This window comes from Monodelphis domestica, chromosome 4, assembly GCF_027887165.1.
Source record: "Monodelphis domestica isolate mMonDom1 chromosome 4, mMonDom1.pri, whole genome shotgun sequence".
In the NCBI taxonomy this organism is placed as follows: domain Eukaryota; kingdom Metazoa; phylum Chordata; class Mammalia; order Didelphimorphia; family Didelphidae; genus Monodelphis; species Monodelphis domestica.
In genome coordinates, this window is record NC_077230.1 from 435,606,985 (window position 1) to 435,866,869 (window position 259,885).

General features: G+C 42.4%; 4 protein-coding genes, 2 long non-coding RNA genes and 1 pseudogene across 9 annotated transcripts; 3 read left to right on the forward strand and 4 right to left on the reverse strand.

Moving 5' to 3' along the window:
* Positions 1–36,970: 36,970 nt before the first annotated feature.
* Positions 36,971–63,400, reverse strand: LOC100616778 (zinc finger protein 665-like). Its single transcript, XM_056825761.1, has 5 exons — positions 63,097–63,400; positions 61,833–61,963; positions 48,252–48,378; positions 47,063–47,155; positions 36,971–44,753 (listed from the first exon to the last, which is right to left on the reverse strand). Exons 1-5 carry the CDS (start codon positions 63,107–63,109, stop codon positions 42,514–42,516), a joined length of 2,604 nt encoding a protein of 867 aa, XP_056681739.1. The 5' UTR covers positions 63,110–63,400; the 3' UTR covers positions 36,971–42,513.
* A 5,955-nt stretch (positions 63,401–69,355) lies between these two features.
* LOC103100479 (uncharacterized) lies at positions 69,356–91,119 on the forward strand. Its single transcript, XR_466674.3, has 3 exons — positions 69,356–70,532; positions 87,289–87,522; positions 88,553–91,119. It is a non-coding gene; the product is annotated as an uncharacterized LOC103100479 (long non-coding RNA).
* Positions 70,964–96,318, reverse strand: LOC100616741 (zinc finger protein 883-like). 2 transcript variants are annotated; one of them, XM_056825762.1, is made up of 6 exons: positions 96,039–96,318; positions 95,131–95,256; positions 88,152–88,278; positions 87,339–87,431; positions 79,327–81,120; positions 70,964–72,117 (listed from the first exon to the last, which is right to left on the reverse strand). In XM_056825762.1, exons 2-6 carry the CDS (start codon positions 95,161–95,163, stop codon positions 72,041–72,043), a joined length of 2,124 nt encoding a protein of 707 aa, XP_056681740.1. In that variant the 5' UTR covers positions 95,164–95,256; positions 96,039–96,318; the 3' UTR covers positions 70,964–72,040. The 2 variants fall into 2 exon arrangements, with proteins under 2 accessions (XP_056681740.1, XP_007492386.2); XM_007492324.3 differs by having other exon boundaries at positions 70,964–81,120.
* Positions 96,319–108,528: 12,210 nt separating this feature from the next.
* Positions 108,529–128,147, reverse strand: LOC100616695 (zinc finger protein 345-like; annotated as a pseudogene).
* Positions 128,148–128,213: 66 nt separating this feature from the next.
* Positions 128,214–146,350, reverse strand: LOC103100253 (uncharacterized). Its single transcript, XR_008918212.1, has 3 exons — positions 145,977–146,350; positions 141,633–141,770; positions 128,214–129,706 (listed from the first exon to the last, which is right to left on the reverse strand). It is a non-coding gene; the product is annotated as an uncharacterized LOC103100253 (long non-coding RNA).
* An 8,657-nt stretch (positions 146,351–155,007) lies between these two features.
* LOC103098613 (zinc finger protein 470-like) lies at positions 155,008–229,200 on the forward strand. Its single transcript, XM_056826255.1, has 9 exons — positions 155,008–155,770; positions 171,768–171,863; positions 172,659–174,592; positions 191,783–191,887; positions 192,264–192,322; positions 198,882–198,918; positions 209,377–209,503; positions 223,512–223,607; positions 224,477–229,200. The coding sequence occupies exons 1-9, from the start codon at positions 155,215–155,217 to the stop codon at positions 225,562–225,564; spliced, it is 4,098 nt and encodes a 1,365-aa protein (XP_056682233.1). The 5' UTR covers positions 155,008–155,214; the 3' UTR covers positions 225,565–229,200.
* Positions 229,201–236,839: 7,639 nt separating this feature from the next.
* On the forward strand, positions 236,840–257,067 carry LOC103099706 (zinc finger protein 345-like). Of its 3 annotated transcripts, none has more exons than XM_016422386.2 (5): positions 236,840–236,938; positions 238,365–238,484; positions 240,697–240,823; positions 252,829–252,924; positions 253,784–257,067. In XM_016422386.2, exons 1-5 carry the CDS (start codon positions 236,867–236,869, stop codon positions 255,703–255,705), a joined length of 2,337 nt encoding a protein of 778 aa, XP_016277872.1. In that variant the 5' UTR covers positions 236,840–236,866; the 3' UTR covers positions 255,706–257,067. The 3 variants fall into 3 exon arrangements, with proteins under 3 accessions (XP_016277872.1, XP_056681744.1, XP_016277873.1); XM_056825766.1 differs by having other exon boundaries at positions 236,925–237,047; XM_016422387.2 differs by lacking the exon at positions 236,840–236,938 and adding an exon at positions 237,135–237,978.
* Positions 257,068–259,885: the final 2,818 nt, after the last annotated feature.

Sequence of the window (259,885 nt, forward strand, 5' to 3'; positions counted from 1 at the left end):
GGGCCTCGGGGTGCTGGGGCCACTGGCCCCAGGCTCTGGGCCTCTCCTGCCCTCAGGGCAGCCGGGAGAGTCAAGCTCCGAGATGAAGTTAGTCTGAATAGAAAGAGGACGTGGCGCCATCTGCCGCTCCTTCTCTTGGCCTCGGTGGCCTCCTCCAACCTCCTCCAGGGACTCGGGAGGCAGAAGAGGCTTGGGATCCAGCTAGGGGTGAGACCAGGTAGAGGCTCCGGGACTCCTGCCTCCTGTTTCCTTCTGACACTGGATGAGATAGGAAGGTCAGGCATTGGGGACACGGTGGTAGTGGTAAGGATGGCCCCCAGGAGCCAGTCGAGGGAGGCCTGCTCCCGGCAGGCACTCAGCAAGAGGCCAGATGAGGAAGATGAGGCCAAGGGACCGGGCAGCCAGGACAAGGGGGGAGGGCAGGGCCCTCCCTCCGACCTACACAGCGAGCGTCCAGAAGGGCCATCTCAGGTCCGAGCACGGGGAGGGTCTCCTGGTCCAGAGAGCCTCCCCCTGCCCAGGCCTTCCCAACACCTGCCCTATAAACGGGGACAGCCTAGGCCTCGAATGTGATTCTTCCCTTCTGGCGTCCTCCCAGTCTTGACCTGCTCATGTGTCCTTTCCAATGCTCCCCTCCCAAGAGTCCCTGACAAGGGCACAGGAAGGACGCAGAGGGACCTACCAATGGAGGCATGATCTGCAACAAGCCCAGGAAGAACAAGCAATAAGAAGATGACGACAGTGTGTATTTCACATAAGAATATTCCTCATTACCTGGCACACGCGCATCAAGGTAGGATGCTGCGTGACGGTGTGGTTTCCGACTTCCCGAATGGGCAGGCAGAAGTCCGTCCAGAAGATTATGTTGTTAGAAAGATCTGCTAATGTCTTTCTTTCTCTCTTTACAATGAAATAATTACAAATCTAACATAAGTCTGCAAGATTAATATTACGTATAACAACAATTATTATAACCTTCTTCCATCCCGTCTCTGGAGAACTGGAGGAAGAATCAGTGGCATGGACTCCTTAGCGGGAGAACTGGGTTTCTGAACTTAATTCGTTACCGTCCAGCTGTACATTTCTGTAACAAGTTCAGAGGCAAAGAAACATGGCTTGTGGAATTGTATGACACTCTGGAGGCAATACAGAATGGACAGTTACAAAATGGAATCAGAATTATTTGATTTTCTCCATTTCCCCATTTTGCTCTTACTTCTCGTTAGCTGAATTAGAGAGGAAAGGGAAAGGTTTCAGATAAAAAAGAAGCTAAGGAATGAGTGGACCTGTCACAATTTTCCCTCACTGGTTGATATAAGAGCAACAAGATGGATTCGTCATAGCAGAAGCCATATAAAGCAATGACTAAGTTAGAGGGGAAGTTTACATGATACCAAGCATTGGTAAGTCCCTGTTAAAGTGATTGTTCATTGCAATCAGAGAAGATATGGCTTCTTTTCAAATTGTTGACCTTTACCATATTGCTATTGTTGTCAGTTACTTCCTATAGTCTCCGTTAGTCCATAAAACTTTCCACAGGTTTCACTGAAATGGCCTGCGTTTTATGGGATATTTTTGTTCTATAACTTTTCATATATCGAAATTTGTTCAGTTGTTGTCCTGTTGTAGGATCGCATCTTACTTTCCGGGTCATTGTTGTGAACTTTAGATTACTCCCCTAGCTAACAAAATCAGGAATGTCTACACCCAGATTTGAGGATTAAGTATCTAAGAGGATGGCCTATGACAGAAGTGTGCTAGCAAATGACAAATCAGAAACAACTGACAGACCCCTGGGCTGTCCTAAGTCAAGCTTAAGCTACCATTGGTACATGTGAGATGCAAGAAAGTGATGTAAAACTGTCTATATATTTTGCATCACTTCCTCTCTCTGGCCTCTTTGGCGGCGGAGAGGTGGCTGGCAGCAGCTTGCTGAACCTTTCAGCATCTTGGCGTGGCAGCAGCTATTGTCCGGTTTAGCGGTAAGTTTTCCTTGATACCATACTGGAGGAAGCCTAGTAACCTAGTTCAGGTGAGGCGTCTTCTCTGAGCTCTCTTGGAGTTTAGGCTGATTTTTCCTCCTTTACCTTCCAAACACTATCCACTTAGAAGACTCTAATCTTCTTCAGAAACCTTGTGGCAGAGGACTTTGAACTTCCCCTGGCACAGGCCAGGCGGGAGAAATCCTATACCCTTTCCCTCTCTCTTCTCCTTGATTTCTTCCCTCTATATTGATTAAACCATCATAAATTTACAAACTGACTTGGGTATTTTATTTGGGATATTCCCTGTGACCAAAAATTAAATATAGATTAGGTCACAACCCCCAATTATCCTTACATTGTCATGGCTAAAGGAGCTGGAATCAATATGTTTATACCATTGAGTCTCTTTGCTTTCCTTTCTTTTAGGGGATATGCCCTCTAGTGGTATCAGTAAATCAAAGAATCTACCCAGTTTCCTGACTTGGATTTTGGGGTCTCAACAGCTTTATTAACAGTAAATTAATTAATGTGTCTTATTTTCCCACACCTCATCCAACAATTTTTTTCTTGTCATTTTTGCCAATTGCATGGGGGCAAGGTGAAGCTAGTGAGTTGTTTTAATTTGCATTGGTTTAATTATTGATTTGGAGTATTTTTGCTTAAGCTAGTTTAAAAATATATATTAATTTTCTCCCCCATTGATCTGCCCTCTTCCCAGTTAAAAAAGAAAAAAAAAACTTCTTGTGGCAAACACATAATTAATGAAAACAAATTCCCTACAATATTCGTGATGCTCATTCTTAATCATCTTTACCCAATCTGAAAATATTTCTAATTATTAGAGACTTAGATTAATGATTATTGATGGAGAGTATTTTTTCTATATATGATTGATAATATGCATTCTTCCTTTGAAAACTGTCTATGCACTAGTGTATCTGTTCTTTATATATTAATATAAAATTAGTACCTGTTGTAAAGCATGAATCAAACTTTCTTTGTCTATCAATCAGCATCTTTTAATTTAATCAACCAAAAACTGAAAAACACCCCTTCTTAACACTGTGTTAGCCATCAAGTAAGAGAATTTACAAGTCACTTACTTAAAGAATTCACACCCTCAGAAACCCAGTCAGTCAGGAACTTGTGAATCCTTTTGATAGGAGTTTACATCTTCAGAGGATGAGAAGTGTGAATCCCAGAGACACTGCCCCACTGGGCAGTGCTAGACAATTTGGAAGCTGTGACTGGCCCTTGTGAAGAGGGGAAGGGACAAAAAGGACTATAAAAGCCCTGAACTTCTTCATCCGGAGAGTCTTCTACAAGCAGTCTTCTGGAGATAGTCTTCAGTAACTGTCTTCAGCTTGAGTCTTTGAGTCTCCTTCCGCTTGAATCTTCAGCTTTGGCTGGGGACCTGCCTCTTGGAGTTGACTCTGAACTTGGACCTTGGCTTCAGCTTGGGACCTTGACTCTTGGACTGTTTCTTGGGTGAGTGAGTATCTGGCCTTCCTTTCCTGGCTTCTGGAGAGATTAGTTCTGGAGAGGCCTTCCCCTCTTGGAGGAGACCGTGTAGGTGGAACATCAGGTCCTTCAGTGGAGGGTTAACAAGCTCAAATAGGCTAGACATCTCTACCCTTTTTTAAAATTTCTCTACTTTCATTCTTTCCACCTTTTTGTAAATAAAGCTACTAAAAGTCATTTTGGCTTGAGCTATAATATTTTTAAATCAGTGACCACAATAATTTAGAATTCTCACATATTTAGTCAGACCCTTAATTTAATTCCTTACATTGTTATTTATAAATCTTGGATATGAGACCTATATAAAACAAACTTGCTACAAATTAATTACTTAATTACACTTAATTAACTACACTTAATTACTTCTCTTTCCATTTCAGATGAATTGTTTTGTGTGTGATGAAAATTGTCTATTTTATTTCCTGTGATCCTCTCTGTCCCTTATTTGAAGATGACTTTGTCAATTCTCCATATCTGTTTCTTCTTCATGACTTCTTTAATTTATTTGAGGAAACCTTTCATATCTCAGTCATGTGTTTATTAGGAGCTAGTCTTAGTCTACAGTGTGAGATGGTCATCCATATCTATTTTCCACCAGACTGCTTTGTACTATTTCTACCATTTTGCAATGGTTCCTAAATACTGGGTCCCGTAGTGGAGGACTTTGGATTGATTGAACAGAACGTCACTATTCTCATTTTCTTTTGTGTTTTACTTACCCAATCTCTTCAGTTTCTCGAGATCTTTGTTTGTAAGTTGTTATTAAAGGATGCTTAAGGGGAAGAAACAAGAGGTAAACATCCAAATATTTTGATTTTATTAATGGGAAATGGGATAGGAATGAGAGTAACAAAGGAGAAGGGAAACTTCTTAATCTTATCCCCAAAACTAATTCCCTTTAATGACTATTCTATTGGCTAACTTTCTAAGCTAAATAAGTTAAGTTCCCCCCAAACAAAACCTCACAAATAGGGTCCAGATATGGCCAAGATCCCAGAGGTAATGTCCAAATCAGTTCCCAGTAGATATCGATGGTTCTTTCTTTGATCTTCACTCTAGCTGCCAGCAGCCTGTTCAAGCAGTCTCTCTCCTCCAGCAGGTATCTCAATATCTGGAAAATATTCCAACCTAACTGATTCTGAGGCCGGCTTATGGGACCTTTGTCACAGCTATTGGCTTTCTATCTGATTCCTGCCTTGAATTGACAGCAGATGAGGGGACCATTTTTTCCTTGTTGACCTTTTCCACTATCCAGAACTGTTGTTCATGGTTCCTCTAATTAGTTTAAAGTGGCCTTTTATTTCTCAGACAATATTCATTAGGAGATGCTCTTGGTGTATAGTGTGAGCTGCTGGTCCATATCGATTTTCTGCCAGATTCCTTTCCAATGTTTCTACCATGTTGTAGTGGTAAGTAGAGGCCTGGTAGTAGAGTTCTTTGGATCGACTGAACCCAAGGTTACTCTTCATTTTCTTTTGTATATTCTGTGCCTGATCCCTTCAGTTTCTCAGAATCTTTATTTCTAAGTATTTGAAAGAGTGAGGGTGACAACTGCTTCTGGTGTGGTTTCAGATTTGGTTGTGTGCAGCCTCATTCCTGTAATACTGGAAGGTATTGTAGGAAAGAGACATATGAATGTGCTTTTGATGAGAACATATATTTAGAACTGCAAGTGATTGCAAAAGCCAGTGAGCCCAACCTGCTTATTTTAGACATGTGGAAATGTAATCTTTTTTGGCCCCCAAAGAGAACCTGTAAAGGAAGAAAGATTTAATCTGCAGATTTTAGTTACAGCTTTGCTTTCTCCCCCATCCTCCGGCTAAATAAGAATTCAGACAAAGGTTTTTTTAATCTGTAAAGATCCTGGGGTAAATGAAAGATAGTAAAGTAGGAAAAAGTGGCAGTGAGCACTCTGTAGCTATTCTAAAAGTCTCGTGAGTTCTGGCACCCTTTAGACCCTTGTGTCTGGCTTCTAGTGACTCCCTGCCATGGGGAAGATCCTTCTCTTGCCCAGAATGAGGTTGGAGGGGCCTTGGAATGGGGCATCAAGAAGAGCATAAACTGGAGGACCAGGAGGACGTGAGGGCTTTTTTCATGGGAATTCAGAGTAAATAGGTGTACTTTTCAGCCTGACTCTCAGAGAAGGCTGCTAAGGAAATGGCCAGCCACATGTAGCTGGTATCCTCTTTTTCTCTGGCTCAGTTTTATTTATTTATTTTTTTAAACCCTTACCTTCTGTGTATTAATTCCAAGGCACAAGAGTGTTAAGGGCTAGGCTAGGGTTAAGTGACTGCCCAGGGTCACACAAGTCAGTGTCTGAAACCAGATTTGAACCCAGGATCTCCCATCTCTGGGCCTGACTCTCGATCTGCTGAGCCACTTAGCTGCCCCACAACCCCAATTTTTATTATTTAGTAAGTAGTTATAAATTAAGATGCTGTCAGCTGAGCCTTTTAACCTCAACACACATATATGAACTAAAGCACAGGGAGGCTGTTCCTTATCCAGATGTACAGATATCAGGAGCATCTTGTAATAAAAACTTATTAGCCAAGACACCCAAAGGAAAAGCAAGTCTCCAAGCCAAAAAGAAATGGGTTTGTTGAGAGGGCTGGTCTCGCAATAAAGCCGGACCCTGGTGAGCCAGGGAAGACAACTAGCCTTGAGAGCAGCCCCCTCTCTCGCCAGCGACCCAGAGGTGACGTCAGTAGGATCATATCGTCTGACTCGAGGAACTTGGCCAGTGTGACTCAGTCTATCCCATGGCCAGGGTCCCTTAGACCATGCCAGCGCTGCAGTTGAGTGCTTTGGCCTCCCTCCACGGGCCATGGTCAGCTCGGATTCAGCCGAGGTCAGCATGAGGACGAGCGCTAACATGGGTATCTGGCTCAGGCCTGTGGGAGGAAAAGCCCAGAATCATAACAGAGCCCAATGAGAAGGATGCCCGGCTTCGTCTGCCTGGCAAAAATAAGGACAAAGGTTTAAGTTGGTTTTATTGGGGGGGGGGGGGGGCGCGCCAATATCAAGAGAAAAGTTATAAAATAATTCAGAATATTACAGAATAGGGGCAGACTAGGGGATTTCACATTCACAATCTAAATCAGAATTTGACCCCAAGAACCCTTTAGAAGAATGGAGGGGGCAGCTGGGTAGCTCAGTGGATGGAGAGTCAGGCCTAGAGACGGGAGGTCCTGGTTCAAATCTGGCCTCAGACACTTTCCAGCTGTGTGACCCTGGGCAAGTCACTTGACCCCCATTGCCTAGCCCTTACCACTCTTCTGCCTTGAAACCAACACACAGTATTGATTCCAAGATGGAAGGAAAGGGTTTAAAAAAAAAAAAGAATGGAGATGAAGTCACAACTTGTATAAAGAGCTCTTGGTCTGGAATCAGGAAAACTTAGGGGTTCAAAGGATAGACATAAAAGCAGTTCCTGCCCTCCAGGAGGCCAGTCTAATGGGGAGAAACTTAGTGAGCAGATGTGTCCGGAGAAGCCCTGGGCAGTGTGAACAGGAGCCCTCTGAGGGGGAAGGCTCTGATCATACAAAATGTACCAAAGTATCCATAGCTGCGCTCTTTGTGGTGGCCAAAAAATGGAAAATGAGGGGATGCCCTTCGATTGGGGAATGGCTGAACAAATTATGGTATCTGTTGGTGATGGAATACTATTGCGCTCAAAGGAATGATAAACTGGAGGGATCCCATGTGAACTGATGCAGTGAAGTCAGCAGAACCAGGAGAACATTATACACTGAGAGTGAAACATTAGGGGACGATCAAATGTAACTGACTTGGCTATAACAATGCAGTAACCCAGGACGTTCTCCACATCCAGAGAAAGAACTGTGGGAGCGGAAACGCAGAAGAATTTATCACTTGTTTACATGATGAGTACAGAATTGGGGGTTTTGGTTTTAAAAGATGACTCTATCACAAAAATGAATAATATGGAAATAGATTTCAAGTGATAACACATGTCTAACCCAGTGGAATTATTTGTCAGCTCCAGGAGGGGGAGGGAAAGAGCGGAGAAAGAGAACATGAATCATGGAATCCTGGAAAAATACTTAAAAATTAAAATTTTAAAAAAAGAGGGGGAAGACTGGCAGTGTCAGGGACCTGGAAAACCTTGTTTTAAGGTGAGATTTGAGCTGAGATTGGAAGGAAGCCAGAGGGAGGAGGGAGGATGTCATTGGAAAGGGGCAGAGGGAGGAAACGGAGGGTCTTGGTCAGGGATCAGCCAGGAGGAGGCTCAGGGGGTGGCTCATATCCTCAGTAGGAGATGGACACTTGGGTCCTTCAATTCTAGAGATTACTCGGTGTCTGTGTGTATGTTTTCTTTCTTCCTGAGCTCCAGGATCCAGAGAGAGTGCAGAGGAAATTCATAGTAACAGCAAGTATGGCCCTTAGGCTAGGGGAAAAAAAAACAATTTAAAAAATGAAAAGGATGTTCCAAGGCCTTGAGCATCTCAGTGCCTGCAGGACCCTGGACAAGTCACTTTACTGTTTGCCTCAGTTTCCTCCCCTGATCAATGAGCTACAGAAGGACAAGGACATGGCAAAGCCATCCAGCCTCTGCCCAGAAAGCCCTAAAGGAGGGGGGAGGGGTGTCAGACAGGCTTGAACAGCCTGAGCCCAGCAGCCCTGCAGACAGACTCACAGACACCCCCAGATTGTCCTCTGTCCATCTGGGCTCCAAGGCTGCTGCTGCCTTCTGTGGCCTCCTTGAGGGCAGGAGGGGTTTCTGGGCCTCCCCCAGGCCTTTGAAGGGTCTTTAGGCCTCTAGGCTGGGGCAGTGCTGAAGGAGACCCTCCTCAGCTGGTCCAGAGGCCCAGGAGACCCCGAAGAAGCAGCTCTGTTTCCCCCCCAGATCCTCTCTGGACCAGCTTCCCCACAACCCCAGCTCAGGCTCTCATTGTCTGGATCTCACAATGGGGGAAACTGAGGCAAAGACTGGGAAGGACCTTGGCCAGGTTCCCCTAGCAGGGCAGTGTCTGAGGCCACGTTTGAGCCCAGATCTTGGGGTTCCCGGCCCAGGAGGGCAGCCGCCGAGTCACCTGATTCCTCCACCTGGGGAGAGGTTGGGCCCCTCCTTGGGGGAGCCCCAGGGCCCCCCCAAAGCAGAAGGAGCAGCAGGACATTCAGAGAGATCCCGGCTGGCTGGGGCTGCAAATGCACCGGGACACGGGCTGCCATCGGGGAGCTTCCAGTCTAAAGTGGAAGAGGCTCAGGACCGGAAGGGGCAGTGGGGGGAGAGGGGGAAGGAAGGACTATTAGTTTACAGCCCCTTCCCCACCAGGGCGCTAACCCCAGGGGCGGGGCCGGAGGCCGATGGACTCCATTTCCCAGAATGCCTGCGTCATGAAACAACTCAGATCTCAGACTCTCCCTGTGGCAACCGCAGGGCATGCTGGGGTTCTCGGATACGGCTCAGTAGCTTGGGGTCGGAGCTCTTCTTGGGTTCTGGATCTGCAGTTGGGTGAATGGAGAAGAGTCTGTGCGCAGGCGCGGTTCCGCTGCCTGCTTCCCTGGGGTGGACCCAACCCCTCCCCCCCACTCTATTACTGAGTCCGGGCGTGCGCCTGTGCTCGTGTGCTAGAGCAGGAGGGGGGGAGGGGAGGGGGGGCGACTGTGAGTGATCACAAGTTTAACACGGAGGCGGGGCAGTCCCTGCACCAATTGGGGGTGGCTGCGCTTCTGGTCCAGACCAGCTGGAGAAGACTTCCGGGGAGGGGTCTGCTGGGAGGGCCAGGGGGGGGCGGAGCAGAGGGGTGTCGGGGAGGGGCCAGGGCGTCACCCCCCTCCTACCCTCCCCCTGCTTAGCCCCTGGCCCCAGGGGGCGGCTCACGGCCTTGGCTTCGAGTCCTTCCTGGCCCTGAGCCCATCCAGCCAGTCTTCTGGCCACTCCCGTCCCTGCTCTCCTCCGGCTTCCTTGGATTCTTCACCAGCCCCGTGCTGGTAGGTGCCCATTTTACAGAAGGGGAGAGTGAGGCAGACAGCTGGAGGGACTTGCCCAGGGTCACGGGGCTGACCAGTGTCAGGCCTCATTCGAACCCGGATCTTCCTGGCTCCGTCCTCGTCCCTCTCGCAGGGGTCCAGGATGAGGCCGTTGGGACTCGCAGGCCGGGAGGGCTACCCGGGAGAGGCCTCTGTCCTCCCCCGGGGAAATCCAGCGGTTTCTCTGGTCATTCTTTCAAATGCTCCAGAAGCAGCCCTGCCTGGGGAGGGCAGAAGGGAGTGCCTCGGACCCGGGCAGTGAATGATTCCCAGTACCAAGGACCTGGCGTCCACGTGGAAGCCAAAAGCAGTAAAGCCCCACCCCCACCCTGGGAGCTGCCATTCTAAAGTGTATCAGTCCGTGTGTCTGTCCGTCGCTAAAAGGGACCAACACGGAAGTGCCTGGTCAGGCCCGGGTGGCTCTGTGTGGACCAGGAGCGGGGAGGCAGCTGGGGGCGGGGGTGGGGAGGACTGGTTCAGGTCAGAAGTTGCCAAGGGGAGAAGCAGCCACTGTGACCCGAGGAGGGGCTGGGGTGGCTGATCCTGGGCACTGAGGAAATGCCAGCACGGGATCCCCCCACCCCCTTTCCCCAGGCATGTCTCCCGGCAGTCTCCCTCTGCCCTCTCCCTTCCCCAAAGAAGGCCCCCCCCAGGAGGCTGACATTCTGGGGCCTCATCCTCCACCCTTCCTCAAAGATACTCTCATGTCCCGCCCTGGACCTCGACCTCACACCCACAGGGGCTTGCCCGACGTTTCATCTGCAGCTTTGGTGACTAGTCACGTCTGACTGTGGCCCCATTTAAGGTTTTCCTGGCACAGTCCTAGGATGGTTTGCCATTTCCTTTTCCAGCAGAAAAGGTGTAGAGTGCCCAGGGAGGGGTAGCACCCTTGGTACGGAGGGCTTGTCGTGCCCTCCTAGGGCAGCTCTCCAGCCTCACCTGACACCCAGCTCTCCCTTGTGGCTCCCAGTAGCTACTAGCATGCGGCAGCGGCCACACCCCGGGTAACGGCTTTGACAGGCCGGCCAAACCTTGTGAGGGTAGCCATCGGGTCGTCGACCCCTGGTGAACCAGGGCTTTGCTCACCCAGCATGTGAAGACTGTTCGGCGGAATAGACGGAAGAAACCAACAAGAAGGTTCAACGGCTGAGAGGGCGACGCAGCAAAGCACTGTGGAGTGCTCAGGGCGTGTTGGAGCACAAAGGACAACACGGCCATCCAATGCAGCTGAGGAAGTCTCCAGGTGTAACTACTTTTCGTGCCACTGGACCCAGGCTTCCAACGCCGAGAGAGTGGGACTGTCCCTGTGCATCGACTTTTCCACTTCAATCTCCTTCACGCACAAGTGTCTTTGTGCACACTCATCTATGCACCATGGATGAAAACGCACAAAGATGGTCGTCATCCTCGGTTACCGAGAGACTACTACTATTTCCAGCAGATTTGATGGAGGAGGAAACTGAGGCACACAGGGTTAAGTGACTTGTCCACTAGTAAATGTCTGAGGCCGACTTCAAACTCAGGACCTCCTGACTGCGGTGGTGCTCTATCTATCCACTGGGCCGTCTGGCTGTCCAACATTTCTTTCTTTAATGATCATCTTTATGGTTCCTCCTTTCCTTCTCCCTTCAAATCTCAAACCATGTTCTTGCTCCTCAGTATGACTTCTAGAACCTGCTCTTCTCACTCATTCTGGCCATCCTGCCTATCAGTTGACCTTTTGACCAATCATTTCTACTTTATACCATCCTCTAAACTAATTAAACTCTAAATCCCTTGTTCATGTGGCCACCTTGGATTCCTTCACCACCTACCATCTTGACTCCTATTCCCCTGCAGCAGGTGGTGCTCGTCCCTGTCCCAGAAGTGTTCCGGCTGGTCGGTCACCTATGCTTTTAGGTGACCCAAACTCCCCTAGGCTGGCGAAGACAATTGTCTTTGCCTTATCCCACATCCCATAGCATCTGCTCTGGAAGTAGTCATTCCTCCTCAGAATTGCCCAGCATGTGTTCCTCACACTCTCAGTTAAGCAGTTTCTCTCTCCTCCAAACCCTGGAAACCATTGCCTGTAGACTCCCTCTTCTTCCTTCAGCCTCACACCCCATACCCAGAAGCTTTCTGCAAATATCTCTTCCTTCAGCCCCGCCTAATAGGAAAAAGTAGCACTTTGTGGAGTCCCCAACCCGCAGGGCCCACAAGAGAAGGGGTTCTCCTTTGTGGTAGGGACCCGAGGAGAGGCAGGGAATCTGAGAACCGGGGTGAAGAATGACAGACACAGACAAATCAGTGTTTAAATAGAGCAGGCAAACCCCTATGATATTCTCCTTAGAAGGAAAATATGACAGTCAATGGAACACGAGGTAGAGGAAGAGATTAAGGCAGAGAATGCAAGCCGAGACAGGCTAGAGCCTTGGGAGAGGAGAAGGTTTACTAGAGAGAGAGGGACAGAGAGATTCCTAGAGCAGAGCGAAGATCCAAGAGAAAATTCATGGGGCCGCCTTCTGTTTTTATTGCAGGCTGTAAGTGGGTAGCACTTGCAAGCACATAGCAGTCATGATACAAAGCATAGATAATTCAGATTGGATGGCGAGGTGAAGGTGACACCTTGATGGGCGTGTAGATTTCCACCTGCGCTTTCGACTCCGAGCCAAAATGTTCATGAGTTTGTCTTAGGCAACAGCCATGGGACCAGGTCAAGATTCCACTCACAAATATCAGAGTATTACCTTGTGTCTAAAGACACCGTAATCATACAATCATTTATATTTCATCGATGTGAATATGCTTGGAATGCTACATATTAAACTGTGTATTCCTTCCAATCATCTTAAGGAAGGTTCTACATTCCATCATTTTGTGGCCCTTCTTCTCACAGAAGTGGCAGGTTACTGATTTATTTGTGAATTCCCGCAAAGGGGCTAAGGTCTCTCCCTTATTTTTCAATTGTCTCTTTAACATTTCAATTTCTTTCTTTAAATCTTCCACTAACGTATTGCCTTCCTCAGGTCTTTTTACACGACCTTTATAAACATAGGTTGCTACTCTCCTCAACTCTTCAAGGTCCATAGAGTCCCAATTAGGACAGCTAGTTTTAAAGTAGTCTTTTACCACTGAACAACAATTGTCGACGAATTGCCTACGTATTTGTCTAATGTCTCTTTCTCCGGATAAATCAAGGTCCATATATGTATTCCCTACGTCAATAAGTCTGTCCATAAACTGGGAGGGTGTTTCATCAATATCTTGTCGGGTTCTTTCAAATTTTGACCATTTTTCAGGTCTATCCGAGCAAGCTCTCATGGCTGTCAGTAATGCTTCTCTGGCCTGGTTTAGTTTTGTGTGATCTAGTTCAACATTGGGGTTCCAATGTGGATCTTCAGTTGGCCAATAATGTCCTTTTTTACCTTGTTTTTGATTAGCCACAGAGAGATGGTATTTTTCTCTCTCTTTGTCAAAAATGCTTCTAATAAATTCTCAACATCCATCCAAGTGGGGTCAAAAGTTCTGAATATGTTCTCTAATTTTTTTATAATTAATATTGGTTCTTATTGGTAATATAATTAATATTGCTCAAATGATGGCATTTTATTTAAGTCCTCAGGGATAAAAGGTGTATGATGTCTTACAGATACCAAGTTTCCATTCTTATTAAAAGTGGGTACTTCCATTAAAGGAAATAACCTATGTGAATTATTTGGTTCTCCTGTTTCTAGGCTTCTACCTCCATTCTCAGTGGGGTAAGTAGGAGAAATAGAAGAGTTGGGCACATTGAGGGAGAGGATTTGTTGTTGTCCCATAGTGCCAGAAAGATCAGAGGTAGGAAGGATCTGAGAATTGAATTGGGCAGGGTGGGAAGGAGGAGCCAAGAGAGAAGTGTGAAAGGATACAGAGGTATTAGGATTGGAGGAATCAGTAAGGTGTGAAGTGGAGGCATTAGGATCAGAAGTATGGGTAGGGTATGAACTTAGAGTGGATTGTGTAGGGTCGGAAGCATGGGTGGGGTGTGTACTTAGAGTTGAGGGTGTGAGGTCAGAAGCATGAGCAGTGGGAGGAGTGAGTTGGTTAGAAGTAGGGTTTTCTGAGGTCGGTGGGGCAGGGGGTGGGGTGGGTTGGTCAAGAGCAGAGGGTTCTAAGGTAGAGTTAGCAGGAGGAGCAGTGGGTTGGCTAGGAGGGTTAATGTCCACAGCAAGTTGGGTCAGAGATTCTGATAATGTTCTTAACTCTCTTTTAATGTTTCTCATGAAAGCTACAATCTCTCCCTGACTTTCCTCTATAAGCTCAAGCCAAGTATTTAGTTCTGCATTTTGTTGAGTAGTAGAAGGAACATTCGGTTGGTTTGACTGAGAAGTGGGTTTTTTTAAGGAAAGACACTGTTACGGCTTTAACAATCAAAATCCCAAGGGGGAGTACTGTGTCGATTATATTTTGCCATAAGTCCCATGGTACGAGAAATTTCAGAGAGACAAAGAATGCGAATTTTACAAGCTTGGTCATGGAGGTGAATAGCCAGTTGTTAAGTATGTTGTGAACTGGCTGTAACCACATATTTCTAAAGTAAACACGTGGGAAGCAGGACAAGGCCAAAAGCTTTCCCAGGTTTTTCTGGTCCTAATTTAGGCAGTTGCTAGCCAGGACCTTAGGACCCTGTTGCTAAGATCTAAAACAGCTTAATTTAAGGAGAATCAAAAAGATTTTTAACTCACCCTTTTTTGCAGCTGTATTTTTGAAGCCAAGTTAAAAAAGAAAACAAAACCGACTTATAGAGCAAGTAATAAAGCAAAGAGATAAAGGAAAAAGATTTCACAGAAACTTTTTGAGGGTTTTCTCACCAACCTCGTGGTCAGCCATAAACTGTAATGATTAAAATAGTGGAAGACATAAATTGTTGTAGAGAGAAGAGTGGATGAGTAAATTGTGACCGCAGAAAATATGGTTTCAAGACAGTGTCTTGTTTTAAAATCAAATATATAGGTTTTAAAATCAAATATAAGGTGGTCGCCAGGGAAATATTCCCAATTATGAAATATAACCAAGTCAACTGGGTTTTATAGAGATTTTAATTCATACAATGAGGAATTAAAGAAAGAGAGAAAAAGGAAATAATGAGAAAAGGATAGGCCAGCCCAGGGCAGCCCTGGCCAACCCAGGCCTTAAGCCTTAAGAAAAGATCAGTCAGTCCTTAATCATTCACCACAAGATTTGTTCAAGCAAGGAATCTAGTGACACCAGGCCAGCTTCATCTCAGCTGACTTCACCAGCTCAATCCTGAATCTGAATGTCTCTGACCTCCTTTTAAAGGAAATTTTCTCCCATGTCACCTCCCCTAAGTTCTTCCATCTACCAATCACAGTAGACGTTTTTCAAAGGACAGAACATTCTTAGTTCATACCTAAGAAGGCTTAAATTTTTGATTAAGTTCACACCAGAAAACTTCTGAGTAAGTTCTCACCTCTTTGCTCCTTGTAAATTCACAAGTTGCCTGACCCTTATAGGTACTTAGCACCCTTTTGTATTATATCCAAAAATAGGCATAGCTTAAGAACTTTTTGTCTTACTATAAGTATGGGTTTAAGTACTTTTCATTGTTCAGCAAAGAGTTTACAACTTTATCTTCCCCTAAGGCCTGCTTAAGGATGGTGAAGTAGAGTTCTCACATTCCTGATCAAGTACCTTCACTGCCCAAATGGGGAATGGTCCCAATGGGGAATGGTCTTAACCCAACCTTATGAAGTAGGGTCTGGGAATTTTTTTAAGGTTTACAATCCTAACTTTATGAAGTAGGGTCTGAGAATTTTTAAGGTTCACACCCCTCTAGGGTAAGCCGAGGGTTCTGGGGCTCCAGATCCACTCTAACCCTCTCACTGTCCAGGACTAGTCAGGGAGAGTCAGGCCCAGAGCATGGAGATCATGCTGGGCCAAAGGCACCTCAGGGAGGGCAACAGCCTGTGGCCCAGCTCTCCAGAGTCCCTTTTTAGGGGGCCCTGGTGGCTCCTGGAGGTTCCCCTGAAAAGGCAAAGGGGGCCTGGGGAGGCTGCAACAGCCTCAAGCTACAGCCCTGCTCAAAGACCTCAGAGCTTTCCCCAGAGCCCCTGCCTAGAATGTGGGCTGCCTGTCCTTCCCTCTCCCCAACTGGCCTAGGGTCCCAGGATGCTCTGCGTGCCTTCCTCCTTGGCCCCTCAGGGCCCCGATCTCCTCTCTCACTTTCCCTGCAGAGCTAGCTGAGCAGCGGGCCTTGGGCTTTGGCTCTGAGCTCTGCAGGAAAGGCCCCGGGGCGTCTCCTGAGACAGGCCCAAACTTTCGAGTGGCCCCCCCGGCCTAGTTGTGGCCAGGGGCTCGAGAGGGCCTTCCTCCGGGGTGCTGCCCCCTTCTTCCTTGTCCTGCCTTGCATGGGACCTGGGGAATGCTGCCAGCCGGCCCCCCTGACCCTCCTGACCCATGCATGAGGTCACAATGGGGGCCTCCTGGCTGTGTTACGCCTGGGAGGCTGCCCCTTCTTAGCTCAGCTGTCCCAGAGAGCCAGAGCCAGTCTGCCCTCCCCACAGAGAGTATCCTGGCCCTCCTCCAGCAGCCCCCTCCACCCCCACCCCAGAGCCCTGATCCTCAGGCGCACCGAGACTCCCTGAGCCCAATGAAAACCCAGAAAACCTCCCCAGGTGAGGCCCCGGCCTGGGGGGCTGCAGGGCTGCAGGGGAGCCCGCAGGGGCCAGCCAGCCCCCAGCTCCGGCCTGCTTCCTCCCTGCTCCCAGTTGTCCCACCTGGAGAGTTCCACCTGCCGGAAGCAGAGCTTTCCTTCCCGCTGTGCTTCCCCAAGCCTGGCCCGCTGCAGAGAGCCGTGGTGGAGGGCAACTACCCGCCCCTCGGGCCGTTCACGGCCATGTTCGAGAGCAACTTTGTGCAGGTGACCCCAGGCAGGCCGGTGGGCCGGTCCTGGGAGAGGACCAGGAGATGAGACGGGAGGAGAGGGAGGGCTGGTCTGGGACACCCAGCAGGCCAGAGTCCCCTGGGTTGCTTTCCTAGATCAGAGCCCAGACTTTTCGGGAGGAGCACCCTGGGGAGCCTAGTAGAAGTGGAAGGTAAAGGACGCCCCCCCCAGCTGTTCCCCCACTCTCTGGCTCGAGGCTCTTCTAGAGGCCTAACCAGGTCCCGAATCCCCCCAGGGCAGCCGAGCATCACCATCTGGACCCTCTTCAGCATTATTTCCAGCACTCTAAACCGGTCCAAGTTACTAGGGAGGCTGGGACTGACTGTCAGGCCAGCTGGGCATGGCCTGGAGGCCTGCCATGACTCCTCCCCCCCTGCCCTTGCCAGGCTGCCTCACCATCGGGAACTTCAAGTTCAGGGCCCTCCAGGTCCCCGTCGTGCACGGCTCCAGTCCAGACCTTGTCCTCCTGGCTGGGCCTCCACCAGGATTCCAAGAGCTCCAACTTCGAATCTCAAGTGAGTAGTTCCATGCTCAGTGACCCATTAGAGCCCCAAGAGTGCCCCCAAGAGTACCCCCAAGATCGGAGGTATCCCCAAGAACAGCAGCATCCCCAAGAGGGCCCCCAAGAGCGGCGCCATTCCAAAAAGCCACAGTAGCCACATCCCCAAGAGCACCCCCAAGAGCAGCCACCCTCCCAAGAGCACCCCCAAGAGCTGTGCCATTCCAGAAAGCTGCAGCTTCCCCAAGAGCAGCCACAGCCCCAAGAGGGCCCCCAAGAGCGGCAACATTCCAAAGAGCGGCTACACTCCCAAGAGCATCCCCAAGAGCTGTGCCATTTCAAAAAGTCACAGCATCCTCAAGAGCAGCCACAGCCCCAAGAGGGCCCCCAAGAGTGGCGCCATTCCAAAGAGTGGCCACACTCCCAAGAGCACCCCCAAGAGCGGCGACATTCCAAAGAGTGGCGCCATTCCAAAGAGTGGCCACACTCCCAAGAGCATCCCCAAGAGCGGCGCCATTCCAAAAATCCACAGCAGCCACAGCCCCAAGAGCACCCCTAAGAGCAGCCACACTCCCAAGAGCTGTGCCATTCCAGAAAGCTGCAGCTTCCCCAAGAGCAGCCACAGCCCCAAGAGGGCCCCCAAGAGTGGCGCCATTCCAAAGAGTGGCCACACTCCCAAGAGCACCCCCAAGAGCGGCGACATTCCAAAGAGTGGCGCCATTCCAAAGAGTGGCCACACTCCCAAGAGCATCCCCAAGAGCGGCGACATTCCAAAAATCCACAGCAGCCACAGCCCCAAGAGCACCCCTAAGAGCAGCCACACTCCCAAGAGCTGTGCCATTCCAAAACATCGCAGCATCCCCAAGAGCAGCCACAGCCCCAAGAGGGCCCCCAAGAGCGGCACCATTCCAAAGAGCAGCCACACTCCCAAGAGCATCCCCAAGAGTGGCGCCATTCCAAAAAGTCACAGCATCCCCAAGAGCAGTCACAGCCCCAAGAGGGCCCGCAAGAGCAGCACCATTCCAAAGAGCGGCCACAGTCCCAAGAGCACCCCCAAGAGCGGCGACATTCCAAAGAGCCGAAGTGTCCTCAAGAGCAGCCACATTCCCAAGAGCACCCCCAAGAGCGGCGACATTCCAAAGAGCCGAAGTGTCCTCAAGAGCAGCCACATTCCCAAGAGCACCCCCAAGAGCGGCGCCATTCCAAAGAGCGGCCACACTCCCAAGAGCATCCCCAAGAGTTGTGTCATTCCAAAAAGCCAAAGTGTCCTCAAGAGCAGCTACATGCCCAAGAGCGCCCGCAAGAGTGGTGCCATTCCAGAAAGCTGCAGCTTCCCCAAGAGCAGCCACAGCCCCAAGAGGGCCCCCAAGAGCGGCAACATTCCAAAGAGCGACCACACTCCCAAGAGCATCCCCAAGAGCTGTGCCATTTCAAAAAGTCACAGCATCCTCAAGAGCAGCCACAGCCCCAAGAGGGGCCCCCAAGAGTGGCGCCATTCCAAAGAGTGGCCACACTCCCAAGAGCGGCGACATTCCAAAGAGTGGCGCCATTCCAAAGAGTGGCCACACTCCCAAGAGCATCCCCAAGAGCGGCGCCATTCCAAAAATCCACAGCAGCCACAGCCCCAAGAGCACCCCTAAGAGCAGCCACACTCCCAAGAGCTGTGCCATTCCAAAACATCGCAGCATCCCCAAGAGCAGCCACAGCCCCAAGAGGGCCCCCAAGAGCGGCACCATTCCAAAGAGCAGCCACACTCCCAAGAGCATCCCCAAGAGTGGCGCCATTCCAAAAAGTCACAGCATCCCCAAGAGCAGCCACAGCCCCAAGAGGACCCCCAAGAGCAGCACCATTCCAAAGAGCGGCCACACTGCCAAGAGCATCACCAAGAGCAGCACCATTCCAAAAATCGCAGCAGCCCCAAGAGGGCCCCCTAGAGCGGCGCCATTCCAAAGAGCGGCCACACTCCCAAGAGCATCCCTAAGAGCAGCGCCATTCCAAAAAGTCGCAGCATTCCCAAGAGCAGCCACAGCCCCAAGAGGGCCCCCAAGAGCAGCACCATTCCAAAGAGCGGCCACACTGCCAAGAGCATCACCAAGAGCAGCACCATTCCAAAAAAGTCACAGCATCCCCAAGAGCAGCCACAGCCCCAAGAGGGCCCCCAAGAGCAGTGCCATTCCAAAGAGTGGCCACACTCCCAAGAGCATCTCCAAGAGCGGCGCCATTCCAAAAAGTCACAGCATCCCCAAGAGCAGCCACAGCCCCAAGAGGACCCCCAAGAGCGGCGCCATTCCAAAGAGCAGCCACACTCCCAAGAGCACCCCCAAGAGTGGCGACATTCCAAAGAGCGGCCACACTCCCAAGAGCATCGCCATTCCAAAAAGTCACAGCATCCCCAAGAGCAGCCACAGCCCCAAGAGGGCCCCCAAGAGCGGCGCCATTCCAAAGAGCGACCACATTCCCAAGAGCACCCCCAAGAGCGGCGCCATTCCAAAGAGCGGCCACACTCCCAAGAGCATCCCTAAGAGCGGCGCCATTCCAAAAAGTCGCAGCATTCCCAAGAGCAGCCACAGCCCCAAGAGGGCCCCCAAGAGCAGCACCATTCCAAAGAGCGGCCACACTGCCAAGAGCATCACCAAGAGCAGCACCATTCCAAAAAAGTCGCAGCATCCCCAAGAGCAGCCACAGCCCCAAGAGGGCCCCCAAGAGCAGTGCCATTCCAAAGAGTGGCCACACTCCCAAGAGCATCCCCAAGAGCGGCGCCATTCCAAAAAGTCACAGCATCCCCAAGAGCAGCCACAGCCCCAAGAGGACCCCCAAGAGCGGCGCCATTCCAAAGAGCAGCCACACTCCCAAGAGCACCCCCAAGAGTGGCGACATTCCAAAGAGCGGCCACACTCCCAAGAGCATCGCCATTCCAAAAAGTCACAGCATCCCCAAGAGCAGCCACAGCCCCAAGAGGGCCCCCAAGAGCGGCGCCATTCCAAAGAGCGACCACATTCCCAAGAGCACCCCCAAGAGCGGCGCCATTCCAAAGAGCGGCCACACTCCCAAGAGCATCCCCAAGAGTTGTGTCATTCCAAAAAGCCAAAGTGTCCTCAAGAGCAGCTACATGCCCAAGAGCGCCCGCAAGCGTGGTGCCTTTCCAAAAAGCTGCAGCTTCCCCAAGAGCAGCTGTAGCCCCAAGAGCTCCCCCAAGAGCAGCCACACTCCCAATAGCGGCGCCATTCCAAAAAGCCGCTGCAGCCACAGCCCCAAGAGCACCCCCAAGAGCGGCACCTTTCCAAAGAGCCACCGCGTCCCCAGGAGCCGGTTCTTCCCCAAGAGTGGCCACAGCCCCAGGAGGGCCCCCAAGAGTGGAGCCGTTCCAAATAGCCACCACGTGCCCAAGAGCCATGGAAGAAGATCTTCAACAAGCCCATAAAGAAGGGATCTTCCAGGTAAGTAGTGATCTGTCCATGCCTACGGGTATCCCAGAGAGGATCCACTGGGCCCCAGGGTTCCTGAAACAGCAGGTGGGGGATGGAGAAGAGCCACTGAAGTAGTGGGCGAGCACTCTGTCCCTGGAGATATAGGAGGGCACTTGGGGCTTGGCAATCTCAAAGGTCCTTTTTGTTCTGAAGTTCTAGATTGGTTGGACAAGACTCCTTACGGGAGCCCCTAGAACAAGAGTCAAACAAAACCATTGGTAAAGGTATTCTAGATAGGTTGGAGGCTTGGGATTCCAGGTGTCACAGGTGGGTCCTCTTCCCGTCTCCGGAAGCAGCATCGGCCGGGTCCCGGGTTGCCACAGAACAGCCCAAGGACAAACCGAGGTACGGGCCGGAGCCCACCCAGGCCTCTCAGCCCTCCGCCCATGTGAAGGCTATGCCAAAGAAGGCCATCCAGAAGCCACTGTGCTGGCTCACCAAAGTGTATAGACAGTTCCACAAGTTGTTCTGCCCCTCTAGCAAGGGCTCCAAGAAACCCCCTGCCCAGACCACCTAGCCCACTGCTGGCTCACACACATAGCGTACTCCAGGCACAAACACCCCAAAAAGTCTTCCTCCCCCGTTCCTGCCAAGGTCTCCCCCGAGCAGCCTACTGGGAGCCCAAAGAGCTAGAGCTCCGCCTCACCCTTCTCCTTACTGCCCAGCAGTGCCTCCTCCCTTAAGTGGGGGAAGCCTCCTCCTTCCCTTCCACCAAGGCCGCACTCCACTCCGGCCTCATGAAGCCTGGCCAGCCTGGAGAGCTCTCTGCCCATTGGCTTTAGGCCTCCCCGAAGTACCGCCTCTAGGAGTGCCGGTAAGAGTCACGCCCAGGCATCCATCCCACCCCCACGGCATTTCAGCTTCCCCCTCTTCGGTTCTCACTTGTCTCTGACACCAAATACCTCTTCCCAAATCCCCAGCCCATCAAGGCTCCTCTCTGCCTCTCTCTCCCCAGTGCACCCTAGCTCAGACCCAGGACTCATAGTCACAGTGTCCATAGTAGGAACCGGAGTTAAGGCAACGAGTGATCATGGTCCCAGGACGCCAAGTCTCCATCCTTTTGTCCCCTCAGAGACTCAAAGGCCCCGTCTCCCCACCCCTTAACCCTTACCTTCTGTTTTAGTATTCATTCTAAGACAGAAGAGTAACAAGGGCTGGGCAATGGGGGTGAAGGGACTTGCCCAGAGTCACCCATCTAGGAAGTGTCTGAGACCATATTGGAATCCAGGTCCTCCCAAGTCCACTGTGCTACCTAGCCATCCTGACAGACACCCAGGCTTTAAACCTCATTAGGACCCAGGTATCCAGGTCCCCAGCCCTTTACTCCCTTCCAGTGTCCAGAGTCTTGGCCTTCCTGAAGGACTTGGGCATCCAGACCTGCTCCCTCTCCCTCTCCTTTCCATATAGGTTCCTTGGTGTTGGGAAATGCCTCCTCTCCCTGTCAGCTCACTGGAAGAAGAGAATCAGACACTCATTTGGAACTGCTGAGGGGCTCGTGGCCCCTGGATTCACCTATTAAAAGGCTGTGAATGAGAACAAAGGAGAGGCCCATGCGTGTGTCTCCTCCCACTTCCACCAGTGTGTGTGAGTGTGTGTGTGTGTGTGTGTGTGTGTGTGTGTGTGTGTGAGAGAGAGAGAGAGAGAGAGAGAGAGACAGAGAGAGAGAGAGAGAGACAGAGAGAGAGAGAGAGAGAAAGTCACATTTCCCAGAAGCACCAGAGGCAGCTCCACTGACCTGGGTCATTTGGAGCAGCAATAAGAACAGCAGTCCAGAGTCCACAGGTTGGAACTTGTGTAGGCATGACTTAGACAGAAAAGGGGACACGACACGCAGATTAGGGGAGCACAGAACAACCTGCCTCTTAGACCTAGAAAGGTCTCATTTCTCAAATAACGAGAGAATTTGCAAACTGTAAGGACTGAATAATATTTCTACCCAGATATTATATATTTTATAAGGTTTATTGGAAAGGGTAGACAGCCATTCCTCTAAGTAACCTGACCACGTGGGCCCTAGCCTGCAAGTCTCTTCCTCCTTCCCTTCACCTATTCCCAACTTCTTCCTTCCTCCTTCTCTTCTCAGTTCTCTCCCTCTCAAGCCCCAAAGCCTCGACTTTTCTTGACCTACTGCATGTAGAGGGACCAAACCTGGCACAACTGTATTATCTCAGCAATGTTTGATGGACAGGTCAAGTGACTCAGAAGGGGGAGGGAATGAACTTCCTTGACACAAAACGTACAAGAAGACAAGTCATTTCCCAATTGATAAATGGTCAAAGAATAAGGCCAGGGAGGTTTGGAAGAACTCCAAGTGATCTAGAATCATGGGAAAAACTGTTCCTCAATCACTGCTGATTAGAGAAATGCACATTAAAACAGCTCTGAGGTATCACCTCACACTTAACAGAAATGACAAACACTAGAGGGAGTTAAGGAAAAATAGGTAAACTAAGGAACAGCTGATGAAGGAGCCAATGGATCTAACCAATTTGGAGAACAGTTTGAAACCAGGCCCAAAGAGCCATCAAACAGCATATCCTTTGACTCAGTGATACCACTCCTGGGTCTGTATCCCAAAGACATCAGAGAGAATGGGAAAAAAAAACCCATGTGGACACAAATATTTCTAGCAGCTCTTTTTGTGGTGGCAAGAACTGGAAACTGAAGGGGTGTCCATCAACTCGGTAATGGCTGAACAAATTGTGGTAAATAATGGTGATGGAATCCTGTTGTGGGTTTAAGGGTTACCTTCTGCCTTAGAATAGATACTCCATATAGCATGTTTCTTTGCTTCTGTCCTTGCATTCATAAGATGGAGCTAGTGCATTTGGTCAGCTAACTGCTTCATCTACATATGTAGATCATCTACATATTTGATTAATTTGCTATTTCTAAATGTTATATTGTCTGTGTCTTGGCTCAAAATTTGCTCAAATAAACCCGGACTTTCCACATAACCCTGTGGCAGACGACTCCATGTATCATGTGAGCCCTTCCAGGTGAAAGCACAAATATGCCTGGAGTTCTCATGTATAGGTATGGAAAAGAAAACTGAGCACAAGTCTACTACTGTAAAGTATGTAGCTGTGCTAGGAATAGAGGAAATAATAGTATTTATGATGGAAACTACAGAGTGTCTCTTTATAACGTGATTATTCACTGCCCTCAGATTCTGTACGAATCTATAGAGGTACTTGTCATCAGACCCTCTTTTTGGTTTCTTAACTGGCAGGATGGGCGTGTTGTATTCTGATTTGCAAGGGATTATTATTCCCTGTTCTATTAATGAGTTAATAACTGGTGTAATACCCTTAATTGCCTCCTTTGAGAGGGGATACTGAGGAATGGAAGGAGGTGGACTAGATTTAGTTTTTATCTGCACAGGAACAGCAGATTTAAGTAAGCCTACATCGGAGGAAGATGTGGCCCAAAGAGACTCCGGTATATCCTTAGGTATTTCAAAAGTGGGAGGCTCTTTTGCCTTCTGGTTCTCCGAGAGAAGTACAGGGAGTAAATTTAAAGATTCCTCTGGTACTTCCAATGTTAAGGAACCATCTGGGGAGCATGTTATTTTGGCTCTAAGTTTGCATAGAAGGTCTCTCCCCAGCAAATTTAAAGGGGAGTCAGGCATCAAAATAAAGGAATGTTGTACCTCTAGGGGTCCTACAGACACCATTCTAGGGGCAAGTTTTTCAACTCTTTGGGGTATTCCTGATACTCCCACTACACTTTGTGAGTCAACAGAATAACAATTTAAATCTGGTACATTCTTCAATACAGACCTGGTAGCTCCAGTGTCTAAGAGGCAATCATAATAAGTGTTACCCACCTTTAAGGTAACATGGGGTTCATTAGTATGGGGAGGGCAGTGGATAGGGACAACAGGTAATAGGACATCAGGGTCCGGAAAATCAAAGGTTGTGTCCTCTGATTTCTGTGCCCCAGCCCCCCCCAGACACTTTCATTGTGTTTGGAATGTTCCTTGGGCACCCCCCTGAAGGGCACCTTGACTATTTTTTGGACGAGCTCCATTTCTTATATTTTGTTGTTGGGTATTATAATTTTCTTCATTTTGAGCATTGTCATCATTTTCCCAATTCCTATTTCCATAATTCTGGTTTCTAAAGTTCTTATTTCTATATTCATTATAGTTATTTCCATAATCATTATTATAATTTCTAAAATTCTGGTTTCTATGACCATTATCATCATTTCTATAGTTATTACTTCTAAAGTGTGGGGTTCCAGATCTGTAGGGCCCACAAGGGAAGGGGTTCTCCTTTGTGGTGGGAACGTGAGGAGAGGCAGGGAATGTGAGAATCAGGGTGAAGAATGACAGACACAGACAAATCAGTGTTTAAATAGGGCAGGCAAACCCCTATGATATTCTCCTTGGAAGGAAAATATGAGAGTCAATGGAACACGAGGTAGAGGAAGAGATTAAGGCAGAGAATGCAAGCCGAGACAGGCTAGAGCCTTGGGAGAGGAGAAGGTTTACTAGAGAGAGAGAGAGAGAGAGAGAGAGAAAGGTTCCTAGAGCAGAGTAAAGATCCAAGAGAAAATTCATGGGGCCACCTTCTGTTTTTATTCCCGTGTGATTAGGGAGGTGCTCTCAAGCATGTAGCAATCACGTTACAAAGCACAGACAATTAAGATTGGGTAGCAATTTGGGCATGTAGATTTCAACCCGCACTTTTCCTGCGGTATGCGACTCCTCACCAAATATTAATGAGTTTGCCTTAGGCAACGGGCTGCATGGCCAAGTTAAGATTTCATTCACAAATATCAGAGTATTACCTTGTATCTGAAGACACAGTAATCATACAATCATTTATATTTCATAGATGTGAATATGCTTGGAATGCTACATACTTTACCTTGCTCATGGCGGAACTCGATCCATAAATGGGCCCATTCTCTTCAGCCCCATCTCTTATCCCCTTGTTGTCATTAATCTTCTGACTGCCCCTATCTACTGGCTCCTTCCCAGCAGATAACTTGATTCTGCATACAAACATTTCAGGGGGATCAAGAGTCAAGGAGAAGGTGGAGGAGCCCGGGAAAATGGAGGGCCACAATGTGGATTTCCATGCATGAGGAACAACAAAATCAATGTCACTAGATCCTGAGAATGTGGCAGAGAGTAAGTTAAGAAGGAACATCTGTGAGAGTAATAGAGAAGAGCAAACAGAGGTTCTTTGATTTTCCCAGTGTCATGCACATAGACAGTATCTGAGTTTGGATTTGAACTCAAATCTTCCTAACTCCAGGCATTAATCTCTTATTTGTTGTACCACCTAGATACTTCTTGGTTGTACAAACCAATGTACAAATGGTGCAAAAAGAAGTATTTTGCACCATTATGGAAACTGCAAACAGGAGAAATAGCAGGATAAGGGACTCTTCTTTGTTTCTACCCATAAAAGAAATTTGAAGAGAATATATCTTGGAGGAAAGATAATTAATTCTAACCAAATGTTCATGGGAGGGGAGGGTAGCAGAATGCATTAGAAGGCAGCACCAAACCACATGTATATAAGAAAGAATCTTGACAGAAAAGTTCTCAAAATATTAGATGAAAGGGTGCTATATTCTGGAATACCTTTTGATAATCTGGAGATGTGAAGGAAGTAAATAAAATCAGTCTTGCCCTCAAGGAGGTCACAGTTTAATGGGAAGAAACCATGTGAGCATCTGTGTCCAGAGAAGCCCTGGACAGTATAGATGGGATCCCTCTGAGAAGAAAGGCTCTAGCGGTTTCAGAGAACAGGCAAACACTTCTTAAGAAGCAGAATTGGCCATATGTAAACAGAGGTACATAAATTCACTCAGGAAAAGAATTCTTTATGAAGTAGAATTGGCCAAATGGAAAAGAAGGTACAAAGTTCCCTGAAGAAAGTCATGTCTTAAAAATTAGAATTGGGCAAGTGGAATCTAATGACTCCATGAGATATTAAGAAACAATCAAAGTCAAAAGAATGAATATACCTTCTTTTCAGCAGCACATGGTATGTATACAAAGACCGACCATGTACTAGGGCATTAAAACACACCCCAAACAAATGTAGAAAAGCAGAAATAAGAAATGCATATTTTTCAGATCATAATGCAATAAACATTATAATTAGTAAGAGTTCATGGGGAGGCAATTTAAAAATTAAATGGAGGGGACAGCTGGGTAGCTCAGTGGATTGAGAGCCAGACCTAGAGACGGGAAGTCCTAGGTTCAAATCTGGTTTCAAATACTTCCCAGCTGTGTGACCCTGGGCAAGTCACTTAACCCCCATTGCCTAGCCCTTACCACTCTTTTGCCTTGGAGCCAATACACAGTATTGACTCTAAGATGGAAGTTAAGGATTTAAAAAAATTAAAAATTAAAATGGAAATTAAATAATCTAATTTTTCGAAACGGGTAGGTTAAAGAACAAATCATAGAAATACTGATTTCATGGAAGAGAATGACAATGAGGAGACAACATATCAAAATTTATGGGATACAGTCAAAGCAGCACTCGGGAAAATTTATATCCCTCAGTGCCTATATCAACAAAAAAGAAAAAGAGATCAATGAATTGTGCATGCAATTAAAAAAAACTAGAAAAAAAAAACAAATTAAAAATCTTCAGATAAAAACCAAATTGGTAATCCTAAAAATCAAAGGAGAAATTAATAAAATTGAAAGTAAAAAACTTTTGTAATAAATAAGACTAGGAGCTGGTATTTTGAAAACAAAAATAAATAAAATAATGTATTGGTTAATATAAATTAAAAAGAAGAAAGAAGAGAATCAAATTAATATCATGAAAGAAAAGGGCAATCTCACCTTTAATGAAGAGGAAATTAAGGCAATTATGAAGAACTATTTTGCCCAACTATATGACAAAAAATATGACAATCTAGGTGAAATGGATGAATATTTACAGAAATAGAAATTGTCTGTATTAAAAAAGAGGAAATAGAATACTGAAATAACCCCATTTCAGAAAAGGAATTTGAACAAACCATCAAGAAACTCCCTAAGAAAAAATCCCCAGGGCCAGATGAATTCAAAAGTGAATTCTATCAAACATTTAAAGAACAACTAATCACAATATTCTACAGAATACTTTACAAAATAAGCAAAGAAGGAATCTTACCAATTCTTTTTATGACAATAATATTGTACTGATTCCTAAGGCAGGAAGAACAAGAACAGAGAAAGAAAATTATAATCTCTTTAATGAACATAGATGCAAAAATGTTAAATAAAATACTAGCAAAAAAGGCAACAGCAAGTTATCCCAAGAATTATTCACTATGATCAGGTAGGATTTATACCAGGAATGCAAGGTCAGTTCAATATTAGGAAAACCATCCATATAATTAATTATATCAACAAGCAAACTAATAGAAATCATATAATTATCTCAGTAGATGCAAAAAAAATCTTTGACAAAATGCAACACCCATTCCTATTAAAAACATTAGAAAGTATAGGAATAAAAGGGACTTTCTTCAAAATAATAAATAGTATTTATTTAAAACCATCAGTAAATGACAATCCTACCCAAATTTATTTATTTACTTAGTGCCATTCCTTTCAAACTACCAAGAAACTTTTTATTTAATTAGAAAAAAATTATAACAAAGTTCATTTGGAAGAACAAAAGATCAAGAATATCAAGGAAAAAATGAAAAATGTGAAGGATGGGGACCTAGCAGTACCAGATCTTAAACCGTACTATAAAGCAGTGGTCATCAAAGCAATATGGTACTAGCTAAGAGACAGATGGGTGGATCAATGGAATAGACTTGGAGTAAATGTCCTCAGCAAGATAGTATATGATAAACTCAAAGATCTCAGCTTTTGGGACAAGAACCCACTATTTGACAAAAACTGCTGGGAAAATTAGAAAATGGCATGGGAGAGATTAAGTCTAAATCAACATCTCACACCCTATACCAAGATAAATTCAGAATGGGTGAATGACTTGGATATAAAGAAAGAAACTATAAGTAAATTAGGTGAACATAAAATACTATATTTTTCAGATTTATGGGAAAGAAAAGAATTTAAGACCAAGCTAGAAATAGAGAATATCACAAAATGTAAAATGAATAGTTTTGATTACGTTAAATTAAAAGGGTTTTGCACAAACAAAACCAATGTAATCAAAATTAGAAGGGAAGCAACAAATTGAGAAAAAATATAACAAAAACCTCTGACAAAGGTCTAATTTCTCAAATATATAAGGAACTAAATCAATTGTACAAAAAATCAAGCCATTCCTTAATTGATAAATGGGCAAGGGAAATGAATAGGCAGTTTTCAGATAAAGAAATTAAAACTATTAAGCACATGAAAAAGTATTCTAAATCTCTTTTAATTAGAGAAATGTAAATCAAAAGAACTCTGAGGTACTACCTCACACCTTACACCTAGCAGATTGGCCAATATGACAGCAAAGGAAAGTAATAAATGTTGGAGAAGATGTAACAAAATTGGGACACTAATGCATTGCTGGTGTAGTTGTGAATTGATCCAACCATTCTAGAAGGCAATTTGGAATTATGTGCAAAGGGCTTTAAAAGAATGCATGTCCTTTGATTTAGCAATACTACTATGAGATTTGTACCCCGAGAGATAATGAAAAAGGGCTGTACAAAAATACTTATAGCTGTGCTCTTTGTGGTGGCAAAAAGAAATGGAAAATGAGGGGATGTCCCTTGACTGGGGAATGGCTGATGGTATATGATGGGTATGGAATACTATTGTACTCTAAGTAATAATGAATTGGAGGAATTCCATTTGAACTGGAATGATCTCCAGGAACTGATACAGAGTGAAAGTAGCAGAACCAGGAGAACATTGTACACGGGGACTGAAACATTGTGGGGCAATCAAATGTAATACACTTTGCTACTAGTAGTAATGCAATGATCCAGAACAGTTCTGAGAGTCTTATAAGAAAGAATGTTAACCACATCAAGAGACAGAACTGTGAGAGTAGACGCATGCAGAAGAAGAGCATATAATTTATCACTTGGTTATGTAAGAATTGAATAATATTTCTCCTCAGATATATATTTTATAAAGTTTATTAGGGATGGTACACAATCATTCCTAAGTAACCTGACCATGGGGTCCCTAGCCTTCATGTCTCTTCTCCCCCCTACCCCCTGTTCTCGGTTCTCTGGATTCTCTATTCCAAAGCCTTGACTTTTATTGACATATAGTACATAGAGGGACACAAAACTGGAGCAACTGTGTTATCTCAGGAATGTTTGATAGACAGGTAAAGCTCCTCAGGAGGGGGAGGGGATAAAACTTCCTTGACACAATTATATGGGGATGTGATTTGGGGTTTTGGTTTTTAAAAGAGTAGTCTATTATAAAAATGAAGAATAAGGAAATAGGTTTTGAGTGATAATACATGTATAACTCAGTGGAATTGCTTGTCAGCTCTGGGAGGGGGGAGTAAAGAGGGGAGGGAAAGAACATGAATCATGTAACCAGGGAAAAATATTTAAAAATAAATAAATAAATATTTTAAAGAAATGGTGGTAGTATTTTAAAAGCTCTCTTGTTAAGAGAAGGAAACTTTTTTTTAGCCCCTAAAATGAACATTTAGTTACTCTATAAAAGATGGATTTTTCTATTGCCTAATGACAAAGTAGCGTGTTAAATAGTGAAGGTACTTGAAATTCAATTGCACACATGGCTTTTTAAAAAACCATTTCTAATGTACAAAAATATTCATAGCTGCACTCTTTGTGGTGACAAAAAAATGGAAAATGAGGGGATGCCTTTCAATTGGGGAATGGCTGAACAAATCATGATATCTGTTGGTGATAGAATACTATTGTGCTCAAAGGAATAATCAAGTGGAGGAATTCCGTGGGGACTGGAACAACCTCCAGGAAGTGATGCAGAGTGAGAGGAGCAGAACCAGGAAAACATTGTACACAGAGACTGATACACTGTGGTACAATCGAATGTAATGGACTTCTCCATTAGTGGCAATGAAGCGATCTTGAGCAACTTGGAGGAATCTACGCGAAAAACTACTATCCACATTTAGAGGAAATACTGTGGGAGTAAAAACACTGAAGAAAAACAAAATACATGGGTCGAAGGTATATGGTTGGGAATGTAGACTCTAAATGAACATCCTAGTGCAACATCAACAACATGGAAATAGGTTCTGATCAAGTTCATGAGTAATATCCAATGAAATTGTGTGTCGGCTGCAGGAAAGGTGGGTGGAGGGGAGGGAGGGAAATAATGTGATTATTGTAACAAAGGAATAATGTTCTAAATTGATTAAATAAACTAATTCAAATGGAGAAGAATGGAGAAGCAATCTATTATGGAGTTATCTGAATTTGTGCAACCTGCCTCCTGACAGAGAGGTGATGGATTCTAGAGTTAGAATAAAAGACCATTTCTGGAAATGGATAGTGTGACAATTTGTTTTCCTTGACTGATAATTTTATTACAATTTATTTGATGTATATGTATGTAATATCATATATACATATACAATATATTATAATTATAGATTTATTACAAATATTTTATTTGTTTATATTTCTTCAGTTTTGTTTATGCCAAGATAAAATTGTGAGGGGGTCTAGGAATAGGATTATTTCTCCCACTCCTCCATAATAATATAAAAGGAAATGAATGGATAGTAGACCAGGGCAATTAATTATGGAATGGTTACCCTTTGGGTCTCAAATCATGACTGATTTTCCCAAGTTCAAATCTAGCCTCAAACACCTTTTAGTTGTGTGACTTTTGTATAATTGAAAGTCTGTTACCCTAAAAACTACATTTCCTGGGAGCCCACTGACTTCTGTCATTATGTACTTCCTGTAGACAGAGGATAAATTCAGTGGGTGTTCCTAGTCATCCCTCTTTGGCTTCCTGTTGTGAGCATAATGGTGGTAAGCATGGGGGTTTTGAACAGATTGATTAGCCATGGGCATGCAGTTTTATTTTGTATCCCTTTTATTCCTTTACTTCTAAGGATCATTAATAAATCTCTTAAAATATATTTTTATTAAATTTTAATTTTTACACTTTTGGCAAGTTACCTAACCCTGTGTGCCTCATTTTCTCATCTGTGCAATGAGCTGGAGAAGGAAATGGTAAACCACTCCAGAAAATCCCAAGTGGGGTCAGAAAGAATTGGACACTACTGAAATAACTGAATAATGGTGATACATACAACAGAACAGGAAGAACGAGAACAGCTTTGAAGGTGCCATGTTGGATGCTTTATTACTTACTCAAAAGGAAGTCAAACTATATATATTGACTTCCTTCTTCTAATGGATGATCAACAGATCATCCTAGCTGCCCCTTCAGCACTTCTTTTTCTGGAGCCAGATAGCATTTTTCTTTGCTAGTCCTTTCAGATGGTCTTGGATCATCATATTGCTGAGAATAGCTGTCTTTCCTAGTTGTTCATCATACAATATTGCTATCATTGTGTACAGTGTTCTCCTGGTTCTGCTTACTTCACTCTGCATCAGTTCACGTGCCATTCTGTGTTTTTCAGAAATCCTCTCATTTATCATTGCTTATAGCACAATAGTTAGTATTCCATTACAATCAAATACCACACCTTATTCAGCCACTTCTTTGCCACCACAAGAGTTGCTATAAATATTTTTGTACAAATAGATCCTTTTACATTTTTTTCTTTTATTTATTTTTTTTTGCCTTCGGTTATATAGAAGTAGTAGTGGTATTGCTGGATCAAAGAGAATGCATAATTTTGAGTATAATTCCAATTTTGAGTTTCAGAATGGTTGGATCAGTTCACAACACCAACAGTGCATTGGTGTCCCCTCCCCCCCAATTTGCTTATGGCACCACCCTATATGTCTAAATCATGTACCCATTTTGACCTTATCTTGGTATATATTGTGAAATGTTGGTGTATACCTAGTTTCTATGACATTATATATTTCAATTTTTCTAGCATTTTTTTCAAGGAGTGGTTTCTTGTCCCCCAAACTTAAATCTTTCAGTTTATCAAAAACTAGATTACTATGGTCATTTTCTATGGTGTATTGTATGTGTAATCTATTCCCTTGACCCTGTTCTCTGTTTCTTAGTCTGTTCAGGTGTGTTTTGATGATTACCCCTCTCTAGTTTGAGATCTGTTGTGGCCACTCCATCTTCCTTCAATTTTTTTCATTAATTCCCTTAATATTCTTGATCTTGTCTTCTGTTAAGATTAAAATTCTCTGGAGATTGCATATTAATTTATAATTATTTATTAAAAATGAAAGCGGGGAACTGATCCAACCATTCTGGAGAGCAATTTGGAACTATGCCCAAAGGGCGACAAAAGAATATCTACCCTTTGATCCAGCCATAGCACTGCTGGGTCTGTACCCCAAAGAGATAATGGACAAAAAGACTTGTACAAAAATATTCATAGCTGCGCTCTTTGTGGTGGCCAAAAACTGGAAAACGAGGGGATGTCCATCAATTGGGGAATGGCTGAGCAAACTGTGGTATATGTTGGTGATGGAATTCTATTGTGCTAAAAGGAATAATAAAGTGGAGGAGTTCCATGGAGACTGGAACAACCTCCAGGAATTGGTGCAGAGCGAGAGGAGCAGAACCAGGAGAACATTATACACAGAGACTGATACACTGTAGTACAATCGAACATAATGGACGTCTCCATTAGTGGCGGTGTAATGTCCCTGAACAATTTGCAGGGATCCAGGAGAAAAAAACACTATTCATAAGCAAAGGATAAACTATGGGAGTGGAAACACCGAGGAAAAGCAACTGCCTGAATACAGCGTTTGAGGGGACATGACAGAGGAGAGACTCTAAATGAACACTCTAATGCAAATACTATCAACATAGCAATGGGTTCAAATCAAGAAAACATGTAATGCCCAGTGGATTTACGCGTCATCTATGGGGGGTGGGGGGGGGAGGAAAAGAAAATGATCTATGTCTTTAATGAATAATGCTTGGAAATGATCAAATAAAATATAATTTTAAAAAAAATGAAAGCAGGTTGGAGAGAGAAAAGGCCAGTTGCCTAGCTAGCCTGAGTTTGCAGTTTTTCTTGAGGATTTGTTTTATGTGAGTTAACATTAGTATGTACCCTAAAAATCCTATAAACGATAGCATATTTTCAGTCATTTCAGACATTTTGTATCACGAAACTTTTATTGAAATTGCAAATGCATTTATGTGATATATGATCTTTCCTAAAAGATTGTGAGTCTGGCAAGAAATAGTACAATAGAACTGAAAGTTATTCAGAATCACTGATGAGCAAGAACTATGTTTTAACATAGCAAGAATCTTTTTAATGAAGAAGAAAAAAAATTTTTTTTAAGGTAAGCATACATTCAGGACAATAGCACCAAGAAAGATGCTATTCTCTTTTCTTTTCTTTTTTTATGACTGTACTTTTATTTATTAAGATTATTTTCCCATGCTTACATGAGTCATGATTTTTCCTACCCCTTTTCCCTCCCCACCTCCCAGAGTTGACAAGCAATTCCACTGGGTTATACATTGGTCATTGTTCAAAATCTCTTTTCATAGAGTGATCATTTAACATAAAAACCCCAATTATATTCCCATCAAACCACATGATTGATCCTATGTTTTTCTTTTACGTTTCCGCTCCCACAGTTCTTTCTCAGGATGTGGATGGCTTCTTTCTCCTAGGTCCCTCAGAATGTCCTGGGTCATTGCATTGTTGCTAGTAGAAAAGTCAGTTACATTCAATTCTGCTACAGTGTTTCTGTCTCTGTGTACAATGTTCTCCTGGTTCTGCTCCTTTCATTTTGCATCACTTCCTGGAGGTCTTTCCAGTTCACATGGAATCCCTCCAGTTTATTATTCCTTTCAGCCCAATAGTATTCCATCCCCATTAGATACCATAATTTGTCCAGCCATCAAGGGACACCCCCTTGTTTTCCAATTTTTTGCTGCCACAAAGAATGTGCCTATAAATATTTTTGTATGAGTCTTTTTCTTTATTATGGAAAAGAAAATCTTGATAATTAGACCACTAGTTGTGAAAGTGGAATTAATAACTGTAAGATGCCTCTCTGGGGAGCAGAACCAAGACCAGGAGTTCCTCAGGTAAGGGTGAGGGAAAATGAGAGACCAGAGTTGGAAGGACCTCATCTACTGATGGTAGAATGAATGTACTTTAATTCAAGATGGTAACATCTTTAAAAGGCAAGAACCACAGACAGTAAAACAATCCTTGGAGAAACATCAATCAGAAGGTATAACAGATAAGGCTCTAAGGCAGGGGTCCTCAAACCACAGCCCTCAGGCCACATGCAGCCCCATGAGGCCATGTATCTGGCCCCCACTGCACTTCTGGAAGGGGCACCTCTTTCATTGGTGGTAAGAGGAGCATTCTATGTGGCAGCGCTGCAAAGCATGGCATCTCTCACGTACAGTACTACTTCTGGTGACATAATTCTTTGTGTGGCACCTTAAAATGAGGCGCCACACAAAGGATTATGTGACTGCACAATGGAAGACATCAGCATGGTGAGCAGTGATCTGGGAGAGGGGATTCCACACTGTGTATACTGCTGCCTGGTTAGGGTTAGGTTTTTATAGTCTGGCCCTCCAGCGCTCTGAGGGACAGTGAACTGGCCCCCTGTGTAAAAAGTTTGGGGACCCCTACTCTAAGGTCACCCAGGATCATGGAATAGTCTAATCATCAATAACATGTTTTATTATGCTAAGAATAAAGAACGTGAAGGAGAGGGCACTTGAACCTTATCTAGACAGACTCTGAGTAATCTAGCTCTGAGAGGGGACTTAAATCTTAATCCTGGACAGGCTCTGAGATCTCTACATCTGACAATTAATTAATTCTTAGATTATAAAAAGTGACAGAATTTTATATCATCTTACCAGAAACAAGTTCTTTAGTATTAGTATGGTACTTCTTGACTGTTCTTCATAGGGTATTTTATTAAGAAACCCAAGTGACAAAGCAGGGTTCTTCTGCTTTTGCAGGAATTATTGGATGGGGTGTCTAGACTTGTAAGAGATACTGTTTTAAATTAAATGGATGATCTTTCTTTGATCACCATATTTTATCTCTTTATTTGGTTTGTCGGGAGTTGGAAAACAGTATTTCCTATGCGATACTTTTATAATGTACTAATGGCATCACTTCCCAAGCAGGAGTGGTTTTAGTAGTGCTCATTGTGTAAACTGAACATCTATTCAGAGAGTGTGATGATGTACTTCAGAAAAAGCATTCCAGGTTTTCAGTAAATTGTCAGCTCCCCCCCTCCCATATATATTTTTCCTTGGTTACAAATTTCTTGTCTTTTGGAAGTAATGATGCAATTCATAGTTTAGCAGAAAAAGAGCTAAGTTTGGACCTTAAGGCTGACAAGAGAAACAAAATATAATTTTATTTCAGCATTTTGCTTATTTTTTAAAAGTATCACATTTTAACTTTGTCAAGTGTTCTACGTGACCAGATAAAATGCATTTCCAATTGGTCCTCATAGCTCATTGAGTTTTTCTTCTTCTGTCTATTTAATAAAAACCACCACAAGGTATTTTTGTTTTATGTAGTTTATGTTAATGTATTCCTACATTAAACTACTAAATTAAAATGCAGTTACTTCTCATTTAGTTTGTGGATTATCAAACTCTTCCAGATTTCTTTTATCTCCCCAACTCTCCTGAGTCCCTATTCATAGTGAATCCATTCACCCAATATCATGTAAGAGTACATACTTTCTTCATGTATCATGTCATATACTACTACATTTCCTAGCAATATTTTCAACAGTAAATTCTTTTGTCTTATGTTTCCATTATATGGAAAATGATTACTGTTTAAAATAATTTAGTTAAGTGGATCCTACGTGTTAAAGATATGAAAATGGCACTTAAATAGATGGATAAAACAATGTGAGTATTTAGCTGAGTTGAGTTCATCTTGGCATTACCCTCCTCTTATATCCTCAATAAAAGGGTTGGCAGCTTAATTCTTAACACGTGAAAGTGAAATCAAGTTTTGGATTCTATGTTTAGAGTTTCTGGATTTATTTGGGGAGGGATTTTCACTTGGGTACTGATGGGATATGTAACCTCTGGTTACTCCTTAGTACTGTTATGGGTTGACTTCCAAATGCACTAAAATAGACATTAATATAATGGATTTTTAAATCATTTTGGAGAACTTCTTTCAAGTACTATAGTCATTCCAATAGCAAGGAGATGTTTCGTTGTTGGACTTCTTTGGAGGCTCTCTTGGCGTTAAAGCATACTGGAGACTAATTATACGTGGGAGCCACATGAGCACAGAATAGCCTATAGAATGTGGTCTCACTACTACAGCCAACTGAAAGCTAAATGGCCTTGAATACGGTTCCCTTTCTTCTCTAGAGTTCTCGAAAGAGTTTGGGGGATTCTGAGGAGCACAATTGAAAACCTGATTCCTCTTCGTCAATGGGTAGCTTGAGAAAGATGCTGAATTAGGTTAGATTTTCCTAATTTCGTTAAACCTCAGTGCACGAGTCTCAGTACAGCTTGTTTAAAATCAACTATAAGTGATTCAAATTAGGATCTTTTATTACAAAATATTTTTAACCAATTACATGTAATAACAAATTTCTACACAAGTTTTTCCAAGTTATAGGATCCAAACTGTCTCCCTTCCCCCCTTCCCTTTCCTGTCCCAGAGCTGGCAGGGACATGAGACAACTGTCTTCCTGGGAACCAGCCAGCCTAGAGGCTTTGGTGTCCTCTCAGGGTCTGAATGCTTGCCCAATCAAAGGGTACAGTGGAGACCAAAATGGATTTTCAAAACTGTCCTTCAAAGAAAGAGGGGTACAAATTCGTATTAAATTCACATAAGAGATGACTCTTAAAGCACACAAAAGAAAGAATACATTTGGGAACTGTTGTTTCAAGGTGCAAGAAATGACTCTGCTCTTCTGGGATGGTCACAGAGTCTGTGATTATTTCCAACCCCCTAATCATTCCTCAGATCCACACAAAACTAAACGAATGGTGATGGAATAAATCCTTAAGCCCACCAAAGTCCTGGCAGTAACATATTCCTAACTGTGTCCTTTCTCGAATTCGAGCAAAGGAAAGGACTTTAGGTGAATTTTCTTTACCTTTGCACCTGTCTAAGTGTATCAGGCACAGGAAATAAAAGTCCAGCCAAGGGAAATGAAGGCTCAAATCAACAGAAGACCTACAGAGACAAAGAAAAAAAAGCTCAGAAGAGGACGATACTTGGATGAGGTGGGATCCAGGCTTCAGGAGTCCTTCGAGAGAAAGACCCCACAGTGGAGCTCCTGGAAATGTCTCCTGGAAGGACCAATGGATCCTGGAGTCTGAATCCTCAATCTCTTGGGGAGCCAGTTTGTAAAAGAATTGTGAATGTGCCCATCAGAGTGAGGGTCTCTGGACAGACCCAGCATGGGCTGAAATCACAAGCTCTTCAACCGACAGAGATTTATACACCAAAGAGCTAAACTGCCCCAGTTCACCCCAGAAGGGGGCCAGTCCATCTTCCGTTCCCTGGAGGTCTTCCCCTACCTTCTCCTTATGGGGCTGCATCTGTAGCCATATATGGAGATGGAGGGACAGCCAAAGTCATTCTGTGGCCACGTGAGGGATCACAAACGCCTCAGGAACATCCGGACACACTTCAGGATGCTGAAGGCAGGCACAGACGTCCCTTGGCACCGAGATGATGGAAGACGCTCCATCGGAGAAAAACTCTTACTCACACTCTGGTTGTGCATTATTTATTGTCACTCACAGTTAGTTAGTCAGTCAATCCCTGGGATCATGACTTCTACCTTATCACTAAAATGCCAACCATCGAATGGGGTGACATTTAGGGAACAGAAAGAGGCATGAAGCAAGGAATACCAGCTGACTGAAGCTGCTTCCTTACAGCCTGCTGCTTTGCTAACGTTGTCTTTGGAGCTGGTGTCTTAGTTGTGTCTACAGAGTTCCACAAGTTCGCCATCCTGGCACCTGCCCAAAGCCCTCCTTTGCTGTCCTCATCGCCCAGGCCTGCGCCTTCCATTTCTTTTGTGTCATTGGCACATCTAGTGTTTCCAGTACGAGATTCCAGGCTAATGGCAATGCTGGCCTTCCTTGTGTCACCCTTGGTGTTATGGGGAAGCTTCTAGTTTATGGCTGTTACCAAGAATGCTTTGTTCATTGTAGATACATTCTGCTTTCATTTTAAGAAAACCTCCAGCTATTCTTAAACTTTATATGACTTTTAACAGAAATGGGTTCTGTTTGGTCAATTTTTTCTACATTTGTTAATGTAGAAAATTAGGAAAATTTGTAATTTAGGAAAAAATTTGTAATGTAGGAAAATTAGTCTCTATTTTTCTTGTACTTTTCAAAACCATAATCGAGGCATTGAAGGAATTTAGTAGGACTTCTTCTTTACCTAGTTTTCCAAACAAGCAGATTTGTTCTTTAAATGTTTGATAGAATTTGCTGGTAAATCCATCTGAGGCCAAACTTGAACCTAGGACCTCCCAACTCCACACGTAGTGCTCCATCTGCTGTGCTACCTAGCTTCCTGCCAATTAATTTTTAATTTAGGCTTACAAGGCCTTTTAGTGAATGTAATTTTTATTGCATTGTGGGGAAAAGGTTGCCTTTTCTAGTTTTGCTTGTTTTCATTTGTTGTGAGATGGTCGGTTGTAAAGGTTTTGTGGACAGCTGAGAAATAGGTATACTCCATTCTATTTTCAGTCTAATTTTTCCAGGAGTCTCACATCTACCTTTTCTAAAATTCTATTCCTTTTTTTTTATTCTAATTTATTTTTGGTTAGCTTCATCCAGGTCTTAGAGGAGTACGTGGTGGACCTCACTAATACGGTTTTCTTGCCTCTTTCCTCGTATAACTTATTTGACTTTTCCCTTAAGAATTTGGAAACTGCTTTTTGGTGCATCTGTGTTCCATATTGACATTAATGCCTTGTCAATCGTAGCTTTTAGCAAAATGTACTTTCCTTGATTATCTCTTCTTCTTAGGGCTATTTCTAACGTTGCTTTGTCTGAGATCACTTTTGCTACACTTGCCATTTTAACTGTAGCTGATGTGAATTCGATTCTGCTCCAGACCCCTACTTTAACTCTCTGAGTGTCTTCATGTTTGAACAACAAACATATTGCCAGGTTCTGTTTTATTTTTTTTTAATTAAACCCTCACCTTCCATCTTGGAATCAATACTGTATATTGGTTCCAAGGCAGTGAGGGTCAAGTGACTTGCCCAGGGTCACACAGCTGAGACCAAATTTGAACCCAGGACCTCCCATCTTTAGGGCTGGCTCTCAATCTACTGAGCCACCTAGCTGCCCCCTGTGTTGTATTTTCTAATCCATCCTGCTATCCTCTTTCATTTTATAAATGAGTCCATTACTTTCATAATGATAATCGCTTACTGTGCATTTTCTTCCCCCTTATTCTCTTCTATTTATCTTTAGTAGATTGGCCCTTTCTCAAAAATGTTTTGCTTTCTGATCATTAACACTAACCTCCTTGACTCTGTACTCTCATAGAACCCTCCTCCTACTTCTCCAGCTGTGTTTCTGTACATACTCATATACATGCACAAACACATACACACAAAATATAAACTTACACAAAATTTTCCCTCTAATTTAAAAACTTTTCCTTGAACACCTGTTTAATATGGGATATTTTTCTTCATTCTTTCTTCCTTTTCTCCTCTTTTAGTGCATCCCTTTTTCTCACTATTCCTTTCTTCTTTGGGGATCATCTCAACACAATAGACACATACCCATGCCCTCTAAGTAGTCTCCTCACTACCCTAATGATCATAAAGTTCTTAGGGGATGTGTGTATCATCTTCCCATTTAGGATTGTAAAGAGTGGAGTCATTTCAAGTGCCTCATGATTTCTCACTCAATTTTACCCTTTTTTGTTTGAATGTCAAATTTACCTTTCAGCTCTACTGTTAGCATTGCTGAAATGTCCTCTATTTCATTAAACAACCATTTCCCCCCTGATAGTGATGATACTGAGGATTTTCTGAGTAGGTTCATTTTAATTATTACCCTACATTTTTGCCTTCCAGAATATCATATTCCAAACTATCTAGCCTTTAAGAGTTATAAATGCTAAATATTATGTAATTCTGATTATGGCATCATGGTATTTCCATCCTTATTTCCTAGCAGTTTGAGGTACTTTCTCCCTAACCTAAGATGTGTGGATTGTGCTTATAATATTCCTAGGAATTTTCATTTTGGGATTTCTTTGAGGGGATGACCAGTAGGCTCTTTGAATTTTTTACTTCTGCCCTCTAGTTATATCTAAGTAGAATTCTGTTACAATTTCTTATAGATGAGGTCTAAACTCTTTTGTTAGCATGGCTTTTAGGGACTTCAATAATTCTAAATATTGATTCCAAAACAGAAGAGCAGTAAGGTCTAGGCAAATGGGGTTAAGTGACTGGTCACACATCCAGGAAGTGTCGAAGGCCACATTTGAACCCAGATCCTCTAAACTCCACATCTGGTGCTCTATTCTCTGCATTACCTAGCTGCCCCTAGTTCAATCATTTTTTAGTGTTTCTCCTTCATCCCCTTTCCAAGTCAGTTATTTTGCCTGTGAATAGGTTCCTATTTTGATTTTTTTTTTGCTTTTTAACTCTTACTGTTTCTTGATATCCCACCAATGTATTACATTACACCTAACCAATTCTAATTTTGAAGGAGTTATTTTCTTCAGTGACATGTTGTGCCTATTTTACCATTTAACCAATGATGATTAAATAATTTTTTCATCTTTTGCATGCCTTTTACTAAGCTTTTCATTCTCTTGCCATGATTTTTTAAAATTATTTTTTCTTTTCCCAAATTTTCCTCTACCATTCTTATTTGCTTTTTAAAATTTCGTTCTAGAGCTCCTACAAGAATCTTTGCTGAGTTTGTGTTCATTTTGCATTTTTCTTTGAGGCTTTGTTTGTACCCGATGAGGCCAACCTTCCTAATTTACAGAGAACTGAGGCATAGAAAAGCTATTCCTTGCCCAGTTACATAGATAGAGAGCATATGAGGATGGATTTGGACCCAAGGCTTGCTGACTCTAAACTCAATGCCCTATCATTATACATGCTGCTTGCCTCAACACTGTTTTGAGTATCAATTACAATTATAAGAAAAGTGACTAAATTGTCCATACCTTTTACCCATTGGCTCTACCATAAGACTTATGACCCAAGGAATAGTATTAATAGTGAGTATTTACATAACGTGATTTAATGTTTGCAAAGTACTTTAAAGGTAATATCTCATTTGATCCTTACATCTACCCTAAGAGGTGGGTGTTTTTTTAATATACATTCTACAGATAGGGAAAAGTGAGGGAGTGATGCATTAAAAGGCTTGCCCAGATTCACATAGCTAATAACAGAAATTGAATGTGAATTAAAGTATTCTGGTGCCAGTAGCAACACTTTACACTGTGCTACCTACCATCCTAAAGACATAATGTCCAACATTAACCACACTATTTTTACTAGAACTTTTTTTGTGCCATTGAAGAACAAGGAACAAGGTAGTATATTAATCAATTGGGGAATAGCTCATGAAGTCATGGTATAAGAATTCTATGGAATGTTACTGGGGAGTACTGAGAAATAATAGAAATAATTTTCAGAAGAAAATCCATTACCTTTATAGGACTTTGTGCGCAATATGAAATTTAGATTATCTAATTAAATCTGTGCTGATGCTGGAAGGCTTTGCTTGCTAATTAGATCCCTAAATGTTATTTTGAGTAGAACTTCTCCAACACTGTCAAATTTAAAGCTATGTTAAGACTTTTCTACAATCTTGATTCTATAAGCCATTCTTTCAGGGTGAATATTCTGGTGTCTAGACACCTCCCACTTCCAGCAAAAGGCAGGTTCCCGATGAGCACACTCCTAAGGTTTCCCTCCACTATGAATCCTCAAATATCAAGTAAGAGATGATCTCTGACTGAAGGATTTCCCACATTGGGTCCATATTCAGCTTATACTCAGAATGACTAATAAGTTCTGTACTCCATTTGACTGCTTCTTCTGCCTGAGGTAAGATTTCTATCTAGTATGAATTCTCCGATGGGAAATGAGGGATGACTGTTTCCTGAAGGTTTTGCCACATTGATTACATTCATAAGGTTTCTCTCCAGTGTGGATGGTCTGATGAACAACAAGAGATGAGCGGTCCCTAAAAGTTTTGCCACAGTCATCACATTCATAGGGTTTCTCTCCAGTGTGGATTCTCTGATGTAGGACAAGTTTGGAGTTGAATCTGAAAGCCTTTCCACATTGATTACATTCATAAGGTTTCTCTCCAGTGTGAATTCTCTTATGTTCAGCAAGATTGGAGCTCTGTCTAAAACTCTTTCCACACTGTTTACATTCATAAGGTTTCTCTCCAGTGTGGATTCTCTGATGTTTAGCAAGACCAGAATTGCACCTGAAAGTCTTTCCACATTGATTACACTCATAAGGTTTCTCTCCAGTGTGGATTCTTTGATGTAGAGCAAGACCGGAATTGCATCTGAATGTCTTTCCACATTGATTACATTCATAAGGTTTCTCTCCTGTGTGGACTCTTTGATGTAGAGCAAGTTTCGATGTGTTTGGGAAAGTCTTTCCACACTGATTACATTCATAAAGTTTCTCTCCAGTGTGGATTTTCTGATGTAGAGCAAGGTTTGAACTCTGTGTGAAAGCCTTTCCACATTGATTACATACATAAGGTTTTTCTCCAGTATGAATTCTCTGATGGTTAGCAAGACTAGAGCTGTGTCTGAAAGTCTTTCCACATTGATTACACTTATAAGGTTTTTCTCCAGTGTGGATTCTCTGATGTTCAGTAAAACTGGAGCTCTGTCTGAAACACTTTCCACATTGATTACACTTATAAGGTTTTTCTCCAGTGTGGATTCTCTGATGTTCTGTAAGACTAGAGCTCTGCCTAAAACTCTTTCCACATTGATTGCATTCATAAGGTTTCTCTCCAGTATGGATTCTCTGGTGTTCAGCTAGATTGGATGTGTTTGTGAAAGTCTTTCCACACTGTTTACAATCATAAGGTTTCCCTCCAATGTGGATTCTCTGATGTAGAGCAAGACTGGAGCTCTGTGTGAAAGTCTTTCCACATTGTTTACATTCATAAGGTTTCTCTCCAGTGTGGATTCTCCGATGTTCAGCAAGACTGGAGCTCTGCCTAAAATTCTTTCCACACTGATTACATTCATAAGGTTTCTCTCCAGTGTGAATTCTCTGATGTAGGGCAAGTTTGGAGTTGCATCTGAACGACTTTCCACAAAGATTACATTCATAAGGTTTTTCTGCACTGTGGATTCTCTTATGTTGAGCAAGACTAGACCTGCATCTGAAAGTCTTTTCACATTGATTACATTCATAGGGTTTCTCTCCAGTGTGGATTCCCTGATGTGCAACAAGACTGGACTTCTGTCTGAAACTCTTTCCACATTCATTACACTGATAAGGTTTCTCTCCAGTATGGATTCTCTGATGTTGAGCAAGTTTAGAGTTGAATCTGAAAGTCTTTCCACACTGTTTACATTCATAAGGTTTCTCTCCAGTATGACTTCTTTGACATTCCATAAGGGATGAGTTTTTACTGAAAGTTTTAATATGTTCAGGATACTCATAAGATGTCTCCCTTGTATGAATCTCCTGATGGGCAGTAAGGAATGACTGTCTCCTGAAGGCTTTCCCACATTGCATACATTTATGCAGCTTTGGGCTAGTATGAAATTTTTGATGGTGATGAAGTGATAACCGTTTCTTAAAGGTTTTACCACAGTCATTACATTCATAATGTTTCTTTCCATTTTGAATTTTCTGGTGGTTAGTGAGCTCTGAATTATGACTCAAGGCCTCTTCAACTGCATTATGTGTATAAAGCGTTTCTCTAGCATGACCTTTCTGATGTATAATTAGTTCTGATTTTAAGTTGAAAGTCATCTCACAATCATGACATTTATAGGTTTGTAATACCGGAGTCTTCTTCTGAGACTCAAAGAACTCTATTTGTTCCACAAAGGATTCCCTATATTTACTTTCCTGAGAATAATTATTGTCTGAGATCATTTCCTTGCACTGAATTATGATGGAATATTGCCTCTTTCCATTTTTATCAAATTCATGGTGAACCTTTTGGGGTTTTTCTATCTTGAAATCAGAGACCCAGATTTCTGTCAGGCTGAAGTCACAATGATCATCATTCATGAATCTTTGCTGTTGTGATTCTTCCCTGAGCTTTTCAGTAGTCTCTCTCATTTCAAGCCTCCTCTCTCCATCTGAAAGAAAAAAATGCATATATGAGGACAGGTACACATAAAATATACCCAAATATATAAGCTTCTCTTCACTGACAAAGTAAACTTATTTATAGTTTATTTCCCTGGCAAAGAAAAGATGCTTCAAAATTAAATGGGCAGAATCAATCATTAGAAAGTTCTATTACCTCATATCCCCCAGGTTGACTTAATTTACAGAGAGGTTCATGTACAGTAACACTGGAGCTTCATACAAACGTGCAACACCAAGCAGGATCAGCATTCTGATTACGTTCCCACTTTGGGCCAGGAGCTCAGAATGTCAGAATAAGATGACCAACATCCCTGCAGCTGAGACCAAAACTTAAACCCCATGAAGGGCAAGATCTATTCACAGTATTATATGCTCTCTCTACATGAAACTTTCTTTTTATTTTCAAAAGAAAAATGATTTTGTTATTGCATGCTTACTTGCTTATATTTCTTTTTCACCCCAACCTTTACCTTCTGTCAATATCATTTCAAATATGTAACAACAGCAAGGGCTGGCAATCAGGATTAGGTCATTTGCCCAGTATCACACAAATAGGAAGTGTCTTAGGCCAGATTTGAACCAAGATCCTCCTGACCCCAGGCTTGGCCCTCCATCCACTGTACTACCTAGTTTCCCCTCACATGTTTATAGGTCTAATTGTATGTGCAGATCATTATGTAAGTAATGGTTTAAAAAAGTCAAATAGCATGTATGCAGTATCATTTTAGAGGTATTGTTGCACAAGTCTGAGTTAATGTCAAATAAATACTAAAAGAAATGTACTGTAAGAAAGCAAGGGAGATCCAAAAAAGCATCTACTTCTGCTTCATTGACTAACTAAAGCCTTTGACAACAGAATGTGGCACGTCTTCAGAGAGATGGGAGTATTGAATCATCATATTTCTCTCCTGAGGAGCCTGAAGGTGGGTCAAGAAGAGAGAACTGAACATGGAACAATGGGCTGACTTAATATTGGAAAAAGAGCCTTGTCCAGGGGGCTATTTGCTTTGTGTCACTGCACTGGAGGATTTCCCTCATTCCCAGGATATCTTGTTAGCAAGTTGGGGGTATATGTGGGGCACCATGTAATGGCTGTCTACTCTTAGGATTATTGTGACTGTTTTCTCCTCACTTCTTTGCTCTTTCTTGACCTGCCATTCTCTTCTCTCCTTGTGTACTTCTGTTCTTGTTGAACTCAATGTAGTTCCATACCAAAATCCTCTCTTTTCCCTCTATAAGCTAAGATTGAGTTTCATGGTCTGTGGCTCCCTCTCAAACCTGGACCCACTGTACATCGACCCTGACACAGGGATGGCATTTTGGTCCTCTTCAATTAGGAAGGATGACAAACAAACAAACTCCTTCTCAGGATCCCACTGCATTCTTATTTCCTTTTTTTAAACCCTTCCCTTCCATCTTAGAATTAATACTATGTATTGGTTCTAAGGCAGAAGAGCAGAAAAGGCTGGGCGATAAGGGTCCAGTGACTTGCCCAGGAACACATAGCTAGGAAGTGTTTGGGGCTAGACATGAACCCAGGACCTCCCATCTCCCAGTCTGACTCTATCCATTGAGGTACCAGGCTGCCCCTCCACTTCACTTTCAATCCTCTCTTCTAGTGTTAAATGTTTACATTTTTTATTAGCTTGTGGTCCTTCCTGTTTCTCTTTATTGATCTGTTTGATGCCCATCTCTGTGGGGTTTCCTTGGCTTCCCCTCATCCCTAGAATGCTCATCCTGCCTTCTCTGAAGCCCCAGTGAAGCCCACCACCCACAACAAGCCTTTTGCAATCCTCCTTGACCAAACTGCCTTCTCCTTCTAGATCTACTGCAAAATTATTCATCCATGGAGTGTGTTTTACATCCTTGTGTCCAGGTTGTTTTCCCAACAGGCTGGGGAGTTCTTGAGGGGCAAGAAGATGTCATCTGCTTTTCTATGAATCTCCAGCACTTCCCACAAGGCCTGACTTGAAAAAGATCTTGGGAAGAGCTTGTATTAGACAGCTGAAGCCCTTTTGGGATGCTTTCAGCACAGTTCCATGACCCAAGGTTCCAAACAATAGATCCTATAGGATCCAGTTTGATTCCTGGAAAATAACCAAAAGGTCATGGAGCCAAATCCCCTTATTTCACAAATGGGGAAACTGAAGTTCAGTGGCTTTACCAAGATCACACTATTAAAAAGTGTCTGAAAACAAATTGTAAACCAAGTCTTCCCATTCCTAAATCTATTATTTCCTTCACAGTGGCAAGTGAAGCATAACAGAATTCGTAAACCTGATGTCACTTCACTCACCCAGACAGGAGTTGCTTGAGCCTTCTTCCTCCAGCATCCATGGAGCTTCCACTTGCTTAAAATGGTAGACCAAATCTCTGGGAACTGGAAGACCTGGGCATTTGGAATAAGGAAGGGATGAGGATGGAAAGTCTCTTGTCATTTCTTCTCTTTAGGGAAAGGGGGCATGAAAGACAGGTCATAGGATGGTTCCCAGGACTCCTCAAGGATCATTTCCATGGTATTAATCACTGGGAGCTTTGGTGGAGGATGGGAAGGAGATAACTGAGAATCATAAAATGCTCTTTTTTCTACTTTCATCACAGAAAGATGAGTTAATTCCATATATTCTATTATCTAGAAACTCATAGTGTAGTTGAGAGTGCCTTGGACATGGATTCAGAAAGCTGTGAGTTCAAATCTACTCTCATATACCTACTAGCTAAGTATCTCAGGCAAGTCACTTAACCTCTGTTTGCCTCTTATTTCCTCCAGTGTAAAATGAGGATAAATATCATCTAACTCACAGAATTGTTGTGAGAATTAAATCAGATAATATTTTAAAAGAAATATTTTTAGCATGGTGTCTGGCATATAGAAATGCTTATGCCCTTCCCTCCCTTTCCCACCATTTGTACTGGAATTTGGGGGAGGTATGAAGGAAGAACAAAGACACACTTGCTATACTCGGCTTCTGAGAGTGAGACTAGGAGCAGCGAGCTACAATTTTGTGCTTCTTAACAATAAAGAACACTCCAAAGACTACATCTAATCCAAAGAGGAAGGGGCTCTTTGGGGAGGCAGGGAGTTCCCTTCACTGCCCATCTTTTCAAGGAAAAACTGCATGAGCAGGTTTCAGAAATCTGCAGACATAATTCATGCTCAGGTAGAAATCAGACTAGCCATAATCCTTGACATTACTTTGTAAGGCTGAGATGCTTCAGCAGTGATTTGATTATTTGACCTGAAGATCCCAAGACCAGTAAGAGACAGCTTCAGGAACAGTAAAGGAAACCCCAGCTCATAACAACATTTCAAAGACCTTTTACAAGAAAACCAGAAAGCAGGACAATCCTGTCCAAGGGCATAAGAGATCAGCGTTTTGGCCTTACAAATGATTGATTGGTGCTAGAAACTATGCACACTGGGAAGGGAATGAAGACAGTCCCTTGAGGGTAGATTCAGAATTACCAGGGAACATCGTCCTTACCCAGGGAGAGCATGTTCTCAGCATTCTCCAGCATCACCTCCTTGTACAGCTCCTTCTGACCAGGGTCCAAGAGGCGCCACTCCTCCTGGGTGAAGTCCACAGCCACATCCTGGAACGTCACCAAGACCTAAACCACCAAAGGCCAAAGGCACAGAGCTGAAGGAGACCTCAGAAGTCATCTAATCCTGCAGTCATTAATTTTTTAGAAGGAAACTAAAGCACAAAAAAGATTCCCTCAAAGGCCACACAGAGATAATAGGATGGAGGGAAATATATAATAATCATAACTGTAAATTTGAGGCTAATTTATGTATAAAATGGAAGCTGATGGCAGCCTGAATTAAAAAACAGAATCCTAAAAGACATTGCTTATAATAACACATTTGAAGCAGAAACACACACACAGAGTAAAGGTGAGGCAATGGAGCACAATCCGTCATGCTTTAGTAGAAGTAAAAAAAAGCAGAGATAGCAATCTTGGTCTCAGACAAACCAAAACCAGATGTAATTGAAAGACATAAGTAGTAGGAATTTAATGGTGTTCCAAATCATTTTCTATCATTTATGTTATAGTAATGTGCTTCACTTTTTTAGAGTTTTTGAAAGGTTTTTTAGCATTTAGATTGTTTTGGAGCAATTCTCTTGTCATGCAGGTAAAATTTTTTTTTTATCATTTTCATTTCTTTTTTTAAAACAAAAGATAAGAAATAAAGGATCTAAGCCCCTGTAACTCTAGAACTTAAAGAGAATAAGAATCTAGAGAACAAAAGGTAGCATACTGATGAGCAACATACAGAAGAGTATGACCTGATCTGAAAATATGTTGATTCTTGGAATTATTTCTCCAACCTGCTAAATGTATATAACATGTGTTTGGCCAATGTGTTAGGAATTTGAAGGACTTCCATCTCATTTTGTTCTATTTCCAGTACAGTGATATGACATTGTTTTAGAGTTTCTATTACTTTTGAGCAATTCTCTATCACATGGACAAAATTCTTTTTCCATTTTGATTTCTTCGTTAGAACAAGAGACTCGTGTTCTATTTGCAAACCATTTTCACCTTCAACTTCCATTATTTCTATTACTTATTTTCTGAACAATTAAGGAATTGATTGGCCTCCCATTTTTTGAGATTCCTAAAAAGTTGCATACCTTTCCTTTTTAAAGGCTCTTGAGCCATTTCTCTTCATTTCATGGAATTTGTTGGGAGGGTGTCCTCTCACTCTTAGTAAAGTAAAGTAAGGTAGCCCTTTTGTTGGTTTACAATTGATTACCTGGCTCACTCCCAACCCAAACTTCTAAATTTATTTCCCTCCTATTCCAAACTTATTTTCATCCTCCCACAAACATCCTCCAGCACTGTGGGATGGGGCCATGAACTCCAAACATCTAGTTAAAGAAAAGAGCCCAGCTCACACATCTCATTCCTCACATGGCTATACTCTTTTGGACTTCTGATTGACGTCTTTACCATGCTTCAGCCTCCATTACCTTCTTCCATCCCTTCCATTTTTAAGCTTCCTTTTGTATATTGATTCCCCCCCCAAATTATAAGCTCCTAGTTGGCAGGAGATACCTTTTTTCATTTTCATACAAGCTAGAATGGGCCCCTTTCTCTTTATTATATCAGTATTCCCTCAGTCTGCCATCCTATAAATGGCATAATCAGGGAAGGATAGATCTACCTCCTTACACTGTCCTTTGAGATCCAGCCACATGGGCCTTCTCTTGGTTTCCACCTTCCATTTCTCCTTCGATGTACCTCAAATTTACTCCCTCTTTCTCGCCCCCATGAAGTCCTCTTTCACCTCTCCAGCATCATCTTCTGCAGAAAGCCTGCTGTCTCCAACACTAGGTACCTTTTTTCCTAAACTCTTATTCATTTGGCCCTTTTGTATTTCTTTCAATTTATTCACTCATATTTTGTCCATGTCTATACTGATGTGTACTTGTCATCTCCATTTGAGTGGGGATCACTTCGTTCTTGGTAGCATTCTCCCTCCCACCTAGTATAGTACCTAGCATGTAGAAGGGACTTGAAATAATTATTCATTGACTGGGTCTTTTTCCGGACCTTTTCTTCCTTTGTCACTCTTTATCCTTCTGACGAGTTGAGTTTCTTGGGCTCTGGCTCAAGATCTCTAACCAGCTGTTGCCTCGTAAACTCCAATGCCGTTTCCTCTCCCCCTCTTTAGTTAGAAGATACCAGTAACCGACTTCCACTTGTTCTCTCCACTAGCTTCCATTTTGTCTTATCCAGGCTGCAGTAGCTGTCCAAATGCTCTCGCATGATGGGGAAAGGAGTTTACTGGAATCCTTAGAGCATAGAAACCTAAGGGAGATACATCTAGAACAGGGAGGGACAAGGCAGTATGGTGCTGTTTTTATAGTGTAACAGCCAAGTATTTGGAAACAAATATTTTTAGGTTTAAGGTAAATTTTAGGTTTTAGGTAAAACAAACAGTTTTAGATTCATCATGAACATCACTATCTTATATCCAGAAAATCAACCATAATTGTAGCTTTTGCTGATTTCTTAGGCCTAAATGCTCACACGAAAAAATATTTAGCATTCAGCTTTGCCTACCAGTTCGTGTTGGTTCTAACACATGCACGGAGTGCTGAAAGTCAATTTCTGGAAGAAACTGACTGCATTTTGCTCCGATTTTACCATTTTGCTTTATACGATCCCTACATGAAACAGAGGACCAGCTGCAAAGGCTGGTTCCCTTCAGTGTCTTCTTTCCTCTTCTAATTGGTATAAAAAGATCTATTTGCACGAAAGATAGACTTTAACAGTCTCTGGAACACCTCTCACCCATATCTAGCCTGACAAATAGTTCCCTTGGATTTAGGGCAGCTGAGCTGCACTACTGAAGATCCCTGTTTGTCTGTCTCCTGTAATGATGAGGCGCACTCTTTCTCCCTGCCAAGCACACCGCATTAACAGCCATAACATAATGAAGAGCCCCCCACCCCAGTTTTCTTCTTCTCGTCTAATGTATAAAGAATACTAGCTGAATTGTGGACAGTACACCGTGCCTCCAGGAGTTGGGTTGGGTGCCACACTCTGTTTCTCTGATTCCTGCTGGCTTATTGCCATTAGCTCGTGGAATGGATGAAAGATTCATGCAACAGAGCCAGATCCAACTCCTTTCAGGTCTTTCAGGAAAAGGGACATCAAGGTTGGCACAGATATGGCAGCAGATAATAGTGATGGGAAACTCTATTATGTAAACATTGACTAGAACTACCTCTCTCTCCCTCTGTCGCTCTCTCTCTCTCTCAGAAAGCAGACAATTATGACTTGACTCATTTTCCAAGAAAATATCATCCTTCCAAACATACGAGAGATGAAATGGGAAAACTCTATTTTGAAGTTGATTGTGAATAATAAGAAGAAACTGAATGCTGGAATAGAAATTTTGGAGGAAATTACAAGCAAGTGACCAGTCCCTCCTAGATTAAAGGATGGAGAAGAAATCTGGGGATGGGCTGATGTGACCCCTAGACTTGAAGGAGGAAAATTTCAAAAGGCTCACCCAGAGAAAGGATAGGGATGGTCCCAGGAGCCTGAGATGCTAGAGGGGAAGTCAACTTAAAAACAACGAATGAGGCTCAGTTGATTAATTCTGAAGACACAAGAAAAGTAATCTGAATAAGAAGAAAAATCTGTGATCCCAAGAAGCCACTATCAATTGAAAGACAATTCAGCAACCACTGAAATCTTGAGAAGAAAATGGCTCAGTGGATTGAGAGCCAGGCCTGGAGATGGGAGGTCCTGCCTTCAAATCTTGCCACTTCCTAGCTGGGTGACCCTGGGCACCTCACTTGCCCCCATTGCCTAGTCCTTATACTTTTCTGCCTTGGAACTAATGTACAGTATTGATTCAAAGGTAGAAGGTAAGGGTGTTCAAAACAAAACAAATGTGTAGAAAAGGTTATAAGAAGAAATTTAGCTCAGTAGCTTTTAATCACTTATAAGGATTCTTCTCTAAAAGTTTTAAAAGATGTAACTGTGTGGTTTAAATAAGATAGAATGAAGATAGTATTAAAAGCCTCTGCAATGATAGAAATGCCTGTATCCTTTCCCTTATCTTGCCACCTGAATAAGAGGAGAAAGGTAAGGGGAAAGACAGGGGCACCCCATTCATCACCCAGTTCAGAACCTGAACACCTTGCACTGTGCATCCCTCTTCTTGTGTGTAAAGTGTTGAGTCACTGCTATGCTTATAAAATCTATAAGAACTCTAAGGCTTGGGGTCTCAGATCCTACTGGGAGTCTGTAGACCGCAGCTTTGACAACCTGCAGCTCATACAATAAAGCCAGTTTTGCTCTGACCTTTGCCCAATTCTCTTCTTTTTTACACTTGGCATCAGGAGATGGGACTGAAGACTGGACTTAGTCTCCAGGAATCCCTCCAGCAGAATTTTCCTGGAACTCCAGGGTGGGACCTTCCTTTCAAGGGACCCCTGAAGTCTGGCCTTCCCCTCAGCCAAGCACCCACCCCCGAAGCTAGGTAAAACTAGGCTTTTAGATTTTTTTCTTTTCCTTTTTTGGGGCCTTTCTGTTTTATGTTCTGCATGTTTTCAGTTGGTTTAAGCCTTTATTTCCTTTGACTTCACATTTTATTTCTTGTGATTTTAATACAGTTAGCTACATGCATTCATTTTTTTCTCTGAGAGATACAGGGCTTTTTCAGTGCTTTTGAAATGATAACCATATTTCCCCCTCGTGGTTAGACATTTGCATGGGTAGAGAAGCTTTGTTCCAGGTTCTCTTTGCTTATCTCAAAGAAAGAACACTTAGTGATATGAGCTATTTGGGCCAAAAATGACTTTCTCCTTTTCCTAGTTGTTCAATTTTTCTGTCCTCAGTGGAGGGTTTAGAGCTTATTGCTACAATTGTTCCAACAGGAGCTTTTTTTTTTAATAACAGACAGGAATAATGCTGCTTCAGTATGTCTGTCTGTCTCAGTGTCTGTCTGTGTCAGATATATGTGTGTGTGTGTGTATATATATATATATATATATATATATATATATATGATATATTATATATATATGGTTAACCTCAAAAGAAATCTGTAAAATTTCACAATGTTTTTAAGTGAACTAACTCATCAGTTAGAGAATTGAGTAGAGCCAAACAATAGAATCTGTAGGAATTGCACTGAAGAATTTTGCACCCAGCCATTATTAAAATCTTCCAATGGATTAGCTTTACTTAGGGAAAAAGTCAGAGTTTGGGATTTAATTTCTGATACTATAGGATTTGAATTCAAGATTGATAACAACAAACTGCATATCAGGCAAAGAAAAAGCCTCTGAATTTAAAAAATGGAAAGGTTAACCTTCTGATTCAGTACAGTTGTAAATGAATTCCATATAAACCTATCAGTGTCTCCTAGAGTAGGAGGGAAGTGGTAAAGAAACCCAGGCTACTGTGCTGAGAGGCTTGCAATAACATCAGGGGAAGGAAACAGCCAAGATTTTACTACAGCAACCATGGCAGAAAGGAGAGAAGGAAAGACCCTCTTGGGCAGAACTATCTAAAACATTTTGCCACATGCAGGCTTCAGGCATCCCAGCTCCACTCTTTTATTCATCCTCTTCTATATGCCAAATGACAAAATCCATGTTCACATTGGGGCTAGTTCATAAGTCTGAGGCAGAGAAGCATAAGCCTCAAATGGCCCCTGCTGAAGAAAGAAGTCTCTGATTTGCCACTATTGTGGAAAGAAAGAACATATAGCAGGAAAATGTCATCATAAAAGAAAAGATCAGGGCACAGCTAGGTGGCTGAGTGGAGTGAGAGTGAGGCCTAGAGACAGGAGGTTCTGGATTCAATCCTGACCTCAGACACTTTCTAGCTGTGTGACCCTGAGCAAGTCACTTGACCTCTGTTGCCTAGCCCTTACTGCTCTTCTGCTTTGGAACCAATACACAGTATTGATTCTAAGATGGAATGTAGGGGTTTAAAAAAGAAAAGAAAAGATCAAAAAGGAAAGAATGCTGCTTCTTTAGCCCAAGGCAAGTTGGATGGCCCTGGGCTCCTACTGCCCACTAAAAAGAATGAGGAAAATCCAGGGAAATTAGCAATAACAGAAGAATATAAGAATGAAAGAGATGGGAACAACATAGTAATTTAGGGAATGAACTAAAAATAAGGGAGTCAAAACTGATGGAGATCCGGCAGCTCAGTGTTTTCATCCAAAAGGACCCACTTCTGCCAAAATCTGCTACTTCTGTTCAGTGTATGCCATTAAGATGGACCTAGAGAAAGTAATGACAGAAGAGTCTGAAAACAGCAATGGAAGTGGTGGCTTCAAAACTGAAAGGAAATGAAGGGCTGCTCTATTCTAACCTCTTATTTGTTCCCTGGTACCAACTTGCTTTGTTTATTACTGTTTTATTCATTAGTCCTAACTTATGCCTTGGCCTAACCAACCAAGAAGGAAAAAAAACTGATAAAGACTTTTAAAAATGTTTAATAATAATGATCATAATATCTGTTTATTCTTACATCTGTCCTTCTTTTTAGTGCTGGTGACATTAAAAAGGATGAGAGACAAAGGACAGATGTTAAATTAATGGGAAATTAATAATATGAGAAAGAAATACTTTGATTTAAGTTGGATTTTCTAAGTTGTGTTTGGTTCAAGGAAAAAATTAGTATGTTTAACTTTTGAAAGCAACAAATCTTAATTCCAAGTTGTGATCTTAGTAGTTAGAATTTGAAATTTATTTATTTATTTTTTTAAACCCTTACCTTCTGTCTTGGAGTCAATACTGTGTATTGGCTCCAAGGCAGAAGAGTGGTAAGGGCTAGGCAATGGGGGTCAAGTGACTTGCCCAGGGTCACACAGCTGGGAAGTGTCTGAGGCCAGATTTGAACCCAGGACCTCCTGTCTCTAGGCCTGGTTCTCAATCCACTGAGCTACCCAGCTGCCCCCTGAATTTGAAATTTAGAAACCTTCCACGTTCTGAATCTGGAAATCATTTCAGTATCTGCAAAATGTCTATAAGACTTTATAGGATTACAGATACCCTTGTGCATTGTTGCTCATTTCATATTCTTTAATGATCTTTGATTTAGTATTAAGTAAATAATTATAATTATGAAATTATTCTTTTATTTAAAGAGACCACTTCTAAATTATATTGTACTGACTTGAGAAATTGTTCTAAAAGTATTTTGCAAAAGTATTTCACTATTTTGGCCTCAGACATTCCCTAGCTATATGACTCTGGGCAAGTCACTTAACCCCCATAAGGGAGCCCCTACCACTGCATTGGAACCAAGAAATAGTATTAATTCCAAGATGAAGGGTGAGGGTTTTTTTTAAGCACTTCTCTATAGCCCTGATCATGACTTCATAACTCAGATGTTATTTGGTGCTACGTGACTTGATAATAGTCAAAATAGTCAAAAATAAGTGTTTTATTCTCTAGCCTGCTCCTCTAAGGGAATTGTAATAATTCAGTGTCTTTATTTATTCTGAGTGTTTGAGCAAATCAGGCTAAGTTAGTGAATGATGAAAGGTTAATTAGAATGTAAAATTTATTAGCATAATACTAACGGCAACACTTTTTGATTTTGATAACCAAATCATTAATGCTTTGTATTCTGGAGAAAGCAAATTAAATATTTGAGAGTTTTCCAAATAAGGCTCAAAATGATCCCCTTCAAATCTTCTCAGAATTACATTTCAAAAATTTACTTGGGAATTTCGACAGAAATCACTCTTGCGTTTCAAGTTACTTTCTAAAAACGAAGTCTTTTGACAGAAACTTTGCTCTAGAAACTCTTCATGATTGTGTTGTTATCTTTTAATTGAGAAAATAATAATTGTACACTTAACTATTGTCTGTGAAGAAGCTCCTTAGAACTTCCTTAAAATGCTAAATTGCCAGCTCCTGCTTGAAAAGTTAGGAAATTCAGAGGTCTTCCAGTTTGAGGAACTCAAGCCTTTCCCCATCACACTAGAAGATTTTGGGATTTAATATTCAATTTTCATTTGTGGAATTAGATTTTGCCTCCTCAGAGGTTCTGGAGGGTCCTCGAAGAATTACCCCCCAACATAGCCTCTTACTTCCCTCTAACTTCCTCTTATCAATATCATCCTCTCCTTAAGGGTGAGAGTTCTTTGATTCAATTTCGGGTCTCTGATCATCTTTTGGGGTTCTCACTGTATCCAAATGTCTGTTCAGACTCTCTTTTATTTTACTTTTAAGGTGCTGTCTGATGCAATTTAAAAGTAGGGTGTTTTGTTCATTCTCTTGGGACTTGAGGGACTTCTTTGGAATTATATTGCATACTGCACTGTCATAAAGTCAGTCATTGTGAATTATTTCTCTATAAGCTTGACCATAATTCCATCATGTTCCTAGTTAATCTCCCTTTTCTTTAAATTTTAAATTTCTTTAAATTCATACTTTGCCATTCTAAACAAGGAAATTGTAAATAAAATGTATTGGAGTCTGATCACATGAAGAGAATGAAATGAAATGTCAATAGTCTCGTCATGTGGTCGCACTTGTATGTATAAATGGAGATTTTGAGCCTTTGGACTTCATCCCCCAGAAGTCCCTTAGAATTTCCCAAAATTCCCTTTTCCTGTGTCCCTGCATTTTACAATTGTATTTAAGTGACTGTAACTCCTCCCTCTTCTCTCTCTTAGACCTGTGACTGGGCCAAAGGCTGGCAGTTCTTTTGTTTTAGTGATTAATAATAAAACTTTATAAAATATGATATTTAGTTATTGATTATTAATTTAAAACCCCAAACACTCTTCTGCCTTAGAACCAACACCCAGTATTGATTCCAAGATGGAAGGTAAGGGTTTTAGGGGAAAAAAAAGTGAACAAATGGTCAAAACGTTCATTGAAAGGTAGAGCCTACACCAACATGGTGCCCGCTAGAACATCGAAAAGGTTTTCTGATTGTTCATCATAAATCTCTCATCCTGCTATAATAAAACGAGACTCAGCCTGAGTTTTCTTACTTGGTAAAGTGGTCTGTGATGTGAATCCTGCTCAGTAAGTCACCAGGCTGCCCACCAGAGACTGGGCTGACACCAGAGCGCTATAAGACGACATCCTGACAGTAAGAGCCTGCCAGGGTCACCTGATTTCTTCCATGAGACGCTCCTAATTCTTGACTTACTTTTCTCTCTGGGGGACTCTTTGGAACTTCCTCAAAAGGCTGGAGTGACTTCTGACAGCCTGAAATGCTGAAGTGACTCATGTGGAGTCATGTTAGTGACTGCCGGCCTCACATGATCGTTCTCTGCTTAAATCTTAGATTTCCATTGAGACCATTTTGGGTCCCCATCATAGGAAACTCTTTTATTTCACTTTTGTCTTATCTACTGGCTACTAATATGTCTCAAGTCCCCTTTTCTTGTACTTCCTGTCTTTTATCTCAACCACCCTCACATATACTTTTGGCTGGACTCGAGGGCTCTTACTAAGATTTGAAGCCCTCACACAAAAGGAGAACGAAATCTGTGGGGTGGGAACATATTTTCCTCCCTACATTATTGTCGGTGTTGACATTTACCAACAAGACTTGATTTTTCAAGACTGAATACTGAGGATGTATTCTGAAACACTTCTTAGATCTCCCTTTCAGGGCTGACTGTCAAATCCCTTCTGAAGAGTCAAAAGGCCCATCAGGATGGATGACCTCCCAATAGCCAGCTCCTGGCACTAGTGCTGTCCCTGGTAGCAGTGGGGAAGGCCAAGGAAAACCCTCTTGACTCAGTTTCTCTTGCAAGGCCATCTAAGGCCATCTGAAGGAGACCGCCTCTCTCTGCCTCCATCTTGGCCTGAGACTGAACAGGAACCTTCCCAAGAGCAAATTCAGTTTCTCTGGCTGCTCCCCATCCCTGCTCCTCACTTTGACCCTCATGGCACACTGCACACTGCTGGATTGCTCTTTCCCATAAGGGCTTCTTTCCCTCCCAAGACATCTCCAGGCTTCTAGCCACATCTCTTCCCTTGTTCCTGTTTCACCATCTCCTTCTCTGGGTGAGGAGCAGATACTTCCCGTCTCTTCTCCTGCCACGGGGGAATCTGCTTTCTGAGCTGACCTGAATGTTGCTGCTGCTTTTGTCCTGCTCACATGTCTGCCTTCAGTCTGGTTCTTTCCTTGTATCTTCCTCCTCTGGGGACTCTTCAACAAAAGGGCCCTCCCTGAGCAGTTGCACCCATTTCCCTTGTTCAAGCTTTCTGTCTTTCAAGACAATGGATTGTTAAGGGTAAAATTAGGGGTTATTTACTGAATATATTATACTAGTGGTCGCCAGGGATTAATTCAATCCCAATAAATTATTCAAGTCAGTTTGAGATTTTTATGGTGGTTTTAATTATAATAGAAGGAAGAAATTAAGAAGAGAGAGAGGAAAGGGAAATTAGACTACTCTGGCAAGCCAGATAGGAGTTGGGGGTCAAGGAAGGAGGAAAGGAGGAATCAGTCACCTCACCGGCAAGCTGCAAACGCCAAACCACCAAGATGCCAAGGACACTGCCATGAGCTCCCAACATGGAAAAAAGACCAACATCTCTGAGCCACATGAACGAGAGTGCCCCAGCAAGAGGAAATGATGTAAAATATATAGACCGTTCTTTATATCACTTCCTGCATCTCACATGTAACAATGGTAGCTTAAGCTTGACTTGGGACAGCTTAGGGGGTCTGTCAGTTGTTTCTTATTTGTCACTTGCTAGCACATGTCGGTTATAGGCCATCCTCCTCAACACTTAATCCTTAAGTAAGGGTGTATACATACCTGGTTGCTAGAATTCTAAGACTAAGCAAAATGGAGAAAATCTAAAATTCACAGGATGTTCCTGCCTCTGTCTATCATGGCCTGGGTGACTTGTCAATGGGAAACTCTGGAAATTTTCAAGTTCTGAATTGAGTTCTTCATGAGGTCTGCTGGTGCCCTTCTTGCTGGCCTCAGCTATAACTTCGCTCAGAAACCAAACTCCCTTCCCTGAACCCTCAGGTTGTTGTTAAAGTCATAGCAAAAGAAACAGCCATCTTTAAACTCCTCTGCTAATCTGTTCTTATTTATACCTGATGTCCCCTTACCTTAATGATTGTAGATGGAAAAATGGAAACTTTTCTTGAATTTGAATTTTTTCCTGCAAGTTCTTCCCTGGCAAGGTGAGTGGGGATTGACTCATGTCTTTCCCTTTTACTACATTTTCAGAAAAAATCTTTGTTCCCTTCACTTGGCCTCCCAGATAGCTACGAGCCACCCCATCTAAGGATAGGCAGAAGGGCAGTACAGCCCTGCAAGCATACTTCCCAACAGAGAAGTGAGAGATCTAGTTCTGTAAAGGTAACCTCTAGAGATGAGACTGTTAAGAGCCCTCTCTGTTGGCTATCTCGTGACTCCAAAGTTTTCAATGAACCACCACCATGTTTTATCAAGAGCCACACACTGAGGACCAGACACTGTGCTTAGAGAACACTGCAGAGGAATTCCTCTCATGGCCATCCCTGCTGCTCCAGACCACTAAAAGCAACAGCCTCTGCTTCCTCCAACTCAGTTCCAGCTGCCTCTGATACCTCACAGCTACTGCTGCCTATTCCCAGGAAGTCTAAGGTTGTGCCCTAGAAGGGGGGGGTCTACCAGTGTCACATTGGCATATGTGTTCATCCATCTGATGCTCCTCCTTTTACAATGTGGTGGAAGTGCAGAGCAGACACCCAATAAGCAGCCCCAAGCCCCTTCCTCCTCTCCTCTGACCAGGGACACTGGCCTCCTGGCTGGGCCCTGACCAGGACCCTCCAGCCCCTGACTCTGGGCATCTCCAATGGCTTCCTTCAGGCTAGAATGTTCTCCCTCCTGCCTGGGCCTCCTGGCTTCCTTCTTCCAAGCTCAGCTCACACCTGACCTTCAGAACAGAGCTTCTGGCCCCAGCACTGCCACAACCTCCCTCTGAGAGTACCTCCTGTCCATACTGCAGGGCCAGTGTAGACATGGCTACTGACACTTGTCCCCCCACTAGACTGGGAGCTCCTGGGGGGCAGGGCCTGGTTCCTCCTTCCTTGGGTGCTCCAGCAAATCCGCACAGAGCTCCTTCCCTTCCTCAGTGCTTCTTGACTTGAGCTGAGATATGGCAAAGGGGAGGCAGTCAGAGAGCCCTGGGGAGGGCAAAGTCTGCTCTGAGGAGGACCCTGAGAAGGACAAGAGCTGGGAAGCCTTCAGGGCTCTGCTCTAGGCCTGCCCACACAGGACCCAAGTGGGAAGGGTTTTCCCTGAGGTCCAGTTGGCAGAAGGCAGAGCCTGGCCAAAAGAAACAGTTGGGTGAGCAACTGTGTGTGTACACATGTGTGCTAGTGTGACAAGGAAATCACTTTAAAAAGACTGATATATATTAATTTAAGGTCGCCAAGGAATTCAGCTATGTAATTCCTAAATGAAAACTCAAGTCAGCAGTCAATCTTTTATGGAGTTTAATTACAACAGGAGGAAGAAAGGAATTAGAGATAGAGAGAGAGAAAAGGAAGAGAAGAGAATAGGGCTTAAATACCCCTTCTGTTTAGGCTGGGCCAAAAGGCCCAAGCCCTTAGATAGCTTGGGCAAAGAAAGGAGATCAGTCCCTATTACTCACATGACCAAAAATGGAGAAACAGTCTCCGGGGCCCCCACCTTCAGCTTCCTTCAGAGCAAGCTTCTCAGAGCACACTCCAACCACTCAGACAAACTCCTCAACCCCCCACCCTGAGTCTTCAGACAGCTCTATCTTCCAGGAAACCATCCAAGTTCCCTCCCCTCAGTTCTCACATCTACCAATCACTGTCCATCATTTTCCCTGTGCCAATGGAGGCTCTAGCTTAACCCAGGACCGCCCAGAGGTCTCTGGCTTTGCACATGTCTGTTGAAGGTCATATTTTCAAATAATTAAATCTTTGATCCTTTGCTGCAGCCCTTCCTCAATCCTGTTAGGACTGAGTAGGGTGGAGATTGATTCCAAGTATCTCCATTGTATCAATTCTAAAATCAATCATGATTCAAAGAAATTCCTGTTCTATGCTTAAGCATAGGTCAAAGTCCTTTCCATTGTTCAGCAAAAGGTTTCTGTCCTAAAGTAGTCTTAAGTAGGGAGGAGGAGGAAACTCTCATGCCAATGGGGCTCACATTCCAATAGCCAAGACCCACTATCAATAGGAAATTTTTCAAGTATGAAATTTCCCAATGGTGAAATTTCCAACATTTATAAGTCTAAGAAATTTTGAGGTTTACACTAGTTATGCACAGAGCACACATGGAGTATAAGGAATAGACTAAAGAGGGAAGAGGCTGTCCTTGTCAATGAGCCTTAAGGGAGAACTGAGGAGGCAAAGAGGGGAGGGCAGCAATGGGGGCCCTGAGGGGGCCCAGGAAGGGCCAGAGTGCCAGGAGTGACCCTGAAAAGCAGCTGCAGAGAGCAGGGCACTGGTGCCCCCACCCCATCCCACTGCCTGCCTATTTGTGGGCAGAAACCATCCCGGTTACCACACACTGGCAGCTGCCTACCCAGGCCTCTGGGGCTCAGCCCTGGGCACACTGCACTCACCTGGGCTGGGGGGCCGGGGCTCCCAGGGGCCATCCCTCTGGCTCCTATCCTCGGTCCTCTGCAAGCTCTTTGTCTCCTCTTCCTGGGCAGGAGGCTGGCTGAAGACATTGAGGCAGGCTGAGGTCCAGAGCCTTCAAGGTCCAGGGGGAGGACAAGAAAGGAAGTGAGGCAGAGATAGGAAGGTGGTCTGAGCAGGAAGACTCCCCCCTCCCTCTCTTACTCCTCATCTGCTCATTCTCCTACAAAGACCAGGAGGCAGAAGGGGCTTTGGGATCCCAGATGGGAGGGGGGCAGTGAGAGGCTCCAGGACCCCCCAGTCAGAGCTCCCCCTCTGCCCTCCCTGCAGCCCCTTTGCCCAACTCTCACCCAAACAGAATCCAGACAACAGAACAACTGCCTGGTCTAGGCGGGAGGGAGCTGGGGAAGGCTGAGGACCAGGAGGGCTCTGGGACGGGGCTGCCAGGAATGACCAGGGAAGCCCGAGACTGGGAGACACAAGCCTGGCTGGGATTCTCTTGCCTGGCAGGCTCACTGAGGGCTCTGAGAAGGGAGGCAGGAAGCAGGAGGCCTGGGCAAGGAAGGGGCTGGGAGGCAGAGGAGGACCCTGTAACTGAGCTGAGAGAGGAGGAGGGGACATCCCAATGCCAGAAGAGTTCCAGGAGGGCAACTGAGCCTGGGAAAGCAGGAAGATGGTCCCAGGCTCTAACCAGGAGCTGGGGAGGACTCCTCAGTCCCTCTTTTGGAGCTTAGTTTGGAGGTTGGTTCTCTGGAGGGAAACTGGAGACAGGAATCTCAATGCCTGGGATCTGAAAGGGAGGCTGCAGGAGAGCCATAGGTCCAATTAAGGCACCTTCCTTAAAAGCTTTGGTTCCTGGGTCCTAGGGAGGTCCTGATGGGAAAGAAGCAGGACTCCTGGGTCCCTGCAGAGAGCCAGGGTTGTGGGTGGGGCAAGCAATCTGGACAGGAGCTGGGGGCAGGGAAACAGGGTCCTGGTGGGGAGGTTAGAGGCAGTGCGTCAGGGTCTGCATGGGAGAAGTCTGAAATGTGACCCAATGGTCACCCTGAGGGCAGTGTCCCTGGACAGTTGGGATGTGGTGGGGATCCTGGACAAGAAACAGCAAAGGAGAGCTGGCCAGAGAGCCACTTGTGGGAGGTCCAAGGGCTCCCATCAGCCCCAGTAAACACCATGAGGTCAGACGCGGAGGATGAGACTGAAAGGAAAAGGCAGCCTGCAGAACCACATGGTTTCCTAGCTCAGACCTACCTAGGACCTGCATGCACAGGACTGACTCCCAGAAGGCAGAGAGATGGCGGCGGCGGCAGGGGAAGTAAGACTAATCCCTGTAGATGTAGAGAAAGAAGGCAGCTTGATCTCAGCTCCAATGGTTCAGGTTTCCAGTCAACCCACTCTGGGCGGGTCTTCACAGTCCCAAGCTCCTGCCCCTGCCCAGAGTAGCTAAGATCCAGGATGTTCCCTTTCCTCCAGTTGCTCCTGTTGCCAACAGCTCAGACCCTGACTGCCTCTCCTCCCCAAGCCCTTCCCCCAATCACGAGGAATGTCTGGACCACTGGAATCCCTCTTTCTACTCTCGACTCCTCCCAGGCCTGCAAACTCCACCCCAGGGCTCAAATTCCACCTCTGCCATCACAAGTTCAGGCTGCCCATCTGGGAGGCTCCTCCTCCCTCAACCTCCCTCCCTCCCTCCCTCCCTCTCTCTCTCTGCTCTGAGTCTCACATCCTCCTTCTGAGCAGCATCTCCTGCCTTCTTCCAGCTATGCCCCTGCTACACTCAGCTTCTTCTGGAGGACATCCAGACCCTGCATCCCTCCTGATTCTTCCAATCGTATCCCTCTCCCACATCCCCCAAATCACTTGGCAGGCATCCCTGTCCTCCCTGCAGTCTGCTCCCTAGATTTACCCTAGTTTAACCCCCTCCTCCAACCTAGAAACATTTGCACCCTTTGAGGGTCTTAACCTTTATCTTGTTATCCTTGCCTAAGGGGCATTCTCTTAGTGGAACACGAGTGGATCCTCTGGGAAATCAGAGGCCAGGAAATCAGGACACCTGGGTCCCTGCCACATATTTCAAGTGCTTCTAATGTAAGCCCTTCTGTCTCCCTATTATCAGATTGAGATTACAGAGCAGGGGGAAAACATGATTTAGAAATTTAATCTCAATTTATTAAAGCAATTTTCTATAGAAAAGGCTTCATCTAATTAGAGATTTTAAAGACAAAAACAAAATCAAAGCCTGTATTTAAGTAAAAATCACACAAACCCTTTCTGTATATTCAGTGGACCTTAAGAGAGTTCAGTACTTTAGGTTAATTGTTAGTTTTCTGCTTTATTATCTTCAAGAGCAAAGAAGCACAGATCAGTCAGGAACACTGTGTTTACTTCACCTTTTGTCACTCTTCTCAAGAGCAACACTGAGAAGCTCACATTCTAGATTTGAGTTCTCAGGAACAAGAGCCCAACCACGTTGTTTTTCTCTAAGTGAGCTTGGCTACTCCATTAAGATCTGAACCTAAAATCCTTCTCTAAAATTTAAAACAATGTTTTCAACTTTGACATATTTATCATATCACATCTTTTTCCTGTTTCCCCATCCCCACTGAGGGATCTCTCTCTCTCTCTCTCTCTCTCTCTCTCTCTCTCTCTCTCTCTCTCTCTCTCTCTCTCTCTCTCTCTCTCTCTCTCCTCTCTCTCTGTCTCTCTCTCTCTCTCTCTCTCTCTCTCTCTCTCTCTCTCTCTCTCTCTCTCTCCTCTCTCTCTGTCTCTCTCTTTCTATCTCTCTATTCATCTATCCATCAAACTATCTCTCCATTCATCACTCTGTCTATTTGTCCACCTATCTACCTATCTGTCTATCTATTGATATATAACTCATAAAATTATCAAGAAAAGAGGTAGCATGGGGCAACCACTTGGCTCAGTGGATTGAGAGCCAGACTAGAGACAGGAGGTCCTGGGTTCAAATGTAACCTCAGAAACTTCCTAACTGTCTGCCTCTGGGCAAATCACTTAACTCCCATTGCCCAGTCCTTACCTCTCTTCTCCCTTGGAACCCATAGATATTTAATATGGAGTCTAAGACAGAAGGGAAGGTTTTTAAAAGAAAAAGAAAGAAAGAAAAGAGGCAGCCCTGTTCAGATCTGATGTTATCCATGAATGCATAACTCTGAATAGGGGGACAGATGGCAAACATACGAATCCATTTTCCTAGTTACTTAGGTTACAAAATTTAAAGAAACAGTGACCCTGAACACAGCTTCAGAACAGTAAAAATAAAAACAAGGATCACATTGCAGTAAGTTAGTTTCTCCTTTAAAAATCTGGATGCTGCTGCTGGGTCTGTACCCCAAAGAGATAATGGACAAAAAGACTTGTACAAAAATATTCATAGCTGCGCTCTTTGTGGTGGCCAAAAACTGGAAAACGAGGGGATGCCCTTCAATTGGGGAATGGCTGAACAAACTGTGGTATATGTTGGTGATGGAATACTATTGTGCAAAAAGGAATAATAAAGTGGAGAAGTTCCATGGAGACTGGAACGACCTACAGGAAGTGATGCAGAGCGAAAGGAGCAGAACCAGGAGAACATTGTACACAGAGACTAATACACTGTGGTATAATCGAACGTAATGGACTTCTCCATTAATGGCGGTATAATGTCCCTGAACAATTTGCAGGGATCTAGGAGAAAAAAACACTATTCATAAGCAAAGGATAAACTATGGGAGTGGAAACACGGAGGAAAAGCAACTGCCTGAACACAGCGGTTGAGGGGACATGACAGAGGAGAGACTCTAAATGAACACTCTAATGCAAATATTATCAACATAGCAATGGGTTCAAATCAAGAAAACATGTAATGCCCAGTGGACTTATGTGTCGGCTATGGGGGGTGGGGGGAGGAAAAGAAAATGATCTTTGTCTTTAACGAATAATGCTTGGAAATGATCAAATAAAATATAAAAAAAATCTGGATGCTGTATCATTTGTTGCATATATGTTTAGTACTGATATAACTTCATTGTTTATAGTACCTTTTAGCAAGATGTTATTTCCTTCCTTCTCTTTTTTAATCAGATCAATTTTTGCTTTTGCTTTGTCTGAGATCAAGATGGCTACTCATGCTTTTTTTACTCTGGATAATGCATAATCAATTCTGCTCTAGCCTTTTACCTTTATTCTGTGTGTGTCTACCTGCCTTAAATGTGTTTCTTGTAAACAACATATAGTTGGATTCTGATTTTTAATCCACTTCTGTTTTATGGGGGAGTTCATCCCATTCACATTCACGGCTATAATTACTAAGTGTATATTGCCCTCCAGCTTATTTTCCCCTTTTGATCCCACATTTCAGTAATTTTGAGATATTTAGGCATTACAACAATAAGACACTTAAAAAAACAACTTTAATATTCACCTGCCCTGGTTATAGAAATTTGCTATGATTAGAAAGAGGGACATGACTGTAAAAATATTAAAACTTTTCCTTCATGGGCACAGATGGACCTGAAGAGCATAACATTTCCTTAGCTCTGTTCAGTTTCAGGTAAAAGTCATAATTAACTTTTTGGAACAGTCAATCATATAGAAAAGTTCTACATTATTCACAGGGAACCATAGCTGGACTCAGGATTAACCGGGCAGGAAATATTTCTTTGGGGAAAAGAAATACCACAGTAGGAAAACTGGGTCAAAAGGGTCTTGTCATTACCTTAGTAAGGCTGTCCTAACCTTCCAAGCTACAAAATGCAACCTGTAAGAGTTCTTGGATCATACTTACTTTAAGAAGCTCATAGCATTTCTCTTATAAAGTAGTTTACTCACTTAATGATAATTCAGACAATTATACCTGAATTCAGAATGCAGAGCAATACTAAATTATAGATGACAAAAAAATGAAAAATGTTGGAAGCTCTTTGGGGAAACAGGCACATTAGTTAACTGTTGGTGAAGCTCTGAAACCCAAAGTCACTAAATTGTATGTCCAGTTTGTCTCAGTTATACCAATAATGGACATATTCACCTAAAGACATCCAAGAAAGAGGAAAAGGTTCCAATTATATAAAAATTTTAATGATAGCTCCTTTTGTTATGGTAAAATACTGGAAACTAAGCCCCGATGTCCTTCCATAGTGGGAGTGGGTGAATTAAAATTTGATATATGAGTGAAATGGAACACTTATGTCATAAACAATAGGCAATTTCAATGAAATCTGAAAATATATGAATGGATGCATAGTGAAATGAGTAGAGCAAAGGGAATAAGTAATATCAGAAACAGTGAAGGACCCACAACTTTGAAAAATATCAGAACTCTGATTATTGTAATGACCAACTTTTATTCAAGAGGAATTATAAAGATTTGTGTTTCCTGCCTTCCAACCAAGAGGTAATGGATGGAAGATGAAGAAGTACTTTTTTTTAAACCAATATTTTATTTGATCATTTCCAAATATTATTCATTAGAGACAAAGATCATTTTCTCCTCCCCCCCAACCTCTCCCATAGCTGACGTGTGATTCCACTGGGTACCACATGTGTTCTTGATTCGAACCCATTTCCATGTTGTTTGTATTTGCATTAGAGTGTTCATTTAGAGTCTCTCCTCAGATATGCCCCCTCAACCCCTGTAGTCAAGCAGTTGCTTTTCCTCAGTGTTTTTACTCCCACAGTTTCTCATCTGCTTGTGGATAGTGTTTTTCTCCTTGATCCCTGCGGATTGTTCAGGGACATTGCATTGCCACTAATGGAGAAGTCCATTATGTTTGATTGTACCGCAGTGTCTCAGTCTCTGTGTACAATGTTCTCCTGGTTCTGCTCCTCTCACTCTGCATCACTTCTTGGAGGTTGTTCCAGTCTCCATGGAATTCCTCCACTTTATTATTCTAGTATTCCATCACCAATATATACCACAATTTGTTCAGTTATTCTTCAATTGAAGGGCATCCCCTCATTTTCCAATTTCTATGCCCAAAGGGCGATAAAAGACTGTCTGTCCTTTGATCCAGCCATAGCACTGCTGGGTTTGTACCCCAGAGAGATCATAAGGAAAAAGACTTGTACAAGAATATTCATAGCTTTGCTCTTTGTGGTGTCCAAAAATTGGAAGAAGTACTTTTGAGGACATGAACAATGTGGAATTTATTTTGCCTGACTGTGTTTCCATGATGAAGATCTTATTTTTTTTCCAGTTGTTTAGGAGGAAAATTGCAGCATAAGGGGAATAGGAATAAGAATATACCCTCCCACACAAATAAGAAAGGAAATAGATGAATTATATATATATATATATATATATATATATATATATATATATATATATCTTTAATAGAAGAGGGGGAAGGCCAGCTGACTCAGGACAGCTTTGAAAGTATTGCAATTTTTTTTGATTGCCTAAAAAACAAATCAAGCTATACATAATAAATACTGTTTCATGGGTGTGAAAGGGAATTTAAACTCCCTCCCCCCCTTTTAACGTTATCAATCAGGGACTTGGACTTCCCTTCTCTCTGTTTTAATTTAATTAATCAGGAATCTGAATGCCTTTTTACCATTGAGATGTGCAGAGATAGACCAGCCCATTATGAAAGGAAGTAGAAACCAGAGAGAAAGGAAGTGATGTAGGAAATGGGCTTATAAAAGGAGAGACCAGAGATCTAAAGGATTATTCTGTGTTGGGGATTCTGCACTGGGGTTGGGCTCTGGTGACTCCCTTGGGTTGAAGAGACTTTTGTGGACTTGCACCGGAGATTGGACTATGGAGGCTGGGACTCTCCTGCTCTTCTGGCCAGAGATTGGATCTTTGTCAGGGGAGCGAGGTGGATTTCTTCAGAGCAGACTTGGAGTGGGGGGCCAGACAATTCTCTATCTCCTTCCTACATTTCCCTCTTTACTATCTCTACTTTGCTGTAATAAAGCTACTATGGGACTCATGGTTTAACCTTTAATTATTATAAATGGCGACCACAACGGTTTAACCTATGCCGCGGGCCATGCTTTTTATTGCAATGGGTATATAAAGTGCTCTATTTATGGATTTCAACATTTCAAAAATCAAATCCTGATGGTTTAATTTTTGCCATTTTTGCGGATTTTGAAGGCAGGATGGAAAATGGCAAACTTGTTTGAAAGGGACCAGAGACAGCCCCGGGGGTTTATACCCTCTGGAGACCAGGCACAGCGAGCCCGCACACACAGGCTGCAGCCAGCAGCAGGCAGAGCTCAGCTCCTCGGAGGCAAAAGGAAAAGTCCCAGCCAAAGCCAGGCTTCCTGACAGAGGCTTCCAATACCAGGGAAGGAGCTACTGAGGCACAGGAGGGGACTCACTTTCCATTCTGCCCACCTGTCCCGCCCCCACTGGGGGCCCCAAACACTTCCGGGTCTGGAGTTCCGTCCCAAGCAGGTGGGCTGGGCCTCCACGCGGCTACACAGTCTCCGTGTAACCAATGGGAGAAGATCCCTGGGCCCGCTGCCCCTTCCTCCTACACCCCATGTTTCCAGGAGCCCAACCCCCTCCCGCCCCTCCCATCGGGCCCCAGCCTTGGTTCAGCCTCTTCTCGATGGCGGAGCCTTGCCCCATGCGAGGGCTTTTGGGGAGGCTCTAGGCCGTCTGGGCACTTCTGGGGCTCCTCTCGGGCCCAGGCCTGGCTGAGCCTGGTGGGTTGAGGATCTGTGGACTACATTTCCCAGAAGACCGCGCACCATGCTCCTCTTCCGCTTCCTCCCTGTTCCTGCCAGCCTGGAGTTCCGCTGTCAGATCCAGGTCGGCGGGGGCGGGGCGCAAGTTCAGTCGGCGCTCTAACGTCCCCGCTTTTGGGGGGTCTTCTGCTGTCTCCCCACTGGGCCCCGGGCGCCGCGCCCCCCGCCCTCCATTAGGAGCTCCCCCTTGCGTCCACCGCCCCCAACCCTTGGATCCACGCGCACAGCTCCCCCGAGGTCCTAACTATCGGGGTCTCTGTCTCCTGGAAATGTCCCGCCTCTTCCCCGCCCCCACCTCTCAGGCCTGCCCCTCCCGTCCTGGCGTGGGCACAATCTTGGAGGAGCCTGCGGTTCTCCCTCCTCTCCTCACCCAAAGGTCCTCCCCGCCCTGGGCTCTGCCCCCAGGACTCGGGAGTCACAGAAGCAAACTTTATATTAGATTAGATGCTGGGGAGGAAGCCTTCTTCCTGGTTTCTGTCTGGTGACAGGACTTCCCACACTGACCCAGGCGTCCTGGAGGTCTGGTTCTGACCTCCTAGGCAGCCTCCATTCCTGGGGGTGGGGGTGGGGGGGGCTGGGACGGATGGCCCTGCTGAGGAGAACACGGGAGTTCTCTTCTTTCTCATAGTCACTGGACGTGCTGTCCTTGAGGACCCGGGATCTTCTGTAGAAAAGGGCTCCAGTGGGCCAGATTTCTAAGGATCCCAGCACTGGGCGCCCCGTTTCCTTGCTTGGGGCCAGGGGCCCCGCCTCCCCGTTGTGAATGAGAAGCCTCCTCCCCCTTTTATGGTCCTACTAGTAGAAGAGTCTAGCACAGAGGAGAGGGTTAGCTTTCTACGAATGATGAGCATTAGCTGAGAAAACGACAGCTTCGTGTGGTATCCAGCCTTGCTGCCAGGCACTTGGACCGTAAGCCTGTCACCCAAATGTTCCTGCCAAGCCCAGCACAGCCTGCTGAGTAGGACATGAGACAGTCAGGGAGTGTGGTGAGTACTAGTCAGTCATTGGGCAGCTGACTCCTGACCCCTTATTGCTGAGGCCTTGGAAAGGTCCCTCATAATAAGACATTAGTTACCACCCATAGTGATGATTTCTGTACTTCCCAGCTTATTCCGCACTTGTGGCATTCAATAAGACCTGCCCATGTGAAAGATTTATTTTCCTCCTACTTTAATTTGGACTCTATTTTCTGCCTTTAATATCACACTGTCATCAGATTTCTGTGCACGAAAAAGGCTCAAGGTCTTTGGTCTTGGTCTAGACCAGAATCCGTCATAATGTGAGACTGGCCCTCTCTCCATAAACTTATTATTAGCTTGGAGACTTTTTTTTTTATGGTTAGACTGAACATATATTTTTTTAGTTTGTCACCAGGGATTTTAATCCTAAATCTCAATGAAATACTCAAGTCAGAATAGAAGTTTATGATGGTTTATTTACAATGGAAGGAAGAAATTAAGAATGAGAGAGGGGAAAAACGGAAGGATAACTGCCCCGGCCTAATGTGAACCAGGCAGGAGTTCTGAGGTCTCAGCAAAGGGGTCTCTTCAGAGGCTAGTGACTCCAGGAAGCCAACGGAAAGGGAGTCACAAGAGATGGGCCTTTCCAGAGACAGGTGCCTCCAGAAAAGCCAAGGAAAGGGCAGTCAGCCTTATCACTCACCATGTGATCATCTAAGGGAAGCAGTCTCAGGTCTTATGCTTGCTGGCTCTCACCTATGGCCTTTAGCTGGCTCTCACCTGAGGCCTGACTCCTCACCTCATTCTGCTCCCCCCTTAGTGAATGTTCAACTTTGCTCAGATGGTTTATGTGGGGGCTTGTGTCTTCCACAGGAATAGGAATTATTATTCACAGCGTCAACATTAATCCAGATTTCATTTGGAACTGAAACTAAGTCAGCCTGGGGTCTCATTTACACTGAAGTCTGTTTCCTACCATTGGAGCCTGCCCTCATTGCACCAACATGGCCTGGACTGGGAACCCTCTAGGAACCTTTTCTTAGAAGAGGAACATCCTCTCACAAGAGGGGCTCCAGAGATTGCCGGATTAGATAACTGAGAGCTTCCCCCCACCCCTGGGACCCCAAAAGTCTCTCCAAGGAGTTACTGTCAAAAACCTGCTGATCCACCTGTCCCTCAAGCAATAAGCTACAGAACTTTGAGAGCTTCCTCTTCCCAGTCAGAAACGAGGATGGAAATCTATCTGTGCTGACCAGTGATGGGATTAGGATTCTCTGAAGACTCTATATTAATTCATGATTCTTCATTAGAGAAGGTGGGCCCAAAAGAGAAGGGCCCATAATCCCATGACCAAGTGCCTAGCTAATCTGAGTTCTCTGCTCACCTCTCAGCCCAGTTCACTCCTACTGCTTTCTCTCAAGGAGACCACAACCTTCCTTGATCCATAATTTGTAACCCCGGTAGCATCACTTTTTTCTGGTTGGACAGCTTTGACCTCAGGCCAGGTCAGAATTCAATCTTCTGGACACCAAGAGTCACAGGGGACAAGAGACATGAGTCTTCCTGGACACCAGAGAGCCTTGTGATATCCTCCTCAAGTATGAATATGTACCTAATTAAAGGATAGAGACAATACCAAAATGGATTTTCAGAACTGTCCTTAAAAGAAAGAGGAGTACAAATTCATATCACATAAGAGATAGCTCTTGAAGCACACAAAAGAAAGAATAAATTTGGGAATTGTTATTTCAAGGTTCAGAAAATGAAAAGAAATGACTCTGCTCTCCTGGAATAGTCACAGAGTCTGTGATTATTTCCAAACCCCCTAATAATTCCTCAGATCCACACAAAACTAAATGAATGGCAACAGAATAAATCCTTAAACCCACCAAAGTCCTAGCAAAAACATATCCCAAACAGGGCCCTTTCTCTCATTCCAGCAAAGAAAAGGACATGTAATGAAGCTTCTTTACCTATCTATCTGTCAAGTGTATCAAAGTCACAGAAAATAAAAGTCCACAGTCAAGGGAAATAGAGTCTCAAATCAACAGAAAACATATAGAGACAACAAAAAAGTGCCCAAAAGGGAAAAAGAAAAGGTCAGAAGAGGAGGGTGCTTGGATGAGGTTGGCTCCAGGCTTCAGAAGTCCTTCAAGGAAAAGATCCCACAGTGGAGCTCCTGGAAATGTCTACTGGAAGGACCAATGAATCCTGGAGTCTGAATCCTCAGTGTCTTGGGGAGCCAATTTGTAAAAGAATTGTGAATGTGCCCATCAGAGTGAGGGTCTCTGGACAGACCCAGCATGGGCTGAAATCACAAGCTCTTCCACTGACAGAGATTTATACACCAAAGAGCCAAACTGCCCCAGTTCACCCCAGAAGGGGACCAGTCCATCTTCCGGTCCCTGGAGGTCTTCCCCTACCTTCTCCTTATGGGGCTATATCTGTATCCATACATAGAGAGACGGCCAAGGTCATTCTGTGGCCACGTGAGGGATCACAACGCCTCAGGAGCATCCGGACACACTTCAGGATGCTGAAGGCAGGCACACACGTCCCTTGGCACCGAGATGATGGAAGACGCTCCATCGGAGAAAAACTCTTACTCACACTCTGGTTGTGCATTATTTATTGTCACTCACAGTTAGTCAGTCAATCCCTGGGATTATGACTTCTACCTTATCACTAAAATGCCAACCATCGAATGGGGCGACATTTAGGGAACAGAAAGAGGCATGAAGCAAGGAATACCAGCTGACTGAAGCTGCTTCCTTACAGCCTGCTGCTTTGCTAACGTTGTCTTTGGAGCTGGTGTCTTAGTTGTGTCTACAGAGTTCCACAAGTTCGCCATCCTGGCACCTGCCCAAAGCCCTCCTTTGCTGTCCTCATTGCCCAGGCCTGCGCCTTCCATTTCTTTTGTGTCATTGGCACATCTAGTGTTTCCAGTACGAGATTCTAGGCTAATGGCAATAATGGACTTTTCTTCACCCTTGATTTTACTGGGAAGGCTTCTAGGTTTTAATCTGATACAGAAAATACATTAGTTAGAGATACATTCTACTTCTTATTTTAAGAAAATCTTCAGCTATTCTTATCCTTTATACTATATTTAATAGGAATGGGTTTATTTATTATTTATTATATATATTATATTTAATAGGAATGGGTTCTGTTTGGTGAAAAACTTTTTCTGCATTTATTAATATAATCATTACTTCATTGGGCTTGTGTTGTTTTTCTGCATCTATTGATATAATAATTGAATTTTCTTGTTTTATTGATATGATCAATGATAGTTTTCTAATATTGGATGTGCCCTCCATTCCTGGTAAGAATTCAGTCACGCTGTATGATCTTTTTCATATATTGTTTTCATCACTTTGCTAATATTTGATTTAAATTTTTTCCATCAATATTAACTAGGAAAATTGGTCTAGTTTTCTTGCACTTATCAAAACTATAGTTGTATGCCATAGAAGGAATTTAGTAGCTCTTCTTTACCTATTTTTTCAAACAAATGGATTCATTCTTTAAATATTTGATAGAATTTGCTTGTGAATCCATATGATATTGTGGCTTTTCTCTAAGGGATCTTACTTGTGACATTTAATTTTCTTCCCTAAGGTAGGATTATTTAACTACATTATTTTCTTTTCTATTAATCTGTTATTTTCATATTTGTATCTGTATTTATATTCATTTCATTTAGACTCTGGGATAAATTGGCACATGGTTCAGCAAAACAGGTCCAATTTGTGCTTTAATTTCATCTTCATTGGTGGCACATATACCATTTTCATTTTTGATATGAGTAATTTAGTTTTCTTTTTCAAATCAAATTAGCCAATAACATACATTTTACAACTTTTATTTATTAGCACAATGCCTTTTACTTTCAATTTTATTCATCTCTCCTTTCATATTCAGGATTCTTAATTTGGTGTTTAATTGGAGATTTGAAATATGTTGTTCTTATAGGGTTTTTTGTAGTTGCATGTATCATCAATTCATTAATCTCTTCTTTCTTTCTTATTGGTGTTAGTGTTCAGAGACATTTTCCGTTAAGTATAGCTTTGACCAGATGATACAAACTTTGATATGTTGTCTCTCATCATTATCTTTCACTAAACTATTGTTTCTATGATTTATTCTTTGATCAACTTATTCTTTAGGATAATTTAGTTTCCAATTAATTTTGTTAAGCCCTTACCGTCTGTCTTTGTATCACTTCTAAGACAGAAGAACAGATAGACAATTGGGATTAAGTGACTTGCCCAGTGTTACACACCTAGGAAGTATCAGAGGCCAGATTTGAAACTAGGTCCTCCCAACGCCACACTTAGTGCTCTATCTACTGTGCTGCCAGCTTTCCTCCAATTAATTTTTAATTTATGCTTCTAAGGTTCTTTTGTGAATGTAATTTTTATTGCATTGCAGCAAAAAAAGTTGCCTTTTCTATTTTTGCTTGTTCTCGTTTGTTGTGAAATTTTTAAGCCCTAATACATGGTCAGTTTTTGTGAAGGTTTCATGTACAACTGAGAAATAGGTATACTCAGTTCTGTCCTCATTCTAATTTCTCCAGAAGTCTCTCATATCTATCTTTTCTAAAATTCAATTTATTTCTTGAATTGTTACTCATTTATTTTTTCTTAGGTTTAACCAGATCTGAGAAGAGTAAATTGAGGACCTCTCTAGTATAGTCTTCCTGCCTCTTTCCTTCTGTAACTCATTTGACTTTTTCCTCAAGAATCTGGATGCTGTGCTATATGGTGCTTTTGTGTTCAGTAATGATATTAAGACATTGTCAATAGTAGCTTTTAACAAAATGTATTCCTTGATTATCTCTTTTTACTAGGTTTATTTTAAATTTTGCTTTGTCTGAGATCACTTTTGCCATTTTTACTTTAGCTCATGTGAATTAGATTCTGCTCTAGCCCCCTACTTTAACTCTCTGAGTGTCTTCATGGTTCAACAACAGATTGCCGGATTCGGTTTTCTAAACCATCCTGCTATCCTTTTACATTTTATAGGTGAGTTCATTACATTCACAATTATAATTGCTCATTGTGCATTTCCTTCCCTCTTATTCTCTTCTATTTATCTTTTTTTGGATTATCCCCTCCCCAAAAATCTGTTTTGCTTCCAATCATTAACACTAACCTCCCTGAATTTACACTCTTAGCACCATCCTTTTTCTTTGTCGACTGCACTCCTTCCCCAGCTGTTTCTGTACATACTCATATATACATATAAAGCCATGTACACTTCTTACACAAACCTTTCCCTTCGCTTTAAATCTTTTCTTTGCATATCTCTTTAACGTGAGATAATTTCACCCATACTTTCTCTCCCTTCTCCCCTCTCCTAGTACATCCCTCTTTCTCACTATTCCATTCTTCTTTTGGAATTATCTCAGCACTATAGATGCATACCCATGCCCTCTAAGTAGGCTCCTCACTACTCTAATGATCATAAAGTTCTTAGGGGATACATGTATCCCATATAGGATTGTAAAGAGTGTAACATTTTCAAGTGCCCTGTGATTTCTCACTCAGGTTCACGTTTATATCTTTTTTTTGAGTTTTTTGTTTGAATGTCAAATTTCCTATTCAGCCCTAGACTCTTAGGGTTGCTGAAATGTCCTCTATTTCATTAAATAACCATTTTCCCCCTGATCATGATGATACTAAGATTTCCTCAGTAGGTTAATTTTAATTGTCCTCCTATCTCTTTTGCCTCCCAGAAGATCATATTCCAAATTCTCTAGTCCTTAATAGTAATAAATACTAAATATCAAGTAGTTCTAATCATGGCATCATGATATTTCTATTCTTTCTAATAGTTTGTAGTACTTTCTCCTTAACCTAAGATTTCTGGATTTTGCTTATAATATTCCTGGGAGTTTTCATTTTGGGATTTCTTTCAGGAGGTGACCAGTGAGCTCTTTATAGTTTTACTTTTGCACTCTAGTTATAAAATATCTAAGTAGTATTCCATTACACTTTCTTATACATGAGGTCTAGGCTCTTTTGTTATCATGGCTTCCAGGTAGTTCAATAATCTAAGTATTGATTCCCAAACAGAAGAGCAATAAGGTCTGGGTCATTGGGGTTAAATGACTTGCTCAGAGTCACACAGCTAGGAAGTGTCTAAGGCCACATTTGAACACAGGTCCACTAGATTCCACACTTTGTGCTCTAATCACTGCACTACCTACTCCTAGTTCAATAATTTTAAGTTTCTCCATCATCCCCTTTCCAAGTCATCTATTTTGTCTATGAAAAGGTTCCTATTTCCCTTTTTTGTTTTTTTGTTTTACTTTGATTATTTCTTGATGCTTCACAAATTTAATAGCTTTCACCTCAACAATTCTAATTTTGAAGGAGTTGTCTTCAGTGATATTTTGTGTCTATTGTACTATTTAGCCAATTATGATTTCTAAGGAATTTTTTCATCTTTTGCATGACTTTTACTAGGGTTTTTATTCTCCTACCATAATTTTCTCAAAATGTTTTTTATTTCTTTTCCCAACTTTTCCTCTACCATTCTTATTTGATTTTAAAAATCTCTTTCTAGAACTCTTCCAAGAACCTTTGCTGAGCTTGTGTTCATTCTGCATTTCTCTTTGAGGCATTGTTTGTACTCAAGAGGCCAACCTTCTTAATTTACAAAGGGGGTATTACTTGCCCAGTTACAAAGGTAGAGCGCATCCAAGGCTGAATTTGAACCCAAGTTTTCCTGACTCTAAACTCAGTGTCTATCACTATACATGCTGCCTGCCTCTAGGATAGGATTGATGAACCTTTTCCCAGTTTCAGTGCCCAGACAGCAAATTCAAACACTCTGTGAGACCTGGATTATGGGAGAAAGTGCTTTCTTTCAGTCACTAGACAAAGGGATGGGACATGCAAAAATTGCCCTCCAGCTCTGGGAAGAGGGGATACAGAGCAGCTTCCTGAATGCTGGCTGTGCTCACAAGCCACTGCTTCACCAACTAGGCTTGAGGCTATTTTGAGTATCAATTCAAATATAAGAAAAAGTGACTAAATTGTCTATACTTTTAGCTAGTGGCTCTACTATAAGACTCAAGACCCAAGGAATAGTAATAATAGTGAGCATTTATATAAAGTGATTTAATATTTGCAAAGTGCTTTACAGAGAGTATCTCATTTGATCCTCACATCAACCCTAAGAGGTAGATGTTCTTAGTATACACATTCTACAGATAGGGGAAATAGAGGCAGTAATATAGTAAATGTCTTGTGTGAACCTTAAAATTTCTTAGACTTGTGAATGTTGGAAATTTCACCATTGGAATGTGAACCCCATTGGCAAGGGAGGTTCCTCCTCCTCCCTTCTTAAGATTACTTTAGGACAGAAACCTTTTGCTGAACAATGGAAAGGGCTGCAGCATAGATCAAAATTTAATTATTCCAATCTCCACCCTACTCAGGGTAACAGGATTTAGGAAGGGCTGCAGCAAAGGATCAAGATTTAATTATTTGAGAATATGACCTTCAACATACATGTGCAAAGCCACAGACCTCTGGGCGGTCCTGGGTTAAGCTACAGCCACCATTGGCACAGGGAAGACATGGACAGTGATTGGTAGATGTGAGAACTGAGGGGAGGGAACTTGGATGTTTTCCTTAAAGATAGTAGGGTCTGAGGACTGGGGGGGTTGGAGAGGTTTTGCCCTGAGAAGCTTGCTCTGAAGGAAGCTGGAGGTGGAGGCCCCTGAGACTGTTTCTCCATTTTGGTCACGTGAGTGATAGGGACTGATCTCTTTTCTTTGCCTCAGCTATCTAAGGGATTGGGCCTTTTGGCCCAGCCTAAACAGAAGGGGTATTTAAGCCCTATTCCCTTCTCTCCCCTTTCTCTCTCCCTCTCTCTCTCTATCTCTAATACCTTTCTTCCTCCTGTTTGTAATTAAACTCCATAAAAGGTTGACTGCTGACTTGATTTTTCATTTAGGAATTACATAGCTGAATTCCTTGGCGACCTTAAATTAATATATATCAGTCTTTTAAAGTGATTTCCATGTCACACTTGCCCAGGTTCACACAGCTAGTGTCAGAGATTGAATGGGAATTCAAGTCTTCTGGCTCTAGTAGCAACACTATCCACTATGCCACCTACTAGCCTAAAGAAATAATGCTCAATATTAACCAAAAGATTTATACTAGAACTTTGTATCATCAAAAAACAAGGAACAAGGGAGTAAATTAATCAATTGGGGAATGGCTGATGAAGTTATCTTATAAGAATGCTATAGAACATTGCTGAGGAGTAGTGAGAAACAATAGCATTTCAGAAGAAAATTCAATATATTTATAGGACTTTGTGCACAATATGAAATTTAGATTATCTAATTTTAAGTCTTTGCTGATGCAAGACTTTGCTTTCTAATTAGATCCCAAATTTTTATTTTCCAATGTACAGTCAAGAATAAAACCATGTCAAGGCTTTCCTACAATCATGGTTTTCATAAACCTTACTTCCAGTGTGAATATTCTGATTTCTAGACACCTCTCACTTTCAACAAAAAGCATGTCCCCAGTGAGCACATTCCTAAGGTTTTTCCTCCACTCTGAATCCTCTGATGTCAAGTAAGAGATGATCTCTAACTGAAGGATTTCCCACATAGAGTCCATGTTCATCTTGTCCTCAGAATGACTAATAAGCTCTGTACTTCATTTGAATGCTTTTTCTCACTCATAACTGAGATAAGATTTCTATCTGGTATGAATTCTCTGATGGGAAATAAGGGATGACTTTTGCCTGAAAGTTTTACCACACTGATTACATTCATAAATTTTACCTCTGGTGTGGATGGTCTGATGAACAACAAGAGATGAGCAGTCCTTAAAAGTTTTGCCACAGTCATCACATTCATAGGGTTTCTCTCCAGAGTGGATTCTCTTATGTCCAGCAAGATGGGAGCTTCTTCTGAAAGCCTTTCCACATTGATTACATTCATAAGGTTTCTCTCCGCTGTGGATTCTCTGATGTTGGGCAAGTTTAGAGCTCTGTGTGAAAGTCTTTCCACATTGATTACATTCATAAGGTTTCTCTCCAGTGTGGATTCTTTTATGAACAACAAGAGATGAGCAGTTGCTAAAAGTTTTGCCACAGTCTTCACATTCATAGGGTTTCTCTCCAGTGTGGATTCTCTGATGTAAAGCAAGAGTGGAGCTCTGTGTGAAAGCCTTTCCACATTGTTTACATTCATAAGGTTTCTCTCCAGTGTGGATTCTCTGATGTAGAGCAAGAGTGGAGCTCTGTGTGAAAGTTTTTCCACATTGTTTACATTCATAAGGTTTCTCTCCAGTGTGGATTCTTTGATGAAGAGCAAGAGTGGAGCTCTGTGTGAAAGTCTTTCCACATTGTTTACATTCATAAGGTTTCTCTCCAGTGTGGATTCTTTGATGTTTAATGAGATCAGAATTGCATTTGAAAGTCTTTCCACATTGATTACATTCATGAGGTTTTTCTCCAGTGTGAATTTTGCGATGTGCATTAAGACTGGAACTCAGCCTAAAATTCTTTCCACATTGATGACATTTATAGGGCTTCTCTCCAGTATGAATTCTCTGATGCTCAGTAAGACTGGAGTTCTGTGTGAAAGTTTTATCACATTGTTTACATTCATAAGGTTTATGTCCAGTGTGGATTCTTTGATGTACACTAAGATGGCCCCTCTGTGTGAAAGTCTTATCACATTGTTTACATTCATAAGGTTTCTGTCCATTGTGGATTCCTTGATGTGCAGCAAGACTGGACTTTTGTCTGAAACTCTTTCCACATTCATTACACTCATAAAGCTTCTCTCCAGTGTGGATTCCCTGATGTTGAGCAAGAGTAGACTTCTGATTGAACTTCTTTCCATATTGATTACATTCATAAGGTTTCTCTCCAGTATGACTTCTTTGATATACAATAGGGGATGAGTCTTCACTCAAAGTTTTAATACATTCAAGGTACTTAAAAGATGTTTCTCTTGTATGAATCTTCTGATGGGAAATAAGGGATGACTGTCTGCTGAAGGCTTGCCCACATTGCATACATTTATGCTGCTTTGGGCTAGTATGAAGTTTTTGATGGTGATGAAGTGATAACTGTTTCTTAAAGGCTTTACCACAGTTATTACATTCATAATATTTCTTTCCATTATGAATTTTCTGGTGGTCAGTGAGCTCTGAATTGTGACTGATGGCCTTCTCAGTTGCATTATGTATATAAAGCATTTCTCCAGCATGACTTTTCTGATGTCCAATTAGTTCTGATTTTAAGTTGAAAGTCATCTCACAGTCATGACATTGATAGGTTTGTAATACAGGAGGTTTCTTATGAACACTAAAGCATTCCCTATATTTACTATCCTGAGAATAGTCATTGCCTGAGATCACTTTCTTACACTGAATTAAGATGGAATATTGCATGATACTCTTTCCGTTTTTATCAAATTCATGTTGTTTTTTTCCTATCTTGAAATCAGAGACACAGATTTTTCTCAGGCTGAAGTCACAATGACCGTCATTCATGACTCTTTGCTGTTGTGATTCTTCCCTGAACTTTGCAGTAGTCTGTCTCACTTCAAGCCTCCTCTCTCCATCTGAAGGAAACAAAGAAATGTGTATATGAGGATAGGTAACCATATACCCAAATAAATGAACTTCTCTCCACTGATAGAAAGTAAACTCATTTATAATTTATTTCCCTGGCAAAGAGAAGAAGCTTCAAAATCAAATGGGCAGAATTAATCATTTGAATTACTACATATATCCCAGGTTGACTTAATTTATAGAGAGCTTCATGAAAAGTAATGCTAGAGCTTCATACAAACCTGCAAAACTAAGCAGGATCAGCATTCTCATTACATTCCTACTTTGGGCCATGCACTCAGAATGTCAGAATTAGATGATGAACATCCCTGTAGCTGAGACCAAGAATCAAACCTAGTGAATGGGTATGGTCTCTTCACAGTACTAAAAGGACTTTCTATAATGAACTTTCTTTTTAAAAGAAAGGTAATTTTATTATTGCATTTTAACTTGCTTATATTTCTTTTTCTCCCCAAACTTTATCTTCTGTCTTAACATCAATTCAAAGACAGAACAACAGTAAGGGCCGGCAGTTGAGATTAAATGACTTGCTCAGTGTCACACAAGAAGGAAGTGTCTGAGGCCAGATTTTAACCCAAGTCCTCTTGTGTTGAGAATTGGCACTCTATTCACAGAGCTATTTCATTTCCCCTCACTTGTTTATATGTCTGAGTGTGTCTACAAACCATCAAGTAAGCAATAGTTAAAAAAAAGAAGTCAAATAGCACGTGTGTAGTATCATTTTAGTTACTATTGCACAAGTCGGAGTTAATGCCAAATGAATCCTAAGAGAATTGTTCTGTAAGAAAGCAAAGGAGATCCAGAAAACAATCTACTTCTGCTTCACTGACTACATTAAAGGCTTTCAGACCAGGATGTAGCAATTCTTCAGAGACAGGAGTACTGAATCTTATTTGTCTCCTGAGGAACCTGAAGGTGGGTCAAGAAGATAGAATTGAACAGGGAACAGTAGACTGGCTTAAGACTGAAAAAAGAGGATGGCCAGAGGACATCCTGTGAAATGCCAGACTGTACGAATCTAAAGCCAGGATTAAGGCCGCCAAGAGAAAGAGCAACCATCTCAGCTAGACAATCCTACTCTGGGGGCAGAAAGTGAAGAAGAACAAGAAGCCTCTTGATGAGGGTGAAAGAGGAGAGTATAAAAACTGGTTTAAAGATTAACATTAAAAAACTTAGACCTTGGCAGCTGGTCCCATCACTTCCTGGCAAACAGAGAGAAAAGAATGGAAGCAGGGTTTGATTTTATATTTTTGGGCCAAAGATCACTGCAGATGGTGAATGCAGCCATTCAATTCCTCCTCATTTTTGGGAAAGCTATGGCAAAACTGCATGGCTTACTGAAAAGCAAAGACATCACTTTGCTGACAAAACTCTAGATAGCCAAAGCTAGGGTTCTTTCATTAGTAATGTATGGCTTGAAGACCTGGAGTGAAAAGAATGCTGAGCATCACAGAATTGACACTTTCAAATTGTGGTGCTAGAAAAGATTTCTGAGAGTCCCTGGGACAGCAAGGAGAACAAATCAGTCCATACTTGGATAAATCAACTCAAGCAATTCACTGGAAGGTCAAATATTAAATGGAAGCGTAAGTATTTTGGCCATTTAGTGACAAAGTAAGACTTACTGGAAAAGAGCCTGATGTTGGGAAAGATTAAAGAAAAAAGGGATGGGGGTGATGAGATGGATAGTGTCATGGAAACAATGAACAGGAACTTGGAAAGGCTTCAAGAGTGTGAAGATTAAATTTACCTCTCCCCTGGTTGTGAAAATTAAATTAACTCCCCTGACCATTTTTAGATTTAATCACATCACCAAAGGTGTAAACACCCCATTCACACTTAAGTGTGGGAGGTCTGTGACCCACATGTGCAATCATGGCTAATGAATCAGAATTAAACTGACTGCCCCTGGGTAGTCCTAAAGCAAAGCTTCAACTGTGATTGGTAGGTGTAAAATTAGGAGAAGGCACAGGAAGTGACAGAAAAGAAAGTGTCTTTAAAAGGGAGTTATAACTTCCTGAGTGCAATTTTTCCTTGGAGTTCTACTTGGAGTTGAACTTCCTGTGAGAGGCAGTTATTCATTCTTTGGAGTTGAGGCTGGAGAACAATCTGCTGACTGGACCCGAGACCCTGTTCCTGGTGAGGCTGTTCTTAAATCTCTTCCTTTGGCCTGACATGTGATGAGTGAAAAGAGCAGACTCCTTTCCTGGATATTTTTCTGAAGAAACTAGTCTCAGTAGAGACCTATCCAGAGAGACATTCCCAGGTCCTCAGCAACAAGGGCCAAGGCCTCTCTGGTTAAGGACTAAACTTCCCTGCCTGGTTTTGAGCCAGGGGTCGGAGTAAATTACTTAGTGCTTAGGCTATATATATTACTCTATCCTCTCTCTGATTTTCTTACTTCACTCTTTCTATGTTTTGTAAATAAATTGTAAATAAATCTCTTTGGAATAAATTAAATTCCTGGCAACCCTATATTAAAATAATCCAGTCCAACCTTTTATAAATTAATCCCTTTTTCCCCCTTACAAAAGATAGTAGAGAATGAAAGGAACTGGCATGGTCCATGGGGTCATGAAAAATTGGAAAAGACAGAATAACTAAAATGACAAAAATTAATTTTTTGAGTTCAAACATTTTTGACATACAAATTTGATTGGATTTTTAAAAGCTATAATTCTTGTGACATTCAGTAGTTAAATTCACTGTGCTTAAGTAAGTACTACTTTGTGCTCAGCTACTTGAAAAATATTTTTTGGGGGAAAGTATCACTTAAGGTTCCATGATTTTAGGGAGTGGACTATCGTCATGCAATGGAATACAAGACAATTGTTGCTAAAATCCAGGAATTGGCAACAATCACTAAAACAATTAGTTCCTAGCCAGTCCTCTGGAGGTTATTTCCTTCTTAATGACTACTGTATATGTGTGTATATCATTGCTTTTCTGGGAATGTGTCAGCATATTTTGGGGGGCTTCCAGAGGTAAACATTATGGTAGTGTGCATTGACTGTAGATACCATGTTTTGGTTTAAAGATATCTTTGAACAGAAAAGCCTTAGATCTTTGCTTGAGTCTCAGAGAACGTACACACCCTGGATGTGCCAGCAGCAGAATTGGAATGCCCCTCTTCTTTTAGCCCCATCTACCCAGAGACAAACAGCCTAAAGTTGGGCTGTACAAACCAGTCCTGGGTGCAGCAGGGGTGCCTCCTTCTCTGCAGGATCCAGGTGGAGGGGGTCAGGAAACAATGACAGAGTGAGGTCTCTGAGACCCCTGTCCTCTCACATAGGTGGCTTCTTAGCTGCTGGTCTCCATGGCAGTACCCCCAGTCACCAAGGACCCTAGAACTCTGGAGACCTTACAGAGGCCAATAGTCCTCTGGGGACACAGCCACGCCCTAACCCCCAGCCCATCCCCTTCTCTCTCCCTACCCTATCCTGCAGGTTTATAGGATATTCAGGGAAAACTAGTACTTGACAGGACAAGGTCCTGCACCCTGAGCTCTTCTCCCAAGCTGATCTGAAGAGCATTCAGTCTACTGCAGAGAGCACAACTCCAAAGGGGTAGCTACCGTGTTTGCATGTCTGATGTGTGTTTGCCTTAAAGATTATTCTGTGGAGAACTCACACAAGACAAGAGCTCACATGGAGGTGAGAAGAAGTGGTGGGAGACATGGACACGGGCACTAGACCATCCAGGATGGTTTTCCCACATGAAAGAAGGCTCTGTGAGCACAGCAGAATTTCAGTTCAAAAGAAATGTGACATGTGGAACTTGAGACCCGTCTCCATCTCAGCTGTCCACAAAGCCTAGTTGTGCCTTGTCAGAGGTTGATAACTTGGAGCCCATATAGATAAAGATCTGAGTGCCCTCTGTCAAGAGGTCAAAACTCAAAGTCTGAGAGCGAGCCCAAGTGCCTTCTACCTCACCTTCTTTAGGCCTCTCAGAATAATACATGTCTATTGCTAGCAAAAACATGCTGTTGCTGACCATTCCATGAACCTTGAATGGTGCTTGAATCTATCTTAGCCCAAATGCCCAACTACATTTCTTGAAAATATTCTCTCTCCCAAATTCCAGGAATCCTTATCCTGCACCAGGTGTCATGTCTACCATCCTTGTTGCACTTTCCCAGGGACTGTCTCAGCTCTTTCCCAAGGACCCGTCTCAATGGAATGCTTTCATTCTTTGTGATCTGTACCTTTAAAAGTTGTTAGCTGCCTGCAATAAACTGTATCTGCCATCAGTGGGCAAAACCTTTCCAACTCCACACTGTGTCTGTTATATTTTGATTCTTATCTTTTCCCTTGTCCTTACCTACAGACAAGATCCCCATAATTTCCACCTTTTTTATTCCTCTATTCTTTTCCTTCATCCTTACCTGGGGAACTCTGGTCCCAGTACTGCCCCCCCAGGGGGGCTTTAACAGTGCCTGACCTGTGGCAAAGCCTTCCAACCTTGTCCTGGACTGATCAGCCACAGCTGGACCCACTGTACATAAACCCTGACACAGGGATGACATTTTGGACCTCTTCAATTAGGAAGGACGACAGTCAAACTCCTTCTCAGGATCCCATTGCATTCTTATTTCCTTTTTTAAAAACCCTTCCCTCTGTGAAGATTGAATTTAGCTATCTCCTGACAATGAAGGTACCTAGCTTTTCCTTTAGAGTGAAGCTAAAATTGTAAGCTACAATCTGTTTTTAGATTTTAACTACAAAAAGGTGTTAAGTAACTACAAAAGGTGAACTTACCAAAAGAGGTATTAAATAATCCAAAAAGATATAATCTAACCAGAGAAGGTGAGAACTAAAGAGTGGGCAGTCCTGGAGAAAAGTGTCTACTATGATTGGTAGATGTGAAATTTAGGGGAAGTGATACAAGAGAAAAATATCTTTAAAAAGAAGACCAAAAGGCAGAAGGAGAGCATTCATTCGGGCACTGACTCAGAAGAGCTATTGGAAAACAGACCCTTGAGAAATGGCCAGAATACAGACACCCAGGCTTCTTTTAGACTGTCACCACTGGTGAGTGAAAAGCTGACTTAGTGACCCGGCCTTTCTGGAGGTGTGAAGCCTCTAGGAAAGGCGCATCATCTTGAGATGGGCTGGGGCTTAGAAATTCTAAGTGATATCAGAAGAAGCCAGAGTTTTTCTCGCTCTCTCTCACTTTCCTTGATTTCCTTCTATTGTAAATATTGTAAATAAACTACCATAAATTCCATTTACTTTAGTAATTCATTTTGGGATTTAGAAATTAAATCCCTGTTGACCACCTAATAATATATTTCAGTCTCAAACACAATTAATTTTAACACCTCCCATCTTAGAATTAATACTATGTATTAGTTCTAAGGCAGAAGGGCAGAAAAGGCTGGGCGATAAGGATCCAGTGACTTGCCCAGGAACACATAGCTAGGAAATGTTTGAGGCCAGACATGAACCCAGGACCTCCCATCTCCCAGTCTGACTCTATCCATTGAGGTACCAGGCTGCCCCTCCACTTCACTTTCAATCCTCTCTTCTTGTGTTAAATGTTTACATTTTTTATTAGCTTGCAGTCCTTCCTGTTTCTCTTTATTGGTCTGTTTGATGCCCATCTCTGTGGGGCTTCCTTGGCTGCCCGTCATCCCTAGAATGCTCATCCTGCCTTCTCTGAAGCCCCAGTAAAGCCCACCACCCACAACAAGCCTTTTGCAATCTTCGTTGACCAAACTGCCTTCTCCTTCTAGATCTACTGCAAAATTATTCATCCATGGAGTGTGTTTTACATCCTTGTGTCCAGGTTGTTTTCCCAACAGGCTGGGGAGTTCTTGAGGGGCAAGAAGATGTCACCTGCTTTTCTATGAATCTCCAGCACTTCCCACAAGGCCTGGCTTGAAAAAGATCTAGGAAAGAGCTTGTATTAGATAGCTGAAGCCCTTTTGGGATGCTTTCAGCACAGTTCCATGACCCAAGGTTCCAAACAATAGATCCTATAGGATCCAAGTTTGATTCCTGGAAAATAATCAAAAGGTCATAGAGCCAAATCCCCTTATTTCACAAATGGGGAAACTGAAGTTCAGTGGCTTTACCAAGATCACACTATTAAAAAGTGTCTGAAAACAAATTGTAAATCAAGTCTTCCCATTCCTAAATCTATTATTTCCTTCACAGAGGCAAGTGAAGCATAACAGAATTCATAAACCTGATGTCACTTCACTCACCCAGACAGGAGTTGCTTGAGCCTTCTTCCTCCAGCATCCATGGAGCTTCCACTTGCTTAAAATGGGAGACCAAATCTCTGGGAACTGGAAGACCTGGGCATTTGGAATAAGGAAGGAATGAGGATGGAAAGTCTCTTGTCATTTCTTCCCAGGTTCCCAGGACTCCTCAAGGATCATTTCCATGGTATTAATCACTGGGAGCTTTGGTGGAGGATGGAAAGGAGATAATTGGGAATCATAAAATCCTTTTTTCCACTTTCTTCACAGAAAGATGAGTTGATTCCATAGATTCTATTATCTACAAATTGAGACAACACATAGTGCAGTGGAGAGTGCCTTGGAGATAGATTCAGAAAGCCCTGAGTTCAAATGGATTCCCAAATAATCCATTCTCAAATACCTACTGCCCAAGTTTCTCATAAAGTCACCTCTGTTTAAGTTAACCTCTGTTTGCCTCTATTTCCTCAAGTGTAAAATGAGGATGAATAGCATCTAACTAGAAGGGTTGTTACAAGAAAGTTTTTAGCATGGTATCTGGCATATAGTCAGCATACAGAAATGCTTATTCCCTTCCCTTCTTTTCCCATGATTAGTACTGAAATTTGGCTTATGTATGAAGGAAACCCCTAGCTTAGTATCAATTGCAAAGACCTTTTACAGGAACCCAGAAAGGTCCTGTCCTACACCATATAAGCAATTGGTATTTTGGCCTTACTCATGACTGATAAGTGCTAGAAACCTCACAGACTAGGGAGGGAATGAAGACAGTCCCTTGATGGTAGATTCAGAATTAACAGGGGAAATGGTCCTCACCCATGGAAAGCATGTTCCAGGCATTCTCCAGTGTGACCTCCTTATACAACTCCTTCTGATGAGGGTCCAAGAGGCGCCACTCCTCCTGGGTGAAGTCCACAGCCACATCCTTGAATGTCACCAACACCTAACCATCAAAAAGTCATAGGCACAGAGCTTAAGGAGACTTCAGAAGTCATCTCATTAAGAGGTCATTAAGTTTTAGGAGGAAACTGAAGCACAAAAAAGATTCCCTCAAAGGCCATCCCCTTTAGGAGTGTCCAAGCCAGCCCTTCGACCCTTAGTCATGAGAAGTCCAACAGAATACTGAAAATTTTTTTATATAGTCAGTTGGAAGGAAGTTGAGAAATGTGTTTCTATGAATAGTTTCTACTTATGGTATGTCTTATGTCTGTTTTCAGTGACATATGAGGATCTCTGGAGGAAAAAAAAGATGATGTGAAATTTCTTCTCCACAAGCCAGCTAGGAGTCTATCAGCCTTGGTGCATGCCAGCAGTAGCCCCATCCATGCAAGCCGGCACTGAATCAGCAGTGACTTCCAGAATTCCATCCCACAGGCTAGAAGGGGCCAGGCAACTGGTCAGAAAGAGATTACAGAAGCCCCTTTGTTGGCACTGGGTGTAGGACTCTGTTGTATTACCCCTCTGAGGATCTGGGTCCCAAGCCTCATTTACAGTCTCAGGATGAACAGGAGCCCTAGCACACCAGAGCCTGTCACTTCAGTGGTGCAGGAATCCTGGTCATAGATCCAGGGTACAAAATAGTGCTTGTGGTTGTTTATAGACTAAGACAGCAGTGACTATGCCTCTTATTAGATCCTATCACTTGGAAGAACTGAAACCTTACAGGATCCCAGAACTAGCTCTGGTATGAAAAACTTGAAACTTGAGACAGTGTCCCCTTCACCCCAAAAACATAAAGTTAAAAGTCATGAAATAATCTTGGGAAAAGAGAAAAAAAGAAGAATCTAACCACAGACGTTTACTAGGGTGACCAGTAAAAGCAAAACAAAACTCAGAAGGGGAAAATTATGTCAAAATAGCTCCAGGGAAAGCCTCAAACAACAATGCCAATTAGTCTTAGGTCCAAAAAGAATTTCTTAAAGAACTCAAATGATATTGTTCATATACAATGAGAGAATTATAGGAAAATTGGGAAAAGAAAGGAGAGTAATGCAAGAAAATAATGAAGTCAGTACCTTCCTAAAGGAACCCCACAAAATGGGAAAATATTTACAAAATTTCACAAAAGAAAATATTCTTTGAAAAGCAGAATTGGCCATATGAGAAAAGGATGAATGAATTTTTATTCATTGAAGAAATTCAATTTTAAAATGTAGAATTAATCAAATGGGAAAAAAAACCACAAAAGTTTATGAAAAAAAATTCCTTAAAATTTAGAAATAGGCAAATGGAAGGGAATGACTCTGAGACATCAAGAAACAATTTTAAAAGTGAAAAGAATTTTTAAGAATGGGGATATATGTGAAAAAATCAATTGGAAAAATTACTGACCTAAAAATAGGTCAAAGAGAAATAATTTAAGGATCACCAGACTATCTGAATATCATGATTTCAAAAAAAGAGACTAGACTCCTATTTCAAGAAATTATTTAGGAATATTTCCCTGATGACCTAGAAACAGAGGGTAGAATAGATATGGAAGAAATTTGTTGATCACCTCCTGAAAGAGATCCCAAAATGAAAACTTCTAGGAATATTGTAGACAAATTCTAAAGCTCTGCAAAAACTACTGTAAGCAGCCAGAAAGATAGATTTGAAATATCAGGGAGCCACAACTAGGATAACATAAGATTGAACAGCTTCTACATTAAAGGCTTGGAATATTATATTCTAGAGGGCAAAGGATCTAGAAATACAACCAAGAATCACCTACCCAGAAAAACAAATACATATTTTTAGGGGAAAAATAATTAATGAAATCGAAGACTTCTGAGCATTTCTATGAAATAACCAGAGCTAAACAGAAAATCTGATTTTCAAATACAAGACTCAAGAGACATAAAAAGGTAAACAGGAAAGAAAGAAAAAACAAAGGATTCAATAAGGCTAGACTCTTTACATTCCTATAGGTGAAGATAATACTTGTTACTCTTAAGAAATTTAGCATAATTAGGGCAGTTAGTAAGAATTTTCATAGAGGGCATGGGTGTGAGTTGACTATGATGGTATGATAGCCGAAGGGGAAGAAAATTAGGGGAAAGAAAGATACACTGGGAGAAAGGGGAAAGAGAGGTAAAATGGAGTAAATTATCTCATATAAAGGAAGTGGGAAAGAGATTTTACAGTGGAGGGGAAGATGGGGGCAGTGGGCAATGTTTGAACCTTACTCTCCTCAGAATTGACTCAAGGAGGGAATAACACTCAATGCGGTATAGAAATCTATTTTACCCTATAGGAAAGTAGGAGAGAAGAATAAGATGAGGGGAAGGGAACTGATAGAAAGAATGGATGATTGAAGGAAGCAGCGGTGACAGGAAAGAAATATAAACAGGGATAATAGGGTGGAGGGACATATATTGTAATCATAACTGTGAATGACCAATTTTCCTATAAAAATGGAAGCAGATAGCCAAGTGGATTAAAAAACAGAATGTGAAAAGATGTTGTTTATAAGAAACACATTTGATGCAGAAAGACACACAGAGAGTAAGGCACTGGAGCACAATCTATCATGCTTCAGAAGCAAAAGAAGCAGGAATAGGAATCATGATCTCAGACAAAAAAAAATCTCATTAAAAGACATAAATACTAGGAATTTAATGATCTTCCATCTCATTTTCTTTCATCTCTGTTAATAATTATCCAACTCATCTTTTTAAGAGTTTTTTAGAGTTGATTGTTTTGGAGCAATTCTCTATCAGACAGGTAAAACCACTTTTATTTATTGTTTTCATTTCTTCTGTAAAACAAAGGATGAAAAATAAAAACTCTAAACATACCCCTGTAACTCTAGAACTAGAATATCCTCTGTTAATCTGTTCTTATTTATACCTGATATCTCCTTACCTTTATGGTTTTAAATGGGACCATGGAAATTTTTCTTAAATTTGGCATTTTTCGTGGAAGTTCTTCACTGGCAAGGTTGGACATTCAACTCATGTCTTCCTCTTTTGCTACATTTTCAACGTGGCCTCCCAGATAGCTGCAAGCCACCCCATCTAAGGACCTAGGAGGAAGGGCTCTGCAGATCTTGCAATCACACTTCCCAACAACAAAGTGAGGGATCTGGTTCTGTAAAGGAAACCTCAAGAGATGAGACTGTTGAGGCCCCTCTCTGTTGGACATCTCCTGACTCCAAGGTATTCAATGAACCACTGCCATGTTTTATCTAGAGCCACACAAAGACCAGACACTGCTTAGAGAACACTAGAGATGTATTTCCTCTCCTGGCCATCCCTGTTGCTACAGTCCTCCAACAGCAACAACCCCTGCTTCTTCCAACTCAGGTCCAGTTGCCTCTGGCACCTCATAGTAGCTGCTCCCTATTCCACTGAAGTCTAAGGTTGTGCCCACTGCCTACGCCCTAGAAGGGAACTTGCCAGTGACCCTTTGGCATATGTGTGCATCCATCTTATGCTCCTTATTCAATGTAAACTGAGACCTTCCAAATGCCAACCACGAGAGGGAAATCATTCTCCAAGGTCTAGAAATCTTTTGAACTGTGCTCTTCTAACCCCCCTGTGCTTTTTAAAGCTGTCCCACTTTCTGCTTCATTTGGAATTTATGTTCCAAAGGGGGAAGTAAATCTTTGCCTGATCTCGCTGTTTTTTGCATTTGACTATTAGATGTTTGCCTTTCCTCTCTTTTTCCCCTCGATTGTCATCTGTGTCCTCTCTGGACCATGCATTACCCATAGAGGAATGCCCTCTATGCATTTAGTATTGGCACATCAAGAAACAGGTCCAACTTTTGGCCAGAGAGAGGATTGGAAGAAGAAATTCAGTTAAATAATTTTTTATCACTTATGAGGATTCCCCTATTCATTGTGTGATAAGTAGTAAATGTGGGATTTAAGTAAGATATAATCAAAATAGGATTTAATGCCTAAGAAGTGATGTGTGAATCTTAAAACTGCTCAGACTGTACTTCAGAAGATTTGATTAAGATATTCCCCATTTTCTACAATGGAGGTACTTGGTTAGGAATGCATTGAGAACATTAAAATTACTCCACTCTGCTCAGACAGTGCCTATGGGGAATATAAAGTTGCAAATTCCTGATTGAACAATGAAAAGTCCCCAACTCATACTTATAGTGAAGCAAAAACCCTAAGCTAGGTCTATTTTTAGATCTAATACAAAAGGGTGCTAAGTACCTATAAAGGTTAAATTAATAACTAAAAGGTCAAGCAACTTACAAAAGGCAAGCTTAACAAAAGAGGTGTGAAGTTTTAGACTACCCAGAGAAGGTGAGAACTAAAGAGTGGTAAAAACTAAGAACGGGCAGTCCTGGGAAAAAGCATCTACTGTGATTGGTAGATGTGAAAATTTAGGGGAGGTGACACAAGAGAAAATTTCTTTAAAAGGAAGGGGAGTTCGAAATTGAGTTTAGTTCAGTTTGGAAGCTGAATTGGAGGGTCTCTCTGAACACTAGAGCTTGCTTGGAACGATCTTGTGGTGAATGATAAAGACTGACTAGTCTCCTTTAAGGCTCAGGCCTAGGCCCTTTCTACTATTTTCTCTTTCTCTTTCTTTCCTTCCCTTAATTCCTTCACTTATATTAATCTCCATAAAACCCAGCTGACTTGGGTATTTTCATATTTGGGAATTTTCCCATGGCGACCACTTATTTTTAATATAAATCAAGACACTAAAAATTATCTTTACAGTTTGGCCGAAACCAGTTTTGGCAATTCACAGTCTTGGAAACCCACATTTTTGCGATTACAGATGCAAGTGCCTGATCTCTTCCCATACCGTTGGCACAGCCTCCAGAGGTTGGGTCACAGGAAAACTGAGCCGCTCGTCCCCAGATTTCATAACTGAGAAAGGAGTAAAGGGAGGAGGAGAGCCCAGCCCATCACCCCTGTTCAGAACCTGAACACCTGGCCCAGTCCATAATGCCTGTTGTTCTGTATGAAAACTGTTGAGTCACCACCTCTATCTACTGTAAGAACTGAGACTCAGGGTATGCTGGGAGTGTGCAGACCCTGGTTTCTGGAGCCTTGAGCTCCTACAGGAAAGCCAGTTTTGTTCAGACCTTGCCCAGTTCTTTTCTATTTCACAAAAGAAAGCTGGAACAGGAGTCGGAGGGTAAAATGATTAGCATGGTGCTAGAGTTCTCACTGGTCTAAGGGTGGTGAGAGCATGGGAGGCAGTAAAAGGGCTGGTGTTGGGGTTCTCACAATTCTACTAGATGAACAGAGTACAGGGAACATGGGCTCAAGTATTCAAGGGGCAATCCCCAAAAGGAAGACATCCACCTGATTCAGTTGGTCCCCAAAGAACTAAATCAGGAATGAAATGTGAACCTTACAGAGGAGGCAACCCTGGGGCCACCCTGCCGTGTGTGTAATTAGAATTTTGCTCCCCAGGGACTCTCAGCACCCCATTTAAGTATCTATGTTAATGTACTAACATAGGGAAGATATGTTTTATGTAGTTCCTCCCTTGCTCTCTTCTTCCGGGGACGTCGCTGTTCTCATTGGTTAAGTGCCAGGCAGTAGAATTTTCCTCATGTGGCTTTACTCAGGTTTTTACTTTTGTTCTTTTTATTTCTTCTACCTCAAGTGATTATTAATAAACTTAAAAAAATATAATACTTGGAGTTATTGGATATTAATTTAAATTGTACGCGTATTTCCAGAGAAACAAGACGGCAGTGGTCAGCCCTAGTCCTGTCTTGTTTTATTCCACCAATGAAAATATCCTGTTTGAGTTTTACTGGTCCAGAAATGGCTCCACTAATAGATTGTTGTCTGAACTGAAAGACTGTAAATGTTGGACCTTGGAAAAGGTGGGCCAGGAGGAACACCTGAAATGACAGAGGCAAATCCCTGGAGATGAAGTGGATGCCCAGCCATCGGGGAATGGCTAGACACGCTGGCACCATGCCAGGAAGATGAAGTTCAAGCCAAAGCACTCATGCTGGTACACATGTCTAGCTGGGTCCTGGGCAGTCCCATTCAGCCTCTTGCCACCAGGGAGCCTGAGCGTTCTAGGACAGGATCAGAGGAGACCAAAGGGGGAGGCTGCAGGCACAGAGCAGACACCCATTAAGCAGCCCCAAGCCCCTTCTCCTTTCCTCTGACCAGGGACACTGGCCTCCTGGCTGAGCCTGACCAGGACCCTCCAGACCCTGACTCTGGGCATCTCCAATGGCTTCCCTCAGGCTGGAATGTTCTCCCTCCTGCCTGGGCCTCCTGGCTTCCTTCTTCCAAGCTCAGCTCACATCTGACCCTCTGAAAAGAGCTCCTGGCCCCTAGCACTGCCACAACCTCCCTCTGAGAGTCCCTCCCATCCATACTGCAGGGCCAGTGTAGACACAGCTGCTGACACCTGTCCCCCCACTAGACTGGGAGCTCCTAGGGGGCAGGGCCTGGTTCCTCCTTCCTGGGATAGCTCCAGCAGCTCTCTGTGTGTGTATGTGTGTATGTGTGTGTACACATGTGTGCTAGGCATGCACAGAGCAGACATGGAGTCTAAGGAACAGACTAAAGAGGGAAGAGGTCGTCCTTGTCAGGGAGCCTTAAGGAGGGAACACTGAGGAGGCAAAGACAGGAGGGCCGCCATGGGGGGGTCTATGGGGGCCCAGTAAGGGCCAGAGTGCCAGGAGTGACCCTAAAAAGCAGCAGCAGAGAGTAGGGCACTGGTTCCCACCCCATCCCATTGCCTGCCTATTTCTGGGCAGAAACCATCCCGGGTACCACACACTGGCAGCTGCCTACCCAGGCCTCTGGGGCTCTGCCAATGGCCCCAGGGCTGCTGGGGCTCAGCTCTGGGCACACTACACTCACCTGGGCTGGGGGGCCAGGGCTCCCAGGGGCCATCCCTCTGGGTCCTCTGCAAGCTCTTTGTCTCCTCTTCCTGGGCAGGAGGCTGGCTGCAGGGATTGAGGCAGGCTGAGGTCCAGCAAGGAGAGCCTTCAGGGTATAGGGGGAGGGCAAGAAAGAAAGTGAGGCAGGGACAGGAAGGTGATCTGACCAGGAATACTCCCCCCTCCCTCTCTTACTCCTTCTCTTCTGCCCATCCATCTACAAAGACCAGGAGGCAGAAGGGGCTTTTGGGTCCCTGATTGAAGGGGGCACTCAGATGCAGGATGATGGTCCCAGGCTCTAACCAGGAGCTGGGGAGGACTCTTGGGACCCTCTTCTGGAGCTTAGCTTGGAGGCTGGTTCTCTGGGGCCCTGGAGGGAAACTGGAGACAGGAAGCTCAATGCCTGGGATCTGAAAGGGAGGCTGCAGGAGAGCCATAGATCCAGTTAAGGCACCTTCCTTAAAGCTTTGGTGCCTGGGTCCTACGGAGGTCCTGAAGGAAAAGAAGTAGGACTCCTGGGTCCCTGCAGAGAGGCAAGGTTGTTGCTGGGACAAAGCAATCTGGACAGGATCTGGGGGGAAGGAAACAGGCCACCTGGGTCCTGGTGGGGAGGTTAGAAGCAGTGCTCCTGGGTCTGCATAGGAGAACTCTGAAGTGTGACCCAATTGTCATCCTGAGGGCAGTGTACTAGGACATGAAGGATGTGGTGGGGAACCTGGACAAGAAACAGCAAAGGAGAGCTGGCCAGAGAGCCGCTTGGGGGAGGTCCAAGGGCTCCTGTCAGCCCCAGTGAACACTCACTATGAGGTTAGATAAGGAGGATGAGACTGAAAGGAAAAGGCAGTCTGCAGAACCTGAGTGCCACATGGCTTCCCTGCTCAGACCTACCTAGGACCTGCATGCACAGGACTGACTCCCAGAAGGCAGAGAGATGGCGGCGGCAGGGGAAGTAAGACTAATCCCTGTAGATGTAGAGAAAGAAGGCAGCTTGATCTCAGCTCCAATGGTTCAGGTTTCCAGTCAACCCACTCTGGGCGGGTCTTCACAGTCCCAAGCTCCTGCCCAGAGCAGCTAAGATCCAGGATGTTCCCTTTCCTCCAGTGGCTCCTGTGGCCAACAGCTCAGACCCTGACTGCCTCTCCTCCCCAAGCCCTTCCCCCAATCACGAGGAATATCTGGACCACTGGAATCCCTCTTTCTACTCTTGACTCCTCCCAGGCCTGCAAACTCCACCCCAGGGCTCAAATTCCACCTCTGCCATCACAAGTTCAGGCTGCCCATCTGGGAGGCTCCTCCTCCCTCAACCTCCCTCCCTCCCTCTCTCTCTCTGCTCTGAGTCTCACATCCTCCTTCTGAGCAGCATCTCCTGCCTTCTTCCAGCTCTGCCCCTGCTACACTCAGCTTCTTCTGGAGGACATCCAGACCCTGCATCCCTCCTGATTCTTCCAATCGTATCCCTCTCCCACATTCCCCAAATCACTCGGTAGGCATCCCTGTCCTCCCTGCAGTCTGCACCCTAGATTTACCCTAATTTAACTCCCTCCTCCAACCTAGAAACATTTGCACCCTTTGGGAGTCTTAACCTTTATCTTGTTATCCTTGCCTAAGGGGCATTCTCTTAGTGGAACACAAGTGGATCCTCTGGGAAATCAGAGGCCAGGAAATCAGGACACCTGGGTCCCAGCCACATATTTCAGGTGCTTCTAAAACAGTGGTTCTCAACCTTTCTAATGCCATGACCCTGAAATACAGTTCCTCATGTTGTGGTGACCCCAAACCAAAAAATTATTTTGGTGGTTACTTCAAAATTGTAATTTTGCTACAGTTATGATTCAAAATGTAAATACCTGATATGCATTATGTATTCTCATTGCTACAAATCAAACATAATTTAAACATAGTGATTAATCACAAAAACAATATTTAATTATATGTTGAGAAATATTAATCCAGCAGGAGGCAGTCTGAGTGCTGGGGCGGAAGGTAAGTCCTGCCTGGGGAGGGGATCCACAGATGCTGCCTTCTTCTTCCTATCATCTCCCTCAAGCTCGAGCTAAGGCTTCACTTTGCTGGGGTTACTCGACTCCGTTGTTATCCAATCCAGGACTCATTCTTAACCCATCTGGAGCTAGCACCCCAGTGTTCTCTTTGGGTCTCTGTTTGAGTCCAGTCTCCAGGCAACAGGGTAAATCCATCACCCCTCATAGGGGGAGGGCTACTGATAGGTAACTAATATTAGTACAATGTGCGGGCAGCAGGGTCCCCATTCTTTCCAAGATCTTTCTGTAAAGTAGCGTGATTTCTCAGCGGCTAAAGCCATCAGAAATCTGTATTTTCCAATGGCTTTGGTGACCCCTGTGTTTTGGTTCTTCTACCTCCGCTGGGGTTGCGACCTATAGGTTGAGAACCGCTGTTCTAAAAGAAGCCTTTCTCAATTTAGAACTATGTCCAAAGGGCGCTAAAAGTCTGTCTGCCCTTTGATCCAGCCATAACACTGCTGGATTTGTACCCCAAAGAAATAATAAGGAAAAAGACTTGTACAAGAACATTCATAACTGTGCTCTTTGTGATGGCCAAAAATTGGAAAATGAAGGGATGCCCTTCAATTGGGGAATGGCTGAACAAATTGTGGTATATGTTGGTGATAGAATACTATTGTGCTCAAAGGAATCATGAACTGCAGGGATTCCATGTGAACTGGAAAGACCTCCAGGAAGTGATGCAGAGCAAAAGGAGCAGAACCAGGAGAACACTGTATACAGAGACTGATACACTGTGGTACAATAGAATGTAATGGACTTCTCCATTAGTGGCAATGCAATGATCCAGAACAACTCTGAGGGATTTACAAGAAAGAACACTATCCACATTCAGAGGAAAAACTGTAGAAGTAGAACACAGAAGAAAAACAACTGCTTGATTACATGGGTTGAGGGGATATGGTTGGGGATGAAGACCCTAAATGAACATCCTAGTGCAAACATCAACAGCATGGAAATAGGTTCTGATCAAGGACACATGTAAAACCCAGTGGAATTGCAACTCAGCTACAGGAAGTGGTTGGGGGAGGGGAGAGAAGGAACATGATTCTTGTAACCAAGGAATAATGTTCTAAATTGACTAAATAAAATTTTCAAAAAATAAAAACTAAAATAAGCCCTTCTGTTTCTTCCCATTACCAGATTGAGATTACAGAGCAAGGGAAAAACATGACTTAGAAGTTTAATCTCAATTTATTAAATCAATTTTTTATGGAAAAGTCTTCATCTAATTTGAGATTTTATAGATAGTAAAACAAAATCAAAGCTTGTATTTGGTAAGCAAAAATCACACAAACCATTTCTGTATATTGTAAAGAATGGATTTGGCTCTTCCCTGATTGTAATAATGAAGGTACTTAGCTCTTCCTTGATTGTGAAGATTAAATTGTAATCCCCTGTCTATTTTTAGGTTTTAATCCCCAAAGTGTAAATACAGTACTTTAAGTTGAGTATGTAGATCTACACATTTTGGATTTTAACCACAAAAGTTATTGAAGAAACATACTGTTACCACAGGAAAATTACCCTCCAGACAATACCCTAGTGGGGCCCCTTGTCCTAAGAACTAAAACTAACATGTCCTTATTTAGGTACTGCCTTAAGGATATGTTATCTTAAGACTTCAGGTTTCACTGACCTGACCTAGGTCACTGGCCAGACCATATGTTAAAAGGAAACATCTAGGTACCAGGGACTAAGATTGATGTCTCTTACGACCCCCACACCTAGCCCCTCTTTATAAGCCAGACCTAGGTAATGCTCGAGGTCTTCCACTTCTTGTGGAGGCCCAAGCTATAGCTTGAATAAAGTACCTCTTGTGTATTGCATTATTGTGTGTGTCTTCTCCTTGGAATCTAAACCAGAACCAGACAGAACATTATGAACACCCATTTCATACATTGAGTAGCAGGTCTGTGACCACATGTGAAAGAGTAGGCAGTCCTGGTGTTGAATGTCAGCTGTGATTAGTAGACATAAAATTTTGGGGAAGAGAAAAAGGTCTTTAAAAGTGGAAACAGAGACATACAGAGGACAGACACTGGAAGGGAGACACTTGGAGTGAAGAGGGTCACTTGGAGTGAAGAGGGACACTTGGAGTTTGGAAGAAACACACTCGATGTGGAGCCTACTGGAGTTGATGGCTGATAAAGAATCTGCTGATTGATCTGACAACATGGTGAGTATAAAGGCTCACTTCCTTCCTTGGCCTTCTGGAAGTGTTAACCTCCAGGAAAGGCCCATCATCTTGAGACTCTTTTCCCTTGGCTAGGGCCTTAGAATTGCTACCTGGCTCAGAGGAAGCTGGAGTTCTCCCTCCCTCCCTCTCTCTCTCTCTCTCTCTCTCTCTCTCTCTCTCTCTCTCTCTCTCTCTCTCTCTCTCTCTCTCTCTCTCTCTCTCTCTCCTTTTCTCTCTTCCTTAATATCTTCCCTCTGTTGTAAAAATAAACTACCATAAATTCCGTTTTACTTTAGTAATTCATTTTTGGGATTTAGAAATTAAATCCCTGGTGACCAATTAACAGATTGAGATTACAGAGCAGGGGGAAAACATGATTTAGAAATTTAATCTCAATTTATTAAAGCAATTTTCTATGGAAAAGTCTTCATCTAATTAGAGATTTTAAAGACAAAAACAAAATCAAAGCCTGTATTTAAGTAAAAATCACACAAACCCTTTCTGTATATTCAGTGGACCTTAAGAGAGTTCAGTACTTTAGGTTAATTGTTAGTTTACTGCTTTGTTATCTTCAAGAGCAAAGAAGCACAGATCAGTCAGGAACACTGTGTTTACTTCCCCTTTTGTCACTCTTCTCAAGAGCAACATTGGGAAGCTCACATTCTAGATATGAGTTCTCAGGGACAAGAGGCTGATCGTTATTGTTCTCAAAGTGAGGTTGACTAGTCCATTAAGATTTGAAACTGAAATCTTTCTCTAAAATTTAAAACAATCTTTTCAACATTTAACTTTGACATATTTATCATATCACATCTTTTTCCTGTTCTCCCACCCCCACTGAAAGGAGATCTCTCGCTCTTTCTCTCTCTCTCTCAATCTCTCTCTCTTTCTATCTACCTATCTACTCCTCTGTCTATCTATCTATCTATTAATATATATCTCATCAGATTATCAAGAAAAGAGGTAGCATGGGGCAGCCACTTGGACCAATGGATTGAGAGCCAGCCTAGAAACAGGAGGTCCTGGGTTCAAATGTGACCTCAGAAACTGCCTAACTTTCTGACTCTGGGCAAATCACTTAACCTAATTCTCATTGCCCAGTCCTTACCTCTCTTCTCCCTTGGAACCCATAGATATTTAATATGGAGTCTAAGACAGAGGAGAAGGTTTTTAAAAGAAAAAGGAAGAAAAGAGGCATCCCTATTCAGCCCTGATGTAACCCATGAATGCATAATTCTGAATTGGGGGACAGATGGCAAGCATATGAATTCATTTTCTTAGTTACTTATGTGTGGAGTGGAATTTGGGGGGGAGCTTGTACCCCTAGAAATCACTCCAATGAGCAGCTGGATAAGACTCTGACAGAGAAAAAGTGAATTTATTTGGAGAAAACAGTGGGTAGCTGGGAAAGGTAGGGAAAGAAGGAGTGGAGGGGAAGGAAAAGTGTTTCTGCCCATACAAGCTGCTTGTTGGGGCAAAAATGTCCTCTCTTTCCTGACACAAGATTCTCCTTTTTTCCCTCTGTCCAATCCCACAGAGGTGGGTTGTGGGGAGGCTGTTTCATTTCATCTCTGAAGTACTCCTAAAGACCAACATGATAAAAAAAATAACCAAGACTATGAAGGGATTTTCAGCCTGGGGCATTAAAGATATTTTTGAAACTTGTTTCTTCTTATCTTGCTCCTTCCTAGAGTTGGAATGTTTCCCAGGCTACAGATGAACTCTTCTCAAGGTTTTTTGAATATGTGTCAAGAAAACTAAAAATTTTATGGACTGGGGGGGGGGGGCAGTTTTAGTCTAAGAAATAGTAATACTCAGGGGGCTTGAAACTGCGGTTACAAGCCAAATCATACTCTGAAAAGTACACACTGAATCTCATTCCACACACTTAGGTTAGGAAAGTGAAAGAAACCGTGACTGTGGCCACAGCTTCAGAACAGTAAAAATAAAAACAATGAAGTCTTTCATAGTTTCTCCTTTAAAAATCTTGATGCTCTACCATTTGTATCATTTGCTGCATGTATGTTTTCAGTACTGATATGACTTTATTGTTTATAGTCGTGTGGTATCCAGCCTTGCTGCCAGGCACTTGGACCGTAAGCCTGTCACCCAAATGTTCCTGCCAAGCCCAGCACAGCCTGCTGAGTAGGACATGAGACAGTCAGTCAGGGGGTGTGGTGAGTCTCCCTCCAATCTATGGATTTCTCATGAAATTTTCTTCTTGTCTTCCTGTTTCCTTTCCTACACTCTGTCTTAAACCCCAAAACCCCATCTAGCTTCCCGACTCATTGGCCCTCCAAATGTTGATGATGGACAAGTTCCTAGATCATCAGGAATTGAAAGGGTGAGGTAAATGATGGAGTCACCCTAGTGGGCCTGAGCTATGGCCTCACAGACAGGCCAAAAGTCTCTTGTTGGCTTCTTCTTGTCTAGGATGAAATCCATTATGACACTGGAATACAGGAACTCAGTTGATAGAAACAGTTGAAATCAGAGTGGACAGCATCTCTCTCAAAGAGAGATGGTTGGGTGGATGTTTCACAGGAATAGGGCATATAGCTTCCAAAGTAAATTGAGTCATCAAAAGCAGGAAGTGCTCTCTCCCAAACTCTTGGAGAGAGAGGAACACTTTTTCAACTGGCTCTGGGAGTCTCCTTTTATATGTTCCTCACACTCTGTGGAATCTCTCCTGTTTAGTTCCATGCATGAGCCAGCCCTTCTTCTGCAAAGCCATGCATCAGACTTCTGCAAAAGATACAGCCTGTCTTCTTTCCCTCTTACAGTATTGATTCCAAAACAAGAACAGTAATGTCTGGGCCATTGGAATTAAATGACTTGCCCAGGGTCACACAGGTAGGAAGACTCTAAGGTCAAATTTGAACCCAGATCCTCTAAACTCCACATCTATTCTCTGCATTACCTACCTGCCCCTAGTTCAACAATTTTTAAAGTGTTTCTCCTTCATCCCCTTTCCAAGGCATCTATTTCGCCTATAAGAAGTTTCCTATTTTACATCTTTTTTTTTAGTTTTTTGACTTTGTTGAAGGAGTTATTTTCTTGAGTGAAATTTTCTGCCTATTTTACCATTTAGCCAAGTATGATTTTAAGGAATTTTTTCAACTTTTGCATAATTTTTACTAAGGTTTTTATTCTCCTACCATAATTTTCTTAAATTGCTTTTTATTTCTTTTCCCAACTTTTCCTCTACCATTTCTATTTGATTTTTAAAATCTCTTGTTTGAGCTCATCCAAGAACCTTTGCTGAGCTTGTGTTCATTCTGCATTTCTCTTTGAGGCATCGTTTGTACTCAATGAGGCCAACCTTCTTAATTTACAGAGGGGCTATTCCTTGCCCAGTTACATAGGTAGAGAGTAATTGAGGAAGGATTTGAACTCACTCAAGTTTTCCTGACTCTAAACTCAGTGCCCTATCAGTATACATGCTGCCTGCTGTGGGGTTTTCCTTAATGGACTTCCCTGACCAGCAGGGTCCCACAAGGGAAGGGGCTCCCCTTTGTGATGGGACCCGAGGAGAGGTAGGAACCGAGAACTAGGGTGGAAATGAAAGACACGGACAAGTCAGTGGTTGGATAGGGCAGGCAGTCCCTATGATACTCCCTTTGATAGGGGAGTATGAGTACAAAGGAACACGAGGTGGAGGAGGAGATTAAGATAGGAAATGCAGGCCGAGATGGTTACAGCCTCAGGGAAGGAGAAGGTCAAGAGGAGAGAGAGACAGAGTCATTGAGGAGCCCAGTGGAGCTCCATGGAAGGGAGAAAGGCCAAGAGGAAGTTCATGGGATTGCCTCTGAATTTATTCCTGTCCTGCTTGGGCGGTACTCCCAAGCACGTAGTAGCCACATCACAAAGTATAGACAATTAAGATTGGGTGGCAAGGTAGAGGGAACACCTTTGGGCGTGTAGATTGCAAACCGCGCTTTCCCGGGGAATTGACTCCGAGCATGCTAATGAGTTTGTCTTAGCCAAGGGCCGCATGGCCAGTTCAAGGTTACATTCACAAGCCTCATTGGTATAACCTTATGCTTGGAGACACAGTAATCATACAGTCATTTATATTTCATAGATGTGAATATGCTTGGGATGCTACACCTGCTTCTAGGCTGTTTTGAGTATCAATTCAGTTATTAAAAGTGACTAAATTGTCCATACCTTTTAGTCAGTGGCTCTACTATGAGACTTCTGACCAAAGGAAAAGTAATAATAGTTAACATTTACATAAAGTGATTTAATGTTTGCAAAGGGCTTTACAGATAGTGTCTCATTTGATCTTCACATCAACCTTAAGAGGTAAGTGTTCTTAGTGTACACATTCTACAGATAAGGAAACCAGAAGCAGTAATATATGAAATGTTTTGCCCAGGTTCACACAGCTGGTGTCTGATGGAATGTGAATTTAAGTCTTCTGACTCCAGTAGCAATACTATCCACTGTGCTGTGTCATGTAGTAATAAACTGTAGGAAGTGGAATCAAGTATACAAAAATATAAATTTCAAGAATAATAATGACTTTAGGAATAATAATATAGAAATAATAATCCAAATGAGGCAAATGAAGACCCACAAATAAACACCCAAAATGGTGTTCATCCACATAGTTCTCAGGGTGGGAATCCCCCTTAGAACAGGGGACTCCATAGGCGTGACCAAAGGAATCTAGAAAAATGATGGTACTCAGGAGGGGAAAGAACCTCAAAGAGTGTAGAGGTGAACTTTAAGCCTTTTCAGATTCCATTGCCTTATTGATGTTAACTGTTTCAGTCTGTTCCCTTCTCCTATAGTAAAGAAGTCTATGTAACACAATTTTCAATAAAGGCCTATTTCATGTACTGTTAACCACTCCAACAGCTCTCAAAATTGGAGAAAAAGACTCTTGGATTCATGGCTTACATATAAAAAGGGTACCTTCCTCCAAAACTGATTGAGTGTGTCCTATCACATGCAATTATTTTTTAATTTGTACTCTTCCTATGACTGGATTAGAGACAATACAATTATAAAAGTCCACAGACAAGTTGGACACTGTTTTGCATGACACATTGTCATGGAATATGAACTATGAATTTTTGATTTCAAAATTTATTGTTTTTCTTTTTATTTGTAATGAGTTATTTGATTTTATTAGCCCTAATACCTATGCATACCCCAAAGCTTTAGACTATAGAAAACTGCCATTGATTATTAAGTATTATGTGACCTTGACTAATAATTGTATCTGATTGCAGAAGAAGGGATCAAAAGAGCCACTGTACAGTGCCAAGAAGCACAAGGTCAAAGAGACCACCAATCCCTATGAAATTGATGAGAATTTGCAGCAAGACAGAGGACTTATTTAAAGTTCCTGGAAGAGGCTGTTTGACAATGTCAGATACTGGACACCCCTGTGCCACATTCCAACAAGTACCTTAGTTTGGCTGCCATTTTGGCTCCCCTATCCCTGAGATTGAAGATAAAATCAGACCAGGGAATTACATATTTTCCCTTTTACTTCAAAATATAGTCCCTTTTCTCTTCTATAATATGGCAATTTTCTGTAGTCCTGGCTGCTGTTGGGTAAAGTGCTATATTACCGCAATCATCCTGCACACTTGTAGGATGTAAATCACTTTAATTGGGCCCTGATTCAAGGACCTGTTATGAGCTTATTCTTGCTTAGTCAGAATTTTACATATACATAGATTTTGATTTTTTCCCCCAAATTTATTTTTTCTTCTATTTGCTTTTTTAAAAAATGTTTTTGGTTTTTCTTTTGAGAATTGATTCATATATCCCATAACTCAGGCATGTATCCTGGATTGATCTGGATATTGATCAATACCCTCCTCAGGGGGATTGTATAATTTTTGTAAAATCCAAGATTTAAATTTTTTTTTTCCTGAGAGAAATTTCAGGAAAAGAAGCTCACTAACTCCCCAAATCAAGAAACTGAACTTTTAAAGAAGGTGTCATAAAGAAGCCTGCAGAAACTCTACACCGCATCAGAAGATCCAGAATGAACTTTGGGATGTATTGAATCACACTGAGGGGAGTTGAACACATTTGTTTTGAATGTAAACTCATGCCAAAGGAGATTGCCCCCTAATTGGCTTTTGTCAATGCACCTACCGATCATTGGTTTTGCTCTCTTCCTCTATTATTTCCCTCTTATCTCCAACTATTGTAACTTCCTCTTAGAAAGTACAATATTGTGTGCACCATTAGCTAGAAGATCTTTAGAGGTATAAGCTAGATATTTGAAATGATTCACTGGGGAGACTAGGCATGTAAATCTGGGAGATTTCAACATGTCTTCCAATAGAATCACAGTGGGGATTATGAAAGGGAATTTTAAGAATCTAAACTTAATCAAGTACTTGGAGTGTTTCACCCTTTTAACTTAGTCAGGAACTCGTGAATCCTTTTGATAAGAGTTCACACCCTCAGAGGACAGGAGATGGATCCCACAGACACTGACCTTGGACAGTGCTAGGCAAATTGAGACTTTGATTGGTTCCTGAGATGTGATAGACCAGCCCACAGAGAAAGGAAAGAGGAACCAGAGAGACAAGAAGTGATGTGGAGAAAACTGCTTATAAAAGTCATCTGAGAGCATTCTGGGACTCTACTTCTGCTCCTGCTGAGCTGGTGGCTCTTGCTGAGGGAGGACTACTTCTGCTTCTGCTATACTGGTGGCCTGTTTGGGGGGCAATTGAGGGGGGGCGGATTCACTCCAAGTACTTAATTAAGATTTTAAAAATTCCCTTTCATAGTGCCACCTACTAGCCTAAAGAAATAATGCTCAATATTAGCCAAACTACTTATACTAGAACTTTGTGTCATCAAAGAACAAGAAACAAGGGAGTATATTAATCAATTGAGGAAGGGCTGATTAAGTTATGGTATAAGTATACCATGGGATGTTACTGAGGACTACAGAAAAACAATAGCATTTCAGAAGAAAATTCATTACATTTATATGACTTTGTACACGATATGAAATTTAGATTATCTAATTAAGTTTTTGCTGATACAAGTCTTTGCTTGCTAATTAGATCCCTAAGTTTTATTCTCATTAAACAACTTGACGTCCCTCCTTCAATAAAGGAAGTCCAAAAAGCCATTAAACAAATGAGTACAGGCAAGGCACATGGTAAAGACGGGGATCCCAACCGGTAAAGATGGGATCCCAACTGAGGTGTACAAGGCCTTAAAGGGAAAGGCGCTTCAGGCATTCCACATAGTGTTGACCAGCATATGGGAAGAGGAAGACATGCCCCTAGAACTCAGAGATGCCTCCATCGCAGCCCAATACAAGAACAAAGGCGCATGATCAGCCTGTGACAACTACAGAGGCATCTCACTACTCTCCACTGCTGGAAAGATCCTCGCCCGGGTCATACTCAACAGACTCCTGTCATCTGTTTCAGAGCAGAACCTGCCTGAATCACAATGTTGCTTCCAACCAGATCGCAACACCATCGACATGGTCTTCACGGTGAGGCAAATGCAGGAAAAATGCCTTGAGCAGAACTTGAGTCTCTACACTGTCTTCATAGACTTGACGAAGGCGTTCGACACAGTGAACAGGAACGCATTGTGGGTGATCCTTAGCAAGCTCAGCTGCCTAGCAAAATTCGTCAAACTGATCCAGCTCTTTCATGTCGACATGACAGGGGAAGACCTATCTAGTGGAGAGACTTCCGATTGCTTCAACATCTCCAATGGCATGAAACAAGGCTGTGTCCTCACTCCAGTACTATTCAACCTATCCTTCACCCAAGTATTACGACATGCTGTGGTGGATCTAAATCTGGGCGTCTACATCAAATACCGACTGGATGGCTCACTATTCAACCTTCGCCGCCTGACTGCAAAAACAAAGACAACAGAGAGACTCATCCTGGAAGCTCTCTTTGCAGATGACTGTGCTCTCATGGCCCACCAAGAAAATCATCTTCAAACCGTTGTGGACAGGTTCTCGACTGCAACAAAACTGTTTGGCCTGACTATCAGCCTCAGCAAAACAGAGGTACTGTTCCAACCCGCACCAGGGAGGCCAACTAAACAGCTGTGCATTACAATCAACAGCACGCAGCTTTCCAATGTCAACACTTTCAAGTACCTGGGCAGCACCATCGCCAATGATGGGTCCCTAGACCATGAGATCAATGCCAGGATCCAAAAGGCCAGCCAGGCACTCGGGCAACTGCACTCCAAAGTACTCCAACACAGCAGTGTAAGCACTGCAACGAAACTCAAAGTATATAACGCAGTGGTCCTCAGCTCGCTCCTGTATGGTTGTGAGACATGGACACTGTACCGAAAGCACATGAAACAGCTGGAGCAATTCCACCAACGCTCCCTCCGGTCAATCATGAGGATCCGATGGCAGGACCGAATCACCAACCAGGAAGTCCTTGACAGAACCAACTCCACCAGCATCGAAGTAATGGTCCTCAAAACCCAGCTATGATGGTCTGGACACGTCATCCGCATGGACCCACAGCGAATACCAAGACAGGTATTCTATGGTGAACTGTCAGCTGGACTCAGGAAACAAGGCCGACCAAAGAAAAGATACAAGGATAGCTAAAGTCAAACCTGAAGTGGGCTGGCATTACCCCAAAGCAACTAGAACTCGCTACCTCTGACAGAAGCAGCTGGCGAACCCACATTAACCATGCCGCCGCCACCACCTTTGAAGATGAACAACGTCGACATCTTGCCACAGCCCGTGAACGCCGACACCAGGCCACAACCGCACCTTCCGTAACAACTTGTGTTCCATGCCCCATGTGCCACAAATTTTGCGTCTCAGTCTTTGGACTCCAAAGCCATATGAGGGTACACCGTAGATGAATATGCACAAAGACAATGTCATTCTCTGACACCGAGAGACTACTACACATTTATAATCCAATGTACAGTCAAGAATAAATCCATGTCAAGGTTTTCCTACAATCATGGTTTTTATAACCCTTCTTTGAGTGTGAATATTCTGATGTCTAGATACCTCTCACTTCCAGCAAAAGGCATGTCCCCAGTAAGCACATTCCTAAGGTTTTCCTCCACTATGAATCCTCTGATGTCAAGTAAGAGATAATTAAGACTTCCCACATTGAGTTCATATTCATCTTATCTTGAGAATAACTAATGAGCTCTATACTCTGTACTTCATTTGAATGTTTTTTTCTAGCTCATAACTGAGAGAAGATTTCTATCTGGTATAAAGTCTCTCATGGGAAATAAGGGATGACTGTTGCCTGAAAATTTTACCACACTGATTATATTCATAAGTTTTACCTCTGGCATGGATGTTCTGATGAACAAGAGATGAGCACTCCTTAAAAGTTTTGCCACAGTCATCACATTCATAGGGTGTCTACCCAGTGTGGATTCTCTTATGTTTACTAAGACCAGAGCTACATGTGAAAGCCTTTCCACACTGATTACATTCATAAGGTTTCTCTCCAGTGTGGATTCTCTGATGCTTAACAAGACCAGAATTGTATCTAAAAGTCTTTCCACAATGTTTACATTCATAAGGTTTCTCTCCAGTGTGGATTCTCTGATGAACAACAAGAGATGACCGGTGGCTAAAAGTTTTGTCACACTGTTCACATTCATAGGGTTTCTCTCCACTGTGGATTCTCTGATGTTGGGCAAGTTTAGAGCTCTGTCTGAAAGTCTTTCCACAGTGATTACATTCAAAAGGTTTCTCTCCAGTGTGGATTCTCTGATGAACAACAAGAGGTGAGCGATGGCTAAACATTTTGCCACACTCTTCACATTCATAAGGTTTCTCTCCAGTGTGGATTCTCTGATGTAGGGCAAGCATGAAGTTGAATCTGAAAGCCTTTCCACACTGTTTACATTCATATGGTTTCTCTCCAGTGTGGATCCTTTGATGTAGGGCAAGAGAGAATCTCTTTGTGAAAGTTTTTCCACATTGTTTACATTCAAAAGGTTTTTCTCCAGTGTGGATTCTCTGATGTTGAACAAGAGTAGAACTGCATCCGAATGTCTTTCCACATTAATTACATTCATAAGGTTTCTCTCCAGTGTGGATCCTTTGATGTAGAGCAAGATAGGAGTTCTGTGTGAAAGTCTTTCTACATTGTTTACATTCAAAAGGTTTTTCTCCACTATGGATTCTCTGATGCCTAGCAAGTCTGTATGAATTTGAGAAAGTTTTTCCACATTGATAACATTCATAAGGTTTCTCTCCAGTGTGGATTCTCTGGTGTTGAGCAAGTCCAGAATTGCACCTGAAAGTCTTTTCACATTGATTACATGCAAAAGGTTTTTCTCCTGTGTGGATTCTCTGATGTTCAGTAAGACTAGACCTCAGCCTAAAACTCCTTCCACATTGATGACATTCATAAGGCTTCTCTCCAGTGTGGATTCTCTGATGTAGAACAAGACTGTCCCTCCGTGTGAAAGTCTTTCCACATTCATTACACTTGTAAGGTTTCTCTCCAGTGTGGATTATCTGATGTCGAGCGAGTCTGGAGTGGATCCTAAAAGTCTTTCCACATTGATTACATTCATAAGGTTTCTCCCCTGTATGACTTCTTTGTCCTACAATAAGGGATGAGTTTTCATTGAAATTTTTAATACATTCACGATACTCATAAGATGTCTCACTAGTATGAATCTTCTGATGGGAAATAAGGGATGACTGTCTCCTGAAGGCTTTCCCACATTGCATACATTTATGCAGCTTTGGGCTAGTATGAAATTTTTGAAGGTGATGAAGCAGTAACTGTTTCTTAAAGGCTTTACCCCAGTCATTACATTCATAACATTTCTTTCCATTATGAATTTTTTGGTGGTCAGTGTGCTTTGAATTATGTTTGAGGGCCTCAATTGCATTATGTGTATAAAACATTTCTCCAGCATGACTTTTCTGATGTCCAATTCGTTCTGATTTTAAGTTGAAAGTCATCTCACACTCATGATATTTATAGGGTTTTAATAGAGGAGGCTTCTCATGAGACTCAACAAACTCCATTTGTTCAGTAAAACATTCCCTATATTTACTATCCTGAGAATAGTCATTGCCTGAGATCATTTCCTTGCACTGAATAAAGATGGAATATTGCCTGATACTCTTTCCATTTTTATCAAATTCATGGTGAACCTTTTGGGGTTTTTCTATGTTGAAATCAGAGTCACAGATTTCTCTCAGACTGAAGTCACAATGATTGTCATTCATGAATCTTTGCTGTTGTGATTCTACCCTGAGTTTTGCAGTAGTCTCTCTCATTTCAAGTCTCCTCTCTCCATCTGAAGGAAATAAAGAAATGTGTACATGAGGACAGGTAAGCATATACCCAAATAGGTAAGCTTCTCTCCACTGACAGAACGTAAACTTATTCATAATTTATTTCCATGGCAAAGAAAAGATACTTCAAAATCAAATGGGTGGAATCAATCATTCGAAAGTTCTATTACCTCACATCCCCCAGGTTAACTTAAGGATCACCAGCATTCTCATTACATTTCCACATTGGGTCATTGAGATCAAAACGTCAGACTAAGATGACCAACATCCTTAAGTTGAGGCCAAAACTCAACATTGAACTTTCTTTTTCTTTTTAAATGAAAAATTGTTTTATTATTGCATGTTCACTTCCTTATATTTTTCTCTCCAACTTTTATATTCTGCTTTAATAATAATTCAAAGACAGAACAAGAGCATAAGCAATTGGGATTAAGTGACTTGCTCAGTGTCACACAAGAAGGAAGTGTCTGAGGCCAGATTTGAACCAAGGTTATCCTGAGTTGAGACTTGGCACTCTATTCACTGAGCTACCTAGTTTTCCCTCACATGTTTATGTATCTGAGTGTGTGTACACACCATTATGTAAGTAGTAGTTTAAAAATGTCAAATAGCATGTGTGTAGCATCATTTTAGAGTTACTATTGCACAAGTTTGAGTTAATGCTGTGTAATTAATCCTAAGAGAATTGTTCTGTTAGAAAGTAAAGGAGATCCAGAAAACAATCTACTTCTGCTTCACTGACTACATTAAAGGCTTTCAGAACAGGATGCAGCAATTCTTCAGAGACAGGAGTACTGAATCATCAAATTTATCTCCTGAAGAACCTGAAAGTGGATCAGAAGATAGAACTGAACATGGAACAGTAGACTGGTTTAAGACTGAAAAAAGAGGATGGCCAGAGGACATCCTGTGAAATGCCAGACTGGATGAATCCAAAGCCAGGATTAAGGCCACCAAGAGAAAGAGCAACCATCTCAGCTAGACAATCCTACTCTGGGGACAGAAAGTGAAGAAGAACAAGAAGTCTCTTGATGAGGGTGAAAGAGAGTTTAAAAACTGGTTTAAAGATTAACATTAAAAAACTAAGACCTTGGCAACTGGTCCCATAACTTCCTGGCCGAGTGAAAAAAATAGAAGCATGGATTGATTTTATGTTTGGGGGCCAAAGATAACTGCAGATGGTGAGTGCAACCATTAAAATTCTTCCTCGTTTTGGGAAAAGCTATGGAAAATCTGCATGGCCTACTAAAAAGCAAAGACATCACTTTGCTGACGAAAATCCAGATAGCCAAAGCTAAGGTTCTATCATTAGCAATGTATGGCTTGAAGACCTGGAGTGTAAAGAATGCTGAGCATCACAGAATTGATACTTTCAAATTGTGGTGCTAGAAAAGATTTTTGAGAGTCCCTGGGACAGCAAGGAGAACAAATCAGTCCATACTTGGATAAATCAATTCAAGCAATTCACTGGACGGTCAAGTATTTTGGTGATTTAATGACAAAGTATGATTCACTGGAAAAGACCCTGACGTTGGGAAAGATTAAAGTGTATAAATGGAGATTTTGAGCCTTTGGCCTTCATCCTCCAGAAGTCACTTAGTAGTTCCCAAAATTCCATTTTCTTGCATCCCCACAGTTTGCGAGATTGTATTTAAGGGGCTGTAACTCCTCCATCTTCCTCTCTTGGACCTGGGTCCAGGCTGAAGTCAGGCAGTTCTTTTGCTTTAGTTATTATTAATACAATTTTTATAAAATATAATATTTAGTTATTGATTACTAATTTTAAAACCCACATTTTGGCTTACCACGATGCGATTACAAATTCTCAAAAATTTTTGAGCAGATAGCCTTAGAGTAAAGATAGTAAGTTTGCCCAATCGCTGCCCACCACGAGGTCCAGTGCCAGGGTATGCCTGCGATCCTGCCCGCCCTGCCTCCAGCTCCTGCCTGCCGTTTCTCCTGTCCATCTGGTTGGTCAGCATTCCTCACCATTCTCCACCCACCTTGGAGCCTCCTCTTGCTGAAACCAAATCCCCCACAAAAGCCTGCCAATCCCAGCCATTTTATTTCCACAGAAGGTGACGTATAATAATCTTTCCACCCCAATCCCTTACCACATTCCATGTGTGTGTTTCTAGTCTGCCATAGCTGTTTTTCAGTGTGGAGAAAAGAACCCTACACCGTATAATTTTCAAGCAGATTTTTTAAAAGCTGATCCTGGACTCCTGGTTTAGAAGGCTGCTACTAAAGGTTTCTCACAGGGAGGGCAGTTAGTTCCAAATCACTAGATTTAAAGTCAGTTTTGGGGAATAAGCCTGATTTTTTTCCTTCTTTGTCTTGACCCAAAACACCAAAGAGAAGTATTTTTTCTCATATGCAAATATGCTATTGTTTACCTCAAAATTTTGCTTCTTTATGTTTACTCTTTAAACAAACCCCATTCAGCATCTTTCAGGAAAAATGCTATTGCAAAGCATGCTTGAAACTCTGAAACAACAGTTTGAGTTGGTAGAGATCAAAAGTGCAGTTTGGATTTGCTTAATTCTTATCCTGAGACTTTTAATTTTCATTGGAGATTTCACACCTTATTTCCTTCTCCTCAAGAATATGCCACAAGTTAGGCTGCTTATGCTACAAACCAACTTGAAATATTTTGACAAAGTTCTAAAAGTCTTAAATGCTCTCAACATGCAGAGAAGAGATTCTGCCCTGTGTTTCTATGAGGAAATTCAGACCTCTGACAAATGAAATCTAAATGGATAATAAATATAGGGGGAGGGGAAAGAAATGTTAAAAGAAATCTGGAAGCTTATTGTTAACTATTTTGAGTTTATTCTCCTCCTAGAATAGTGAACAAGTCTATTGGGATTGGTGAAAAGGATTTTCACTGCACTGCCTGTCTGTACCTTCTCACTGGTTTATATTATTGTATTTACTGATTGCTTTAAGGTTTAATTTTTTTTTATCTGTTTTAATCTAGTCAATACCTTCTTGTAATATGGAATCATTTTAGCTACTGTTTTGCACATATTGATCTTTAATTTGTACTTTTACCTTTGCTGAAGAACAAAATATTTCTGTATAACCCCATGAACATCTTGCCAAAACCCTTGTCACTGCATCCATCAAAGATCACATGTTGCTTTTGTTAATTTCACATAGATGATGATGGATGTATTTCAACAAAACTGGTTAAATTGTGTGCAACCTTTAGAGAATTTAATAAGCTAAAAATTGAAATGGTAATTCTAAGGGGTCTTCAGAAATAATTTTAGTAACTAGTAGTTTCAGAATGATTAAATATATATATATATATATATATATATATATATATATATATATTATAAAGAATGTTGTATTAAAGGTAGGGAAATAAAGAAATGTTCCCACCAAGGTGTTTCATCAGAAAGCCAAAAAAAGACCCCCTGCAAAACTCTTAATTTTAATTTACTTCCTGCAAAACAATCTAGATCTTTTTTTTTTTTAATCCTCACCTTCCGTCTTAGAATGAATACTGTGTATTGGTTCCAAGGCAGAAAAGTGTTAAGGGCTAGGCAATGGGGGTTAAGTGACTTGCCCAGGGTCACACAGCTGGGAAGTGTCCGAGGTCAGATTTGAACCTAGGACCTCTTATCCCTAGGCCTGGCTCTCAATCCACTGAGCTACCCAGCTGCCCCCAAAACAATCTAGATTTCTTGATGATGTTCTAGACCCAAATAAGTTTTACTTTGTTAAAAATGTGTTTGCCAAGGTTTAAAAATTTGCCACATCTTTAAAAATTGTGACAAATATCCATCAGTTCATGGGGGGGGGGAGGGTTATGTCATACAACAACTTATGTGAAATATGATAGTGGGTTTGTTTGCTATTATAATTAACTAGGCTATTGTGAATCAGGGGGACTTTGGCACTTCTTTGAATGTGCATTATCTACTGTGTTACTGTTTTATTCTGAAAATCATTTTCTATTCGCACTTGGATGACACAGTGTGTCATTGATTTTAAGCTATATATTTTGATTTTTAAAACTTTTTTTTAAACTTTGATTTTTTTCCCTGTATGTGCAATATAGTATCTGTTTATTTTTCTGTCCTTTTTATATTTGAAGCACATGAAAGCAGTATTAAGATTTTTCTTTAATTTTTTTAATTTTGCAGTAATATAAATATTAAATACATTTGTTCTAATATTAATGCATACCTAAAAAGCTTTTAGACTATAAAAATGATGCCATTGATTGTTTAAAAAAATTTATGGGACTTTGCTTAATGATTCTGTCTGAGTCCAGGATAAGAGAATACCAAAAGAGTCACTGCACAGTGCCAAAGAAGCACAAAGCTAAACTGCATAGTGCCACACGGTCAAAGAGACCAACCAATCCTGATGGGATTGATGAAAATTTTGAGCCAAGACAAGAGGATTTCAAGTTGTTTAGGGTTCAAGGTTGAGGCTGTTTAACATGTGTTAAAGGCAAGCCTTCCTTGTCCCACATTCTACCAAGTATCTCAAATTTGGTTCCTACCTGGCTCCTATAATCTAATTCCTTTTCTATCTTTCATAATGTGGCAACTTTCTGTAGTCCTAACTACTGATTGGGTAGAGCATAATTTCTTAAATCGTTTTAACTGGGCCCTGATTCAAGGACCAGTTATAGTTTTGTTTTTCCTTTACTTAAGTTTTTTTAGACATAAAACTTTTATATTTCGTATTATATCCACAAGTTTTTTTTCTCTTTTATTTGGATTTTTTCATGCTACTGATTTTCTTTTCCAAATTGATTCATATACCTCATAACTCAGCCATGCATCCCTGAGTGATCATTGTGTTTATTATTATTATTTTCCTGGGGGGGGGGGGGAACAGACTATGTTATTGTTGTGAACTTTGACTTGAATTTGAGCCAAATTTAGAACAAGAGACTACCCTCCAGAATCTAGAAGGCACCGTGAAGATGCCTGCAGATACCACACGCTGTATCAGACATGAACCCAGGACCTCCCATCTCCCAGTCTGACTCTATCCATTGAGGTACCAGGCTGCCCCTCCACTTCACGTTCAATCCTCTCTTCTCATGTTAAATGTTGAAATTTTTTATTAGCTTGTGGTCTTTCCTGTTTCTCTTTATTGGTCTGTTTGATGCCCATCTCTGTGGGTTTTCCTTGGCTTCCCCTCATCCTTAGAATGTTCATCCTGCCTTTACCTGGGGGTAAAGCCCACCACCCACAACAAGCCTTTTGCAATCCTCCTTGACCAAACTGCCTTCTCCTTCTAGATCTACTGCAAAATTATTCATCCATGGAGTGTGTTTTACATCCTTGTGTCCAGGTTGTTTTCCCAACAGGCCGGGGAGTTCTTGAGGGGCAAGAAGATGTCACCTGCTTTTCTATAAATCTCCAGCACTTCCCACAAGGCTTGGCTTGAAAAAGATCTCAGAAAGAGCTTGTATTAGACAGCTGAAGCCCTTTTGGGATGCTTTCAGCACAGTTCCATGACCCAAGGTTCCAAACAATAGATCCTATAGGATCCAAGTTTGATTCTTAGAAAATAAACAAAAGGCCGTGGAATCCAGTCCCGTCATTTCACAAATGGGGAAAGTGCCATCCAGTGACCAGGATCACACTGTTAAAAAGCGTCTGAAAGCAAATTACAAACCAAATGTTCCCACCCCTAAATCTAGTATTTCCTTCATAGTGGCATGTAGTTACCTCTTGTGGTAAAAGAACTCATAAACCTGATGTCACTTCACTCACCCAGACAGGAGTTGCTTGAGCCTTCTTCCTCCAGCATCCATGGAGCTTCCACTTGCTTAAAATGGGAGACCAAATCTCTGGGAACTGGAAGACCTGGGCATTTGGAATAAGGAAGGGATGAGGATGGAAAGTCTCTTGTCATTTCTTCTCGTTAGGGAAAGGGGGCATGAAAGACAGGCCATAGGATGGTTCCCAGGACTCCTCAAGGATCATTTCCATGGTGGAAATCACTGGGAGCTTTGGTGGAGGATGGGAAGGAGATAACTGAGAATCATAAAAATGCTTTTTCTACTTTCATCACAGAAAGATGAGTTAATTCCATAGATTCTATTATCTACAAATTGAGACAACACATAGTGCAGTGGAGAGTGCCCTGGAGATAGATTCAGAAAGCTCTGAGTTCAAATGGATTCCCAAATAATCCATTCTCAAATATCTACTGCCCAAGTTTCTCAGAAAGTCACTTAACCTCTGTTTGCCTCTGTTTCCTCAAGTATAAAACGAGGATGAATAGCATCTAACTAGAAGGGTTGTTACGAGAATTAAATTAGATAACATTTTAAAAGAAAAAATTTAGCATGCTGTCTGGCACGTAGTCAGCATATAGAAATGCTTATTCTCTTCCATTCCTTTCCCACCATTTGCACTGGAATTTGTGTGAGATATAAAGGAAGAACAAAGATATACTTGGTTCTCAGAGTAAGACTAAGAGTAGTGAGCTAAAATTTTGAACTTATTAACAATAAAGAAAACTCCAAAGACTACATCAAACCCAAAGAGGAAGGGGCTCTTTTGGGAGGTAGGGAGTACCCTTCATTGCCCATCTTTTCAAGGAAAAACTGCATGAGCAGGTTTCAGAAATCTGCAGACATAATTTATCCTCAGGTAGAAGTCAGACTAGCTAGAACCCCTCAGATTAGTTTTTAAGGCTTAGATTATTCAACTGATTTGATTTTTTGACCTGAAGGTCCCCAGAATCAGTAAGACAGCTTTAGGAGCAGTAAGGAAACCCCCAGGTCAGTATAACTGTAAAGACCTTTTACGGGAAAACCAAAAAACAGGATGATCCTATTCTACCCCACTTGAGAGAATAGTATTCTAGTCTTACTAATACCTGGGGATGAAATGGTAGATTGAGAATTACCAGGGGAAATTGGTCCTTACCCACTTACCCAGGGAGAGCACGTTCTGGGCATTCTCCAGCATGACCTCCTTGTACAACTCCTTCTGACCAGGGTCCAAGAGGTGCCACTCCTCCTGGGTGAAGTCCACAGCCACATCCTGGAATGTCACCAACACCTAAACCACCAAAAGCCAAAGGCACAGAGCTGAAGGAGACCTCAGAAGTCATCTAATGCAGCAGTCATTAAGTTTTAGAAGGAAACTGAAGCACAAAAAAAGATTCCATCAAAGGCCATCCCCTTTATGAGTGTCCAAGCCAGCCCTTCGACCCTTAGTCATTAGAAGTCCAACAGAATACTGAGAAATTTTTATATAGTCAGTTGGAAGGAAGTTGAGAAATGTGTTTCTATGAATAGTCTCTACTCATGTGATCCAATGAATTATGTGTCCTATCAGTGACATATGAGGATCTCTGGAGGAGAAAAAAGATGATGTGAAACTTCTTCCCCACAAGCCAGCCAGGAGTCTATCAGACTTGGTGTATGCCAGCAGTAGCCCCATCCATGCAAGGCAGCACAAGCCTTGGAGGCAGCTGAATCACCAGTGACTTCCAAAATCTCATCCCCCAGGCTAAAAGGGACCAGGCAACTGGTCAGAAGATTACAGAGGCCCCTTTGCTGGCACTGGGTATAGAACTCTGTTGTATGACTCCTCTGGGGATCTGGGTCCTAGGCCTCATTCACAGAGTCAGGATGAGCAGGAGCTCTAGCACACCAGAGCCTGTGACTGCAGTGGTACAGGAATCCTGGTCATAGTTCCAGGGTACAAAATAGTGCTTGTGGTTATTTATAGACTAAGACCGCAGTGACTATACCTCTTATTAGATCCTATCACTTGAAAGAATTGAAACCTTGCAGAATCCCAGAATTAGCTCTGATATGAAAACCTCAACTTGAGATAGTGTCCCCTTCACGCCAAAAACATAAAGTTAAGTCATTAAATAATATCAGGAAAAGAGAAAAAAAAAAACAGAATAACCTGACCACAGAAGTTTACTAGGGTGACCAGAAAAAGCAAAACAAAAACTCAGAAGTGGAAAATTATGTCAAAATAGCTCCAAGAAAAGCCTCAAAGAAAAATGTCAATTAGTCTCAGGTCCAAAAAAGAATTGCTTGAAGAACTCAAATTATATTGTTCAAATACAATGAGCGAATTATAGGAAAAAATTGGAAAAAGAAATGAGATTGATGCAAGAAAATTATGAAGAGTCAACAGCTTCATAAAGGAACCACATGAAATGGAAAAATGTTTACACAATTTCACTGAAGAAAATATTCCTAAAAAAGCAGAATGAGTCATATGAGAAAAGAATAAATTTTTATTCATTGAACAAAATAACTTCTTAAAATGAAGAATTAATCATATGAAAAAGGAGCCACAAAAGTTCATGAAAAAAAGAATTCCTTAAAAGTTAGAAGTGGCCAAATGGAAGGGAATGACTCTGAGACATCAAGAAACAATTTTAAAAGTAGGGGAATTTTTCAAAAATAGGGAAAATATGTGAAACAATCAATTGGCAAAATAACTGACCTGGAAAATAGATCAAAGAGAAATAATCTAAGAATCACTGGACTACCTGAAAATCATGGTTTTATGAATTTTAAAGTCTCCATCTTGCTTGGTCTAGCACCCAAAATTGTGCACACCCACACTACACGGGCATGTGCTAGTCAATGACAAATCAGAAATAACTAACTGCTCACCTGGGCTGTCCTAAGCTAAGCTGGGGCCACCATTGGCACTTGTGAGGCACAGGAAGTGACAGAGAAAGCAGCCTCTGGAATTCGCTGACTTCCTGTGGACAGGGCTAGAAGCTTGAGCAAGGTGGAGGCCCGCAGACAGCTTCCCTTAAGATCAGTCATGTGAGTCAAGGACTGTTTCCTTCTCTACCTTGGCCCTTTTGGGCCTAACTCCCTCTGGCTCCCTGCTAGAGGTTGAGTAAACCCTTTCCCTTTTCTCCTCTCTACTTCTCTCCCTCTCCCTTCTCTTACGCCCATTGTGATTAAACCACCATAAATTCCATTCTGACTTGAGTGTTTCATTTTAGGAATTTCATAAGTAAATTCCTTGGTGGCCACAGTTTTAATATTATAACAATCTTCAAAGGTGAAATTTTCACTACAGTTTCAAAAAAAGAACCTAGACTCATATTTCAAGAAATTATTTAGGAATATTGCCCTGATGACCTAGAAACAGAGGGTAGAATAGATATGGAAGAAATTTGTTGATCACCTCCTGAAAGAGATCCCAAAATGAAAACTTTTAGGAAAATTGTAGACAGATTCTAAAGCTCTGAAAAAACTACTGTAAGCAGCCAGAAGATAGAATTGAAATTTCAGGGAGCCACAACTAGGATAGCACAAGATTGAACAGCTTCTATAGTAAAGGATCAGAGGGCTTAGAATATGATATTCTAAAAGGCAGAGGATCTAGAAACCAAGAATCACCTATCCAGAAAAACAAATACATATATTTTAGGGGGAAAATAATTATTTAATGAAATAGAAGATGTCTGAACATTCCTATGAAAAGACCAGAGCTAAATAGAAAATCTGATTCTCAAATATAAGGCTCAAGAGACATAAAAAGGGAAACAGGAAAGAAAAAATAAAGGATTCAATAAGGTTGAATACTTTACATTCCTAAAGGTATAGAAGATACCTGTCACTTTTAATAACTTTAGCATAATTAGGGCAGTTAGTAAGAATTTACATAGACAGAAGGCATAGATGTGAGTTGACTATGATGGTATGACAGCCGAAAGAAAAAACAATTAAAGGGTAAGAGATAGATACACTGGGAGAAAGAGGAAGGAGAGGTAAAATGGAGTAAATTATCTCATATAAAGGAAGTGGGAAAGAGATTTTACAATGGAGGGGAAGATGGGGGCAGTGGGCAGTGTTTGAAACTGTACAGATAATTTTAGTGTTTTGACTTAATATCTAAATAAGTGGTTGCCATGGGAAATCCCAAATATGAAAATACCCAAGTCAGCTGGGATTTATGGAGATTTTAATTAATAAAGAAGAATGAATTAAGGGAAGGAGAGAGAGAGAGAGAGAGAGAGAGAGAGAGAGAGAGAGAGAGAGAGAGAGAGAGAGAGAGAGAATTAATTTAACTGCACTGGCTCAGGCTGAGTCAAGCCATAGAAAAAGGCCTAGGCCAAAATGGCTTAGGCCTGAGCCTAAGGGAGAGGGAGTCAGTCTTTATCACTTATCACTAGACCATCTCCAAGCAAGCTCCAGTCCTCCACTGAATCTCCTAGAATCCAATCAGCCTGAACTGACTTCTAATCCAAACTGAATTACCCCAACTGACTTTTTACCCCTTCCTTTTAAAGAAAATTTTCTTTTATGTCACCTCCCCTAAATTTTTACTTCTACCAATCACAGTAGACACTTTTTTCCAAGACTGCCCATTCTTAGTTTTCACCACTCTTTAGTTCACACCTTCTCTGGTAAGATTATATCTTCTGAGTACTTCACACCTCTTTGTTAAGCTTGCCTTTTGTAAGTTACTTGACTTTTTTGTGATTAATCTTTACAGGTACTTAACACCTTTTTGTATTAAATCTAAAAACAGACCTAGCTTAAGGTTCCAGCTTTACTATAAGGTATGAGTTAGGGACTTTTCATCGTTCAATCAGGAGTTCACAACTTTATCTTCCCCTAAGGCACTGTCTGAGTAGGGTGGAGTAATTTTAAAAGTTCCCAATATATTCCTGACTAAGTATCTCCATTGTTACAATAAGGGAATAGCTTAACCAAATCTTCTAAAGTAGAGTCTGAGTAGTTTTAAGATTCACAAACCTTACTCTCCTCAGAATTGACTCAAGGAGGGAATAACATACAATGTGGTATAGAGATCTATCTTACTCTATAGGAAAGAGAAGAAAAAGATGAGGGGAAGGGAACTGATAAAATGGATGATTGAGGGAGGCAGTGGTCAAAAGAAAAGCACTTGTGAGATGGAACAAGTTGAAAGAAAAGAGAGAGATAAACAGGGATAATAAGATGGAGGGAAATATATAGTAATGATAACTGTGAATGTGACTAATTTACCTTAAAAAAATGGAAGCAGATAGCCGAGTGGGTTAAAAAACAGAATGTCAAAAGATGTTGTTTATAAGAAACACATTTGATGGAGAAAGACACACAGAGAGTAAGGCACTGGAGCACAATCTATCATGCTTCAGAAGCAAAAGAAGCAGGAATAGGAATCATGATCTCAAAGAAAAAAATCTCATTAAAAGACATAAATACTAGGAATTTAATAATCTTCCATCTCATTTTCTTTCATCTCTGTTTACAGTTATCCAACTCATCTTTTTAAGAGTTGATTGTTTTGGAGCAATTCTCTATCAGACAGGTAAAACCATTTTTATTTATTGTTTTCATTTCTTCTGTAAAACAAAAGATGAAAAATAAAAACTCTAAACATACCCCTGTAACTCTAGAACTAGAACGTCCTCTGTTAATCTGTTCTTATTTATACCTGATGTCTCCTTATCTTGATGATTTTAAATGGGACCATGGAAATTTTTCTTGAATTGGAAAATTTTCCAGCAAGTTCTCCACTGGCAAGGTTGGGCATTCAACTCATGTCTTCCTCTTTTACTACATTTTCAGGAGAAACTTTTGCTCCCTCCACTTGGCCTCCTAAGAGCAAGCCACGCATCTAAGGATAGGCAGAAGGGTTCTGCGAATCTTGCAAGCACACTTCCCACTGCAGAAGTGAGGGATCTGGTTCTTTAAAGGTAACTTCAAGAGCCCTTTCTGTTGGACATCTCCTGACTCCAAGGGATTCAATGAACCACTGCCATGTTTTATCAAGAGCCACACACTGAAGACCAGACACTGTGCTTGGAGAACATTGCAGAGGAATTCCTCTCATGGCCATCCCTGCTGCTCCAGACCACTAAAAGCAACAGCCCCTGTTTCCTCCAACCCAGTTCCAGCTACCTATTCCCAAGAAATCTAAGGCTGTGCACTAGAAGGGAGCCTACCAGTGTCGTATTGGCACATGTGTGCATCCATCTGATGCTCCTCCTTCTACAATGCAAACTGAGACCTTCTGAATTCTAACTATGAGAAGATCATTCTCCAAGGTCTAGCAATCTTTTGGACTGTGCTCTTCTAATGCCCCGGGGCTTTTTAAAGTTCTCCCACTTTCTGCATTTGTGTTCTAAGGGGGGAAGTAGATCTTTGCCTGATCTCTCTGGTTTTTGCATTTGACAGTGAGGAGTTTGCCTTTTCCCTCTTCTTCCCCTTCGATTGTCATCTGGGTTCCCTCCAGACCATGCATTGCCCATAGAGGAATGCCCAATAGTACTGGCCCATCAAGAAGCAGGTCCAACTTTTGGCCAGAGAGAGGATTGGAAGAAGAAATTCAGTTAAATAGAGGAGAGCCCAGCCCATCAGCCCTGCTCATCCCTGTCTCCCCTCGATCCTCTCTCCATCCTCGTTGTTTCTAGCCATGAATGTATGAAGCTGACTGGTTGTGAGAACTGAGCAGTTCTGTTTTATCAGGAATTTTGTATCTCAAAAATATTCCTCTGAATGGTCTGTCTGGATTGTTTCCCCGTCTGCTACCGACATCCTCCACGTATTCGCTGGGCAATGACTTGTCCTAATAAAATAACTCAAGCTGGACCACCAGCACGAGCACAATTCGCATCCTTCCTTTGGCATCCTCCCTCCATCCCTCTTCCTGTAATTCCTACCACTTCGCTTCATGTCAGTTGCTCCTCCCTAGTCCAGAAACCCTACTTGGGCTTGCCTGAGCCATTAGTAATGGGAGACAACAATAGGGCTGGCAGGGGGTTCTCACAACTACTGCATGAGCAGCGTACGGGGAACGTGGGCTCAAGGACTTGGGGATCCCTGGGAGGAGGGTGTCCGGCTGGCTCAGCTGGTCCCCAGAGCTAACCCAGGAACGAAATGTGAAGTGACAGAGGAGGCACCCCGGGACCACCCGGCTGTGTTTCCAGAAACAAGATGGCAGCAGTCAGCCCTACTCCTGCCTCGTTTTAGTCCAGCAATGAAACGTCCTGTTTGAGCTTTACCGGTCCAGAAGTGGCTGCACCAATAGATGATTGTGTGAACTGAAAGACCGGAAATGTTGGAGCCTGGAACAGGAGGGCCAGCAGGAACGTCCGAGATGCTCCTTGTTGCGGTTGGCTCAGAGGCTTTATTTACAGGTTGGAGAATTTGGGGGTTCCGGGCTCTGCCTGCCTCAAGTCCCTCAGGACACTCTTGCCTTGATTCAGCCTCGAAAGTGATTTTCCTAAAGGGTCAGACGGATCACGGCACCCCTCTTCCCATGCCACAATCACCCGCCGGTCCCTCTTGTCTCCAGGATCCAGTGTAAAATGCTGTTAGGCATTCAAAGCCCATGGAACCAGCCTCCTTCTACTGGGCGCTCTTCGTACCCTTATTCTTCAACACGTACCCTCTGATCCAGGCGTGTGGGCCTCTTGGGTAGTCCAAGAACAAGACCCTCCATCTCTAGCCTCCCGGTGTGTTCTCTGGCTGTTCCCCTCGGCTGGCACACTCTCCTTCTCCCCCTCACATTATTGACCCACAGATAAACCCCCCCTTTCTACAAGAAGCCCCCCCTCTGTCTTCAGCCTACCACCTTCCCAGCGTTCCTTCTTCCCACATACCCTGTGAGAGCTCACTTTATGGAAGAGTTTTGCTGCGGTACCTTCTGAGCTCCTTGAGGGCAGAGACTCTCTTTTGCATGCCACAATCAACCCAGTGCCGGGCACCTAATAGGCCTCTAGTAAAGGTTTTTGATAGCTGCCTCAGGCCTGCAGCCACCTTGGGAGGGGGTCCTCGTATCATTCTCATTTTAACAACTAAGGAAACTGAGGCAGTCAGGGGCTAAGTTCTTTGCCCTGGGTGCCCTGGGGGTAAGTGTCCCAGGCAGCATCGGAACTCAGTGCTTCCTAATGAAGGACCCAACTCTGAGGCCTCTGGGTCCCCCCAACTCTGAGGCCTCTGGGCCCCCCCAACTCTGAGGCCTCTGGGCCCCCCCAACTCTGAGGCCTCTGGGCCCCCCCAACTCTGAGGCCTCTGGGCCCCCCCAACTCTGAGGCCTCTGGGCCCCCCCAACTCTGAGGCCTCTGGGCCCCCCCAACTCTGAGGCCTCTGGGTCCCCACCTCGCTGCCCACAGGACACCCAAGAGGACAGACGTCACTGTCCCAGGCGAAAGCTCCAGCCGCTTGGGGATCAGGAGGGCTTCCTGGGAAAGGCGTCTGGAAGGGGCTGAGAATTCCTGATGGTCTACAATACGCCCCCCCAGACCCCCCAAGAGAAAATATTGAGGACTGAGCAGAGCAGAAATTTTCCATCTCTGCCAGTTAAGCCTCTTTTGAAACGCAGATGACAAGCCGGCAAAGCCCTGGAGACAGAGGGGATGCCCAGCCATCAGGGAACGGCCCAAAGCCAGGAAGGAGGAGGTCAGAGCCGAGCACTGGCTGGGCTGCGCCTGTCCGGCTGGGTCCTGGGTGGCCCCATTCAGCCTCTGGCCACCAGGGAGCCTCATCATTCCAGGACAGGCTCAGAGGAGACCCCTCTGGGGGCTGCAGGCACCCCAGAACAGCCCCAAGCCCCTCCCTCCTCTCCTCTGACCAGGGACACTGGCCTCCTGGCTGAGCCTGACCAGGACCCTCCAGCCCCTGCCTCTGGGCATCTCTAATGGCTTCCCTCAGGCTGGAAGGTTCTCCCTCCTCCCTGGGCCTCCTGGCTTCCTTCTTCATAGCTCAGCTCACGTCTGACCCTCAGAACAGAGCTCCTGGCCCGCAGCACTGCCACAGCCTCCCTCCGAGAGTCCCTCCCATCCATACTGCAAGGCCAGTGTAGACACGGCCGCAGACACTTGCCCCTCCACTAGACTGGGAGCTCTTGGGGGGGAGGGCCTGGTTCCTCCTTCCTGGGCTGCTCCAGCAGCTCCCCACAGAGCCCCTTCCCTTCCTCAGTGCTTCTCCACTTGAGCTGAGCCATGGCAAAGGGGAGGCAGTCAGAGAGCCCTGGGGAGGGCAAAGTCTGCTCTGAGGAGGACCCTGAGAAGGACAAGAGCTGGGAAGCTTTCAGGGCTCTGTTCTAGGCCTGCCCACACAGGACCCAGGTGGGAAGGGCTTTCCCTGAGGTCCAGTTGCCAGAAGGCAGAGCCTGGTCCAAAGAACCAGGTGGGTGAGAAGCTCTGTGTGTGTGTGTGTGTGTGTGTGTGCGTGCACACGTGTGCTAGGCATGCCCAGAGCACACATGGAGTCTAAGGAACAGACTAAAGAGGGAAGAGGCTGTCCTTGTCGCTGAGCCTTAAGGAGGGAGAATTGAGGAGGGAAAGAGGGGAGGGCAGCCATGGGGGCCCTGAGGGGGCCCAGGAAGGGCCAGAGTGCCAGGAGTGACCCTGAAAAGCAGCAGCACAGAGCAGGGCACTGGTGCCCCCCATCTCATTGGCTGCCTATCTGTGGGCAGAAACCATCCCGGGCACCACACACTGGCAGCTGCCTACCCAGGCCTCTGGGGCTCAGCCCTGGGCACACTGCACTCACCTGGGCTGGGGGGCCGGGGCTCCCAGGGGCCACCCCTCTGGCTCCAGGCCTGGGTCCTCTGCAAGCTCTGTGTCTCCTCTTCCTGGGCAGGAGGCTGGCTGCAGGCATTGAGGCAGGCTGAGGTCCAGCAGGGAGAGCCTTCAGGGTCCAGGGGGAGGGCAAGAAAGGAGGTGAGGCAGGGACAGGAAGGTGCTCTGAGCAGGAAGACTCCCCCCTCCCCCTCTTACTCCTCTTCTGCCCATCCTCCTGCGGAGACCAGGAGGCAGAAGGGGCTTTGGGATCCCAGATGGGAGGGGGGCAGTCAGAGGCTCCAGGAGCCCCCAATCAGATTTCTGCCCTCCCTGAGGCCCTCCCTGCCCAACCCTCACCCTCCTGCCTGGTCTAGGAGGGAGGGAGCTGGGACAGGCTGAGGACCAGGAGGGCTCTGGGATGGGGCTGCCAGGAATGACCAGGGAAGCCCGAGGCTGGGAGACACAAGCCTGGCTGGGATTCTCTTGCCTGGCAGGCTGACTGAGGGCTCTGAGAAGGGAGGCAGGAAGCAGGAGGCCTGGGCAAGGAAGGGGCTGGGAGCAGAGGAGGACCCTGTAACTGAGCTGGGAGAGGAGGAGGGGACATCCCGATGCCAGAAGAGTTCCAGGAGGGCAGCTGAGCCTGGGAAAGCAGGAAGATGGTCCCAGGCTCTAACCAGGAGCTGGGGAGGACTCCTGGGACCCCCTTTTGGAGCTTAGCTTGGAGACTTTAGTTTGGTTCTCTGGAGGGAAACTGGAGACAGGAAGCTCAATGCCTGGGATCTGAAAGGGAGGCTGCAGGAGAGCCATAGGTCCAGTTAAGGCACCTTCCTTAAAAGCTTCGTTGCCTGGGTCCTAGGGAGGTCCTAGAGGAAAAGAAGCAGGACTCCTGGGTCCCTGCAGAGAACCAGGGTTGTTGCTGGGACGATGCAATCTGGACAGGAGCTGGGGGCAGGGAAACAGGCTACCTGGGTCCTGGTGGGGAGGTTAGAGGCAGTGCTTCAGGGTCTGCTTGGGAGAGCTCTGAAGTATGACCCAATTGTCATCCTGAGGGCAGTGTACTAGGACATGAAGGATGTGGTGGGGAACCTGGACAAGAAACAGCAAAGGAGAGCTGGCCAGAGAGCCAGATGGGGGAGGTCCAAGGGCTCCTGTCAGCCCCAGTGAACACTCACTATGAGGTCAGACAGGGAGGAGGAGCCCAAAAGGAAAAGGCAGCCTGCAGAACCCGAGTGCCACATGGCTTCCCTGCTCAGACCTACCTAGGACCTGCAAGCACAGGGCTGGCTCCCAGAAGGCAGAGGGATCTCAGTTGAAAGGGAAGAAGGCAGCAGGACTGCGTTTTCAAGAGAAGTAAGACTAAACCCAGCAGATCCAGAGAAAGAAGAAAGTTTGATCTCAGCTCCAGTGGTTCAGGTTTCTAGTCAACCCACTCTGGGCGGGTCTTCCCAGTCCAGGGGCCCCACCCTGGCCCCTCAAATGCCTGGACCATTGGAACCTCTTGCTTCTACTCTAGACTCCTCCCAGGCCTCCAAATCCCCCTCAGGGCTCAAATTCCACCTGCATCATCGCCACCTGGCTGGCAAACTTGGAGGCTCGAGAGGCTCCTCCCTCTCTCTGCTCTGGGTCTCACACCCTCCTCCTGAGCAGTCTCCTGCCTTCTGCTACACTCATCTTCCAAACTTAGCCATCCAGACCCTGCATCCCTCCTGCTTCTCCCAAATATATCCCTCTCCTACATCTGCACCCTAGATTTACCCTAGTTTAACCCCCTCCTCCAACCTAGAAACATTTGCACCCTTGGGAGGTCTTTCCCTCTATCTTGTTATCCTTGCGTAAGGGGCATTCTCTCAGTGGAACACAAGTGGATCCTCTGAGAAATCAGAGGCCAGGAAATCAGGACACCTGGGTCCCTGCCACGTATTTCAGGGCTTCTAATGTAAGCCCTTCTGTCTCCCTATTATCAGATTGAGATTACAGAGCAGGGGTAGTAGTTAGTCACTACTTATTAAAGCAATTTTCTATAGAAAAGGCTTCATCTAATTAGAGATTTTATAGACAGTAAAACAAAATCAAAGCCTGTATTTGTTAAGTAAAAATCACACAAACCCTTTCTGTATATTCAGTGGACCTTAAGAGAGTTCAGGACTTTAGGTTAATTGTTAGTTTTCTGCTTTATTATCTTCAAGAGCAAAGAAGCACAGATCAGTCAGGAACACTGTGTTTACTTCACCTTTTGTCACTCTTCTCAAGAGCAACACTGAGAAGCTCACATTCTAGATTTGAGTTCTCAGGAACAAGAGCCCAACCATGTTGTTTTTCTCTAAGTGAGCTTGGCTACTCCATTAAGATCTGAACCTAAAATCTAAAACAATCTTTTCAACATTAAACTTTTACAAAATTGGGACACTAATGCATTGCTGGTGGAGTTGTGAATGGATCCAACCATTCTGGAGGGCAATTTGGAACTAGGCCCAAAGGGCGCTAAAAGACTGGGTTTGTATCCCAAAGAGATAATAAGGAAAAATACATGTACAAGAATATTCATAGTTGTGCACTTTGTGGTGGCCAAAAATTGGAAAATATGGGGATGTCCTGTGTCAACATGGAATTTAGGAACCCCAAACTTGTGGCCTAGTGGGATCTGATGAACCCCAAGTTTTAAAACTAGCTTGTAGGTCGGAGACCCCAAAGCTTGTCTTTGTTCCCTGTTCCCTGGGAATCTACCCTGAAGGGAATCCCAAGTTAGCAGTTTCAGACTGAGTGGGGGACCCCCAGGGGATTGACAATCCTGATTGGGTGGGATAAGCATATGCTAAGTACCCTCTTTTCTCAGGTCATCTCCCCTATTGTATTAGAACCTTTCCCAGGAAGATCCACACCTGGGCAGGAACCATCCTTCAGTATCAGTAAGCAGCCCCTTCTCTTACACCCAGTCTCTAGCTATGATTCCTTTCCCAAGCTTGATTGAATCCTGTCAGTGTAGTTTGAACCCTCCCATTTTCCTTGTAGCTATAGTGATGTCCATCATCTTTCCCTGCCCCTGGACTCCCCAAATGGTATAGAGGTTCTCCAATGCTTTTGCTCCTCAGAGTCGTCAGATAGATAGCGTTGTGGCGCTCCCAGGGACAACATCCCAGAGTCCAGGGTTTGCATCCTGAAAAGGTTGTGGCGCCAGACTGAGTAAAGGGCCAAATTGGATTCATCCGTCTCCTGATTAAATACTTGGTTTTTCTGACTATTTAATAGTTCTGCGTTATTTCCAAGTTAACACCTTCAATTGGGGAATGGCTGAACCAACTGTGGTGTCTGTTGGTGATGGAATACTATTGTGCTCAAAGGAATGATGAACTGGAGGGATTCCACGTGAACTGGAAGGACCTCCAGGAAGTGATGCAGAGCGAGAGGAGCAGAACCAGGAAAACATGGTACACAGAGACTGAAACACTGTGGTACAATTGAATGTAATGGACTTCTCCATTAGTGGCAATGTAACATTCCTGAACAATCCGCAGGGATCTATGAGAAAGAACGCTATCCACATCCAGAGGAAGAACTGTGGGAGTAAAAACACAGAAGAAAAACTGCTTGATCACATGGTTTGATGGGAATATGATTGGGGATGGAGACTCTAAATGAACATCCTAGTACAAACATCAACAACATGGAAATAGGTTCTGACCAAGGACACACGTAATACCCAGTGGAATTGCACATCGGCTATGGGAAGGGGGAGGGGGGGCGGGGAAGGAGGAAAGAATATGATTCTTGTAACCAAGGAATGATGTTCTAAATTGAGTAAATAAAATTATAAAAAATTTTTTTAAACCCCAACATTAAACTTTGACATATTCCTCATCACATCTTTTTCCTGTTCCCCCAACCCCGTTGAGATCTCTCTCTCTCTCTCTCTCTCTCTCTCTCTTTCTCTCTCTCTCTCTCTCTCTCTCTCTCTCTCTCTCTCTCTCTCTCTCTCTCTCTCTCTCTCTCTCTCTCTGTCTCTCTCTCTCTGTCTCTCTCTCTCTCTGTCTCTCTCTCTCTCTCTCTCTTTCTCTCTCTCTCTCTCTCTCTCTCTCTCTCTCTCTCTCTCTCTCTCTCTCTCTCTGTCTTTCTGTCCATCTATCAATCTGTCAATCAATTTATCTGTCTATTGTCTGCATGTCATTCTTCTGTGTTCCTGGGGTAGAAAGTGTACTGCTCCAAGCTTACAGAGTACTCTTCTCTGGTACTTGGGGCAGGCCTCGCTGCCCTTGTTCCCAGTCTGTGGTTGAGGCCTTGTTGGCTCGCTCTGAAGAGGTTTGCAGTTGTTTTGTCCAGCTAAATCCAGCACCCCATGCAACCACTGGCGCCATTATTTCATGGATGGGGCATGTCCTGTGCTCTGGACTCAGCCTCCTCAGGCACTCTGTTGCCGGGAGGGACTGAGTAGAGTCCTGCAGTTCGGCCAGGAGCTTTAGGCCTCTGTTGCCACATGGGAGTGAGTAGGTTCCTGTGGTTTCAGCCCCCCACTCTCTGCTCCCTTGTAGCCTCAGAGCTCTGCTGCCATGTGAGAGTTGGTGGGTTTCCTGCCTTCTACATCCGAGTAAAGTGGCTTGGGTTGGTCTTATTCCTGTTCTGCAGCTTCATGGCCTCTGGTGGCATCACGGTATGTTGGGCTGCTCCAAGTTCTTCTGGCTCTTCTGGATGCCGTGCTGCCCAGGCCACTTTCTTCTCTTACTCCAGTGAGAGTGTTCCTCCAGCTTTCCTTTGTCTTGGGATTTCTTTCCTTCTTCAATGTTCGTGGATGGATTGGGGGTGTGGAGCACCTTTTATTCCACCTTCTCAGTTGCCATCATACAAGTCTACCTTCTCTCTTATTGTCAAAGGCAGCACTGTGCTCCCACCATTGTTCTTAACTCCCATCTCTCAGCTCTCCTATCCAATCTGTTGCCAAGGCCTCTTCATTTTACTTTGCCACATCTCAAATAAACTCCCTTTTCTCCTCTGACACTACAACCACCTTGGGGCAGGCTCTCATCATCTCCTCTTTGGACTCCTGCAATAGCATGCTGCTGGCTCGGCCTGTCTTATGACTCTCCCCGCTCCAATGTATCCCCCATTTGGTCCACAAAGTCATTTTCCTAGATTGCAGCTCTGATCCTGGGACTTTTCTAGTCAATAAAACTCCAGGGACTCCCTCCCACCTCCAGGACCAAACACCAATTCTCTGGCATCCAAAGCCCACCACGCCCTAGACGTCCCCCGAGCCATCTTCTACCTTATTTCCTGCCGTCTACTCCCTGATCCAACGACACTGGCCTTCTCCTTACTCCAGGAAGAAGACGGCTTCTCTCAGCATTTCCTCTGGCTGTTCTCCATTCTCTCTCCATCTCTGGCATGTAAAATCCCACTTTCTACAGGAAGCCTTTTGCAGCTGCTCTTAAGTCAGAGCTTTCTCTCTTTTGATTAAAGATACTTGTGTTCCCAAAGCTTAATGAGGATGTTGATAATTGCTCAATGACGCTCCCATTGGGCTCCATCATGTCAGCCAAATATCTGGGCACATGGGAAGCTCTTTTTGGCTGCAGAGCAGCCTCAGCTTTTAGGCCTTTGCCTAAACCAAGGCTGGAGGATAGCCTCAATACATTTTTAAGAGAAAACTATCCAACTTCTGGTGTTAGATATTAGGAGAGGTGCATCTACAGGGCAAAGTAGACAGAGCCAGCCTGGGTCTGGAGTTAGGAAGACTTGAGTTCAAATCCAGCCTCAGAAAATTACTAGCCATGTGACCCTAAGTAAATCACTTAACCTTTTTTGGCCTCAGCCTCCTTAATTGTAAAATGGGGGTAATAAAAGCATTTATTTCCCTGGGTTGTTGGGAGGATCTAAGGACATAATATTTGTAAAGCATTAATGAATGCCTTGTAAATGAAGGCTTGTTCTCTTCTCTTCCTTTCCTTCAACACCCTCCTCTTTGGTTGCCTTGACTCGTCTCTCACCAGTCCAGTCCAACCTCCCCACTCTTGCCAAGACCATTTCCCTTATGTACAGGTGTAACCCTGTGACCACCCTACCCAACCAATCCCAGTGGATCCCTCTTGCCTCTAGGATCAAACATCAGCCCTCTCCTAAGGTTCGAAAGCTCTACTCCAGCTGACCCCAGTGTCTCTTTCCGACTTTATTAGATGCTCCTTACCCTTCTGTCTGTACAGTGTATAATAGTTAAATTGGTGTTTTGACTAAATAAGAGAGTTGCAAAAAAGTGGTTACCGATTATTATCCCGTAAGTCAGGAAAACTATTAGCAGCTTTTAACAACTCCAATTGGAATATTAGTAAAAAAGAGGGGAAATATGGAAGGGAAAGAGGTAAGGAGATAACCTAGCCTACCCTAAATGCTGATCTGGTGACATGAAGCTCACTCCCCTACAGAGTTCCAATCTCCACGTGGGAATCCTAGTCACTCACCAGCAAGCTGGGCAGGATCTAGGCAAGGTCCCAATGCAGAAAAACCAGTCAAGAGGTAAGCTCACCGAGGCAGCAATGAACCCAACAAGAAAGTCCTCAACTCCAAGAAGCTCCAAAGCCAAAAGTCTAAGTCCCAAAGCCAAAAACTCCAGTTGAAAGGCCCAAAGCTCCAAGTCAAAGTCAAAGTCCAAAATCCCCAAGGAGCCATTCTCCAAAGAAGTCCAAGGAGAAGAGACTCCAAAGGAGAAGTTTCAAGGAAAAGTCCCTTGGTCAGGAAGTTCAGAACTTTTTATAGCCCTTTTTCCACATCACTTCCTGTCACTTCCTCACCTTACAGGAACTAATCAGAGTCTTTCAATTTCACTGCTGGGGGTGGGGGATGGAGGGGGAGGGAAGGCAGTGGCCTCTGGAGTTGTCATCCACTCTAGCAAGTGACTTGTGAACTCTCATACATAGTGACTGATAAGGTACTAAGTAGGGGTACCTAAGTTTTTGATTGATTAACTTAAAAGTCTCTGATTGATAGGCAAAGAGAGTTTGATTCACTCTTCACAAATGGAAACCTATGGCTCCACAGAGATTGTAAACAACCTTGTAAACAACAAAAGAAGTTCCAACTAGGCCTTGGGAGAATTTGCACATGACCCTAGTCTGTCTCTGGCACTGACCTTCATTGTTTCAAATAATATCTGACCTGGCCTAAAGTTGAGATGGGATCCACTGTGTTACTTTGTCCTCCTGCCACTGAGGACTGATGTATTATAAGTAAATTTTCCCTAATTAACCCAATCAACTCTAATACACCTAAACCAATTAATAACCAAACTAGCATGGGCCCTTTTCTCTTTGGTATCTCAGTATTCCCTCAGTCTGCCACTATACAAATGGCATAATCAGGAAAGGATAGATCTACACTCTTACATTGTCCTTTGAGATCCAGCCACATGGACCTTCTCTTGGATTCTCACATAAAGCTTTCCCCCTTCCATTTTTCCTACGTCCCCTTCCCTTTTCCTCAAATTTACTCCCCTTATCACCCCTCAAGCCTTATCTTCTGTATAAAGCCAGCTGTCTCCAACACTTGGTACCTTTCTTCCTCAATCCTGATCCATGTAGCCCCTTTGTACTTCTTTGAATGTATTCACCCATATTGAGGCCATATCGATTCTGATGTGCACGTGTCATCTCCTCCATTAGAATATAAGCTCATCTGAGTGGGATCATTTCATTCTTCACATCCAGTACAGCTGACTGACTGGATCTTTTTCTAGACCTTTTCTTCCTTTTTAATCTTTATCATTTTGACAAGTTGAGTTTTTTGGGCTCTGACTCAAGATCTCTTGAGGGATACGACAGTATGGTGTTATTTTAAAAATGTTTAACAAACAAGTTCTGGAAACAAATACACACGACACATTTTAGTTTTATGTTGATCATGAACATAATTTTTGTATACGTGGGATTCTTGAATCCTTTGGACTTCATCTCCCAGAATTCTTCCCTCATCCCAAGATTCCTTTCCCCTTTCTGTTTACAGGGGTCTTCACATTTGTATATAAGTTTTCGTGGCTCCTCCCTCACGCTCTCTTTTTCACATATGAGGCTGGTGAGCTTTCTCTGTTTCTCTAGCATTTTATTTTTCCTTTGCTTCAAGTTTGATTATTAATAAATCTTATAAATATGATACTTGGAATGTTGGATTTGGATATTAATTTTTAAAATGTACATTTTCTTATGTCCAGAAAATCAACAAAAATTGAAGCTTTTGCTGATTTCCTAGGCATAAATGCTCACATGAAACATTTAACAATCAGCTTTGCCTCTCAGTTTATAGTGACTCCAATACATGCATGGACTGTTTAAAGTCAATTTCTGGAAGTAAATAATTAACTCCATTTTGTTCTGAATTTGCCACTTTGCTATATATGATCCCTATGTGAAACAGGGGGCCAGCTACAAAGGCTGGGTCTCTTCAGTGGTTTTCTTTTCCTCTTCTAAATGGTATAAACAGATCTATTTGCACAAAAGAGAGGCCTTAACAGTCTCTGGAATACTTCTCACCCTTATCTAGGCTGACCGGTAGTTCCCTTGGATTTGACGTTAGCTAAGTTGTACTACTGAAGTCCACTGCTTGTCTGTCTCCTGTAGTGATGAGGCGCTCGCTCTCTCTCCTTACCAAGCACACCGAATTTCCAACTGCAACATAATGAAGGGCCCCCCGGTTCTCTTCTTCTAATCTAAGGTGTAAAGAATACCAGCGGGCTTGTGAGCGAAACACCCTGTCTCCAAGATCTGGCCTGGGTGGCACACTCTAGAGTGTAAGAAAACCTGTTTCTCTGTTTCCTGCTGGCTTACTGCCATTAGCTCATGGAAGGCTTAAGAGATTCATGCAACAGGAGCCAGATCTACCTTCCAAGAAGGAAGCGCTCCCTTTCAGATCTTTCAGGAAAAGGGACATCAAGGTTGGCACAGACGTGGCAGCAGACAATAGTGATGGAGAACCTCTACTATATAAACATTGGCTGGAACTAAGTCTCTCTCTCTCCCTCTCTCTCTCTTTTCTCTGTCTGTCTCTTTCTGTGTCTCTGCCTCTCTCTCTCTGTCTCTCTCTCTCTTTTCTGTCTGTCTCTTTCTGTCTCTGCCTCTCTCTCTCTTTCTCTCCCCTCTGTCACTCTCTCTCTCTCCCTTTCTCTCTCTCTCTCTCCCTCTCCCTCTCTCTCTCTCTTTCTCTCCTCTATCTTTCTCTCTCCCTTTTCTCTGTCTGTCTCTTTCTGTGTCTCTGCCTCTCTCTCTTTCTCTCTCTCTCTTTTCTGTCTCTTTCTGTCTCTGCCTCTCTCTTTCTCTCTCTCTCTGTCTCTCTCTCTTCTGTCTCTTTCTGTCTCTGCCTCTCTCTCTCTCTCTGTCTCTCTCTCTCCTCTGTCTCTCTCTCTTTTCTCTGTGTTTCTTTCTGTGTCTCTGCCTCTCTCTGTCTCTCTCTCTCCCTCCCTCTCTCTCTCTCTTTCTCTCTCTCTCTTTTCTCTGTCTATCTCTTTCTGTGTCTCTGCTCCTCCCCCCCCTCTCAAAAAGCAGCCAATAATGTCTTGATTAATCTTTAAGATAATGTCATCTTTCAAAACATACAAGAACTAAAAAGGAAAACTACTCTGAACTTGATTTTTAATACAAAGGAGAAACTGGCTGCTGGACTAGAAATCCTGGGGGAAATTTGGGGGCCAGTAATCATTCTCTCCTAGACTAAAGTTTGGAAGAGAAATCTGGGGATGGGCTGATGTGACCTCTAGACTTGGAAGAGGAAAGTTTTAAGAGGCTCACTCAGAGAAAGGATAGGGACGGTCCCAGGGGCCTGAGATCCTAGAGGGAAAGTAGACTTGAGAGCAATGAATGGCTCAGTTGGTTAATTCTGAAGACACAAGAAAAATAATCTGAATAAGAAGAAAAATCTGTGATCCCAAGAAGCCACTATCAATTGAAAGACAATTCAGCAACCACTGAAATCTTGAGAAGAAAATGTAGAGGGGGCAGCTATATGGCTCAGTGGATTGAGAGCCAGGCCTGGAGATGGGAGGTCCTGCCTTCAAATCTTGCCACTTCCTAGCTGGGTGACCCTGGGCACCTCACTTGACCCCATTGCCTAGTCCTTATACTTTTCTGCCTTGGAACCAATGTACAGTATTGATTCAAAGGTAGAAGGTGAGGGTGTTCAAAACAAAACAAAATGTGTAGAAAAGGTGTAAGAAGAAATTTAGTTCAGTAGCTTTTAATCACTTATAAGGATTCTTCTCTAAAAGTCTGATAAGGTGTAACTGTGTGGTTTAAATAAGATAGAATGAGGACAGTATTAGAAGCCTCTGCAATGATAGAAGTGTCTGTTCACTTCCCCTTATTTTGCCACACACAATGCAGGTTGTGGCATAGGGGAGGCAGGCCCCTCGCTTTCATACCGAGGCACCAGAGAAAGGTAAGGGGAAAGAGAGGGGCACCCCATTCATCACCCAGTTCAGAACCTGAACACCTAGCCCTGTCCATAGCCCTCTTCTTGTGTGTGAAGTGTTGAGTCACTGCTATGCTTATAAAATCTATAAGAACTCTAAGGCTTGGGGTCTCAGATCCTACTGGGAGTCTGTAGACCGCAGCTTTGGGGACCTGCAGCTCATACAATAAAGCCAGTTTTGCTCTGACCTTTGCCCAATTCTCTTCTTTTTTACACTTGGCATCAGGAGATGGGACTGAAGACTGGACTTAGTCTCCAGGGGCCCCTCCAACAGAATTTTCCTGGAACTCCAGGGTGGGACTTTCCAGGCGTCAGGCATCCCAGCTCCACTCTTTTATTCATCCTCTTCTATATGCCAAATGACAAAGCCCATGTTCACAGAGAGGCTAGTTCATAAGTCTGAGGCAGAGAAGCATAAGCCTCAAATGGCCCCTGCTGAAGAAAGGGAAGAAAGAAGTCTCTGATTTGCCACTATTGTGGAAAGAAAGAACATATAGCAGGAAAATGTCATCATAAAAGAAAAGATCAGGGCACAGCTAGGTGGCTGAGTGGAGTGAGAGTGAGGCCTAGAGACAGGAGGTTCTGGATTCAATCCTGACCTCAGACACTTTCTAGCTGTGTGACCCTGGGCAAGTCACTTGACCTCTGTTGCCTAGCCTTTACTGCTCTTCTGCCTTAGAACCAATTTGGTTCTAAGATGGAATGTAGGGCTAAAGAAAAGAAAAGAAAAGAAAAGAAAAGAAAAGAAAAGAAAAGAAAAGAAAAGAAAAGAAAAGAAAAGAAAAGAAAAGAAAAGATCAAAAAGTAAAGAATGCTGCCTCTTTAGCCCAAGGCAAGTTGGATGGCCCTGGGCTCCTACTGCCCACTAAAAAGAATGAGGAAAATCCAGGGAAATTAGCAATAACAGAAGAATATAAGAATGAAAGAGATGGGAACAACATAGTAATTTAGGGAATGAACTAAAAATAAGGGAGTCAAAACTGATGGAGATCCGGCAGCTCAGTGTTTTCATCCAAAAGGATCTGCTTCTGCCAAAATCTGCTACTTCTGTTCAGTGTATGCCATTAAGATGGACCTAGAGAAAGTAATGACAGAAGAGTCTGAAAAGAACAATGGAAGTGGTGGCTTCAAAACTGAAAGGAAATGAAGGGCTGCTCTATTCTAACCTATTATTTGTTCCCTGGTAACCAGCTTGCTTTATTTATCTCTATTTTATTAATTAGTCCTAGCTTATGCCTTGGCTTAATCAACCAAGAAGGAAAAAAAACTAATAAAGACTTTAAAATTTTTTCAGTATTAATAATGATCATAATATGTTTATTCTTACATCTGTCCTTCTTTTTAGTGCTGGTGACATTAAAAAGGATGAGAGACAAAGGACAGAGAAGCATCACAATGAATCAGGATGAATGACCTCCCAACAGTGTGAACTTGGAAGTTACTCCACCCATACTTAGACATACTTTAGGGGAAGATAAAGTTGTAAACTCCTGATTGAACAATGAAGGTACTTAATTCATACCTTATAGTAAAACTAGAACTTAAGCAAAGTCTATTTTTAGATCTAATACAAAAGGGTGTTAAGTACCTGTAAAGGTTAAATTAATCACAAAAAAAGTCAAGTAACTCACAAAAAGGCAAGCTTAACAAAGAAGTGTGAAGTACCTCAGAAGATATAATCTAACCAGAGAAGGTGTGAACTAAAGAGTAGTGAAAACTAAGAATGGGCAGTCCTGGAAAAAAGCATCTACTGTGATTGGCAGGCATGAAAATTTAGGGGAGGTGACATAAGAGAAAATTTCTTTAAAAGGAGGGGTAAAAAGCCAGTTTAGGCAATTCAGTTCAGCGATGGATGATTCTGAACTCAGTTCAGGAGATTGAGTTCAGTGGAGGACTGGAACCCAGCTTGGAGACAGTCTCATGGTGAGTGATAAGACTGACTCCCTTACTCTTAGGCTCAGGGAGGCCACTTTGGCCAAGGCCTTTAACTACTGCCTGGCTCCTCAGCCTGAGCCAGAGCAGTTTAAATTAACTCTCTCTCTCTCTCTCTCTCTCTCTCTCTCTCTCTCTCTCTCTTAATTCCTTCTCTCTATATTAATTTAAATCTCCATAATTCCCAGCTGACTTGGGTATTTTATTATTTGGGAATCATCCCTGGTGACCAATTATTTAGATTTTAAGTCAAAACACTAAAATTAGCTTACAACAGACTGCTCCTGTCACTACTTGCTGTCCCTGGGTAGCAGTGGGGAATGCCCAGGAAGGCCCTCTTGACTCAGTTTCTCATACAGGGCCATCTAAGGCAATCTGAAGGAGACCGCCTCTCTCTGCCTCCATCTTGGCCTGAGATTGAACAGGAGCATTCCAGAGAGCAAACTCAGTTTCTCTGGCTGGTCCCCATTCATGCTCTTTGTTCTGACCCTCAGGGACACACTGCACATTTTTTAATTGCACTTTTCCAAATGGGCTTCTTTCCCTCACCAAGACACCTCTGGGCTTCTAGCCATGTCTCTTCCCTTGTTTCTGTCCTGTTTCACCGTCTCCTTCTCTGGGTCAGGAGCAGATCCTTCCCATCTCTTCTCCTCCAATGAAGGAATCTGCTTTCTGAGATGACCTGAATGTTGACGATGCTTTTGTCCTGCTCACATCTCTGCCTTCAGTCTGCTCTTTCCTTGTACCTTCTCCTGCCTCCTCTGAGGACTCCTCACCAAAAGGGCCATCCCTGAGCAGCTGCACCCATTTCCCTCGTTCAAGTTTTCTGTCTCTCAAAACAAAGGATGTTCCTGCCTTTGGGTCTATCATGGCCTGGGTGACTTGTCAATGGGAAACTCTGGAAATTTTCAAGTTCTGAATTGAGTTCTTTTTTTTTTTAATTTTTTAAAAACTTTAATTAAAAAATCCGATACACATTGTGAAGTCCTAAATGAAGAAATAAAAGAAAACAACAAAATGAAGAAGAAACAGTACAGAGAGAGCCACAAGGGAGCTGTCGAACCAGCATCTTGAATCAAGCCCCGGGTTCAGATCTGACACCATCAGGAGCCCTCTTAAAAATAAATGACCAAAAAGTTGTTTGAAACAGAGATTAAATGTGATTCCTTCTCCGATACCTACAGAGCTCAGTGCAAACCAAAGATCAGTCTGTGAACTGGCTGCCTCGGGCGCATATCTGGGCATCGGTTCATGAATTTTCCGACCTTAGTCTGATTTTTTGGCACAGCCTTTACACATTTCACCCCAGTCATCCAGGATTTTCTTCACTCCCTTAAGTCTGAGTTTCTTCAGACCCACTGTGCTCAGGTCAATCTGTTTATCATATTTGAGCTCGCAAATTTGACTGTCTGTCTTCTTTAGTTTCTCACAGATCTTCTCAACAGGGATGTGATGGCTAAGAGGCTTTGACACTTCATTGATGCTCTTGGTAGCTGCATCACTGGTAGCCCCAGTGTAGCCCTCCGCAGTCGCCGGGCCCAGCAGCACAGTCAGGGCCACCGCCAGCCCGTGAGCGGCCAACATCTTCTAGCTCCCGCCGCCGCTCGGACACCTGAATTGAGTTCTTAAATAAGGTCTGCTGGTGCCCTTCTTGCTGGCCTCAGCTGTGACTCCCCTCAATACCGAACCCCCTTCCCTGAACCCACAGGATGCTGTTAAAGTGACAGCTAAGCCCTCTGTGAATCCACCGTGCGCAGAAGGCCGTGTGTCCGTCCACCTCCGAGGAAGAGCGGATCCGGGAGACGAGCCGCCATCACTGACTGGAGACCCGGATCTGCCCGGCTCGTGGGGGGTGGGGGTGGGGGTGGGGAGTGAACCGGCAATTTGGATGTAACAAACAAACCCATTTTGAGAAAAATCAAGTAAAAGCAGGCGACAAGCCCACCACGGTCCTCTCAAAGGGGTTTGGCTTGTCTGTGTGCCTTCCTCAAAGTTCTTCAGCCCCCTCTGGGAATTTCAGACTTCCCTCAATGACTCTCTTCTTCCTCCTTTAAGGAGGGCGATGGGGAAATGGGGGGGGGGGGGACGGTCCCTCGTTGGAGGAAGCTGCAGACTCAGGAGGGGGCACCCAGGGCCAGAAGCCAGGAAGGAGGTCAGAGCAGAGCACTGGCTGGGCTGCCCCTGTCTGGCTGGGTCCTGGGTGGCCCCATTCAGGCTCTGGCGACCAGGGAGCCTCACCATTCCAGGACAGGCTCAGAGGAGACCCTACTGGGGGCTGCAGATACCCCAGAACAGCCCCAAGCCCCTTCCTCCTCTCCTCTGACCAGGGACACTGGCCTCCTGGCTGAGCCTGACCAGGACCCTCCAGCCGCTGACTCTGGGCATCTCCAATGGCTTCCCTCAGGCTGGAAGGTTCTCCCTCCTGCCTGGGCCTCCTGGCTTCCTTCTTCCAAGCTCAGCTCCCGTCTGACCCTCAGAACAGAGCTCCTGGCCCCCAGCACTGCCACAGCCTCCCTCTGAGAGTCCCTCCCATCTATACTGCAAAGCCAGTGTAGACACAGCCAAGGACACTTGTCCCCCCACTAGCCTGTGGGGGGGGGGGCAGGGCCTGGTTCCTCCTTCCTGGGCTGCTCCAGCAGCCTACATCTTGCCGGCTAGGTAGAGAGCCGCGTGTCCCTAGAAGCAGAAGCCAAGAGCGAGCCGTGTGTACAGTCAGTTTTAAATACCCCTTTTGCTCTTGCCCTGGTGAGGACTCAGGGACATTAGAGGGAATTCTGGGAGCTAGCAAAAAGTTCCAAGGACTTCTGGAAATTGAAGTCCGGAGTTCAAATCTCCATTTTTACAGCTGTCCTTGTCGTGAGCCTTAAGGAGGGAGCACTGAGGAGGCAAAGAGGGGAGGGCAGCCATGGGGGGCCCAGGAAGGGCCAGAGTGCCAGGAGTGACCCTGAAAAGCAGCAGCACAGAGCAGGGCACTGGTGCTCCCACCCCATCCCACTGCCTGCCTATCTGTGGGCAGAAACCATCCCGGGCACCACACACTGGCAGCTGCCTACCCAGGCCTCTGGGGCTCTGCCAATGGCCCCAGGGCTGCTGGGGCTCAACACTGCACTCACCTGGGCTGGGGGGCCGGGGCTCCTAGGGGCCACCCCTCTGGCTCCCATCCTGGGTCCTCTGCAAGCTCGTTGTCTCCTCTTCCTGGGCAGGAGGCTGGCTGCAGGCATTGAGGCAGGCTGAGGTCCAGCAGGGAGAGCCTTCAGGGTCCAGGGGGAGGGCAAGAAAGGAGGTGAGGCAGGGACAGGAAGGTGCTCTGAGCAGGAAGACTCCCCCCTCCCTCTCTTACTCCTCTTCTGCCCATCCTCCTACAGAGACCAGGAGGCAGAAGGGGCTTTGGGATCCCAGATGGGAGGGGGGCAGTCAGAGCCTCCAGGACCCCCAGAGCTCCCCCTCTGCCCTCCCTGAGGCCCCCCTGCCCAACCCTCACCCAAACAGAATCCAGACAACAGAACAACTGCCTGGTCTAGGCGGGAGGGAGCTGGGGAAGGCTGAGGACCAGGAGGGCTCTGGGATGGGGCTGCCAGGAATGACCAGGGAAGCCCGAGGCTGGGAGACACAAGCCTGGCTGGGATTCTCTTCCCTGGCAGGCTCACTGAGGGCTCTGAGAAGGGAGGCAGGAAGCAGGAGGCCTGGGCAAGGAAGGGGCTGGGAGGCAGAGGAGGACCCTGTAACTGAGCTGGGAGAGGAGGAGGGGACATCCCAATGCCAGAAGAGTTCCAGGAGGGCAGCTGAGCCTGGGAAAGCAGGATGTTGGTCCCAGGCTCTAAACAGGAGCTGGGGAGGACTCCTGGGACCCTCTTTTGGAGCTTAGCTTGGAGTCTGGTTCTCTGGGTCTAGGGAGGAAAACTGGAGACAGGAAGCTCAATGCCTGGGATCTGAAAGGGAGGCTGCAGGAGCCATAGGTCCAGTGAAGGCACCTTCCTTAAAAGCTTTGGTGCCTGGGTCCTAGGGAGGTCCTGAAGGGAAAGAAGCAGGACTCCTGGGTCCCTGTATAGAGCTAGGGTTGTGGGTGGGATGATGGAATCTCTGAACAGGAGCTGGGGGCTGGGAAACAGGCCACTTGGGTCCTGGTGGGGAAGTTAGAGGTAGTGCTTCAGGGTCTGCTTGGGAGAAGTCTGAAGTGTGACCCAATGGTCACCCTGAGGGTGGTGTCCCTAGACAGTTGGGATGTGGTGGGGAACCTGGACAAGAAATAGCAAAGGAGAGCTGGCCAGAGAGGCAATTGGGGGGGTGGGGGTACAAGGGCTCCCATCAGCCCCAGTGGACACTCACTATGAGGTCAGACAGGGAGAGGACTGAAAGGAAAAGGCTTTTTGGCTTCCTGGCTCAGACCTACCTAGGACATGCATGCACAGGACTGGCTTCTAGATGACAGAGGGATGTCAACTGCAAGGAAAGAAGGCAGAAGGACCTTGTTTCCAAGGAAAGTAAAGCTAATTGCTGGGGCTTCAGAGAAAGAAGGCACCTTAATCTCAATTCCAATGGTTCAGGTTTCCAGTGAGCCCACTCTGGGTGGGGCCCACTCCCAGGAGGCCCCCCTGTCCATAATACCTGAGACCTCAAGATCTTCCCTTTCCTCCAATGGCTCCTGTTGCCAGGAGCTCACACCCTGACTGCCTCTCCTCCCCAAACCCCGTCCTCCATCAGGAGGAATGCTTGGGTCACTGGAATCCCTTTCTTCTACTCTAGACTACTCCCAGGCCTCCAAACTCCACCCAAGGGTTCAAATTCCACCTGGGCCATCACCACCAGGCTGGCCATCTAGGAGTCTCCTCTTCTCACAACCTTTTCCCCTCCTTCTCTCTGCTCTGGGCCTCTTACCCTCCTCCTTCAAAGCAGCATATCCTGCCTTCTTCAAGCTTTGCCCCTGCTATACTCATCTTCTTCCAAACTAGGACATCCAGACCCTGCATCCCTCCTGATTCTCTCCCCAAACCTATCTCTCTCCCACATTCCCCAAATCACTAGGTAGGCATCCCTGTCTTCCCTACAGTCCGGATCCAAGACTTACCACCCTCCCCTCCCAATTTAACCCTCTCCTTCAACTTTGAAATATTTGCACACTTTGGGGGTCTTTCCCTCTATATTGTTAATCTAGCTCAGTGATGGCAAACCTTTTAGAGACTGAGTGCCCAAACTGCAATCCCAAATCCACTTATTTATTGCAAAGTGCCAACATGGCAATTTAACCTGAATACTGAGGTTTAGAAAAACAAGTTCTACATTAACATCTTTTGTCTTAAAAGAAGAACACAATAACAGAACCTTCAGTGATACAAAGGCGTTTTTATTGAAAGGTGAAAGTTTGCATTTGGCATGCTTTTGACAGTTAATGTGATTTTTGCTGTTGTATGCATTCTGATAATTTGCCTAACCTTGCCTCATACTCTGTAAGTTTGAGAGCAACACATGCAGCACTCAGGTCCTCTGTTAGCCTGTTTCTGGTGTCAGTTTTCATATCATTCCAAGCTGAAAACAGCTGCTCACAAGCCCAAGTTGATTCAAACAAAGTAAGGAAAGCAATCCCAAGTGCTTTTATTGACTTAAAATGATTTGGCAGAGAATTCCTGGGCCAAGGAGCTGGTCCTCATCTGCGATGTCCTTTGTGCCTCATTAGACAGAGTAAAAGAAGTGGGACAGCCCCCTGAGTTTTCCTAAAGGTCCAGGAGGAGGGGAGGTGCTGCTGAGTTCACCTCGTACCTTTATATCATGATAACCACATGTGGCATCCAGGGCAGGCCCTAAGCTTCTCCCCACAGTCCCTGCTCACAGCCCTTCCCGCCTGGCCACAGGAGAGCCTCAGTGGTGGGTGCTGGGGAATGGGGGAGGGGGTAACAGACAGCATTGGGCTTCCCCAGCCCCAGGAGGAAAGAGTCTGGCAGGGATGGCACCAAGCTGGGCAGAGGGGTGCCAGGGGAGAGGGCTGAGCTGGCAGAGGAAAGCTGCCCCAGGGAGGAGAGCAGGCCGGGCCTGGCAGGAAGGTGCCATCAAAGGGCACTTCTTGTTCTTAGAAGTCAGTTAAGAGTACAAGACAGCCACCTAACGTGGGTGACCCCTGGCTCTACCCAGCCTGGTCCCTGCAACTCTGAAATGTTAGTCAGGGAAGGTCATAAGCTCGTGCTGCCAGACCAATCAGAGGCAGGGCAAGGTCCCTTTAAAAGCAAGAGGCCAGACGCACTTTTTTTCTCAGGAGGCTGGCGAAGGGACACATCTCTGCTAATGGGCATTTCATGTCCCCTTCAGTACACCCTGTTATCCTGGGAGAAATGCCTCGGCTGGTTCGCCATAAAAGGGCTCTAGAGATGGACAAAGTCCCAATCACTCCCTGCCCCTCTGATCAAGCAGACGGTAGGGTGGAGAAGAGGACAAGAAGTTCACTCGCTCCTACAACTCAAGCAAACACGGCAGCTTAAATAGATCTTTTCCATTTTCTCCTTTTAAACAGAGCCACTCAGAAGTCACTTCACCCCCACTGCCTCGCCGTGACCGCTCTTCTGCCTTGGAACCAGTGCCAAGTCTCGCTTCCAAGACGGACGGCGAGGGGTTAAAAATCAACCAATAATCAATCCACAAATAGAGCCCCTTAAACAGGAGGTTGGACACGTGCCTTATTAATAGCCAATAACCCCACTGAATTGTTCCACCATTTTAAGTAACTTCAGAATGAAAGGATGCTTCAGAACGAGATTCCTAACGGAAGTCACAATTAAAACTACAATTCAGAACACAATGCTTGAGAACACGGGATTGACGGGCTGATAAAATAACGCGATTTCCCCAAATTTTACACCGTAGTTCACAATCTCACAACATCCGGAGCTGCTTTTCTACAGTTTCTTTACATAGAATTTCCTTTGATCAGAAACAGTTTGGGTTTGAAGCATGAAACAAAAGTTACTATCAAACTTTCAAATTCCCTTACACAGAATTGCCTCTACTGATTCGCCTTGGCATTTTCCCGAGGCCTTTCAGATGAGCAGCTTCGCCCCCCCTCCCGGCCCCCCCTTCAGGAGCCCAAAGTTTCCCGCCGTAATATGACTCACGTTATTTCCGTGCAGCCTTTACCCCATAGAAGTTGTCCTCCTTCCCGTCCTGATCTGCCCCTTCCCTTCTCGGTCACATCTTTTTCTCCTCCAATTCTTTTTTAAAGTTTACTTTCCGTCTTGGAATTAAGGTAAGGGCACTTGGGCGTAAGTGACTGACCCAGGGTCACACAGCAAGGAGCTGCCTGAGGCCGGCTTGAACCCAAGACCTCCTGCCTCCATCCACGCCCCCCCCCCCACCTTATTTAAATTCCAAATAGCCAGGCCTGGAGGGGGGAAGTCCCGGGTCCTGGCTTCAAATGCGGCTCAGACACTTCCTAACTGTGGGACCCTGGGTAAGTCTTCTGCCTTGGAACTCACCTCGGTCAATCCTGAGACCGAGGGGAAGGCTTGGCCAGGTTCCGGGCCACCCCCTCCCCCGCCATCTCCAGGGATGCGGCGGTTTCTCCCTTTGGGATCTCAGCGCCTTAGTGCACGCCGATCCTCAGCCCAGAAGGAGCTGAACCGGCGGAGGGACGTCCCGAAACGATCTCGTTTCTCCCCTTACGGAGCTCAGTTTCTCCTCCCGTAAGCCCGGGCTGCGGCCGAAAGGTGCCACAGAGCCTGCCACTAACAGTCCAGACCCCAGAGACATGCTGGAAGGAATCGCCCCCGTTATTCCTCCGCAGAACGGCGCCTAGGAGTTCTCACAGGTTCAGCCCCTCCCCCTCCAGGGCGCTAAACCCAGGGGAGAGCGAGAGAACTGCATTTCCCAGAAAGCCTTGTCGTGACGTCACGCACACCTCGGCTCCCTCCTCCTTTGGCAGCCCTGGGGCATGCTGGGAATCTCAGGATCGAGCCTGGGTACGGTTCTTGCTCCGCCTCCGAGGTGTATGTCAGTGCGCAGGCGCAGCAGTGATGGTTGGGGGGGGGTTCCAGGACCATTAGTGACCGCGGAGCATCCGTGCCAGTGTGGGTCAATGAGTGTATGTGTGTCTGTCCATCACTTGGAAGGGAACAAACCAGGAAGTGCCCCTGTCAGACCGTGGTTGCGAATACGCCTCCCCGCCCCCCACCGGAGCCAGGAGGCTGGGCCGGGCCCTTCCCCAAAGGGGATGGTCTGACCCGAATTCACGGAGGGGAGAAGTAGCCAATATGAGCTTGGTCGGGGCACTGAAGAAACGCCAACGTGCCCTTCCCAACCCCCACCTGACGCCCATCCCCCCCTTCTCCTCCCTTCCGTGACCTCCTCCTCCTCTTCCTGCCCTTGGCCTTGCTATGACCCCCAAGTGCTCTACTCCAAAGGCCATGGATGGCCTGATGAACATTTCTTCTGCTGTATTCATTGGCCATGCATGCCTGTGACCTCCTTTAGAGAGAAGTGGGTTGCCATTTCCTTCTCCAGCTGATGTGACGGAGGAAGAAACCAAGACGAATAGCATTAAGTGACTTGGCCAGGCTCACACAGCTAGTAAGGCTAGATTTGAACTCAGGTCCTCATGACTTCAGGGCTGGGTGCTGTAGCCACTGTGCCACCTCGCTGCAGCATTTCTATAATTACAATCTTTTATCATTTCTCCTTCACCTCCCCCTTCAAACCCCAAACCATGTTCTTGCTCCTCCCCATGAACTCTGCCACATCCCCCCCCATTCCCTTCACCCTCTCTCTCCCCTCTTGTCTCCTATTCCCCTGCCCCAGATTTACTACTGGTGCAGTGACTGGGCCCCCTATTCATGCAGGTTACACAGTCTCACCTGGGCTGGCCCTGAAGGCAGGCAGGACTTGACGCTTCCTCTCTGCCACCCTCCACAGCATCTCCCCCAAACAGCCTCCCCCCTTAGACATGCCCGGCACAGGCTCCTCACACCTGCTCCGGAAGGACCTGCTCTCTCTCTCCTCACACCATGGAGACCTTTGACCAGGGACTCCCTCTTGTCTCTTCCTCCTCTTCCTGTCACATCCCTCAGAGCCTTCTGCAAACAGCTCCTCCTTCAGCCCTATCCCACAGCCTTCCTTCAGCCCTATCACACAGCCTTCGCCACCTTGCCCTGGCAGTGATCCCTAGACAAGCACCCATTCCTGCCTGTCTTCTCCAGCCCCATCTCTTGTCCTCTGCTTGTCCCCAATCTTCACTCTGTTGGCTCCCTTTCAGCACATACCTTGGTTCTGCTTCATACTAACAATTCCATGTAAAAAAAACGCTCCAGTGACCTGTGCGTGTCCTCACTAGCTGGCATCCTTTCATCCCTCCTCCCTTTTGTAGCCAAAGTCTCCAAGAAGGACATGTGGGACTCCCATTCCCTGCCTCTCACTCTCTTCTGAACTGTACAGGCTGCTTCCATCCTTATCGGTCACCTGAAACGACTTTCTCCAGACTTAGCAGTGATCCTGGAATCCCCCAACCGAATGGCCTTTGCTCAGGCCTCATCCCTCTGGAGGGCTCTGGAGCCTTTGATGCTGTCTGTCTCCTTCTTCCTCTTGTGTTCTCTTCTCTCCGGTCCTTTGTGGCCATGCTCTCTTGTGGTTCTCCTCCTGCCTCTCTGACCACTACTCCATCCCAGGCTCCTTTGCTAGATCTTCATTTTTGCCACCTGGTTAACTATGGCTTAGGCCAAAAGAATTTGTTCTACAGCTCTCCTAAAATCATCAAGAAGGACAACAGAAGAGGGCCTAGGACAGAGTCCCATAGGAGACCCATGGTTAGCAGAATGGATCTAAATGAAGATCCAACCATGTTAACAGTCAGATATAGAAGAGGAGAACAAAGAGAAAATGGCAAACTAGAAGGAAAACTAGAGAGAAGCGAGTGTTGAGGAAAAGAGAGGATCCAAGTCTGCAGAATGTTCCAGAAGGAAGACGCGTGAGCAAAGGCCATTGTATTTAGCAGATAAGGGATCATTGGTGTGATGAAAGAAACCACTCCCCAAGTTTGTCCTACCTGGCTCCCCATTTTTGCATGGGTAGGGAACAGGACAAGGGACATGGAAGATAAAAGCTCTTTCTCAAGTTTGGTGCTGGAGCAGTGTGGTGGGCTTGGGGTTTTGGCTTAGGTATTTTTTCTAGGTAGGTACAATTTCTGTCCCTTTCCTTCATTTCCAATTTTCATGTATCTCCATTTTTATTAAAATTACTTTGTTAAGCGTTACTAATGGACTCCAGACTTGAGAGTTGATTTCATAACGGTGACCACAATATTTTATTAATACTACATTTAATTTTATTTTCATTTATTACATTGGTATCTTTGGAGAGATCAGATAGGGGTCAAGAATGAGGTCAGAAGCCAGATTTTGGAGAGGTGAGAAGAGAGTAAGGGGAGAACACTCCCCATTCTAAAGAGAAAGTCTTTTGGATGGAAGGTGAAGAGATGAGTGAAGCAGGGAGCATGGCATGAAGGTGGCATCAAAGACCACTTCTTGTTCTTAGAAGGTTAGTCAGAGAGGCCATCTAACCTCTCTGACTCCCTGGCTCTGTCCTACCTAGGCCCTGTAATTCATAAATATTTGCTCCAGCCCTGGCTCAACCCAGGCAGGGCTAGTTAGTCCTTAGCCAGAGGGGTCTCAGCCTTGAGCTGAGGACCTGGGGATACAGGGAGCTTCTCTTAAGAGGTAGGTCTCTCCTGAGGCCAGTCCCTTCAGAAAATTCAGGAAAGGAGTCAGCCTTTCACTCACCACGTGTCAGTCCAAAGGGAAGCAGTCTGAGATCTCCAGGCTGAGCTCCTCCAAAGTCAGGTCTCAGAAAGAAGAGCAATCACAGGAACTGCTGGGCATTTTTAAAGACTGTTTCTTTTCACTTCCTGTGACTTCCTCCACTTTGACAGGTAACTAAGCTTTTGCTTAGGACTGCTCAGGGGGCCATCAGTCGATTCTGATTTGTCATCCACTATTGTACAGGGGGGTCACAGACCTGCTCCACTCAAGTGTGAGTGGGGTTTATAGGCTTCTGGTGATTAAATCTAAAAATGGCCCAGGATAGTTAATTTAATCTTCACAAGCAGGGGAGAATTAATTACATTTTCACAATCAGGGGAGAGTTAATTTAATATTCACAAGTTCTGGGTTCAAATGTGTCCTGGGACACTTCCCAGCTCTTCTGGGTCTTCTGGAGCCCAGACTCCGCCCTCACTCTGACCCAGAAGAGGAGGCTTAAACAAGAAGGGGAACATGGCAGGGGAGGCTGGGAGGAGGCAGGGCTTGTGCTGAGGAGGGAGAGGAACAGAGAGGAGGAGGGGAGGCAGGAAGCCCTTGCCTGGCCTGGGCTGGAATGGGGAGTCTGAAGGCCTTGAGAAGAGGCCTGAGGGGGAAAGGCCTTCCTTCTGGGGGAGGGCAGGAGCCAGTCTTCCGGGGGCCAGGCCTGGGGGTAACTGCAGGGAAGAGTTCCTTCTGGGCTCCTGGGGGCTGGTAGGCCTAGGAGGACCCCCCAGAGGGTGCTGGACCCTCCCTACTGCTTCACCTAAGGTCAGACCCAGGCACCTCCCTGGAGGCCTCCCCCTCTGGGCCTCCCTTTAGCTCCCTCCCAGCTCAGCCTGGACAGGCTCAAAGCCTGGAAGGAGAGTCTAGAATCCAGGGAAGGGCCTGAGTTCCCCCCATACCCTCATCTCAGGGGAGGGCAGGCGATGCCCAGCCCAGACCTATGTATTCTCTCCTCCTGAGCCCCCAGAGATAGCAGAGAGGAATTGAGAGCAGCAACATGGTCCTGAGGTCAGAAAAGGAAGAATTGTCCAGGGAGAGACACCTATAGGACCACCCTCAAACTTGGGGATAAGGTTGTCCCCTCCTCTGGGGAGCCTGCAGGGTCCCCCCCAAAGCAGAAGGAGCAGCAGGATGTTCAGAAAGATCCCTGGAGGAGGGGAACCTGTGGGAGGAAGCCATGTCCTATACCTCAGTTTCCTTCTCTGTCAGAAGTGGGGATCCTAGCACCACCTCCATAGCACATGGAGTGGATGGATCCATTCATTGATCAGCTAATCAATCAATCAATCAATCATTAAACACTTATTAGCCACCTTTCCTTTGCCAGGCTCTTGCCTGAGGCAGCTTCCAGTCTAAAGAAGAAGCAGCAGGGCAGGGCTGGATGGGAAATGGGGGGAGGGGGAAGAAGATTGCAGCCTCCCAAGCCTGGGATATTGTATATCCCTGTCCTCACCAGAGCTCTACACCCAGGGGCCCTGGCAGGATGCCTGTGTCATGACTTCATGCAAACCTTGGCCATCCTCTAGGGAAGGACTCCATTTCTTTGTGTGTGTGTGTGTGTGTGTGTGTGTGTGTGTGAGAAAATTTTATTTAATTAGTCAATTTAGAACATTTTTCCTTGGTTACAAGAATTATATCCTTTCCCATCCCCCCCTTCCCGTAGCCAGCGAACAATTCCACTGGGTATTGTTATGGGCATGGAAGGATACCTTTTGGGGTTCGGGAAGGATGCCTCTTGCAAGCATGCAATGACTCCAAAACTTAGCTTAAACACAAAAAGAGAAATTTATTAATTTAGAAAGTAATGTTGAGAGTGGCCAGGAGGACAGCAAGGTAGAACAGCAAGGTAGGGAGCAGTTCCCTGGGAGGATAGCATGAAAGGAAAAGCTGTTCCCCTCGATGACATCGGTTCTGGGGATTTTATACATTTTTCACAACAGTTAGTCACTCAGGCATGAGGTGGGGTGATCATACTGGGGTCTGCCTGGGGACATAAAGATTCCTTAGTTTTAGGGGACAAACAGATTAGGATCGAGGTGTGGTCTGAAGATGCATCTTTCTGACCATCTAGAGGGCAATCAAAGGAAGATAGTCATCTCAGGACCTTAGGTGGGGTCATTGGGTGTTTTTAGTCTCAGAGTCAGAAAAAAACAAGGGAGTTCCCTTGACAATAGTTTGCCTGGGTTTCTGGGGTACAGTGCCCATGTCAGATATTACATGTGTCCTTGATCAGAACCTATTTCCATGTTGTTGATGTTTGCACTAGGATGTTCATTTAGAGTCTATATCCCCAACCATATCCCCTGGACCCATATAATCAAGCAGTTGTTTTTCTTCTGTGTTTCTACTCCCACAGTTCTTCCTCCGGATGTGGATAGTGTTCTTTCTCCTAGATCCCTTTGAATTGTCCTGGATCATTGCATTGCTGCTAGTAGCAAAGTCAGTTACATTCAATTGTGCTACAATGTATCAGTCTGTGCACAATGTTCTCCTGGTTCTGCTCCTTTCACTCTGCATCAATTCCTGGAGGTCTTTCCAGTTCACATGGAATCTCTCCACTTTATTATTCCTTTGAGCTGTGAATCTTAAAAATTCTCAACCCCTACCTTGGAACATTATCTTAAGGTTAAGGTTAAGGTTATTCCACATTTAAACAATGGAGGTGCTTGATCAGGAATGTATTGAGAACTTTAAAATTACTCCACCCATATTTAGGCATACTTTAGGGGAAGATAAAGTTGTAAACTCCTTAGTGAACAATGAAGGTACTTAACTCATACTTAGAGTGAGGCAAAAGCCCTTAAGCTAAGTCTATTTTTAGATCTCATACAAAAGGGTGCTAAGTACCTATGAAGGTCAAATTAATCACTAAAAGGGCAAGCTTAGCAAAGAGGTGTGAAATACTCAGAAGTTTTAGTCTACCCAGAGAAGTTGATAACAAGATGTGAATTAAGAATGGTCTGTCCTTTGGAAAATGTCTACTGTTATTGGTAGATGTGAAAACTTAGGGGAGGTGACATAGGAGAAAATTCGCTTTAAAAGGGAGCTCAGAGGCCTCTGGACTTAGTTCAGCTTAGGAAGCTGAATTGGAGGGTCTCTCTGAACACTAGAGTTTTGCTTGGAAGGATCTTGTGGTGAGTAGATTAAAGACTGACTTAGTTTCTCTCTTAAGGAGAAAGGTCTAGGCCATTGGCCCCAGCCAACAGAAAAGAGTCTTAAGATGATGAGCCTCTCCAGAGGCTGGTGCCTCCAGAAAGACCAAGGGAAGGGGAGTCAGCCTTTACATGTCAGCTCAAAGGAACAGGGTCACCAGGAAAAACAAGTATAGTCAGCACTCTTCTGAATGAAGAATTATTCTCCACTTCAGTAGAAGTGCCAGTAGAAGTGGAAGTCCAAGTTGAACTTCCATAAGAACTGCCTTCAGGCCCTTGCCACTCTCTTTTAAAGTCCTCTTTTCTTGTGTCACTTCTTTTAATCTTTGTGTCTACCAAACACAGCCAATGCTCCGCTCTAGGACTGCCCAGAAGGCAGTCAGTCAATTCTGATTTGTCACCCATGCTTTCTCACATGGGTCACAGATCTCCCACTCAGTTTGTGAGAGGGGTGTTTGTAACTTTTTGATTAAATTCAAAATGGGCAGATTTCCATACTCAAACTTAAGTACCATGCTTACACTTTGGGGATTAAATCCAGAAATTGACAGATTATGATTTAATCTTCACAATCAAGGATGAGTTAAGTACTTTCATTGTTACAATCAGGGGAGAGTCAAATTCAATCTTCACAGGGTAAAAACCCAGCAGTGCTAGGGCTGGATCAATGGACAGATGGTCTTTTAGCACCATTTGGGCATAGTTCCAAATTGCCCTGCAGAATGGCTGGATCAATTCACAACTCCACCAGCAATGCATTAATGTCCCCACTTTGTCACATCCCCTCCAACATTCATTACTTTCCTTTGTTGTCATGTTAGCCAAACTGCTAGGAGTGAGGTGGTACCCCAGAGTTGTTTTGATGTGCATTTATTTGATTATAAGAGATTTAGAACACTTTTTCATGTGCTTATTAATAGTTTTGATTTCTTTATCTGAAAAATGCTATTCATGTCCTTTGTCCATTTATCAATTGGGGAATGGCTTGATTTTTTATTTAATTGCTTTAGCTCTTTATAAATTTGAGTTATTAGACCTTTGTCAGAGGTTTTTATTATGAAGATTTTTCCCCCAATTTGTTGCTTCCCTTTTAATTTTGGTTGCATTGGTTTTGTTTGAACAAAATCTTTTTAATTTAATATAATCAAGATTGTTGATTTTACATTTTATGATTTTTTTCTAGTTCTTGGTCTTAAAATCGTTCCTTTCCCAAAGGTGTGATATGTATACTATTCTGTGTTCACCTAATTTACTTATAGTCTCCTTCTTTATGTTCAAATCATTCACCCATTCTGAATTTATCTTGGTGTAGGGTGTGAGATCCAACCCTAATCTCTCCCACGCTGTCTTCCAATTTTCCCAGCAGTTTTTATCAAATAGTGGATTTTGGTCCCAAAAGTTGGGATCTTTGGGCTTATCATAGACTGTCTTGCTGAGGTCCTTTACCCCAAGTCTATTCCACTGATCCTCCCTTCTGTCTCTTAGCCAGTACCAAATAGTTTTGATAACTGTTATGGGCATGGAAGGATACCCTTTTGGGTTCGGGAAGGATACCTTTTGCAAGCATGCAATGACTCCAAACTTAGCTTAAAACAAAAAAGAAATTTATTAATTTAGAGAGTAATGTTGAGAGTGGCCAGGAGGATAGCAAGGTAGAACAGCAAGATGGGGAGCAGTTCCTTGGGAGGACAGCATGAAAGGAAAGGCTGTTCCTCCATGGGGACAGCATGGATGGAGAGGCTGTCCCCCAGAGGACATCAGTTCTGGGGTTTATATACACTTTAGATGCTATGTCCTGGTGTGGAGGAGACCAGAATGTTAGTTCCTCAGGCATTTGGTGGAGTGGGGTGGTCATCTGACTGGAGTCTGCCTGGAGGTATAAAGATTCATCTCTTTGTCCACCTTAAATCTAGAGGACAAAAGAGGGTAAACATCTCAGGACCCTGGGTGGGGTCATTGGGTGTTTCTAGGTTAAGAGTCACAAGGATGCAAGGGCAATGGAGTTTCCCTGATAATAGTTCGCCTGGGTTTCTGGGGTACAGTGCCCATGTCAATAACCACTGCTTTATAGTATAGTTTGAGATCTGGGACTGCAAGGCCACCTTCCTTCACATTTTTTTTCATTATTTCCCTGGATATCCTTGATCCTTTGTTCTTCCAAATGAACTTTGTTATGGTTTTTTTCTAATTCAGTAAAAAAGTTTTTTTGGTAGTTCAATGGGTATGGCACTAAATAAGTAAATAAGCTTTGGATCGGATTTTCATTTTTATGTTAGCTCATCCTACCCATGAGCAGTTAATGTTTTTCCAATTGTTTAGATCTAGTTTAAATTGTGTGGAGAGTGTTTTGTAGTTGTGTTCATAGAGTTCCTGTGTTTGTCTCGGGAGATAGATTCCTGGGTATTTAATATTGTCTAGGGTGCTTTTAAATGGACAGGCCTCTGTTTCCCCGATGTTGCAAGCCTTGGTCCCTTCCTCCATAGAGGATTCCATTTCCCAAAATGCCGTTTCCGGATTTCACCCTATTCTTGGCTCCTCCCCTTAAGACAGCCTCTAGGAACGCTGGGAATCTCTTGTGGGCAGGCGCACCTGTGTGGTTCTTGGACTTTTTCTGGGTGAGAGGGGGAGGGGATAGAGTCAAAGGGCAGGAGCGCCCCGGCCTCCCTGCTCTGGTAGTTGAGACTCTCTGTTCCCAAACTCCCGGGGAAAGCGATGACGGGGCGGACCAGACCGGTTCTAGTTCAGTGAAGCTCCGAGTGGGAAAGATTGCGCGCATGAGCAACAAGAGGGGGGGGCTGGTCCAGGCTTTTTACCCGGAGGGGGATGTTCCCTTCCAAACACACCCGGGGAGAAGCAGACTACCTGAGCCGGGTCAGGGGGCGGGGGTGGGGGGGTGCCCGTGCTCACGTGCTAGGGAAGGAGCCCCGATCTCGGGCACTGAAGTAATGCCAGCCCGCTCTCCCCGCCCCTATCTGATGCTCGGTCCCACCTCCAGCGCCCCCGCCATTTCCCGGCAACCCCTCCCCCCAGCAGTCTCCCCCAATTCTGCCTGTGTCGCTTCGGAATGGAAGGAAGCCAAAGATGACGTCAGGGGGCGGGGCTTCTTCCCGGCTAGTTCTCGGCCCTTTTCCAGCCTGAGGCTCCGGGTTCCACCTGAGGCCAGGGAAAGCCTGGGAGCCCCCCTGAACCCTCCCCCCTCTCTCCCCCCAGGCGCACACAGAGGACGTCTCCCCCCTCGGAGCTGCCACCCCCTGAAGCACCCCAAGGTGGCCCCGCAGAGAGCCCGCAGCCAGAGGAATGGACCCCGGGACCCCGAGGCCCCCCTCCCAGGTGAGTGCGGCCGGAGGAAAGGGCTGGAAGGGCTGCTGAAAAGGGGTCCAGCCAAGCCATGGGGTCAGCCGCCGCCGGGCCTTTGGGCCTTATTATAGTAAGAAGAAGTGGGGGAGGGGCCGGGGGCGGGGCGGGGCGGGCGCTGCTGAGCACTTCCAACATCTTGTTCTGGCCTCCCGGGGCGGGCCTTGAGCTTCTCCCCACAGTCCCCGCCCAGAGCCCCTCCCCCCTGGCCACAGGAGAGCCTCCCTGGTGGGGGATGGGGGATGGGGGGGTGACAGACAGCGTTGGGCTTCCCCAGCCCCAGGAGGAAGAGCCTGGCCGGGCTGGCACCGAGCTGGGCACAGGGCTGCCAGGGGAGGGGGCTGGGCTGGCCGAGGAGAGCTGCCCCAGGGAGGAGAGCAGGCCTGGGGGGGAGCCGGGGAGGCGGGGCCCGGCAGGAAGGTGCCCCCTGAGCTGGGTGAGCCCCAGCTGTGCCCGGCTTGGGGGTTCCTGCAGTTCCTCCGTGTTTGTTCCCTCCGTGGAGAACATTGCGAGGGTCAGAGAGGGCTCTGGGCCGCGGTCCTCGGGGAGCCCGAAGTTGGCCTAAATCTTCCCAGGCTCAAACAACCCCTGGCCGGGCCGAGCTTGTCTCCTGGACCTCCTCAGGCCTGCGAGTCCCGCCATTCCGGGGAGCCCGGCTCCTCCTGCAGGGCCTCCAGCTGGGGTTCCTCCCCCAGAAGCCTTTGATGTCTGACACCCCAAACTCGAATAGTGCTGTTGTGGACGGCTGCCGTGGCTTGTGCCCTCCCTGGGCTGGCTCGTCCCAACTGCAGTTACTTACCCAAAGGCTCCTCCTGTGTGATCACTGGGTTCTTGGTCAGTGACATGCAGGCGGTGCACAACCCCCCTATCAGCATGCTGTGAAGCCCTGCGGAGGGCGCCTCTTCCGTCTTTATGAAATACCTCCAGGCCGCCCTCGGGAGACCCAGACGCACCCCTGGTGCTTGGGAGCCAAGGCCGCCCCTCTGTCAATGTGGTGCTTCAGTTCATGACTGGATAGAATGACGGAGCTGCCTTTGCTCAAGTGTTTTGGAGATAGACTCAGGCTTCCCTTTACTTCTTATTCAAACTTGTTAAAGCACCGAAAATGGCTTCAGGGCCCCCCCCCTCATCCCCGAGTCCCACAGACTCCGGCCCCAAGGACCTGAACTCAACACATTTCTTTCTATTTCCCCTCTTTAAATTGCCTTTGGATGATTCTGTTCAGGTCTGGCCTTTTCTTTACAAATTCTTGGAATTCTTCTACAGCGTTGAATGTCCACACTTTCCCCTGTAACAATATGGTCAGCGTTGCTGGGTCCTTGATTCCTGGCCGGAGGCCTAGTTCCCTTCCTTTAAGGAATATCGTATGCCGTGCCCTTCGGTCCTTCAGTGTGGATGCAGCCAGATCCTGCGTTATCCTCACCGTGGTTCCTGGGTATCTGAAGGCTTCTTCTTGGCAGCTTCTAATCTCTTTTCCTTGGTCTGATAGTTCCTTCCTTCTTCCTCCCCCTTAAACCGGAGTGTTCTTGAATTCTGGCTTTTGGGGGCGCCCCTGTTAAGTCGAGTCCAGCAGGAGGGTCCTCGGCTCTGTCCTGTCGTTAGGCTTGGTTTTCAGTCCCCTGGGAGCATTTCGTTTGTAATTGGTAAGGAAGGGCTTTCAGAGGTCTGAACTTTCGCAGCCTCTACGCCGCCATCTTGACTCCACCTCCCAATACATTTCTTAAGACTAAAAGCTGGACCTTTCCTATTATTGGGAGTAAGATGGCTGTCCTCAAGGTTATTACACCTGAGTGCATATCGTTTTGTGGAATTCCTTTCTAAAAGAACATTCTGTCTGGTACACAAACAAATGCCCCTCCAATCCAAGTAGCAGGGAGCTCCCGACAGGTGACAATGCTCTGAGATAGGTGGATGATGAAGCATGACTTCAATACTAGAAAACTCAGATGCTCTATTGAGTGACAAGGAGGGAAGGTCTCTTCTGGATATGGTGAATGCCCGTGTTTGGGTGCCAGCTTTAGTCAGTCTGGCAGCTGGAACTGGATGAACTCAGGAAAGAGAATTCCTCTTTTGCCAATCAGAAAATGAGTAACAGGCTGAGGGTTATTCTGACAGTCTTAAGAAATCATACAAACTTCTGATAAAACTGGAAATCATTGGAAACACAATACTCTAGACTAAGACCCTTATGTGGACAGGAATCTAGTGGGTCAGCTGGGGTGTTCATAGTCATAGCAGACAGCTATCAGTGGCATCCCTAGTTACAGGAATCCTTATAAGGGAAGCTTTTTGGTGCCGTAGCAGACTTCAGGCAGCCATTACAACAGCTGGTTAGGTTGGACAGAAACCTGCCCCAACAGCAAACACTTCAAAACATGAGGTTCACCGAGAAAGATTAACCTACCGTGGCTAACAATTTGGAGATCGCAGTTTACAGTGTAGGATCCCAAATATCAGATAAATCCACCCGATTATCAGCTTCACATAAAGGAATTGAACCCTGGCCAGCTTTCTTCCAGGGCACAGACAGTGTGGATAGTGTTAGACTTCCTGTAATGGGTAGCAGCTGCTCTGAGACAACCAAAGCCACTTAGGCTGAGTTAAGGAGGGATGATGTTACTCGTCCAGAGTAGGCTGCAGTGTGTAAGAGGGAAAATGATGAGACTCGCCATAAATAAATGATTTTATTAAATCAGAAGGAGTAAGGGAAACGTATGAAGGCAAGCAATAGTGTGAATCTTAAAATTTCTCAGACTCTACTTCAGAAGATTTGATTAAGCTAAACCCATTTTAAACGATGAAGGTACTTGATCAGGAATGTGAGAAATCTAACATTACTCCACCCCTACTTAAGCATACTTTAGGGGAAGATAAAGTTGTAAAACTCCTTACTGAACAATGGAAAGGTACCCAGCCCATACTTAAAGTAAAGCTAAAACCCTTAAGCTGGGCCCATTTTTATATCTAATACAAAAGGGTGCCAAGTACCTATGAAGGTCAAATTAATCACTAAAAGGTCAGGCAAGCTTAGCAAGAGGTGTGAGGTTTTAGTCTACCCAGAGAAGGTGATAACAAGATGGGAATTAAGAATGGTCAGTTCTTTGGAAAACGTCTACTGTGATTGGTAGATGTGAAAACTTAGGGGAGGTGACATAGGAGAAAATTTCCTTTAAAAGGAGGTCAGAAAGGCCTCTGAAAGTTAATTCAGCTTTGGAGTTGAATTGGAGGTCAGGAGTCAGAGAAGGCTGCTAGGGCTTTGAACTGAGTGCAGCTACCTGAACTAAACTGGAGGGTCTCTCTGAACACTAGAGTTTTGCTTGGAAGGATCTTGTGGTGAGTCATTAAAGACTGACTTAGTTTTCTCTCTTAAGGAGAAAGGCCTAGGCCATTGGCCTAGTTCCTATTTCCTCTCTCTCTCTCTCTCCCTCCCTTTCCTTAATTCCTTAATTTGTATTAATTACAATCTCTATAAAACCCAGCTGACTTTGGTGTTTCATATTTTGGGAAATTGCCCATGGCGACCACTTTATTTTTAGTATAAAATCAAGATGCAAAAAATTATCTTTACAGTTTTGGCAATTCAGTCTTGAAACCATATTTTTGCGGTCACCGTTTAAGGCAACCATTCTTTTAACTGTACAATAGAGAACAATTACTTTCCTTGCTGCTTCATTTAGCCTGCTATTCTGTGGCCGCCATCTAGGCCCACTAGCCACGCTCGCACAAAAAGAAGTCCAGCCAGCACCAAATATGGAAGAGAACAGGCTGCATGCTTCCTGGCTCACCATCGATGAGCTCTCCTGGCTCTACCCTGAAGAAATAAATGTTGGTAAATTGGAGTTGAGAGGAGGAGGATATGACAAGATACTTTGGTGTACACAAAGTATCTTTTAACTCTCGTCTCAGAAGGAAAGCCAGGGATGACTTCCCTTCCCTAAGTCAGCATGGAAGGTTCCTGGAGACAATTTGTGTATATAAAAAAGTTATGTATTTCATGTTCAACAATATGAAATCAGGATTAATAACAGGGAAAACCTGAAACTAATAGGGAACTGTTTCCATCTGCCGGTTACGTTCAGCTCACAGTGGAGTCTTCTGTTCTTCTGGCTACATTAAAACTACACTAACATTTTCTAAAAAACCCCAAACGCTGTCTAACTCTAAATCGAGCTAAATCCTTATTCGCATAACTTAGTTTAATAAAGATGTCTCTACGATTCAGTCAGCCAAGATGGCAGCTGCTCACTGACAATCCGGTGGTCCAGAGACCAGACCAACAGCTTCAATCTTCCTCCCTCTCCAAAACTGTTACCCAGGAAAGCAGACCTATCAGCTTCTTCTGAAATATGACTTCTCTCAGTCAGGAAAGTAGAAACCCTCTTCAGATGGGTTAGAGGTCTCTTCCTTTTCACCAACCAAGAGAAAGATGTCTGTCTCCAGCAGCAGCCAGAGAGTGAGAGCAAGTTCACTAACTGAAGTCCAATGATTGAAAAAACTCAGTCAGAGATGGAGAGCAAGGCCAGTCAGTGAGTGTCCCAGTCAGGAGCTCACCAACTGCCAGAACTTTTTCCTGTGTTCTTCCTTCCAAGTTCTGGTCTCGTGCACTGCTCTCGGCCTGGCTTGTATTCTCAGAGATCTCTTTATCAAATATCATATCTTTTAACTGATATTTGAACTCGTATCCTAATTTCCTTACTGCAATTATGCTCCATACTGGCATGGCATACTGACAACAGAGATTGGGTGCCAGAGACATTTCAGATGATGCCAGACTCCTAGCCTATGTTGATGACAGCTATTAAGCTGTAGTCAAGGAATGCCAGGCTGTGGTGGATGCTGGGAAGGAGGGAGAACTATTTTTCCTTATGCAAGTGGTTCCTCAAACTCTCAATATAACATGAGATTGTGCTTATTCACTTAGCTAGAATCAGAGTCTGACCCCATATAATTCTATGGAATCCTCTTTATGCTTTCATCTAAATAAGAGTATTTCATAGCCTTTTAGGAAATTAAGTAGATAATTCCTTTTTCTTTATTTGCTCCTCATTAATCACTGTTAATATCCCCTTCCCCCCTAAATATGCAGTACTTGCTAACTTCTCAGAAATTCTTAAAAAAAAAAGTTCTTACCAGATCAATTATGACACCTGTGATAAGGAGGAATTTCAGATCACCCCTCTTTCTCCTCCACAGAATCTCCCTTCTCACTGAGAGAATACTTATCATCTCCCAGATTCCATAGGGAAAAGCATTTTCAGAGTAAGATACTTCTCCAGGTTTTGCTCTTCACAACATGATTCTTACTTATGTCACAAAATGCCTTTGTCAATATCCCATTGGGCTCTGAATTGTTAGATTTAAATTAGTTTTGAGCGCTAAATTGTTGTAGATAAGAGAGTGGGAGCCATAAACTGTGATAATTAAAATGTTTGGGAGCAAGGGAAATATATATATCAATTATGACCGCTGAAATATGTTTTCTACTGTGACTTGGTTTTATATAAATATAAGATGGTCGCCAGGGAATATATTCCCAATTTATGAATATGCCCAAGCCAACTGGATTTTATAGAGAAATTTAATTTATAATACACTGATTAATCAATAGAAAAAGAGAGAAAGTAAGAAAGGAATAAGAATGAAGGGCCTCAAGCCAATAAGGCCTAGACCTCAGTCCTAAGAGATAAATCAGTCAGTTGGTTTCATCACTCACCCAAGATCTCTCTAGGTAAGGCTTCTCATGCCAATCTCAGGCTCCACCTTCAAGAGAGCCTCCTTTCAAGAAATGTTTCCAGAGAATCCTCCTCCTGACTCCTCCTGAGTTCTCCTTCCACAGCCTCCTTCAAGACCTCTCCAGGAGTTCTCCCTCCAGGACCTCTCTCCTCTCAGACCTCCTTCAGAGCATTAATCTCCTTTTCTTCAGAGCATCCTCTCCTCAGTCCTCAGACCCCGCTATCTTTAAGCAAACAATCTAAGTTCCCTCCCCTCAGTTCTCACATCTACCAATCACTGTCAATGTCTCCTCTGTGCCAATGGTGGCTCTAGCTTAACCCAGGCCCACCCAGAGGTCTTCCCCCTTTGCACATGTCTGTTGAAGGTCATATTCTCAAATAATTAAATCTTGATCTTTGCTGCAGCCCTTCCTAAATCCTGTTACTCTGAGTAGGGTGGAGATTGTATTTTCTAAGACCTGGTTCTGTCATTCCAAGTATCTCTATTGTATCAATTCTAAAATCAATCATGACTCAAAGAACTTCCTGTTCTATGCTTAAGCATAGGTCACAGCCTTTTCCATTGTTTAGCAAAAGGTTTCTGTCCTAAAGTAGTCTTAAGTAGGGAGGAGAAGGATCCTCCCATGCCAAGGAGTTTCACATTCCAATAGAGTTCTTACTATCAGTAGGAAATTTTTTCAAGTATGAAATTTCCCAATGGGGAAATTTCCAACATTCATAAGTCTAAGAAATTTTAAGGTTTACAGAATGAGTGGTCTCCTGTGCTGGCTCTGACACTCTTCAGGATTAGGAGTTTGGGGAAAATCCCTTGTGTGCTGCAATGTCCCCCAGACAGCAAATGAGTGTTAATACTAGATGAATTCTGAAGGTTCAGTTTAAAATCTCATGACTTACTGTTTTAGGGGTCAGTAAAATTTAAGGATATTGCTGTGGACTTTACCAAGGAGGAGTGGGGACTATTGGACTATTCTCAGAAAGAACTATACAAGGAGGTCATGCTGGAGAATGTGCAGAATCTACTTTTTGCTGGTAAGGATCATTTCCCCTTTAAATCTGAATCTGCCATTAAGGGAATATGTTCATTCCATGCCAAATGTATGGGATTTTGAGCTTTTGTCAATGATATAAAAAGCAAAAGTGTTTATCTCTGCATAGGGCTCTCCTGATTAGTTTTAATTTTAAAAAGTCTTTGACTTATATAATGGGAAGCTGGTACTTTCCTTTATTGCTTCTGTAATTGTTTCTCCTCTGTTTTAGATAGTTTCAGGTAGAAACTTAAAACAGTGTTATACATTTATATTCCTGAAGCTAATCGCAGAAATCATCTAGTCCAGCCTCTAATTAGACCTGAATTTTACACACAAGATCTCTATACCTAGGCAGCTTTTCTTTAGGGAACCTTCTGCCTGCCAAGGCAACCCCTTCCCATGTGGAATGGGGCTTGTCTTTAGAAAAGATTTCTTTTTAATAAATATTAATGGGGAAGGCAAAATCAAGAAGGCATCAGCAAAAGCTAGGCTATGATGCTACCTAGGACAGTGATAGGGAACCTTTTTTAACTTTTTAGGGACCCCATGCCTTGCCTCACCCAACCCTCAAAATTTGTGTCAGTGCCTTCCCCCTGTCTACATGCAAGAGCATGGCACTGATGTTACATTAGGAACCAATATGTTTAATTAGAGGAATACATTGTGTAAGGATAATTTTAGTGTTTTGACTTAAAAATCTAAATAAGTGGTTGCCATGGGAAATTCCCAAATATGAAAAATACCCAAGTCAGTTGGGGATTTATGGAGATTTTAATTAATATAAATGAAGGAATTAAGGGAAGGAGAGAGAGAGAGAGAGAGAGAGAGAGAGAGAGAGAGAGAGAGAGAGAGAGAGAGAGAGAGAGAGAGAGAGAGAGAGAGAGAGAGAGAGAGAGAGAGAGAGAGAGAGAGAGAGAGAGAGAGAGAGAGAGAGAGAGAGAGAGAGAGAGAGAGAGAATATGAATGAGAGAATGAGAGAATTAATCTAAACCGCTTTGGCTTAGACTGAGCCAAGCAGTAGTTAAAGGCCTAAGGGAAAGAGAAGTCAGTTTTATCACTCACCACAAGACGATCTCCAAGCAAGCTCCAGTCCTCCACTGAATCTCCTGAACTGAGTTCAGAATCTAACTCAATTCAACTCTGAACTCCATTGCTCCGAATTCAATTGCCTCTTTCCTTTTAAAGAAATTTTCTCTTATGTTATCTCCCCTAAACTTTCACATCCACAAATCATAGTAGACGCTTTTTTCTAGGATTGCCCATTCTTAGTTTTCACCACTCTTTAGTTCACACCTTCTCTGGCTAGATTATATCTTCTGAGTACTTCACACCTCTTTGTTAAGCTTGCCTTTTATAAGTTACTTGACCTTTGTGCGATTAATTTAACCTTTACAGGTACTTAACACCTTTTTGTATTAGATCTAAAAATAGACCTAGGTTAAGGTTCTAGATTTACTATAAGGTATGAGTTAAGTACCTTCATTGTCAATCAGGAGTTTACAACCTTATCTTCCCCTCAGGCACTGTCTGAGTAGGGTGGAGTAATTTTAAAAGTTCCCAATACATTCCTGATTCTTGTTAGACCAAGTATCTCCATTGTTACAATAAGGGAATAACTAAACCAAATCTTCTAAAGTAGAGTCTGAGTAGTTTTTAAGATTCACAATTGTCATTCCCTTCCTGGAGTTGACAGGGTTCCCAGTGGGATTTCTACATAGTGCATGAGTTATTAAAAAGAAAAGGGTGAATGACCCAAACCTTATCAATACATTTAAACCAGAACGGGTCTTGATTATCACATTCACCCTGAATGAGCATCATCCTCATGTGCTGGGCCTGGGGATATTCAGTAAAAGTAAAAGACTACTACTCGAACCAATGTGAAAGAAGCCTCAGGCATTTGGTAGGCCTTTGAGGCACTGAGACCATGGACTAGGGACCAGGGATTTTCTTGCTTTGTGGGTATTTCTTGCATACCCAACAATCTGAGGGAGTTACTTTAGCTGCTGCTTCCCCTAATTGAATTAGAGAATTATCTGCCCAGGTAGCTGGGTATGCTTAGTTTAGAACCCAGGAGAAGATCCAGAATGTGAGGAGAGGGATAGTCATGGACTCAGGGAGTTAAGAGTTAAAGCAACACATATCAGTGGGAGTGATTAAGATAACAAAGAGAGAAGAGGAAGGGACAGATTATTCCAAAGTGTCCTGCAACTGTTTTTTTCTGCTTTGAAGGGGATATTTGAGATTTTTCTACCTGCTCACAGGAGTAGGTGTCCCCACCTCCTGTCCTACCACCTATTTCTGGGAGGATAAAGGTTTTATTGGGAGAGCCATGAGTCTTATGTATTCTGCCCTTCCAGTTTTACAGTAGTGGAGGTGGATAGGATGGCTTGATAGAGACCCTCCAATTCAGGTGTTAGCTGGTTCAATCCCTCCATTTGGGCTGGGTGTGTGATTTCCTCTTCATCCTTTGAAGGATTATGGAAGATCTGATTAGCATATTCCCACAGGGCTTGGTTAATGGGGCTCAGCCCTAGGTTTGTTTAGGGAGTTATTTTAATTAGGGTCAGTGTCACCAGGAGGGTCTGGACTTGTGGGGGTAGGGCTGAGGGGGCATGGCCATGCCAAGGGCTGAGCCTGTTTGTGCCCATGGAGAGGCCCCTATGTGCCATCTGGCATTCCTGCCACAGGTTCACCATAATGGACCTAGGAAGACATGGAACTTGTAGAAAACTAGAACTACAGCTGAGGGAATTAGCAAGGAAAAACTAATGTTTAAGAGAATTCCCCTTCTACCCTGAGAACAGAGCCAACTTTGAGATAGAAGTCAAAGTAGAAAAAAAAAGTCTGGGAAAATGAGCAAACAGCAAAAGAAACATTTAAACATAGAAAATGTCTAAGGAGATGAAGAGTAAGTCACAGATTCAGATGGGGACTGGAATACAAAAGCATCCACAAGCAGAACTTCAAATAATAATGGGAATGGTTCTCAGGTACTGGAAGAGTTCAAAGAGGAATTGAAAAATTAAATGAGAGAAGTAGAAGAAAAATGGGGAAAGCAAATGAAAGTAATACAAAAAGAAAATAAGTTTATGTCCAAATACAAAATTCAAGAGAAGCATGAAAAGATAAATAAAAAAAAATTTACAGGTCTCAGTGAGGTCTAATTATTTATATGCCTAGTGCAAAGGTGATATTTGTAATCTTTTAAATTGTTATTCTTATCATAGAAGTTAGAAGTATACAGAGACAGAGGTTTGGTACTAAACTAATTAGGTAATTATAAAAAGAAATCAAGGGATGAAAAAGGATAGAACTGAGAGAAAAAGGAAGAGAGAAGTAAAATGGGGGTAAATTATGTCAAATAAAGAGGCATGGGAAGAAAACTATTCCAGTGGAGGGAAGGGTGAGAGTGGAGATAGGCAGTCAGTAAAATTTATTTTCATTAGAATCTGCTCAGAAAGGGAATATCAGCCAGACTCCTCAGGGTATAGAATCTTATCATACTCTATAGAGAAATAAAAGGAGAATAAGAAAAGTGATAGAGGAAGTAGAATACTATAAAGGATGTGGAACAAGGGGAGTGATTAAAAGCCTTTATAGAAAAGTAGGAGAAGAATAAGAAGGGTGATGGCGGGAAGGGGAAATTTAAGGAAGGAGAAATGTGGGGAGCGATTAAAAGTGAGGGGGGAAAAGATAAATAAATTGGGAATGCATCTAAAAAATCTATCAAAAGAACAAATTTAAAATCTCTAAGTAAAGAGTAAATTTTAAATTTGAAAATTAAAAAAAAAACAAAGGAGAAATTAATGAAACTGAAAGAGAAGTATTGGACTAATAAGACAAGTCTAGAAGTTTGTTTCCTAAAAAAAAGATAGAACATTGTTTAATTTGATTTAAGAAAGGAAAGAAAAGAATCAAATCACTAGTATCAAAATTGAAATTGGTGAATTTACTTCCAATAAAGAGGAAATTAAAGCATTAGGAGCTGTTATATGACAATAAATCTATCAATCGACGTGAAGTGGGTAAATATTTACAAAAATATAAATTGTCCAGATTAACAAAAGAGAAAATAGAAAACTTAAATAAGATCATCTCAGAAAAAGGAATTGAAGAACTCTTCAAGAAAGTCCCTAAGAAAAATCCCCAGAGCCAAATGAATTCACAAGTCAATTCTATCTAACATTTAATGAACAATTAATTTCAGTACTATTTAAAGTATTTGGCAAAATAGGCAAAGGAGTCCTAATAAGTTCTTTCTATGAAGGATATATGATGATGATTGTTAAGCCAGAAGGAGCAAAAACAGAAAGAACACTACCAGCAAATTTCTTTACGAAATATTGATGGAAGCACTTTAAATAAAATCCTAGTAAAGAAACTAAGGCTATATCATAAGATTTATTCACTGTGACCAGGTGGGGTTTTTACCAAGGATGCAAGGCTGTTTTAATGTTAGGAAACCTATCAGCATATTTGACCATGTCAATAAGTAATCTAACAGAAACCATGTGATTATCTCAATAAATGGAGAAAAGACCTTTGACCATATACAATACCTATTCCTCTTAAAAAACACTAGAAAGCAAAGCAATAAAGGAGCCATTTCTTAACATAATGAGTAGCATCTAAAACCATCAGCAAATATCATCTGCAGTGGGGATCAGTTTAAAGTCTTCCCAGTAAGATCAGGATTGAAGGAAGGATGCACATTATCGACCATTATTATCTGATATGGTACTAGAAATGTTAGTTTTAGCAAGGAGAGAAGAAAAAGAAATTGAAGAATTTCAAGTAAACAGTGAGGAAACTAAACTATCACTCTTTGTGGATGATAGGATGGTATTCTTAGAGAAAAAAATTAGTTGAAATAACTACTAACTTCAGCGAAGTTACGGGAGGAAAAATAAGCTCTCATAAATCATCAGCATTTCTATATATTTCCAATAAAGATCAGTAGCAAGAGTTAGAAAGAGAAATGCCATTTAAAATAACTCAAGAAAATATAAAATACTTGGGAATCTATTTGGCAAGGCAACACAAGAATTATATGAACACATAATAAAACACTTTTCACACAAATTAACTCATCTAAAGAATTAGAAAAACATTAATTGCTCATGTGTATGGCAAGCTATGATAATAAAAATAATAATTCTTTGTAAATTATTTTACTTATTCAGTGCCATACCAATGAAACTACCAGAAAACTATTTTGTTGAACTAGAAAAAATAACAACAAAATTTCTCCAGGAGAAGAAAAGATCAAGAATATCAAGAGAATTAATGAAAAGGATGGTAGCCTAGCCTATCAGATCAAAAACTATGCTGTAAAAGAGTAATCAAAATGATCTGGTACTAGTTAAGCAAAAGAAGGGTGGATCAATGGAATAGATTAGGGGTAAATGATCTCAGCAATCTAGTGTTTGATAAACTCAAAGATCCCAGTTTTGGGTATATGATCTCACTGTTTGGCAAAAACTACTGTGAAAATTGGAAAGCGGCATGGCAAAAATTAGGTATAGACTAATAGCTCATATCCTATATCAAGATAGGTCAATATGGGCCCATAATTTAGATATAATATATAATATTATAAGTAAATTCAGGAAATGTAGGATTTGTAAGGAACTAAATTAAGGGGTTTGACTCAATATTTGAGAATTTTAAGATAATACTGTGGTTGCTGATCTTAAAATTAATACAGCCCAAGTCAGAATGACTTTTAGCAGCTTTTACTTACAGAAAAGAAGATGGAGAGAATGACAGTAGAGAAATGAAAGAGAGGGTAGAGTTAGAAGTCTAGCTTATCACCCTAAATGTTGCTTGGGTTTCTTGCTCAACCAAAGAAGGGCTGTTTAACCCTTCAGTTTGGTGTTGAATCAAGCAAGGGTTCAACCCATGTGGCCTCCTCCAAGAAGGGGAGGCCTCTCTGGAATGAATCTCTCCAGATGCCAGGAAAGGAAAGGCCAGCTACTCACTCAACCAAGAAACAGTCCAAGAGCTGAGGTCCAAGTCGAAGCCAAGGTCCAAGTCCAAAATCACCTTCTAGAGGCAGGTCACCAGCCGAAGCTCAAGCTGAAGACCACTCTCTAGTTGAAGAAGATCGGGACTTATAATCATTTTTGTCCCTTCCCCTTTTCACAGGGGCCAATCACAGCTTCTAAATTGTCTAGCACTACCCATGGAAGGCAATGTCTCTATGATTCACACCTCTCATCCTCTGAAGGTGTAAACTCTTATCAAAAGGATTCATAATTTTCTGACTAATTGAGTTTCTGAAGGTTTGAACTTTTAAGAAAGCGATTTGTGAATTCTTTTACTTGTTAGCTAACAAAGTGTTAAATAGAGGTGTTTTCAGTTTTTGGCTGATTAAATTAATAGTTGCCGATTGATAGACAAAAATGTTTGATTCATACTTCACAATCCCTCTATAATTCTTTGGGACATTATGAATCATTTAACATAAACAGCTTATACCTCTAAAGATCTAGCTAAAGGAAAACTACAATAGATAGAGAGAAGACAGAAATAAAAGAGAGAGAGAGCAAAACCAGTGTTTGCTAGGCACATTGACAAAAAGGCCAATTACGGATCAGTCCTCCTTGGCATAAGAGTTTACATTTAGAATAAATGTGTTCAAACCCCTTCAAAGTTCAATCAATTACATCCCAAAGTTCATTCTGGATGTTTAATGGAGTGGAGGTTTCTTTACAGCACTTTATCTAAACTGTTCATTTTCTTGATTCAGGGAATTATCAATCTTCTTTTTCTGAAATCTTTTCTCAAAAAAGTTTAAATCTTGGATTTTATGAGAATTATACAGATTCTTTACCTGTCAGATCTATTGTGAAGGGGAGGCTTTATGACCAAACAGGAGATAGAGAACATTACAAGATGTAAAATGAATAATTTTGACTACATTAAATGTAAACTTTTTTGTATAAATAGAACCAAAGTAACCAAGATTAGAAGAGAAACAACAAACTGGGAAAAATTGTTTTATAACAGATTTTTCTGATCTCATTTCTCAAATATATAAATCACTATGTCATATTTATAAGAATCCAATTCATTTCCCAGTTGACAACTGGTGAAAGGTTATAAATAAGCAGTTTTCAGATGAAGAAATCAAAGCTTTCAATAATCATATGAAAAATTGTTATAAATTCTTCTTGATTAGAGAGGGAAATTAAAAGGACTCTGAGATGCCACTTTACCCCTACCAGATTGGCCAATATGACAGTAAAGTGACAAAGGTTGGAGGGGATGAGGTAAAATTGGGAAACTTAATGCATTGCTGGTGGAGAGTGGAGAGAAATTTGGAATGACTTCTAAAGGGATATAAAGCAATGTACACCTTTTGATTCACCAATACCACCACTAGGTCTGTACCCCAAAGAGATCAGAAAAACAAGAGGAAAGAACCTACTTGTAGGAAAATATTTGTAACTGCTCTTTTGGTGTTAGCAAAGAATTGGACATTGAAGGGATGTCTATCAGTTGACAAATGACCAAACAAATTGTGGTATGTTATGGTGACAAAATACTATTATTCTGTAAGGAATGAGGAACAGGGTCATTTAGAAAGAGCTGGAAAGATCTACATGAACTGATTCAGAGTGAAAAAAAGAACAACTAGGAGAACATTGTGCAGAGTAACTGTAGAATGATTTAATGGTGATAGACTTGGCTATTCTCAGCAATACAATGATGCAGTATAATTCTGAGGGACTTATGACAAAGAATGCCAGAGAAAGAACTGTTGGAGATAGAATGTGGATGACAGCATACAACTTTTCAGGGATTTATTTGCTTTTTTTTTTTTAGGTTATGGTTTTATATGATTATTCATGTACAAAATAAATAAGTAATAAAAATTTTAAAATATATAAAATTGTAGCTCACAGCCTTATTTTCTTTTTTTTTTAATATTATTTTATTTGGTCGTTTTCATACATTATTCACTGGAAACAAAGATCGTTTTCTTTTCCTCCCCTCCAATTCCCCCCCCCCCCCCCTGCCTTTCCCTCTCCCATAGCCGATGCATGATTCCACTGGTTATCACATGTGTTCTTGACTCGAACCCATTTCCCTGTTGTTGGAGTTTGCATTATAGTGTTCATTTAGAGTCTCTCCTCAGTCTTATCTCCTCCAACCCTGTAGTCAAGCAGTTGCTTTTCATCGGTGTTTTTACTCCCACAGTTTATCCTCTGCTTGTGGGTAGTATTTTTTTTTTAGATCCCTGCAGATTGTTCAGGGAAATTGCATTGATACTAATGGAGAAGTCCATCACCTTCGATTGTACCACAATGTATCAGTCTCTGTGTATAATGTTTTCCTGGTTCTGCTCCTTTCGCTCTGCATCACTTCCTGGAGGTTGTTCCAGTCTCCATGGAATTCCTCCACTTTATTATTCCTTTTAGCACAATAGTATTCCATCACCAACATATACCACAATTTGTTCAGCCATTCCCCAATTGAAGGGCATCCCCTCATTTTCCAATTTTTGGCCATCACAAAGAGCGCAGCTATGAATATTTTTGTACAAGTCTTTTTTGTCCATTATCTCTTTGGGGTACAAGCCCAGCAGTGCTATGGCTGGATCAAAGGGCAGACAGTCTTCACAGCCTTATTTTCTACGTAGTCTAGAAAGATTATCTTTATGCTTCCTTCATTCTTCCCTCAAATTACAGGCCAGATGAAAAGAATGGAAAGGAAGGGAATAAGCATTTCAAAATACCTGCTGTATGTCCTCTTCTCGGTAAAGGAGGTCATAATTATCATTAATTTTATGACATCCCTATGAGTTTAATAGTCTCACTGTCCTCAATTTATAGTTGAGGAAACTGAGGCAAATAGAGGTTCAATAGCTGCCCTGGGGCACCCAATTTCTCATCTCTCTGAGGCTTTAATCAGTTTATTTTTCTGACTCCCAAGTTCTGATCTCTTACCCCATCACTATCAGGTGCCTTTAATTTCTAGATAATAGAGGTAGAGGAATGTACCTACCCTTCTATTAGAAGAGTTAAATAAAGATGGAATTTTCTGTTTGAAAATGGTTTCTATGATCTCTGCCTCCTGCAAATGTCCCAACAGTGAATACAACAGAAATCATCCTGTAGGCCTTACTTCCATGCCCGCTTTCTGTTAAGAGGATTGTATTTTTTATTTTTCTCTCTTGATTCTTTCCTTCTTTCTTATTCCCAGGGCTTCCAGTTCCTAGAGAAAATTTTATCTTTTGTTTTCTGCAAAGGAAATCACCATGCCTGCTAGAGCAAAAAAGCCCTAGGAGCTTCTGTCCAGGTGAGTGAAATAAAAGCAGATATATAAGGACTGTTATCCCAAAAGACTTTTATCTGTTGTAGTGAAGGGAGAGATGAATGATGGACTCAGTATAGAGTATGATATATACAGTAGATCATAAAATAAGATGAGTATTTAGTATATCTGCATTAAATGGCATAATATCTTTGCTTCTGTGGAGAAAAGAAGAACATTTATATTCCATTTTGAAAATTACTGAATGAGAGTTAAAGAGTGAAGTAGTCTCTCTGCTTAGCATAAAAAATTTATCAAGAATGACCATGTGATAGTGCATTCAAAATGATGAGAACAGAATATCTGGAAGTTAACATTACCTGAGATTCACACAATCATAAGAGTAATTGACAAGTGACTTTTTATTAAAGATAGAAAGGGCAATGGAGAAAGACTGTCCAATCCTGTGGACAAAGCATGCTCAGGTACAGGGTTTGAACTGTAGTCTAGCTGTAGAGAGGTTGGTCAGGTCATTCCTCCATTCTAAAGTCATGACCTGAGTTGTGAAGTGTGATGAGAATCTTGTGTCTGCCTGAGTCACAGGTCTGTTGGGAGGTTTCATTGGTATTGTTTGTGAAAGTATTTTTTAAATCGTCCATTTTGCAGATATGATCAAATGGTGTATCCAAAGACTGCTTATTTATGTTTGAAAACTCCTTTTTGCCTGGGAAAATAGAATAAAAATCAGTTTCCTTTCTCCCATCAGAGGAACTAACTTACATTTCTTCTGTATGTGTGTGTCCTTCCTTCTGTGTTTATATCATTTTTTATTTTGTTCAGAGGCAGAGAATAAGTTTGAAGTGAAGGAGATGTCTACAAACCTGAGCGTTTTGGTGGAAGGATCTGACCCACAAAGATGCATGAATGAGAGTCTCTCTGACTTTATTTTGAGAGAAATCTGTGACTGTAATATCAAGGGAAATAAAAATTCAAAAAGTAACGGTGAATTTGATGAAACTGCAAAGAAATTTGGCCAGTATTCAATCCTAAATCAGTATATGAAATTCAGCTCAGGAAATGACCTTTGTCAGGATAGTGAGTATAGCAAATGCTTTCCTGCAGAACTAGAACTTATTCAGTCGGCTCCAAAACCTCCTGAACTGTCCTTGTGTCAAGGTAACTTAGGGGGAATGACCTTTCGTTGGAGTTTAGACCTCATTAGACATCCAAATATTAAATGTGTAGAGGTGGTTTCTGTGAGTAATAAAGGAGGGAGACCTTGCAGTCAGAACTCTGAGCTTGCTGAACATCAAATAATCCACTATGGAGAGAAACCTTATGAATGTAAACATTGTAGGAAGGCTTTTGCAAAGAGGGACCATCTTGATGCACATCAGAAAATCCACACAGGAGAGAAACCTTATGAATGTAAACAGTGTGGAAAGGCTTTCACTCAGAGGGACGGTCTTACTGTACATCAGAGAATCCATACTGGAGAGAAACCTTATGAATGTATACAGTGTGGAAAGAATTTTACACAGAGGGGAAATCTTGCTGCACATCAAAGAATCCATACTGGAGAAAAACCTTATGAATGCAAACAGTGTGGAAAGGCTTTCACAGAGAGGGGCCATCTTGCTAAACATCAAATAGTCCACACAGGCGAGAAGGCTTATGAATGTAAACAATGTGGAAAAGCTTTCACAGTGAGGGGCTCTCTTGCTGCACATCAGAGAATCCATACTGGAGAAAAACCTTATGAATGCAAACAGTGTGGAAAGGCTTTCACAGAGAGAGGCCATCTTGCTGTACATCAGAGAATCCACACTGGAGAGAAACCTTATGAATGTAAACACTGTGGAAAGGCATTCACACTGAGGGGCTCCCTTGCCAGACATCAGAGAATCCACACAGGAGAGAAACCTTATGAATGTAAGCAATGCGGAAAGGCTTTCTCACAGAGGGGTTCTCTTGCTGCTCATCAGAGAATCCACACTGGAGAGAAACCTCATGAATGCAATCAATGTGGAAAGGCTTTCACCCAGAGGGACCATCTTGTTGCACACGAGAGAATCCACACTGGAGAGAAACCTTATGAATGTAAGCAATGTGGAAAGCCTTTTACGGAGAGGGGTTCTCTTGCTGCACATCAGAGAATCCACACTGGAGAGAAACCTTATGAGTGTAAACAATGTGGAAAGGCTTTCACAGGGAGGGGCTCTCTTGCTGCACATCAGATAATCCACACTGGAGAGAAACCTTTTGAATGTAAACAGTGTGGAAAGGCATTCACAGGGAGGAGCAATCTTGTTGCACATCAGAGAGTCCACACTAGAGAGAAACCTTATGAATGTAAACAATGTGGAAAGACTTTTACGGTAAGGGGTTCTCTTTCTGTACATCAGATAATCCACACTGGAGAAAAACGTTATGAATGCAAACAGTGTGGAAAGGCTTTTACACAGATGGGCTCTCTAACTGCACATCAGATAATCCACACTGGAGAGAAACCGTATGTATGTAAACACTGTGGGAAGGCTTTTACACAGAAGTGCAACCTTGCTGCACATCAGAGAATCCACACTGGAGAGAGACCTTATGAATGTAAAGAATGTAGAAAGACTTTTAGATGCAGCTCCAATCTTAGGAAACATCAGAGAATCCACACTGGAGAGAAACCTTATGAATGTAAACAATGTGGAAAGCCTTTCAGATGGAGGGACAGTCTTGCTGCCCACCAGAGAATACACACTGGAGAGAAATCTTATCAATGTAAATAATGTGGAAGGAGTTTCACACAGAGCTCTCATCTTGCTGCACATCAGATAGTCCACATTTGAGAGTAACTATGAATGTAAACCATGGGAATGCTTTCACACTGAATGGTCATCTTGCTAAATATCGGTGTTGTAAAAATGGAGACTTGAACCCAGGACTCCATTTCTCAGAAGTCCTTGCTCACTTCCCAAAATGCCTTGTAACCTCACCTGGGCTGAGAGCGATATGGGGTATTTAACCTGGCTGTAAAGGCTACTGGCTTTTTTTCCTGTTTCTGCTTCCAAGCAGACGCGTCTCTTTCATGATGTAGGTGAGGTTAAATGGGCCTCTTGGTCCACCTAGCACGTGCCTTTCTTATTTGTATTTTCCTAAATTCCTTATCTTAAATAAACCTCTAAAAATATAATACTTCTAGACTGAAACTAATTTCTACTTGCCTCAGTTTCCCCCCAAATTTTAACTGTTACAGTGTCCACATTGGAGAGAAACTTTATGATTGTAATCAATTTGTATAGGCTTTTACATAAAACTCCATAGTAGTTTCATGTCAGAAAATCCTCATTGGAGAAAAACCTCATGAGTGAGGCTGAACTCATACTTGCCACTTTTATATTATTTAACATCAGAGAATCTGTACTATAGAGAATGTGGTAAGGCCTTCAGGCAACAATACTCTCATTTCCAACCCAACAATTCCTTTTGGATAAAAATCTCATTACTGTCATGAATGAAGAAATACATTGAAATCTAGAGTCCAGAGTTTGTTCAATATGAGAAAATGTCTTCTGAACAAACTAGTTCTAGATCGACTCCCTATAGGAAGGATTTCAGCCAGAGATCATCTCTTACTTCATATCAGAGGATTCATAGTGCAGAAAAACCTCACGAATATGCTCAAGTTGTATGTGTTTTCCTCAGGAGGAGGGTGATAACTATTATTTAGCAAAATGCGAATTATAAGAAGTCTGAGGGACCACCCCACATCTTTTAGATTGGCTATTGTGACGGAAAAGGAAAGTGACAAAAGTTGGAGAAGATGTGGAAAAACAGAGATACTAATGAACTATCCAGTAGCGTTGTGAACTGATTCATTCATTCTAGAGAGAGCAATTTGGAACTATGTCCAAACGGTATTTAAAAAAAAAAAGGAAAAGGACCTATATATATTAAAAAAGAAACAAAACCCTGCTCTTTATGGGGTGACAAAAGAATTGGAAAGTAAGAGGAACCTCATCAGTTGGCAAATGGCTGACTAAATGGTGGCATATGATTGTAATGGAATGCCGTTTTTACAAATTAATGAAGAGAAGCTCAGAATAACCTGGAAAGACCTGAGAACTGATACAGACTGAATTTAGCAGAACTAGGAAAACACTGCACATTGTGACAGAAATATTTATGCTGAACAACTGGGAATTGAGCTATTCTCAATAATACAGTGATCCAAAACTATCCCAAAGGACTCATAAAATGTTTCATCTGTTTCCAGAGAAAGAACTGATGGCGTCTGAATCCAGACCAAAGAAAAATTTTTTGGCTTTTAAAGTCTTTGTTTTGTTTGAGTTAGTTCCACAGAAGGATCAATATGGAAAAATGTTTTATAGGGTTCTAACATGCAAAATCTATATAAGATGGGTTAACATTGCTTTGGTGTTGAGGAGAAAAATCTTAGACTCAAAATGTTTCTTATATTTTACATATTTTTGCACATAGTTGTCAAAAAAATAAAATGTGAAATGATGGAAGTGAAGAGTTGTATGATCAGTAGTAAACAACATTCTATCTGGAATGAAGGGTATACATGGAATGATTACCGAAAGGACTTCCTTCACCTTGAGCTCATACTCAACAATTCACGGGACACATAATGTTGGAGGTAAGGTTTGATGTCTAATTCGCTAGGAAAAACATTTTGCTGTAGCACAGGCTTCATAGCCTGTCCTGCAGAGAAGCCCTGATTAAACACCCCGAATTATACACTATGCAAAAAATACTACAATGATAAGGACGTTTTCTCTGAAATCCTAATGCTCGTCATTCTTCCTCCTCACTATTTGTTGGTATTCATGTATTACAGTCTTTATTTCAGCCATTCCCTAATTAGCGCCCACCTTATTTTCTGTTGGTTTTGTTTGTTTGTTTTTGTTGTTGTTGTTGGCGGACACATAGATCTTACAAAACAAACAAAATGAGAGTGCATAGGGAAGATGTGGGAGGGATAGGGGACTGTTCTCTGCTCTTCAGTCCATTCTATCCAAGGACTCGGGCTCATGATGCAGTTGGTTGTTGTCCAAGACTTCTAATGAAATAATATGGGAGGATTTGACTTTGTCTCTCTAAATATCAACTAATGGGGACTCAGGGGCCATCCTAAGGTTGAGCTGTCACACCAAAGAAAAAACAGGACACAACTCCCTTCACAAGCAAGAGGCAAGGCGCACTGGGAATGGTGAAGGAGACACATAGTTTGCTTATGGGAATCTCGTGCTCCCAATGAGAAACAATATTATCTTTGGAGAAATAGCTTCACATTCTTATTGGTTAAAATTTGAATGCTACACAATAAAACATTTCTATAAGATGAACAAAGTCCAAATTATTCCGCCCTCTCATAATTCCTTCCCTCCCCTCTAATCAGAGAAGAGCATAAGAATTTCACTTGCTCTTATAGCTCACAAGGAAACAAGGAGATTTAAGCAGATCTTTTCAATTTTCCCCTTTCAAATGTAGTCAATTAAATGTATTGCTTTTAACATCAATATCATACAATATTACATGATATAATATTACACATTATGTATACATCTATGTTATAGATTATAATATAATTAATATCATCATTTTATAACTCCCCCATTTTTATTTCTTTCATAAGGGATAGTCAAATAACTTCAGAATCAAATATGATGCTTCAGAATTAGATTTATAACTGAAATTAGACTTGACATTCATGAACACATGATTAACATGTGATGATAAAATACATGATTTTTTCAAATGTGTATTTTTTCACCTTTTAAAAAATTTAGTTTGTAATGTAGCAATATCCCAGTGAAATCCAGCATCCCTTCCAGGGGGTAACTTATTGAGTATTGGAGATGGCCAGAGTCCTAACACACACACATACACACACACACACATGTCCCCTGGTACATGTGTGTTATAGTCCTGGGAGCCAGCATGGTACAATAGGAAGCAAGCCCACTGTTCTTGGACACTTCAGTCCCTCGTCCAAATCCTGTCTCTGCCATTTATCGTTGCCTCAGGGTGGGCAGAATAGACTTTCTAGGACCCCACACATGGGACAAAGTTGTCCAATTGAATATTCTTTCACTAAAATTTCATTATTTTATTCACATAAATTGAGGGCCAATCCTGGTGAGTTAGCAAGAGTGTGTTTGACATCACAGGGCCTTCATCTGAATCCCTGGAGGGGAAATGTGGAGGGTTAAAAGGAGGATGTGGACAAAGGACCAAGCTGTGCAGGGCTGCTGAGGGCCAGGAAGGTCTAGACATCAAGGCAGTGACCCACAACCTGGGGTCAGGAGCTTAGCAAGAGGAATGGAGGTTTTGGGGTGACTTGCTGGCCCTCTCCCTCCTACCTCTGCTCTTCTCACCTCACAGTCCCCTCAGCAGATACCCTGTCCTTACTTTCTCCCCTAACTCCCTCTCATGTGTCCCACTCTCGGATCCTGGGATTCTTCTAAGCTGATCCTCAGGCTCCCTTTATCCCCCAGTCCTCAGGAAGCCATCCCCCTCCCTCTGCATAGTCCCTCCTACTCAGGTATGTCCTTCCTCCACTCCCACACCATCAGAGGTGATTGCTCCTTTTGCAGGCCAATGAGGGGATTGGACTCCATTTCCAATAAGAGTTAACATTAGAGAATGCTTCTTTGGGGCCAGGCACCATGTAGAGGGCTTTACAATCACAATCGCAGTGACCCTGGGCAAGTCATTTAACCTTCTATCTGGTTTTCCCTGTCTGTACAATGGGGTGTTAGGAGCTCCTACCTCTCAGGGTTGAGAGGAGGATTAAGTGAGAAAACATTTGTACAATGCTTTGCAAGCCTTCAAGCGCTGTGGAATGCTGGCTTTTGCAATGAGTATCATTCCTTGGAATTCAAGTGGCCTAGTAAAGACAGTAGGAGAAAGAAAACACGTTGACACTGTAGTGGCTTCATTTTCATTCAAATTGATATTCAAGAAAGAGCAGAGGAAGTAACCAATGGACAGGGCCCTGGACGTAGAAGTGGGGACAACCTGGGTTCACATAATGCCTCAGATGCTTCCTACTGTTATGCTTGAAATTGTCTTGAGAGACTGACTTTGGGACAGAAGTATCAGTTTATCGATTATGCCGGCTTATTAGTTAGACCATCATCATTCCTATCAGGTGACAGGTCAGCGCCCTCTTGAATGACCAGAGAGCCCAGATCTGGCTCAGGCAGTTTAACAGATAGTTGGAGGAGCTCATTGTTCAGCCCCTCCCTTGAACACTCCAAGACATCTATAACTGGTGAATGCCTAATTAGGAGATGCTTCATCACATCCTCAGCCCTTTCCCACATACAAGGTAGAGAACTGAAGGAACAGCATCCAACAGTGTAGAGCAGAATTAATTCCTAATGAATGCATGACTTTGATAGGAAAGGTTATTTCAAACAAATCAGAGGAACCATGAAGAAAATATAGTAATGAGGAGTGCAAAAATTCGTCTCCATACATAGGACAGAGGAGAAAATAAAATGAACAATTGTTATTTTTATTTATTTATTTTTAAGCCCTCACCTTCCGTCTTAGAGTCAATACTGTGTATTGGCTCCAAGGCAGAAGAGGAGTAAGGGCTAGGCAATGGGGGTCAAGTGACTTGCCCAGGGTCACACAGCTGGGAAGTGTCTGAGGCCAGATTTGAACCCAGGACCTCCCGTCTCTAGACCTGACTCTCAATCCACTGAGCTACCCGGCTGCCCCCCAGTTGTTATTTTTAGAAAAATTCAATTCATAATTGAAAGGAAAGCCATTAACTAGGAAATAGATTTGAGGCAAGATTCACTTGTAAAGTCTCATATCCTGGGTATATAAAGAACAAATGCTCATTACATATAGGCATATGAAGAATGGAGACAGTAGATAGATGGTCAAGGCTACGAACACGAATACAGCTTTATTTTTTTTTTTATGCCTTACTTTTGGCCTTTTGAAATAAAAATCCTTCCTAGATGGATAGGAGATGATAACCACTCACCTAGGGACCTCTTCAAGACCAGTAAAGCACAAATTTTTTATAACAGCAGTAAAGGGGAGATGATAGGTAGGTTCCTAAACTATAGATATAATCTCCACCCAGCCTGTTTCACCTCATGGTGTTTTATTTCTTCTTAAGGATTCACTGAAGCTACTCTAAACTTCTTATCTCTAAGTAAGACCCAAAAAATCCAGCTATCTGACTATAAGCTAATCTAATTAGTATGGATTATCAAAAAAGGATAAAGGGGAAGGACTCAGATGTATTTGAGCCCTTACCTAAAGCCTGGGGTTGTTCCTATGTATACCCAGAGTCCCAGATGACCAAACCCTGGGGTTTACCATCACCAAGTGGAATTCTGACAGATGGATCTCAGGCAGATAGTCTCTGTACTTCAGAGAAAAAGTGGTCCACTCCAAGGCAAAGTCTCAAACTCCAGAATCACTAACCTTTCCACAAGATTAGGATTGCCAAGGAGAAAATGCCAGAGCAAAGGTCCTTCCAGCTCAGTCAAAGCCAGATCCAGAGAGTGTGAAAGTTAAAAAACAGTCAAACCCCAAGATCCTCTTCTTCCTTCCAGAATCCTTCCTCTTAGGGCCTGTATCCAAATTTTCCTCTTTTCCTCTTAAAGCTAATTCATGAAATGCACTCTATCCCTTACTTACTTCCTACACCTTGTATCATTTCTAAGACAGAAGAGCTGGAAAGGCTAAGCAATGTGAGTCAGTGACTTCCATAGACTGACACAGCTTGGTAGTGTCTGAGTTCCTGGAGCTACAGGAGGAATGGAAAAGTACAGACAGAGGTTCTGTGACTTTGCCCATTTCACACAGGAAGAGTATCTGAGTGGATTGACTGGGAAAGTATCTGTTTCTTCATGATCCAGACATCAAGCTCCATCCATTGTGTCCCTTAGCTGTCTCTTTGTGGAAAAGAACTTTGCACCATAGCGGAAGCTGCAAATAGGTCATTTCTAACAGGATAAGAGACTCCACTTTGTTTCTAAGGATGGAAGGAAGATGAAAAGAAGAAATCTTGGAGAAAACATCATTCTTACAATGACATGTGAATTAGATGAGTCTATTGGTAAAAAGAGAGGAGGGTAGCAGAATGCATGAGAAAGCAGAACCAGACAACTTGTTGTTTATAAAAAGAGCCTTGACAGAAAACTTCTCAAGGCATTCAATCCAAGGATGCCATTCTGGAATACTTTTTGGGCCAATGTTGCTAAACTCACCCCACTGTGTACCTTTGGATCCCAGGGGAACCTGCAGACCTCTAGTCTGAAAGGATCCTAGAAAGAGGCAAAAGAGCCCTTTACACGATCCAAAGTGACAGCTCCTATTTTGTATTGTTGCTGAGATCTGGAAACAAAGATGGTGCCCATAGACTGGGAAATGACTGAATTACTGAGAATATACTGGAAGATTATGGAGCCATAAGACATGACGAGGGGAAGAGTGTCAAAGAAACATGGGGAGAGTTGTCTGAACTGATGTAGAGAGGAAAGAGCAGAAGCAGAAGGGTGACTTACAGTGTTACTGTGGCAACACTGATCAGTGTAACGAATACCCATGAAACCAGAGCAGGAATGAATTCCCCAAATCTTTTGTTCTTGAAACTTGTTTCAGGAACAAAATAAATCATGTTGGGAATCTAGGTGGCTCTATTGAATGGGCCCCTTCTGTTAAATGAGATATGGCTGTATTTTTATTTAGAACCTAAATACAGTGAAAATATTCCTTCACATATGGATGGGGTAGAAAGTGGTGGGAGAATTTTATAATCTCTCTTACTGAGAGATGGAAATTTAGTACTAATTTTAGCCAACAATTTTATTAACAAATGAATGGTTTGGAGTGAGAGGAGCATTCTCAGCACCACTTTGAACCTCAGGACTAATGATATGATTCCATTTCAACTCTACACTATTACTAACTGTAGGATTTATTTCTACACTTTTGACAACATATCAATGATGGTGAGATATTGTTCGAGAAGGACCCTTTCAGGGACATCATACGCCTGTGGTCCAAAAAGGACTGCTGTAGGGAATAATCTCATTGATCCCATCAGAAGTTTTCTTTGTCATCAGCTTCTTTTGAGCATTCTGCAGCTCTAGCCTAGTACCCACACCAGAACGAGGAGGACGCTGACCTCCTACAGGTATTCATCCACTTAATCCATGTGAAGTCCCCCTACTAAATACATCGATTCTGTTAGCTTCAGGAGTTTCAATCACATCTCCTCATCATCACAGCTTAACTGAAGGACATCGCAAACAATTGAAGCACACTTTATTACCATCTTACTTGCTAGGAGTATACATCACCCTTTTATAAGCCATAGGATATCGTGACGTCTCATTTACAATCTCCATGAGAATTTATGGTTCGACCTTCTTTGTAGCATCAGACTTCCATGGCCTCCACATAATTAGCGGTTCCTAATTGGATGCCCATTACTTCAATGCTATTTCCACTTCCCTTCAACCCGCCATTTTGGTTTTGAAACAACTGCTTGATACTGACTCTTCGTAGATGTTATATGACTATTCCTGTATGTCTCCATCCACTGATGAGGCTCAGATTTTTCTAGAATAATTAGTACTACTGAGTTCCAATCATTAAGCTCTGGGTAAAAGCAGAGAATTATTAACCTCATTATCATCCTAATAACCAATTCACTTTTAGTCACTCTTATAGTCATAATTGCCTTCTGACTTCCCCAACTCTATCTGTACTTAGAAGAATGTAGTCCATATGAACGTGGTTTTGACCCACTAGGTTCTACCCAATTACCATGCTTTAGAAAATTCTTTTTAATAGCAATTACATTCCTTCTATTTGACCTAGAAATTGCACTTTTACTTCCTTTACCATGAGCTACTCAACTCCCAACCCCCAACACTGTATAGTGGTACCTTGACCCATGAGCTTAATTAGTTCTGTAGCCAAGCTCATAACTCAATTTGCTCATGTGTCAAATAAAATTTCCCCATTTAAATAAATGGAAATGCAATTAATCCATTTCAGCCCCCCGCAAAATACAGGAATTTTTGTTTAATATGCTTTTAAGTATAAAAATGTACTTTATAAATAACAAATAGATATATTCGTAGATAATAAAGAATGTAAAGAAATAAACTTGAGTATGAAATGTGATTTACTTTCAAGGTTCTGCAAACATGCTGGAGGAGGTTTTCATTTCCTGTGCTCTTGCTTAATATAAGTTACTCTCTCCACATGTGATACTACATTTAAATGCAAAATTGACCTTACATATTACTTATGATATGTAACTTTATTGCTAAACTTAAGTGCTATTTATTTACTTAATTTTCATCATTTTCTTCACTGAATTTTCTGACTGTTTTGCCACACTTTCCTCGATTTCACTTAGTGGCCGTTTCAACAAAAACCTTTCTGTGGAAGTTTGTTTCTTTATCCCTTTCAGAACGTTTCAATAATGTGTGAAACAAATGCTGTTATTGTGAATTTTAAAACTATTCCACCCTAATCAGAACATTCTTTAGAAGATGTGATTTAGCTATTTCCTGATCAGTAACAATGGAGATACTTGGACTAACAGAATCAGGTCTTGAAAACTACATTTCTCCTCCCTTCTTAGTTTAACAAGATTCTGAAGGTCTGTCTCAAACTCAAGATTTAATTATCTAAGGAATAGCCATCAACAGACAAGTGCAAAAAAAGGACAGACCTCAGGGCTGTCAAGCTATGTCCTCATTGCTACAGATGAGATGCAGAGAAATGATGTAAAAATGTCCATATAAGGCACGGCACTTCCTGGCCCCTCCTCTTTCCCTGAAGAGGTGACTGGCTGGCAGCGTGCTAGGCGTTCCAACATCTTGGGACTGGTGGCAGTTATTGTCTGGGTTTTGGCAGTGAGTTTTGTCCTTGACCTGATTGAGGTTTAGGCATCTCAGCTGAGCCTTTTTTTGGAGTTCAGGTTGATTCCTTCCTCCTTCACACTCCAAACCCTTACTTTCCAGATCTTCTAATCTTCCTGCCCAGTACTAGCCAGGCAGGGGGAGAATCCTTCACCCTTTCCTTCTCCTTTCTTCTTAATCTTATGTACCATATCAATTAAATCACCATAAAATTTGGCAGCTGACTTGGGTATTTTATTGTTTGTTTGTTTGTTTCATTAGGATTTTTTATAAATTAAATCCTTGGCAACCTAAATTAATTATACATTCAGTCTCAGCCATAATTTCACCCTTTTCACCCTTTACATTACACAGCTCTAACGCACGACCTGTTGCAACTTTTTCTGGGTGTCTTTTCAATACTGTTTAATTTTTTCCCAAATCCTCAACATTTCATTAATCTTCCTTAAACTGATAACTTCATCCACCTTTAGCTTCTCCCACTAATTTCCTGCAAAACTTCATATGCTGATGCATATATATATATAAAATAACTCCTTCAATTCCCCCATGTTCAGGACAGAAATAGGTATATTTTGGGGATGGGATTGGATGAGCTACTTTGGGCCAGTAATAAAGGTTTTACATTGTGGGTGAAAGGGTGGGCTAGCTCATGTAAGAGCCTGGTCTAGGGTCCGGCACACATACCAATCAGTCACAGATTAGACAAAAGTCCCTGGAAGGTGTAATTTATTCTTTAAAAGAGGTTTGGAGGGAAAAGGGAATTACTATCAGTATTTCCTAGCTAAAGACCCCAGGAACTACACCTTCATGAGTGCTGGGGGCCATCAGTCCACGACGCCTTGACAGAGCCATGCGTGGTAGCTGGGAAGACCACATAGTGGTCCTTGGTGAGTACCATGGTCAGGGCCCAGCTCCACTTGTAGCTCCAAGGTTCTCAACTGGTGGTGAATGATCAGTCAAAATAAATAACAAATGGAAGACAGCTTAATCATTACGGCCATGGGACTGCTTTGCATCTGACAGCTGCTCCGCTTTCCCGATGTCTGATCTTTATTTTTATACCCATTTTCTTGGCATGCATATACACAAAATCAAAGAGAGATAATTGGAAAAGTGATACATTAACTTTTAACAAATCACTTGATTAACATTCTATATTTTTGTATTGTAATTACAGACAGAATACAATATAAATGATTTCGTCACAGGTGGCTTACTAGGGAGTTTGAGTTACTGATTTGTGTAATTGAGTCACTGAGGCATACTGAAGCTTAGTGTACTTCTACTATTCCTGTACCTATTGTACGGGCCTCTGACAACCCAGAATAAAAGCTTTTTCCTCATCAGAATTAATCATGTTTTATATTCTATTTGAAACAACACTAATCCCAACTCTTATTGTCATTACCAGGTAGGGTAACCAAAATGAACTTTAAATGCTGGACTTTACTTTCTATTTTATACCCTTGTTGGATATCTCCCACTTTTAGTAGCCCTACGAAACCTAAACATCAACTTAGAATCTCTCCACATGTTAACAAATTGCATGACAGTAAATTCTATAAATTACTCAATGTCCAATACCACTTTATAATATGCATGAATAATTGCTTTTATACTTCAAATAGCATTCTGTGGTCTACACCTATGACTTCCTAAGCACACACAAAAGCCCCAATTGCAGGCTCAATGGTCCTAGCAGCCATCCTACTTAAACTAGGGGGCTATGGAATTATACCAATCACTGTATTTACTGAAGCTATTACTATCCACTTACCATATCCATTTATTATTCTATTGATATAGGGCATAATCATAACAAGTTCTATTTGTATATGCTAAACAGACTTAAAATCCTTAATCCCTTACTCCCCAGTAAGTCATATTAGTGATCATCGCCCGCTCCAATACAATCCACACTTGGTTTCATAGGAGCTACCATATTAATAATTGCCCATGTGGGGGCAGCTGGGTGGTTCAATGGATTGAGAGCCAGGCCTAGAGATGAGGGGTCCTGGGTTCAAATCTGACATCAAATACTTCCCAGCTGTGTGGCCCTGGGCAAGTCACTTGGCCCCCAGTGCCTAGCCTTTAACACTCTTCTGCCTTGGAACCAATTCATGGTATTGATTTGTGACAAGGAAATCACTTTAAAAGACTGATATATATTAATTTAAGGTCACCAAGGAATTCAGCTATGTAATTCCTAAATGAAAACTCAAGTCAGCCGTCAACCTTTTATGGAGTTTAATTACAAACAGGATGAAGAAAGGTATTAGAGATAGAGAGAGAGAGGGAGAGAGAAAGGGGAGAGAAGGGAATAGGGCTTAAATACCCCTTCTGTTTAGGCTGGGCCAAAAGGCCCAAGCCCTTAGATAGCTGGGGCAAAGAAAGGAGATCAGTCCCTATTACTCACGTGACCAAAATGGAGAAACAGTCTCAGGGGCCTCCACCTCCAGCTTCCTTCAGAGCAAGCTTCTCAGAGCACCTCTCCAACCACTCAGAGCCAAAACTCTCCAACCAACCACCCCTCAGTCCTCAGACCCCTCTCTCTTTAAGCAAACCATCCAAGTTCCCTCCCCTCCATTCTCACATCTACCAATCACTGTCCATGTCTTCCCTGTGCCAATGGTGGCTCTACCTTAACCCAGGACCGCCCAGAGGTCTGTGGCTTTGCACATGTCTGTTGAAGGTCATATTCTCAAATTATTAAATCTTGATCCTTTGCTTCAGCCCTTCCTAAATCCTGTTACCCTGAGTAGGGTAGAGATTGGAATAATTAAATTTTGATCTATGCTGCAGCCCTTCCTAAATCCTGTTAGGACTGAGTAGGGTGGAGATTGTAATTTCCAAGACCTGGTTCTGTCATTCCAAGTATCTCTATTGTATCAATTCTAAAATCAATCATGACTCAAAGAACTTCCTGTTCTATGCTTAAGCATAGGTCAAAGCCCTTTCCATTGTTCAGTAAAAGGTTTCTGTCCTAAAGAAACCTTAAGTAGGGAGGAGAGTGACCCTCCCATGCCAATGGGGTTCACATTCTAATAGACTATTAGTAGGAAATTTTTCAAGTATGAAATTTCCCAATGGTGAAATTTCCAACATTTATAAGTCTAAGAAATTTTAAGGTTTACAGATTTCAATATGGAAGGTGAGGGCTTTAAAAAAAATAATTGCCCTTGGCCTTACATCTTCCATATTATTCTGTCTCAACAACACTACCTATGAACAAATTCACAGCCATACAATAATCTTTGCTCGAGGATTACAAATTATCTTACCACTAATATGGTGACTACTAGCCAGTCTTGCTAACCTAGCCTTTCCACCATCAATTAACCTCCTAGGAGGACTAATAGTCATTATCTCATCCTTCTCATGATCTAACTTCTCCATTCTGCCTTGAAAAGTAAACACAGTGATTGTGGCCCAATACTCCTTATACATATTAATTACCTCACAAGGAAGAGAATGTACTCTTCACCTAACCCCTATTCACCCTTCACAAGACATTCTGCCATTAATCATCTTATCATTAAGTCCAAAATATATTTTGGGCTTAACATACTGCAAGTATAGTTTAACCAAAATATTAGATTGTGAATCTAAACACAGAAGTTTAAACCTTCCTATATGCCAAGACAGAATCAAGAACTGCTACCTCCTGAATCCATACCTAACAGTAGGGCTTTCTTACTTTTAGAGGATAGTAGTTATGCATTGGTCTCAGGAACCAAAAACTTTGGTGCAACTCCAAATAAAAGGAATGAATCACCTCTTTAACTCAACCACCCTACTGTCTATTACATTATGAATTACACCCTTATTATATAACCTTTTACTTCCACCCAAAATAAAACACTTCCTACTATATTGCAAAAATATGGTTATATTAGCTTTCCTAATTAACCTTCCATCCAACCCATTTTTATATATTCAGGTCAAGAATCCATTATCACTAATTGACACTGATTCTCAATTCACACATTCAACATTTCGATAAGTTTTAAATTAGATTTTTCTATTATTTTTATTCTAATTGCCTTATTTGTTACCTGATCAGTCCTAGAATTCTCCTTATGATATATACGTTCAGATCTTAATATATTCTGATTCTTCAAATACCTAATTACATTTCTCCTTACAATAATCATCCTAGTATCGGCTAACAATCTTCCCCAACTATTTATTGGATGAGAAGGTGTAGGCAATAAATCATTTATATTAATCGGATGATGATATGGGCATACCAGATGCTAACACGGCTGCCCTCCAAGCAATCTTCTACAACCCTATTGGTGACATCGGATTTATACTTACAATAGCAGGACTTATGAGAAACAATACCTCAGGAGACCTGCAGCGTGTCTTTTCTACCAATATAAATACATTTGCTCTCTTTGGCTTAATCATTGCTATAACAGGAACATCAGCCCAATTTGACCTTCCCCTATGACTTCCATCAGCACTAGAAAGGCCAACCCCTGTATCAGCCCTACTTCATTCAGTCAAGCACTATAGTAGTAGCAGGCATTTTCCTCTTAATCCGATTTTACCCTATAATAGAAAATAATCAGACAATCCTAACAATTGCCTTATGCTTAGGGGCAATCGCAGCATTATTTCCAGCCATTTGCACAATTCCACAAAATGGAAACCTGCCATTGATTGTGAAGTATTATGGGACTTTTACTAATAATCGTGTTTGATTTCAGAAGATGGGATCACAAAAGAGCCACTGCACAATGCAAAGAAGCACAAGGTCAAGAGTCCAACAATCCCTGTGGGATAGATAAAGATCTGCATCAATACAGAGGACTTGTTTTGAAGTTTGAGGATGCAGTGGTTTGACATATCCAAATCCTGAACTTCCTCGTGCCGGACTTCTACAAGTACCTTACTTTGGCCTTCATTTTGGCTCCCCTATTCCTGAAATTGAAGGTAAAATTAGATCAGGGAATCACATTTCCCTTTTACCTCAGAATCTAGCCCCTTCTCTCTTATAGTGTAGCAATTTTCTATAGTCCTGACTGCTGATGGGTAAGTATGATATTGCTGCAATTGTCCTACAGGCTTGTAGGATATAAATCAGTTTAGTTGGGCCTTGCTGGTGATTTGAGGACATGTTATGTTTTTTTTTATTCATAATTTTATACATATAAGATTTTGATATATATTTTTTTATCTAGAATTTAATTTTTTCTTTTCTATTTGGGTTTTTTGGAGGTGGGGGGGTTAGCTTTCATTTGAGAATTGATTCATGTACCTCATAACTCAGCCATGTATCCCAGGGTGATTCTAGTGTTGGTCAATACCTTCCTCAGGGGGGGAATTGTATAATTATCCTAAAATCCAAGATTTAAATTCTTTTAAAGCAATTTTAGGAAAAGAAAATTGCTAGCACCCTGAATCAAGAAGGAGGATCTTTGGAGAAGATGTTATAAGGATGCCTACAGAAACTACACACTACATCAAAAGATTGTAAGAGGGGAAAGGGGTTAATTTTTAAAGGGTTAGACTGGATTATTTGAGTGTGGTAGCCAGGAATTTAATATATTCCAAAGAGATTTATTTGCAATTTATTTACAAAATGTAGAAAGAGTGAAATAAGAAAATCAGAGAGAGGATAAGGTAAGTCTCTCCTGAGGTTAGTTTTTGTTTGGTTGGGTTTTTTTGTTTGTTTGTTTGTTTTTTTTTTCAGAAAACCCAGCAGTTAAGAGTCAGCTTTTCACTCACCATGTGTCAGTTCAAAGGAAGAGATTTTAGAACAACCTCACCATGAACAGGGTCTCGGGTCCAGCCTCCACTTCCAAAGAATGAAGCCGTGTCCCTCACAGGAAGTGATCGCTCCTTTTAAAGAAGCTCCTTTTGCATCACTTCCTGTGTCTTCCTCCACTTTTTATCTGGACAATCAGAGTCTAAAACTTTGCTTAGGTCTTCCCAGGAGGCAGGCACTCAATTCTGATTCATCTCCTACTATTGTACACGTGGGTCACAGACCTCCCACTTCATGATTAAGTGGGATGTTTGCGCTTTTGGTGATTAGATCTAAAAATGGGCAGGTCTCCATACTCAACTTTAAGTAGGGTGTTCTAAAAATAGGCAGGGGTTATGATTTAATCTTCATAGCCAGGGGAGAGTGAATTTTGGGATATACTGAACTGAAGAGGGCATAACATAAACTCTTATGCCAAAGGTAGATGCCCCCCAAATGGCGTTTTGTCAATGCGTCTATCAATCATTTTTGTTTTCTTTCTTTTTTCTTTCCCTCTTATCCCCAAATTGTTGTAATTCCCTCTATGTAAAGTGCCGTACTTTATACACCTCTAGTAAGACACTTTAGAGGTATAAGCTGGTTATTTGAAATGATTCACTGGGGAGACTAGGCATGTGAATCCTCCAGAAACCCCAAATGAGGAGATCTTAACATGCTGGTCTCCCAAAGAATCAAAGGGGGATCCACTCCCAGGATCACGTCATTGTGCTCCAGTGTGGGTCACAGGACAGTGACTCAGGCACCTGACCCAGAAAGGATCAGGTTATGGATCTGGGGTAATGGAGAAGATATGAAAGAGGGGGTTCCAGAAAGTGGGGCTCTCTCTATTCACTTGGGAATGCAGCTAAAGGACGGTGGAGGAGAAAGCCATGTGGAGAGCCCCCAGGTGGCTAGTTTAGAATAGGTTTCTTTCTCTATAACTTGTCTGTCTTCTCTCATTCAAGTCAATATTCATAAACTCTACGGAAATTGAGGACCAGAGTTTAATTTAGCTTTAACAAGATGCTCTGGCTGTGAGGGAGAAAGACCCCTAATCCCTTATATGAGGGTTTGATTTTAATGTTAGCAGTGGGCTTGAGATAATCATCATTGCAATTCAAAGATAGTTAGCGTAAGGCATGATTTTAGTAGGCTTTTTGTGAACATTCTAGTATGAGTATTAGGGTTTCCGATGGAGTAAATAAGTGCTTCAGCGTACGCCTTCGTGTCAGCCTCTCCCTTCAAAGCTGATATATCATGCTCCCTGGCTTGTGATCTGGTAGGCATCACCAGGGACTGTCCATCCCCACCCACTCTTATCTTGTGTCACTAAGCCCAGGAACATCCTCTCCCCCCGATGTCTATCAAGTGACTCTGAAGTAACAGTCAAATGATTTCTTTTCCAATAAGGAGTGCTTCCTAGTTGGCCCAGCCAATGAGCATTGCTGGTGGGTGTCTCTAATTTTAGAGGGGTCTGGCCATTTTCTTGTGCTAGTTTTGTTCTGGTATAAAAGCTTGTCTAATTCTTTGGAGTATAAAAGAAGTTCAGTGTTCAGGGTCTCAGGAGTCCAGCTTTATCTTTCAACAAACCTAATTAATTAACTGGCTTAGAGATTTTGACTCAGTTAATCTGTTTGTGCTTAGAAATTATGCAACATGGTTAAGGCACATCCTACCTCGTCTCTCTCAATATAACACCAGACTGCTCTCCTTCACTTAGCTAGAATCAGAGTCTGATCCCATATACCTCTTTGGAATCCTCTTTATGCTTTCTTCTAGATAAAGAGTATTTTAGCCTTTTAGGAAATTAAGTAGAAAATTCCTTTGTGTTGTTTTGTTTTCTCATTAATTGCTGGTAATATTTTTTCTCCAAGAATACTCAGTACTTTGTACTTTCTCCCAAACTCTTCATAAAATGTTCTTACCAGATCAATGCTGATCCTGTGTTAAGGAGTAATCAGATCACTTCACTTTCTCCTCTACAAAATCCCACACTTCACTCAGCGCACCAATCATCTCCCTGACTGCATAGGGGAAAGCATTTCAGTGCAAGACACTTCACCATGTTTTAGTCTTCACAACATGCTTCTCACTTCAGACACAAAATGCCTTTGTCAGCATCCCACTGGGCTCTGATTGGTCTCCAGTGCTTCAGGGTTAGGAGTGCTTCCGTGTCCTCCTGTGAGTTGAGGACGGTTGGAAAAGATGAATTCTGAAGGTTCAGGAGTAAATCTCATGACTTTTACTGGTTTAGGGCATCAGTAACATTCCAGGATGTGGCTGTGGACTTCACCTGGAAGGAGCAGTGCCTGTTGGACCCTTCTCAGACAGAGCTGTACAAGGAGGTCATGCTGGAGAATGTGCAGAATCTGCTTTCTGTGAGTACAGACCACTTCCTCTGATAACTCCACTTCTACCATTAAAGAAATGTCTTCATTCTATGCCACATATGCAGGATTTTGAGCCGTTAATGATTAAAAAAGCAAGTGCTTTTCTCTGCACAGGGTCCTTTTGTTGCCTGGTTTTCATTAAAAAATAAGTCTTTGAACTATGCGATGGGGAACTGGTACTTTGCTTTGTTGCTTATGAAATTGTCTCTCTTCTATTTTAGGTAGCTTCAGGTCAAACCTTAAACCAGTGGTATAGATTCACATTCCTGAAACTAATCTCAGAAGCCATTTAGTCTAGCCTCTGATTGGATCTGCATTTTATGTGCAAAATCTCTGTTAATGCCCAGGTATCTTTTCCTTTCAGATGGGCATTGCAGGGAACCCTGTCCCTGCCAAGGCAGCCCTTGCCCTTCGAAATATATTGTTAGCCAAACCATGTAGTTCTTCACTGCATAAGGCACCATTAATGAATTTTTAGCTGTGACTCCTTGGGTATCATCATAAAACTCCAGGGTTTCTGGAACCAGCAAAAGATTAAAGAGAACTCATGCTGTTCATTTCCTGAGAGAAGGATGATGGACTCAATATAGAGTATTGTTAAGATTAAAATTTAGGGGAGACTGAGGCAGGTAGAAATTAGTTTCTCTCTGTAAGGAGTATTATATTTTATGAAGTTTATTAAGGATTAAGGATTAAAGAAAATACAGGATAAGAAAAATGTGCCTAGGCCAGAGAGGCCTAGACAAGACCTCACCTACATTATGGAAAGAGCCACGTCTGCCCCAAAGCGGAAGTCTAAGAGAGCCACAAAAGCCCTTGCAATCAGCTTAAATCCCTTCTCGATCTCGCCCATCTCAGAATTCTGTGAGATTACAAAGCATTTTGGGGAAGTAGAGCAAGGGCTTGTGGGGATTGAAGTCCAGAGTTCGAGTCTATTTTTACAGTATGAGACATAATAAATGGTATATTATAAAATAAGATGAAAATTTAGCATCTGTGCACTAGGTGGTATAATGTCTTTGGATCTGAAGAGAATAGAAGGAAACATATTCCACATTGAAAATTATTGTACGAGAGTTTAAAAGAGTGAAGTTGTTTCTTAGCGTTGTATACAAAATTTACCAAGGATGACCATGTGATAGTGCATCCAAAATGATGAGAACAGAATACCTGGAAGGTCACTAGAGACTGACAAAGTTGTAAGCATACAACAAGTGACAGTTAAAGGAAAGATAGAAAAGGCAACAGAGAAAGACTATCTTCTACTATAGACAGAGGAAGCTCAGGCAAGGGTTTGAGTTGTAGTCTAGCTGTAGGGGGTGTGAAGGAGGAATTGGGAAAGCATGCAACAAGACAAGAAGCAATGACTGAGTGGTGACTGTCAATCAAAGGAAGATTCCATTTTGGAATGTTACTGGGAAACAGTTGAAGGCAAGAGCCAACTGCTGGCTAATTTCTGGGCTTCTTCTTGAATGATGGTGGTGACTTTGAAGGAAGAAGCTGGGTTTATCTCTGGGACTTGGGATAATCAAGTTGGAGGTGGCCTGGCTGATTTGAAGACAGAAGAAGAAGGACAATAGTCCATATCTCTCTCTCTGACTGGCTCTGTTTCATGCTAGTAACTGGATTGCCATTTCTCTCAATATCCTCCAACCTAAGACTCACTGTAGATAAAAAGGAAACCTCCAACCCTCTTACCTCCATCCTCCATCTTGTCTTATTTTCCCCAATAAACCCTTACTTGAGATAAAATAAGATAAAGACTATATCATTTGAAACATCTTAGCTCACCCTGAGTGACTTAGAAGGAAGCTGAAGAAGAAGGAGGGAGGGGAAGCTGAAGGGAAGCAGAGGAGAGGAAGGGAGATTGGAAGAGGGAGGAAAGGAGGTTTAGAGGGAGGAGGGTAAGACAAAAGAAAGATAGCGCCTGATCTATTAGTTGTCAAGTACTCATCAAATATACCCCCTCCAATATTATCTATTACAGGGGCTTGGTCAGGCCACTCCTCCATTCTGACCTCATGGCCTGAATTGTGAAGGGTGATGAGACTCCTGGGCTTGCCTGTCTCACAGCTCTGTTGTGAGCTTTCAGTGTTAGGGTTTGGGAAGCTATTTCTAAAGTCAACCATCTTGCAGATATGACCAATTGTTTGGTGTGTTCAAAGACTGGTTCTACTTATTTAAGTTTTTAAAAGTCGTCTTTGACTGGAGAAATAGAATAAAAATATATTTACTTTCTTCCTTCAGAGGAAGGAGCTTTTATTTCTGTGTATGTGTGTCTTTGTGTTTCTATCATTATTTCTTTTCTTCAGACGCTGAGGCCGGTTTTGAAGTGGAGATGTCTACAAGATGGGCCTTTTTCAGAAGGATTTGGCCCCAAAAGATGCAAGAATGAGCGTGCCCCTGACTTCATTTTGAGAGAAATATGTGGCTAATACCAAGTGTAAACCTCAAAATTTCTCAGACTTATGAATGTTAGGGGTTTCCCCCATTGGGGAATCTTCTACTTTAAAAAATTCCCTAGCAGATGGTGAGAACTCTACTTGAGTGTGGGGGCTCCTAGCTATGGGAGTGTCCCTGCTCCACCCTACTTAAGACTGCTCTAGGACAGAAAACTGTTTGCTAAACAATGAAAGTATTTTGATCCATGCTTATGGAAGGGACAGGAAGTTCTTTGAGTCATGACTGTTTTAGAATTGATACAATGGGATACTAAGCACCTATAAAAGTGGGGCAACTTGTAAACTACTTAAACCTAAAAGGGTGATAACTTATTCAGAGGTTTTTTCTAAATGAAATTTGTTGACACAGCAGCATTTTTTCCTGACTTACTAAAGAGATTAAAACTACTCAGATGTGAATTCAAAATGGGCGGTCCTTTAGAAACATTTACAGTGATTGGTAGATGTAAGGACTTAGGGGAGGTGACAGAGGAGATTTTGCCCTTAAAAATAAGAGCTCAGAGAAGAGCAAAAGATATCTCTATTTCTGACTCTCATTCTGAAGGAGAGCTCCTTGAGGAGCTCCTCTGAGGGGCTCTGTCCCTCTGGGATAGGAGCTCTGGGGGCTCTTGAGAGAGGCCCTTTGAAACAATCTCTGGCTGGAAGACTCTTTGAGGAAGGACGCTGGCCTGGTGTCACTAGAATCCTTGTTTAGTCAGACCTTGTGGTGAGTGTTAAAAAACTGAAAATCCATTCAGATAGGCTTTCACAAAAAGCTCCATAATTACTTAATGTCAGAATATCTCCATGTAGAGAAAGCTCTTGATTGAAGCTGAGCTTCTGTTTGCCACTCTTAGCTTATTTAACAGAAGAAGATTCGCACTAGAGAGAAACTATCACACAGCAATCATCTCTTATTCCCATCCCAAGAATTCCTTTTGTGGAGCCAAGATGGCAGCAGCGTAGTAGCAGGAGCCTTCTGAATCTCCTTCCAACAGATCATTACAAATGTGAGTTTTAAAATTAATAATCAATAACTAAATATTATATTTTATAAAGTTTTATTAATAACTAGGGCAAAAGAACTTCCTGAATTCAGCCCAGTTGCTGGTCCAAAAGGAGCAAGAGGGAGGAGTTACAGCCACTTAAATACAATCCCACAAATTGCTGGGACTCAGGAAAAAGGAATTTTGGGAAATACTAAGGGACTTCTGGGGGATGAAGTCCAAAGGCTCAAAATCTCCATTTATACACAAAGCATTTCACAAGGATCTAAATCTAAACCAGAGGAGTGAAGGGGCTCTCCCACTGGACACAGTGTGAAAGGTAGGAAGTGAGTGGCCATTCCCAAGCTTTAAGGGGGTGAAAGTGCACTACTGCAAGAGCCAGCTGACCACAGCTCCCCCGCAGCTTCCTGTGCCAGCTCGAAGGGACCCAGGCCTGCTCTCACACTCAGATGCCAGAGGGTTCAGGATCACCAGGAACCGCAGCAGATAAAACAGCAGCAGGGAATGTCTGCTTCCGGATGGATGTCCGGGCATCTCCTTAGCTCAGGGCACCAGGAAGAACCTCCTCAATGATTTCTACGCAGAAAAGGTCCCAGCCCCTCCCCCATCCTCTCCCATCTGCCTCCTGCTTCCATCCCAGTCCAGCTTCCTGGACACAGTCACACAGGAAGTGGCTGATCCAGGATCCCCTCCGAGATCCTGTGCTGAGGGAATCCCCTGAAAGATTCATTCCGAGGTCCTAGGTTCAGATTCTGACTGACACGAGTCTGTCTCTTCTTGAGTCCCCCAAGGCAGAAGGAACACTAAGATATTCAAAGAGATCCCTGGAGGAGGGGAAGCTGTGGGAGGGGGCTGGGCCTGGGCCCTGGAGAGTTAGCTGCTCTGCTCTGCCTCAGTTTCCTCCTCTGTCAGGAGGCGCTGTGAGGAGGGGGCTCCGGGCTGCCCTCAGAATAGGTTGTTGAAAATACGCGGCAAGGCACGAAGCGGGCTTCAAAGTGCAGATAAACTTATCCTCGTTCTGAGCGCGCCCCTGCTTCTGTTAGGGGGAGACCCCGAGGAGGGTCCAGCAGGTGCCGGGTGGCGAGTTGTGGTTATGCCATTGGCTGGCTGGGTCAGGAGCTTCGGGGCCAGGCTCGAGGTGCTAAAACTGGGCTTCTCCCATTCTCTGAGGGGGTCAAACTGTGGCCTGGAAGTTTGGGCCCCCCAGTTTGAGCGGACAGACAAAGGAGCGAAGTGGAGAAGGGGGCGGGGCTTGGGTGAAAGCCAATAAAAAGCCAGCTTCAGCCAGGAGATTCTGCATCTGCCTTATGAACACAGGCGCCGCCCTCTCACGAAAAAGAAATAAACTGTCTTTTCTGCTCAGAACTCCGGACTCCGAGCTTTTATGGGAAAAGTGGGCCTCCGGGGGGTGCTCTCCACCCCCGTTCCACACCGGGGGTTCCCGGCACCCACTGCCCAGGCTGTGAGGAGCTCCGATCCATGGATCAATCAATCAATTAGTGGGCACGTATTAGGCACCTGCTGTGTGCCAGGCTTTAGCCTGAAGCAGCTTCCAGTGTAAAGAAACAGCAGCAGGGCAAGACTGGAAGCAGAAACGGGAGGAAGAGGGAGAAGGCTGCAGCCCCCAGATGGGGGAACATTTCCTTTTATACTCCCCTCTCCCCCCTCCACCCACCCTCTGCATGGCTAAGCCCGGCCAGGAGGACTCCATTTCCCAGCATGCAATTTTTGGTCCTCCCATGTACAGGACTCCATTTCCCAGAATATGGGTTTCCTGACTTCTCCCTAGTCTTGGCTCCTCCCCACTGGGGCAGCCCCAAGGCATGCTGGGAATCTCCTGTGGTCAGCCTCAGACCCTGGAAGGTGCACGGGTGTTGTTCTTGAGCCTTTGTGGGTCAGCGGGATAGGGGAGGGATTCTAAACTAAACTAACACTAAACCGAGGGGTCCATTTCCCAGAATGCCTCAGTCATGATCTCACGTAAGCCATGACTCTCCCCTGGGTAAGACTCCATTTCCCAGAATGCCGGCCGTTTAACATCACCCAAGTCTTTTGACATATTTTCCTGTGGCAGCCGCAAGGCATGCTGGGAATCTCACATGGGCAGTCTCAGCTCCTGGAAGGAACTCTGGTGTTGTTCCTTAGCTGGGTGAGCGGGGGAGAGGAGGGAGGCTTTGGGGGGAGGGAGAGGACCCCCTGCTCTGGCAGCTGAGACTTTCTGCTCCCTAAGTCCTAGGGTACTGCAAGCCCGGGGTGGACCGGTTCCCCGTTAGTAAGCCTGGGAGTGTGGGCGAAAGCGTGTGCGCATGTGCCAGTAGAGCGGATGGCCTGGGGTGGTGTGCTGAGGTGTAAAAACTGTGTATGGGGGGTGGGGAGAGTCCGTGAGTGTGTGTGTTTTTAGGGGAGATCCCAGCCCGGCCTGCCCAGGCCATGGGGAGCGGCGGTCCATTGATCGATAAGTCAGTCAGTCAGTAGACATTTATTAGACACTTGCTGTGTGCCAGGTTCTAGAGGCAGCTAGAGTCTAAAGAAGTCTAAAGAAGCATCAGGGCAGGGCTGGAAGGGGAACCGGGTGGGAGGAAGAAGGCCCAGGCAGGAGAACTCCATTTCCCAGAATGCCAGGGTTCTGGCATCACCCACTCTTGGCATGTCCTCCTGTGGCAGCCCCAAGGCATGCTGGGAATCTCCTTTGGGCAGTCTCAGCACCTGGAAGGCTCCTAGCTGTGCTGCTTGGACCCATGCTGGGGGAGAGGGGGAGAGGAGGGAGTCAGTGCGCAGGCGCGGCCTCGGCTCCCTTTTCTGTCAGCTGAGACCCTGTTCCCTAAATCTTGGGGGCCTGGAAGACCAGGATGTACCAGTTCCCCGAGTCTTAGCTTGGGAGCAGGGCGTGGCTTGTGCACCTGTGCAACAGGAGAGGCGGGGCCGGAGCTCTCTACTACAGTGAAAATGCTTGGGGGGGGCCTGGTCTCTGAGCGGGTGGGTGTGTCTCCATCACTTTAAAGAACCTAGAAAAGGGACAAACCCGGAAGTGTCCCAGTAGACCCGGGAAGCTCCTCGTAGACCAGGAACCTTTGCGGGGCTTTGCTGCGTCTCCCTTCGCCCCCCCCCCCAACCCCAGAATAAAGCCGCTGGGGGAGGGGTGCAGTCTCAGGATGGGGGAGGGGCTGGTCGGGCTTTTCTCCAAAAGGGACATTCAGGTCAGAACACACCGAGGGGAGCTTGGTCAGGGGCCAGCGGGGGTGCCCGTGCCCCGTGCCCGGGAAGGAGCCCTGATGTTGGGCCCTGCACAAGTGCCAGCACTCTCTCCCCATCCCCCACCCGATACCCGGCTCCCTCTCCAGAGGGGATGGGAGGCTTCTTCCTGGCCAGTCCAAGGACTTTCCCAGCCCGAGTCTCCCGGTTCCCCCCTGAGGCCAGGGAAAGCCTGGGAGCCCCTCTGAGCCCTCCCTCTCTCTTCCCCCTCAGGCGCACCCAGAGGAAGCCCCTCCCCCTCGGAACTGCCACCCCCTGAAGCACCCCAGGGTGGCCCCTCAGAGGAATGGCCCCCGGGACCCCGAGGCCCCCCTCCCAGGTGAGTGCAGCTGAAGGAAAGGGCTGGAAGGGCTGCCGAGAAGGGCTCCAGCCAGGCTCCTCCTCCGAGCCAGGGGAGGGGGGGGTGGTTTGCTTCCCGGGTCAGGCAGTGGCTCAGCCCCCACCAGGCCTTTGGGCCTCATCAGATAGTGAGAAGTGGGGGAGGGGTCGGGGTCTGGTCCGGGCTGGCTGGCGCTGCTGGGCACATCCAGCACCTTGTTCTGGCCTCCTGGGGTGGGCCTTGAGCTTCTCCCCACAGTCCCCGCTCACAGCCCCTCCCCCCGGCCACAGGAGGGCCTCTCTGGTGGGTGCTAGGAATGGGGGGGTGACAGCGTTGGGCTTCCCCAGCGCCAGGAGGAAGAGCCTGGCAGGGCTGGCACCGAGCTGGGCACAGGGGGGCCAGGGGAGGGGGCTGGGCTGGCCGAGGAGAGCAGGCCTGGGGGGGAGCCAGGGAGGCGGGGCCTGGCAGGAAGGTGCCATCCAAGGGCTCTTCTGGTTCCTGAAGGCCAGTCAGGGACAGGGCGGCCCCCTGAGCTGGGTGAGCCCTGGCTGTGCCCGGCTTGGGGGTTCCTGCAGTTCCTCCTTGGAGAACATTGGGAGGGTCAGAGAGGGCTCTGGGCCTCGGTCCTCGGGGAGCCCGAAGTTGGCCTAAATCTTCCCAGGCTCAAACAACCCCGGCCGGGCCGAGCTTGTCTCCTGGACCTCCTCAGGCCAGCGAGTCCCGCCATTCAGGGGAGCCCGGCTCCTCCTGCAGGGCCTCCAGCTGGGGTTCCTCCCCCAGAAGCCTTTGATGTCTGACACCCCAAACTCCATCCCTTCCAATAATGCTGTTGTAATGGACGTCTGCCGCGGGGCTTGTGCCCTCCCTGGGCTGGCTCGTCCCAACTGCAGTTACTTACCCAAAGGCTCCTCCTGTGTGATCACTGGGTTCTTGGTCAGTGACATGCAGGCAGTGCACAACCCCCCTATCAGCATCCTGTGAAGCCCTGCGGAGGGCGCAGATGAGGAGTTCTTCACCCAGAGGGCCGTCCAGGACAGGCATCGCCTTGCCAGGATGCAGAACGCAAATACAGCGTCAATGATAATGTCCGGTTAGATTATTTCCAAGTCAAATCCCGTTTCTCTCCTCGATTCATGGCTTGATGAGCTGCCTTTGGCTGACCCACAGTGTTTTCGAGAGAGTCTTGGCTGGCTTGGACAGAGACCTGCCATGACAGTGACAACATCTCGAAACAGGAGCTTCCTGCCGTGACCAACGCGTCGGAGGCAGCAGTCTAGTGGCCGTCCCAAACGCTCTTACTCCAAGTGGCAAGTTTTACCAGTCGCTTTAGAGCAGGACGTTCCCAGGATTCACACACACAACATATTTCACCCCACGCGTTTTTCTGATTTTCTTTTCCATAGAGCTCATCCTGGCATAAGGATCAGTTAGTAGAAATCATTGCTTTGAAAACTTCCTGGCTTTCTTGTTATCATTTAATTGGAAGTAATCCATGTGCTCTTAATGCACTGTGAAACTCCTTAAGACCTTCATTCAAATGCTGATTGTGAGTCCTCGTCAATTATGGCACTGGGAGACCTGGCAGGTTCATAACATGAAGCCTTCCCAGGCATGGCAGGAGTTCTTGAGTTTTCACCTGCAGAATTGTGCTTCGCATCCTCAAGGCTTCCTTAAGATCTCGCTTTCTAAGAAATTCACTAAGAACTTCTTTCTTTATCAAGAACTAACCCCAAGGGTGGTGATTCTGTGGTTCAATTTTAGATTTTTGAGCATCTTTTTTGGTCAGATCTAGGTTCAAATTTTCTGTTCTGATGTCATTTAGGAATGTTTTTCTGTTAATTATCTTGGCCAAGTGTATCGCTTTCCCTATTGCGCATTTTCTATAAGTTGGACCATAGTGACATCATGCTCCTATTCGCTCTTCTTTTAATCATCAATCTGGCAATGACAAAATAGAGAACAATATAGGCAGGTCTGATCCCCAAAGAGAGGGAAACGATCATTTCTTCATAGGGTAGAAGTTGTAACGTTAATGATTCACCTGTTAGAGAAGAGATTAAGTCTCTGTCTTTGAAGGTTTAAGAAATAAATAGAAAAAGGTAGGTAAAAGGGAAGTCTCTGAAACTTCTTCCCATAAGGAGATTTTACCTTTGTCATGTAGAGTGGCCGACCTGCCCAAAGAAGTTTCTTGTTTAGCGCTTTCATCATTGACATTTAATTGAATAATGTGGTTGAATGGATTAAAAGACAGAAATCCTTAGACTAAGCTCCAAAGAATCGGTGTTAACCCCAGCCTTTAAAAGGGTTTAAATTGTTAAACATATCTTAATTGTGTCCATCCTGGTAAATTAAAATTAGACTTGACTGTGCTTCTCACTTTGAAAATAACTTTCTAAATGGAATCATCCGTTAGTAAAATACTCAGTCTGCTTATAAGAGCCGTGTGAGGGTCAGCAATTTAGACGACAACCTGCACAGGGAGGGAAAATTGGTTTGAGATCAACAAGCAATTGACTTTTAGAGCGAATCTGGAATTCCGGACTGCTGAATTAAATGAATTCAACAGTCTGTAATATTAGAAATTTATTACCATCCTTATAGAAGGAAGGGGCGATTAAGCAGTAAGGTTTTTCACAGTTAAGGGAAAGTGTCTTTTAGTTCCTTTACTTATTTAGAATACTGACATTAAAAAAGGAAAAAGTTTGAATCTGTAAATTTGAGACCGAAAAGATGCTAAGACTAATGAATAAGACAGATATACTAATTGGATGTTCCCTTCATGTCCTTTCATTTGTTAAGCTATCACTCACTAACACTGCTACTACTTTCTCCTGTCATTACTGTCTCTTAAGGAAAAAGATGAAAGGTAGGCCAAAGTGTGGACATTCGGAACAAAGGTAGCAGCTTTTCACAAAAGCAGGTCCTTTTGGATGGAATCATTGAACTTGATGATCTTGTGCAATTTTATCTCCTTTCTTTTTTGGGGGGGTGCTTGGGGGGGACTATTTAAGGACTATTTCTTTACTTTAGACTTCAAAACGGAGTCTTTAGAATTGAAGATGGGCTCTGTCCTTTAGCATGTAGAAGAATTTGGGTAAGATGATGGAGTTGTGGGATTTTAGCCCAGATAAGAGGCCATTTCCAAGAATTCTGCCCAGGATTTTAACTCTTATTCCTGACTTAATCACTTTAGGGGAAGTATTTGACCAAAACAGTTGTTTCTTGTCTCAAAAATTTATTACAAGCTTCTCAGCTCAGTAGCCTAGATTTCTTTAAGGTTCCGTTCCTGTTCTCTTAAGACAATTATTGGAAATTTATATACGGTATATTTCTAACAGTACTAGATCAAAAAGCTAGCTTATCCTTTTTAAAAATTTGAAGGTATTTATGAATATATATATATATATATATATATATATATATATATTTTTTGTAGCCTGGTTAAGATAATTTGACTCTAATTTCTATATTTTCAAAATCTAAGCCCTTAACTGAAATTTTTTATTAAGAAAGGCTAATCCTTTGGATAGCTTTTTAAGAATAATGTCAAATTTACAGACTTATTTTGAAGGACTGAGGCACTTGGATTAGGTCCAGCAGAACTCCTACAGAAATTTTCTCTTCCAAGTAGAAATAGAAAGTACCTAGCTATAGACAAAATCCACCCATCTCTGGTGATGACACAAAACCACCCCTGTGGGCCCATCTCAATGATCCTGCATTTGACTCACTAGAAATTATAAAGAAAAGGCTAGTAACCACAATCTATACTGACAAGACAAGATCAAATATCCTATGAAAAAAATCACCCTACAAGAGATGGGTCATACCTCAGCTCAAAGTGAGTTTTTTAATGAGGAGTTAGAAAACAAGAGAATCCCTCCAAAAGAAAAGCTCCTGAGCACCGCCAGAACTTAAGGGATCTCAGAATCTTGAATCTTTCCCTTAATCCCCTCAGATTGACAAAACTAAAGAAATGCCTGGGCCATAATTCTGAGCTGAAGGTCCAAACTTTTAATTGTGGTCAGTGAAAACTGGAAAGATGTTACCCCATGCAGCCTGGAGCAAAGATCTCAGAGATGTACAGCAATATGTTTCTTGGGTTTTTGACAGATAATTAGCATGTCATTTACAAGGCAGAAGGTACAGAGGATGTTAAGAAGCATGCAGTGTGTTTGGTAACAAAGGTTTGTAACATTTGATACAAAGTTCTAAGTTTGGTACAAGGTTAAGAGAAGAGAATTTAATTGATCCTCTAGGACTATCATAGTGCTTAGGTCAAAGCAGCTTCTCTGGGCCATAATTATTTGGAGAGCTAATAGTTGACATAAATCATCAAAGGATCAAACAATACCTGAACATGCCAAATTTTGTTTTCATATGATCTCCCCAGGCCAGCTGTAGACTTACCATTCCCAGTGAACCCAGCTCCTTCTCCACGGATTTCAGCTTTCCTAGATAACTACAGAGACCAAAAGACCTATTCTTACAGCAAAAGCATTCAATATCATTAAGTGCTGTAATATTCTAATATACCAAACTACACTCTTCCAATAATATGGCCAATATTCTACTATTCTACTTGATATCTTATATACAGTTAGTGGAATACCTGGGTCAAACTCTACAAAATGGTAATTGCAGTTACTTATCTAAAAGATTATAAAATGTAAACAGACAGCAGAGTGGATTAAAAACCAGAATCCTCCATAGGTTGTTTATAAGACACTTTAGAGAGGTAGACACAAACAGGGAAAGGTAAGAGGCTGGAGCAGAATCTGCTGGGTATCATCTGAGACAAAGCATGCAGGAGTAGTGATCATGATCTTAGACAAAGCTAAAGGAAAAATAGATTTGATTAAAACATAAGGAAGGTAATTACATCTTGATAAAAGGAAAGAACAAATTAAAATGAAGAAATAATAGTACCTAACATATATGTACCAAATGGTATAGCATCCAGATTTTTAAAGGAGAAACTAAAAGAATTTAAGGAGGAAATAGAAATTAAAACTATACTAATGGGTAACCTCAACATTCCCCTATTAGAGCTAGATTAAAAAAATAAGGAAAGTGAAGGAAAGTTAGAAAATTTAGAGTTAATAGATATCTGTACAAAATTTAGTAAGGATAAAAAGGAATATACTTTCTTTTCAGCAGCACATGGTACAAATACAAAAATTGACCATGTACTAGGGCATAAAAATATTGCAAACAAATGCAGCAAAGCAGAAATAATGAATGCTATTTTTTCAGGTCATAATGTAATAAAAATTATAATTAATATTGGTTTATAGAAAGGCACATTAAAAATTAATTGGTGGGGGCACCTAGGTGGCTCAATGCACTGAGAGTCAGACCTAAAGATAGGAGGTCCTAGGTTCAAATCTGGCCTTGGATACTTTTAACTATGTGATCCTGGGCAGCCTCCCATTTCCTAGCCCTTAATGCTCTTTTGCCTTAGAATCAATTGATTCTAAGACAAAAGGTAAGGGTTAAAAACAATTAGAAACTAAATCTAGTTCTTCAAAACTGGTGGATTAAAGAACAAATCATTGAAACACTGATTTTATTGAAGAGAATGACAGTGAGGAGACACCATATCAAAATCTATGGGATACAGCCAAATCAGTACTCATGAGAAAATTTACATCCCTGATTGCCTAAATCAGCAAAATAGAAAGGAGATCAATGAATTCGGCATGCAACTAAAACAACTAGGAAAAGAACAAATTAAAAGTCCCCAGATAAAGACCTAATTGGAAATCCTAAAAATCAAAGAAATTAATAAAATTGAAAATAAAAGAACTATTGAACTAATAAATAAGACTAGGAACTGGTTCTTTGAAAAAAAACATAAAATATATAAAGATTGGTTAGAAAAGAATAAGATTAATATCTAAAATAAAAAAGGGCGATCTCACCTCTAATATGAAGAGGAAATTAAAGCAATTGTGGAGTTCTTTTGCCCAAATGCATGACAATAAATTTGACAATGTAGGTGTAATGGATAAAATTTACAAAAACTTAGATTGCCTAGATTAGCAAAAGAGGAAATAGAATCCTAAATAATCCTATTTCAGAAAAAGAAATTGAAAAAACCAGCAAGGAACTCCCTAAGAAAAAATCCCCAGGGCCAGATGGAGTCACAAGTGAATTCTATCAAACATTTAAAGAACTGCTAATCCCAGTACTACACAAACTATTTTACAAAATAAGCAAAGAGGGAGTTCTACCAAACTTTTATGACACAAATATGGTACTGATTCCCTAACCAGGAAGACCAAAAACATAGAAAGAAAACTATAGAACATAGATGCAAAAATCTTTAAGAAAATAGTAGCAAAGAAACTATAGCAACTCATCACATCAATTATTCACTGTGACCAGATGGAATTTATACCAGGAATGCAAGGCTGGTTTAACATTAGGAAAACCATCCACATAATTGACTATATCAATAACCAAACTAACAGACATCATATAATTATCTCAAATTTTGCAGAAAAACTCTTTGACAAAATACAACACCCATACAACACTAGAAAATATAGGACTAGAAGGACCTTTCCTCAAAGTAATAAACAATATTTATTTTAAACCATAGCAAGTATCATCTACAATGGGGATAAATTAGAAGCCTTCCTAATAAGATCAGGAGTGAAGCAAGGATGCCCATTATCACCACTATTGTTTAATATTATACTAGAAATGCTAGTGGTAGTAATTAGAGAAGAAAAAGAGATTGAAGGGATTAAAATAGACAATGAGGAGATTACACTGATATGATAGTATACTTGGAGTATCCTAGAAAATCAAGTAAAAAACTAATAGAAATAATATTTTTAGCAAAGTTGTAGGATATAAAATAAGCCTACATAAATCATCAGCATTTCTATATTTCCAACAAAAATCAACAGCAAGAGTTAGAAAAAGAAATTCCATTTAAAATCAATCTAGGGGTTCAGCTGAGTGACTCAATGGATTGAGAGTCAGACCCAGGTCCTGGTTTCAAATCTGGCCTCAGGCATTTCCTAGCTGTGTGACCCTAGGCAAGTCATTTAATTCCCATTGCCTATCCCTTACCACTCTTCTGCCTTAGAACCAATATCCAATATTGATTCTAAAACGGAAGGTAAGGTCCTTAATAAGTAAATAAATAAAATCAGTCTAGACAATATTAAAATATTTGGGAAATTGTGTTCCAAGACAAACTCAAGTATTATATGAACATAAATACAAAACACTTTTCACACAAATAAAACTAGAATTAAATAACTGGGAAAACATTAATTGTTCATGGGCAAGACAAGCTACTGTAATAAAAATGACAGTCCTACCTAAACTAATTTATTCAGTGCCATACCTATCAAACTACCATAAACCTTTTTTATAGAATTAGAAAAAATTATAACAAAGTTCATCTGAAAGAACAAAAGATCAAGAATATCAAGGGAACTAGTTTAAAAATGAATGATAATTCTAGTGAATGAATAGAAATGTGAAGGACAAGTCATGCTAACTTTCTGATGAGGGCTACAGTAAGGAAGGTTTCTGCAATTCTTCAGAGCACTTCAGTTTTTTCACTGTTTTCAAAAGCCATTAGGTCCACACTAATTAAGTGCCATCATCAGTTTGCATTGGGCCTATATCACCACCACTATCTCATGCTTTTCTACTGACCTCAGAGAAGGCAAATAGCAGCCAAAGGCAAATAAAGAAGAAACAAATCAAGAGCTATTCCTGTAGAGAGGAAATAATCATGGAAGGACATTCAGGTCATAATTACACAGTGGAAGAAGGCTGTCATAACCCACTTCCTATATCAATATTCACGTAGTACCCTATTGGCTACACTGCCCATAAAATCTGTTCCTGGCCATTTCTGATCTGTATACATACCCCTACCCCCTTTTCTAGCTCCTCATTTGTATGTAAGTTCCTTGAAGGCAGGGACAGCTTTGCTTGGTTATCTTGAATATAGTAAATGCTTAATTACTTTTCATTTATAATCATTCATTTAAGGTTGATTAATTTTTTCTCATTGTTACATGATTCATATTTTCTCCCCCTTATCCCTCCTCTCACTCAGTTGATAAGCAATTCCACTGGCAGGGTCCTGAGGTCCTAGCCTTGTGTGCCATTGGAAGATAGCTGTGATCACAGGACTTCAGAGGTAGGACAGGTGGGGCAGTGGGGACTACTGGGAACCACCCAGAGCAGATGAGTTTCCTAACCAAGTGTCTTCCTTCCTTCGAACTGAAGTCTCTGCATTCTTCCCTTTGAGCCCAGATTTCTCTGCTTTCCTTTGGGGCTGAATGAGGACCTTTTGCTGTCCCTGCTTCTGGGAGCTCCTCTTTCCACTGGGCCTCATCTAGCCTGTCTGAACTCTTTGAAAGTCCTTCAGATATCATCTATATATCTATATCTATATACATATAGATGTATATCCAGGGGCTGCCCTTTGCTCCTGCTCCTGTTGTAGGAGAGGGAATATTGTGTCTGGCCCAGAGAATTGCAGCTCAGAACCATTCAAGACATTAAGGAGTCTATTGCAGGATGTTAGGTGTAGTGTCATCATGGGGATGGTAAAAGCCATTACAGGGGGGTAGATTAGCCCATAATGGGTGTAGAGGACACTGTAATGGCCCTTGAACAGTTTCAGGTTTCTACTTTTTATTGAGGATCTGAGGAATTGTGTCCTCCCATGCTTGGAAACTCTCAGCCTTTCCTCCGACTATTCCTCTTCTGGATGTCCTTGGGACATTCCAGGCTGAAAAATAGGGAATGGGTCAGGAAGGGGTGAAATGGAAGAGCATCCAATGCCAAAAATACCCTGTGTTTTCCATGGAGCAGACTGGAAAAGTAGAAGAGCCCTGCCAAGTAGCATGTTCTTGTTAGGTTTGGCCATTGCCTTGTCAGTTATTCCTCAGTCAGCCTCTTAACTTCTCTTGAACCTTGATCCCCAGGTTTTCATAGTTACAGGGATAGGCTTAGATTCTTTGTTATTCACCAATAAACTTTCTGAAAATTAAGGTTGAATTGTGATATTTTTGTGACATAAATTTCCCTTTCGCCTGGTCAAGGTCAAAGCTCCAGATTTTCTGTCCCCTTTCTCAAGTTAGGAAACTAGAGGGGGACCTCCCTTTTGTTAAGCTAAAATGATTAAGGGCAGGACTGGCAAGCCACCTCAACAAATTCTGAGAGTGTGCTAGGCCAGCCACAAGGCTGGGGAAAGCTTGTACTGACACCTTCCTTATATGGACAAGGACCTGCTTCTCCTTTGATGAAGTAATGAGGGAGGAGTTGAGGTCTCCAAAGTCCCCCCCTCCTCAGTGGTTATTTGTGAATTTGAGATGTCAGCAGAAGTCCAGGGAAGGGACTGAGTGGTGAGCTTACCAGAGACAGTGAGAGAGAAAAGATTTGTGCTAGAAGAGAGAACTATCTTTTTTCTTTCTTTTAGAATATGGAGAAAGTCAACTGACCACATTAAATGAGAAGTCAATTAATAAATGAATTAAAATGAAGAAATTCTGCCTCTTGAGAATTCCAACCATTATAGTCAGTCTTTTGAGTTAGCTCAATCCCCAGCCTCAGTTAAGAAAATGTTATATATAAAAGATGAACACTCTTTTCTCATCATACTCTTCTTTCTGTAAAACGAAATATAAAATGACTGAATATATTCCATTAACAAATGACATTCATCATAAAGCAAAGACAGAATGTTCTCCAAACTCTCAATATAACCTGAGATTGCGCTTCTTTACTTAGAATCAGAGTCTGATCCCAAACTCTATGGAATCCTCCTTATGCTTTCATCTAAGTAAAAGTATTTCAGCCTTTTAGGAAATTAAGTAGAGAATTCCTTTTTCTTTGTTTTCTCCTCATTAGTCACTGGTAATATTTCTCCCCTGGAATATACAATACATGGTACCTTTTCAGAAACCCTTAAAAAAATGTTCTTACAGGAAATTAAGTAGAGAATTCCTTTTTCTTTGTTTTCTCCTCATTAGTCACTGGTAATATTTCTCCCCTGGAATATACAATACATGGTACCTTTTCAGAAACCCTTAAAAAAAATGTTCTTACTGGGTTTTGACAACTGTAATAAGAAGGAATTTCAGGCCACCTTTTCTCTTCTCCACAGAATCTCCCACCTCACTCAGAGAGCACTTTCCATCTCCCTGATTCCATAGGGAAAAGCATTTCAGAGTAAGACACTAATCCACATTTTGCTCTTCTCAACATGATTCTCACTTCAGACACAAAATGCCTTTGTCAGTATTCCATTGGATTCTGAATGACTGGTCTCCAGTGCTGGCTCTGCCACTCTTCAAGGTTAGGAGCTTGAGTAAATCCCTTGTATGCTTCAGTTTCCTCCAGTGAGTTGACAAGGGTTGTACTAGATGAATTCTGAAAGTTCAGCTCTAACTTTTATGTCTTTTTCTGGTTTAGGGGTTAATAACGTTCAAGGATGTAGCTGTGGACTTCACCCAGGAGGAGTGGTGCCTGTTAGGCTATTCTCAGAAAGAGCTGTACCTGGAGGTCATGCTGGAGAATGTGCAGAATCTACTCTCTCTGGGTAAGGACCATTTCCTCTTTTAAATCTGAATCTGCTATTAAGGGAATGTCTTCATTCTAAGCCAAATGTACAAAATTTTGAGCCTTCGTTAATAATTTAAAAAGTGAAAGTGCTTATCTCTGCCCTAGGTTCTAATCCTTCATGCTTATCATGAAAAAGTCTTTGAATTATGGGAAGTTGGTACTTTTCTTTCTTGCTCCTGAAATTGTTTCTCCTCTGATCTGGATAGCTTTAGGTGAAAACTTAAACCAGTGTTATACATTTACATTCCTAAAGCTAAATCTCAGAAGTCATCTAGTCCACCCTCTAATTAGACCTGAATTTTGCATGCAAGATCTCTGTTAATACCCAGGCAGCTTTTCCTTGAAGGTGAGCATTAAAGGGAATCCTCTACCTGATAAGGCAGTTCCTTCCCCTTTGGGATGGGTTTAGTCTTTATAAAGGATTTCTTGTTGTTAAGTATTAATGGGAGAATGAAATTAAGAAGGTGGCATAGCAGAAGCAAAAGCTAGAACCACCCTGATAATGTCAAAACAACCTTAAAATGTGCTTTTAAATAACAAGCATCATAAAACGAACTTAATGTATTAATTAGAATCTTGAACCCTTGGACTACATTTTCCACAATTCCCTTTTCCCTTTCCTGTACATGCATCGTTACTTTGTTGGCATATAGTGGGTGTGGCTCTTCCTTCTCTCTCTTTTCCATGTTGAAGGCTGGTGAGCTCACTCGGTTTCTCTAGCCTTTTACTTTCCTTCAAGTTAAATATTAATAAATATTATTAAATATAATTGAAGTATTGAATATTAATTTTTAAAATTTACAATGGAAAAGGGTGAGTTGTCTCTCCTGAGGAAAACAACTTGAAGTTTAGGCAGAAAGGATCTATATTGGGGGATGAGAGGGAATTGGAAGTAAAATTGCGCACAGAAGAGGCAGACAATTCATCCCCTACCTAATATTCCAGGTTCTGAACCTGGGAAGAAGCCAACTTTGAGGTCTGGGGACCCTTCTTAAGCCTATGTTATTAGAGCATCCCTCACTCACCCCTTCAAATAGAGAGGCCTAGTACAAGGCTGTAGTGAGGCCCCAACATCACTTGACCAGTTCAAGCCTGTGGTGAAGCCCCTGGCCCCAGGGCAAAGTAGCTCCTAGTTCTATGAGTGCTGCAAGCCATCAGCAGTCCCATGAAGAGACTAAATCAGCATCTTGCTGAGCACACAGCCCACAGGATATGATATCATGGGGAACCTTTTGGAACTTTTTAGGGATCCTGTGCCATGCCTCACCCAACCCCCAAAATTTGTGTCAGTGCCCACCACGTGCAGGGACAAGGCACCAATGTAACATTAGGAACCAATATGTTTAATTAGAGGAATACATTGTCATTCATTTCCTGGAGGTGACAGTGTTCCCAGTGCAATTTCTACACAGTGCATGAGTCATTAAAAGGAAAAGGGTAAATGACCCAAGCCTTATCAAAACACTTAAACCAGAAGGGGTCTGGATTATCACATACACCCTGAATGAGCATCATCCTCATGTGCTGGGTAGACTTGGAGTTATTCAGTAAAAGTGAAAGACTGCCACTAGAACCAGAGTAGATGCAAAGGAAGCCTCAGGCATTTGGTAGGCCTTTGAGGCACTGAAACCATAGACTAGGGGCCAGGGATTTTCTTGCTTTGTGGGTATTTCTTGCATACCCAACAATCTGAGGGACTCGCTTTAGCTACTGCTTCCTCCAATTGAATTAGAGAATTATTTGCCCGGGTAGCTAGGTATGCATAGTTCAGAACCCAAGAAGACCCAGAATGTGAGGAGAGGGATAGTCATGGGGTCAGGGAGTTAAGAGTTAAAGTAACATGTATCAATAGGAGGGATTAAGATAACAGAGAAAGGAGGTGGGGCCAGCTTATTCCAAAGTGTCCTGCAGCTGTTTTTTTCTGCTGTGAAAGAGATATTTGAGGTTTTCCACCTGTTCACAGGAATTGGTGTCCCCACTTCTTCTCCTACCACCTATTTCTGGGAGGATAAAGGGTTTAATAGGAGAGACATGAGTCTATATATTCTACCCTTCCAGTGTTGTAGCAGTAGGGGTGGATAATGGCTTGATGGAGACCCTCCCATCATGATGTTACCTGATTCAATCCCTCCATTTGAGCTGAGTGTGTGATTTCCTCTCCATCCTCCTTTGATGGATTATGGAAGATCTGATTAGCATATTCCCACAGGGCTTGGTTAATGTGGCTCAGCCCTAGATTTGCTCAGGGTGTTATTTTAATTAGGGTCAGTGCCATCAGGAGGATCTGGACATGAAACCATTCTTTGCTTATAAAACCAAGACTTTTTTTAGATATTTGGATGCAATACCATTTGGTGCATACATGTTGAGTACTGATATTTCCTCATTGTCTATGCTGCCTTTTATCAGCATATAATTACCTTCACTATCTCTTTTAACTAGATCTATTTTTACTTTGGCTTTGTCAGATATCATGATTGCAACTCATACCTTCTTTTTCTCAGTTAATGCCCAATAGATTTTTCTCTAGCCTTTTACCTTTACCCTATGTGTGTCTACCTGCCTCATGTGTGTTTCTTTTCTTTTTTTTTTTAACCCTTACCTAACGTCTTAGAGCCAATACATAGTATTGGCTCCAAAGCAGAAGAGTGGTAAGGGCTAAGCAATGGGGGTTAAGTGACTTGCCCAGGGTCACAAAGCTGGGAAGTGTTAGAGGCCAGATTTGAACCCAGGACCTCTCATCTCTAGGCCTGACTCTCAATCCACTGAGCCACCGAGCTGCCCCCCCTCATGTTTGTTTCTTGTAGACAACATATGGTAGGATTTTGGTTTCTAATCCACTCTGCTATTTGCTTACATTTTACAGGTGAGTTCATCCCATTTACATTCAGAGTTATGATTACCACTTGCATATTCCCCAACATTTTGATTTTCTCTCCTTGTCCTGCCCTTTTTCTTTCATTATTTGATTACGTTGGATTAAAATGTTTTTGTACAAACAAAACCAATTCAACCAAAATTAGAGGAGAACATATTTGGGAAAAAATCATTATAACAGAAACCTCTGACAAAGGTCTAATTACTCAAATTTATAAGGGGCTAAATCAATTGTACAAAAAGTCAAGCCATTCCCCAATCGATAAATGGGCAAGGGAAATGAACAGGCAATTTTCAGATAAAGAAATCAAAACTATTAATAAGCACATGAAAAAGTGTTCTAAATCTTATTATCATAGAAATGCACATCAAAACAACTCTGAGGTATCACCTCACACGTAACAGATTGGCTAACATGACAGCAGAGGAAAGTAATAAATGTTGGAGGGGATGTGGCAAAATTGGGACATTAATACATTGCTGGTGGAGTTGTGAATGGATCCAATTATTCTTGAAGGCAATTTGGAACTATGCCCAAAGGATGCTAAAAGACTGAATGCCCTTTGATCCAGCCATAGCATTACTGAGTTTATACTCCAAAGAGATAATAGGGAATAAGACTTGTACAAAAATATTCATAGCTTTGCTCTTTGTGGTGACCAAAAATTAGAAAATGAGGGGATGCCCTCCAATTGGGGAGTGGCTGAACAAACTGGTATGTGTTGGTGATGTAATACTATTGTACTGAAAGGAATAATAAACTGGAAGAATTTCCTGTGAACTGGAATGACCTCCAGGAATTGATGCAGACTGAAAGGAGCAGAACTAGGAAAACATTGTACACAGTGTCTGATACACTGTGGTACAATCAAATGTAATGGACTTCTTTACTAGCAGCAATGCAGTGATACAGGACAATTCTGAGGGACTTGTGAGAAAGAACTCTATCCACATTCAGAGGAAGAACTATAGGAATAGAAACAGAAGAAAAAAACTGCTTGATCACATGGGTTGATGGGGATATGATTGGGGATATAGACTCTAAAAGATCACCCTAGTGCAAATATCAATAATGTGGAAATAGGTCTAGATCAATGACACAAGTAAAACCCAGTGGAATTGTATGTCGGCTACTGGAGGGGTATGGGCGGGAGAGGAGGGAAAGAACTTGAATCTTGTAACCATAGAAAAATATTATAAATTAATTAATTAAATAAAATTTTTCAAAAACAAAACAAAATCAGGACTTAGGGGTAGGACATAGGGTTCAGGAGGCATCACCATTCCTAAGGCTGAGCCTGTTCTTGCCCATGGACAGGCCGCTACATGCCATCTTTGCCACTTGTGCCATAGGTTTTCCATCATGGACCTAGGAAGACATGAAACTTGTAGAAAACCAGAACTACAGCTAAAGGGATTAGCAAGGAAAATCTGAATTTTAAGAGAATTCCCTCTCTGAGAACAGAGCCAACTTTGAGATAGAATTCAAAGTGGGAGAAAAAAAAGTCTAGGAAAATGAACAAACAGCAAAGGAAACATCTAAGCATAGAAAATTTCTAAGGAAACAAAGAAGAGCAAGGCAGAGATTCAGGTGGGGATGGGGATATAAAAGCAGTCACATGCAGAACTTCAAATAATAATGGAAATACTTTTCAGGTGCTAGAAGAGTTCAAAAAGGAATTGAAAATTTAAATGAGAGAAGTAGAAGGAAAACGGAGAAAACAAATAAAAGTAATACAAAAAGAAAATAACAGCTGAAAAAGCAAAAGCAAAATTGCTCGAGGGGCAAAAGAAGCTCAAAAATTCAATGAAGAAAAGAGTTCAGTAAAAAGTAGAGCTGACGAACTGAAAAAAGAGGTTAAAAAATCCAATGTAGAAAAGTATTTCAGGAAAAGTAAATGGACCAAATGGAAAAGGAGGATCAAAAGGTGATGGAAGAAAATCATACTTTTAAAATTAGAATGGGGGGGGGGGTACAGTGCCAGCTGGGTAGCCCAGTGGATTGAGAGCCAGGCCTAGAGATGGGAGGTCCTAGGTTCAAATTTGGCCTTAGACAGTTCTCAACTGTGTGACCCTGGGCAAGTCACTTAACCCCCATTGCCTAGTTTAAGAGTTTAAATTTAGGTTTTGTGGTAAATATGAGAATTCTAAAGCAATATTTTGGTCAAGGATTTAAAAATATTATAGCTTGATTCAAAATGACTTTTATCAGCTTCATTTACAAAGAGGTGGAAAGAGTAAAAACAGAAAAAGAGACAGATTTTAATAGGCCTATGAGACCTTCTACTGTGAAGCCAAGCTCAGCCCTGGGAGGGCTTCCCCAAGACTCTTTTACATGTGGATTTCCCGGTACATGGATTTCCCGGTGGTGTCTTCAGCCAAGGTTCCACCAACACAACATCCTCCAAAGCCAAGGCAGGAATCTCAGTCACTCACCCATTAAGCTGACACAGGATTTGGGGAAAATAAATCAATAAAATAAGATAACATTAGAATTGGGTATATAGACGCTAATGACTTCATGAGACAATAAAATAAAATCAAAAGAATTTAAAAATAGAAAAAAATATGAAATACCTCACTGAAAAAACAATTGACCTGCAAAATACATCCAAGAAAGAAAATCTAAGATTTATTAGGAACCCCCCCAAAGTCTGGATGTCATATTAGAAGAAATTATCCAAGAAAAATGCCTTGATATTCTTGAATCAGAGGTTAAAAGAGAAATTAAAAGAACCCACCAATTACCTCCTACAATAAATCCCCAAACAACTCCCAGGAATGTTATAGTCAAATTAAAGAACTTTCAGGTGGAAAAAGTCCTGCACTAAGTCTGAAAAAAAATAATTAAGATATCATGGAGCCCCAGTGTGGATTATACAGGATCTAGCAGTTGCTACATTAAAGGATCAGAATGGATGGAATATGATATTCTGGAAGCCATGGAAACTGGATTTACAACCCACCTGTCAAGATTGACTATATTCCTTCAGAGTGGAAAATGGTTATTTAATCAAATAAGGGATGTCCAAGCATTCCTGATGAAAAGACCAGACCAAAACAAAAAAGTATATACAAAATTCAAGAGAAGCATTCAAAGGTAAATAAGAAAACTTACAGGACTCAGGTTAAAATTGTTATCCCTATCATAGAAGTTAGAAGTATACATTGACAGAGTGTGTGGTACTAAATTGATTAGGTGGTTATACAAAAAAACCAATCAAGGGGTGAAAAAGGATAGCACTGAGAGAAAAAGGAAGAGAGAGGTAAAATGGGGTAAATTATATCAAATAAAGAGGCTTGGGAAGAAAAACTGTTCCAGTAGAGGGGAGGCTGAGGGTGGAGATAGGCAGTCAGTAAAACTTATTCTAATTAGAATCTGCTCAAACGGGAAATAACAGCCAGACTACTGAGGGTAAAGAATCTTATCTTACTCTATAGAGAAATAGAAGGAGAATAAGAAAAGTGGTGTAGGAAGGGGAATACTATAAGGGAAGTAAAACTAGGGGAGTAATTAAAAGATCCTGTAGAAAAGGAGGAGGAGAATAAGAAAGGTGTAGGTGTGAAGGGGAAATGTGGGGAGTGATTTAAAGCGAAACGTGTGGAGTGACAGTGAAAGGAGAAATGCAGGATTAAAAGAGGAAAACAAGATGAAGGGTATACAGGGATGGTAATCATAACTATGATTGTAAATGTAAAAAAAAAAAACATAGCCATAAAACAGAAGCAGATAGCAGAGTTGATTAAAAATCTTGTAAAAATGGAGATTTGAACCCCAGACTTCAATTCCCAGAAGTCCTTGGTAGTTCCAAGAATTCCCTATAATATCACCCTGAGTCCTCACCTGATTGCAAGAACACAATTTGTATTTAAACAGACTCTCTGCCTACTTTGCCCCTTTCCCTGCTTCTGCTTCTAAGCACATGCGGCTCTCTACCTAGCAGGCAAGATGTATAGTAAGTGGCTGTGCCTAGGCACAGCTTTCTTATTTTGTGTTTTCTTTATTTCTTAATATTTAATAAACCTCATAAATAAATATATATATATATATAATACTTTTAGCAGAGAAGCCAATTTTAATTGTTACAACCTGAAGCCTATGATATGATGTTTATTAGAAATACATTTGACATATACAAGTAGACATAAACAGCATAAATTAGGGGATAGAGCAGAATCTATTGGGCTTCAATTAAAATAAGAAAAACAGGAATAGCAAAGATGATCTTGTACAAAGCTAAAGCAAAAATAGATTTGGTTAAAAGAGATAAGAATGATAATTACATCTTGACAAAAGGTAGTATAGACAATGAGTCAATATTGGTACGTAACATATATGCATGAAGTAGTGTAGCCTCTAGATTTTAAAAGTAGAAACTACAAGAAAAGGAGAAAATTGGCAGTAAAATTAACTGGTGAGGGATGTCAACCTTCCCTCAGATCTAAGTAAATCAGAACTAGATAAATCTAACCAAAAAATAACCAAGGAAGGAGTAAAGGAAATAATTGAAATTTTAGAAAAATTACATTTAATAGCTATCTAGAGAAAACTGAATGGAGTGAAAAAAGAATGTTTTCTTTTCAGCAGCACATAGAACATAAGAAACATTAACCATGTACTAGGTCATAAAAACTTCACAATGAAACACAAAAAAGCAGAAGTAATAAATGAGACCTTTTCATATCATAATGCAATTAAAAAGTATAATCAATAAGAGTTCAGGAAAAGACAAATTAAAAATTTATTGGAAACTGAACAGTCTTAATTCTTTAAAATGGGTGGGTCAACAAATTATGGAAATAGTGATTTCAAAAAGGAGTTACAGTGAAGAGACAACATATCGAATGTTATGGGATATAGCACAAGCAGTACTAGAGGGAAAATTTTATACTCTGGAATGATTATATCTGTTAAATAGAGAGGGAGAAAAAGATAAATTGGGAATGCAACTAAAAAACCTAGAAAAAGAACAAATTAAAAAACTCTAAGTAAAGAGTAAATTGGAAATCTAATAAAAATCAAAGGAGAAATTAATAAAACTGAAAGAGAAGTATTAGACTAATAAGACAAGTCTAGAAGTTTGTTTTCTGGGGAAAAAAACATAAAATAGAGCATTGGTTAATTTGATTTAAAAAAGGAACATAAATCAAATTGCTAATATCAAAATTGAAATGGGTGAATTTGCTTCCAATGAAGAGGAAATTAAAGCATTAGGAGCTCTTATATGACAATAAATCTTTCAATCTAGGTGAAATGGGTAAATATTTACAAAAATATGAATTGTTCAGATTAACAGAAGAGAAAATAAAAAATACCCATCTCAGAAAAAGAAATTAAAGAAGCCATCAATAAAGTCCCTAAGAAAAAATCCCCAGAGCGAAATGAATTCACAAGTCAATTCTATCCAACATTTAATGAAAAATTAATTCCAGGACTATTTACAGTACTTGAAGAAAATAGGCAAAGGAGTCCTACTAAATTCTTTCTATGAAGCATAGATGATGCTGATTGCTAAGCCAGAAAGAGCAAAAACAGAGAAAGAACAGTACTGGCAAATTTCCTTACTAAATATTGCTGCAAAAACCTTAAATAAAATCCTAGTAAAGACACTAATGCTGTACATCATAAGGTTTATTCACTGTGACCAGGTGGGATTTATACCAAGGATGCAAGGCTGTTTTAATGTTAGGAAACCTATCAGCATATTTGACCATATCAATAAGTAATCTAACAGAAACCATGTGATTATCTCAATAAATGGAGAAAAGACCTTTGACCATATACAATACCTATTCCTCTTAAAAACACTAGAAAACAAAGCAATAAAGGAGCCATTCTTTAACCTAATAAGTAGCACATAAAACCATCAGCAAATATCATCTGCAATGGGGATCAGTTTGAAGCCTTCTCAGTAAGATCAGAATTGAAGGAAATTATCATTTATCATCACTATTGTACTAGAAATGTTAGTTTTGGCAAGAAAAGAAGAAAAAGAAATGGAAGAAGTTCAAGTAAACAGTGAGGAAACTAAGCTAATCACTCTTTGTGGATGATAGGATAATATTCTTTGAGAATCCTAGACAACTAAACAAATTAGTTGAAATAAGTACTAACTTCAGTGAACTTACAGGATGCAAAATACACCCTCATAAATCATCAGCATTTCTATATATTTCCAACAAAGATCAGCAGCAAGAGTTAGAAAGAGAAATGCCATTTAAAATAACTCAAGACAATATAAAATACTTGAGAATCTATTTGCCAAGTGTAAAAAATAAAATTGGCGAGTTATAAAATAAAATATTTAAATGGAAAAACTTCAACTCACCAATCAGGTTCAAACTGTTTGGATACTTTGGGATACTTTTGATAGAGGTAATCAAAAGTATCCTCAGTGATAAAGTGAAGCTCAAATTGAACTTCCCTTCAGGGCCAGGCACAAAGACACTAACGAGACACTTAATATAAACATAAAAGGTTTATTGAAATATATAAGGATAAATAAAGAATTTTTAATTCTAATGGATTCTAAATCCACCCAAATAAACTCCCAGGTTCTACAAGGAACCACTTCTCCTGTGTTTCACACGCTACACTAATCCTCCCTGATCTGACTAATCCAAATTTATACTATCTAAATAAAAACTACTGCTATTATCTTTATAAATCTTAACTTCACCTTCAAATGATAAAATAGCAAAGGCTGGTGGTTGAGTCTCAACAAGAATCAAGTTAGGACTCAGTCTTAACAGACTCAGAGTCCAAACCAAAGATCAGGTTGGTTTTTTTTTTTTGGTCTTCTCTGAGTTAAACAATCTATAAAACCACAATAGATATGCAGTAGTGTTTCCCAAGTTGGGAAAGGAAAACACTGACCTCCTCTGGTCTTTCCCTCAGACAGAGTGGAAGGCAAGGATGTTACCTCCTCCAACCCTGAGAGAAGAGAAACGGTTATAACTGTCACATCTGAAATCAACATGTTCTCTCAGCTGTGCTTCAAACTCTAATTCTTTTCTCAAGCAGCCACTTTATTTCTTATACATAAACTAATAAAACAATACTCATTTTTTAATATCATCCTTACACAAAGCAAACACAAGAATTATATGAACACATTATAAAACACTTTTCACAAAAATTAACTCAGATCTAAACAATTAGAAAAACATTAATTGCTCATGTATATGCCAAGCTATGATAATAAAAATGATAACTCTTTGTAAATTCATTTACTTATTCAGTGCCATACCAATGAAACTACCAGAAAACTATTTTATAGAACTGGAAAAAATAACTACAAAATTTATCTAGGGGAAGAAAAGATCAAGAATATCAAGGGAATTAATGAAAAGGATGGTGGCCTAGCAGTACCAGACCCAAAACTTTACTGCAAAACAGTAATCATCAAAATAATTGGTTACAGTTAAGCAATAGAAGGGTGGATCAATGGAATAAATTAGGGGTAAATGACCTCAGCATTCTTGTGTTTGATGAACTCAAAGATCCCAGCTTTGGGGATATGATCTTGCTAGACAAAAGCTGCTATGAAAACTGGAAAGCAGAATGGCAAAAATTAGGTATAGACCAGTAGCTCACATCCTATATCAAGATAGGTCATTATGGGCCCATAATTTAGATGTAAAGTGTGACATAAGTAAATTCAGGGAACATAGGATTGCTTACCTGTCAGATCTATGGCGAAGGGGAGACTTTATGACCAAACAGGAGATAGAGAACATTACAAGATGTAAAATGAGTAATTTTGACTATATTAAATGTAAACTTTTTTGTATAAATAGAACCAAAGTAAACCAAGAATAGAACAGAAACAACCAACTGGAGAAAATTGTTTTATAACAGATTTCTCTGATCTCATTTCTCAAATATATAAAGAACTAAGTCATATTTATAAGAATCCAAGTCATTCCCAAGTTGACAAATGGTGAAAAGTTATGAATAAGCAGTTTTCAGATGAAGAAATCAAAGCTCTCAATAATCATATGAAAAATTGTTTTTAGTGGTCATTAAAACAATATGGTACTGGCTAAGAGACAGAAAGGAGGATCAGTGGAATAGACTCGGGGTAAGTGACCTCAGCTTGACAGTCTATGATAAACCCAAAGATCCCAGCTTTGGGGACCAAAATCCACTATTTGATAAAAACTGCTGGGAAAATTGGAAGACAGTTTGGGAGAGATTAGGTTTGGATCAACATCTCACATCCTACACAAAGATAAACTCAGAATGGGTGAATGACTTGAACATAAAGAAGGAAACTATAAGTAAATTAGGTGAACTCAGAATAGTATACATGTCAGACCTTTGGGAAGAGAAAGATTTTAAAACCAAGCAAGACTTAGAAAGAGTCACAAAGGGGGCAGCTGGGTAGCTCAGTGGATTGAGAGCCAGGCCTAGAGACGGGAGGTCCTAAGTTCAAATCTGGCCTCAGACACTTCCCAGCTGTATGACCCTGGGCAAGTCACTTGACCCCCATTGCCTAGCCCTTAACACTCTTCTGCCTTGGAGCCAATACACAGTATTGACTCCAAGACGGAAGGTAAGGGTTTAAAAAAAAAGAAAAGAAAAAGAAAGTCACAAAATGTAAAATAAATAATTTTGACTACATCAAGTTAAAAAGTTTTTGTACAAACAAAACTAATGTAACCAATATTAGAAGGTAAATAACAAACTGAGAAAGAATCTTCATAACAAAAACCTCTAACAAAGGTCTAATTACTCAAATTTACAAAGAGCTAAATCAATTATGTCAAAAAATCATGCCTTTCTCCAATTGATAAATGGGCAAGGGACATGAATAGGCAATTTTCAGTCAAAGAAATCAAAACCATTCATAAGCACATGAAAAAGTGTTCTAAATCTATTATAATCAGAGTAATGCAAATCAAAACAACTCTGACGTATCACCTCACACCTAGCAGATTGGCTAACATGGCAGCAAAGGAAAGTAATGAATGCTGGAGGGGATATGGCAAAGTTGGGACATTAATTCATTGCTGGTGGAGTTGTGAATTGATCCAATCATTCTGGAGGACAATTTGGAACTATGCCCAAAGGGCGATAAAAGACTGTCTTTTGACCCAGCCATAGCACTGCTGGGTTTGTACCCCAAAGAGATAATAAGGAAAAAGACTTGTACAAGAATATTCATACCTGCACTCTTTGTGGTGGCAAAAAAATTGGAAAATGAGAGGATGCCCTTCAATGGCTGAACAAATTGTGGTATATGTTGATGATGGAATACTGTTGTGCTCAAAGAAATAATAAACTGGAACAACCTCTAGGTAGGAGCGAAAGGAGCAGAACCAGGAGAACATTGTACACAGAGACTGATGCACTGTGGTGCAATTGAATGTAATGGACTTTTCCATTAGTGACAGTGCAGTGATCTTGAACAACTTGGAGGAATCTATGAGAAATAACACTATCCACTTTCAGAGGAAAAACTGTGGGAGTAGAAACACCAAAGAAAAATAACTGCTTGATTACATGGGTTGATGGGGACATGATTGGGGATATAGACCCTAAATAAACATCCTAGTGCAAACATCAACAACATGGAAATAGGTTCTGATCAGGGTCACATGAAATACTCAGTGGAATTGCGTGTCAGCTATAGGAAGTACGGGGGGAAGGGAGGGAGGAATAGAATAGAATAGAATATGATTTTTGTAACCAGTGAATAATGTTTGAAATTGACCAACTAAAAAAATAAATAAAAATTTGAAAAAATTGTTCTAAATTCCTCTTGATTAGAGAAGTAAATTAAAAGAACTCTAAGGTGCCACTTCACCCCTGCCAGATTGGTCAACATGAGAGTAAAGAGACAAAGGTTGGAGGGGATATAGCAAAATTGGGAAACTTAATGCATTGCTGGTGGAGTTGTGAACTGATACATCCATTCTGGAGAGCAATTTGGAATGACTTCCAAAGGGATATAAAACAATACACCTTTTGATCCACTAATACCACTACTAGGTCTGTACCCTAAAGAGATCAGAAAAAAAAAAGGAAGGAACCTACTTGTAGGAAAACACGTGTAACTGCTCTTTTCGTGGTAGCAAAGAATTGGAAATTGAAGGGATGTCTATCAATTGACAAATGGCTGAACAAACAATGATATGTTATGGGTTAGAATACTATTATGCTGTAATAAATGATAAACAGGGTGATTTCAGAAAGAGCTGGAAAGACCTACATGAACTGGTTCAGAGTGAAAAAAGAACTAGGGGAACATTGTGCAGAGTAAAAGTAATATTGTAGAATGATCACCTGTGATAGACTTGGCGATTCTCAGTAATGCAATGAGGCAGTACAGTTCTGAGGTTCTTATGATAAAGAATGCCCCCATAAAAAGAACTACTGGAGTTTCAATGTGGATGACAGCATTTTTTCTTTCAGGTATTTATTTGTTTTTGATTGTTGTGGTTTTATATGATTATTTATTTACAAAAATAAACTGTATAGAAACAAAATTTAAAAAATAGAAGTAGCTCACAGCCCCAAATTCTTTCTAATCTAGTAAGTTTATCTTTATTCCTTCTTTATGTTTTCCCTCAAATTACAGGTCAGATGACAGGAATGAAAAGGAAAGGAAAAGCATTTCAAAATACCTGCTCTGTGACCTTTTCTGGGTAAAGGAGGTTATAATTATCATTAATTTTATAACCTACCCAGAAGTTTAATAGTCTCATTGTCCTCAATTTATAGTTGAGGAAACTGAGGCAAGTAGAAATTAAATAACTTGCCCAGGGGCACCCAACTTCTCATCTCTATGAGGCTCTAATCAGTTTGTTTTTCTGACTCCCTAGTTCTGATCTATTACACCATTACTAACTGATGCACTACCAGTGCAATTTCTAGATTATAGAGGTAGTAGTATGTGCCTACTCTTCTATTAGAAGTGTAAAATAATGGTGGAATTTTCTGATTGAAAATGGTTTCCGGGATCAATGCCTCTTGCAAGTGTCCCAACAGTGAATACAACAGAAACCATCCTGTAGGCTTTACCTTCCATGTCCCCTTTCTGTTAAGAGGATTGTATTTTTTATTTTTCTCTCTCGATTCTTTCCTTCTTTCTTATGCCCAGGGCTTCCAGTTCCTAGAGAAAATTTTATCTTCTGTTTTCTGCAAAGGGAATCACCATGGCTGCTAGACCAAAAGAGCCCAAGGAGCTCCTGCCCAGGTGAGTGAAGTAAAAGCAGATATATAAGGGCTGCTATCCCAAAAGACTTTTATCTGTTGTAGTGAAGGGAGTGCTAAACTTGGGGCTGACAGACCAACACTGATTCATGCAGTTCATTTCCTGAGAGACAGATGATGGACTTGGTATAGAGTATGAGATATAATATATGGTAGATCATAAAATATGGTGACGATTTAGCATATCTGCAGTAAATGGCATCATATCTTTGCATTTGTAGAGAAAAGAAGAAAACTAATATTCCACTTTGAAAATTACTTCATGAGAGTTAAAGAGTGAAGTAGTCTCTCTGCTTATCATAAAAATTGTAGCAAGAATGACCATGTGATAGAATGATCCAATACCAAGAATGATCCAAAATGATGAGAACAGAATATCTGGAAGGTAACATTACCTGAGAATCCCAAAATTATAAGAATAATTGATGAGTGACTTTTTAGGAAAGCTAGAAAGGGCAATGGAGAAAGTATATAAACCCATGGAAGAAAGCATTCTCAAGTACAGTGCTTGAATTGTAATCTAGCTTCAGTGAGGTTGGTCAGGTCATTCCTCCATTCTAAACTCATGACCTGAGTTGTGAAGTGTGCTGAGAATCTTGGGTCTGCCTGAGTCACAGGTCTGTTGTGAGGTATTGTTTGTGAAAGTATTTCTAAAATCGTCCATCTTGCTGATATGATCAAATGGTGTATCCAAAGACTGGTTTGCTTATTTATGTTTGAAAACTCCTTTTTGCCTGGGAAAATAGAATAAAAATCAGTTTACTTTCTGACATCAGAGGAACAACTTACATTTCTTCTGTATGTGTGGGTATTCTTCCTTTTGCGTTTATATCATTTTTTGTTTTGTTTTAGATGCAGAGACTAATTTTGAAGTAAAGGAAATGGCTACAAAGCTCAGTGTTTTGGTCGAGGGATCTGGCCCACAAAGATGCATGAATGAGGGTCGCTCTGACTTTATTTTGAGAGAAATCTGTGACTCTACTATCAAAGGAAATAAAAATCTAAGTAATAACAGTGAATTTGATGAAACTGCAGAGAAATTCATCCAATATTCAATCCTAAATCAGTATATGAAATTGAGCTCAGGAAACAACTGCTGTCAGGATTGTGAATACAGCAAAAGCTTTCCTGCAGAACTAGAACTTATGCAGTCAACTCAGAAACCTCCTGAAATGCCCTTGTATCAAGATAACTTAGGGGGACTGGCCTTTGGCTGGAGTTTAGACCTTATTAGACATCCAAATAGTAAACGTGTAGAGATGGTTTCTGTGAGTAATAAAGATGGGAGAATTTTGAGTCAGAACTTTGAGCTTGCAGCACATCAAATAATCCACTGTGGAGAAACACCTTATGAATGCAAACAGTGCGGCGAGGCTTTCACGGAGAGGGGCTCTCTTGCCAAACATCAGAGAATCCACACTGGAGAGAAACTTTATGAATGTAAAGAATGTGGAAAGTCTTTCACACAGAGGGGCAAGCTTACTAAACATCAGAGAATACACACTGGAGAGAAACCTTATAAATGTAAGGAATGTGGAAAGGCTTTCACTCGGGGGAGCCGTCTTGCTGCACATCAGAGAATCCACACTGGAGAGAGACCTTATGAGTGTAAACACTGTGGAAAGGCTTTTACACAGAGGTGCACTCTTGCCAGACATCAGAGAATCCATACTGGAGAGAGACCTTATGAATGTAAACATTGTGGGAAGACTTTCATACAGAAGTGTAATCTTGCTATACATCAGAGAATCCATACTGGAGAGAGACCTTATGAATGTAAACAGTGTGGAAAGATTTTCAGATGCAGCTCCAATCTTAGGAAACATCAGAGAATCCACACAGGAGAGAAACCTTATGTATGTAAACAATGTGGAAAGGGTTTCACACAGAGGTTCAATCTTGCTGCACACCAGAGAATCCACAATGGAGAGAATCCTTAGAAATGTAATTAGTGTGGAAAGGCTTTCACACAGAAGGACCATCTTATTGCACATCATTGAATCAACACTGGAGAGAAACCTTATCTGTGTAAATAATGTGGAAAGGTTTTCACACAGAGCTCTTATTTTACTGCACATCAGAGAGTCCACACTGGAGAGTAACCTTATGAATGTAAACACTGTGGGAAGACTTTCATACAGAACTGCAATCTTGCTGTACATCAGAGAATCCATGGAGTGGCCATCTTGCTAAGTGTCAGAGTGTCTACAATAGAGAAAAACTTTATGAATATAATCAATTTGGATAGGCTTTCACATAAAGCTTCACAGAAGCTTCATGTCAGAAAATCTTCACTGGAGAAAAACCTCATGAATGAGGCTGAGCTTATACTTGCCACTTTTGGATTATTTAACATAATGATCCACTAGAGAAAACTTTAGGAATATGATGAATGTGATTAGACCTTCAACCAACAATTCTCTCTTATTCCCAACTCAAGAATTCCTTTTAGATAGAAATCTTATTGCTGTCATGAATGAAGAAAGACATTAAAATGGAGAGTCCAGAGCTTTTTTCAGTATGGGAAAATGTCTTTTGAAGAGACTCGTTCCAGATTGACTCCCTGTATGAAGGATTTCAGCCAGAGACAATTTCTTACTTTATATCAGAGAATTCATAGTGCAGAATAACCTTATGAATGTGCTTAAATTATATGTGTTTTCCTCAAGAGGAGGTTGACAACTATTATGCAGATTATAAAAAGTCTGAAGGACCACCTCCACGTCTATTAGATTGGGTATTGTGACAGAAAAGGAAAGTGACAAAAGTTGGAGATGTGGGAAAGCTGAGATACTAATAAACTCCAGTGGAATTGTGAACTGATTCATCCATTCTGGAGAGAGCCATTTGGAACTGTGTCCAAAGTCCATTAAAAAATCAAATAGGGAAAGGACCTATATGTATTAAAAAAAAAACTCAACTGCAAAACTGCTCTTTTGGGGGTAATGAAAGAATTGAAAAGCAAGAGGAAACTCATCAATTGGTAAATGGCTGACTAAATGGTGGCATATGATTGTAATGGAATACTATTGTTTTATAAATTAATGAGGAGAAATGGAAGCTCAGAATAACCTGGAAAGACCTGAGAACTGATACAGACTGAATTTAGGAAAACCAGAAGAAAACTGCACATTGTGAGAGCAATATTTATGTAGAACTGTGAATTGAACTTTTCTCAACAATACAGTGATCCAAAACAATCCCAAAGGACTCAAAAAGTTTCATCTGGTTCCAGAGAAAGAAGTGATGGCGTCTGAATCAAGACCAAAGAAAAACTTTTTACTTTTAAAGTTTTTGTTTTGGTTTTTTGTTTGAGTTTAGTTCCACAGAAGGATCAATATGGAAAAATGTTTTATAAGCTTGCACATGCAAAATCTCTATAATATTGTTTAACATCTCTTTGGTGTTGGGGAGAAAAATCCAACACTCAAAATGTTTTTTAAATGTTTGATATTGTTATTACTCATAATTGTCAAAAAATAAAATATGAAATGATGGAGGAGAAGAGTTGTATGATAAGTAGTGAACAGCATTCTTTCTGGAATGAAAGGGTATACAGGATATGATTACAGGAAGGACATCACCTTGAGCTCATACTTGACTATTCACTGAACACGTAATGTTGGAGATAAGGTTCAATGTCTCCAATTTGCTAGGAAAGACATTTTGCTGTAGCACAGGCTTCATAGATTGTCACAGAGGAGCCCTCATTAAAAACTCCAAATTTCATAATGTGTAAAAAACACTACAATGTTAAGGACTTTTTCTCTAAAGTCCTAAGGCTTGTCATTCTTCCTCACTATTTGTTGGCATTCATCTATTACTATTTTTTTAGCCATTCCCTACAGTAAAAGTAAAAATTAAGGTTGTTGACTCAATATATTATACTAGTGGTTTCCAGGGATTAAAATTCAATTCCAATAAAATACTAAAGTCAGCTTGGGATTTTTATGGTGGTTTAATTACAATAGAGGGAAGCAATTAAGAGGAAGAGAGAGAAAAGGGAATTGGACTGCACTGGCAAGCCAGATAAGAGTTGGAGATCAAGGAAAGGAGTAAAAGAGGAATAGTCACCTCACCACCAAGCCACAAATGCCAAAACCTGTCAAGCATGCCACCATGAGTTCCCAATGCAGAAAAAAAAAACCCCAACATCTCTAAGAGAGTGCGAAAGCCTGGAGAAAGGAAGTGACATGAAATATATAGACAGTTCTTTACATCACTTCCTGCCTCTCACATGTACCAATAGTAGCTTAAGCTTGATTTAGGATAGCCCAAGGGGTCTGTCAGTTTCTTATTTGTCACTTGCTAGCACATGTCAGTAATAGGCCATCCTTCTCAACACTTAATCCTTAAGTAGGGGTGTATACATTCCGGGTTGCTATTATTGTAAGACTAAGCAAAATGGAGAAAATCTAAAATTCACTCTACTTGCCACTCAACTTGTTTCATGTTTTTTTGTTGGTACATATAGATCTTACAATATAAGAGTGCATGGGGAAGACGTGGGAGGAATAGAGTACCTGATCCCTACTCTTCAGTCTGTTCTATCCAAGGACTTGGGCTCATGATGCAGTTGGTTCATTTCTGTGTCTGAGTAGAAGTCCAACACTTCAAATGGAATAATATGGGAGGATTTGACTTTGTCTTTCTAAATATCAACTAATGAGGACTCAGGGGCCATCCTAAGGTTGAGCTGTCACACCAAAAAAACCAGGACACAACTCCCTTCACAAGTAAGAGGCAAGGCACTGGGAATGATGAAGGAGACACATTGAGAAACAATATTATCTTTGGAGAAATAGCTTCACATTCTTATTGGTTGAAATTTGAATGCTATACAATAAAACATTTCTATAAGATGAACAAAGTCCAAATTATTCCTCCCTCTCATAATTCCTTCCCTCCCCTCTAATCAGAGAAGAGCATAAGAATTTCACTTGCTCTTATAGCTCACAAGGAAACAAGGAGATTTAAGCAGATCTTTTCAATTTTCTCCTTTCAAATGTAGCCAATTAAATGTTTTATTGTTTTTAACATCAATATCATACAATATTACATGATGTAATATTACACATTATGTTATTTAACAGATTGTGTTGTATACATCTATGTTATAGATTATAATATAATTAATATCATAATTTTATGACTCACCAATTTTTATTTTTTCCATAAAGGATAGTCAAATAACTTCAGAATCAAGCATGATGCTTCAGAATTAGATTTATAACTTGTAGTCGAGGCAGGACCTCCTCTTTCCTTTGTCTTTGCTTCAGACAAAGATGTGGATTAACCTTTACCCATCCCGGGACCAAGGTTGGAACAGTAAACATGAAGGAAGCAGGATAACATTTATGAAAAGCAAATTGTGATAAGGTGGGCGCCTCTCCCCCTTGTTTGGATTTGCATTAGACGAAGATGTGGATTAACCTTTGAACACCTGCCTATCCCTGGACCAAGGTTAGGGTTTCTGAAATGTAAAGTCATAAATTCCGGTGGGTTTTGTCTAAGTAGTCTTTGCCTATAAAAGTTCTATGTGAAGCAAATAAATTTGGCACTATTTTTCTCTTTCATATAGTGTCCATTCTTTCTTTTGTTACTCCTCATTTTTCGTTACCCCAAGTAAGGTCACACAGGATTGGCCGACCCTGTGATGGAGTCTTACAAGCCTTGGAGTCTTACAATAACTGGAATTAGAATTGAAATTCATGAACACAAGATTAACATGGTTGATAAAATACATGAGGATTTTTTTCCTGGGTTTCCTACCAAATTTTGGAATGTCAACTAGAAAAAACGCAGAACTATTAAATAGTTAAAATCACTCTTTAATCAAGGGAAAAGGAGTTAGCGCTACTAATACGACAACAGAGCTGCTTCCCATGACTGCACAGAGTCAAGATGCCCTGGTCACTAGCCCCTGGGAGTGCCACCGACTCAGGATGGACTCCAAGGAACAAAAGAACTTGGGAAACCTATATACCCTTTGGGAAATCCAGGGGCAGGGAAAGATGATTGACATTACTATGGCTACAAGGAAAATGGGAGTGTTCAAACTATACTGACAAGATACAATCAAGCTAGAAGCTAGGGTGCAAGAGAAGGGGGCTGCTTACAAAGTTAATAAAGGATGGTTCATGCCCATGTCTGACCTTCCTGAGAGAGGCTTTAATACAATAGGGGACACTACCTAAAACAAAGAAAGTTCTTAACATATGCTTATCTCACCCAACCAGGATTATCATTTCCCTTCAGGGTAGATTCCTCATGGGAACAGGGAGCAAGGACAAGCTTTTGGGGTCTCCAATCTACAAGCTAGTCCTGAAAATTGGGGTTCATCAGATCTCACTAGGTAACAAGTTTGGGATTCCTAGATTCCATGTTGACAGGAATGATGGTATTAATAGACTTTGTTAAAAATATCTTTTCCAATGTTGAAATATTGGCTAAATCTGTAGAACTTTTCACAAATATTCATGTGTTCATAGATTTTTTTACATGACGCACAGTGAGTTATGTGAATCCTAATGATAGTGGGTTTGTTTGCTTTTGTCATTAAATGATCTCTTATAATTTTGGGAATTTGGGTAATTTTTAGAATCTGTATTAGTTGTTATACTACTGTTTTAAAAATATTCTTACCTGGTGAAAGAATTTTGTACACTCACGCTGTGGATCCTGTCCAAGTTAAGAGTGATATACATTTCATTTTTGAGTGAGCACCTTTTGTGTTGTGCCTCTGCTTGGCTAACATATTGTCAAATGGAATGTGAACTGTGAAATTAAGCTTTTTTTAATTATTTTTTCTCTTTATGTTTGTATGTGAATTTTAGATTTTTCTACCATACTTAGTCTGACAAAGTCAGGAATGTCTTGTGAACTTTAAATTACTCTACCCTACTTAGATCTTACTTTATGGTGAAGATAAAGTTGTAATCTCCTGATTGAACAATGAAGGTACTTAGTTCTTACTTTATAGTGAAGCTAGAACTTTAAGCTAAGTCTCTTTTTAGACCTTAATACAAAAAGATGTTAAGTAACCACAAAGGTTAAATTAATTACAAAATGGTCAAGTAACTAACAGAAGGCGAACTTAACAAAGAAGTGTTAAGTAACTCTAAAGATATGATATAATCAAAGAAGATGAGAACTAAAGTTTGGGCATTTAGAGGAGGGGACACAAGAGTAAAAGGACTATATATTTGGCTCACTTGCTCTCTCCAGGACCTTTTGGCTTTTTCCCCGGAGAGGTGGCTCTGGCTGGCAGCGTGCTAAGTGTTCCAACATCTTGGTGTGGTGGCAGCTATTGCCCGGTTTGGCGGTGAGTTTTCCCTTGATACTATACTGGGAGAATCTGAGTAGCTAGTTCAGGTTCAGGCATCTTAGCTGAGCCCTCTTGGAGTTTAGGCTGATTCCTTTCTCCTTTACCTTCCAAAACTATCCTCTTAAAAGCCACTAAATTGAACTCCCCCTGACACAGGCCAGGTGGGAAAAATCCTACACCTTTTCCCTCTCCCTTCTTAATTTCTTTCTTCTATATTAATTAAAATCACTAAAAATTTCCAGCTGACTTGGGTATTTTATTTGGGATATCTCCTGGTGACCAAAAATCAATTTAGTTTAGGTCACAACCCTAAAATTATCCTTACATGTAATAGGATATTTGATTTTTTTTCATTCTTTTTTCCTAACCCTGTTGATACTTGAAGTATATGAAATCAGTATTAAAAAAAATTTTTTTGCCTTGAAGGATAAAGCTTATGGTGTAAATTTGCAATATCTGTTAGCCCTAGTAATATGCATACCCAAAAGGCTTTCAACAATGGAAACCTGGCATTTATTGATAAATGTTTTGGGACTTTGTTTAATGATTATGTCTGATTCTAGGAGAAGGAAACAAAAGAGCCACTCTACAGTGCCAACTAGTACTGGGTCAAAAGGGACCAAAAACCCAATTCAGGGAGAATTGTTGAACTTCTATGCCAATACAAAAGGACTTAAACCTAGTGTGAGAATCAAGGTTGCAACACGACATATGTTAAGATGCAGGACTCCATGTATCACATTCCATGTGCAATATTCTGACTCAAGTACTTTAGTTTGGCTATCATCTTGGCTCCCCCTATCTCTGATAGTGAAGGTAAAATCAGACTAGGAAATGATTTTTCCCATTTGCTGCTGAAACTTAGTCCTTTCTCTCTTAGAGTTTGGCAATTTTCTGTAGTCCTGGCTTCAAATGGGTACAGTGCTGTATTGCTGCTGTTGTCCTACAGACTTGTGAGACATAAGTCACCTTAATTGGTCCTCATTATGATTCAAGAACCTGTTAAAGGTTTAGTTATTTTTATTTTTTACTCAGAATTTTATACACATAAGATTTTTATTTTATTTTTATCATTTACATATTTCTTATTTTTATACTTATTTTTATATAGAATTTCATTTTTTTACTCTTTTATTTGGGATTCTTTTTGGGTGGTTTATTTTTGTTTTGTTTTTTCTTTTGACATTTGTTTCATATACCTCATAACTCAGTTATGTATCTCAGTGTGATTCTAGGGTTGATCAAAACCCTTCTCAGGGAGGATTGTGTAATTACCCTAAAAATTCAAGATTTAAATTTTTTTGGAGAAATTTCAGGACAAGAAACTTGTCAACATCCAAAATTGAGAAAGTGGATCCCTTTGGAGAAGGTGCTATATAGATGCCTGAAGAAGGTGCACACTGCATCGAAAGAACTAGAATGAACTTTGGGATATAAAGAACTGAATTGAAGGGGATTGAACATACTTACTCTGAATGTAAACTCTTATGCCAAAGGTGACTGCCCCCTAATTGGCATTTTGTCAATGTGTCTATCAATCAGTTTTTGTATTTTACTCCCATCTCAAACTATTGTAACTGCCTCTTAGAAAAATGTAATATTGTATGTACTTTTAGCTAGAAGGGATTTACAGTTATAAGATAGTTATATTTAAATGATTCATTGGGGAGACAGGTCTCCCAAAGGATCACAGTGGGAATTGTGTCAAGGCAGTTTATCCCCTCCCCCTCCTGAGGAGCTTTACCTATTTATCAAACATTACCACAATTGTGCTAGCTTTTGCATCGGTCAACGTTCTGTACATCAATAAAAGCCAAGGTTTAGGGAGAATCGAGAGAATTGAGAGAGAATGGGGGAAAACAGAGAAGAGAACAGAGCAGGCAGGTGATGGGGTGAAGGAGAGAAGAGACATGCAGGCTAGGCACTATGTGGTCAAGTGACTTAGAAGAATAGTTGTCTACCCTTTCCAATAATCTTTATAAATTATATATCTGGGTGGAAATATTATTTTCAATTCTTACTGGGTTTTATTCAAAATATTCAATCATGGAAGCCCTAAACACATCATATACAAATGCACGAGCCCTAATACTGACTCTAATTGCTGCTTCCTGTGATATGGAAATCACTTTAAAAGACTGATATATATTAATTTAAGGTTGCCAAGGAATTCAGCTATGTAATTCCTAAATGAAAACTCAAGTCAGCTGTCAACCTTTTATGGTGTTTTAATTACAAACAGGAGGAAGAAAAGTATTAGAGGAAAAGAGAGAGAGAGGGAAAAGGGAGAGAAGGAAATAGAGCTTGAATACCCACTCTGCTTAAGCTGAACCAAAGGCCCAAGGCCCTGGATAGCCTAGGCAAAGAAAAGAGATTAGTTCCTATCACTCACGTGACCAAAAATGGAGAACAGTCTGTGGGCTCCTCCCCTCCAAGCACTAGGTTCCAACAACCTCTCTCCCTCCTCACAGGAAGTCCTGAGAACTCCTGAGCTCTCCTCTACCTCACTTCCTGTGTCTCACATGTGCCAATGGTGGCTCTATCTTGACCTAGGACCGCCCAGAGGCCTGTCCTTTTTGCACATGTCTGTTGAAGGCCATATTCTCAAATAATTAAATCTTGAGTTTTGCTGCAGCCCTTCCTAATCTTGTTATCTTGAGTAGGGTGTAGATTGTAGTTTCCAAGACCTGATTCTATTATTCCAAGTATCTCTATTGTTATTGATCAGGAAATAGCTAAATCCCATCTTCTAAAGAATGGTCTGAATAGGGTGGAGCAGTTTTGAAATTCACATTCCCTCACAGCTATCTACAGCCCATGCATCATCTATTTCTCCCTACTAGGACACCCTCATTTTACATCATGATCCCCCAGTAATAAAAATAATCCAAATCTCACTTACCCTCTTCTGTGTCTAACCTTAGACAGCATTTTCACAGGATTTCACAGGATATTAACAATAAACATTCCACCAACATCTTCAATCACCATGACAATACCTATCATACTTCTAGGTCTTCTACTTGGCATAAAACTCAATTCACTTACTATTAAACCTTTAAACACAAAAAGCCATACTATCAACTTCTCAAATATATTAGGATACTTCACCCACACAGCACTTCACCCCTAATAAATATATTCATGGTCCAAGGCATTGCTACCATACTAATTGATCTAAACTGATATGAAAAAACAGGACCCAAAAGCCAGGCTAATATGCATTATACAACATCTTCCTTATTTCCACTCAAAAAGGTTGAATAAAAATATACTTCCTAGCATTTATAATTTCAATTATCCTTATTTTAATATTTATACAATCTACCTCCACCAACAAAATATCACATGACAAATATCTTGACAAAATATCACATGAAATCTACCAATAAAATGAATAATAACACACTAAAAGGCACAATCTTTCCAATTCAAGTCTTAGGATACTCCTTTGTAGCCATAACCAAAACCCACTAACATTCCTCCCAAATAAACTAAAAAAACTATTAATTCTTAAAAAAAGTCTTCTAAACTTACAATAGCACAATCTAACCTGCCACTAGCAAACAAACTTAATCAGCCATAAACAGGCAAAGGCTTAGAAGCAAAAGCCACAAACCCCCAAATTAGTAATAAAGAAAAAGAAAAGAAAACAACTATTATTTTTATTATTTCAATATGGTCACTAACCATAACCTATGGCATGAAAAACCACTTTATATTTGATTTGAAACCATATTCACACGGTCACAGTTTAAGACCTCCACTCTTTAAGGCCTCCACTACTTTAAATGTAACACCTTCAAGGGAAATAATTTACTCTGGCATGTCTGAGAGGTAATGATGTTGTGGAAGCAACTTCAGGAGAGATTGAGAAAGCAAAGTATGTGTTATACTTGCTTATAAGGGGGAAGTGTTTGATATAGTCCCTGAAGAAAAAATAAGGTCATTTTATACCCAATCATGGTGGTTTAGAATCACTGCACAAAGAAACCTGTTAGACTTCCAATATGCATAAACTTATTGTCCCAGAGAGGAAAATATATTGGCAACCAAACTGCGCAATTTGTCACTCCATGAGTTGCTGTTAAAGAATTTCAAGCCAGAACCCTTGGACATTATCATGAACTTCCAAACATCTCATGCACCTCTAAATGCACATGGTTCAAGAGGACCAATGCTGAGTCATGCAGTTTACTCCCTGAGAGAGGGATGATGGACTGACTATAGAGTATGAGAAATAATTCATGAGAAATGATGAAATAATTTGAATATTGAATATGTGTGCAGCAAATGCAATTTCTTTGGATCCTAAAAGAAAAGAAGAAAGTTTGCATATAATTGCCAAAATTGCTTCAAGACAGTCAAAAAGAGTAACCTATTCTGAGCTTGGAATATGGAATTTCCAAGAATAGCCATGTGATGGCGCGTCCAGAATAATCAGCACAGAATGTCAAGGAAGTTACCTGAGACTGCCAGAATTGTAATCAACAAGAGGCATTGAAAGGAAAGATAGAAAGGGTAGTGGAGAAAGACTGTCTAGTACAGTGGACAGAGCATGCTCAGTCATAGAGTTTGAGTTGTAGTCTAGCTGCAGGGAGTTTGGTCAGGCCATTTCTCCATTCTGAGCTCAGGTCCTGAATTGTGAAGGGAGATGAGAATGTTCAGCTTGCCTGGGCCACAGGTGTGTTGTGGGCATCCAGTGTCATTGTATGTGAAGGTGTTTCTAAACTAAATAAGCCTGTGGATGGGACCAAATCCTGTTTAAAACCCGTCTGCCTGCTTGTGTTGAAAACTCTTCTTGACTGGAGAAACAGAATAAAAATCAGATTACTTTGCCATCAGAGGAAAGAACTTCCCCGGAAGTTCAGCCGCTGAGCGCTGGGAATGTCTCTGCTTCTGGATGGATGTAGCCGGCCATCTGCATCTCCTTAGCTCTGGGCAGGAGGAAGAAGCTCTACGGTTTCTAGGCAGCCAAGGCCCCGCCCCCTCTCCGTCCTCTCTCTGGGACTCCTCTGGGGGAATCCTCAGACACCGTCACACAGGAAGTGGCAGATCCAGGATCCCCTCTGAGGTCCTGTGCTGAGGGAATCCCCATGAAGGTTTCATTCGAAGTCCTGGGTTCAGATTCTGCTGTGACACGTGTCTGTCTCTTCTTGAGCCCCCCAAGGCAGAAGGAACAGCAGGAAGTTGAGAGCGATCCCTGGAGGAGGGGAAACTGTGGGAGGCAGAAGAGCCTGCCTCTGCCTTATGAACACAGGCGCCGCCCTCTCACGAAAGAGAAATAAACTGTCTTTTCTGCTCAGAACTCCGGACTCCGAGCTTTTATGGGAAAAGTGGTCCTCCGGGGGGTGCTCTCCACCCCCGTTCCACACCGGGGGTTCCCGGCACCCACTGCCCAGGCTGTGAGGAGCTCCGATCCATGGATCAATCAATCAATTAGTGGGCACGTATTAGGCACCTGCTGTGTGCCAGGCTTTAGCCTGAGGCAGCTTCCAGTGTAAAGAAGCAGCAGCAGGGCAAGGCTGGAAGCAGAAAGGGGAGGAGAGGGAGAAGGCTGCACTTCGACGTGGGGGAACATTTCGTTTAGTACCCCTCCCCCCATTGCGTGTCTAAGCCCAGACAGGAGGAGTCTATTTCCCAGAATATGGGTTTCCTGACTTCCCCCTAGTCTTGGCTCCTTCCCACTGTGGCATCCCCAAGGCATGCTGGGAATCTCCTGTGGGCAGTCTCAGCCCCTGGAAGGTGCACGGGTGTTGTTCTTGGACTTTTGTGGGTCAGCGTGTTAGGTAGGGGGAGGGAGTCTAAACTAAACTAACTCTAAACCCAAGCCTGGGAAAGACTCCATTTCCCAGAATGCCTGGCGTGTAACATCGCCGAAGTCTTGGCATAGCTTCCAATGGCAGCCGCAAGGCATGCTGGGAATCTCACATGGGCAGTCTCAGCTCCTGGAAGGCGCTCTGGTGTTGTTCTCACACCTTGGCTGGGTGAGCGGGGGACAGGAGGGAGTAAGTGGACCGGGGCAGAGAAGCTTTGTGGGGAGAGACGGGACCCCCTGCTCTGGCAGCTGAGACCTTCTGCTCCCTAAGTCCTAGGGTACTGCAAGCCCGGGGTGTACCGGTTCCCCGTTAGTAAGCCGGGGAGTGTGGGCGAAAGCGTGTGCGCATGTGCCAGTAGAGCGGATGGCCTGGGGTGGTGTGCTGAGGTGTAAAAGCTGTGTATGGGGGGTGGGGAGAGTCCGTGAGTGTGTGTGTTATTAGGGGAGATCCCAGCCCCGCCTGCCCAGGCCATGGGGAGCGGCGGTCCATTGATCGATAAGTCAGTCAGTCAGTAGACATTTATTAGACACTTGCTGTGTGCCAGGCTCTAGAGGCAGCTTCAAGTCTAAAGAAGCATCAGGGCAGGGCTGGAATGGGAAACTAGGGTGGGAGGAAGAAGGCTCAGGCAGGAGAACTCCATTTCCCAGAATGCCAGGGTTCTGGCATCACCCACTCTTGGCATGTCCTCCTGTGGCATCCCCAAGGCATGCTGGGAATCTCCTGTGGGCAGTCTCAGCACCTGGAAGGCTCCTAGCTGTGCTGCTTGGACCTATGCTAGGGGAGAGGGGGAGAGGAGGGAGTCAATGCGCAGGCGCGGCCTCAGCTCTCTTCTCTGTCAGCTGAGACTCTGCTCCCTAAATCTTGGGGACCCGGAAGACTGGGATGGACCAGTTCCCCGTTTCTTAGCTTGGGAGCAAGGCGTGGCTTGTGCGCATGTGCAACAAGAGAGGCGGGGCAGGAGCTCCATACCACAGGGGAAATGCTGGGGGTGGGGCGTGTCTCTGAGCGGGTGGGTGTGTCTCCATCACTTTAAAGAACCTAGAAAAAGGGACAAACCCGGAAGTGTCCCAGTAGACCTGGGAAGCTCCTCGTAGACCAGGAACCTTTGCGGGGCTTTGCTGCGTCTCCCTCGCCCTCCAACCCCCAGGAGAGAATAAAGCAGCGGGGGGAGGGGCTGGTCTGGGCTTTTCTCCAAAAGGGACATTCAGGTTAGAACACACCGAGGGGAGCTTGGTCAGGGGCCAGCGGGGGTGCCCGTGCCCGTGCCCTGTGCCGGGGAAGGAGCCACGATGTTGGGCCCTGCACAAGTGCCAGCACTCTCTCCCCAGCCCCCACCCGATACCCGGCTCCCCCTCCAGCGCCCCCCCATTCCCAGGAACCCCTCCCCCCAGCAGTCTCCCTCAGTCCACCCTGTGCAGCTTCTGAATGGAAGGAAGCCAAAGATGGCACCAGAGGGGGGGGGGGTCTTCCTGGCGTGTCCAAGGCCCTTCCCAGCCCGAGGCTCCCTGTTCACTCCTGTGTGGGGGAAAGTCTCCCCTGAAGCCAGGAAAGACCTGGGGAGCCCCTCTGATCCCTCCCCGTTTCCCCCCTCCAGGCGCACACAGAGGACGTCTCCCCTGTCGGTACTGCCACCCCCCGGAGCACCCCAGGGTGGTCTCGCAGAGAGCCCGAAGCCAGAGGAATGGACCCCGGGACCCCGAGGCCCCCCTCCCAGGTGAGTGCAGCCGGGAAAAGGAGCGCTTTTAGCGGAAGGAAAGGGCAGGGGAGCGCCAGGGGGCTGGGCTGGCCAAGGAGAGCAGGCCTGGGGGGGGGGGGGGAGCAGGTGAGGCGGGGCCGGCAGGAAGGTGCCATCAAAGGGCTCTTCTCGTTCCTGAAGGCCAGTCAGGGACAGGGCGGCCCCCTGAGCTGGATGAGCCCCAGCTGTACCCGGCCTGGGGGGTTCCTGCAGCTCCTCCGTGTTTGTTCCCTCTGTGGAGAACATTGTGAGGGTCAGAGACGGCTCTGGGCCATTTTTCTGAGCTCAGGATCCTAAATTTCTCTGTGGTCAGTGACAGCTGCAGGTGCCCCCCCAGCCCCCCCCAAAGGGTCCCCAGAAGTCTGACGGATCCTCAGCAAAGTCATTGCCAGGCTGCAGGGTGCAGAGGAGGGCAGAGGGGTTTGGTCAGGGTTGGAGCCTTTGATCCAGTCCAGGATGAGGTAAGAGAAGAGAATGGACGGAGTCCTACAGAGCTCTCAGACTCCAGAGGCCGGAGGAGCCTGTCTGGGCCCCAGTCCTGGGGGAGTTCGAGGTTGGCTTAAATCTTCCCAGGCTCAAAGGGCCCCCCACCAGCTGAGCTTGTCTCCTGGACCTCCTCAGGCCTGCGAGTCCTGCCATTCAGGGGAGCCCGGCTCCTCCTGCAGGGCCTCCAGCTGGGGTTCCTCCCCCAGAAGCCTTTGATGTCTGACACCCCAAACTCCATCCCTTCCAATAATGCTGTTGTAATGGACGTCTGCTGCGTGGCTTGTGCCCTCCCTCTCCTGGCTCGTCCCAACTGCAGTTACTTACCCAAAGGCTCCTCCTGTGTGATCACTGGGTTCTTGGTCAGTGACATGCAGGCAGTGCACAACTCCCCCTAGTCAGCATCCTGTGAAGCCCTGCAGAGGGCGCAGGTGAGGAGTTCTTCACCCAGAGGGCCGTCCAGGACAGGCATCACCTTGCCAGGATACAGAACACAAATACAGCCTTAATGATAATGTCCGGTTAGATTATTTCCAAGTCAAATCCCGTTTCTCTCCTCGATTCATGGCTTGATAGAATGATGGAGCTGCCTTTGGCTGACGCACCAACGTTAATCTATCCATCAATACCAAGCAATACTTGAATTTCCCCGTTTTGTGCATATTTATGTAGTCTATCTGCAAATTTTCAAATGGAGAGTAAGCTAAAGGCCTTCCTCCTAACCCTTTCTTTCCAAATGCGACCTGATTGAGTTGTTGACAGACAGAACAGTTATTACAGACTATTTGCAACTGTGGTTACTCCTGGTGCAAACCATGTTCTCTTAATGGAATCTACCAAAGCTTGGTTGCCAAAGTGTTCTTTACTGTGTATGGAATTACATATGTGGTGATAGAACTCTTTTGGGCAAGATTGGCTTTCCTGTGTCTGACAGCCGGATGTCACTTACTTTTCTTGCTCCAAACTTTTCCTGCCATGTTTAAATCTCAGAGTCTATAATCTTTTGTTAGATCAGCTGACTATGATAGACAGATTCATAACATAGGCTGGAGCTTGTCTAGCTGCATGTTTGGCTGTCACACAGGCTCTATATTTCCCTGTAGACACAGAATCTTTCCCAAAGCCATGTGCTCTGCAGTGAATTACAGGTATTTGCTTTGGTTTCCTGATAGCCTCTTGCAATTCAGCTATAATTTCTGCATGAGTTGTTTACCCCCAGATGTTATAAACCCTTGATTTTCTTTGTTTTCTCCTCATTAATCACTGATAATATCCCCCCTCCCCCAGAATACACAGTATGTGCTACCTTCTTAGAAACTCTTCAAAAATAGTTATTACCAGATCAGTTCTGACACCTGTGATAAGAAGGAATTTCAGGCCACCTTTTCTCTTCTCCACAGAATCTCCCACCTCACTCAGAGAGCACTTTTCATCTCCCTGATTCCATAGGGAAAAGTATTTCAGAGTAAGACACTAATCCACATTTTACTCTTCACAACATGTTTCTCACTTCAGACACAAAATGCCTTTGTCAGTATTCCATTGGGTTCTGAATGACTGGTCTCCAGTGCTGGCTGTGCCACTCTTCAAGGTTAGGAGCTTGAGTAAATCCCTTGTATGCTTCAGTTTCCTCCAGTGAGTTGACAAAGGTTGTACTAGATGAATTCTGAAAGTTCAGCTCTCTGTCTTGTGTCTTTTCTCGGTTTAGGGGTCAATAGCATTCAAGGATGTAGCTGTGGACTTCACCCAGGAGGAGTGGTGCCTGTTGAGCTATTCTCAGAAAGAGCTGTACCTGGAGGTCATGCTGGAGAATGTGCAGAATCTACTCTCTCTGGGTAAGGACCATTTCCTCTTTTAAATCTGAATCTGTCATTAAGGGAATGTCTTCATTCTAAGCCAAATGTACAAAATTTTGAGCCTTTGTTAATAATTTAAAAAGTGAAAGTGCTTATCTCTGCCCTAGGTTCTAATCCTTCACGCTTATCATTAAAAAAAAAGCCTTTGAATTCAGTGATGGGAAGCTGGGACTTTTCTTTCTTGCTCCTGAAATTGTTTCATCTCTGTTTTAGATGGCTTGAAGTGAAAAATTAAACCAATGTTATACAATTATATTCCTAAAGCTAAATCTCAGAAATTATTTAGTCCACTCTATAATTAGACCTGAATTTTGGAATTTTGGAAATTTGGAAATTTGGAAAATCTCCATTTATACTATTAGGATTATTTAGGAGCTAAAGATAGGGTAAAGAATAGTGGGTAAGGTTTCTTTAAGGCCTGACAGAATCTTTGGAAGTGTGTGTGATGATTAAAATAATGGGAGTCATAAACTTTTACAGATAAAAGAGTGGTTGGCTTAAATTGTGACCTCAGAAAATATGGTTTCAAGACAGTGTCTTGTTTTAAATCAAATATAAGGTGGTCGCCAGGGAAAGATTCCCAAATATTAAATATACCCAAGTCAGCTGGGTTTTATAGAGATTTTAATTAATACAAATGAGGAATTAATGAGAGAGAGAGAGAGAAAAAAAAGGAAATAATGAGAAAATGGGCTAGACCAGCCTAGGCCAGCATGAGCCAGCCTAGGCTGAAAACCCTAAGAGAGAGATCAGTCAGTCTTTTATCCACTCACCACAAGATTTGTCCAAGCAAGATTCTAGTGTTCAGAGAGACACTAACTGCCTCCTCCAATTCAGGTTTTCCCAGCTGAATCTCCTGAGACCTCCTTTTTGACCTCCTTTTAAAGGAAATTTTCTCCTATGTCATCTCCCCTAAGTTCTCACATCTACCAATCACAGTAGACATTTTTCCAAAGGACAGACACCTGAGTAGACTTAAACTTTTGATTAAGTTCACACTTGAAAAAACCTCTGAGTAAGTTCTCACCTCTTTGCTCCTTGTAAATTCACAAGTTGCCTGTCCTTTATAGGTACTTAGCACCCTTTTGTATTAGATCTAAAAATAGGCACAGCTTAAGAACTTTTGCCTTACTATAAGTATGGGTTTAAGTATTTTTCATTGTTCAGCAAGGAGTTTCTTCCCCTAAAGCATGCTTAAGTAGGGGTGGAGTAGAGGTCCCACATTCCTGATATAAGTTCTTTCATTGTTTAAAATGGAGAATGGTCTTAACCAAATCTTATGAAGTAGGGTCTGAGAATTTTTAAGATTCACATGTGGCAGTTGGAATTCTGGGTATCCGGAGTCAGTTGGTGTTTCCCAATTGCCAATGGACTCTTAGAGTTTTAGGCCTAAGAGGAAACTGGTTTTTCTGTTCCCTGGAACACAGAAAAAACCCAGTGGCAGGTGAAGGAGGAGAACAGGTTAGAGTATCTGGAATAAGTTTGTGGAGGAAATCAACAGAAAAGAGGAAAATAGAAACTATTTTTCCTCTGGGTGACTTCTGAGAGAGCCAGGCCATTTTGAGGCCTGGTTAGGTCTAAAAAGCATAGCTAGGCTTGCATAGGCTGGCAATAGGCAGAGAGATTGAATAATCTTGAACTGATTAATGCTGAAGGAGATTTACAGAGTCAGTAAATATATAATTAGGGGATTAGTAATTAGCATATGGTTATTTTAGTTTTTGTGGGTTGGTTTTTTTTTTTTTAGTGTTTTAGGGTTTTTTAGTGATAGATAAGGAGTTTTAAGGAGGCTCCAGTTCCTGGAGCAGGAAGATGACCTTTGCAGGCTAGAGGGAGTGGGGAAAAAGCTTAGTCCTCTTTAAGACTAGGAAATCAATCCTAATTGTCAACCTTTGTTTCTTTTCCTTACCTTTCCTTAAACCTTTTCCAATATTTTTTAAATAGAGGCTTTTATACATCTGTCTCTAGCAGTTATCCTTGTACAGGCCAAAAAAAACTTTTGGGTAACAGCTCAATCTATCACAAGCAATAAAAGGAGATACTATATCCCAACATTCCTATATTAACATTCCTAGCTGTTTTTATTGTAATATCCCTGCCATTAACATTCTTGACTATTCCTATTGTTACAGTACCCAGGCAGCTTTTCCTTGAAGGTGAGCACTGAAGGGAACTCTCTACTTGCCAAGGCAATTCCTTCCCCTTTGGGATGGGTCTAGTCTTTAGAAAGGATTTCTTGTTGTTAAGTATAAAAGGGGGAGGTGAAATCAAGGTGGCATAGCAGAAGCAAAAGCTGGAACCACCGTGAGAATCTCGAAGCAATCTTAAAATGTGCTTTTAAGTAACAAGAATCATAGAATGAACATGGGTAAGAGTGAGGTGTCTCTCCTGGGGAAAACAACATGAAAGTTAGGCAGATAGGATCTGTTTTGGAGGATAAGGGGTTACTGTGAGTAAAATTGCACACAGAAGAGTACAGACAATTCATCCCCCACCTATTACTCCAGGTTCTGAACCTGGGCACAAGTCAACTTTAGGTCCTTGGACCCTTCTTAAACCTATGTTATTAGGGCATCCCACACCCACCCCTTCAAATACAGAGGTCTGACACAAAGATGTAGTAAGGCCCCAACATCATTTGATCAGTTCAAGCCTGTGGTGCAGCCCCTGGCCCCAGGGCAAAGTACCTCCCAGTTTTCTGAGCCCTACAAGCCACCTGCTGACCCTAGAGGAGACTAAATCAGTAGCTTTCTGAGCACCAGCTAACAGGCCATGATACTACCTAGAACAGTGATGAGGAACATTTTGGAACTTTTTAGGGACCCTGTGCCTCACCCAACCCCAAAATTTATGTCAGTGCCTGCCACCTGTGTACTTGCAGGGGCATGGCACTGATGTTACATTAGGAATCAATAAGTTTAATTAGAGGAATACATTGTCATTCCCTTCCTGGAGGTGATAGGGTTCCCAGTGCAATTTCTACACAGTGCATGAGTCATTAAAAGGAAAAGGGTCAATGACCCAAGCCCTATAAAAATACTTAAACCAGAAGGGGTCTTAATTATCACATACACCCTGAATCAGCATCATCCCCATGTGCTGGGCCTGGGGATATTCAGTAAAAGTGAAAGGTTGCTCCTAGAACCAGAGGGGATGTGAAGGAAGCCTCAGGCATTTGGTAGGCCTTTGAGGCACTGAGACCACAGACTAGGGGCCAGGGATTTTCTTGCTTTGTGGGTATTTCTTGCATACCCAACAATCTGAGGGAGTTTCTTTAGCTGCTGCTTCCCCTAATTGAATTAGAGAATTATCTGCCCAGTTGCTGGGTATGCTTAGTTTAGAACCCAGGAGAAGATCCAGAATGTGAGTAGAGGAATAGTTATGGACTTGGGGAGTTAAGAGTTAAAGCAACACATATCAATGGAAGGGATTAAGATAACAAAGAGAGAAGAGGAAGGGACAGATTATTCCAAAGTGTCCTGCAACTGTTTTTTTTCTGCTGTGAAAGGAATATTTGAGGTTTTCAACCTGCTCACAGGAGTAGGTGTCCCCACTTCCTCTCCTACCACCTATTTCTGAGAGGATAAAGGTTTTATTAGGAGAGACACAAGTCTATGTATGCTGCCCTTCCAGTTTTACAGTGGTGGGGGTGGATAGGATGGCTTGATAGAGACCCTCCCATTGAAGTGTTAGCTGGTTCAATTCCTTCATTTGGGTTGGATGTGTGATTTCCTCTCCATCCTTCTTTGAAGGATTATGGAAGATCTGATTATCATATTCCCATAGGGCTTGGTTAATGGGGCTCAGCCCTAGATTTTCTCAGGGATTTATTTTAATTAGGGTCACTGCCATCAGAAGGGTCTGGACTTGAATCAATTCTTTGCTTACAAAAGCAGGACTTGGGGGTTGGTGTTGGGGGTATTGCTATGCCTAGGGCTGAGCCTCTTTGTGCCCATGGAGAGGCCTTTATGTGCCATCTTTGCCACTCATGCCACAGGTTCATGAACTGTGAAGACATGAAACTTGTAGAAAACTAGAACTACAGATAAAGGGATTAGCAAGGAAAAACTGAAGTTCAAGAGAATGTCCACCTCTACCCTGAGAACAAAGCCAACTTTGAGATAGAAGTCAAAGTGAAAAAAAAAAGTCTAGGCAAAAGAAATATCTGAGCATAGAAAATGTCTTAATGAGACAAAGAAGAGCAAGGCACATATTCAGGTGGAGATTGGGATTCAAAAGCAGCCACATGCAGAACAGGGAATGGTTCTCAGGTACTGGAAAAGTTTAAAAAGGAATTGAAAAATTAAATGAGAGAAGTAGAAGAAAATTGGGGAAAACAAATGAAAGTAATACAAAAGAAAATAACAGCTGAAAAAGCAAACTTGTTCAAATGGCAAAAAAAGCACAAAAATTCAATGAAGAAAAGGGTTCAATGAAATGTAGAGTTGACTAACTAAAAAAAGAAGTTAAAAAATCCAATGTAGAAGAGTGTTTCAGGAAAAGTAAATGTATCACATGGAAAAGGAGGATCAAAAGGTCATGGAAGAAAATCATTCTTTTAACATTAGAATTGGGGGAAGGAGGCGGAGGTGCCAGCTGGATAGTTCAGTGGATTGAGAGCCAGGCCTAGAGATGGGAGGCCCTAGGTACAAATTTGGCCTCAGACACTGCCTAGCTGTGTGACCCTGGGCAAGTCACTTAACCTCCATTGTCTAGGCTAGGGATTGTGAACCTAGGCCTCATGTGCCAATGATGGCACATTGAGTACTCTATGTGGGCACATGGTTGCCCTTCTCCTCCCCCTCCCCGTCCCCACAGTTGGTTACTAGAAAAATAGAGGCAGTCAGGAGGATCTGCTCCCTTTCCCATCTCCACTGTGCCTAATGACATCTTTTAACACCCCCACCCCTCTGTCTTCCTAGCAGCCCAATTCGAGCTCACAGAGGGTGAGGCGTGCAGCTCACAGGTGGCTGAGCTGGAGGGGAGTGGATTGCTTGAGCTAGATATTTTTTCCAAGGGATTTTGTGCCATATAGTTATTTGAAGAATTAACTGAGTTTTTGGGATGTTATACAATCTGTGAATGATTTCAAAGTATTTACATCTCTAGTAACAGTAACCTGTAGGGAATTGAAATTTTGTTTCTCTGTATCTCTCACTAACTTTTTCTGATATTTTCTTGTACAAAATTCACTCCCTGTGCCCAATCTGCACTGAAAAAAATTCTCCAAGAATGTTTTGATTTGATTTGCACTTTTTTCTTATGTGGTTACTATACCTCCTTTCTCTAAGTCTCTTATCTCAGTAGCTATTTGCAACATGATGTCTTTAACTTCTGCATCTAGCTGCTTTGTCTTCCTGTCATATGATATTTTACATTTTTATCAATCACAGATTTAATTTCTTGTATTGAATTTTCACTATTTCTTATCTTTTTTCTCCTAAGTTTAACATCAGTCTCTCTTACACCATTTCTTCTGTCTCATGTACCAAACTACATACATTATAGGCCTGGCTTCATAATTCTTTCCTAACCATGTCTGAATATTTAGGTTTGGCTCCTGAGTTAATAGCCTTTCTTATTTCTTGTAGATCTGTTGCCTATTGAGTGGAATTCAGGGTACAATGCTGACAGCAAGTAGAATTTTGCTTTTTGTATCTAGCTTGTGTGCCTTTGTTGTTATTTACTTCATATTTCTATTTTCAGAAAACAGCCTCTGATCAGGTGTCCTGTCTTACGGCAGAAAAAACATTGTCTAGTTTCTCTCTGCACTGTTTTTGGTTTATAAATAGGTTTTGTGTATGACCTAACAGTATTCAGCTTCTTGATTTCCTCAATCTCCTTGTCTCTTAAATTTTTCTGTTACCTCTAATTTTTCTTTTAAACCCTACATCTGTTTATTTTGCTCTGAATTTCATGGAGGTAGGTCGCAGTTTCCCGTAATTTGATCAAGCTCACTGTGTCAGACTTTGGAAAATAATGTCTGAAAAAGTTCTTTAAGTGAGGAGTGCAACCTTTCAAAAACTGTCTCCTCACGTGACTTATAGACTCATCAGTATTTGCCTCTAAACCCATAATTGATTCAGCCATTTCAGAAAGATGATCTATAAATGAAGCAGGATGTTCCCCTGTATTTGCATTAGTTTGTCAAATCTTGCCCATGCATTAGACTTTGAACAACAGAGCTTAATAGCTTGGAGCAAGTCTTCCCTACCTTTCCTTAAGTAGGTCATGCTGGTAGGATTAGCAAAATCAAGGTCTTCCCTTTGCTCCTCTGTGGGCCAACTAGTTAGGTTGTTTTCTGACCTAGTCTTTTCCGTGAATTGGAGATGCTCATGGGGGCTAAACAGTTCTGACAAGAGAAATTCCACATCTTGGAAATCTGGGTCAAAAATCCGGAAAACTCATTTGAGTTCTTTCTGAGTCTTATAGGGCTGATTGATAAATTTTGGAACCCGTTTCTTCAGGGAATCAAGCTCCTGGGTTGTAAACTGTCTATGTACCTTTAAATGTAACATACCAGCTGTACTTGATAATTTGGTAACATCCTTTAGTGGAAAAATTTTTTCAGGTTCACTATCAAACTTAGTGTCCTTGTCACTGTCATTTCCCTGTGCATTAGCCTTTGCTTTCTTTGCCTTTCTGTCTTTCTCTTTGGGTGCACTATCTGCCTGGTCATTGTTCTTGTCCTTAATCCAGCCCTTTTGCCTTGATAAATTCTTCAAACGTGTTCTTAATAACATTTTCCAAGTTAGTATCTACCACCATTATCTGTGCTGCCTTTTTGGGGATTACAAATCTATAGATGTTCTATACAAATCTATAGAAGTCAGTGTCTGTATAGCAGCCATGGAAATAATATAAACTTGAGTCATAATGTACTACGGGACAGTTTCTTTTTGGAATGACCACTGTAGTATGAACATCATGGCGTTACCCAGGTATTCCACTGAATCTACAATCATGGTGGTCATTTTACTGTAGAGGATGTTATAAATCCAGTAGCCCATAATGGCTGCCAGCACAACTACCTCACAAAGCACTTGCTTAAATATCTTGCTGTTATTTTAGAGATTGTAAAGTTCAGTCAGTCTGATGTGCCAAATTGTAATAGATAATGTTGGAGGGGGTATATTTGATGGGTAAATGATAACTAATAAATCAGGTAGTTATCTTCTTTTTCCTACCCTCCTCCCTCTATGCCTCCCTTCCTCCCTCTTCCAACTTCTTCTTTAGCCTTCCTCTTCTTTCCCTCCCCCCTTCTTCTTCAGCCTCCTTCTAAGTCACTCAGGGTGAGCTATGATGTTTCAAATGATATAGTCTTTATCTTCTTTTATCTCAATTAAGGGTTTATTGGGGAAAATAAGACAAGATGGAGGATGGAGGTAAGAGGGTTGAAGGTTTTCCTATTATCTACAATGAGTCTTAGGTTGGAGGATATTGAGAGAAATGTCAATTCAGCCACTACCATGAGCTAGAGCTAGTCAGAGAGAGATTATGGACTCTTGTCCTTCTTCTTCTGCCTTCAAATCAGCCAGGCCACCTCCAGCTTGATTATCCCAAGTCCCAGAGATAAATCCAGCTTATTCCTTCAAAGTCACCACCATCAGCCAAGAAGCCCAGAAATCAATCAGCAGTTGGCTCTTGCCTTCAACTGTTTCTCAGTAACCTTCCAAAATGGAATCTTCCTTTGATTGACAGCTGATCAACCTCCAGCCATTGCTTCTTGTCTTGCTGCATGCTTTCCTAATTCCTTGTTTATACTCGTCTCTGTTTGTTCAGGACATTCCTCACTTACCTACATAGCAGCCCAATGGGAGTACTTTCTTCTTCCCCTGAATGGGATAAGGGGGTTGTTGGTGTGTACCTGACACTCAGTGGCAGGGAGGGGTATGGCACTCCGTTCCTGGGGGGGTGACAGGCACAGCAGTACTTCCAGGGGGGTGGGGGTGGTGCCCAGCACTCCATCTGTAGAAGGGTGATTATCACTGACCTAGTTAGAGTATTGATTCTAAAGCAAAAGATAAGGATTTAAAATAAATCAATAAAATAAGATAAAATTAGAATTGGGCATATAGAAGCTAATGACTGCATCAGATAATAAGATAAAATCAAAAGAATCTTAAAATAGAATAAAATATGAACTATATCATTGAAAAAAACCACTGACCTGGAAAATACATCCAAGAAAGAAAATCTAAGATTTATTACACCCCCCCCCAAATGTCTAGATGTCATGTTAGAAGAAATTATATAAGAAAACTGCCTCAATATTCTTAAATCAGAGGTTAAAAGAGAAATTGAAAGAATCCACCGATTACCTCCTACAATAAACCCCCAAACGACAACTCCCAGGAATATTATAGTCAAATTAAAGAACTCTCAGGTGAATGAAAAGTCCTGCACTAAGCCCCCCCCCCCCAAAATTAAAATATCATGGAGCCCCTGTGTGGATTAAACAGGATCAGGCAGTTTCTACATTAAAGGATCAGAGTGGTTGGAATATGATATTCTAGAAGCCATGGAAACTGGGTTTACAACCATGAATTACCCATCCATCAATATTGACTATATTCTTTCAGGTTGGAAAATGGTTATTTAATCAAATAAGGGATGTTCAAGCATTCCTGATGAAAAGACCAGACCCAAACAAAAAAGTTGACATCTGAATACAAAATTCAAGAGAAGCATAATAAGGTAAATAAGAAAGAGAAAATTTGCAGGACTTAGTGAGTTTGAATTATTTATATGCCTAGTACAAAGATAATACCTGTAACTCTTAAAATTATTATCCTTATCATAGAAGTTAAAAGTATACAGAGACAGAGGTTTGGTACTAAACTGATTAGATTGTTACACAAAAAAAACAATCAAAGGGTGAAAAAGGATAGCATTGAGAGAAAAAGGAAGAGAGGGAAAATGGGGTAAATTATATCAAATAAAGAGGCATGGGAAGAAAAACTTCCAGTAGAGGGGAGGCTGAGGGTGGAGATAGGCAGTCAGTAAAACTTATTCTCATTAGAATCCGCTCAGAGGGGGAATAATAGCCAGATTCCTAAGGGTTTAGAATATTATCTTATTTTATAGAGAAATAGGAGGAGAATAAGAAAAGTGGTGAAGGAAGGGAAATACTATAAGGGAGATGGAACAAGGGGAGTGATTAAAAAGTCCTATAGAAAAGTAGGAGGAGAATAAGAAGGGTGTGGTGGTAACAGAAAATGTAGGGAGTGATTAAAAGCAAAAAAAAATGGAGGGACAGTGAAAGGAAAAATGCAAGATTAAAAGGGGAAAATAAGACGAAGGGTATACAGGGATGATGATCCTAACTGTAATTGTAAATGGGATAAACAGAAGCAGAGAGTAGAGTTGATTAAAAACCTGAAGCCTATGATATGTTGTTTATTAGAAACACATTTGACATACATAAGTAAACATAAACAGTAAAGTAGGGGGATAGAGCAGAATCTATTGGGCTTCAACTAAAATAAGAAAAGCAGGAATAGCAAAGATGATCTTGGGAATCTATTTGCCAAGACAAACACAGGAATTATGTGAACATGTTACAAAACACTTTTCACAAAAATTAACTCAGATCTAAACAATTAGAAAAACATTAATTGCTCATGTGTATGCCAAGCTATGATAATAAAAATAATAATTCTCTGTAAATTAATTTACTTATTCAGAGCCATACCAATGAAACTACCAGAAAACTTATTTTGTAGAACTAGAAAAAATAACTACAAAATTTCTCTGGGGGAAGGAAAGAACAAGAATACAAAGGGAATTAATGAAAATGGTGCCCTAGCAGTACCAGATCCAAAACTGTACTGTAAAACAGTAATCATCAAAACAATTGGTTATAGTTAAGCAATAGAAGGGTGGATCAGTGGAATAAATCAGGGGTAAATGACCTCAGCATTCTTGTGTTTGATAAACTCAAAGATCCCAGCTTTTGGGTTATGATCTCACTATTTGACAAAAGCTGCTATGAAAACAGGAAAGCAGAATGGCAAAAATTAGGTATAGAACAATAGTTCACATCCTATATCAAGATAGGTCAATATGGGCCCATAATTTAGCTGTAAAGTGTGATATAAGTAAATTCAGGGAACATAGGATTGTTTACCTGTCAGATCTATGTTGAAGGGGAGACTATATGACCAAAAAGGAGATAGAGAACATTACAAAATGTAAGATGAAAAACTATATGAAATGTAAACTTTTTTGAATAAATAGAACCAAAGTAAACCAAGAATAGAACAGAAACAACCAACTGGGGAAAATTGTTTTATAACAGATTTCTCTGATCTCATTTCTCAAATATATAAAGAACTAAATCATATTTATAAGAATCCAGGTCATTCCCAAGTTGACAAATAGTGAAAAGTTAGGAATAAGCAGTTTTCAGATGAAGAAATCAAAGCTCTCAATAATCATTGAAAAATTGTTCCTCTTGATTAGAGAAGTAAATTAAAAGAACTCTGAGGTACCCCTGCCAGATTGGTCAATATGAGAGTAAAATGACAAAGGTTGGAGGAGATGTGGCAAAATTGGGAAACAATGCATTACTGGTGGAGTTATGAACTAATTCATCCACTCTGGAGAGAAATTTGGAATGACTTCTAAAGGAATATAAAGCAATGTACACCTTTTGATTCACCAATACCACCACTAGGTCTGTACCCCAAAGAGATCAGAAAAACAAGAGGAAAGAACCTACTTGTAGGAAAACATTTGTAACTGCTCTTTTGGTTGTTAGCAAAGAATTGGACATTGAAGGGATGTCTATCAGTTGACAAATGACCAAACAAATTGTAGTATGTTATGGTGACAGAATACTATTATTCTGTAAGTAATGATGAACAGGGTAATTTCAGAAAGAGCTGGAAAGACCTACATGAACTGATTCAAAGTGAAAAAAGAACTAGGAGAACATTGTACAGAGTAACGGTAATATTGTAGAATGATCAACTATGATAGACTTGGCTATTCTTAGCAATATAGTGATGTGATAAATTCTGAGGGACTTAATACAAAGAATGCCCCCAGAGGATGAACTGTTAGAGTTAGAATGTGGATGATAGCATACAACTTTTCAGGTTTTTTTTTTTAGTTGTGGTTTAATGTGATTTTTCATTGACAAAAATAAACAATATGGAAATAAAATTTAAAAAATATAAAATTAGGTCACAGCCCCCAATTCTGCCTAGTATAGCAAGATTATCTTTATTTTTCCTTCATTCTTCCCTCAAATTACAGGCCATATGATAGGAATGGAAAGGAAGGCAATAAACATTTCAAAATACCTGCTCTATGCCCTCTTCTGGGTAATGGTGGTCATAATTATCATTAATTTTATAACATCCCTTTGAGTTTAATAGTCTTATTGTCTTCAATTGATAGTTGAGGCAACTGAGGGAAACAGAGGTTAAACAGCTTGCCTAGTTCTCATCTCTATGAGGCTTTAATCAGTTTATTTTTCTGACCCTCAAGTTCTGATCTCTTTCCCTATCACTACCAGGTGCCTTTAATTTCTACATAAAGGAGGTAGTGGAATGTGCCTACCCTTCTATTAGAAGAGTTAAATAAAGGTGGAATTTTCTGATTGAAAATGGTTTCCATGATCTCTGCCTCCTGGGGGAAGCTGGGTAGCACAGTGGATTGAGAGTCAGACCTAGAGACGGGAGGTCCTAGGTTCAAATCTGGCCTCAGACACTTCCCAGCTGTGTGACCCTGGGCAAGTCACTTGACCCCCATTGCCTAGCCCTTAGCACTCTTCTGCCTTGGAGCCAATACACAGTATTGACTCCAAGATGGAAGGTAAGGGTTTAAAAAAAAATGATCATTGCCTCCTGCAAATGTCCCAACAGTGAATACAACAGAAACCATCCTATAGGCCTTACTTCCATGCCCCCTTTCTATTAAGAGGACCATATTTTTTATTTTTCTCTCTTGATCATTTCCTTCTCTCTCATGCCCAGGGCTTCCAGTTCCTAGAGAAAATTTTATCTTCTGTTTTCTGCAAAGGGAATCACCATGGCTGCTAGACCAAAAGAGCCCAAGGAGCTTCTGTCCAGGTGAGTGAAGTAAAAGCAGATATATAAGGGCTGTTATCCCAAAAGACTTTTATCTGTTGTAGTGAAGGGAGTGCTAAACTTGGGGCTGACAGACCAACACTGATTCATGCAGTTCATTTCCTGAGAGACAGATGATGGACTTGGTAAAGAGTATGAGATATAATATATGGTAGATCATAAAATATGGTGACTATTTAGTATATCTGCATTAAGTGGCATATTATCATTGCATCTGTAGAGAAAAGAAGAAAACTAATATTCCACTTTGAAAATTACTTCATGAGAGTTAAAGAGTGAAGTAGTCTCTCTGCTTATCATAAAAATTGTAGCAAGAATGACCATGTGATAGAATGATCTAATACCAAGAATGATCCAAAATCCAGAATATCTGGAAGGTAACATTACCTGAGAATCCCAAAATTATAAGAATAATTGACGAGTGACTTTTTAGGAAAGCTAGAAAGGGCAATGGAGAAAGACTGTCCAAACCTGAGGAAAAAGCATTCTCAAGTACAGTGTTTGAATTGTAATCTAGCTTCGGAGGTTGGTCAGGTCATTCCTCCATTCTAAACTCATGACCTGAGTTGTGAAGTGTGATGAGAATCTTGGACCTGCCTGAGTCACAGGTCTGTTGTGAGGTATTGTTTGTGAAAGTATTTCTAAAATCATCCATCTTGCAGATATGATCAAATGGTGTATCCAAAGACTGGTTTGCTTATTTATGTTTGAAAACTCCTTTTTGCCTGGGAAAATAGAATAAAAATCAGTTTACTTTCTGACATCACAGGAACCAACTTACATTTTTTCTGTATGTGTGTGTCCTTCCTTCTGTGTTTATATCATTCTTTGTTTTCTTCAGAGACAGATACTAATTTTGAAGTGAAGGAGAAGTCTACAAACCTGAGCGTTTTGCTGAAAGCATTTGGCCCACAAAAATGCGTGAATGAGAATGTCTCTGACTTCATTTTGAGAGAAATCTGTGACTCCAATATCAAGGGAAATAAAAATCTAAAGAGTAACTGTGAATTTTTTGAAACTGCAGAGAAATTCAGCCAATATTCATTCCTAAATCAGTATATGAAATTGAGCTCAGGAAATGACTATTGTCAGGATAGTGAATATAAAGAATTCTTTCCTTCAGAACTCGAAATTATTCAGTCAGTGCAGAAACCTCCTGAAATGCCCTTTTATCAAGGTAACTTAGGGAGAGTGGCCTTTGGCTGGAGTTTAGACCTCATTCGACATCCACATAGTAAACTTGTAGAGATGGTTTCTGTCAGCAGTAAAGTTGGGAGACCTTTCAGTCAGAACTTTGAGCCTGCTGCACAGCAAATAATTCACTGTGGAGAGAAACCATATGAATGTAAAGAGTGTGGAAAGACTTTTGCAAAGAGGGACCATCTTGCTGCACATCAGAGAATCCACACTGGAGAGAAACCTTATGAATGTAAACAATGTGGAAAGGCTTTCACACAGAGTTATGGTCTTGCTGTACATCAGAGAATCCATACTGGAGAGAAACCTTATGCATGTAAACAATGTGGAAAGGCTTTCACACAGAGGGGTAATCTTGCTGCACATCAGAGAATCCACACTGGAGAAAAGCCTTATGAATGTAAACACTGTGGAAAGGCATTCACACTGAGGAGCCATCTTGCTAAACATCAGACAATCCACACAGGAGAGAAAGCTCATGAATGTAAACAATGTGGAAAAGCTTTTGCAAAGAGGGATCATCTTGCTGCACACCAGAGAATCCATACTGGAGAGAAACCTTATGCATGTAAACAATGTGGAAAGGCTTTCACAGAGAGGGGCCATCTTGCTGTACATCAGAGGATCCACACAGGAGAGAAACCTTATGAATGCAAACAGTGTGGAAAGGCTTTCACAGAGAGGGGATCTCTTGCCAAACATCAGAGAATCCACACTGGAGAGAAACCTTATGAATGTAAAGAATGCGGAAAGGCTTTCTCACAGCGGGGTTCTCTTGCTGCACATCAGAGAATCCACACAGGAGAGAAACCTTATGAATGTAAACAGTGTGGAAAGGCCTTCACACAGAAGGACAGTCTTGCTGCACATCAGAGAATTCACACTGGAGAGAAACCTTTTGAATGTAAACAATGTGGAAAGGCTTTCACAGAGAGGGGCTCTCTTGCTGCACATCAGAGAATCCACACTGGAGAGAAACCTTATGAATGTAAGCAATGTGGAAAGGCTTTCACAGGGAGGGGCTCTCTTGCTGCACATCAGATAATCCACACTAGAGAGAAAGCTTATGAATGTAAGCATTGTGGAAAGGCTTTCAGTCGGAGGGGCCGTCTTGCTGCACATCAGAGAATCCATACTGAAGAGAAACCTTATGAATGCCAACAATGTGGAAAGGCTTTCACAGAGAGGGGCCATCTTACTGTACATCAGAGAATCCATTCTGGAGAGAGACCTTATGAATGTAAACACTGTGGAATGGCTTTCACACTGAGGGGCTCTCTTGGCAGACATCAGAGAATCCACACTGGAGAGAGACCTTATGAATGTAATCACTGTGGAAAGACTTTCACACAGAAGGGCAATCTTTCTGCACATCAGAGAATCCACACTGGAGAGAGACCTTATGAATGTAACCAGTGTGGAAAGACTTTCAGATGCAGCTCCAGTCTTAGGAAACATCACAGAATCCACACTGGAGAGAAACCTTATGAATGTAAACAATGTGGAAAGACTTTCACACAGAGGGGCAATCTTGCTGCACATCAGAGAATCCACACAGGAGAGTAACCTTATGAGGGTAAACACTGTGGAAATGCTTTCATACTGAGTGGCCATCTTGCTAACTATCAGAGTATCCACATTAGAGTAAAGCTTTATGAATGTAATCAATTTGGATAGGCTTTCACATAAAGCTTCACAGGAGCTTCATGTCAGAAAATCTTCAAAGGAGAAAAACCTCATACGTGAGGCTGAGCTTATACTTGACACTTCTGGATTATTTAACATAAGAGGATCCATAGTAGAAAGAAACTTTAGGAATATGATGAATGTGATTAGACCTTCAACCAACAATTCTCTCTTATTCCCAACTCAAGAATTCTTTTTCGATAGAAATTTTATTCCTGTTGTGAATGAAGAAAGACATTGAATGGAAAGTCCAGAGCTTTTTCAGTATGGGAAAATGTCTTCTGAACAGACTAGGTCCAGATTGACTCCCTGTATGAAGGATTTCAGCCAGAGATAATTTCTTACTTCATATCAGAGGATTCATAGTGCAGAAAACCTCATGAATGTGCTTAAGTTGTGTGTGTTTCCCTCAGGAAGAGGGTGATAATTATTATTTAGAGAAATGCAAATTATAAGAAATCTGAGGGACCACCCCACATCTATTAAATTGACTATTGTGATAGAAAAGGAAAGTGACAAAAGTTGGAGATGTGGGAAAACTGAGATACTAATGAACTAACCAGTGGAGTTGTGAACTGATTCATCTATTCTGGAGAGAGCCATTTGGAACTGTGTCCAAAGGCCATTAAAAAAAAATAAAAAGGGAAAGGACCTATATGCATTAAAAAAAAACAACAACCCCCAAAACTGCTCTTTTGGGGGTGATAAAAGAATTGGAAAGTAACAGGAAACTCATCAATTAGTAAATGGCTGACTAAATGGTGGCCTATGATTGTAATGTAATGCTATTGTTTTATAAATTAATGAGAAGAAGGAGCTCAGAAAAACTGGGAAATACCTGAGAACTGATGCAGACTGAATTTAGTAGAACCAGAAGAATATTTATGCAAAATAACTGTGAATTGAGCTATTCTCAACAATACAGTGATCCAAAACAATCCCAAAGGACTCATATAAAGTTTCATCTGTTTTTAGAGAAAGGACTGATGGAGTCTGAATCCAGACCAAAGAAAGTTTTTTTTACTTTTAAAGTTTTTGCTTTGTTTATTGGAGTTTAGTTCCATAGAGGGATCAATATGGAAAAATTTTATAAGACTCTACATGCAAAATTTCTATAAGATTGTTTAACATCTCTGGTGTTGGGGAAAAAAATCCAAGGCTCAAAATGTTTTTTAAATGTTGGATTTTGGTTTTACACATAATTGTAAAAAAATAAAATATGAAATGATGGAGGTGAAGATTTATATGATCATAGTAAATAACATTCTCACTGGAATGAAGGGGTATACAGGGAATGATTACAGGAAGGACTTCACTTTGAGCTCATTCACTATCATATCACTATATTAAACTATTCACTAGACACATAATGTTGGAGGTAAGGTTCAATGTCTCCAATTTGCTAGGAAAGACATTTTGCTGTAGCACAGGCTTCATAGACTGTCCCACAGAGAAGCCCTCATTAAACACCCCAAATTTCATACTGTGCAAAAAAACACAATGATAAGGACTTTTTCTCTAAAATCCTAATGCTTATTATTCTTCCTCACTATTTATTGGCATTCATCTATTACAGCTTTTTTAGCCATTCCCTAATTGGCACTCAATTTGTTTCATGGTTTTTGTTGGCAGATATAGATCTAATGAAATGAACAAAATAAGAGTGCATAGGGAAGATGTGGAAGGGATAGGGTACCTATTCCCTACTTTTCAGTCAGTTCTACCCAAGGACTCAGTCTCATGATGCAGTTGGTTGATTTCTTTGTCTGAGTAGAAGTCCAATTCTTCTAATGAATAATATGTGAGGATTTGACCTTGTCTTTCAAAATATCAACTAATGGGGACTCAGGGACCATCCGAATCAGACCAGAGATAAAGAGGACACAAATCTCTTCATAAGAAAGAGGCAAGGCACTGGGATGATGGTGAAGTAGACACATTTTTTGTTTATGGGAATCTCATGCTCCCATTGAGAAACCATATTATCTTTGGAGAAATAGCCTCCCATTCCTATTGGTTAAAATTTGAATGTTACACAATAAAACATTTCTATAAGATGACAAAGTCCTAATTACTCTTCCCTCTGATAAGGGGATAAGAATTTCACTTGCTCTTATAGCTTACAAGGAAACAAGGAGATTTAAGCAGATCTCTTCAATTTTCTCCTTTCAAATATAGCCAATTAAATATTTGATGGTTTTTAACATCATCAATATCGTATAGTATTAAATGAAATGGTATTATACGTTCTGTTGTATTTTAATAGATTGTATTGTATGTTTCTATATTATGGATTATATTATAATCAATCATAATATTATAATTTTATAACTCCCCCATTTTTGTTTTTTCTATAAGAGATAGTCAAATAACTTCAGAATCAAACATGATGCTTCAGAATTAGATTTATAACTGAAATTAGAATTGATATTCATGAACACATGCTCAACATGGTTGATAAAATACATGATCTTTTAAATGTGTATTTTTTCAGCTTCTAAAAACTTTAGTTTATAATCTAGCAATATCTATATTGTAGGGGGCAGCTGGGTGGCTCAGTGGATTGAGAGCCAGGCCCAGAGATGGGAGGTCCTGGGTTCAAATATGACCTCAGACACTCCCTAGCTGTGTGACCCTGGGCAAGTCACTTAATCCCAATTGCCTAGCCCTTACTGCTCTTCTGCCTTGGAACCAATACCCAGTATTGATTCCAAGTTAAGGTAAGGGTTTTAATTTAAAAATATATGTATATTTTTTTAATTAAATATATTCATATTGTAAGAGAAACTGCTTTTCTACAGCATGTCTTTATGAGGGTTTGCTAAATTTCACCTTTTCATAAACTATATATTGATTTTGAAACGTGAAACAAAACTATCAAATGACCTTACACAGAATTGCTTCCCCTTATTACATGTGTCTGTAATGTAAATGTGGCCTCAGAGTGTTCTGTGAATCAAAGCAATCAGCCCAGTGACAACAAGCATCCCTTCCAGGTGAAACTCAATGAGCAGAGGAAATGTCCAGAGTCCTAACACATGCACACACATGTATACACACATACATGTCCCCTGGTACATGTGTGTCGTATATCTGGGAGCCAGCATGGTACAACAGGAAGCAAGCCCACTGTTCTTGGACACCTCAGTCGCTGATCCAAATCCTGTCTGCCATTTATCATTGTCTCAGAGTGGGCAAGAGAGACCTTCTAGGACCCTACACATGGGGCAAGGTTGTCCAATTGAATATTCTTTCACTAAAATTTCATTATTTTATTCACATAAATTGAGGGCCAATTCTGGTGAGTTAGCAAGAGTGTGTTTGACATCACAGGGCCTTCATCTGAATCCCTGGAAGGGAAACATGGATGGAATCAAGAAGATCCGAGGTGGAATCATGCCTGAGACTTGGTGGCTGTGTGACCCTGGGCAAGTCACTTCATCTACTCAGCAAGGTGCTTGTGATGAATACCTGAGCCCTAGAAGTCCTGGCTGTGATGATTTCCTTTCCTGTGGAATAAGGGATACAAAAATAATGACTCAAACCCAGGGAGAAGAAAGACAGGATGAAGCTGGGCTTTAAAAGGAGGGTGTGGACAAAGGACCAGGCTAGGAAGGGCTGCTTGAGGCCAGGACAGACTAGATATCAAGGCAGTGACCCACAACCTGGGGTCAGGGGCTTAGCAAGAGGAATGGAGGTTTTGGGGTGACTTGCTGGCCCTCTCCCTCCTACCTCTGCTCTTCTCACCTCCTCACACTCCCCTCAGCAGATACCCTGTCCTTACTTTCTCCCCTAACTCCCTCTCATATGTCCCACTCTCGGATCCTGGGATTCTTCTAAGCTGATCCTCAGGCTCCCTTTATCCCCCAGTCCTCAGGAAGCCATCCCCCTTCCTCTACCCAGTCCCTCCTACTCAGGTATGTCCTTCCTCCACTCCATCAAAAAAGGACCATCAAAACTGGTCACTCCTTTTGCAGGCCAATGAGGGGATTGGACTCCATTTCCAATAAGAGTTAATATTAGAGAATGCTTCCACTAGACTGAGGGTTTACAATCACAA

Bases quoted from the DNA above. Each gene is read 5' to 3' on its own strand.
- LOC100616778 (XM_056825761.1), bottom strand. The intron at 48,379-61,832 runs GTGAGTGCAGTG...TTGGTGGTTTAG, and splicing joins GCCCCGGCCCCCCAGCCCAG to GTCTTGGTGACGTTCCAGGA. The intron at 47,156-48,251 runs GTAAGGACGATG...CCAAATGCCCAG, and splicing joins TGAGAACATGCTCTCCCTGG to GTCTTCCAGTTCCCAGAGAT.
- LOC100616741 (XM_007492324.3), bottom strand. From the start codon at position 95,163: ATGGCCCCTGGGAGCCCTGGCCCCCCAGCCCAG. The intron at 87,432-88,151 runs GTGAGGACCATT...CCAAATGCCCAG, and splicing joins CTGGAACATGCTTTCCATGG to GTCTTCCAGTTCCCAGAGAT. The intron at 81,121-87,338 runs GTGAGTGAAGTG...TGTTTCCTTCAG, and splicing joins CTCAAGCAACTCCTGTCTGG to ATGGAGAGAGGAGGCTTGAA.
- LOC103098613 (XM_056826255.1), top strand. From the start codon at position 155,215: ATGAGCAACAAGAGGGGGGGGCTGGTCCAGGCTTTTTACCCGGAGGGG. The intron at 174,593-191,782 runs AAATAATGTGGA...GTAACATTCCAG, and splicing joins GAGAGAAATCTTATCAATGT to GATGTGGCTGTGGACTTCAC. The intron at 192,323-198,881 runs GTTAGCCAAACC...GTGGCCCCTCAG, and splicing joins CTTGCCCTTCGAAATATATT to AGGAATGGCCCCCGGGACCC.
- LOC103099706 (XM_016422386.2), top strand. From the start codon at position 236,867: ATGCTGGGAATCTCACATGGGCAGTCTCAGCTCCTGGAAGGCGCTCTG. The intron at 238,485-240,696 runs GTGAGTGCAGCC...TTCTCGGTTTAG, and splicing joins CCCCGAGGCCCCCCTCCCAG to GGGTCAATAGCATTCAAGGA. The intron at 240,824-252,828 runs GTAAGGACCATT...TCTCATGCCCAG, and splicing joins GCAGAATCTACTCTCTCTGG to GGCTTCCAGTTCCTAGAGAA.